This window comes from Neopsephotus bourkii, unplaced genomic scaffold, assembly GCF_033783945.1.
Source record: "Neopsephotus bourkii isolate Nb327-2 ecotype Australia unplaced genomic scaffold, CSIRO-AGI_Nbou_v1 NB_168, whole genome shotgun sequence".
In the NCBI taxonomy this organism is placed as follows: Eukaryota; Metazoa; Chordata; class Aves; order Psittaciformes; family Psittacidae; genus Neopsephotus; species Neopsephotus bourkii.
The window spans coordinates 14,584,674-14,861,032 of record NW_026900684.1 but is presented as its reverse complement, the minus strand read 5'-3'; the positions used below and the strand labels follow the sequence as shown (position 1 = coordinate 14,861,032).

Genomic DNA, 276,359 nt, shown 5'->3' with positions numbered 1-276,359 from the left:
TGAACATGTCTGTGTTTTAAACTATTTTGCTGCTGCTCACTTTGATAGATATAGCTAAATACATAGGCAGATCTCAGAAGAGTATCACCATAGCCTTATCGCTAGCTTTGCTTGAATCCATGGAGGGAGAAGCTGCTGAGAATGTACATGACCTCTTCATTACAAAGAACTGTGAGATGTTAATAATTGAGATATTTGTTATTCCTTCTTGTATAAAAGGAATATACCAGGAAAAATACATTAACAAACACTGGGAGGATAAGGACTGTCATTAGTAACTTCTGAATTAAAAAATTGAGGTTATCATTCTCTTAGTACACGTGGAGGGAAACTGAAGGTCAGAGGGACCCAGCAGGGGCTCCCCAAGGTGTTTATGACTTGAGATCCACTTAGGGCATAGGTTGGACTGGTGGTTCCTGGGTCTGCTTATGAGGATGTGTCTCCAGAACATGTCTGGCTTTGAGAGATCCTTTCTCTTCCTTTTCCAGAATAACTCACAGCCCATCTGGGGAGCATGCAGTCATAACTGACCTGTGCATAACAAGGAAACTGCCAGCATTTCCTACAGCAACCAACCGTGTGATGGCTGGATATAGTTTGGCAGCTTTGTATCTGACTCATGGTGGATCTGGGCCTGAGGTTTTCTTTCTTTTGTTTTGTTGCCTTCTTATGTCTGCGTCTAAATTGAACACTGAGGAAGGAGTAAGGAAGAAGGATGGTCTTGTGGTTAAACGTATTCAAGTGGAACTGGGAACTATTTCTAGCTTCACCACATCTATAACAAAGGACAAATAATTTAAGATTTTGGGGTGTTAGGGTTTTCCCATTGATGAGGATGAAGATGAAAGCCTTCTGTGGGTGACTGAGACTTGAGTGCTTTGATTCCCAGCAGAAAAATCTAGAGAAAATAAAACGATTTCCAAAATGATAGTAGCAACTAACTAACAGATAATTATTCTGTTACAGGTCCCTCTCCTCTCTGCCAGAACAGCTGTGGTCCTTAGTGAGGAAGAAGATGCCCTGCACTATCCATCCCACAGCCAGTTTGCCACAGCTGGTGTACTGCATGGAGAGACAAACAGGTGCTAATTTATGTGCCAGTGAGATCTGAGTCAGTAAGCAGTATACACGTAAAAGTTTTTACCTCGCTCTTTAGGTCTATCTGAACAAATAGTTTATCCTGTCATACCCTAGGGAACAGTGCCAAACAAGAGCAAAGCAAGAGTCCATCTCCCGTTTTCTCTGACTACTTCAGCAGGCTTTATAGCACTAACAGTGAATAGCAGAGAAATGGCATACTTATTCATTTTGATTTCACTGGCTCTAATGGGAAGTAATTCCCCTGAAGGCAATGGGATTGCAGTGGTGTAAGAGCTGTATCAATTTCTGTGCCCTCAGGCTGATGAGAAAAATAATGTATGACCATACCACAGCCTCAAGGCAGGGAAACATTCTGTAAATGATATAAAAGCAACCTATTTAGCAGAGGAGCATTTAAAAAGTAGGAGCCTAAGGAAAGTTTGCTGCTTGGTCAGTGTACAGAGCTCTCCCCAGTATTTTACATTCCCACCTCAGCAAGAAGAGCTTTAGCTCGTCTAGAAACAAGTCTCCTTCACCAGCCATCACTGAGGGGCCAAAATACCCCACAATAAGGCAAAAATGTTCAATCCCTGTAAAAGATGGATGTGTAGGAGAGGTAGTTGGGAAATGGGAGCAGTTGTCTTTCTGGCTACTCCAGTTTCATGCCAGTGTGGGAAGGCAGACCAAAAGTGGGAGGAAAAAGAGGAAGAAGGTTGAGGAACTGAGGAGCAAAACCCATTGCTGTGACAGAGGGTGATTCCCTCGTACAGTAAACTCACGAGGTCCAGCTGTGGCCCATGAACTTCCCCTCCCCGTAGCCACAGCCCCACATGGTGACCTCCCACCATGACCCTCCTGCTCTGCAGGACCATCTTTGGTGCCGCAGCAGCTGAAAGTGATTGAGCAATGGGTAGGGAACCAAAATGAGGGTGGATGGAAGCTGAGAAGCCAAAGAATCATTCAATAACTTGGGGCCATGTGATAAGGATGAAATGGGGAAGATAACAGTGTTGCTTTCTTGGCTTCAGGAATGTGGTGTGTGTCATTATTCTTTACAACATAAAAAACAGGATTTGGTCCAGCTTCCCCAGGGAGACATGGCTGTGGTTATTCAGAGGAACTGAAGAAGCTGCAGGTCACTAGGAGCAACCAGGATGATGCTTGTGTCAGGCAAGTGATGAAGCACAAGGTGGGCAGTGGGGGGGAAGCAGTAAGGAGACCATGAAGAAAGGTTTGCAGCACATGCAGAATAGCTAGGTGATCAGACTCAGTCAGCATGGGCTTATGAAAGGCACAAACTGCTTCACTAACCTTATGTCCTTGACAAGGTGACCTGCTTAGTGGGTGAGGGAAAGGCTGTGGGTGTTCTCTACCTAGACTTTAGTAAAGCCTTTGACAGTGTTTCCCACAACATTCTCCTGGAGAAAGTGGCTGCTCATGGCTTGGATGGGTGTACTGTTCACTGGGTAAAAATCTGGCTGAGTGATGGTGGATGGACTTAAATCCAGCTGGTGGCTGGTCACAAGTGGCGTTGCCCAGGGCTCAGTCCTGGGGCCAGTTCTGTTTAATGTCTTTATCAGTGATCAGGACGAGGGGGTCGACTGCATCGCCGGTAAGTTTGCAGGTGACACCAAGTTGATCAGGAGTGCTGATGTGCTTGAGGGCAGGAAGGCTCTACAGGAGGATCTGGACAGGCTGGTTTGATGGGTAAGGGCCATCTGTAGGAGGTTCAGCAGGGCTCAGTGCTGTGTCCTGTACCTGGGTCACAACAACCCCATGCAATGCTACAGGATGGGGGAAGAGTGGCTGGAAATCTGCCTGATGGAACAGGACTTGGGAATGTTGTTCAATAGCAGCTGAACATGAGCCAGATTGTGCCCAGGCAGGCAAGAAGGCCAGTGGCATCCTGGCTTGTATTAGCAATAGTGTGGCCAGCAGGACCAGGGCAGTGATCATAACCCTGCACTGGGCACTGGTGAGACTGCACCTTGAATCCTGTGTTCAGTTCTGGGCCCCTCACGAGAAGAGACACATGGAGGTGCTGGAGTGTGTCCAGAAAAGGGCAATGAAACTGGTGTAGGGGTTAAAGCACAAGTCTGATGAGGAATGGCTGAGGGAACTGGGGTTGTTTAGTCTGGAGAAAAGGAGGCTGAGAGGAGAACTTATCACTCTCTGCAGCTACCTGGAAGGAGCTTATAGTGAGGTGACGGTTAGTCTCTTCTCCCAGATAGCAAGCAATAGGACAAGAGGAAATTGCCTCAAGTTGTGCCAGGGGAGGTTTAGTTTGGATGTTAGGAAAATTTCTTCATGTAAAGAGTTGTCAAGCACTAGAACAGGCTGGCTGGTGAAGTGCTTTGAGTCACCGTCCCTGGAGGTATTTAAGACATGTAGATGTGGCACTTAGGGACATGGTTTAGTGGTGGACTTGGCAGTGGTAGGTTAGCGGTTGGACTGGAGGATTTTAAGGGTCTTTTCCAGCCTAAAGTATTCTAAGATTCTTCTATGCTGGCTGTGCTTTAGTGCAGTAGGGTCTGCTTTGGTTCTGAAGGGGTGGGAGGTTTGAGAGAGTAAAAAAAGAAGGCAGAGTGCACATACCCCTTTCTTTGCAGCTGACCACTATTTTTATTTCTATTGAAGAGGATTTGAGTACATTCCACAGCCAACTCACATCTGATTAGTTAAAGATCATTATATTAATGCAACTTTGACTGTAGGAAGTCTTAAATCAGCTTTAACTTTACAGGAGCATATTAACTGCAGTGATTTGTAGTTTTATTTTATGCACTTATCACTACAAGTATGCCCTCAGAGAAGGTTCCAGCAGTTTTACTGCAGTGGCTGAAACCTTTGTGAAGGAAAACTCTGTGTTGGTCGTTTCCACACCCCACTCAAGAAAGTCTCTTTTAACTTCTTAAGCCCAGTGAGACTCAGCCAGTAAATGACAGTAAAAAACAGGTTATTTTGAGTGGTGGCTGTGGGAGGAAGGGACAGCTTGCTCCAAGGAGCTGCGTGTGGAAGATCTTCATTGGAAAATCACTGGGAAAAACACCAGTGCTGGGCTGGGAAAGCATGACTGGGAGCTGGGGGAAGCATTTTTACGGTATTAAGCAAATAAGGGGAGCAAGCCCGGAGAAGTGGTTGGTCTGTGGGATGGTGGTGATGGTGGATATTTAAGCACCAACATCACCGATCCAAAATATCTCAGTTACTAAAAGCTGACTACAACTTAATTATTTGCTTTTTCCAGCAAGGGAAATATTATGTCTTGTGGGAAGTCATGAGGATGACATATCCAAGAACAGTGCATATTTGATCACTAATAATATAAAGTAAACATCTTTTAAATATTTCCAGCAACATCTGTCCTGGTTTAACTACTGGTTCATGTTGCATTCCTTTATGGGGTAATATCCCAGAGAACAGAGCGTGTGTCACTGTGACACAGAAGAATTAAACTTGTGGGATTTTTCCTGTCGATTGAAGCTGAATTCCCTTCCACCTTTAAAAAAATGTTTTCTTCTCCTCATTTTCCACTATTACATAACCATGAATCTCCAAAAGTTTCAGTGCTTGACTGTGATCTTATATGTTTAACATTTGGCTTGCATAAAGAGGGAGCACTGTGAGATAGTGATTTCACTCATTGCGGGAAACATCCAGAAAAAGGAGCTGCACCAGTTTAATAGGAATACAAGCCTAATTTTCTGGGCAAAAAAATAGGTGTTAGCATTTTGAAGGAAAATGTTTCATTTTTACTGGCAGGCACTGCCTTCCTGGTAGATTTACCATTTGTGCCAAAAACCCTATGTTTTTGCAGCAGAATTTACAATACATTCTGTACAGTACTACATTTTCTGAGCAGAAGTGTAGGTACATATCACAATTTAAATAACTCTTTTTTGGGTGGGTGGTAAACAGACTTTCTATCAGTGAAGAGACAACTTTTTGTTAGGAAAAGAAAACCAGAAAAACTTCTTCTGTTACTAAAGGAGTAAAATTCCAGCAATTTAAAGAAATTCTGGATGTGAAGTCTCTGTGACTTTATTATGCACAAAAGTCTTTGGAGGCCAGGAATTACAGACATGTATTGGTCCTTGAACCGCCTCTGAAAAAGTTAAAGGTTTCTCTTCCAATATACAAAGTGACTGAGAAAAAGCATACCAAAGAAATGAAGTTACCTCATAGCTCCATCAGTGCTATGAAGAAACCAAGGTGTGTCAACCAGTTTCCTTACAGGGATGTCTGCGTCTCTCGTATCATCCTGGGAATGTCACTGATCCAACTGTGAGTAAACAGCAAGACAATGGTAGCTGAAGATGTGGAAAAGGAGAAAAGTTGGGAGGGAGAGGAAAAGCCCCAAATTTCACAATAAGGCAAATGTCCTGACATAAGATGGGACCAGTCTGTTTTACTGAGATGGTACCAGATCAGTTACTCCTGTGGCAGCAGTGCTCCTTGTCCTTGCAGTGGTAAATCCTCCCACTGTCAATCCATGGATCAGAAAAGAGTTGTTCACATTTAGAGCACTGGTGAGCATTTTGGCTCACTCACCCAATCAAGAGAGGAACAAGGAGAGGACAGCTGTATGAGGCCAACATTCCCTATGGGGTGGTCTACCCCTGGACGAGGCTGGGTTGCCTGCTGATGCTCCTGTGTCAATTGTCAGTACTATCAGTGTAAATCCCCTCACTTCTCATTGGCATTGAAGCCAGTAACCTGGTTTTGGACTGCTGCTATCACAACATGTGTTGGACTCTGCTTTTGGCTGCAGAAGTGAGATAAAGGATAGCTGGCAGTGGGACTGAAAGAGCAAATACGCCTTTCTTTCCTTCTTTCTTTCCTTTTTTTTTTTTCTTTTTATTTGTTTTTCTCTTAACTTTTATTTTTTTAAGGTTAGACATGAACTCTGCAAATCAGAGATAATAAGACTGACCTAAAGATACAGAGTTAGTTTCCATAGCAATGAGACCTATGAGTTCTCAAAATATTCAAGTCTATTAGGCTAGAAGCAGATAAAAATAATTTGCTTACATAAGGGCATGTCAGATCTCATCCAGCAAAGCGCTCAGTTTTAAGCACATGACTATCAATATAATGGATCCCCATATGTATCTGACTCTTGTTTGCCTGGAAAAGGAATACTTTTGTTGAAAAGTGCCCTTATGTCTGTAGCTGACTCTCTTTCAACCCTGACCCTCCTGCCCAGGACCTTTGTGCTTTCTACTGTAAAGCTATTTTTAATGCATACTCTGGGTTTTTCCATGGGACAGGTTGGTTCCTCTCCACTGAGAACAGGCAGAACCGGGCACTGATCTTTCTTCCAGCCTCACCTCTAGCTCAGCTGGGGAGCACCTTGAACCCAACACCTCGTGATTTGGGTGAGATCAGATACACTTGTAAAGAGGAAGGACCACACTCTGAAAGTATGTGTACTGATAGGTATGTACTCACAAGAAAACTCCTTGTCCCTGCCCCTCCTGTCTCTTCAGCAAGGTCTAGGTGGGGTTACGAAGTCGTGACTGATCTTGTTCTGCATTTCCTAACCACAGATCCTGCAGCACCTGAACCAGGATGGCATAAAGGGAATGGAAAGTCTCTGCCACCACACCACGCAGAGTACACTGCTGTGGTAGTGCACCAAGGAGGTATGTCTGGCCACTGTGTAGCTGCCCCCCATGCTGCTGTTAACTAACTGAATGTAAGCTGGATAGGGCTCATCCAGAATAACATTGCAAGGGCAGAACCACAAATTCAAAATACTTACATTTTCAGTTGTTTAGCTGTGAAAAGTCTTAAGAAGTCACCAGTGAGCATGCTTGAACCTAGTCTTTTGTAACCAGTGGTACTAAATGATATAATAGCTCGTGAAAGTGACCTCTGCCAACACCGTGTTCTAGTAGAAAATTCTGAAATATGTTCTTTGTACTCATGAACTGCACTGGAGTTATTTAGCTTAGAAAGGCTTTTCACAAATTAGCACTGATTATAGGACTGAAGAGAATCGGGACTGAAAGGTATGGTAGAGAAAACAGAAAGCCTTGAGTGAAAACTAATCCCCTGAATATTTCAGTTTCTAAAAAAAAAGAAAAAGTGTTAATGGCTTAAAGAATCTCAGCATATTAGGAAGAACTAATTTAATTTTCTAATAGTGCAAGCTTTGTGAGACACTCCATTAGCTAATTGAATGCATTTCATTTACTTGGTTCCAACTTGGGTGACTGTTTTCCTACCCCCATCTTCCTACGGTGAAAAGAAAATAAAACAGTCCCCAACAGCAAATTGCTGCTTCTTTGTTCAACAATCAATTTAAATTTAAACTAGGATTAGTTTCCAAGCACTTAATAAGGTGCATGTTTTATGGATGCTTTGCAGAAATGACAAAGCTGTAACGCTGCCTGATGGTGCTGGCTGCCTTCCAGCGATGGACTGAGGACACCACGGGATCACAGGTTTTGTGAAAGGAATTCTTTATGTTGTAACTTGTCACCAGGCTACAGAAGTCTCAACAACACACTGCTGTAATAACCAAAATAAGCACTAAGCTGATAATGACTTCCGACTCCCAGCACACTAGGAAGCATACCCATGCTGTAGTTTAGAGTGCGACTGTAGCTTTTGAAGACCAGCTGGCCCATCTGTTCCCTGTACTGTTGCTACTACCAGCACTGTGGAGTTCAGCCTGGAGGAGCTCCTCAGGCTTTTCATGGGTCTATTGCACTCAGTTGAGCCCTCAGCAGCTGCAGCAGCACTTCTGCTGCTCCAGGCTGTACAAACAGGCAAGGGGAAAGAAAGAAGCTACTAAATAAGCTGTGAGAGTTCCTTGACCTATGTGGTGCTGTGCAGGAAAGCAGTGTCTAAAGAGCAGCAGCTCCCGTTTGCAGTGCATGGAGGTGAGAGCAAAAGGAGGGGAGGAAGCAGCTGAGCAGAGCTGTGTCCTTGTCTGCATGGCCTTGCTCTGCTGCAGCACATCTGAGGCAATGCAGGGATGTGGTTAAATCTGCTAAGCAGGGGCAGGACACAGACTTGGGAGCAGGTGGGCATGTTTGGAGACCCACTGTGACTGTGAATGCACTTCAGTCATGACTTGCTGCTTCCCAGGCAAGTTCTAGGGAATTTAGGCATTTCCATTTTCCAGGGGAGGTCATTATATATACTCATTAATATACTTTATTTCCTAGTGATTGTTCCTGGGGGAAGGGGAGGAGGTACAACAAAACTCCTTGGATGGTCTTTCTCCATAAATGCCCTTAACCCTTTCCACTGCTTTCTCTTTTACCTGTGCTTCCATAATGAATGCTTATGTAGTCAGAGCTCCTGGTTGTCGTGAACCTCTTCATGTCTCATATTGCTGGTATGGTTCTTTTCACATACATGGTTTTGCTGGAAGAGCTCTATCAGTCTCATAAGGACTTTTTCTACCGCCACTCTCCAACACATTCCTAGCTGAAGATGGTTATTAGTAATTGTTGCTTTATAAACCAGAAATTTCTTTCAAGATACATTAATCAAAAAAACTGAGAAAATTCTCACTGAAAACTAAATGGGGTTCTGTGAAAAGGGGCTCTCTCTTCAAAGGGGATTAAATATTCCCTGGAGAAGTCTTCTAGCTGCTTGAAAAGCATTGTAGTTTAGCTCTGGAATACTTCTACTGATTTATGACAAAATAACAGCTAAATATTCTATTCTCAGTGGTTTTCTGCAGCAGTGGGTGCCAGCAGTGGGTGCCATTCATTAGATCTTCAACAGGCTTTCATTAGATCTGTTGTGCCAATAATTTGCCTGTTCCAGGAATCCTCAGAGAGCGTCCTCATAGGGCACTGATTGAAACAAGTTAGAAAAATTAGTGTTTACCATGGACTTAGGTACCAATGTGTTGATTTATCTTAAGCAGCCTACTGAATTGGTTCTCTCTGTCAAAGAGAAACAGAAACAAACCATGGTACAAGGTTAACCTTAAGGCATATGTGCGACTCTCAAATAGTACTGGGAAGGAAGAGTAGGTCCCTTTCCACCCGGAAGATTTAGGTGGAGATATGACACTGAACCTAGAAAGTGTGAAAAATAACAATCTCTACTTGCATCCACATCGTGCAAGGGTTGCAGAGACAATGGGCTTGGCAGCTCTTTTACTCCTTTAAAATTATCTAAGGAGGTAATAAAATGCCACTTAGAGAAATACCATCCTGCAGATGTTTCAAGCAGAGGAAGAGTTATCGAAAGGTAAGAGTTTATTTACAATGCATCTAAAGGTCACAAATGGAAAAGAGAAAAAGGATAAACCCGAAGTCCATGACAGACTGCAATTCTGAGATCATGCGACACAAATGCAGCCAGGATAGCAAATATCACTGTAAATAAATCAAGATTCAGCCTTCAGTAGTAGGCTGATTTTCAATCTTAACTTGCCTCAGTGAGATAACCGTGTGTATTACATTTGTCTTGGGGAGAGAAGCAACAGCGTGGTGTGTGTTTGTCAGCAACACCTACACCCTGAGTATTCCTTGGTTGAATTCCTGTCATGCTGCTCGGCAGGCAAGACTTGGACCATATGTTGGGAAAAGAACTGAAACAAATAGCTGAACCAGAGCTCCTCCGAGGCTCAGCAAAATAGGGTAACTTAATTGGCCTCCCAATTTCTTTGTTGCTTCATCCTGTTTGCCCAATGCAATTGCCCAGGTCCTGTGCAATCAAAAAAGCAAAAATATCAGACAGATTAAGCAGTGAGTGTTGCTTAGGCAGTGTCTTGTCCTTAGCCCACAGAATATCCAAGTAGTGCTGCAGTAGCTCGTGATTTGCCTGAGCTGTACTTGGATTGGTTCAAAGCCGAACAAAGGCTTTGAACTGGCCCATGTCCTCCAATTTGCCTCCTCACTCACAGATGTCCTCTTCAACGTCACTGTTCTGTTCTCCCATTCTCTTTGTCTTCCTTAGGACTGTACTAAACCAATTGTGTCTGTCTCGTGGCCTCCTTCAACTGCTGAAGAATTTTAGACATGAACTTGAAAAAATAAGCATCCCCATTCCCAGCCAAGGGCTGAAAAGGGCATTTTACATCCTAACCTGTGCTTCAGTTGCAGTATTAGTAAGTCTGAGCATTGGGGAACAACTGCTCCAAGAGAAAAATGGATTTCTCTCATGTGGGTGTCACAACCCAGTTAGTCAGAGGCGTTGTGAGGAGGCCCCTGGGTAGATATTGGTGCTTGGATTCAGGCACATGGGTTTACCCTTTTTTCTCAGATGGAGAAAGTCTTGCCAGCACTCTTGTGGCTGTCACAGCACAGAAGGGGACACAGGCACTCCTTCTTGCTCTGGACACTGCAGGCTGGCCCGGGCCAGCTGCAGGTGGCTCCCCCACAGCAGCCCCCTGAGCTGTCTCTGCTGGCATCCTTGGGGACAGCCTGCATGGGGACGTCCATCACAGCAGTCACCAAGAGTTATGTTTTTGTGTTTGTTTTTTTTATCCTGATAAGGCATGTTGAGAGATCAGGGAGCACATAGCAGCTCTGTTTCTCAGAGATGTCAGAGGAGATAAACTGAAGTTCTGTGGTTTTTCTGTGGTTTTCTCTGGCAGACGTGAGCAATTCAGTGTACGAGCTCTAGCAAAAGCAGCAGTAGCAAATTGCTCCTAAAAATGTTAATTGGGTTTGACTCCACTGTACTGTTTGCACAAAAGGGAGATGATTCCTACTTTGGAGAGTTTTAAGCTCCCAGGTCACTTTTGCAGTGTACTGTCACTAGTACAGCTCGAGAAACAGAACTTCCCCTCTGTACCAGCTGTATGTATTCAGGCTCCATTTTACAGACTCAAGTGCCTCACATCAGTTGAATCCATATTGCCTTCAGGGTCAAAAGCACAAGTCCCTGACACCACTTACGCTGTGCTTGCTCTTCCCTGTGTGGACAGGCAGCCTGGCTGTTTCTAGAAAGGGCAAGCAACGTCAAGGACTGGGTGATTTAGGACAAGCACGAGGTCAAAGCCAACATGACCGAGCAATTAGATAATCAGTTTCTGAAATCAGTGGCTATTAAGCATATGCAGCCCAGACATCATGATGATTGGCACGTAGCACTGTTGATGCTGAGGCTGTATTAGCTGAGCCAGCAGTGACTTGCTCCAAATACAGGCAGTCTTTGGGAAGAGCAGATGATCTGTCTTCAGTCCCTCTCCTGCTGCATGGTCATTAGGGGTGGCAGGGTGGTGGATTTTCCTCTGGGGTGGACTTGGACCACAGGTTACAGTGCAAAGGTTTCTGTGTTAGGAGTGGGCTTATCACTGCAGAAGCACTCGGATTGCTATCATTTGATAATAGCTTAATCAAATTGGTATTTTAAGGGGTTTTCTTTTTATGGCCCCAGCTGTCATGGAAACAAGTGCAATTAAGAAAGAATAACCTAGAGTAAAAGTCAGAAAAAAAGAGGCAAAACTGTTTTGATGACTAACTTAGGAAATGCTGCTCCTTGGGTCTAGTGTGGGGTTTGTCAGGAGTAAGGCTGGGGAAGCCAGCTGCACTTACACATAGCAAACCAAACTCCACTCACACGTTGCTGACCAGCAGAGATGTCCCACAGTGAACAACCTGCTCAGGCTCAAATGCGCTCAGTCCAGTGACACGAACTTTGTGTTGAATTCCCTTTTTGTACTAAAATAAAGTATGGCCTTTGCTGTCATATATGATTTTCCTTGCTCTTAGTAAGCACTTATGCAGACCTATGAATGTGCATGGCACTTCACCAATCAGGGAAATTGCTTCCCTGCAGTGATTGCTCAACAGGGGGTGGGAGCAAGGTTTTCTTGTGGTAAGATTGCATAGCACAAAAGGCAGCTAGCTTCAGAGTTTCAGCCCTTCTGCACTGCATTGATTTTCACTCTTTAGCTATTGCAAAATAGGGTTGGGTAGTTATTTTTGTAATTAGTTTATGTACTGGAAAGCAGCTAAGTGTATTTATGAATTTAAGCTCAATTTTGCAAAACTTTCTACTGGAGAAAAACCGAAAAATGTTATAAAGTCAGTTTTGGGATTTTTGGGTTTGCTTTATTTTTTTATTATTTTAAAGGAAAAATAAATGGTTTCGGTTTTCCAATCGTAGACAAATATTTTTGTTTTGATTTTCTCAAAATATTTTTCTGTCCTGTGTTTTCAAGTTCATTGGCCAAATGCAAATAGCAGATTCTTTCATCCTTTTCTGGGGAGACAAAGAGTGTCTGTTCTGTTTGTCTGTCATTTTAACTAAGGAATCTTCAAACTGATTGTTGTCTTTCTTCTATCTGAAGGGTTACTGTATTCTTTACCAAGAAAAATTCATCATACTACAAAATAGTATTTATGTCTCCACCAAGGCATTATTTAAAACCTCATCTAGAGAAATCATCCTCAAGAAATCAAAAGCGTTTGTCTCTAGAGAGAGTGTGTTTTTTTGGTGCAATCAAGGAGACATAAATAAGGGTTACGAAGTGTCATCTCTATGGTGACAGCATTAAGGCCCTTTTTCAGAGTGCAATGTGCTTTCACTTTCAGAAATTTGGGGGTATTAACACTGGCAGAAACACTGCGAGTTAAGGATCACCACTTTGTACAATGTGTTTGAAAGCATTATTCTAATAAATCTGGATGCCTTAAACACACTTGGTTAGAATATCTCAACAGTGTATCTATGGTGTAAAGAAGAGTAAATATAAGCACTGTATTTTGTTTAGCCTATAACCTGTTAAAATCATATGATAAATTCTGAGCTAAAAGCTTAATTTTCTAATAAATTGTTCTAAAAGCTATTCAGTTTAATTTCATGAAGCAACTTAAATTGCTTTTATTTTAATCTGTGTTGAGAGCAATATCTGCAGATCAGAAATGGGAAGAGTGGAATTATTTGTTGATGCTTAGATGTTTAAGGGAGAGACTTGGAATCCATGTCTGCTATTGATTTCACATGAAGAAAATGGTTCAGATCCATTTTAGTACCAGAAATATCCCACTTAGAAATACAAAGTAGACCATAAAATCTGTAGACTATAAAAAAGAAACCCCATTGAATACTGAACGTTCATTCTATACTGGAGAGTTCATTTAAGGATAGCTCATAATGGAAAGAAACCTGTTGTATTATGCTAAATTTAACTGCCCTTTGCCACACAGGGGACCAGGGGCAAGGCAAGAGAACCTCTGGTCACCTACAAAGTGCTCAGCTTTTGCTGGCAGGAGCTGCAGAACATGTCAGGTGATGATAGCACGTTTTACACAGCAGCTGCTTCTGCAATTGACAGAAACCTAACATCTCGTTAGATTTGGAGTATGCGTTGGCACATTTCAGTGCCCCTGGGATTTTTGTATCTGCTCACATTGGACAAGTCTTTCTCAAATGACTGCTGCTTCCTATGAACACACAGCTCTGCGCAAATGTACCGAAGTGCCCCTTAGTACTGCACGTTGGTGCTTTTTTTAAGAGGGAAACGAATTCAGGTGCATGTTGTGAAATTCAAAGAAGCAGTATAGCAAATCTAGTGTATAGGTATAACACACCCCCCCATACATGGAGGTTATCTATATGTGTAATATATATGCACAACCTTGTTTGTGTTTTCACAAGTTTGGATTTATACCAGATTTGCTTCTGCAGAAGAGGTTTTCTTGAGTAATGGCAGGAGATGTTGGTCGATACAATTCTTTCCAGGACCACATTCCATTCAGATTTTACAGAGAAATGATCAATGAAGATTCAGAGTTTGACCTAGAAAGGTGGTGTATATTAGGAAAGAAAAAAGCATGTCCTCAGGGGTCAAAGGAGGCTTGCAGATTGTCTGAATATTACTGACTTTTGTCCTCCTGCATCACATTGTCACAAAGGATCAGCTGCCAGAAACTAAAGATTTATAAGTTTTGTACCAGATATCAGTTCCTTTCAGATAGATCTGATACAGTTAGGCTTCTTATTTTCCAAGGGCTAGTTAACTCAGACAAGGAGCTCCATCCACTAATTACACTTCCACCTGCAGCTACATTCTTACTGTGAAACTGAATATATTCCTTTGCTTGTGAAGAGTGATCAGTAGTGGAAAACAACTAGTTCTTTCTTTTCCTCTTCTCTGTATCCAGGTGGGAGGATCAAATAGGAAGGTTTATCCCTCTGTCTTGCTTTTCTCACCCCTGAGGAAGAGGGAAATAGCGTATCGTGTATGTGGGAAGAGAACACCAGATCCCCAGGACCAAAAAGGGCAGCTGCTTGGAGCTGATAACCCAGGGGCTGGTCTTTTCTTCTTGAGGGGACTCCCAGTTAGCTGCAGATTTGAGGTAGCCCTACAACTTTTCCTCAAGAAGCACAAAAGGCCCCTTTAGCTCAAAAGCTGGCTTCACATGAGCAGATATTAAGTCAAATTTTATAACTGCAGAAAATCGGGCCTGAATCCAGACCCTGGAAGGTCTGTACACACACACCTAACCCTGCTCACTTGGGCCATGAGGCATGGCTCCTCTCTTCTAATTTCACTCCCGCTCTAATAACCTTTCACCAGCTTCCTAGGTTACAGCAAATGTTGTGCACTGTCCTTTAGCTCCCTCAAATTATTTTTCTTCCCTTCAGGAGCCTTTACATCTGCTATTCCCAGCATTTTTCTAATCCCAATTATGCCACAGCTTTCCAGTTCTCATTTCTACTTGTTTCTTCTAGCTGTCTTGCTCTGTCCTTGGGAAGCTTCCTCCCAGCCAAGCAGGCTCATTTGCTCCCAGGAGAGACCAATCTCTCTTCCCCTTAGTGTGTCCACTTGATGAGTTACGTCTATTTTAAACATGCTGTATAACAACAAAACCCAGGAGTAATTTACATACTTTCTCTATTATTGGTGGTTTAAGAAGGGTGTACTTGGACAGATATACAGTGTTCAATGTAGACACACTGCAACATTCCGCCAGAGCACCTTCACTATTGAAAAATCTTATTCTAGGAAAAAACCAGATTGTAGTATTTTTTCATAGAACCCTCAAAAACCTCAACACTCTCGTCTATTTGGAGCTTCCTAAAACTACTATGCAATAAACATAGCAACGTTAAATATACCTATATCATCACATGTGAATTTGCATTTGTATGTATAAGAAAAATGTGATGTATGTCAAATCTATGTATATAAATACAAACTGTATCAGGAATCCAGCTCTATGACTTTTTATTATAATGTAATGCAAATATAAATTCAGCAGTAAGTAGATGTGTAAATAAGAGGTTCAAAATGAGGCCTTAGAACAAGTGGAAAGAGGGGCAAATTCAAGTGTCTGAAGCTTGTTACCTACTTCTGCACCCATGCACTGCATGAGACTAAGAAACGTGAAATTTACAGAATTGCAGGGAGTCTTAAAGCATGTGTGAGTGCATAAACTTTGCTAAGGTCTGGTCACACAGAGGCTGCCAACCTGATGCTTTGGGTCTTTCTGCAGCATGTGGGAATCAGGCAGGAGGCTTGATGGCTTTGATCACTTGATGGCTCATGTCACATTAGACCTCACTCCCTCAAACAGCTCCTCCAGCATCTCTGTCTACTAATCATGTGGGAAAATCCAGCCCACAGCCACTCAGTTCTTAAAAGGCAGCTGTTGTATTATGTATCATGGTCAGGTTTCCCTGCCCATGGCAGGGGGGTTGGAACTAGATGATCTTAAGGTCCTTTCCAACCCTAACTATTCTATGATTCTATGTTAAGGTAAGATACTTTAGTCACGTTATTTTCAGGCAGCTTCATCCACCTGAGATCCTGACTTCTGGCAAAATACTACACAAATATTTCTTGAAACTTCTATAACTTGGGCTGATGTTTTTTATCATAGTCTTTAATCTAATGTCTGTATTCTCTTGTTTCTTCCTTAGTCCATGGTTAATCGTGAGCGTAATGATAACTGAGAATGAAAGTGCAAAGCAGAGCACAACTGTCTTCTGCCTTCTGCAGGTAATTTCATATATGAAATCTTCCTCACCTTAATCTGCACTCCACTCTGGTTTCCTGGTGAAATGGCTGAGCTCTCTCACACTCCACCTTATTTCACTGGGGAAGTGAGGTCTGCGAGGTGATACATATGAAGGACAGGGGTCTGGGTGCCACAAGTAGTTAGCATCGCTGGTAGCCTCTACTGCTGCTGCTCCTATGTAGGGAGTACGTTCAGGCTTCCTTGTTCTATAACCATGTATAGCATCGGGGCCTTATAGACAGAAAAGACAGAAACTCATTATTTAAATTATTTTTGCTGCTGACCTATTTTAGTGCTCTTCATTTCCTTTTATCTTACTTATAATGCAACAATTTTATATAGCTGTTCCACTTCGCAAGAGCATTGTACTTGTTCTGCCTTTTGTTAGAGTGTGTCTCCTGGAGTGGGGTTTTTCATGGAAACATTCTTTTTTCCTGCTCTGAAAATCTGGCTATTGAAAAAAACAGCATGACATGAATTAAAATTAGCCACCTTCTTCTGGTAAAAAGCAGTCTCTTTATTTTTGATTGGGTGCCTACCTGTTAAAATGGTGCTTTCGGTTTTATTTATATAAACATGTTCAAGAAATGAATACATATTAGCCAAAGACATGAATTTAAAATGGCTTTGATTTACTAATTTAAGTCAATATAGGTATTCTAATCCACAATTAAAGTGTCTCTAATTTATTTTACTTGATTTCAATGTCAAGTTAAAATATTGTTGAATGCAAAGTCACTTGAAATAAGTCTAGTGATTTTGAGAGACTTTTCAGGTCATTCAGACCTGAATGTGTCTAGAAGAAATTTTAGTACAGAATTACACAAGGGTCTGGGGTTATGGGATAAGACGCTGTTCCAGCTGATCAGGTACACACCCCGAAGGCACAGTACAAGAACAGCAAAATGAAGCCATACTCCCCATTGCTGGTCTACCGAGCCTTCAGGTAGGATATCCAGCTCCCATCCAGCCTAGGCACCTGAGTTTTCATTGGTTGAAGTGCAAGGTGATGGAAGGTGGAAGCTAAGGCACAGAGCTAATCTCAATTTCACTCATGCTGAGGTTCACCAGTAGGCTCCACACTGCTATTTCACAGTCAATAAACCACAGGCAATGGTGTTCTCTGCAAGGAACCCTGTGCTGCTATGGTCTGTATGGACCATATGTAAATAAGTAAAACAAGTCTTCAGAAAACTGCCTTAACAACACAGACAGCTGGAAGCTTAACGTGAGGGCTCGTAATTACAAGCTGTGCCTCTCATCTGTGCAGACAGGGCAAGAGTGTTATGAGAACTCATAAATCACCAAAGTCTCTGTAGCATCAATTTACAGTTTGAGATTAATATTGATATTTTTACTGCCAAAACTGAGAGTTGTTAGAGCTTGACAGCATATGAAGTCAGATTTTGCCTTAATGGTTATTCCAAGGCACTTGGATAATAGCTTCAAAAAAGATATCCAAAATTTAGTATGACTAAGTTGTTAAGATCACAATTGCCTGAGAGGGACAGTCGTGTTACCATTTCCGTCATCACCCCTGTAACTGGGAGTTAAGTTGTATGTATTCAGCCATTGAATATCATTTAGCCCAACAAACCCCACACAGTTTCCAGCAGAGGAGGTAATATCTGTGGTCCACATTTGTGGGAAGAAAATTAAAATAGTAAAACTCTAGAAATATTTCATCATTATAGTGGAAAGACAAGTCTTTGGGCATCAACCAAAGTTCCTCCTGCACCAGGCTCAGCCCTAGAGCTTTGTCATACAGGAATATTATAAGGCATAGGGTGTGTTCAGGCCTCTGGAAAAGCCACAAGCCATATTTTTAGTTAAAAGGGCAAACCATTAGAAGTGTGCTGGCAAAGTCTCCTACTGGAGCAGCAGCTGATGATGCCAGATGACTTCATTGCTGGTATGGATTTAAATCAATTTTCTGCTGGTCTACTGATATTTATGCTATTACTTTAGCCAGTACAGCTATATTGATCCAGGCTGAGGAAAAAGAAATCATCCTTCAAATCATCACAGTTATCAGAAAATTAAAACTAAAGTTCCAAACAGGAGGGTGAGTTTTCACATGCAGCAGCTCTTGAAAAACAGTTACGCAAACCAGGAACAAAAAGGAACGCTGTGAAACACTTGGATTAAATGTTAATCTAACTGAACTTTTAAGTGCAGATGACACTTGACTATTCCTCTTCCTAGGCAAAGGTTTTATTTCCAATCCATTTGTCTTCTCATTATCTATATTAACAGAAAATAGATCATTATGTAAAAATACAATTAAAACAAAGTTGATTCCAGTTCAGTTCTAAGTGGGGTTAGCCTCTCAGTAAAGGCTAGTGATTTTGTTTTGACTGTATTCCATTAACCTTTTAAAACTGGGTTCAGTCCTATTCAGCATGGGGCTACATTTTAAATGTGGGTAGCCCATGCAATGATTCCGTATTTCCAGTATCTTATAATCAGCATCTGAGCTCTGAGGAGCAGGTAGTAACTGAGCCTGCTTCTCTGAGTTAATACCTCTTGCACAGTATGGTTCAAAGACCTCTGCATTATGGGGTCCTACTGGTTTATAACAGTTTCGATTATTAATTACAAGTGATAGGGAAATTTTCCTAAGATTATTTCACTAATCCAGTTTACCACACAGCCTCAAGAAAGTCTCATCAGCACAATTGCAGAAGCATTTTTGCACCATAGGTGCAAAAAAGTAAAAAGCCTCTTAAATCAACTTTGCTGCCAGAGAAAATACAACTTGGAACTATGTCCTGATTTTTCCATCGGGTTTATTATTTTTCAGCTCCGTATTATGGACTTTCATGTCACTGTTCATTCCCTTTTCCAGAAAAGAATCTTCACTAATTACATGCATTATTGTTCTGTCTGGGCTCCAGAAGAAACAATGTATTTGAATAATCAGTAAAAATTGAATTGTAATTTAATAGAAAGTCAAGCGGTCTCTCAGTGCTTCCCACTGTGTGATTAATATTCTGTAAGGAATGCCTTCATGTATGTCATACAGAAAGCAAAGTTTAGACTTTCTTTATTCCTTGAAGAATAAAGGAAAGGGTAAACAAAGAAAATCAATTATAATTGTTCCATTAATACGGATGAAGATGGAGTATATCTGTCACTGGGAAAAACCCTGGCTTGGTTCCCAAAGGACTGCCTCTCAACAATTTTGGCTTAGCAAAGGCGTTTGAGCAGGCTATTCTTGGTCAGATAAAGAGAGGGACTGCTGGCAGCGCACACTCTGTGGAGACTTGAAATCTCTGCAGTATGCTCCCTGGTTTGGTTCAGATGCACTGATTCTCTAGCACAGTAAAAGACATATTTATTTGATCAAGGTTTTGGAGAAAGCTGTGGGTATATTCCCAGAATGATGAATTGGGGAAAGACTATGGTAAGAATGACAATAAATAACACTGAGACTGGTTTTCCTTTTGTTTCACTGTTACTGCTAAAATATTAATTATAAGCCAGGGCATTAAATTTTATTTATACTAGTATAAATAAATAATTACATAAAGCCTATCAGTCTTATTCCCCAGAAAGCACATGTGCCAGTAAGGTACATTTAAAAGCACAGAACCAAATCACTGCTAAATACGGAAACATTGCTTAAATTTACAGCACCATTTAGGGAATCAGTGTCCTCCCACTCCCTCAACAACAGCAGAAATAGCTCATCCTACTGGCCAAACAGTAACTTCCAGATGACAATAATTTGACCAGCTGAAGCTGTTGGCTACGATCACTACTCATGGTGGGTATGGTAAAGGATGTTTTATGTAGGTTTCAGAGAATCAAGACCAAAATTGGCCTTGTTGTCTGTGTTATGAACATCTTTAACTTGACTTAAACTGTATAAACTGTATAAACATATAGCAAATACTATGAGTTGTGCTTGGTGTTGCTCACATTAGTTCTTTTCAAATTAATTCCATGTGTGGACTTTTTTTTTTTTTTTTTTCTGGATTTCCTGGTTTAACTGGAACATCCCAATTGCTTTCCAGTATAAAATGGCCACAGCTGGCGTTATCTAGGAATAGCTATTTCATGATGGCTTAATGAAAAGCAGAAGCAGAAGCAAGACGTGTATTTACCACAGAACCTATTAATTTTCACACGAGCTTGAGGTATTTTGTGATTTGCAGGAGTGAGCTGCTCAGAAAACAGAGCCCCAGGCCACATGATTCTAAATCACCCATAAGAAGGTTTTCTATTCTGTTTTATAACTGATATATCAAGCCAGACCGAGCGCTAAATATTAATTCGGGAATGAGAAATGGAGAAATAATGATAGGCTTAAGCTCTGTTACAGTCTATGATTTCAAACATTACTCCAAATGCAAGTATGTCTCTCTGGCTTATTTTACTTCTGCTATTTTCTTCAAAAGATGGAGGCAGAGTTTCAGCACCAGAAACTGCTTTCCACTTTTCATCCATTAACTGTATCTGCTCTTGAAAAGCACCAAATGGCAGTCAGTAAACAAAGGGAACCGCTTGTCAGCAGTTCCTGCATCTCACTGCTAGGTTTTGCTCTTTTTTTTTCCTGCCTAGTTTTAGAGAAAAGGAGGTCTTGGATATCTCGGCCTCCTGTGTATACCCGTGCAAATGGCAGCTGTGGCCTTTACCTGCTTGATGCAAGAATCCACCTTCTGAGAACAACCCTGAGATCACCATCTAATAGGAGCCACCAGCACTGGGTGGGATGCCTCATGCCATTTCTTTTCAGCACCGTGAGCTCCAGCACCTGTTCCTACCTGCCCAGGGCTGTCCATGGCACTAAAACTGCTGCTTCTTAACCCCATGATAAAAAGTTTTAGTTTTGTCCCTGGTTATTTTTGACCTGGAGCAGTTCACTGGTCTAGTTTGCCAAGCCACCCTTGATGAGAAATAGTCATGCAAAAACAAGCAGTGTTAGATGGGAACAAGGGGCTGAAGGTCAGAACTGCTGAACTGGCATCATCCTGAGGAGAACTACACCTGGAGTGGTGCTTCCACACTGGCACACATACCGATGTAAATGCCTTTGGGTCCCTAAGGGGATTGCATGCAAACTAAGGGTGCAGCAACCAGCAGATGAAGGCTGGCACAGAAAGATGGTCTAAGTCTTTCAATCAGAGCCTCCTAGAGGCTCTGAAATCACAAAAAGCCCATGAGTTGAGGAACTTGCATAAGACATGGAAGTTCACACTCTTGTATACTCATGGTTCTCCTTTGTCACTTTCCTTCTTTACTTATATGTTAAGAAGACAGAGATAACAGGGTCCATAGACACAAGAAGTTTCATTTGAGTACCTTAGGTATCTTCAAAAGGTAACATGTATCACCTACACAATAGTATTTAACTCTGCTTTTATTTGCTTAGCTTTTTCTCCTACATTTGATGAGGATCCTGAGTCTGGAAGAAAGCAGAAATAAAAGCAAACTCTACCTTCGTGTCACCTGCTAACAGTCATTCAAGCAGCTAATCGGGCTCCTCTGTGAGAATGACTGAAATGATATAGTAAAGAAGTCCTGCTAGGTCAGGTTTATAATTCAGTTTATCATCTTTGCTTTCCTGAGAAGGTGGTTTCTGAGTCTATATGAGAAGGTCAACCCCCCTTTTGACCTTTTGCCAGTTGGATCAGGAGATAAGCAGAAATTCTAGGATGCAGCTGTGGAGGTATGAGAGTGCACTATATTTAAGAAAATTGGATCATGAAAATAGAGTAATATATATTCTTGAAATCAGAACCAAGAAGCTTACAGATACTATTACATAAATAAATAAATCCTATTTTATTTTTAAGGAACCTAAAAGATTTAAAAGAAGAATAATCTTCTAATCTTTAAACCACTGGAAATGGAGCTATAATCATAGGCGAATCTAGGATATTATGAAATTGAAACAAAAATGCTTAGCTCTTTATCTTAAGAATCCTGGAATGCATATGAATAATATGCTAATTGTAAACCAATCTGCTAACTTGTAAATCTGCAATAACACACTTGCTCCATTACATGCAACAGAGCTCTATAAATAATCAGGTGAATTTTACTTTTCCCTTTACAAGATATCAGTGTCACTAATAGCAAGCTGTGCATTCTTGATTAGCGATTATGTTGCTGTGATTAAGTTACTTCTGGTGCTTTAAAAATAACCTTGGCTATTCCTCTTGTCTCAGAATTGCCATGCAGAAATCATTCACAGGAGTAATGCCTGTGTCACACAATACCATTGTGACGTTACTGGATTAAGGACAGTCAGGCGAAAGAATCCAAAGCACTTTCCAAGATTAGTTTCTCAGGAAAAGTGCTTTCATCAGAAAACCTACGCTCCTAAGAGAATGTAATCCACCGTCTACTGAGAGTAACAGCAATCTTACCGTGATATTTGTTAAAAGACAGGGTAGAAAAGCTCTTTGGTAGAAAAACCTCTTAGGACACCATGTAGCACAGTAGTTTGATCAAAACGGCTTTATCCAACTTGACATTTTTCTGAGACTTGCGCTATTTCTTAATGGTATTAACAGTGCTGCAGAAGAGTTGAGTAGGTAAACTGACAGGCTGGTTTTCTCACTGGCTGCCACTGATACAACTTACACCATGCAATTTTACCACTGCGTGCTCCTCCTGACAAGACTGGGGATGGTAACATGCTGGCTCGTAGAGAACTAAACAGGCAACTAAAGCAGGCCTCCAGATATTATGCCCCTGAATACATTGGTGCTGCACCTGTATCTTGAATACTGTGTGCTGTTCTGTTATTCTTACTAATTTCATAAAATGATCTGTTAAAATGAGAAAAGATACTGAAAGTTGTTCATGTGAATGTACTTATCTACCCATGCCATTCTGTTAATCTTAGCAGCTGAAAGCTAGCAGTAATCTGGAATTAAAGTCAATATATTTGACTTACTTTTTTCAGGAAGTCTAAATGGTTTTGTGTTCTGTCTTTCTGAAATGACTGAAAAGGCTGTAGTAGAGAGCTGATAAACAATTACTTTTCTGAAGAAGATGAATAAGGAGCAGTTGCAACACTTCATAAGTCAAAACCTGGAATTAAATTGCTAGAAGTAGATTTAAAACATCAAAGGAAATTCTTTTTCATGCAGTTCATAGCTAAATTTAATCACTTTTTTGCTGCAAAGAGGTTGAATGACAAAACTGTGAATGAGATTTAAGAGCAATTCTGGCAAGGATATTAGAAGACATGAATCCTCAATCTGATCCCAAAAGACAATTTTTATGTTCCTGTGACTTGTACCCCAACAGCAGAAACTACTGCTGCATGTAACTTACAGAGCACATCCTTGTATATTCAGTGCTACTGGAGTGCATATATTGTATTGTAGCATGATTTATAGCATCCAGATATTGTTGCTGGTATCTTGGCATTTAAGTAAAAAAAAAAAATTGAAGTGCATTTCATACAAATCTTGTTTAATTATTGCAAGATACAAGTGCACTGAAATGTATCAGCCTCTAAATCAGTACTATTTAAAAAATCATTATTAGTGTGAATCTATATATAGACCATCACTATAATTTAAAAGCAGGCTTCAAGACGAATTCTGGTTCCTTTAATGTAGGTACATAGATTTTAGTCCATCAATTTTATTTTTGAGTCTGCTCTTTTATACTGGTGCATTTGAAATTCAAATGGAGCTGTAGTAGAATTACATCTCTGTAACTGCTGTTAACTAGAAACACTGAGAAATCCTTGCTATCGCTCAGCAGGAGGTTTTCATTCATCCCCTGGACCAGAACCTTATTCTCCCCTTGAATAGTGCCAGGGTTTTTTCTTCAATATGCAGGTGTAGGGCACACTTCTTCAGGAATGAATGAGAATTGCTGAGCAGGGCATAAAAGCTTCCAAATTGAAAAGTACCTAGCTCATGTTACTGTCTCTGGGAGTATTTATTGTGCACCTAGCACACAGTAAATAATCCTTTGTGGTTGAAAAATACCTAGATACTTGGTATGAAACATGTAAACAATGGAAGTAGGGTTTTTTTCCTATATAGACATCAAACTGTGCAATGAAACAAAAACTGTGGTACCATTTGACATGCTTTTTTCTTTTTTGCCGCTACTTAATCTTTCTTATCCATGCTGCTTGTACTCCAGTCACCAATCTATCACTTTAAACAAGGGTTCACTGGACAGACACCAGCAGTGCAGATACGCAGTGGCTGCCCTTTTGCTGTCCCTTTAGGACCTGCAGTCCTGCTCCAGGCTGAAGCATCATCCTTGCTGTGCAAGGGGCCCTGAGACCCCAGAGCCATCACCTACTCAAGAGTATTACCCTTGCCTTCATGAATGCATCTGTGGTGTGAGGAGGGCATGATGCAGGCTCTCCTTGCCTGGGGAAGTGTCCACCCCTTGCTGTACCTGGGCTCCTGTGCCCATCACCAAGGTGGCTGCAGGCTGTTCCACCCTCCCCAGGTGCTGAGGATTGATGCACTGTGACCTGTTGTCCCCCTGCCTCTGGCCTGATCCCCCACCAGCAGGGAGGTAGCCCTAGGAAGCAGTCCCTGGAGACCTGACTCCAAGTGAGGCCCACATCTGTTTCCATGGGTGCAATAAGTCTGCTGGAGACTGCCCATTGACAAGTAGATGATTTGTCTTTAGGAAACCAGAGTTGTAGACATCCTCACTTTTTGGGTTTCAGATGCTGTTTGCTGCTTCAAGGGGTCTTTATCCAAAAAGGCAGCTTCTGGGAAACACTTGTAGGTCTTCAGGGTTCTTCACTCCATGGAAGTCATCTGAGGACATGCAGGTCTTTTTGGAGAGTTACTTTTTCTGCTGTTCACCCAGTAATTTCGTTGAGATTTTGTGGGTATTTTTGGTGCTGGCAAAAGATACAGAATAAGAGAGCCCCAGACAAAAGTCTGGCTGGCATGCCTGTTGGAGCTGTCTTGATTTGTGCGGATCCTCCAGCTGCTGGTTCCATCTGCTGTCTCCTGCTTTTTCTTTCACTTGTAAACACCTTAGGGCACAAGCCATTTCTACGTGAGCAAATCCTGGGGGACCAGTATGGTGCAGTACAAATCCTCAGCACTTCAGCAATACATACAATATTAAAAATGCTCAGCAAGAGGTTTCTGTACATTTCCAACCACATCTGAAAGAAACTTCTAATTAATGAAAAATCAAGGCTGGTGCAGTGTTAATTAACACTCTGGTTAAACACATGTGGCAGCTCTGATTTGTGTACTGAGGCTTTTTCTATTGTCACTTTAATAGTTTTCTTTTTCCCAACCATCCCCTAAAGAGAGTATCTGAGTGTTTGATTGGAGATGCTTGCCTGTGCATGCTCGCTGGTGCATGCTGATCTTCTGAGTAAGAACTGAGCTGGTGGACACTGGCTCTGAATCACCAAGGGTTACTTGTTCAACAACATTTTGCTCCTGGCTCCTCCTCTTGACCTGCCAGCTGCTCCTCCCAGACTGACTTGTCACCATCTCTCTTCCCCTTCCCAGTTTGGAATCCCATTTCTCACTCCTCCTCCCTTGTCTTTCCCAACAGCCTTTCAGCCAGATTGTTTTGTGCTCTGTCATGCCAGTGTGGGAGCACACCCAGCCTCTGCCAGGCATCTCCATGGTCTGGGTACAGTCTCTTGCTGTTGTCATCTGCAACGGTGCGACATGCTACCTTGCAACTGGGAGGCAGCTCACACAGGCAGGCTCAGAGACTGGCTTCATCCTTATGCATTGCCTTCATGGAAAAGTGTGGCTGTTTGGAATTGCCAGTGTATCTGAAAAGGTGCTACACTTAAATAGGTGGTGCTTGTTAGATGTGCTTATGTATTGATTTTCATACAGGAAAGGAAATGAGCTTTATTTTTCTTGCCTATCCTTACACTACACAAAGTTCTTCCACAATTAATGGTACATTGTCTAATTATGAAACGCTCTTCTAACTGGTATGGTTATATTTTGTGCAGAAAAAGCCTAATAAGTTACAAAAAGATTAAAGATGGGAAGATACGACTGCAGTGTCATTGGTTACAGATCAAATTGTGTGATTTTGACATTTTCAGCAGCAACAAGAACAGTAATGTTGTTAAAAAAGTTTGCAAAAGCACATCCAGTTTTGAAGCAGCCACATGGTGGACATCAGGACTTCCTCAGGCCTTGCAAACAAGCTGTCTTGCCAGGGGAGGCTCTTTTTGAGATGGATAGAGATAAGCAACACTGCAGCTCCAATACATGTTCTGTTTTTTATCTACCTGCTTAGGCCTGATAGCTTATTTTATTTTAAAATGTGGTTTCTAAATGAACAGCTTTGATAGCTGGGTGCACCAAACTATGAATACAAGAACATAGGAACATACTGCCAAGTTTTGCTGAAAGGCTGAGGAAAAAAAACACCCCAAAAACCTTATGTTTTGCTTGGGATTTATTTGTAGCAGTATTAATGATGCTATTTATTTGGTAGCAATGGCATTGTAGGTGGTGTGAAGATGGAAGATGTGGTAAAGACTTCACTCTTAGCATGTGATTTTCATGCTTCCCAAGGTTTGAGTCTAAGGATTGTTCTTTGTCTGTCACTCTGTTTTTGTTTTGTTTTGTTGTTTTGGGGATTTTTTGCTACAACAAAGAATATGTTTGTTGGTGCTTATGGCAGGTCTGAATTTGGTTAAAAAATGCCCTGGAGATCTCTGCCAAGTTATTGTTTCACTGGAGCATGTATTAGCTTTGTCTACATTTGAATCACTTCTCTCAAGGTCAAATCAGGGCAACTACACTGTAAAACACATCCAAAATAACAGCCATTTGAACGTTAGTACTAAGTTCTCTTTTGCATTATACAGACCTCCAACACCACTGTTTTCAGTTGCTGGCCTCTCTGCTGCAGGTTGCCATCCCTGTTGTGACTGGATGCCGTATATCCCCACTTAGATGAATAGTGTTTGCTTCAGCCCACAGTGTGGCATCTCAGTTTCAGCTGCAAAGGCTTTGGCTTAGGATGCCAGGCTGTGGACTGGAACAACTGAGGCACAGACACATGCCATCCCTGCTGTGGAGAGGGAGAGGTAAGGAAATCAAATGCTGGGATTAGTAGCATGATACACCATGGTAGGAAAATTCACCAGGGCTCATCTATTGGATCCCGAACACTCCCGAGAGCATATTCAAAGTCTTTTGCTTTGGTGTGGAGTTTTGGGTCCTTAAGATTGTTTGTGTTTTGTTTTGTTTTTACTTCTCTTATCAGCATTAGTAGTACTAGTATTAATTCAGTTGACTGAGCTCCTTTGTGAGTTTTCCTCCACTGAGCCAGGGCAGAGCTTGCCTCTTCTCCCTGGACTTGTGAAATGAACTGCAGGAAGATGTTAAGAGGACTAACAGAACTCTGAAGTAGATATCCTGAAGCCATATTAATTATTGATCATGTTAGCAGTTGATGAGTTGTGCTAAATTGATCTGTGGTAAGGTATTGCGAATTAAAAGCTGCTTAAATATTTAATTCCAGGCTCTTTCTATATGGCAGGAATTTGAATGAAAGGCTACACATGAGTCATGACTGGAATCAACTTTTCAGTAAAGACAAGCTCTCGGAATAAAATGTACTATCTAAATGTAAATTGTGATTTATTACAGGAGAATTCTTTTGCATGTAAACATTGTAATGGAGGACTGGAAAGTTTTCCAGATGAAATTCTCTAAATATAAGATGATAGATGAGGATTTTCTTGTTATTGGTTCAGTTCCTGCATACTTCACTGTAATTAAACCTTCTGTATCCGAGGTAGTGCATGAGACACTGTAGGGAGAGAGAGACTGGAAGCCTGTAGGAAGTGAAGGAGGACTATTGGCTGAAACTCTGTAAGTATGCCGCAGCATTGAAATGTTGTACAGCTGGAGCACAGCTTGACTGAAATGAATCTGTAGATGACTGGTGAGAGGAAGTAAGGGGGCTAGTTCTGACACTGGAGATATATATATATGTGTATATGTATCAGGCAAAAGACTTTGCTGATGATTCTGCACAGGGGCTTGTAATAGTAGGAGAGGACTCAGGGAGCCAGTGATGTGTATGTCAGCAGTACCAGTTGAAGAGCCTTTGACAGCAAGATAAGTCCCATTGAATAAAAAGGTCAGCATCGCTCCATCTAAAGAAGAGCCACTCAGATCTCCTCAGCATGCTCTGGTTGTACTGTACTGTCCCACAAACATTTTTGAAGGATTTTGTGGTCTCATTAACACAGTTTTGACGGTTGGCACGCATTCTTGAACGGCTTAGGTGCCACAGTTCCACATAAATCCTCCCAGCCTCTCCACAGAGGAACATCCTTAATGTAAAGCAGGCCTGGTCCTGAAGCAGAAACATGTTTTGTTTCAGCATTATAGCGCATACAGGCTAGAGTTATCTTTAATGAAGAGACTCCTGGCTACTGCAGTTTCTTCCTTCCCTTTCGTCTCACTTCATTCCTCCATGTACCAGAGAGCACTTTGGCAGTTGAGGGTATTTGTCTTGTTTTTTCTCACCCTTCACAAAGGCTGTCCTCTGCTTAACATGCACATTTTTTCCTTCAGAACCATTCTCCTCTGTAGGCTTTCTGAACTGGCCAGCTGCCAAACAGTAGGGTGAGCTGCATGAAAAAGCCTTGATCATTGACAGGCTGTCTTACAATTTCTTTCTTGTATTCAAGATGCAGATGGATGTTATTAGAAAGGTTTTTATTTCAAATGTGCGCGGCTTGTCCACATGCCCGAGATTAGTGCTCAATACTCATATAATGCTTTTCATCCTCAAAGGGGGTTTAAAAGCACCATCCCCTGAGAGGTAGGTATGTGCGCTTTGTTATGTGCTTTGCAACAAGAAGGGACACATGTTAGTGACTTGTTCAAAGATGTGTCACACAGCAAGCATTATAAAGAAAGGAAATCTTTACACTTTCCTAATGTTCTTTTGTGATGTTTTCCTGTCTACAGAAAAAAAAAAACAACGTAAGATTTCACCATGACAACATGTTTTTCCATACAAAAGAAGTGATTGTGACTTCAAAAATTAAAATGCATCTCAGGTTAAAGTGCTACTAGATGAATATGCAGCATTTCTAAAATTTATTTGAAGCCAAACTTCCTCCTGCACTAAGCTAAAATTAATACAGTGGAACGGGAGCCTATGGGGATTATCAAAAGAGACCTAAGTTTGATGGAAGTTTTGGAGAGCTTGCCTCAAACCATACTTAAAACATGGTGAAATTATTTCAGGAGGAGTGATGAAAAATGCCCATCTTATTTAAAGGACAGTGCAAGATTTTTAACCCTCTGCCTTAACTGCATGGTTATGATTAAAACAGCTACAGCAACAGCAACAGTCCCAGTATGAAATCTCTCCTATTGCAAGTTCTTGTAATACTGTACCTCATCTTAGTGAGGAGGGCTGAAATAAGCTGTAGCTGTGACAGGCATCTTTATAATTGTGTGTTCTCACTGAGCATTTACTGGCATGACTATTCTGGTGTGTTTTACCTTGCACAGACGAGTCAATGAAAGTTTCAAGTGTTGACCAGCATGCATAATCTGGCTAGGGCCAAGATCACTCTGTGAGATGTGGTTTCTCTACTAGGTTGGCAAACACTTGAAGGGTGTCTAATAATTGGCATTAAGGGTCTTTGTAGCCTTGGTGAGTCTCAGGGCCTGTGTAGGTAGCTGGAGGAAATAGGTTTGGAAGACAATATTCAACTTAGCCCCATAAGGGATAGTTACTAAGGATGCAAGACAGTGAGACACTTGTCCTGAATAAATGAGCAGGGGCTGGCTGGAAGGAGACTATAAGCACAAGGAATTGCTTGATAGACATACACCTACTTTATGCTTTCTGCGTAAATAGGTTGAGAATAGCCTGTCTTGCTCAAGTCACAAGGAGGGTAAAAGCTAGATAGGCTAAAACAAGTGTTTATTTTAGTTCTGCTCCATCTTCCCTATTTTCTTTCTTTCTTTTTTTTTTTTTCTTTCCCCTCCTCCAGGTTGTAAATAATCACATAGTTATGTCCAGGCAAAAAAAGGACTCTGCAGCTTCTCAGGAAAAATGTTGAGAATTCATTACTGAACTTTCAGGTGTGGCAGAGAGGACTGCATGCTCATACTGCACAGAGGAGGGTGAAGCAGTGGACTGGTATAAACTAACCATGCTTCTTCAACCCCCCAAATCAGATCCTTTCTTTTTTCCATATTAATTCTATGTTTGGATCTTAGCTACAACTTCCTGCTCTAGAAAAGGTATCTGGCACCACAAATTACTCCGGAGAAAAGGGAAAAGTGAGTTCTTTTCTGGTTTAAGAATTTAGAAACCAAAGATTTTCAAGCACTGTAGAATGGGTTCATGCCACCTGTTTACCAGTCTTTTTCCAATGCCATCACATCTCCATCCACCTACAAATCCTGTTTTTACTTCCCACAAAACTACCCTTGGAACTGCTGGGTTGGAAGCTCCTGTCAAGTACCACTTGACTCCCATATGTACAGATCTTTTAAGACTTAGCCACAGTAGGAAAATACTTTCCCTCACTTCAGTGTTCGTCTCCAAGTTCAAATCAACTGAATATCTGCACTGGTATTGCTGGCTTCAAAGAAAAAAAGTGATGTTTTTTACTTGAAAGGCCCATCTTTGCACTTTGAAGGTGTGTTGATGTGTGGTTTTAAGTGATTGTATTTACATTGCCCAGGAGTATCAACCCACTATCTGGCTCAGAGATTTACATATATAGTGAGCGGGACCCTTACTGAAAGAGTGTTAATGATGAGAGTGGGATAAGAATTACAGATACTTCAAATAAAACTTCAGAAAATCCATTTGAATATATCAAAACGTCCATGCAAAAACTTAACTTCTGGAGCATTGGCATTATTTTTGGAACACAAGAGACTAAGACAAATTAATTAAAGATGAAATTTTCTCTTCTACTTCAAACTACTCCCTTCCACGCAAGAGGAATCTAACTTCATATCTGAACGCAATGGTAATGCGAAGGCTGGAGGCAAAATTGTTAGCTATTCACATCAATGGAATGAAGTTATACAGCTCACTTCCACCTGAGAGGAGATCCATTTTAAAAGTTGGTGTGTTCCTAACAAGACGCAGATGCCGCCACTGGAAAAACAGGGACAAGATTAATTTTGTCAGTTGTCGTGCACCCCTTTTGCAGGGGCACTGCTGAGCGTATGTTAGAGAGGTCTCTTTTTCTGGGGGTTTAGAACAGTGCATCAAGTTTTCAGCTAGAGACCAAAAGGGGCATATCCATCCTCTGCCTCAGCACTGCAAGAGCTCCCTGCAACCCTGACAGGGATCAGAGACAAGAAGCAGGCCCTTAGCTGTTTTTAAACTGTAAGGATTTTGTTGAGCTCAATGAAATACATGGGTTTTAATCAGCTGAGGACCTGGGCTGTAGCATGAGGATACACTGAAGCAGGAGAAATGATCCACCCTAGCTCTTCTCCTGTTCTCCTGCTGAAGAATCTGCTTCACGTGGATCCTATGAGGGTGCCAATCCCCACCCTCCAGTTTATTTGCAGGAGGGTGCTTCTGAAGTATTTCAAGACCTCCTTATTCCAAGGACTAAATACACTGAGCTGTCTCCATTCCAGATAGCTTGAGCTGAAGGAAGAGAAATGAAAATTAAATATGGATAACAAGAGTGTGCTTATTGTGGCAGCATACAGGGCTCTCATCATGCCGGTTAGATGCCAGCATATGTTTGCAGTCTTTTAAGTTGCTAATAGCACAAAAAAAAAGGGAAAATTTCTACCAAAAGCTCCCCCCGACAAAACACTTCAGAGTTCCTGTGTTTCAAAAATGTAAATTTTCCGAAGAGTCACTTGTTTTCCCACAAAACACTAATCTCATTCTGTGCAATTCTGTACAATCTGTATAATTGCTTCTTACCTTTCAGTTTCTCTTCCTGACTTAGAAAACACATTTGCAAATACACTTGGCTGGCTACAGATCTTCACTGGCAACTTCCCTGTGGTAGTTGCTCTTCTAAGCACAGCAACAATCAGAGAGTTCATTTTTAATATTTTTTGCTTAATTTATTCTGGAAAAGTGAGCCAGACAGCAGGTTTCCATGTTTTTCCAGCAGTGGTACAACAAGGCAATGGTGGATGCTCTCAGCAGAAATCAGTTGCTACAAGCTAGGAAAACAGTGTTTATCACAGGTAGCTGCTGAATTTTTTAAAAGTACTGTTAAGTATCTGCTTCATAAATGAAATGAACAGCAAAATTAACACAAAAATAATGAGGGAAAAGGATAATTTATTACTGTCTGTCTTAAATAGAGGTAACACAAGGAATACGTTGTGGAAATTTCTACCACACAGTTAGTGACTTCCTAGCTGTGCAGTACTGCTTATTTTTGTCTGTTCCTTCATGCATCTGTTTTTGTATTAGTCAAGGATTTCTTGCTTCAACTTAATGCTTGAATTTATCATTGTGTATTTGTACAGAAGCCGAAGGTCCTGGCGAAAATAGAGATCTCTTTGTAGTTTGTTCTTTACAAATAAAAAGGAATAGAAGTCTTAATTTTCACTGTGGACGTTAGTGGTGATTGTAAAGTCTGTGTGAAACAAGCTTGGTCATAATAATGCTTTGAACACCAACTGTATATATGTCTTTTGTGATCTTTCTAATCGGAGTATTCTTGGACTAGGGATGCAGTGAGCAGTTCTGCACACACAAGGTTAGGCATATTGTCGTTATATTGTCCAGAACGAACATGGCTGATTCTATGATAAGCTTACTGGTAGCTTACCTCAGTGTTGATCTGTCTGGAATATGCTTTCTTGGCATAAGGTAAAATTAGATTTTAATGCTGTTTTATTCCAGATGCTGGACGTTTTTTTCTTGGAAGATGAATGCAGCATAAACTGATGGAGTGTGATACCACTGATTTGTAAGTAATAAAAATACTAACTTTTCTAGCATTTTCTGAGCTTAAGGTTGATTCTAGCCATTTAAATTGGTACCTAGCAGTTGTCACATTATGATATAGGTGTGAATATGCTTTGCCAGGATATGTATGCACAGCACAGAAACATTCACTTCAGTTCACACCCACACATCCCCATATGCTTTGAACAGATCTAAATGGTGACTGAAGGATGAAGGCTGAACCGCATAAACATTATACACAATGACTATTAATTTCAAAGCAAGGGAATAATTTATAAAGGTTGTTAGGAAGCAATGTAAATGCAAATGCTCTTCTAATAAGCACTAGTAATATCACACTGAAACATATTTGTGATGCAGTATATAGCGTGTTAAAGCAAGTGGGAAAGAGCATGGATGATCTCTGCAGAAGATGGTGACAAGACTAAAGAGGTGGAAGCTGACGGGAATGTGGCATTCGGGGACTCAGTCCAAGGAATAGTTCTAGCATGAGCTGACTTAGCAGTGCAGCAAGCAGTGCCTGGTGGCTGAGCCAGGACAGGCAATATCAGGAATAATTAATCAATAATTCATTACAGAAAAATGCTACCAGCTGTAAACTTAATTTGTAGAATAATGTCCTGTGGTAATGCCAAAAGTTATAAATATAGTCATATTTTTTGAAACAGTTAGGACAGACTGAAGCCAAACACTTCAATCATATATAATAAAGCTCACTTTAATAAAAAAAAAGAGTTTCTGATGGTAGGCAATGAAAATTTATCAATCAGTATAGAATCCTAATACTGAAAATAGCACATTTGGAATGAAAGGTCTTAATAACAATGTTAACAACAATCTTTTATAAATATTTCATATTTTTTGTGCTGGAATAACATTCCTACCTCCTATGTGTTTTATTTTCCTTGCAGAGCTTTACATGTTTTATTTATCATTCTGCATGATCTATTAGATAACTTCATCATCTTCTAGTGTTTTATGAAAAGCACTATTGCTGGATATAATTAATAATCTTTCTATTTATCATTAATACATATGATTAAATTCTTTTAAAGATTTGGTCAGCTTTGAATAAATAATAATCCTGTCTTGACTGACTTTTAGACAATTTCCCCTTTTCATACTTCGGCACAATCACTTTATGTTAAAATAATCAAAAGATTATTTTAAACAAGTCAATTATAGTTATTTTAGGAGAAGTTTGCATTTTCTTTTAGGAAATATATTGGTTTAAAAGCAAACCATCAAAATATAAATTTGGGCTTTAATCTGTTCCATAGCGAAACCTTCAAAGGCAGATAATAAGAATGAAATATTTTTTCCTTATTTAGGATGATATTTTCTAAAATAGAATATTAGAAATATATGTGACAGTGAATATATAGTTCACAAATCTGTGTCATGATATACTTTGGGCAGTTGAAATCTTTCCTATGTATATTTTACCTGTATTAGATGATGCATGATTATTTGGAAAGGAGTGGCACGCATGTTTTAACCTATTTATCATTCAGAAAGTGTTGTCTATCTAAAAAGGCTCTGTTTTTATTCTGCCTAATACTTTTGCACTGTGTGGGCACCTGTCCTTGTTGGCAACCTGTCTCAGAGTGCACCAGCATGGAAGCACAGACTTATTGCTGTGAGCTTTGCACCATTTCACTGTAACAACCTCTTTCACTAAACCTCCTGATAATGACAGAAGATGCTATTTGACTGTTTCTATGTCTGTGATTAATTTTCTTTTGAAAAAACTCAAAATGCTGTTTTTTAGTGTTATGTGTAAGTGCACTTTACAGTGCTTTTCTTTATCTCAGAATACCTAAGAAGTTCGGTCAATATCTTTGTGCCTCTTTCCACAGAAGGAGAATCTGGAGCAGATGATTGCTGAAGCAATACAAATTTTGGCCACTTTTCCTTTCGTCTGGGCACCTTTATCAGTTCAGCTGGAGGGAATACTGTGTGGGCTGTGACTTTCTCTTCAAAGACCATGTAAATCCTTGGACAGTTAGCTTATTCTGCTCCCTAGGCTGCCACTGTTAGTATTAAACCAACTAGCTAAAGCCGGTTTGCATACATTTGCAGCTACAGCAGGAGTCGAATGATAAATATTCCCAAATGTGGCTATGCAAATAGTGGCAAATTCTGAACAACTGTATGAAATGCATTATAGTAGTCACAAATTCTTCCTGGTTTTCTGTAAGAAAAAAAAAAAGGCAAAAAAGCCCCACAAATTTGCTTTATGGCACACGCCAAGTTCTCTTTCATAACCTTCTGAATGTTGTATTGCCTTACAAGTACAAAAGGACCATAAACCATAAACGTAAAGGTTTCTATATTCAAGGACTATTTTAGCATGGACTTTGTTAAGCCACTGACATCTTTCTATCCTACCCTCCAGTTCAGGGACACGGAATGATGGTTATATGCTGTGCCTGTACATTAGCGATTGCTAATTGACAAATTGCCACATAACTAGAGGATATTGTGTAAAACATATCTAACAAAGCAAACAAACAACCCCACATGCCCTTCATCATGTTGTAAAAGATGATAAAACCTGGAGCTACAAATAGTAATAATCCCATCCATGTATAAATCCCAGAAGGTGAGAGGCAGCATTCTTGGAAATGTTGCCATTTCATAAGGCAAGAGCATAAAGCTAATCTTGTTTGAAGGAGATAGTCTTCACTTGGTAGTGGCCTTTCTTGTACCTGAAATCATTCATCTTTGACTTAAAATCCAACAAGATTGGCTTCTGCCCAGCCCAGTGGGAACAGCTACTGCTCTCAAGGTGAGCTCTGGAGTGGTTTGCCAGGCCAGAATCTCTGCTCCCTTTTACTGTCCACCACCACAAATGGTTATGTAAGTAACTTGGTTGCTGAGAAGGGGCTGGGAAGCAGATGAGCACTTTTGAGGGCTGGAGCTCAGCCCCTTGGATCTGCTTCATCTGCCATGCTGTCTCTAGAAGATAGATGAGGACAAGTATTTATCCAAAGAAGGGATAAAAGGACATCCATGGTTTTATATCCATACTGACTTTATCTAATTTACTAAACTCCCTAAAGAGGCAATGTTCTGTTTCCCTACCACGGCAGACTGGCCTCTCCTGAGCAAACCGAGTGTTTAATTGTGGGTGACTGATAACTGTTGTCAAGTCAAGTGCAAGACTTTCAGAGTGTGAGTATCCTTCTAAAAATGAGGGTTAGCAATTGAACAAAGAGCTTCCAGAAACGCTGAATGTGTTTCTTTGGCATTTTAGCAGCTGTTTGACCTGACCACTTCAATTTATCTCTTAAAAGAAGTGGAGATATTCAGGAAGCCAGAAACAGCATTTCAAAGGCAAAATACTTTTCTAAAATACTTTAACATGGTGTTTAGTTACAGCTATCTGAAGAGATATTATGCTGAGCTGTCATATTTTGAGTTGTAACCTTTTCATATTGCCGAAATATCAATATTCTATGTACTTCATGTAATGTATATGCTTAACTCTTTGTTCCCTAGTGTAATATGTGGTAGGAAACCCATTAATGTAACAATATGATGACCAGTGCAAATAACCCCCTCCAAAAATGCATTGTAAATCAGGCTGTAGATTGAGGAATAACTGAAAAGCAAAAAATGAATGGCAGGTCCTAGTGTGTGTGTGTGTATTCTAAATCATACTGACTTATTATTGAAGCTAGAAAATAGGAAACTCAGCGAGACTAAGAGAACTTGGAAGTTGCAGAAACGTTGTAAATTTTATTTTGTTGAATATTTTCATGAAAAATAGAGGTTTCCAGAGCTAATTTCATGTGTTCTGTAATAATTATTGTCCTTACTCTGTATGTTGATAATTATTTGCTGGGTTTTTTTTTGTTGTTTCTATTCAGATGTAAAAAATATTCTAATTTCAGCTAGCAAAAAAAAATGCATAAAGGACAGACTTGTATCCACCATGGAGAATATAAACAATCAGAAGCATCTACATTATACAGTTATGACACTAAAAAGGTTTTGATGTGACACATCCTTAAATATTACTAAGAAATTGATGAGTGTATTTGTGCAGAATTCTCTAGCTTTCATCCACTCTCATTTCTAACAATTAACATAGCGTGTGATAGGCCTTTGACATATGTTTATAAAGATCAAGATTTGTTACACTGCTCAATGTACAACTGGAGCCCCCCAAAATCCCATTGGCTGAAGTGAAACATCACTGTGAATCACAGGTATTGTGTTACCAGCTAGCACAATAAAAAAATTAATTGGAGAGAAACACTTCACTTGATGCTGTTACAGCTAATAGCTCTGAAATGAAAGATAATTGCATATTAAAATAGAGTGGGTAGCTCTGTTTTGATGTAGAGATATGAAGATGTCAGGCAAGCTAGTCTGCAGCAGGAGGGAATGGGTGCCCTGAAGTGATTGAGGAGTGGAGCCCAGGATAGCATTCCTTGCATTCCTGCGGCACTGCCCTATACATATGCCCCACAAAAATCAGGGAATTTTAGCACTCTGTGTTGGTAAGATGGCACTTCCCTATAGCTGCAGGCCTGATTAATTTGAAGAAATTATACTCTCTGAATGATGAATGTGAGGCATATTTAAAACTGTTATTTTTTAGGGCAAAGGACAGTACATTTTCAATCTTAGTTAAAAAAAAAAAAGTCCCTCATAAGGACTACTAATAAGCACCAACAAGCAAGATGTAGCCAGGATGCAGAGCCCTCCCTAGTCTTTTCCCATGGTCTGCCCAGAATTATAGGTATTAGCTGCAAAAATATTTTGCTGACACATACGAGTGGGATTAGCCCAATGAGTTATCTTTGTTAATGAGCCATATCTGGAAATTCAGTAGGTTTAGTAGACTACTGTCTGACAGCACAGCCTGAAAGCCATGTGCCTCTAAAAGCCTGAGATTTTATCTCCCGAGACCAGCAGTGTGTGTTTTGTGAGGGAAAAAATGGTTATCCCCGTGACTTTTCACAAGTAAAAAATACAAATCAAAAATTACACTACCTTAATTGTGATTAAAATGCGTAAACCCCTGCTAGTGACTGGAAATCAAACAGATTTCTTACTGTTGGCGTTATTTACATTGTGTGATCTGTATCAGCAAAGGGTACACATAGCTTGCAAAAGCAAATACATTAGTAGTGTTACATGGCTGTTAATGACACATTTAATAATACTTCCATAATGCGTATTTGTCAAGCTGCTGTTGAGACATGCTCAGTGTGGTGATAAACAAAGAAAATCAGCCATGTTACAAGACCTTTATCCTTTACAAACTTCAGTTCATGTGAGAAGAATACTTAGAGGGGACCTTATTGCTCTCTACAGCTACCTGAATGGAGGTTATAGTGAGGTGTCAGTCTCTTCTCCCAGGTGACAAGAGATGGGACAAGAGGAAACGGCCTCAGGCTGTGCCAGGGGAGGTTTAGATTGGATATTAGGAAACATTTCTTCACCAAAAGGGTGATCAGTCATTGGAACAGGCTGCCCAGGGAAGTGGTGGAATCACTGCCCCTGGAAGCGTTCACAAACCGTGTAGACTGCCCTTAGTGACATGGTTCAGTGGTGGACTTGGCAGTTCTGGGGTAATGGTTGGATTTGATGATCTTAAGGGTCTTTTCCAACCTAGCTGACTAGATTCTATTCTATTCTAGTCTAGTCTATTTTAATCCCTTCTACTCTCCCCATAAAAGTATTGAACTAAGAATTTCACACTCTTCCTTTCCTCATTTTCATCCCATTACCAACGAGCGATGGGACAGCCGGCTGGTGGCGATTACTTTTGCGGACAACAGGTGGCCTCCCCAAAGCACTAGGTCCAGCCGATCAAGTCTTTATTGTTTGGGTTTTTTCCACGTCCTCACCAATACCCATAGGATGCATCACCGGAGCTGTGCTGATGCGCGTCCCTCGGGGCGATGGCCACAGCCGGTCAGTGTGCTTTATTTTGGGCTCAAAAACGACACGGATGGTTTCGGCTTAGGGGGAAGGATGCTGAGGCATCGCTGTTGGGGGGGAGGGGGGGTCGCTGGGGGACCCCCGCCGGCCGCGTCCCCCAGCGACCCCCCCCCCGTCCAGCCCCGCCCCGTCGGCGCTCCGCCTCCCCGAGCCAGCAACTTCCCCGTTGCTGAGGAGGGCGAGGAGCCCCCCATCAGCCCGGATGGGAGGAGGGGGAGGAAGCGGCGAGAGGCAGCGACGGTGCCCGGGGGGATGCGGCGGAGCGGGCCGGCGGGGCGCGTAGAGCCGGTTAGAGAGGGAGCGCCGAGCTGCTGTCGCCTCCGCCGCTGCTATCGGCGGGGCTCGGCTGCCGCCTCTTAGTCCAGGCGGCGGCGCTGCGGAGCCCGCGGAGCCTCCGCGCCGCCCCTTCGCCCAGCGCTCCGGCCGCGCAGCCCGCAGCGCCAGGCCGCGGCTGGCCCTCCCCCATCACCTCCCCGGGCGGCGGCGGCGGAGCCCGGGCAGGCGGCGGCGGGAGGCAAGGAGGAGCGCGATGGCGTCCTACGTGGATAACAGCTTCCGCCAGGCGGTGATGAAGAACCCGGCGGAGAGGAGCCCCCAGGTAGGCGGACCCTTCCCCCGGACCCCGCGGCGCCCTCCGGCCAGGGGGCTGCGTGTGTGTTTTAAGCCCAGGAGCCCCGTGGCCCCGGGGAGCAGAGCGGCTCCGTCGCGGGTTTCACCGCCGAGCCCCCCAGCGCTGAATTCCCGGGTGGCAAGCTCCCGCTTAAGGGAGGGAGACAGTAAGGCAAACAACTTTCCTTCAGCTCCCAAATTTTTGGGGGGAAGGGAGAGAGGGAAACGCCAGCTGAGTTGATTTTTAAGGTTGCTTCCGGTAAAAGGGAAAATGTGCCCAGAGTATGATTTTTGGGGTGTGTTTTTTTTTGTTGTTGTTTTGTTTTGTTATTACCCCGCAGAACGCTGCGGCTCTAGGTTTGAATTCAATCCTTACTTTTACATAGCTGGCTGGAGCTGGCAGCGCTGTTTCATAATGTTGGGGCTGAGGTCAGTGGTATTCTTGGCAAGTCCTTGCTCTTCAAAGTAGGGTGAAATCCTTACACAATGGCACCAGGCAGGGATTTTTTAGATACCTGCGCTGGGCTCCTGGAGCCCTCTTTGTCGGAGGAGTGCATGAGTCGAAGCAGTTTGTAAGTGTAATCGCGCTTTGAGGGACTAAGAAAGGTTAAATTGGGGACTGGAGTGTGTACAGAAACGTTTTGACTTAACATGACCTGAAAAACAACTAAACTGAATGAGTTCCTTCTGCTCCCGGATGGTTGCTGCAGTGGCTGCTGCTGCCAACTGTCTAAAGACTAATAAGCTTTACACTGATCCCCGCATCAAGCCGCGGTTCAATGGCTAATGATACAAGGAGTTACTTTGCTTGGAGTTGTAATGCCATCTGTCCTATTTTCTAAAGGCTTGTCCTGCTCTCTGAGCAGTGGCTCTGTTCTGGTTTGGGGAAAGAGATGGCATTACTGATTATTTTGGCAGGCGGCTGATTGGCTGGTGGCATTTTTAAATTGGGGGCAAAGAGGAAACCTTGACTTTCGGTCGGCACCCATAAGTCATTCTTTCTACTATGGATACGTCATTGTGGTAATGTTATTTTTAACCTCATGCTCATGGAATATGTGAGAGACAATAAAAACTCCCATGGAAAAAATATACTGACTGCATAGGCATTGTATTTAGTGTGTCTTTTTTTTTTTTTTTTTTTTTTTTTGTATTTCTTGCCTTTTTTCTATTTTTACTTTTTAAATGTAAAAAAAAGAAAAGCTGCTTCTGGAATGTGTTTTCGTGGTGCTAAAGTTGTTTCTCTGTCCTTGTTTGACCTTTCCAAATGTCTGTTTGCCTTCAGTGCTGGACCCAGCCCTTTTGTGTGTTGTGAAAGCTGAAGGAGGCCAAGTGTTCTCTCCTGGGAAGCACAGTCTCTGCAAACTTGTAGCTAGGTGCCTTGCTTTGGTAGAGCAGTAAATTCCAACCAGGGGAGCCTGCCAGCAGTGTCCGGCCTCGGGAGATGGTTATCAAAGGATGGCTGGGGGTTTGGGAGGAGTGACACTGGCAGATGCTCAGGAACCAGTTGGTCAGGTAGTGGGGCCACCAGGCTGGGTTTAGGGGATGACAATTCCCCCGTGACATGATCTGTGCCATGTGAACTGTTGAAGTTTCTCCTGTCTTTGCCAGTCGGCCCTGCTCTTTAGCAGGGATAACAAAATGAGAAAGGGGGCAGAAAGTAAGAAATGATGCAGTGAAGAAACTGGCCCGAATGCAGGGATAAAGCCGGTGTGAAGGGCATGGAGCAGAGAGCTAAATCAGGAACACTAGGAGCTGCGTTTAATGCTGTAAAACTTCCTGAATCAGCAGACTGGAAGCCTGCTGTGGCAATCGCCACAGGAAAAGAAACCCACCCTTAAGTCCACGAAGCAGAGTGGCCAAAATAATTTGCAAATAAGACCAGATTTGTGGGAAACATAGCGTGTTGTTAGCACTGGAAATACTTGAAACCAGTGGTCAGGCGTACCCTCCTGTTGCTGCTAGGAGAGCAGAGCTTGCAGCAGAGAACTTGGTTGGCGTTTCTGTGGACGGCTCATGGTGGATTGTGTGCATACAGGAGTTTTCTGACATGCTGGTTCTCTGTTCTGGAAATTCAGTTTTACTTTACAACAGTGATGGAATTTGAAAGAAACATGCTTGTGCATACCTGCTTTCAGTCATTATGTAAAATTAAAAACGATGTTTATGTAGAAAGATGCAAAGGCTTTGTTTATCCTTCCTCCCTTAAAGGGACTTTTTATTGTCTTTTTACTTGTATTTTCCTTTCTTTGCTATGCTATCTCATAAAAATAGTTCTTAATTCTGGCTTTTGAGAAGTCATGAGATATCTTTAAAGCTGAGTCAACTTTAAACTTGGAAAGAGAAAATATATTTATCATATTCATGTCAGTACAGGAGATAACTAGACAAGTATGTTAGTAGTGTATTTGCTGGTTACTTGTGTTAACAGAGTCATTGTGGCTCAGCTTCTCCCAAATCACAAGGAGGCGAAGATGCATTAACATTGCTATTCACCCTGGATTGTCATGGTGCAAATTTGGCAAAATGACTTCACTGTGGGCTCAAGAAGAAGAGTGACAGTAGGACAGCAAGCCCGTATTTGCATGTACAGCTTTGAGGAGTGCCAGATCTGATGCTCATTGTCAAAGAAAGCAAACTTAGCTTTGCATGAATTTCTGCAGTGCAAGAGCTTCTCAGTGATTTTGGGCTGGACTGATTTTTATGTTTTGGGGGGGGTGGTGGGAGGTAAACAGCATGTTCTGCAGTTGCCTTGGAAAATCTTCAGCTCTGCATTTCTTTGGTGTATGCTGGTTTACAGAGTTTTTCTGAGTTCTGTGAATTACAGCTCAACATTCCACCGACTAAAGAAGTTCAAAAATAAAGAAGAATATGGCCTGTACTTTAACATGCCTGTTGTGTAAGAGAGCTCTGCTCTTTAATTGCTTTATTAAACTATTCATTTTCTCTTTGAAGACATGAACTAGGAAGTTAATTTAACTACTTTGGGGAATCTAACTTTTATATGTTCGTAAATTACAAATGCCCTTAAGCTGTGACTAATAGCATTGTATTTTTTTTTCCCTCCAAACATCATTTTATATGAACAGCTTTAAGTCTTTTCAAAACAAATTCTTATTGGTGTCATAGGCCATTTTAGAAAGTGTGCAGTTTTATACTGGTGTAGCTTAATCTGGGAGGAAAAAAAAAGTAGGGCTGCTTTTGTTTTCAAACAAGAGAATTGAGCCATAATCTCTTTCTTTATCCTAACAACTCATTTGCATGGCATGGTATGCGAATAACTAGTTACCTCAGAAATTTCACACACTGGCTCACTGTTTTCATGCCATGTAGTGACGTCTGCAGGAAGAAATTCTTTTAATGTATGCTTTATATGTGTTATGTGCCTAAGGTTTTCTTCTGGAAACTGCTGGTGTGGTGCGTCAAGGCAGTTCAGTTTGGTAGTAATGAGTAGCGGAGAGGCAGCAGCATCGGACCACATCTTAAGGGGAGAAGTGTACAGTAGCCCTTAGTTTGATACTGATGTGTCATTTAATGTCAGAACACATCTAAACAGGATGCTCCTGTTGAGCAGATATTCCCTTCTCAAGCACTTGAGAGGAACAATGGTTTAATTATAGGATGTACCTATGCTTTTTCCAAATAAACTTTCAGCTTGTTCCCCAGTTGTGTTATTTTTATCCTTGTAACCACTGATGGCGTGATTGTGTGCAGTCTTCAGATAAGCCAGAAATTAACATTTCCTTCTTGCTGTAGTGATCTCTTAGCAAGTAAATACCAGGCTGTCTATTTTCATAGGATCATAGAAAATCAGCATTTTTCTGCGTAAAGATTTATACTTAGTCTTTAAATTCAGGCTTATTGTGTGTTTGTGTATCAAATAAACCAGAAGACTACAATTATCTTTCAAAAGAGCTTATTTGTGATTTCTTTCATTTAGAAAACAAATACATATTGGAGCTTGGGTTTTGCTTTCAGATTTAGCTCACTGTTGACATGCTACCATGTTACCATCTTTTTGATACTAGTATTTAAAGAGGAAGCTAACACCTGCTATGGTGCTTCTAACAGCAGTATAATGCTGAGAAGTGTTTCTGTCGCTAAATTCTCCTGCTGGTTCTCTGTAGCCCTGAAAAGTGAAGGACTGTGACAGCTGATGCCTGGTATTTGGCTGTGTTACATGGTTATAATGGTCTTTCCATCCTGCATCTCAGGGCTTTGTAATGTGGTTTTTCAGGAGTAGCTTTAGTTTGTGAGGTTTGATGTTCTGTTTGTTGGGGAAAGCCTATTTGGCCAATGAAATGAGATTCCAGACTGCACTTCCCATGGTGGTGTTCAGGCTTTCTGCTGTAAGTAATTCTGAGTGGGCACATGAGCCTGTTAAGGTTTTGTGTTAGCATTGTGGGCATGGTTAGTAACACAGCTTAATGAAGAAAGGCTGTTGCAAGTTCTTGGTTCAGACAGTTTTCTCTTGCTTGGCAGTTGGCTTGAAGTAAAGTGCTGCCATTAAGTTAGCTGTAAGGATTGTTGGTCTGAGCAAAAGTAGCCATCCAGATGCTTTGGGGCTTTGGAAACTTGTTCAGAATAGTTAACATCCCCAGGATGTGTCTGATGAACTGTGGTGGCTTTTGAGGTCTCTTGGGCTCTAAATGGGGAGATGCAACAGAACTAGTTCTAATAGACATGTATACGTAAGCATTTGTCCATTTGCACTTAACTGGGAGCATAAAAAATGAGAGTAACTATTTGGAAAAGGTGAGACCTTTATCTGACAAAGCAGATAATGTATTTGTTTAGAGCAAAAGTAGTATTAGAGAATGTATTTTTGAAGTAAGTATGGTTTGTTTGTTTTTTTTTTTTTTTCCTGCTCTTACTGTTTTTCCTCAAGCTGGTATTACTATGCAGCATAATTCCATGCCCAGCAAACTTAATTGTACGAATATATCTTTTTGTGGCTGATAAGTAAAACCAAAACCCCTTGAGTAGCTCATATTTTCTTGCGACGTCTCTAATCTTACTCTGTTGAAACAGCCCTGGAATGTCAGATTCCATCATCAATTTTCATGTTCTTCCCAAAACTAAGGGCATTTACTACAATAGGCTGCTCAGGATTCTGTTTGTCTTGAAAGAAACTATGTTTATTTCCCAGTCTTTCTGTTGGAGGGTGCATTTTCCCATAGCCGTTCATACCTTTGTTGCCAAGAGCTTTGAGAATGGAAAGAGCGTTGAATTTTCTGCAGTAGCTCTCCCCTGTGACAGAGCTAGTACTTTCTGCACTGTTTCACCAACACCTGCAAAGACCTTGGTGTGATCAGAAAGCCTTCACCTATAGAGTAGAAATAGCTGATTTGAAGCCTTGCCTTTAACACTTGCCTGCTTTCTCATGGTGTCAGAGCATTGCAGCTTGGTTAGCTGTACATTTCTGAGACAATTTGAAACTAGGTAACTTGGAAAGTGAGGGTTTAGCACTGATAAGCTCTGTGTAATTTCCTACTTGATTAATTATCTGTTTGGTAGAGTTTGCTTTTGATTTCTGCTCTGCTGTGGCTGCAGAAGTGCTTGCACTACGTTCAGGGTGGGTAAGTTCCTGTAAGCATGCTTTTGACAGCCTTGTGGACATATGGTCTTGCACCTAAAAGCTGGGAGCATAACGAGCCTTGCTTTGCCATGGCAGTTTTGCCTAGGAAAGTTGCTGAAGGGAGCAATGCTGAGCCTGAAGTCCAGGGATCTGCTCAGCCCAAGCTTTTGGTTTTTGTCTACTTGCCTCTTAATGTGCTGTTTCGATGTAAGAGTGTGTGCCTGTTACCCTCAGTGGTGCAGAAGGGACATTACCATCCTACCTGTCCTCATGCACTCCTCTGAGCCAGGGGGTACCCAGTGATGCTGCTGAGGAGTCAAAAATAGAGGAGGGTTATTGCAAAGCAAAACTGATTGCCATGGCTAGGCTTTTGCTTACACTAATGCCAATAATAAGGAAAATAATCTCTTTAACTTCTCATACAAAAAAGATTGATAGTTTGTTCTTGTCTTGGGTATGAAAGTGTAGACCAGCAAATATAAGTAACACACAAGCTTTTTCCCAAAGTCATGTTTTTCTTTAGTAGGAGGATGCAGTGTTCCATATGTTTTCAAGTTATTCATAGAAAACTTTTTGTATCTGGAAAAAAATAAAAATTTAAATATAATATCTGAAGATGCTTCATTAATGTCATGCTTGTTAACATATGGGTTAGCAAAGGTTTTGTGAAAACAGTTATTGTTTCTTGAATTCTATTATTTTTTATGTATGCTTAAAAGTCTTTAAAAGCCTGCATGCTTATGCATTTTATTGAGTCATAGCTACTAATTCATTCTGATGAATTGCTGATCTGAGTTTGGTAACTTTTTTTTTCCCTAAATCAGAATGTGCTACTTAATCTGTTGGCATGTTTCAAGAATAACCATATGTATACTGAACAGTCATTGTAAGAACTTTGACTTCCTCATTGAGGGGTTTTTTGTATCCTCATGAGAAAATATATTTTGGCTTGTGTTTTGGGAACTTTCCCACAGTAGGAGATCTAATTTTTGCAAGGTATTGTTTGGGAATTGAAAAGGAGCGCTGGCAGAAAGATAGCTCTACAAAGATTCTTTGTGAAGGGCAGCTGAGCCTGTGCGCCTTGTTCGCTGCAGCCAGTGTTGCAGATTTAATTTGCTGGATATATTTTGCTTGAAGGGGTAAATTTGAATAAGTCTGGAAATGGAAGTGGTGCTCTGCTTCCCTTTTTCTGAAGTTGGTGAAGTTGACCACTTTTCTTGAAAAGGGAGAGAGAGGAGCCCTACTGCAGTGCTTTTCTTGCAGCTTTGGTTTGGAGTTAAAATTAGCTATTTGTTCTCCCTGCGTATCTCTAGTATGCCCATATATCTGTAGATGTATTTCTTTGTGTACCTCTGTCTTGTCTGATTTAAGTAAAAAGTGAATTTATATTTGATTTTGAGCAGTTCTAAGGAATTCTGGCCAGCAATAATGAGCAGCATATATATTGTTACCTGATCAAAACATTGAAGTAATAAGATAAGGTAAAAACATGTAAGCATTCTGAGGGAAACAAAAAAAAAAAAAAAAAAAAAAAAAAAAGACAGGAGCTTACTTTTCAGCACTGATAAAAATTGAAGGAATTTTCTTGTATTACTATTTCTATGGATAGCAAGGTTTCTCCATTTTTCTCTTTTTTTTTTTTTTTTTTTTGTATGTACTCTGATAAACACAAGCCACACTATGAAATTGTATCTGGTATCAGTGTAAATTGCCTGGGAAAGGGTGTTAAGTTTCATGGAAGACACATTGGTCAAGTGTGCCTGTTTTAGTACTGTCTTTATCAGGCTCTTTGTTTCTGTTTGCTAGCTTTTTGTATGTCTTAAAGTGAAAATAAACTTGGCTTAATAAATAAAAACATTTATTTCAGTTATTTAAGGTTTCCTAAGGGAAAGATGGATCATGTTCCCTGCAGGATGGTACTTTAAAATTTTCCATTCTGTTAGTTTTGGTTTTGGGCTCGTTGTTTTGTGTTTTTTAGTTTGCATTTGCAGTTCTGTATTTTGAAGGATACTCTTGTCCCCCATCTCTATTTTACTTTTTCTATAACTGGGGGGGGAAATATTGGTAAAGTCTTTTCCATTTGAAGTTAGTCATTTGGACTGCTTGTCCTGTTAACCAAAACAGGTGTGAGATAGGATGTTGTGCAAATGTGATTTGTAAGCTGGGATGGGAAAACAAGGCTGTACCACTAATATAGTTGGTTGAAGCTTCTCTTGAGATTTGACCTGCTGAAACTGAAGGTTACATCTTTCGTGGTACATTGTATTTTTCTAGCAGCAAAGCTCGTTTGAGAGCTTTGTTTCCTATGCTGATGTTGTCTGCTGCCTCATTGCGCTGATCCAACTGTTTGTGAGGCTACAAGGTAAACAGGATAAGTGATACAATCTTGTTAGCTGAACAAAAGTAAAGTGACTTATTTTCAAGAGGTGGTGTGCAAGAGTTTTTTCTTTCTAAAAATCAAAGTGAGTCAATCTGGTTTAGATTATGACTCCAAATGTCAGCGTCGGTACAGCTGAAGGTGTGAAGACTTGTGCTACAAGACTGAGAATAAATGCTTATGATTGTGTGTAGGAACCTTTGAAACAGCTTAACCTCCCCCAGAGAATATATGGTGCTCCATTTTATTCAAACACAATCTTGAAGTATAAAAAAAAACAAAAACCATCCTAGATGGGTTTTTTTTCCCTGATGCATTTCCTAAAATGAGGACTCTTGAGAGAGGAGTCTTCCATTTTTGTTTGGTTTGAGGATTAACATCAAAGGAAAATGTTGTAATAAGTATCTAGCTCTAAGGTTTTTTTCTCCATTATAATACAGTAAGGGTAAGAAACCTGGGTAGTGACACCACCTTTGCATGCACTGAAGTGGGCGGATTGGAGACGCTAAGGTCTGATGTATTTTTGTATTGCCAATAGTAAATCTTGACTGTATTTATGTTGCTTTGTTGTCTGGTAGCTGAAAAATGGATGCTGGTGGGCTCTCTTCCTTGGGGCTGGGGGAAGCAAGGATGGGAAGTGAAATTTAATGTTGCTGAGGTATGCAAATCTTGTTGAGGTATCTGAAATCTATGGGGACATACCTAAAATGTTTTTGTTTTGACTGAGGTAAGTGCTTAATATTGTCAGGAAACCATTCCCTCACCCGCACAGAACATTTTCTCAAAATATGTAATCTTGCTGAAATCAGTAGCGTGCTGCAGTTGTGTGAGTAGGCAGCACTCGCTTCAATGGCTGCGTGGCTTTCCACTGTTTGTCAAAAGCTAATATCAGAATACACAACACATGCAGTAGTAAATATTTAGATACGTTTTGAAGGGAGAGTTCAGTATTACAGATTCCTTTGTGTCTTATTGTCAATGTTACTGTAAGTGTTTAAACTGTCCTCCCTCAACTGTGCAGTGGGCAGAACAGTGATGCTGAGGCAGATACAGTACCCAATCACTTACTTTTACCCATCTGTGTGCTGTAGCTCCTTCAGTTTTTGAAGGTGGCATAGCTATAGTAATAAAACAAGTGCACTTTTATTTTGATAGCTGCATCAATACGTTGAAGTCATGGTATTTTACTACCTTTATGTAGGATGGTATGTATGATAGTGTTGAAATAGCTTTGAACTTTCTAAGTTAACATCTGCAAAATCAGAGTGTTAAAATGTATTAAGTTGTATCGGGGACGAGCTGTCCCTGCCGCGGAGGAGATGATACTGTTAAAAAGTCTTTGGATTCTGTGACAGCTGATTACAAATAGCTGCTATTAAAAAATAAGAGGAAAGGGGATGACTGTGCTCCTACTGACAGTCCTGATGGAGAGCTCTACCTGGGGAATTGCTCCTTGACTCAGGAGGAACCAGTGTCCAAAAAGATTAAAAAACCAGAAGAAAACTACAGGTGCAGGTGCTGCTGAAGCAGAACATGTGACAAAGATGTTCTGTGTGTTTGGGCTTTTTATCCCAGTCGCTAAACTCATAAGATGCTGAAAGCTGAAATGGTATAGTCAGTCTTGATGCATGCTGTGATTTGCTGTTGAGGATGGCTTATGACTGGAAGCTTCTCTAGTGAAGGTAGTAAGTGGCCCATCAATTTAAATTACATTAGTACTGTTGCTTGTAAAATACTAATTTAGCTTGTGGATGAAATACGGTTTGATTATATAGGTTCCTTTTTGGCTGTAGTCTCAAAGGAAAAAGTAGTAAATGTATCTTAGGAAAACAAATGGTATAGTTCATGGAGGATGCTCTGTCTGAGTATGAAGCAAGAAATGAGATTTTTGCACTGGTTAATGATGACTCCTGGTCAGGTGGACTCTCTCTAAACCCTTTTTATTAGTGCAGTAGCTAAGTAGTTTGAATATATTCCCCACTAAGGAGGTAGTAATGAGCAGACGGTAAACACAGTGAGGCAGTTTTCACTCTGAATTATGGAAAGGTACTTGTGAAGGTCTCAGTCTGAGTTGCATTTAATGTTCTCTGTCAATCTATGGTACGCATTGCTAGATAGTACATCAAATTAGTTGGGGGTCTACAATGTATTTATTGCATAAAGCACAAAAAATTGGACCTCTGGGTGAATGGCACACAGTGGTCTGATCTGAAGACTGAAGTATTTCACATGCACCATAGGTATGGAAATAAAACTGGCTTTGCCAGCTACATGCTGACCAGGAACATGCACTTGCTGGAATGAGGGTAATTGAGTTTCCATTTTTGTTATGGCTTCTTTGTCACTGTTGAAAGCTGCTAATTGGTGCTGATGCCTTGTTTTAATTCACGATGATTTAGTTCAAAAATGCCAGCTCCTTGGTCATAGGCCACTGAACAACTATCAGATGGCAACACAACTCCAGCTCAGCTATTAAAAGCAATCTGAGGTAACAACACCAAGGGAAGGATGATGTTGTTGTTGTAGATATTTGCCAAGGTGGAGGAGAGGAGTGTAATCCATTTCAGTCATATTTCAGGTAACTGTCTTTTTTAGTGCTATTAGTTTGTATTAACTGAGTATTGATGGATAGGTGGTCTCCACTATTCCTAAATACTCTTTAAGAAGCTTGTAAGGCTCTCTTATTTAAGATGACTTTCTGAATACTGCTTTAGTAGTCAGAAAACTTCTAGACTATTGGATATTGCTAGAATATCCATATGCTAGACCCGGTGAATTACAGACCAGTCAGTCTCACCTCTGTGCCTGGCAAAATCTTGGAGCAGATTCTCCTGGAATGCATGCTAAGGCACATGAAAAACAACAAGGTGCTTGGTGACAGCCAGCATGGCTTCACTAAGGGGAAATCCTGCCTGACCAATTTGGTGGCCTTCTATGATGGGGCTACAGAACTGATGGACAGCGGTAAAGCAGTTGATGTCATCTACCTGGACTTGTGTAAAGCGTTCTTGTCTCTAAATTGGAGAGACATCAATTTGATGGATGGACCACTCAGTGGATAAAGAACTGGCTGGAGGGCCGCACACAAAGAGTTGTGGTCAATGGCTCAATGTCCGCCTGGAGACCAGTAACGAGTGGTGTCCCTCAGGGATCGGTGTTGGAACCGGTCTTGTTTAACATCTTTGTCAGTGACATGGACAGTGGGATTGAGTGCGCCCTCAGCAAGTTTGCCGATGACACCAAGCTGTGTGGTTCGGTTGATATGCTGGAGGGAAGGAATGCCATCCAGAGGGACCTCGACACGCTTGTGAGGTGGGCTGATGCCAACCTCATCAAGTGCAAGGTCCTACACGTGGGTCACAGCAATCCCAGGCACAGCTACAGACTGGGCAGAGAAGAGATTCAGAGCAGCCCTGTGGAGAAGGACTTGGGGGTAATGATCGATGAGAAAATGAACATGAGCCGGCTTCAGTGTGTGCTTGCAGCCCAGAAAGCCAACCATATCCTGGGCTGCATCAAAAGGAGCGTGACCAGCAGGTCGAAGGAGGTGATCCTGCCCCTTTACTCTGCTCTCGTGAGACCTCACTTGGAGTACTGTGTGCAGTTCTGGTGTCCTCAACATAAAAAGGACATGGATCTGTTGGAACAAGTCCAGAGGAGGGCCACGAGGATGATCAGGGGACTGGAGCACCTCCCATATGAAGATAGGCTGAGAAAGTTGGGGCTGTTCAGCCTGGAGAAGAGAAGGCTGCGTGGAGACCTCATAGCAGCCTTCCAGTATCTGAAGGGGGCCTATAGGGATGCTGGGGATGGACTCTTCATTAGGGACTGTAGTGGTAGGACAAGGGGTAATGGGTTAAAACTTAAACAGGGGAAGTTTAGATTGGATATAAGGAGGAATTCTTTCCTGTTAGGGTGGTGAGGCACTGGAACAGGTTGCCCAAGGAGGTTGTGAATGCTCCATCCCTGGCAGTGTTCAAGGCCAGGTTGGATGAGGCCTTGGGTGATATGATTTAGAGCAAGGTGTCCCTGTCCATGGCAGGGGGTTGGAACTTGATGATCTTAAAGTCCTTTCCAACCCAAACTATTCTATGATTCTAAAATATGGTTTTGTATGTGACATGGTGGTGTGTAAATGCTTTGTTAGCTTTGTAAAGCAGTTCCAAGTACCTGGAGTAAAGAAATCTGAGGTTTGAGGTAGGATACTTCTTTTTGATCCATGTGGGAAGATGGTACTTTTCTGAATGCCCAGGTGAATTATTAATCCTCTTAGCATTCCTCCCTTCTTATGCTTGTTTTTTGTACCTAGCCTAGTGTTGTTGCTCAACCTCTGTTTTACTAATTCTATGTCTTGTAATTTCTCCTTTCTAAACCAGCATTGGTAGTGCTTTTTGAATTTTGTGCCTTAAAGTAATCTCTTCAGGTATTTTTCTTACTAGGAAAGCACTTGGAAAAAAATAGCAGGGTGGTTTTGGCTAATATTTTCATTCACATATATTGATTTCTTCATACAAATGAAGAAGTAAACTCTTAATTTATAAATTTCAGTGCGGTTTATGTTATATAAGCTGTTGTCCACTTACAAAACAAAAAGTACAAATACTCTCAGTATGTCCTCACTGGAGTAGATGTACTTCAAATTTCTAACTTTTAGGTCAATGAATTAGCATTGCTGTTTAAGGTCTAATGTTCTTATGTAGATGAATATGCTATGTGAATTCAAATGTAAAAAGAAAATAATGGCACTTTCTCACAGTCCATTTTGGCTTGATAACGAACATTTAGCCATGACGAAAGTAACGTGGTTTATAGTGACACAACCTACATAAACCCAGTTGGATTTGCTGTTGACATTGGCCCACATTCCATTGTACTTGTTACCTTACATTTCTTTTGAACAAAGGAGGTTTGTTTAAAGCAGGTGCTCTAATGGTTACTCAGCCTTTATGAATAGCTTTTAGGTGAAGTATTACTTTTGTTAGCTGTAGATAATTTCACAAGGCATCTTAATTTATTGTGTGAGGCTTCTATTAAAAAAAGTGCCATCTTGGCTATAGTTTCACGATTTTTACTGCCTCTTATGTTGCTGTTTATTTTTAGAGTGTGGCAGTCACAATTTGTCAGCCAAAAACTGGCCTGTCACCTCTGCTGTTAGCTGATGAAGTGCTGTTCCCTAGATGACTTTTAAACTACATGTAATGGATTAGTACATATCCTCTTTGTTCCAGGGTAATCTTAGTTTCAGTAGTAAATAACACATCTAGAACTTTCCAACTTTGCAAAACTCATAAGGAAAATGTTGGAAAAAAATTAGACTCTCTTATTAAGTATTGCAATCATAGCATAATGTTTTAAACTCAATTAACGTGCTAAAATGGTTTTGAGACTCTGTGGTAAGTTGCCTGAGTGTATCAAAAGGTTTGAGTGCTATTTATGAATATTAGTGAAGAATATTTCTAAATAAGTTGTAAAATGAGCCAGGACATAACGAAGAAATAGCAGGATCACCATCTGGGCTGGTAGGACATGGCTACTTACACACTTTGTGTTGCTTTAGGAGAACAATATCAGGATTTCTTTTAAGGAAGAAGGAAAGTTCTGCTTTAGACAAGTGACATCTGATATCTTACTTGATTTCTTTTCCTGTTTCTTCTATTTATAGATGCCTTGAGTTTGGGATTTATCTGAAAGCTAAGGTCAGGAAGTGCTGTCCTCCAAAAATGCTACTTGTTGTGGTTTTCTGGCATGTTTTCTCCCCTCTCCTTCCCAAAAGGCACTGTACAGAAAGTATTTTTCCACAGTAAAACACAGATCCTCAGCTCTGCAGATTTCATACTCTGGCTGTTTCACCTCTACAAAATGGAACCTTTAAATCATCTCTCTATGTTTATATCAGTTATATGACTGTTTAATATGTAAAAGCCAGTAGCCACTTTAGTTTGAATTATTACTGCTTCGAGTAGTCTGTGTGGGTTGGGATATGGAGGCAGAGCAATGTAGGCTGCATCCGATTTAGTTTGACTTTCTTCCCATGTGGATTTTTAGGTTACCTTAGTGACTTTGTTTCAGACGGGAGTACTCACACATTTTGGGCAGATACTCATCCATTCCCTGTGCTTCCACCAACCGTTTAAGGTCATGGAGGACCTTAAATGTGAAAGTTCTTTCAGACCTTTTAGGTGCTAAGAATAACATGCACATGGTCATGAAACACATCATATTTTTTGAGAGTTCTGGTGTATGGAAGAGGTTCTCCCCAGCTTGCAAACAAAAGGTAATTATTTAAATCAGTCTTCTGAGAGAGCAATTACTTAAATCAGTCTTCTGAGGGCAGCAAAAATGTGGGAGTGCAATGGGTGCTTTTGGCTGAATAAGTGGTTTTGTAGTAGTTGGGGTTCAGTGCAAGTTTTTAAATTCAGGATTGATCTCTCACAAACAGCTCTGTTTAGTTGTTAAAGTTCACAGTATTGTTTATGCAGCAGAGCAACTGGACTTCTATGTTTGTGCTATGACCACTTATAGCAAGTACTTTTGAGGAATAGCTATATGCAGTAAACTAAATTGCATTTAGAATTAGGACTATCAACAGTAGTTGAACGTTTTGTTTAACTTCAGATTCGTGTATCTGGCTGTTGTATAACTTTTTATAATGGGTCTGATTTGTGTTTAGTACTTCGCATTTAGTTTGAGAGACTTTGCAATCTGTTGTCTTGAATGTGTTTCAAGAAAACAGATTGTGAGTTTAATTGTCACTGTTTAACGATCTCATCCTCAGTGTGCAGTGTCAGTTGAAAGAGGCTTATGAAACCAGCTCTGTATGTCTGATATTTTTTAGCTGTTGAAATTCAAAGTACTGACCAGACTGTTTTAAATTTATTCCAAAAAGTAGTGTGGCATTTGTTAAGAAACAACTACAAACAAAATCTTTTTCTATGTTCATCTTTCTAACCTTCTTGGTGCCCTGATAGTTGGTTATCAACTTTTAATTCTGTATTTAACTAAGAGATGGGATAAAACCCCAGGTGTCATTTTGAGATGAGTCCCAGTGCTTAGAAGGCTTGTGAAGTGTTGGGGTCTTGCTCATTTTTCCTTGGCCAAACTCTTCCATAATCTCTGCAGAAGGAGAGTAGCTTGTATGTTTGCAGAACTTTTCATTTGCTTTCAAACAGTCACCATAATAATTAGGTTTCTTTTATGTTTTGCTTTTCTTCCTGACTGTTTACTCTGTGAAGTAACAGGGACCTACAGTTAAGACAGAAGAAGCCCTTAACATCTACTGACTTCTGTGTCTTCCAGTGATAAAATGTAAAGGGGTGGTAATCATCTTTCCGGGTGCTTTGCTGTCTGCTGAAAGCTAACTGTGAAAGCTTTGGAATTGGGTTGCATGTTAAAACGAGTAGTTTTGTGCTTAGATGAATGAATGGAATTGGTAGCTGTAAGGTAAGGAAAGACGACATGTGTTGAGTGCAGAAGATGATCCTTTTTGCATCCACTAACTCAGTTTCTTAGTTTAGTATCTGAATGCCCTCCAAATGTCACAATGGACATGTACCTTTCAAGACGGATGTGCTTTTTTGTTTTGTCTTGGATTTTTGGTGGTGTTTTTTTTTTTTTCCTTCAGACGAAAATGACAAAGTAGAGGCTGTAAGAAGTTATAAAAGCAAGATCTAGTTGTTGTGTAGGTGAGTTCTGACTGCTTCCAGTGACAGGCTGTCAAGCATGGTGTTCTGCAGGCAGCATAATGGTGTACAGCAGCTGCTTCTGGATGTTGAGGCTCAGCCAATTCCAACTTTAGGGATAGCATGGCCCTTGTGCTACCTGCATTGCAGCTGCTCTGGAAGGATAACCTGCTCAGAGTATGCTTGCAAAACTTGCAGATGCTGCAGTCATGAGTAATTTAGAAAATTTTAGTTAGGAGCCTGCTGTTCAGGAATGTACATTCACGTACAGTAGCTTTTCAAACAGATTCCAGCTTAATTCACTTATGATTGTTTGAGAATATTTAAAGGAAATTATTCCTAGAGATTTAATTCACCATTTTAGTTAATCTCCTGAGATCTATGAAGAACTTGTTAGAAGCTTTTCCTGTAATAAAGGGGAGGAAAAGAAAGAGGAGCAGGTGGGAGTGAGTAAACGAGTCAAGTGTGAGAGCACCTGCTAACCAGAATATTGTCGTTTGATCTGAGATAAATACAGAAGATTGAGTGAGATGCTTCTAGGTAGGGGCAAGATAGTGACCTGGTAAATGACCCTTTTTTGGGGAGGTATAGTGGTGGGGTGGTGTGTCTTGTTTTGTTTTTGTTTTGGCTACTCTTCTCATTCTACTGTTTGTTCTCCCTGTTCTTCTCATTCTCTTTGCAATTGAGGGCTTTTCTGCGTGTGGATCTTTATTTCTGATTGGTTTGTGCTGCTAGGATTCAGCTTTCTGAAATTCCAAAATGTTTCACTTTGGTAATGAATAATAGGAGAAAAATGCTTTAGGGGTAAAGGGGAATTCACTTTGTCATAAACACTATCATGTCCTTGCTGTTTATGGACCGATTCCTTCCGCAACCTCAGAAAAAGCCCTGTTATAAATCCCAAACAGTGTCAAAATCTGAAGGATTTTGATCAGCAGTTGCCCTGACATCTCTTAGTATGCTGAAATTTAAAAAAAAACCACACAAAGCACTAGGATTATTTTTTCTTTTTAGTTACAAAATTTCTATTTTAATCAATAGTCTATGATTTACATTTGCTTTTTATTAAAAAATTTGAGTTCCCAATAACAACAACATGATACCAAAATGACACGCATTAGAAATGCTTTCAGACTGTGTTTATGTTGAAAAAATTCTATTCAAACATCTGTTTACATTTGGCTAAAATCAAGTAAATGTCCTTGCTCTCCTGTGGGGTGTGTGTGGTTTCTTTGGTTTTGTTTTATTTTACGTTAAGTATAAATGAGTTATGGCAACTGAAACCAGCATAGCTACACAGAAATTGTATTGATTGGTAGCATGAAATGTTTGAAACAAAAGGAGTATGCTCCAAATGTTCTGTTGTGGAGTAGTTTTTTTGTTATTTTGTTCTCATTTTGATATCATTCTGTAGTTAACGTGAGTTACAGTGATTTAATTTAGATTAACATTTCATAGATACCCTCAGTTTCAACAAACAAGGAAAAAGGAAACAAAACTTCTCAACTTTGTGTAGGAGGACTGAAAAATACTATAAATGAGTGTACGAATGGAGACATACTTTCCAAATTGGTATATTTAATATTTGGAGTTGTGGGTAGCCATTTGTCAGTTTTTCCTCTGGTCTGTTAAAATGTAATCTGGAAAATCAGCTGGCAAGTCCATTATTCAAATGTCAAGCCACCTTTAAAAATACCGATGTCATCCAGAATTAAGTACTAATTAATAACTTTTAGTGGAACCCTGGAGGTGTTTGGTTGGATTTTGAAATAGTTTTGAGAAATAAACTTTCTCATGCATTTTTTTGTTAGCTGCTGCTTGTTTAGCACTTGACAAAGTAGTGGTGGGAAAAATTGTGGGTCTGGATACAAAGAAATACTTTTACAGTCAATGTAAACTTAGAGTAAGAGTCAAAGGTTATTTTTACATGTGTAAGTGACTATTTTAATGCAAGACTATTTGCTCTCTATTGTCATTAGAGCTGGGACAACAAGCAGAAGACTTGAGTGCCTTTTTTTCCCAGCCAATTTAACTTCTTATAAATGAGCTCTCTGGCATGGATTTTTGTGTCCAGCTTCTTTGAGCAGCACTGGAGGTTACAGTACTTCCAATGATAATAATGTAGAGCAAAAACCTTTACGGTATTTTATGACTGTACTGCACATCTGTAATTGCTACCCTGTGGACAGCTGAAAGACATTGCCTTTTTCTCACGGCAGATTTTAAGGCTTTTCTGTTGATGGGATTGGTGGTAGGATGCTGTTTGGAGGGACCCGAGAGGCATTTAAATTAGCTGGGTCATTAAAAAGTTAATTTTACCACAATAGCTTTATCTCTCAGGAAAGAATGTTTTTTTGTGTATCTTCCAGTTATTTATGGATGACAAAAGCTGTTTTTGATACCCTGCATTTGACTTGGTACATGAATGTGTAAGCATCATGCAATCTTCAGTAGCTAATTCAGTTAGAATGCATCCTTATGTTGGTTCCTAGGTCTCCATAATTAGCTTAGGAAGATACTCAGAATTACAAAGATGTGATAAAAGCTTTCACCAGTCAAACTGAATAGTGACAAAAATGGTTATTACTGAAACTGTCTTTGCAATCTGGAAGACTTAAGCAGACTAGCAGACTTAGGGAGCCTGCTACAGTTTCAAGTCACTTAACTCTCCCCTCCTGTGGTTAGGAGAGTCGTTGTCATGGTTAGGCTGGTTGAGTCAAGGTGTGCATGTAGACTTGGGTATTGCTAATAGAAGTGGATTTTTTTTTCTTTCCCAGATGAGATGCTTTGTGTCAAGTGAACATTGCTGCTGTGTAAGGCTTTTATTGAAAGAAACATCTGTATTTCATTTTCCTTCAAAATAAAGAGAGCATCCCCAAACTCTGTAGAATACATTTTGTGTACAATTACTGTTTTTCCTTGTTAATATAACTTTTTTCTTTCTAATGGAACACCCTCCAGTATCCAAACCCATGAAGGACAATTTGGTATCAGTATTTTGTTCTCTTTCTCTTAAAAGGAACTTAATGTAGCTTTACTGGGGGGCAAGAAGTGGTCATATGCAAAAGAAATGTAATGGCCTGCTTGAAAGTGTACTTTAGATCATATCTTATGAACAGGTGCTAATAGTTAAGAATAATATGGGCAATAATTACTGTCTTGGACAACTTGGAAGTATTAGCTGCAGGCATTTTGAAATGTTAATAACCTTCAGCCCACTAGTCCAGACAGTTCCTGAAGGGTGAGGAAGCTGTTAAATAATGAAGTGCAGTGATGTTCACCAGAAGCAGCCTAACAGCCAACAGAGTAGGTACTACTTTGTGTGACATTTTAACATGTAGTAGATGAGCATTAACCACTTCACCAGAATAATGTCTTTCTAAGAGCTTGGTAGTTTTTTTAAAGGCTAAGCCCCAAATGGGTAATAACAGGAAAAGGAATGAAATAGAAGAGGATAGGAGGTCAGAGTATGTGGTGCATGTTTCCAGGTAGCTATTTTTTTCCCCACTGTTAACTGTCCCCTCCAGCCACTTGGCACTTGATTTGTGGTTCTTTAGAAAACATATTGTTTCATTTACCGTAGTGGCTGGAGAAAGTAACTTTCAGAGAAAGGTTATATAAGGAGAAACTGGTGGACTTGAGCTTCTAGAAACCCAGACCATTGTTGTTTTTTTTTGGCTTAAATACAACTGAGATAAGTTTTAAGGTAACCTCATTAATTATAATTTACAGAAGCAAGTATGTGACTGTCTTTTATTGCTAAGTCGCTTGAAGGGCTTTTTCAGTGTGACCAGGTTTTTAACTTCCACCTTTTTTTTTTTTTTTTTAAATCTTCCCCTCCACTATTTGTTGCTTTCATTCAGATTCAGGTAAAAAAATGCTTTAACTGGAATCAGGTTTTAGCACCTTCTTGATTTAAATGAACTGCTTTGGCAAAGCTGTTCATCCACTGACTTAATGACTCTATGTCATACATAAATTCCATACAGTTCTGTGTGTGCGGGAGTTTTTCATGTCTGGACTGGGATGCTCGGAAGGAAGTTAAATGTTAGCGATGCTTTCCTTTACAGAGCTATCAGCCTAACCTACGCTCTGATCAGTTTTTACACCACCAAAAAATGCTTTTGATCCTGTCAAATACTCATTTTGTTCTGAGCAGTGGCATAAACTGTACTAGCAAAGCAGCTTTTGCAGTTGTCTCTGCTCGTGTCAGCTACGTTTGACTGCCTTTGCAGGCTGTTCTTTTTATAGACCTGTCTGGGGAGAGAGGGAGTGTAGGAGTGATAATAACAGCTTTCATTTTCATGAAATTTAGTGAAGTGTTTGCAGTCTCCCTGATACCTTCCTGTACAAGAATTACTTCACCAATGAATTAAATGACAGCTGAGCTAACTGATCTGCAGGTGTTCCTAAATTTTTGGATGTCTGATGTAGATAGGTGTGTGTTGTTTCACTGTGCTGCTATTCATAACAGAAACTGAGACAGACCTTTCTCCAATAGATTGAAAAAATAGGGTGCAATTCATTACTAACCCTATTTGGAGAGCAAAAAATGGTGAGAGAAAAATGCTAAGATAATAAACGCTGCAGTATGAAGCCATTGGGCAGACTGACTTAAAAGGTTGGACTACTGACTATTTCCTATTTCCAGGGGTATGGGATGGCTGGGTCTTTTGTATGATTTCTGATTTCACTAGTCTGGCATATCTTTCAAAACGAAAGTGCTATTATTGTAAAGGTGGGGAGGAATCCATATGTTTGTGGTTGTGTGGTTTGAGGGGGAAGATAAAATTTTCCTGTGGGGAGACCAGATATACTTTTACTAAATTAATGAGATAAGCAAACTTTCTGTGCTTTTATGCTTAGCTACAAAGTAGTGCTTACATGGGTAAAATCAGGAACTAGTTAACCTTTTTGTCACTTTTCATTGGTGATACAGTCTCTGTAAATACAAGTCTGATACTTCAGTCTTTTGTTGCTTAAAAAATTGGCTGGGACAATTTGGAATTGAAAGCAACACTGCTAATATTAATTAAAACAAACAACAGCTTAAAATTTTGATGCAGCATCCTTAAATGAAGACCTGTGTTTGTTCTTTATTTGCTTAAAAAAAAAAAAGGAAAAAAAAAAAAAAAGAAAAAGAATGGAAGTTATCCACGCTGGCATTGGTGGATATGCTGCTAGCACTGCTTCAAAACAGAAGCAACATCCAAAATTAATACATGAAAGAAAACTTGAAAGTGTGAACACAGTAAATAACACTTCAAGATCTCTGTTAACTCCCAATTTATTCTTTTACAGTAAAGCTTATAGTCTCTTATTTCTGTATAGAAACATAGTCTAAAACCGGACAAAGACTTGACCTCTTGTTACCATTAGAAATGAAATAACTTCATACATTTAGGACAGCAAGTATTTCTCTGCCTTTATATGATCTTGAAATGTTAACAGTAGGATCTGTATATGTGTTTGGGGTGCTCTTGTTTTCTCAAAGACTGTATTGCATACAAGGGTTTGAAATAAAAATCGTGGCATGAAGTTCATAAATACCTTAAATAAAGTTTTCTTAATTCTTCATTCCAAACTGCACTGGAGAGAGAGGTTGTATTTTGGTAATCTGAAAACAGATGTTTCCATCATAGCTAAACAGTAATTTTAGAGACAATGCTCCTTGTGTAAACTATAGTGGTAAAAAATAGACTTCCAGCAGTTGTAAGGCTTGATTATTCTTAATAGCTGCATTGTTGCTCATAGGAAGGTTTACAATTTGTTTGTTTAAAGCTTGCTCTGCAAACAGTGGAAAAAGGTATCACTTTTTTTCCCTGATGATTCTTTTTATATCCTTTGAAAACTGGCACTCCAAATCTGACAGGAAAATTGACAGTGTGCTTTGTATGTTTGCTTGTTTTCCTGGTCTGAAGTTAAGAAGGAGCTTCTTTAAGTAGTCATAATCTAGATTTACCAAACTCAAAAGTGAATAATTTCAGCACTTTTGACAGAGTACATTTAACAGCACGTGTTGTGGGTAGCAAAGAGGGAACAGCAAGTAGATGAAGTGGTCCTTCAGCAGCTGCCAAAACTGTACACTGGATTTAAGCCATAGCTATTAATCAGTTCTGCTATGAACAGAAAAAAAAAAACTGCATCAAAAGCCTTCAGGGCGTTGGGAGGGGAAATTCCTTCACTCTGCTAAACAGAGAATTATACTTTATTTAGTCATACAGCAGCTTCTTAAGTTGTCTGAACTAGCAGAGTTGCCTTTAAACCATGTTTCCCTTTTGTGAGTTCTTTTGTTGCAAATGTGCTAATAAAAGTTTTTTCTGAAAATTCAGCTGACACAGTCAGGATTAATTTATTATCTTTCAAACAAAGCTGCAAAGATTTCATCTATTAAAGTCTCTTTCTGTGCTGCACTGAACAGAGAAGGGATGACACGAACCTAAACTGCTTCTGCTGCTGCTTTCAGGCAAAACAGGCATCTAACAACCTCTTCAGTCAACCAGTTCCAGTGTTTCACCACCCTTATCATAAAAAAAGTTTCTTCCTTATATCTAGAAGATAATGCTGTAGTATTTCTAATTTCTAAATTGTGCAACATGGAAAACTACTGAGACAACATCCTTTACTTGTGTGCTGTCACTAACAGAGCATGAGTTGTGCTGGATTGAAAGTAGAGCTCTAGAAACGGGTACGTTGGTGGAACCCGAGGCAAATGTTTTCTTTCAGATTTATATAAGCTACCCATGCCTCCTGACTTGCTGAGACTTAAAGGGATGTATCTGGCAAAACCCCCACAGTGAGTCACAAACTTTTTTCTCTCAGGAAACTTTGAATTTCCATTTCAGGAAGTGGAATATAAATAACTGTTTGTAAGAAGACCAAAAAGTCTTTAGTTAATATAAAATTGAAACACTAGATGTTAGATCACTGATATTTTCAAGGTCCAGAATTAATCAAATGCAAGTCAAAGTATTTGTGTAACTTTCAAAATAACTTTTTTTACTGTCTAATGTTTTTCTAGTTCCCTAATGCAAAGATAGTTGCTGAGATTGGAGATGGGTGTAGCTATAGCAAGTCTCTGTTTTGGTTTCCTTTTGTAAAATTCTGAATTGGGGATTTGGAGCAGGGAATAAAGCTATTAAAAAAACACAGCAAATGGCCTAATAGGCACAGTATTTCTTAGTCATATTTTTGTTGGTAAAGCTTGATTTTTTTTTTTTTTTTTTTGTTCTCATAAACCATTCTGCATAGATAGAAGATTAAAGCTACTCTTGGGTGCTGTAAGGAATGGCTGGCTGCCGTTCAGTAGTCAAAATGTCACTTCTGTTGCATCATGATTTGAAGAAGTCTCTGGATCTGCGATATAGATCACAGCTTCAGAAAAATACCTATTATGCTGTGGTGTGCAGCTGTTGAATCACTTACATGTGCCTACATATTTGCTTGAGTGCTGCAAGGGGTGGTATTATTTCAAATGAGGCATACACCTTAAAATTCCTCAAATAAATTTTGTAGCTAGAATACTGATGCTTCTGGTTTTCTACCTAAACTTTTTCCAAAATGTGCCCCCAATGTCAAAATAAATCTGATTACAGGTATTACATAATGCTGCTCATTTGGAAGGAGTCTTGTGCAGCATGGTCTAGTGTGAGGCATCCCTGCTTATGGCAGGGTGCTCGGAACTAGATGGTCTTAAGGTCCTTTCCAACCCTAACTATTCTGTGATTCTAAGTCAGAGTTTTCCAGTTATTACTACGGTATCTTAAAAGTGGTCTACAAAAAGGAAATTTCATGCTTGTATTTTTTAAGGTAACTAGTAATGCTTGACAAGATAAGGGGGTTTTATTATTATTCTGTGTTGTCACAGCCTCAGCATTTCTGCTGCTGCATGAACTCTCACAGCATAGGAGAAAAATGACTTGGCAGCAGCAAAATAAGAAGATAGCATTCCTTCAATGAGATGTAGTTTCGTTAAGCATCCACAGAGGAAAACCTGCACATATGTTTAGGTTGAGGGAGAGGAGTGTGGACCAGATAAGAAGTTAGAAAATGGATCTTGGAACTAGGGGAAAAGGTAAACTGTTGTTCTTGAAAGAAGAGGGCCCTGCTAGTGAATGATGCTACTGCTTGTTTTTTACACAAGTAGGAATGGTACAAAACTAACTTATTTGACAGCACTGGCTTTCAAGGCCTCCTCAACATTCTACAGTTTGCTTGTTTTGCTGCAACAGTGGCTGGAGTGGAATCGTAATCAAGGAGAATCCTAAATTAGTACTAAGACGAACAAGGAGCGGTGTTGCTGATATATCTTTAGTCTTGACTCTCCTCACGTTTTTCATGTTCTGTTCAGCAATTATGCTGTCAGGGATGCTAACTGATTGACAGCTATGCTTTGCATTTTGGACAGTGAATGACAGAAAAAAAAAAGGTCTTTGTGGCTTTGAAAGGGGCCTGATTTGTGTTGAGAGGAATATTTGCAATTTTATGTTGTTATTTAAAATGCGGGATTTAATTGAAAGAACTAATGCCAGCTCACTTGTGAGACAAATAGGAGGGAAGTAAACACTGTAAAATAAATATGCAGATATATTCTTCTGTTCTAGGCTTATTAACTTTCTATGATGTCTTTATGGTACTGCCTAGTAATAGCAAAGTTAACAGTCCTAATGATCTTATTGAGATAGAGTTTTTTGGCAATCCTTCCATTGTCTCAACTCATAAAGAATCTAGAGGGTAATGATATTGTGGGAGAAAAAATAGTAAAAGTTTAATATCATACTGTAATTAAATATCAAGTTAACACATGTCTCAATGGAAGACAAAGTAATACTTGCCTGCAAAGTTTAAAGACTTGGTGCTGTCCTTGCTGATACTGACCTAATGAGAAAAGCCTTTCTTGTGGCAACTTCCTTATTTTATAGCTTTAGGAGGCTTAGTTGAAATTTCTGTAGTACTGCAATATTTAGTTGTATGTATATGTCGTATATGTAGTGGTTGGCGTTTACCATCAATCACCTTAACCTCTGAGCTGCTTTTTTCCCAAAAATTTTTTTTAGGGAGTATGTTTTCCCTCTGCTTCAGCAGTCTGTTGTGGATATAAGTTGCTTAAAGCCTGTAGCTTGATTTCATGGCCTTGTTTTATACCAAATGTTATAAAAACATAGATTTGATTTGCACTGAAAGAGAAAGTGAGGTATTTTACCCCAAAGAAAATATGTAAGTAATTCGTGCTGTCCAAGGGAACTTAGAGTTCATTAAAGGTCATTAGTCAAATGTCTAACTCCTTGGCTTTTGCTGCCATGAAAATATTTCCATGTTGCTGTGATGTGTCTAAAAATAGTGACCATATCCCCATATTTTTGTGCAGTTTCAAACACAAATACATCCTGTTGATCATGTAAAAAATATCCAGTGGGTATCTACTTTAAAAAAAGAGATGGGTTTTTTCTTGAAGATGAAGGGTGGGGTCACTGAGCAGGAAGAGAGATGTTTGCAAATGGAAACTCAAGTTTTTTGGAAACAAAGACCTATTTTTCAAGAAGGGCGAATATTTTTATTCTGTTCTTAAAGTTTATATGAGCCTCAGGATGCTACACAATCCAAATAGAGAATAATATGATGGAAGACATTTTCTCATGGTGCTTTCTATCTGAAAACAAACAGAAATGGTGCACGCTTGTCCTTTCTCAGGAGAAACCCAACAGTCCAGGATCTAATGTGCTTAGACAAATTGCAGCTTATTACAGAAATTCAAGATGCTGTAACTTGCTTTAGGGTATGTTTATGCTCAATCTTATACTTAGGGCTTCATCTTCGCTGAAATCATATTATTTTTGTTTCAAAACTAAACCCAAAGCTACACGTTTATTATACGAGGTGTACTTGGTTTTTTTTTTGGGGGGAGGGTTTTATGTGTTTTTTGTTGTTGTTGTTTGTTGGTTTTTTTTTTTCATTTTAGAAAGGCTGATTTCTTGCGTGACTTGACTTTTTTAGGAATAAAAGGGGTTAACTTGTACTCGATAACAATGAGTCTTACAGAAAATATAGAAGGGTGGATTGATTTTTCCCAAGGAATAAATAATCCAAATAATGGTACTGTCAAGAACTGGCTATCAAATATACATTAAGATTGAGGCATGAGCGTTGGCAAAAGATGCAAGCCTGAAATTTTATGGAAAACTTCACTGTAGCATCAGGATGGGCACAGGGTTGTGATGATTAGATTTGCACTGAAATATCCAAGTATTAGAAAAGCATCAGTATGTGTTGTAAAGTAGTAAAGAATGTGAAATGAACACTTCCAACAGTATATTTTCTTATATCAAACCATATCTCTTACAATATGTGAGTTTGATAACACTATGGGATCAGCATGGGTGGAGAGAAATGAATTTATATGGAGTAAACCAAAAATGACCACTGGTTCTTGTCTCACGTGAATAAGTTGCTATCGAAGATAGTTCTGCTGATGTGTAACCCTTCCTGGAGTTATCCTTCAGGGGTTTGTCTAGCTCTTTTTCACCTAGCTTCTCTAACAATTTTTCTGCTTCTCACCTTAACATGATCCCTGACTTGCTTTGACTCCATAACTTAACATTTGCTATAACCTAGCTGATAGTTCTTGTAAGACATCCATAAATCCCTCCTATTGAGTTTGAAATTAAAGGAGGTAGATAATTTCTAGGTGCTTAAGCTGTTACATTTGCATAAGTTAGTGCTGGGAGGGGAAGGAAAAATGGTTGTGATGACTTGCAAGTGTTATGGCCTGGCATTCAGAAAGCTCTAGACAGGGCAGTGGTGGGGGAAAAGGTGTTTATAGAAGTAATAAAAAAAGGGGAAGACAAAATAGATTCAGAATATTCAGAAAACATGTTTCCAGCGAGATACTTCACAGAGAAAGTTTCCTGCAGAAGGACATCAGAAACCACACTGAGTCAGGCACTGCTTGGTTGTACAAAGTATCCAAGGATGTGCTATTAGAGGAAACTGCTGTCCATGTGCTGGCGGAGGATGTGCCAGTTGATAGGGTGGTAATCTTTTTGGCTCTTAATTTCTCTGATTCAGTTTTGCAGCACAGCTGCTGTGTGGTACCAGCTCCTGCATGTGACTGTTGCAGTATTTATGAAGTGCAAATGAATAGGATTTGTCTTTGTTTGTGGGAAGACAGGTTAGAGATAATAAATGGTAATTGTTTGGTAATGAGAGAGGTGTCACTTCTCAAATGAGCTCAAGCTATGCTTTTCTTTTACGCAATTGTCGTCTTTTGTTTGCTATAGCGAATGACAACTTTTATGTGAAAGAAAAAAAATGCACAGAAATTATCCTAACACTGAATAAATCTGTTTAAGTATGATCTCATTCAGTTCTCTAAATGGGTTTTGTCCTTACCTAAAGCTGGAGCTGGGAAGGTGGGAAGTGAGATGGCACAGAATACTGGCCTCCCAGCAAGTGAGGCTACTGAAGTTTGTGCTTCTAGTAGGTGTTATTTTTAAATGAATCAAACAAAAACATGGGATTTTTTCAGATTATAGTGAAACTTGGGGAAAAAATTAGATAATGCATTTCTTTTAGAAGCACTAATTCTGGGTAGTGGTGTACTTACCACTCAATAGCTGTGTGAAGGATAAACAGTATTGCTCTTTATGTCAATATTTTTAAAGCTGGTTTCACTGTGCAGACTTCTCTACTGCTGAAAAATGAGTTTAATACAGGAAATCCTGTTTGGGTGCCACTGGGAGGATGACAAAGGAATGTATTTCAAAAACAAACTTATTTGTCAGAACCAAGAGCTGGTTTTGAGCCCTGTTGGCAGACATTGATAGCTTTGGCTGTCTGGGTTTATTTATATTTTTTTTTCTTGTTAATGTTGCGGCTGCTGTTTTCCTGTTACCTTTGTTGTATTGGCTTTCTTCTTTTTGAATACCATCTTTAATTGGAACATCACAGCACATTTATGGAATTGCCCCTTTACATTCCAGATCATAGACTCTTATGAAATTAGAATAATGTCATTGGACAATTTTGAGCTGGCATTTTCCTTTCTGTACTCAGGCCAGGGAGTGATTATTTAATACATTAATTGGGGCATATGAAGAAAACATACGGAGGAAGCTGAAGGTCTGTTGAAATTATGCTGGAGTATACTGCATGCCTGACCTATAGGCCTAAAAAAAGACTACCCAAAAGGCATTCAAGCGGGCACCTGAATGATTTGAACTCTGTTAAGAGATTTGGATTTTGTTCTTTTTTCCCTGAAATGTTTACTTTCAGGTGAGCTGCCAGATTAACAGAAGCCTGTGTTCTAGTACATTGAGTACAAGAAGACCACAAGTGAAATTAAAGAAATTCATAATCTGAATAAGCATGAAAATGTTAATTGTTGTGAGTGCTCAAGGCAGGGACTCTTGGGGTCTGAGTAAGATTCTCTGGCTTGAAATCATAGGTTGAGTAGTCTTCTGGATTAGTAGGTGTAGAAGTAAGTGTGCTGCATGTGGTGGTATGTGATCTGCTGCCTATGGGGGATTGGACTGGTGGTTCTGATGAACAGCAAGTACACTGCAAATTCCAGCTATTACTCTTTTTGGAATGCTTTGAGGTAGCTGGCATGATTTAATTGCAGTCCAGCTTTTTGTCATTAAAATGTGTAATGAAGATGGGCAATTTGTACTTGGTGTAGATTATTTTGATGTTCTTTAAAGAATTTCATAAACTAGTAGGATCTCTAAACTTGCCTGCATCAGCTGGCATCTGGATGTAGTGGCTGACTGTGAATTATATTCCTTCTAAATTATTAACTTTGGATCAATAGACTGAGTGCTTATAACAAATCAGAGCTTTTATTAGCAGCTTAGTATTTAAGTATAACTTTACATTAGCTTTCCTAAGTTTATCATTGTGTGCCTATACTCATTTCTAGGCACAGAACTATGAATTTGCAGGTCCATCTCCCCTTCGCCATGTTTTCAACAAAGCAAACAACTTGCCGTGTTGATTTCTTTTGAATTGAATGCTGCTGTGAAGCATGAGAACTTAACATGAGCCGGCAGTGTGGGCTCGCAGCCCAGAAAGCCAACCGTATCCTGGGCTGCATTGTAAGGAGTGTGACCAGCAGGTCGAAGGAGGTGATCCTGCCCCTTTATGCTGCTCTCGTGAGACCTCACCTGGAGTATTGTGTGCAGTTCTGGTGTCCTCAACATAAAAAGGACATGGAACTGTTGGAACAAGTCCAGAGGAGGGCCACGAGGATGATCAGAGACGGGAGCACCTCCCATATGAAGATAGGCTGAGAAAGCTGGAGCTGTTCAGCCTGGTGAAGAGAAGGCTGTGTGGAGACCTCATAGCACCCTTCCAGTATCTGAAGGGGGCCTACAAGGATGCTGGGGAGGGACTATTTGCTAGGGACTGTAGTGATAGGACAAGGGGTAATGGGTTAAAACTTCAACAGGGGAAGTTTAGATTGGATATAAGGAAGAAGTTCTTTACTGTAGGGGCGGTGAGGCACTGGAATGGGTTGCCCAAGGAAGTTGTGAGTGCTCCATCCCTGGCAGTGTTCAAGGCCAGGTTGGACAGAGCCTTGGGTGACTATTCTATGATTCTAATGAGCTGAGAAAATGCTTAAAGTGGCTATTCTCATAACTTTAATTGGTTTTTACCTTCTCATTCACCTCTTATGAATGAGAGGACTGAATTGAAAGCTTAATTTACAGTATGTATATTCAATAGCAAAAAAATTAAAGGATAAATTGGAGATGTGTATTTTCATCTTTAAAAGAAGAATTGAGGCTTTTCCTGTCTTGTTGATTGTGGTGGTTCATTGAATGTTAAACTGCACTGTAGTTGTGTGAGACAGCTCTGCTTCCCCACTAACTTGGGTGCTGATGAAAAAAGTTGCAACTAAGGATATAAGTTGGGTTTGATTTAGTTTTGAACTAATGTTGCTAAGTAATGTTTATGAACAAATTGATACCAAGTGTTATTCTTCTGTGTCTGAGAAAGGTAATTGCTACTGGGGCAGCTTAATTTTTTTCTCAGGATTGGAGGCCTGCCCAGATACTTAGTTTTTTCCTGTTCCAGTCCTCTAACTTTCAGTTTTCTTGATGAAGCTGAGTGTTTTCAGTGTGCATTAAGCTAGCAAACATGAGTTAAATACAACTGTCACTTTTCTGAGTTACTTTAAAGAAGCCCAGTGCTGGTGGGAGGGAGATAAACCAGGAGAAACAATAGTTTGTACCACCCAAATTGAGCAATAAGTTATTGCTGCATGTGGTTTCTGAGAAATCAAAATTGTGCTGGTCTCCAGAAGATGGAGCTTTAATTATACCCTCAGAAATAGTGCTTGGCCTTACTTATTTTTTAAAAATTCTGGTCAGGGTTTTCTGTCCAGCATTATTCCAATTTGAACCAAAAGAGCATGCTCTTCTTTCACTAATGTGAGTGAATTTTTATATTAAATATCTTGTAGAATCAATGGTAGTTCAGAGTTGTAGGAAAAGGAGAATAATATGCTTGCCACCCAGATAGAGTGTATCTTGACACTGGCAGTTGATGAGTACTGGGAGGGGGAGTGGGGAAGGGTATTTTAAGCTTAAAATTACACTCATTAGAAGAATATTCTAATTGGCATTGTAAAGTGGGAAAAAAAAAACCCACCACCCCACTTATCAGCTTTAGTGTTGACAGCTCTGCTTCATGTAGTCAAGTTTTTGCTTCTTTCAACTGTTTTAATTCAGTAATCGGTGTAGTCTTTGTAACTTTGTTTATACTGACAGCATTGGGTAGGCACAATTTATTTAAAATGGGGCATTTTAATTAATGGCAAGAAGAGATCATTTACCTATTTGTAATTTGTGGCTGTCAGGGTATAAAGAAGGCTGAAAAAGGCCTCAGAGGTATGCAAGACCTGCAGTTTCCCCGATTCAACTTGTGGAAGGAAATGATTTACGGTTAATCTTGTCACCTTCATTCTCCTAATTTAGGTGCCAAAAGGTGGGAAGGATAATAGGGAAGGATGTGTGCCAGAGCTGAGATGAATATCAAAGGCAGATTCAAGGTAACTCAACTTACTGGTTTGAGAGTCCTGAAACCAATTACTGTGTCTGGGCTGGTACTAAAGAATGAGGAACCGGGAATACCACTCTTCTTAGTAATATTGACTTCATAAGTGTCAAACTGACACACTTGAATGTAATCCTAAGCATCTGTCACTCATTCATCTGCCTGTCCTATTTCTTAAGCTGATACAAATAGCTTAGCTTGGGACAGACGGTGGGCAGGGACTTGTGGAGAGTGAGTGGTATCATTCACTGGTAGGTGGTATTACCCTGGGTGAGTTATACACACTTCCTATCTGTTAAATTCTGATTACAGTTCCAAACAGTAAAGTATGCAACCATAAACCTTACCTGTTAAACTGCCCCATGTAAAGCAGGGCACTAATCTGCCTCCTAATAGGAACTGACTAGATTTCCACCCCCCCCCCGCCTCTCCTCCCCCCCAAATTGCATTTCTAAAGTGTGCTGGAACATTAAACTTGAAGGAAAATACTCTTGCTAGTATTTCAGTTGTGGTTTTTTTTATATGTTTTGTAGGATTTAAGTAATGCTTCTCAGTACTACAGAGAGTTGAATAACATTTCTTGGTAACCATAGGAGTTGAATTCACTGTGCTTGCTACTCTTTGACTTGGTAAAATGCACACATGCTCCCTATCTTCCTTTTTATTTCACAGTGAGAACGATCATCATCTTAAAAGCTAAGCATCCTAATTATTGAGGTAATAAATGGTTGAAGGAGCCATAACTCAGTGATGCAGAGTCTTTGTACCGTCTCCTACAGGTGTTTTCTCATAAAGGGCAGATGGCTCATATGTTACTGACTCCTTAGGGACAGCAAATTAGAAGAAGGCAGATATTGCTTACTGCTTCTAGAAAAAAAGGTTGGATGTATGTAACTTTATTCTTTTAAAGGCTTTTCCATGTTTCTGTCCTTGCTAGAAACTTTTAATAGTTCATGTAGCTTTTATTAAAAGGAAAATTAAGAAAAATACAGAATTTTGATCTTGCTGTTTAGGTTACAAGTCTCTTGGAATTGTTTATGTGGGTAAGCATGTATAAATTATTATAGTTTATATACATAATTTATAGTGTAAGTATTACTAAATTTAAGCAATCAGAAATCACATAGCGGGCCTCAACTATGAAAAGAGAAGAGAGTTTGCTTTGTTTTTCTAACATGATACACTTCAGCCTTGTTTAGGACTGAAACTGAAGAACCTCTTGGGTGACTGAATCCCTCATTTGCAGTTACAGGCTGTAATATATCAGAGTATTTCATAAACTGTTTGTATTCCTTCCCAAATTCCCATTGTGGTGGTGGTTATGTTAGATGGTCGGGTTTGTCTTTTAATCATCTTCTGCATGTTCTAGTTAACTTTAGCTGCGGTTGCATGTGACCTCTTCTGTGTCTTAGTGGCCAGCTTTTTGGGAGTACTGTCTTGTAGAACAGTCTCTTTCCTGCATCTCTCCTGTTTTTGAATGAATTTGAGGGAAATTACTACTTGGGGTCTTGAGAACACTTTGCAGAAAGCCTTAAATAGTTCTGCTATCATATAGCTTACCTCTCTCATGGCTACATTATGGCCTCTTAAAACTATCATGTTATTAAGTAGCATGCAAATGTTTTCTATCAGTGCATAAGTGGTTTTGCATCATATATGACTATTTTTTTTTTAAGTGGTTAAGATCTGTTTATGTATGCTTTGTTTGTCCCCTGACTGTATCCTCCCAGTTTTGTACATTTCTATATGTTTTTTTTTTTGTCATAGGCATAAATCTGGAAAAGAAGTTTAGCAGTTGAAAGATTGGCTGTAAAATCAGCTCACAAAGGTATTCTAGTAATACCTTTCTACACTACTTTACCATATTCCATTTTAACTAAACCCTTTGGTTCTGTGCTCCTCTATAAATACCAGGTTCTCCAGCTTTAAAAGTTTTCTCTATGGCACGGTATTCAATGTGGTGTTCATTAAAACTATCTAATATTTCTGGATCATGTCTAAGAAAAAAGAAAAATATATATAACCAAATGTAACCAAAAAAGTAACAAAAATGGTTTTGGTTATATTGTTGCCAGTGTGTTTTAACAGCTTATATTTTTCTGTCTGTGACACCTAAATTTGTTCAAAATCCGTGTATGCTCGGATATAAGAATAACAGTTGGGAGAATTACATGTCCTGTTTAAATGAAGTTACTGTGTGTACTCTGTTGCCCTGTGTGTACGTGCCCATCACCTGACAGATACACAGGGAAGCATAGCATGGGCAAGCTCATGTTTGAGTGTTACAGGCTGAAAGTGATCCAACCCTTAGATTTAGTGGGTTAACCTTTTTGCCTTCTCCTTGCATTCTGTGTATGGTAGTTTACGCTTCCATATTCCTCCTTCCCCCCACCCCCCTGTAATGATTCTTGTTTTGCCCTTTGTGTTATGTTTTTTTTTTTTTTCCCCCCTCAGATATTTGTAAAAATACAGTTGATTCTGAGGAATCTCCCATTGCACATTGCTCAATTTCTTCTTTGTTTGCTCTCTTCTAAGGCGCTTGAAGAAGCTTTGGATGTTTAATTTGCCTTGTGAGCTTTAGCTCTGTTTGATTTGTGATGATTCTACTTTCTGTCACAGCACATGTAACGGGCTGCTGTTACGGAGCAAGTAACACAGTATGGAGAATACATGCAGGCTACTGCTTAGCAAAGAGAGAGAGCAGATAAGTGTGGTGGAGTAGTAAAGATACACAGTTTTCAAAAACATCTGTGAAGGTTTGTTGTTGCTGTTTTTAAGACATTGTTATAGCAGAATGAGTTCTTAAACTGTATTGGTAACATCTGAGCAGCAAAACATCTGTAAATGGATATAAACACATGCAGTCTGAAAGTAAAGCAATTCTGACGAAAGAGGGGAGCAAAAGTGTGGTGTCTCATTTTATTCTTGGTATCCAACAAACTCTCTCTTTTTGCCGGAGGGATAAATAAATGATCAGTCTGCATCTGTATACTCCTGGGTGATTGCAGACCAAATTTTTCAATAGGCTCCATTGATTATATCAGGGTTCTTTTTCCCAAAACTATTGTTATCTAGAACATATAGGCAAAGTGATGCCAGTGTCACATAACAAGTGCTGTAGGCTAAGTATCGGTGGTGCCAGATAAGGAGAAAAGTGTAGACTTGTTCACACAAATACTTGGTTTAGTGTAAAATGATTTCTATTAATTAATCTGTTAAATGTCTAGCTTCTGGCTGGGTAGGTAAAGACAGCAGTATGAGAATTGTTAAAATTATGATTATTCTTGAAGAAATTGAAAAACATTTAAATCCTTCATGCTGAAAAATTGCGATTAACCACATTTCATGTGAATGTAATGCATCTGTAATTTTTAGGGTTCCAGGCTCATTGCAAAACCTTGAATTAGTTGAGCAGGCAGATTTCCTTTATATTGATCATGTTGATCACCTTTGAGCATTGAGTTGATCACCATTAAGCACATTGATCGCTTTTGTCCAACCCCCTTTCCTCAGAGTGTGCTCCTGCAAAATAATAGCAAATATTAAATCCTAATAGTCTATACTTGCAAATCTGTGTTGTAGAAGATGAATGGAAGGAGCAAAATTTGAAGATGTGCAAAAGTCTACTCAGGAGATAATGTCTTTTCTGCTCAAAAATAAGTAAAGAAAATGAGTTATTTTTATAGACAGGGAATGCAAGTAGTGGGTTTTATTCTCATTCTGGAATAACAGGTTTTCTTTTTCATCTTAGGAGGCTGTGACTATTCACTGTGCAGCTATTGTTAAATGATAAGTGTACAAAAAAGTATGGAAATTACAAATGCTTATTTATTCACCACAAATACAGTGAAAAGTTGTGGGGCTAGTACCCATCTGTATGTTCTATGCATTGTTTTGGCATCCAAATCTCAGATGCGTGTACAAGTACAAACTTCATCTTAAATGTTGGTGCTATCTGAAAGTCTATGAAGTGGTGACTTCTTAAAACAAAAACAACAACAAAAAAAAAAAGTAGAAGCAATAACAATATATAAATGCAGAAGGCTGATTGCACGTAAACATTTGGATAGCAAGTGCCTGGGGGCTGGGAGCCATGCAGAAGAGAGAAGGAAGGAAAGCTGTGGCTCCCATAATTTGCTGTCACTGTTATACCTTTGGGAAATAAAAAGCAGAGAGAACAGTATAGGTCATGATCTTTCCCGATCAGATCTTTGCCGTGACGGAAATGCTCAGACGGGTTGTACTGCTATAGGTGTTCTTCCAGAAAGTTTATTTTGCTAGGAAGAAGGGGGTGTTTCCTTATGCAGAAAGGAAGGTGCTTCCTTTTACTCCTGTGTCTTTGTGTTTGTGCTGCAGCTGATTTGCTTAAATTCCTCTCCTATTTTCAGTAGCTTTTTTTTTTTTTTTTTACTGATATGGTGATGCTTTCTGTTGCCAGTAGCTCATACTTAACAATGCTTCTTCAATGCATATGATATATAGTTTTGCCTATTTTACCCAAATATTGGTTGGATTAGAAAAAAAAAATCAAAACTGGAGAAGGATTTGCTTTGTGCTGGGGCATGAGAAATACCTACATTAAATCTTTTCAGGAGTCACCTGGCAGCTTTAGTTTTGGACAGCAGATAATATTTCTTTCTAATGAGAATGTGGTGCGGTGCCTCATTGCAGGGAACAGCCATACGAAAAGACATCTAGATATTGAGCTCAGTCATATATGGTACCTAATACAGATAATAAATTGTGTGCTGCTATGGCTTATCTGGTATTCAGTTTAAGTAGACCTACTATACTGTTACTGTGCTTTGAGCATATGCTAAAGAAATAATGTTGGTTTTCTTTGCCTTTGGTCTAATACAACTTCTGTCAACTCAATCACAAACTAGAAAAATACCTCTTTGTTGTTGTATGGTGTATGATGCTTCATAAACTTAATAGCATTGTTTTTTTAGTTGGTGAAATGTGTGCAAAGGGCAGTTGGAGAAAACCCAACATTATTAGACTAAAAGAATGCCGCTTTGAAACTTTTTGTCCAAGGGTTTTTTTTTTTCGAAAAATAAGAATTTGTTTTCCAGGAAAAAAAAAATATATATAAAGTGGCAGATAAGTATCACATTACAGTAACTTTGTTATGTCAAGACTCTTGACACATTGCTGTAAAAGTTAACATATTTGGCTATACAGTTATCTCTCTAATGAGCTTGTATCGGTAGTGTGCTAGTTTTTAATATGTCTGGAAGCTATTCCAAGTAATTGAAATCCTTTGATTGATTGGTGGTTCTTATTTTTATTTTTTTTAAAGAAGAATCGGACAAACATAGTTATTTCTGTAACATGGTCTGAGAACTTGATTCCTTGTTGCATCACATAAATGTATATAGCATGTTCTCTTACAAGCTAGTAAGTGACTTAGCCTGTTTTCAAATGGGATTTTTTTATTATAGTTCCAGATGTTTGTAGACTTATGTGTTTTGACACAGAAATGAGTTTCAAGTGATTCTGGCTGTGACTAAAAGGGAACTAGATTATCAGTAGTCTGGGGGCATGTGAATTGATGCAGAGTTTATTTAACTTTGAATCTAGTCTTGTTTCTTAATTTGAACATCTGTCAGAGGGATGAATGTGTGTGGAGGCAGCACAAGTTGCTGTAAATGGTCTCTAATGGTTTTCTTCAATAAAAACATGTAAGTTAGTTATCTGAAGACTAGTGTGAGCCACTTGGTGAATACTGAGTTTCACTTTGTTACCCTTGATGGAAGTCACATTCTTCTTATGCTAGACACAGAGAAAGAGACACTAATTGATGCTGGAAGCTTGTGGTAGTATTGAGTATAAAAATAAGGGTTTCCTGCTAGGGAGCACAGAAGAGAAAGTTTCCTCCAACATAGCGCATGTAAACTTCTGAGATTAAAAAGCAAAACAGAGTTGTGTACTTAACTGTTCTTCATTTATTTATAACAACTTCACTAAATTTTGAGTGCTTTTGTCAGAAATGTTTGTGGTTTCCATTCTGACTGCAACTTGTTTCCTTTTGAAGTGCTTCTGGCAATTCTTCTCCCTCCCCCCCAATCCCCCCCTTTTTTTTTTTTTGTCATAGTGATATGAAGCTCAGTACAAACAAGCCACCAAAGATTGTCAACAGTATCTGTGTATGTATCTTCCTTACATACATATATAAAAATACATATAATGTATATCTTAATTTTAGGCTGTGTAGGACACAGTTCTTTTTCAGTTTGGGTATCCCTGAATTTGGAGCCTGTTGGAATGTCTTTGCCAGTCTGGCAGACCGTGTGTTGTCTAGATGTGCAGCCTTGAGAGATCGAAACTCTTTTTCTGCAGGGTGCAGTTTCCCCATAGGCTCGGGGCGCATCCCTTCTGTAGTAGCCTGGCTGGTAGGAGCTGCTGGAGAAAGAGAGCTTACAGGATGCCTTGGCAGAGAGTCTGCGAGTCTTTGGAGAAGGAAAACATGCTCTTCTCCCACAGCAGAACAGTCCTCTGCCATCAGGAGCTGCTGAGTACCACACAGAGCAGCTGGGTACCAATAGTGGACTTACTATGTAGCCATTGCAAAAGTGTTGTCTTAATACACTTTCTCAAGGAAAACTTGAATTACACTTTAATGAACTAAAGGTCCTGATGAAGTATCTAAGTATTTCTAATGTAATTTAAACGATAATAGTGCTAATTTGGATTAGGAAATGGTATAACTTAATGTAATTGGTGTCATCAGGAGAAAAAGTACATCAGAGAGGAAATTTTGGTGTGGATCGGTGAAGTTTTGGTATCTGATGAAGGTTAGTGTAGTGGCTTTCCTTTTTTGTGGATGCCCTACTGCTCATGACACTGGGATCCATCTTTGTCTCCTTGAGATGTAGGTTCACAAACCAGTGCTGAAGGCACTTGGATTTCCTCATCTTCTCTTATTCAAGTCTCCCATATTCTTTTGGTCACTGAGGGGTGAGCTTAAAGTACTGAGTACCTGCAGATTCCTTTGGAGTGTTATATATGTTAAATGCTTCCTAAACTCATGTTCCTAATAAAGTGTACTCGTATCTTCTGTTGGCTGGCAATACAGGCTTTTGTACTATTTTGTTTGTATGTCCTCCTCAAAAATCAGAGGTATGATTAAAACACAAGTAAATATGTACTGATAGACCTTCTGGACATAAAAACCTTAATGAAAGCTCAGATTTACTTTCCCCCACTGCCCACCCCCCCCCGAGGTGTTTTCCAGAGTATTGTTGGCTGTGCAGAGTATGACAGCTCCATAATCTGATAAATGGATATTAAAACACAGAACCAGTTCCACTGTTTAGTGGTTTCTGTCATTACTGTTTGGGTTTGTTGTGTCAAGAAGCTAGAGTGCATGTAGATGACTTGCATACACTATTGTATTTCTCTTCTGTTCACCTTTTTGGTACTTTTTTAAAATAGTGGTCCTCTCAATTCAGAGAGGGGCGCGGGGGAATTACACCTTGACCCTTACTTCTAATCTTCTCATGTAACCAATGTACTGCTGAAACAATAGCAGTCACATCTCATACAACAACATCTTATTTATAGATGGAAGCAGCTGCATCCTCTGTCTTCCCATGCAAGAAGTTCTATTGTTTGCAAATCACCAGGTTAATGAGACTGTGGGAAAACAAAGGCCAACTACAAAAACATTATTAAAGATAATTATTTAACACTAAAAAGAAGGGAGTATGTGGCTGGTACAACTTGCTCTTAAGCTTGTGTTGGATGTGGTGTAAATGTAGAAGTTACCAGTGCTGATAATTTAAGCTATAGTATAGCCTTGAGTTTACTCATGGATTCTTGTATTGCATTTGGCGTTTGGCTACATTACAAAAATCTATTTCCACATGCCTCTAATTTCTGATGTCTGAGGGCTGAACATTAGTTCGGTATGTAAGGAAATGTCCCTGCTCTGTCATACTCCTCTTCCACCACTGAAACCTTTATGCTTGCACACTCCCCTCAGGCGCATTACCTGCTTGGGGGTGCCCTGATGTGCAGTGTGGTCTCTCAGCAGGTATTTTGCACTGTCTTCACCGGGTCACTGGGGCAGGGGATTGCTGAGGACGCAGCAGGGAGTGGGCGGCACTGTCTGGTGGTACAGTTCTCTTTAGGAAATGCTCCTCTGGGATCTGTGACCAGCTGGCTGGCCTCTGAAACTGGAGCATGGAATTTGGGAGCTGTAATAGGTTGCTAATCCCTCTGTTGTCATCCTCGTTTTTCCTCTCTGTTGGATGCCCTAGAAGGAAGAAAGGAAGGATTTATGCCTTCATGGGAGTGATCTCTCAGGCTTAGGAGAGCATCTTGAGCTTTGTTACGGGTCCCTGAAAGTCTGTGGATGAGCATCCAGGATCTCTTTCCCCATCCTGTTTCAGTCAGGTGTTCAGTGGTGTCAGTTTAAAGACCACAGCCTGTGAAGCACAGAATACACCTCAGTGCAGCTTACGCTCCCCTTTTCCCTTGTGTAGCATGTGCTCTTAGGGGCTGTGTGGTGTTTCCATCTAGTTCATGCTGTGTAAATAAAAAAGAAATAATAATTGCTAAATGGAACATATGAGAGGACAGGGGTATTAAGGGTGAGCAATTGTTTTTCAGTGCAACCTCAAGTGATAACAGTGCTAGGTTGGTTTAAAGTCTTTCACGTGAAGTACTCTTTTTCTTAAGACCATACATTTAAAATTTGTGCAAGTAGAAGCTTTGACTAAATAATTAAGTGCATGTTAAGATCAGTCAACATACTGGGGCTCCTCTGGGTGTCTTCTGTATCATACCTGTGACTTACAGTTAAATGCATCATTTGAAAGCTATCTGGTCTTGGTGTCAGTGATCCAATTTCGTGAATCCTATGGGTAAACTGGCTGAATGTTTGTTTTTTACTGATCGACAAGAAATAGAAGGAAGGCTCCAATAGCCCCTGAAATTTCTATTGTCTTGTTCCAGGTTCTGGGTTATTAAATTGCACTGTACCACCTTCTGTTGAACTGGGATTTGGAAGTCTGACATGTGATGTTTACTTGCAGGTGGTCATCAAGTCAGGGTACCTCAGAGCTGCCTTTTCTTCAACTAGCTTGAGCTGATCAGCTTTTTTTTTCTTGAGCTTAGTAAAATATTTATGTTCTAACAGTGGTTGTTTTTCTTTCCTTATGAAGCAGCTATAGTAGTTTTTGGAGAGAATTCCATATCTGAATAGTAGAATATACTGAATGATAATGTTTTTACAATTAGAGGTTTGTTTTATGTCTTTCTTTCTAATTTCAGTTAATATTTTGCTTTCGTTTATTGACTTGAAACAATATTCTGTTCCAAAATAGGGGATCTGGAAGGGGGTGGGGTGGAGGGAGGGGAGTGGTGGGGAAGTTGGGTAAGGCTTTATTTTATTTTTTTTTAATCCATTCTTGAGCTTTGAAGGTAATGGAAAACAAAGAACTTATTTTTCTGGTTGGCTTGTTACTTGGCTCATGCTGTAATGTGTTTATAGTAAGTTTGGCTCTTGATTCAGCCCATCAAGAGAGTTAGGGATTTTTTTGTAATGAGATTTTTTTTTTTTTAATTATTATTATTAAAAGTGAGCAAGGGAATATCTTTTTCCTCTGGAACATATTTTTATTTTTAGAATAAGCCATTATTAGGGAGGTGTTTTGCATTGTTTAGGTCTCTTGACCCTTCTTATCTTGTTGAAAATCTAGCTTCAGTAGTCTTTTAGTATTAGACTGCTTTGTTGCATGGGGTCTTTGGTAAATAGATTAATCTCTGAGTCTTGTGACTGTATTAATCTTGCTCTAGTGCTTAGGTTTGTTGAGGGATTTCTGATAATTAGGACATCTTTGTGCTTAGTCTCAAAACAGTTACTGTTTTCCCAAGGTTTCTAATGATGAAATAGGAAACAGTGGAGGTAACCACTGTATTAGCAGTAAGAAGTTATTTGTTTACTTTTGCTTTTCATGTTGCATAAAAAGCTTATAAATATTTAAGTGGTTTTAGCAAGATACTGTCCTGAAACAGTACCTTCTAAAGCCATATAAACTGTGGGATTTGGTGTTGATGTGTTCATGCAGAAGATGCTAAAAGAAAAAAAAATCAGACCTTTAAACAGTTCAGGTACTTAATTGCATCTTCTGATACTTCTCTATGAGTGCTTGTAAGCTGTGAACTACTGCCAGGCTAAATCAAGGGCAAAATGTATTCTACAGTAGTGTGATTCTTCTTGAATGGCACATAGGTCTTCGGAGAAGCACATGGTGTCACTTCTTGCTGAAAAATTTGTACTTATCAAAAGATCTTGTTTGGTTTGCCTCCTCATGCCTTTTATTGATAGAACAGTCTGGAGAAAAATGACATCAGAGCCAGGTACTAACAGGCAGTGGAATATTTCTGGTGAGGAAATCTTGCGTATGTTTTGTGCAAGTCTGTTTCAGTATATTGCTTCCAATTATTTAAATTTCAACATTTTACTGCTGCTTCCAACTATTTTAGGTTGCCTTTTAGTATCAAGTGAATAGTGAATACAGGGTTCCTTTGTTTTACGTCATGCTGCTTGGTCAGGATTTCTGCGTTCTTTGGGTAAACAGTCTACCCCTTACCTTTTCTTTGTATGCAGTGTATGTTGTTTTTAGTTAAGCCTGAACTTGCCAACAAAGCACACTCCAGGAGTCAACCTGGACATATGTGAGCCATCTCAGCATTGTGAGTGCATTCTTAAACTTTACTCTGCTGGCTTGAGGTCAGAAATAAAACTTATTCTTAGTAATAGCCATATTAAACACTCAAACAGCAGGCTCTTCAAGTGAATGAAATGCCTTTAGCCAGAAGGGCAATAAGAGCATTATTTTTTTTTCTCTTTGTTTTAATTTGCTTAAGAGAATGAGATTACAGCCAGAAAATTGTCTTGTCACACAGCCAGATATTGACTTCTTGGTCTTCCATTGCCAAATGCTCGAGCTTCTCCATCTCACCCCCTGAGCCCTCTGCCAGCTCTTGCCATGCGAGCCAAGAGTGAAAGCTTGGGTTAGTTCTTTCCTTGTCTTTTGGGCAAAATGTCATAGAATCATAGAATCATAGAACAGTTAGGGTTGGAAAGGACTTTAAGATCATCAAGTTCCAACCCCCCTGCCATGGACAGGGACACCTCGCTCTAAACCATATTACCCAAGGCCTCGTCCAAGCTGGCCTTGAACACTTCCATAGTGGTATGAAGCTCAGTACAGACAAGCCACCAAAGATTGTCAGTAGTATCTGTGTATGTATCTTCCTTACATACATATATAAAAATACATATAATGTATATCTTAATTTTAGGCTGTGTAAGACACAGTTCTTTTTCAGTTTGGATATCCCTGAATTTGGAGCCTGTTGGAGCCCCCACCTCTGGGGAAAAAAAAAAAAAGTTGGGCAAAGCATTGCTTTTTAACAAGATCTGAAAATGTGGATAAGCTGTGTTTACTTAAAAACTAATAAAGCTCCTTTTTTTCTTGATGTCACCTTTTATTTGTAACTGATTATAAAAGCATATTTTATAACTTGAAAGTGAGTAGAGTGCTCTGATTTGCTAACATAGAACTCACTTTTAATAACAGAACTATGGAAAACTCAGTATTAAATATTAACTTTAATGCATAAAGCCTGGAAAAGCTGAACTTTTGTTTCAGGTCACTTGTGTTGGTATGAAGTACTTGACAGGTTTTTTAATTTTTAAAAAGAAGATACTCTGTGAGCATAAGAATGTGTGTAAATATTTGTGTTTTCAAGTGTTTGATGTTCCCAAGTTGTGCCTTCTGTGTGCTTCCAAGTACTTTAGCTCATTGCTTCCAGTTTCTTTGCATTTATTGATTTCTTCCCTTCCTGTTAAAAATCTTTCGTATCATAGAATATATTTAAAACTAGCTAGCAGGCTCAAAAGTGACAAAAACTGAGACACATACAGGTTGTGTGCAAAAGCCTCTTTTCTTCAAATAAAAGAATAAATGTATTGAAATAAAAGATGGTGCCCTTGACTCCCTTGTTTGATGTGTACCTTTGAAAAACAAGGCCTTTGTGTCCATCTTAGCTGTTGCTATCTCTTTTCTTTTAGTTATCTTTCACATTTCTTTAATTAGGCTTGCAAGTTTAATCAGTTCCTGTAAAGCTGTTAGCGTACTGCTGAATTTTTTCTGCCAGGACATAGAATCAAGCTTAAAACCAGGTTTTGTTTGCTGATAAATGTTTGTAATTCCAATAAAATTACTTCTCTAAAATGATTTTTTTTTAAGACTTCTTAGGTTTAATTGAATGAAAAAGAAAACATTAACTATTAAAAAGTGTCTGTGAAATCAGGCCTGCTGCAATTCGATTAGTTTATTGGTGGAACTTGAGCATTCTTCTTCAGGTGTGTCCCTAGATCATTGCTGAATACAGTATTTGTTCCCCTTCCCCTGTCACTTGGAAATTCTAGTTCATTTGCAGCACAAGTAAGACTGGTTGGCCTTTCATAAAATCCAGTAGTTATCAAGTGAAACCATACCAATGCCACAAGATGCTCAGCTAGATCCAAAGCCTAAAAAGAAGAAATGTTTAAGGGTGTATTATACAACATTGCTGCTGGAAAAAAAACCACCTTTATTCCACTGTTTAAAATATGAAAATGGTATCATTAATTCTCAAAGCACTTAATATTTTAAAGTAATTCCAGAAAGCTCTATTACATAGAACAGTACAAAGTTAACTGTAGATTTCCTTGCAGTAGCCTGAGCATAGTGTTGTCTCCTTGCACCCTCACTGTTGTGACCATTCCTGCAAATGCCTGACACCTCCACCATCCCCATGGTACAGTTAAGGACATGTTGTTGATCCTAAACTACCTGGAGTTATCAGCTAGTTCACTGAAGGGCAAATAGTCTTTGCATATACTTTTGTGGCCAGCTGTGGCCCATGTGTGCACTGTGTGTGACAGTAACCTTAATCTAGTAAATAGCTAACCTCTAATAGCCAACCCCTTACTTCTTACTCAGCTTGTACTTTCTGTAAGTTCACAGTGCAAGTTAATAATTTTGGAGAGTATGTGTTCTTGCATTCAATCTTGAGCTTAGACTTTTTTCACGTGCCATTGGAAAGAAAATAAAGATATCCGTTGGAAGGAAACTGCTCTGTAATTTCAGGTAATTTGAGTAGAAATCCATGATTTCTTGGTATTGTAAAGTGAAAATGTAGTCTTTCAATGCTTAACAAACAAACCAAACAACAGTAACAAAGAAAAACAAAAAACACTCAAAACAATAAATCACCAGGGAAACCCCTGACAAAACAAAGCATTTGCTGTTCTTGACTTTTAAATTCATTCATAAGTGTTCAAAAAAAAAAAACAAAACACCAAACTAAGAGGGAGTGCAAGTGCAGAACTGACCCCTGGGTGAGACAACTGCAGAGCCATCTAAATCATGACTGTAATGTTGGAGACTCTCCTCTGGCAAGACTTGCTGTGGAAACTTGAGGAGCAACTGTCTCTGTCTATCAGTGTGGTCTTTCATCTCTACAGTACCCACCCGAGCAGAGCTGGCAGGAGGGAGCACATAGTACATGTGCTGTATCAGTACGTAGCTTGTGATCGTAAAGCAGTCTCTGGGAAGTTGCAAGAAGGCCTTCCTAGTCCTCCAGAGCAGAATTCCAATTTAGCAGGGCACTAGAATGTAGATTCCCCCAGAGGGTATGCTTTTTCAAGGCAAGTTTTGGGCCACTGTATGTACTAAATGGAAGTGAGCAATTAGGATTTGGCCAAAGTGGAGTCAAGGTGTTACATGAACTGCGGATTGCTGAAATCTGTTGCTTGTGACAGCAATCCACAGCCAAATCTGGCTTTAATTCTAGTCCGTTCAGTTGTGGGAGAATAAATAACAAGGATAAGCAGTGCAGTCTTGGTGTTCTGCCCTCAGAGTGAAGAAGGGAAGGAGGCTGTGGGATCCCCTATTTGAGAACAGCCATAAACCATATACAAAACTTTGAAGAAAATGCTTGCATTGCTGATTATTTTAATAGATATATTCAGCTGATGTGCTTGTTCTAGAGCTTCTGGCTGCTTCCCATACATTCATGATTGCCAAAAAACTTTAGTTGAAAGTACAGCTGGAACCTACATAGAACTTTTACCAGATTTTGCAGGATTTGGCTGGCCATAAAATGTGTGGGGTCTTGGAGCCGCTGCTGCATTCACTCAGTCTTTTTCTAGCATCTGAGACTGCCAAGAGAGGTGACAAGTTCTTTCCTCCCCTGGTAGTTTTTTAGGGCTTTTGGCCCTGTAGCAGCTGCTTTGATACCTCTAATTCATTTTTGTGCTGGCCGTCAACCATGTATCTTCCCATGGTGGCTAAACGTTAGTATTAATGAATGGGAATGTAATGGAACTTTAATCAATTTCTTTGGATTACAGATGAGGAAAAAGCCAAACGGTAGATGTATTTGCCAGTCCATAGCAACTGCTAGGCTCGTGAAGGAGCAAAAAGCCTCAGGTCTTTCTGAAAAAGTAGAACTGGTGAAATGGGTTAAAAATTCTTGTGAAGGAAGGAAGGTGAAGAAGCTAATGTGATAAGGCAGAAGCCTTTTTTTTTTTTTTTTCTTTCTTTTTTTTTTTTTCTCAGAAGCCCTTGGATGTAATGCATGGGTCCTGCACGTAGAAGCAATGACTTTGTAACGTGAAAGCACTGTAGTTGTATCCCACATTGTGGATGAAAAGTTTACAGTCTGAGTACTTTTTATTGAATTGGACAATTTATCTGAGACCGCTAACCACCTGCAGGTTAAATAGAGAAAAGGTGACCGACAAAACCATCCTTTGATATGTTGGACACTAGAAATAATAATTTGTGTCAAATGTAACTCAGGATGTTGTTTGGTTGAGAAGGTCTCAAGGCTTACAGGCTTCTCTGTTGGTTGTTATCTGGATTACACATGCTGTGATGGTCTTTGAAAGAGAAGCCAGGTCCCACTAGATGCTTTAGTCGAGATGCAGCGCTGTCTGGAGGCAGCAGGCGTGCTTTGGGGAAAGCTTGTCATGATGCAGGAGCCGTATGAGTAACTCCTGAACTATGTTTCTAGACCTGGGGGCAGTGAACAGGATGCAGAGACACCTTGGGCTTCCACAGTGCTAGTTTCGATCCACCCATATTTTTTCTGAGCCAATTCCCTGGAGATTTACCTTCTGCACCTCACTCTCTTGGGTTTCTGTTGCTTATTTCGGCAGCAGAGAAGAGAGTGTCTACATGTACTGCGACTGTGGTGGGTATTGTCTAGCTCCCTGACTTAATGAGCCCTTCCCATCGGGGTTGGAGAGCAGAGAGCAGAAACAGTAATTAGCTCTACCGGTACCAGCAGAAGGCCAGTGGAGGCCAAAGCTAATAACAAGGCTGTCTGGATCTAGGTTCCTCGTGCCATGGGCGTGGTGTCCTTGTGCCTTTCCTTCCCAGCCCTGTGCAGCCCGGGAGCCGATTTATCTCAGTCACCATGCCCAGCCTTTGTAGGAGTCCTCTGCTTTGAGTCACACTGTCACTAATAATCCGTCTTCCTCTGTGCCCAGAGCTCATGGTGAGCATGCTACAGCCACAGTTCTGTGCAGATGATTCTGGAATAAGGCCTCAGGCTACCACTTCGCTCCTGGAGTCCTTCCAGGAGTGCATCTGCAGTGCTTCTGCACAGGTCTCTCATTTCTTGTCATCCAGCATCATCCAAGGCCATTGTAACTTTAGGAAATGTTTGCTGCTGTTTGATATCAAGTTTGCCGTTCCTAAATTCTTGTGCCAGGCTCAGGAAAAGGAGTGGAAACGTGTTTGTGCCTTTTCCATGTTTTAGGATGTTTTGGGTCTGTGCAAGCAGGTAATTATGTTGGTCATATTTCTTAGTATGATATTAGGAATGCTTAGATGCTGATGTGGTGCTCAATCCTGTTTACAGGATTGCAAGGGTTTTTGTGGGACACTGATGGGACAGATCACACCTATTGTCAATCAGAGTGCTTTGGGGAAGGGTGTGATGTTTCACTGCTGTGCTTTTACTGAGCTCTATTTGGGGTTGCTTTTAGTGTTAAAAGTGAATCACCAGGCTCAGCAGTAAATTACTAACTCAGGAGATAAGCAGTAATCTCTAACGAGGAATGTGCATGCTTTTAATGTCCAAGTTTAGAGTTCAAACACATGATTTTAAATTGCTGTGAAGGTATGCATTCAGTGTTTAAGAGCAAGTGTTGATTGCTCATCAGTTGATAAGCAGTATCTTGTTAAGATTTGGTAGATTGGTGGCTCTCATATGCTCAGTCTAAATTAGTTTGCAAAACAACCTGTAAACTTTTCCATAGAAAGACTGAGTTTAAAAGTTTGTAAATAATGATTCTTAAGATCTGGACCAAAATACTCTTGTTAGGAAACCAAAGGTATGTATTTTATTATGCACACGGAATTCAGTGTTAAATCTCTCTTTTTTTAAGTTACACTGAGCAAAGCATGTGACATGGTACCACTCTGGAAAGCCTATGGACGTTGAAAAACCCGTTTCCCTTTAATATAAGTTGGATTGAGATTCTGAGAGACTGCCTGCTGCTGTCCTGCGGACAGGCTTTTCGTGTGTCCATGTGTTTGGTTTCTCCATACCACAACACTTGCTGTTGGTCATTTGGCAGCTGCACCACACACCAACTTGTAAATGTCTTTGTTGGGGCCAGTGAGGGGGAGAAACTAGTCTGACAAATGGAGGGACATGCTTGAACGTCAGTAAGTAAATAAATAGATAAAAAATCAGCTGTGATGTGACAGATATCTTGTTAGCAGTTAATGGAAATTAAACTCTAGTTCAGCAGGCAGTTTGCGGACCAGCTGTAAGCAGTCACTGCTATTTGGATTGCCTTGTATTCTTAACTGTGAAGCCCCTGGTTGAAAATAAATAGTTGGCAGTATCTGTCTCTTCACAGTTGTTGGTGGGGTAACTGAACAAAAATACAGAGCCAGCCAAGTGAGGGAACAGAACAAGCAATAGATGCTTTAAATTCACAATTTCTAGCCTTTTCAGGGTCTTGTGTAACTTACGATAGAGTGGAAATCATGTTCCTATGACCACTTCTGTAACCCGTGGTACAAATTCAGTGTTTTAAGCCATTGAGGTGGAGATTTGACAAACAATATAGGTGTTAGGTCTTTGTGTTGAGCTGTCTGATACCTGGAAGTGGATTTAGGTCTAACAGATCCCTTCAGCAGGTGTGATGAGATGAAAGGGATTTCAAAGTGCTGAGAGAGCTATCTAGAGCTGCTAATGGGGGATGTTAAAGAGAAGGGTGTTTCTAGATTGCCTCAAGTACTGTTTAGCAGTTCAGCCAACCCAGTTTCAATGGCTTGTTTGCTCCAGAAGGGATTTTTTTAGGGGCTGGCAGAGTGTTCCAGTCAAGTTTCACCATGTGACTTCTGTCTTACTTTAAGCTTCTGTGCTGTGCCTGATGGTTTTTCCTTGCAGGTGCAGTGCTGTGTAAGGACTGAATCAAGAGAGTCAAGACCTTCTCTGTAAGGGCAGTGATCTGTTACATCAGCTGAAGCTGCTCTGTGTCACTTCATGTTAAAGGCAGAATAGATGGGCTGAACCCAGCTCATCCACCTGCTCTGCCACCAAGCCAGGGTGGTCCCACGTGCCCTTCGTGCTAGAGCAGCCTCATGTGGGCTGGCTGCGAGTACACTCATGGCCTCTGCTTGTTGGACTTGGACCATTAAAGGGTTGGTGCATTGGCTTGAGTCAGAGAGAAGGTGGCTTTGGCAAGCCACTGAGGCATCAGATGCTCTCCCAGGTCCATCCCATTTGGCAATGGAAATCTGTTAGCTTGTTTTTTCTGTCGTGTTTTATGATACTCAGAGCTGCATTTAGGTTGCAGGGGGGGTCAGCAGAGAGAGGCCATACTTCACCATCACCATGACCCTACAGATGCTTGACATGTATGGGTGTTTTACCCATTTGATATGAAAACTTCTTAGGTGGATCTGCTCCTAAGAGTGCAAAAATCTGCTGAAGTTGGTTCAGAGCAGTGTTCCCTGGTAGGCCCATCTAAGAGATGGAAGTGTTTAAAAAACCCCACAAAACAATATTGCTCATAGGAAGAGGAGGAAAAAACCCACTAAACCCAAAATATAAATATTTGGAGATACTTAAATGCAGCCTCAGTTTTGGGAAATACCTAGGCTAACAAATAAATTCAGGCTTGGAGATTATTCTGTGGAAATAACTTTAGCTTTTTTCTAATGTTTGCCTCCTTTGCACAGAGGAGGCATCCCAGCTCTGGGAGGATGTGACCACCAGCAGCTTTTGAGATGAATTTTTTTGGGTGAGGATTGATTTGCCATGCAAATACATACTTCAGTATGATCATTTGCCTGATAGTCTGGGAATAACTTTCATGTGACCTACTGCTGATAATTCCAATTAAGTTAGTGTCTGTTGCAAGAAATGCTCTGAGATATGCTGCTGTAAGTTCAGCTGCTCAAAAAAAAATAAATGTGATTTTTTTTTTTGCTAGTAACTTTTAAAACATGAACTCAAATGACAAAGCTTTTGTTTAAAGTGCGAGCTGAACTAAGAAGAGTTGTGTGTTTGAATGTTAGGAAAGTTGGGTCTGTCTAATTGAATCTTAATGCTTTATTTAAACACATGAATATAAAAGATGCATATCAGGGTATAAACCTTTGAAATTAGTTGTAGTATATTACCCCCCCCCACACTTTTACTGTATCAGGTTTTATTTTTTTAATTGATAAATTGAGCAACACGTTTTTTCTTTATCAAAACCAAAACTGTCCAAAGCAAAAAGGAACAGTGCAGTCTTACTTCAGCAGATACTCACTGTTGCCTCAGTGGTTGGAAAGGCAAACTTATTTTTGTTTTGTTTTGTGTTTTTGCTTTGGTTGGCCGTAAGCCAGCAATAGAAAATGGTTGTAGACCAGCCACAGAAAATAACTCACTGTATTTTCTGTTGATTATAGTACTACCAAGATATTTCTGTTTCAAATCCTGGCAGGCGCGTGCTGGTTCCTTTTGTTTCTGGACACAAGCTGTAATGGTAATAAGCCAGTGAGCTGCAGGAGCTCTTCACCTGCTCAGCCCTGGGTTGGTGGTGGTCATTTGCAACAAGTAACCTCTGGAGGGGGTGGTCAGGGTCTCCCCTGCATTGGGGGCTTCTGGAAGACTCCAGTTTGCAAACTGGAGGTAGCTGTAATGCTCTAGGTGATTCTGGAAATGAGCGTGTGGCTGGCTGGGTTGGGATTGAATTGTGCTTGGGCACTGATTTTTCTCAGAGCGTGAGGTTTGTGTGTCTGGGTCGGTTTGTTTTTTTGTTTTTTTGGTTTTTTTGCTTGACAAGGGAAGAATGCAATGAGCAGAGGGTGGAGTGTGATAACATTCAGCACTTGGGACAGTGATAAAACCCCCTGTTCATTGCTCAGCTACTTGGTCCCAGTGGCACAAGGAGGTCTATTCCAAGGTCTTGTTTCAACAGCAAGGTAAAATGGCAGAATGTCTGAAAAGTCAGATGAAATGTGAGCAGTGGGGCCTGTTACAAGTTCAGGTGCAGACAGATGGACACAGGTGATTGTGCAGTGGTGGCTTACTGGGATACCCCTTCATCAACTGAACACTGCTGCCTTAGCCCATTGTGAAATTCACAAAGTTTCTTTGCAGTGGAAACTTAAATTGCTCATATGAGCAGTTACTGCAGATTAGTTGACAAAAGACAGTTCTTTAATCTCACAGTGACTTTTTTGCTTGTGACTTGGAATGCCTGTCACACTTAACAGATCTGGTATGCTGTGAATACCAGTCAGTATACTGCAAAACGTATATCATTGGGAATTTTTTAATGATCACAGAATCACAGAATTGTTAGTAGTAGTAGTCCAAATAGCCCATTTCCAGTCCAATAGCCCTTGGCCAGTCTAGTCCAAATCATGCATTTGAAGAAGGAATACTTGAAGCTGTGGTTACTACTTGGCTATGATTTTGAAGTACCAGGACCCAGGCTTTCCAGAAATTTTTTTTTTTTTTTCAGACAATAGATTGCTCTTGCCCCCTGTAAGGAAAATTGTATGAAGATTTCATTTAGGCCAAGTCTGGAGTCATGTACTTCCTTCATGGCAATTTGGCTGGCTTAGTTATGCCTAGATTGTGTGGGCTACAGTCCTTGTGATTAAACTGGTATTATGGGTATTAACCCTGGCTGCTTTAAAACCTGTAGACTAATTAAGCACTTTAAAAACCTCACTCCCAGCAAAAGTATCTGAGAGTTGTCATATCTTAATCTTGCTCTGACAGCTCTTGGGGAATCCCCCAAGCACAGCTAACTGCTAACCCTATTTTTAGTAGGCAGCCCTACCTGATATACTGTGGTCTCCTTTTCCTTGCCAGCCTGGTTGCTCTTGCTGATGTTGTTCTCCTGGGGTCCTTTAAAGTGCTTTGTGTGTCACTTTATTTTCCCTGTTTGGTTCATTGTTTCCAATTTGTTTACTTATTTTAAACAAATTTTGTTATTTAAAAGCTGCCAATCATTATGGTCCTCTGTATTTGGATAAATTTACATAAAACTAATCTCTGCTACATGTAGTTGTTTAAAAATAAGTCCCACTGTATTCAGTAACTGATATATTTGTTAGCACAAGATTGATTTTCATGTAGTGGGATATTGAGTCTTATTTCATATAGCTAGTGGAAAACATGGGGAAAATAACATGCTGCCTCAAAACAATTCGAGGCTCTCCTCAGCATTACCAAAAAAAGGCAAGGAAAAGCCCTAGGAACTGGCATAACTCAGCAACAAAAGATGTGTTTGTGAAATGAATGTGAAAATGGGTAGAACAGGTTTAATACAAGCTTCCAACTGTTGGCTATAAATATTGAAAAGGCAATTACATATTTTTAATGGTGGGTAACTTAAGTGCCTTTCATAATTATGGACTCTGGAGTCAGTAGGAGAGTTCTTTTGTAGTGAAACCATTTTGTTTGCATTTGGATATGCGACCATCTTTTGGATTTTTGACTACAGAACTTGGGCTTTTGTGTTAAGCGTTTGTCTGACTTCTGAGTCTGGAGAGCAGAAAAGAAATGCATGGCACTACCCTGTAATTTCCTATGCTCATTAGTTTGTTCACTGACTTCTACAAGATGGCAGGCTTTAATTTCCCATCTACCGTTTCCACATTTATCCCCATCTTATGGGATGATTACAGTCATGAATGTCTTAATTTCTTTACTTTATTGGGCTAAAAGCTTTATAACCAGCAGGATATGTTGGATCAATTGTACTAATCTTGAGCCAGTATTAAAAGTCTGTTAGTGTGCGTGGGTCATTGAACCTTCCCATTCATTTTTATACCTTTGAGCAGGTTCTCCTGGCAAGATTGAAAACCAAAGCCTGTTTATATTATTACAGGTGAATCTGTGAGGCATTACAGGGAAGTAGAGGTTTTTAACCCTCTTCCAATTAGAAAAAGAATCTAAAATGCAAAAATAAGCATGTAATGTGAATGTAAAATATAATTTTCTTTTGAGGGAGGCTTTTTTTTTTTTAATTCACAAAACAAAGTCTATTTGAAAGACAGGAAGGCTGATTCAAGTATCACATTGAAACATCTTGTTTCTCTACAGCTATTTTACTGTGATCCTATGTTGTTTCTCCAGGCTGTGACTTTGAAGCAGTAATGCAGTTGAAGTCTTTGGAGAAGCAGATTTTTGTCTGTGCTGAGACAAACCAGGAAAATGGGATTTCTCTTTTTCTTTACAAGGGTTTGGAGTTAATCCTGCTTAGCTTCATGTGCAGATACTTCAGTTCCAGACTAAAATTGCTTGTTCCTCCTGTTTCTAATGAAGTTTTAAAATTCCACCCATAACCCAGCACAAACGCTCCTATCCTCCCCAAAATGGAGCTAAAAATAATGATTTGTGTGTGTCAGCAGGTCTTAACAAGATCGATACAAGCTGAAGCAGAGGATGGAAGATTTGAGTTGGTTTGGTAACCTGTAAATTCCCCTTCTGATGAAGGCTGATTCCCAAGCAACTAAATGCTTGGTTACTGTGGAGTAATGTTTTGTCATGAATTTCCTGAAATATAATACATGTTAGTCAAGACAAATTCATACAGGTTTAAGATGGTATTTTTTTTCAGAACCTTAGTGGCTGCTAATACATTTGGCTGAAGTTCAGGTAACCAGTTCTGCGTTTGAGGGCTTGAACAGGCCTTTAGGTTCAAAAGTTGCCTTTAAATCCTAGTTATCTGTTTGGAGTATGAGTAAGAAGGTATTTGTTTTTAGAAACTCCTGAGTTCCAAATTGTCTCATCATTTTCATGGAGAGCTGTGGTTTTGAGGTAAGCCAGTCCTGGAACAGGAAGTTTATGGAAAGGTAGACTAAACTAGTGGATGGCAAACTGGGGATAGCAAAGCTACTCTACTACAGTAGTTGACTTCATACCCATGTGCCTGTTCTTGCTCCCCACCTGTCTCCAACACTACTCGTTATTGCTTCCCACCCCTTCACTTCTTACATTTTTCCTGTGCCAGGCAAAAGGAAGCAATGATAATGGCAATGTGGTGTGGTAGATGGCCCCTATCAGAACAACTCTGCTGAGCTGAGTCCCCTTGAATCTGTGCCTTGAATTTTGAGTTTCCAGGCTTGCAGCTTGTGTGGTAGCTGATGGTAGCTTCTCCTTTGGGAAGGGGAGGGCTGTGTTCGGATGGGTGGTGACTGGATAGGTCTGGCTTGCCCTTGGCATGAAAACAGGAGTCCCACAGCAGTACAGAAGGGCAAATCAGATCTAAGATGAAGTGTGGTTGATGAACAGGATAGGAACTTCTTCAGCCCTTCTGTGAAATCATTGAAAGGGTTGATTCTGCAAGTTTTCTGTCATTTCTAAAAAATGCCAAGCTTGGCTAAAGGAAATGTCAGTTGAGTATGCAAAAGTGACAGACCTGGCTTTATACCTTAGACTATGCTTAGAAACTGAATGTATTAAGACTTGGGAGTTTTTTCTGTGTTCTGGAACACAGAAGCTTCTAGTCTTTGATAGCTTACAGTTTTTTATATGCTACAAAATAGGCTGATTTAAAGGAAATAGTTATTTCAGGTAAATTTACAAAAGTATATTACATAATCTGTATTCATCCTTAAAATATGGCCCGTGGGATTTCATTCATAGAAGTACCAGTTTGGGTCATTTGACATGTAATTTCACATGCTTAAATATTTCATTTATATCTGTGTAGCTGCCAGTTCAGCACTGAGTAAATAAATGGTTTCCTATATACTTTGCCTTAGTGTTGTTAAGCCACAGATCTGTATGTAAACTACTAAGAATGGCTTGCAGGAAAATGTTGTGGTATCTTACGGTGAAGTTAGAAAGAATAATTTATCTTAAATTATAATGTTAATAGGTTGGATTCTGGCAGGATTCCTGTGTGGCAGCACCCTCCACCTGAATATGAAGGTCCTGATGCGAGAAAAAGAATGTCAAAAATTTGTAGTACATGACAAGTACTTCATTTTAATCTCTTCAACAAATTAGTCTTGGTATGGCTCACTGATAAGTCCACACATACCTGGGCATGCTCCTGCACAGCAGCTGTGAGTTTGTTTTGTTGTTTTCTCAGTGCTGGGAAACTGGAAGTGTGCATGGCAGGGATTTTGGTATCTGCAATAATGGATTTTTTTTTGTCACAGTCTAAGTCAGTTTTTGTGGTTTTGCTGCTGTCCTTTGATAGGTTAATATTTGCAAGTTGAGTTCTCACCCTTAGAGTAAGATATTGCCTTGGGAGGTAGGTCTGACTGGTATAACTGACATAGCTTCTCCTGCCTTGCCTGCCCTGCCTTTCCTTTGGAGGTTGCTGTCTCTGAAGGCAGTAACTTATATATGTCTCCCAGGTTGCTGTTGATGACAGCCTGGCATATTAGTGTGAGCAGATGTGAACAAACCTACTCGGGAGCAAGCACAGCTCTTCTGTGGACACAGAAATTTCTGTTTAAGCCAGATGAGATTGGTGCTGCTGTAGTCCAGTCTGTTTCTTTTGTCGATGTGGGCATTGCTTTGGCCGCAGTGAGCTATACAGGCAGCCAGATGGGCAGGTGCTAAATCAGTGCTAGAGAGTAAAAAAAGAAAGTATAAATGCTTGGTACAGCTTCCTAAGTGGCTGAGAGTCAAATTATTTCAGTTGCTGGATATGAGAAGAAAAGGGTCTAAAAAGATAGGATACTGTGGCCACAAGGAAAGAGTCAGGACTTCAGCAGCCTGGGTTTGGATTGTGGCTTCATTGCTCACTAGGAAGAAAAAAATTGCTGTTGTTGTTCTTAGTATGTTATGATCTGGGGCAAAAAGCATTAAAATACTTGATGAGAAAAGGGAGGTTTCACTTGGAGCTAAAATAACTGTTTAGTCAGCCATACAGAAATGACAAATGCCTCCCTTCCTGCCAGCAGTTTCACGGTCTGTTTAAACCCATCAAGGACTTTAAGGTCCCACCTTCTCCCCATTGCATGAGCTGTTGCCTCCATGACCCTGATGCTGGACCTCATGGGTCAGATGCTGCCAACAGAGAGGCTTGAAGTTTGGTCCCTGTGAGCGGGTATTTGTCCTGGGGCCAGGGAAGGTGGCAGAGGCGCAGCAGGGAGGGACAGGGTGGGACCTCCTGTTTTCACAACAGTGAAACCTGGGCTTGGTCTGGGGTCTGGAGCTGCCAGGCGTGGTGAGGAGCTGCTGTGCACCACCTCTTCACCGAGCCTTGTGCCACTGGTGGGTGGCTGCAGGGGACCTAAAGAATGGGTTAGTTACCAAAGATCAGCCTTTCAGAGCTTGCTTTAGACTCAGCAGGCAGATCTTTGAGCCTAAGGTGAATATTAGCTGCTTTGAAAAGGTCCTTTTTTTCATCCTCCAAGACAGTGAATTAAAGAATTAGCTTGTATTTTATTTTTACCCTTTGATTTATAATACACCGAACTATTATAAGATGAAAGCTTCTCTTCACTTGTTTGCTACTTCACAGAAATGAGTGAATTTCTGAGAGACCAATGAATTTCTCAGCTCAGCATTTTGCTTTTTAACTGTGGCAAGGATGAATAGTTGAATTGGGCCTGTAGTTTCACACCTTAATGCAAACCAGGACTGAAACCAGCATAAGTCTGCGATTTTTAGAGGCTTAACTTTTTCAGTCCAAAGAAGTAAATTTTCACATTTCTATCATTTTATTAAAGTAAAAAATTCTTCATTTAGCTGGTATGAATTTGGGGCCAACATTCTGGTTTGTGTTTGTCTGGTTTGTGCAACTGGTATTGACAAATACGTTTGAAGCACAAATGAAATGGATAGAAATGTCTGGGCATAAACACACGCAGATTTTTATTAGACTGGAGAGCAGAAGTAAGGTTGCAGACCGATGTGTTTCTACAGCTCTAATTGAAGTTGAGCTGTGTTAAAACTTGAGTCTCTCCATTTTGTTTCAAAGTACGGTCTTAACTTTAAACTGGGGCAGCTGACACCACAGAAACAAACAAATTAAGAAATAACAGTGAATTAAACAAATTTCAGGCTGCTTCATACACAGCAACCCAAGCATACCACTCTGGCTGCAGGACAAATTTAAGCGTAGATTAGATTTCAGTCTTCTAGACTTAATTTAAATGAAAACATGCTTTGAAACCTGCACTAATTTGTGCTTTGCATTTAATTTTTGGTTCTGGAGTTTCCATTGAGATTTTTTTTTTCAATCTGTTGCCACAGCCTATGTGTAGAGCTTGATTCTTGTAGCAAGATCAGCTACTTTGCATTGCTTTTGCTAAATTTATTAGTTTTTAAGTTCTGCTGGTTGGATAAAACAGGAAACAAGAAGCTGGTGATTCCTCTGTGCTTTTGTATAAATAGTCCTTCCTGGAGCAGAACATTTAACCAGTTGTAGCATGAGGCTTAGCTTTGTTCATCTTGACATTCATAAACTGTTATAAAGTTGTATTTTAAAGAATAAAAGGAAAAACTAAGGAATGGCTCTGAAGTTCTGATGTCTCAGTCTGCCACCTTGTGGCAGTTTGAATCCATGTGTTGAGTACAAAACCCCATCAAACTGCTGCTCTGTCACCTGCATGCTTTTATGTACTCTTTGGGTTAGTTAGAGGCAGCTTTCGGGAGCACTGCGAGCTAGCAGAAATGTTTGTGTAAGTCACACTGCGGCTGAATTTGCTCAGCTAGCTGGCATAAATCACACAGGCCTGCTCGAAAGGCAAACTTCTTTTCCTGAGAATTTCAAAAGTGTAGCTTTTTTTTGTCAAGTAGATAGGATATCAAAATTAACAAACTGTCTTAGTTTACATGCCTCAGTTTTGTGTGTGTATGTGTTATTTTTGTGAAATAGCTTTCATTAAACCATCATTTCAAGCATTTGGAATCTCTTCGGGATTTTACAACACTTGGGAGAAATATTTCGGAAGGACTCTCACATTCCATTAATTCACTTGTAATTAAGAAATTGAAAAATCTACTTGTGTTTGACATTGAGTGCTTGTTAAGTAAGCAAAGCATAGGTTTTCCTGAGATAAACGGAAAACAGAGGTGACCTAATGACAATGACTTGATACTATCATTACTTTTTGTCAAATTGCTTTCCAGCTCTTCAGTGCTACAGACTGACGAGAAGCGTGCATCGTCTACTGACAATATATGAAAACATATTCAGCTCTTTTGACTCTTACTGTAGTTTTCTGTAGATTGCAGTGTTACAGAGAATTTAACTGGAAGGAATAACGCTGGTTGTTACTTAAATTTCAATGCCATACTTTTGATGCTAGGGGGAGCTGTTCCCTGCTAGACACCTCGAAAGAGACAGCTTAAAGAACGGCCTGCAGCGCTTTTCAGAAACAGCCAGTGCACAGCAGCTGCAATGATTTTGTTTTGGTAGGACCCCACTGTCTGGACTCCTGTTTTCTTGCTGCTTTTTTTTTTTTGCGAATAAAAGCCCCCACCTTAATTTTCTCTGTGATAAGATGTCTTCAAATTTATCCCTGTGTGGCTGCAGCCTGTGACCCTGATGGAAGCAGAGGCAGAGCTGTGCTTTGGTTTGGGTTTTAAAAATTATTTTTTCCTCTTACCTTCTATTTTTTTTAGATCTCTCTGGATTTCTTTCTTTCAAAGATCTTTTTTTTTTTTTTTTTTTTTTTTTTTTAAACTCAAGTGTCTCCACTACCTGCAGTTCCTGGTGTGGCCCCCTATGGGATGTTGTGTTTGCCAGTATTTGACAAGTATGCTTGTATTCTGAATAAAGACTATTTTGTAAGAAGTGTTCACTAATGTTACCTTGCCAGTTGCTTGCGAAACTGGTCAGAATGACTCCCTTCAGTGATTTCATGTATCCTGCCTGTTTTGAGTCAGTTCAGCTGCATTTCTCTACAACGCTCATAACCTTTGTTCTTGATTGCTTTGTACATCTGCAAGGTTGGTCACTAGGTTTTGGAAACCAGATGTTCATGGGTGCCTTTTACGACACACTTCCACTTTTAGGTCTGTGAATCCCTGTAAGCCAGCATCCTTAGTGGTTCTTCATTTGTCAGTGAATCCTTCACTGCAGCTAAAGCTACAATGCAAGCTAGTGGCAGAAGGTTACTCTCCTAGTCTTCTGTCTGCTTGTTGGAAATGAATTACAGTAGTACCTTGTGGCCAGACTCTTTTCCACGTAATCCACTGCTGTAGGGATCTGATCCCCAGTGATCCACGCCCAGCTTCCCATGGCAGCTGATGGCTTGTGCCTCAGAGTCTGGCACATCTGGTGAGCAGAAGCGGTGCATGGGATCTGCTGGGGTGCATCTTCCCTGATGCTGCTCCTGGGAGCCTCTGCTCACCCCCAGCCTGTGTGACAAGTGAGCAGGTCACTGACTGGCAGATGTGCCCTTTTGCATGCTTTCATTAGTATTTACCAAAAAAGGGTGTGTGTGTGTGTGGAGTGCATGGGCAGAAGGCAAGCAACTACTGTATTTTCTCTTCAAAGCCTTCTATGTGCAAGGTCCCTCCATCCCAAACCATGCATAGTTACTTTTATCCTCGATGTGTCCTCTGCTCCTCACAGGAGGACAAAAGCCTCTGGAGAGCAAGGGCACAGAAGGACCAGAAAAATCAGTGTTTTGGTTTGTGCTTTTCTTCTACTTTTCAAACTGAGTATTTGCATTTTTTTCAGTGCGAGTGAAAGATGTTCTTTTCAATACTGAATGAAAGACACCTGTTTAGTCTTAACCATTGAGTGTAACTCCTGGTATCTTTTCTGATCTGTATCATGATTTAAACAAGCACAGTATTTAACTATTTTATTTGTAGATTTTATTTGTATTTTTCTTACTTAAATTCAAGTTCTCTGTGTGACTCCACTCCTAACATTTTTGCCCAAATACCACATCTAGCACTGTTTCATTGTGTCTGAAAATAGTATTTCTGTACTTCATGATCAATTTTATATATACAAATATTTCCCAGTGACCAAATCTTTTATAAATTTATAGCTTTGATATATTCCATTACTTGAAAACATCATCTTACAGTAGGTTATGAGAGTGGTATTGTTACTGAGAGTGGTGTTAGCTTATTCTCAACTTTGTCAGCATTGACTACTGGTTGCAAGCCACTGCTCTGATTTTCAGTGAATTAGGGATAATACATTGTCTCTTAACTAGCAAGTTTAAAAAAACTGATGATGAAACAGCATGAAATCCATAAGCAAAAGTGAAATCACTCTAGAAGTTGTGGGCTGTGCTGAAATTTTCTCTTAAGTGCCGTATAACATTAGCAAAGCCTCTAGACTGACATTAGTGTTTCCATAGCTGCACCTTAGGAAGTTTTAGTCTTGGATGTTGTTTTCATGTCTTTATTAATGTTGTTTTGTGAGGTGGATCTTGGAGGCTTGCAATGGTTGAATGCAATGCTTCATGTAACTAGGATTGTCTTTATGATTTTTCTTATTATCTCACGCCAAGAATTTTCTGTTCATGCCAACTTCTTGGTGAAGCTTGTGGTTTACCTTCTATTTGAAGAGGATACAAGTTTATAAATGTTTATGTAAATGTGGTATTTTGTTAGACTATTTTGTACTTATCCTGAACATAAAAAGACAAATTTCTATGAGTTTGCTTTATAAAATAAGGTTTTTGGGTATGTTGGCATTGAGAAGCAGGACAGCGGTAGTTGCAAAGTAGCTCACTGGAATTCTGGACCAGGCTTGTTTCCTGGATGTAATGACAGCAAAAGCAGAAAGGTTTCTGTGTTTGTATTTTCTGATGTGGACATACCATCATTCTTCTCCATGTCAGGTTCCAAGGTAGAATCAAAGGTATTCCTGCTACTTGTCTTTAATCTCTTGTAAATGTGTTATTTCAAATATTTCTGCTGCCCCTATTAGGAGAGTTCTGAATGCTCTGCAGAAACTATTTTAACAGCCTGTACCGAATTGAGAATCCTAATAATGTTTTCTTTATGTTTGTAGGATTTGGAGATCGTATATTCCTATTTACATGGAATGGAAGCTTTGTCTAATCTGAGGGAGCATCAGCTAAGGTATGGTACATTATCACTGAGTGCACGTGCACATATGTATATATATATATGTGTTAATGCACTGACAAATCAAAGGAACAGTAGCTTTGGTAACTATACACTACTCTTGTGTACCCTACCTCAAACTGAAAAGCTGGCTATCACTGCATCAAATTTTTCCCTTCTTTATTGTCCTAAGACTTTGTCCTTGTATGTGTGCATATGTGTATGCTTATTTGTTTCTTTTGATTTCTGTTATGGATGTGTTTGGTTTTTTTCCAAACTTCTGGGCTAGAAGTAGATGCTTTACATAAAGGGTACAAGTTCCACTCCCGAATGAAAGTCCATACATAGTCCAAATTGTTTATGTAACATAATAATTGCAAGAACAGGGTCTGTTACTCAGCTTCTGTGTCAATTTATATCTGCTTTCATGTGGATGTTTTGACAAATTATGTATGTAAATGATACTTAGTAAAAGATTACTAATAAATGTCACCACTTTGTTTAATTGAAATGCTTCATGAAGCAAATAAATTGAAGTGAGAACTTCCAGAAGAACTTCCTGTTTTTTGTAAAGATTTGTGTTTGCTTGATTTTTAAGTTACTGTTTTGGTTGTTGTCAGGTAGACATCTACAGCAGAGGTTTCTAAGGGTACTGGGACATGGTGTGAGGCTGGCAGGTAGAGGAGAAGGCCAGTGCCTCTCCTGTATGCTCTATAGGGAGAGAGGATGAATTACTGTTATTTTGCATCCTGGAGTTTGCCAGCATTTGCCACATCTGAAGATGCTGAAGCAACTTTGACTTGACTAATGCTGGTTTAGGTTCCACTTTCTGGTCTCTTGCTTTGTCATTCTGTCAGAGTCCACATTCCCAAGCCAGTATTCTGTAATTTGCAGAAAATAAAAGGCGAGGTTTTCTTTTCCCCCGAAGTGCTCAAGACACATTGCAATGTGAAATGTGAATTGTTGACTTCAAAGGAGTTTCTGTAATTACTTTTGCTTTGGAAGGAGGCCACAATCCCATTCAGTTAAAGTATTTTGTGCCGTGCAATTGTATGCAACTCTTAGCACATCAAGTTTTGTGTAGCTGGAGTTGAACTGACGTTAACTTGTTTACAAAGATCAAAGTGCGCACATATGGTTGCATGGTATGTGCTTCTTGGCTTCCTGTGCAGAATGAGTTTCTTGCTGAGGAATGTGTGGAACTCGCTCTCGCAGCACAGTGAATTCCTAGAAGAGAGCTTCTGTTTACAGTACCATACATGGAAAAGGCTGGGCTCTCAGCAGACGTGGGACAGACAGCTTTTATAGTACCCTTTAGGATACAACATTTCTTTTGGTGGTGGGATGCCACAAACCCCTCTGAGATGCATTAAAAATTAATGTATTAAATATAGCCTCTAGTAGTGAATAACTGACAGCCTGATGATGATCTCATCTTGAATTTATTACATTTGTTTAGGAAGCAGACAAAGATCATGTTTGAGGAAAAAGCGGACACCAGTATTAACCAGAACTAATTAAATTTTTCAAGTATTTGAGGAAGCAATCTAGCTTGTACTACTTGGTCACTGTTATATCTAACTTTTAACACAAGAATTGAAACACTTGGCTGCATTCTGTAAGAGGAATTTTCTCCCCTGTTACTGTCCTCATAATGGGACCAAGATGCTGTAAAACTCGGGCAGTGTCAGTGGCCAACTTGCATGACTTCATCAAGAATGTACTTCCTTCATTCTGTATTTGAGGGGGACAAAACTTGCTTGTTAAAGTGACTCTGTTTCCTGTAACTCCTACTCTTACATGGCCCATTGCCCAGTATCGTTTCAGACCAGCAGGGCACAGACTGTCCTTCAGCAGCATTTTGATTTTTAAATCTTACTTCCAGCAGTGACTTTTCTTCTGCTATTGTCTCACTAGTAACCTCATGACCATCCCCTGTTCCCTCTCAAACCGCAGGATCAGAGAGAGGAGAATCCAGGAGGTAGAAGTAGGCAGTAGCTTTTGGTGTCTGTGAAGAGTTTTGTCAAGTCCTGATTTTATGGAGGGGACCAGTGTCTGAAAAAGAAAAGATTCTGTGGTTCAGAAAGCTTTTTTGCTGTGCCAGGATGCAAGATGTTTCATTAGGTGAAATTGATCTACAAAACATAATAAATAATTACATATAGTATAGACATTGCCTATAAGAAAGGATGTCACAGATGGTCTAAAGAGTAGATCTAAAATACGGAGACAGGGGAAAGGCCATGGTAGGTTATTTTTAATCAAATAAGCCTGCCACTTCTGGACAGAAAAAACAGTATTTCTTAGGCTGAATTAATAAGCAAAATCCTGAGAGAAATGAGTGCTAAGGTAACTTTTATAGGAGCCTCTTGGCTATTGAAATGCATGATCTAGGAAATGATGAGAGAGAGGAGTAAGAAGCCTTTTAAAAGTCACATCAAACCCAGACCAACTCTTCCAGTCCTCAGATAAACGTTTTTTGGGTTTTTTGCCTGAGCATGAATTCTTGAGCACATTTGTCTGCTTAGGATATCATTGTAGGCAGCCATTCATTGGTGTGCTGAGGTTCTGATCATTGATCCTGCGAGGAATGAGAATTTCTTTCCCAAATTTAAATACAGTTCCTCGTTTGAATGTTCACATGAGCCTCTTAGGCAAATCTGTCTGTCTGTCAAATAGCCTTGGTGTTTGCAGCCTGTTTTAGAGCCAGAGAAAGTCCAAGAGAAGCGAGGGAGAGGGGTTGTTTCCTTCCCACCCCCCTTTCCCAGCAATTTACAGGCTCCATTTCCTTAATAGACAGAAATGGCATGCTGATTTTTTTTGTGCCAAATTAACATGTATTTCCTAATATTAGTAAGTACTATTATAGTTACTCTCTGTTACGGCACATTTGTCAGTCAGACCATGAATGCAAAAGTGCTTTAATCCTCCCCTGTAGACAGGATTTTCCTGCAGGAAATTCTTTCTGCTTTGAGCCCTCTGGGGTCTCAGCACTAAAATCTCATGGAAATTTTTTAAGTTGCTGAAATTTTGCAAAATGAGAAGCATCAGTTTACCTTGCAATGTAATTCCTTGTTTCATCTATTGAGAAATAGATAGATTTATCTGACTTGAAAAAGGGAGCAGTTTTTATCCTGTTATATCTGATTAGTGTCACATATCATAGATTTCCATCTATTTTCTAAAATTCTGAATTGTTTCCTTATACAGCAACTTAATTTATCAGATCACTTTATAAAATGAGACCAATATCACTTTACCCATTTTCCAGACTTTTTTTTTTTTCTTTATGGGAACAATTGCATCTAGAATCCTAGATCAAATCTGATCTTGGATGAACTAATAACTTAAATGCGTAGATTTAACAATTTGTTCTCATAAGCTAAAAATCAGATTAGCTTTAAATTGGTGGTTAGTTTCTGCAAGAGCTGGAGGCATGGTCAAAATGCTGACTAACTTCAGAAAGTGAAGTCTTTGTGACACTGATAGGAATCATAATTAAAAATGACTTCTTTCCTTCTCTTTCAGACTGATGTGTGAAACTGTTAGATATGAAAGGCATGAAGCAAATGAAGTTCTATACTAGTAAGTATTTTTACTTCCTTTTGTATAACGTTGAAAGAATTAATTCATTTCAACCGTGCTAAGAACAGTGTTTAATGCCAACTCTCTCACCCAGCTCATAGTCTGTAAACATAAACGAACCACTTTGTTTTCATTGTCAAACAGTGCAGAAATTTGCTGGTGCCAGGGAGGGAGCTAGCAGTGACTCTTGCTTGGTGATATGTGTTGTGTTAATTTTTTTAACCAGTGATCCTATATAGAATTATGCTACATAGGATGTCTTCTCATTAGAATATGTTGTCATTTAGTCTCACATCAATTTTGTCAAACTAGTAGCGACCAGCTTTTCGTGCCAGAGGTGCCAATTTGACATATCTAACACGGCTTATAATTAGCAGGGTTGGGATCTGATGTCAGCCCAGATTTACAGTAGAGATCTGAGGACTGCAATTGCTGCATTCATGAAAGCCACTTATTGAAACAAAAGGTTAATCAGACATTCACTTACTGCCCCTAGACATGCAGACTTGTCTGTGTTATCTGGCATTATTTGAACATTTAGTTGTACAAAAAATGCACCTGTGTGCCTTCTTTTATACATGTGTATTTTTTCCTACGCTGACCATCAGGAGGAAGATGTGATTGAACAAATTTTAATGCTAAACCTTGACCATTCAGCAAAGTGAAACTAATTTCTAATGAAACCCAGTAATCATTTATGTATAGAAATTGCACAGGGTCAAAATCTATAGATAACTTCATTTAGACCAATGTAATATTCACTCATTTTGCAGACTAATTTGCTAGTGACCATTGTGCTGGTTTGTCCTTTTCTAAACAGTTGGTTTGTGTCCATTATGTGTACTAGAATTTCTGTTTAAACTCAATATTTTGGCTTATTCTAACTCTTGGCTTAATTTACATTACATGCTGAAAGGATCAAGGCTGCTAGTTACACATATACTCAAGGCAGGCAAAAGTTGCCAGGAAATAAAATGCACTAGCAGAAAATTGTGAAATCTGGGTTAACTTGAAGTGCTTTTTGCAATTCTTTTGCACTGATTTCCTTTGTCACTCCTTTCATGTGGTTTCATCTTCACTTTGGTAGTTTGCCTGTCATTCCTATTTACTCAGTTCTTGACATTTTTTTTGCCATGATTTATTCAGTATATTTAATGGGCAGTTTGGCAGTTTCTGGATATAGATGCTACTGCAAAATGTGCTTGCTTGTTGTAGCATTTAACATTCCTGATTTAATGTTTAATGGGCTCAACCTGAAAGTTGACATTGAATAAAAAAAAAAAAATCAGTATTTTGAAGCCAGAAATATATGTTCTGTTACTCTTGAGTTATAGCTTTACATTTTATTTTAATGAATAATTTGAGATCTACTTGGTAAGAAAATCCCATGGAACCTGTAGTCTAATTTCATTGTTCTGTTTTTTAGGATAATGAACTTGGAGGAATCCTTTGTTTTGTCCCACAAATTCAGCATGTGTATTTAAGATGTATTTCCCTAATAAAACCCTAGAATCCCTTTTATAGTGTACACATTGGAAAAATTCTTCGAGTGCTACAGGAGATAAGCAATATGATAGCCAGCTTAGAATCAATCCACTCAGTTACGAGCTATGGGAAATAAACTTATCGCATACAACCGAAGTTTTTTTCTATTGAACATGCAGCATTTATCACTTGAATCTCTTCATTAGGTGAAAGCATTAAATTTGGGCTCTAAGTTACAACTTTTCCTTTTTTTTTTTCCCCCAAGAGTGGCATGACTTGCCTTGAAATCTGGAATTGGGTGCTAATCTTGTGTTCAGTAGAAAAATCTATTAAAATAGCTGCAACTGTTGGAGCTGTTAATTGACTTGTCCGAGTGACATCCCTGTGGCACAACTTAATGTCTCAATGTGGATAAGCTAAAACTTCATCTTATGTACTCATATGAAAACTAACATAGATGCCCTGTTTATTTAATCAAAACCTTTTCATTATGAGAATTTTGTGCATATCTGCCCTGTCAGCTGTACTTATAAAAAGCTGATTTTCTATTGCTTGTATGCAATGCTAAAAAGAATTATCTGTGCCCTGTACAAACACAGTATTTTTTCTCTTCTATTTTTTAAAAGAAGTTTTTAGTTTTCATAATATCTCTATGGATTTTTTTTTTTTTTTATGACCAAAGGGATAAAATAGAGCACGTTTAAAATAGGCTCATCTCATCTGCCTTTACCTTACTATCAGCGGGTGTACATGGTAGTGACAAATTCTCAAAGCCTACGGCCATCTCGCTGTTTAAATGGAAACTGGGTTATTACAACTGGCAGTTCATCTTGAGTCATTCTTCATTTGCCAGTCATCCTACTACTTTAATTTGATGCGAAATTAATGATAAAAGGGCTTAAAATCTGCCTGGAAAAATTTCTGAATTGAGTTTTACTTGACACACATACCTGATATTTTATTTTATTTTAGTTTTATCTGCTACCTTTTATTCAAATCTATTTAAGGATACCTTTTAAAAAATACTTGGTTCAGTCACTTGAGATATATATATATATATATATATATATATATGTGTGCAGTTAAACCTCAGGTGTAAAGGGTGGGGCCAGTTCTGCGCAAGCTGTGCCTCACCTAAAAAATCCACTTCGCAGGCTGGAAGGGCTCACTCTCACTTGTTTGTATGGACAGGTGAGGGTCGAAACGGTAGGTGACAAGGTGCATGGGAAGCTGCAGATCCAACCTTGCATGCAGGTGGACCAGCGCATGGGTAGCTCAAGATCGCTCAGGAGATGAAGGTCCTGGTTGGGCACTTCCTCATTGCCTAAGCACCCTTTTTTTTCCAACCAGATTTGCATATCCCACTTGCCCTTGGTCATCCTGCTTGTAGTAAGCATGGTTAAAGCCCTTCCCAAATGTTTGCTTGCGAAGCCAAGTCAGCAGTCAATCAATATGTGGATACATATAGATATATATGTATAGTCAGTAGTTCAAAGAAAAAATACGGTTATTTTTTCATATCTGCATAATAGTAATTGTTGATATTTCCAACAGTAAGTTTCTAATTAGCATTTTCTTTGGAAACCAAAGTTTTAGCAGATTTGTAGAGAGTGCGTATACCTCTTGACAGTTGAACAAAGTTTTTCAGATCAAAATTGAAATGTTTGCTATGATGGCAGAGAGGAATCTTTAGCCCTAAATATTTTGCATCTAAGCAAATGAATATGCCTCCTTTAAAAGAAACATCCCTTTTTTTCCTCTTACGTTGTCATACAGGGGCTGTATGTGATTCCTGTCTCTGTGCATCAGTAGTGTTTGGCGTACTATTTCTGTAAGAAAGTCTTGTATGTCCTTAAGCTTCTCTTACTTTCTTTTCTAAAGATACTGGATTTGGCAGTAAAAATTTTAGGTTTTGATGACCTGCTGTCCAGAGTAATTTGGTAGTAAAATTTTATGTGTTTGTGAATGCCATGATGTAGCACAACATGTTTTTGTGACTGCATTCCTTTTAGTTTCTGAGCAGCTGAACCTGGAACCACTTAGTTGTTTATAACGTAATTTCTTCTTTTTTGTTTTCTTTGCATTTTTCTTTTTTTTTGGTGTTTTTTTGTTTTGTTTGGGTTTATTTTTTTTTTAAGGCAAAGCAAACTCCAACTCAGGTTATTGTGAAGTAAAGTGTGTTTTAGATTTTGGAGAACCGTCTAATAAAAGCCTGATAGGATATATAGTTCTACCTCCCACATGTCCTTACTGAGAATATTGCAAGGTGTGTATTTTGGACTTAAGCTCTCATCAGTAATAAATTTCTCAGTCTGTAGCACTTTAACTGGTTTTGATGCATGATTCTTAGAAAAGGACAAGTGTTTAAAGTGTTTAAAGGAGTTATCTCTTGGACATCTTGAAGTGAATTGTAGTGTTAGTGTCTATGGCTGGAAAAAGCTCTTGTCTAACATCAACATGTTTATGTGCTTGTTTCATTCAGTTGCACAATCTTCAGTGCTTTAATGAAATTCAGTGCTTTCAGAGGACGGTGTTTAAAAAAAAAGAAAAAGAAAAAGTTGCCCATATAAACTGGAGATTGGAGAGAAAAAAAGTTCAGTGTAAAATAGATTTATTCCTACAGAGAATGTCCGCAGCTGAATTGAGACACAGTTATATCTTTAGTTTCCAAATTACTGATTATGATAGACAGGATGTGTAACAAGTAGATGTATTTGTACAATTATGTTTTGTTTTGCCTTTTTTTCTCATTCCCTGCTTGTTATACAATCTGATGAAAAACATCCACCCATGTTAAGACTGTAGTGCTTGTATGGGGAGGGTGGTGAGGAGAGAATAGGTGATGAGAAGGGGAGAAGGCTGTAAAAAAAGGTAAAGATAGATAATTTCAGCTGGTCTTCTTGTATGTAAGAACTAAATTCTTGGGCCTGGTAGCTGTTTAGTCTTAGCCAAGGTTTCTGAATTACATTGCCATGGCAAATCACAAGACCCAAACCCATTTGTTTTGGGCTAGCCATGCGGCCTGCTCCGGAGCTGGCTTGTCCCAGCTGTCAAAGCCTGAAACAAAATCTGGGAAGGAAATAAGGGAACACGACTTTTTGGTTGCTACTCAAATGCTTACAGTTTTCCTAGATGAAAATATTAGTGCCTTTTGTGAGCTAGAGTAGAATGTCTGAAAAATGCTGGAGGGCATCAGCTTTGCATAGCTTTGGGACGTGTTTCATTAAAGGATTGTCTAAAGGCACTGGGGAGGTGAGCCTGAGACAGTGACTGGCAGGGAACTTGCAGAGCTTCCTCAGGAGGATGCTCTTTCCAGGAAAGATATGTGCTCTCATCAGTCCAGATACCATGCATTACACAAAGTCAAGTAGGCATTTGGGATGTAGCTGTAGACTGGGTGTGTCTATGACTAAGCTGTAGTTTTATTTGCAGCTTCAGGTCTATGCAATTAATGTACAGTAATTATGCACAAGGACAGGTGAGAAATAGATCTATCTATGAGTAGTCTTTAAGAATGGGTATCTAAGGGTCAAACTTTAAGTCCTATAATAAATATGACATTTAGTGAAATGAGTGTTCTTTCACAGTAGAATATTGCCCTGAACACCCTTAGGAAGATAGAAGCAGTGCATATAAAACAACAAATAGTGATGCCAAAGTTGCTGCACATTTCTGCATCTCCTAGTTTAACTGTGCAATGAAATGTGGCAGAAACGAGCTAAAAGATTCTTCTTCGGCTGTGCTGAGACCACTTCACTGAAATTTGTCTTACGATGCATACATTTGTGTTGTGAAGAAGTACTTTTATGTTCTGTGCATGCTCAAGAAGTTTTATGATGGCGGTGTCATAAAAACAAGTTATTCCATATAGGTACAATATATGCGATCTATAGGTATATGTGTTTGTATCTTATAGACGTAAAACTTAAAACCTAAAACACTACAGAAAGGAACTGATAGAAAAGTGTCTGAAGATCAAACTGATGTTTCCACTAGTGATATTTGGAGTTATCAGTAAAATTATTCTCTTGTATACTTTCAATCAGAATTTATGTGTTTTAGACAGGATACATCTGTTTGTGGAGATTTTGGTAACATTTCTGTATTTACTGTCCTTGTTTACTGGATGCTCTTGATTTCGGAGAGCCCTTATAAAAGATTGCTTCCTTGGTCTTACAGAAATATGAGACACTTTGAAAATTACTGGAAATGCTCTGAATACACAGTAAATTCTGAATATGTCTGCTGGAAGCATCTGGGAATACAATACAACAGAGAGGAAACGGTCCAGGAGGTTTGTGGTGTGTGTGTTTAAGATACTTCCCAACACAGCTGCTGAATGAGTTGACTAGGGAAGGTATGCACTGGACCTGCTGTTTGTGAACAGAGAAGAACTTGAGGCTGATCTGATGGTTGGAGGCTGTCTTGGGGCGGTGATCATGAAATGGTAGAATTTTGAGTCTCAGAAAAGTAAGGAGGGAGGTCAACAGAACTGCTACCTTGGACTTGTGTAGGGCAGACTTTGGCCTGTTTAGGAGCCTGGTTGACAGAGTCCCTTGGGAGGCAGTCCTGAAGGGCTAAGGAGTCCAGGAAGGCTGAACATTCTTGAAGAATCTTAAAGGCACAGGGAGCACTTGATCCCCATGTGCCAAAAGATGAGCCAGTGGTGAGGTAACTGGCCTGCCTGAACAGAGAGCTTTGGCTAGAACTCAGGAAAGAAAAGAGAGTTTATGACCTATGGAAGAAGGGGCAGGCCATTTAGGAGGACTACAAGGATGCCATGGAATTATGCAGGGAGAAAATTAGAAGGGTCAGAGCCCAAAAGAACTATCAGTGAGCCTGACCTCACTGCTGGACAGGATTATGGAGCAGATCATCTTAGAACAGCTTGGGTTGGAAGGGACCTACAAAGGTCATTTAGTCCAACCCCCCTGCAATGAGCAGGGACATCTTCATCTAGATAAGGTTGCCCAGAACAACATCCAGCCTGGCCCTGAATGTCTCCAGGGATGGAGCATCCATCACCTCCCTGGGGAAACTGTGCCAGTGTTTTACCACCCTCACTGTAAAGAATGTTTTCCTTGCATGCAGCCTGAATCTTCCCTCTTTTAGTCTAAAACCATCAGCCCTTGTTCTATTACAGTAGCCCCTGTGGAAAAGTCTTTCCCTATCTTTCTTACAGGCATCTGGTTGGACTTGATGATCTTAAAGGTCTCTTCCAATCTAAATGATTCTATTTTCTCTCTGGGTCAGTATCCAAATTGTCAGGTAGACCTCTTCAGGCAATATATATTCATTCTGCTTGTGCATCCATAGGCTTTTGTGGAAGTCATGCAGCAGTATATTTAATAATGCAAAGACCTGCTGCATCAGGGCTTTTTTTGTTTGTCTGTTTTTTGTTTTGTTTTGTTTTTGTCTTAAAGTATTCCTAAGGGTGTATTCCACCTTCTGATAGTTGGACAGTTGCTAATCTACTGTTGGGATACTGCCAGTTCTGCACTGCAGTAGATCAGGAATCTGAATTCGTATATTGTGTTGTGGATACATGTTCCATGGGGAATTTCTTAAGAAATGTGTATCATTAATACATTCAAGGACTTGGCAGACAGCCCTATATAAGCAGACACTGAATCAGAGCTTCTTAATAGTGTCAGTGATCAATGTTATAGTTTGTTGGCTTTGCATAGCCAATTCTAAATTTCTGTGCTGTTCTTTGACCTGTTTTTGAGGCTGCTTTGAATGAAGACCGAAGTAAGGTTTACTTGAGGAGATTTTAATTTGTACCTTTTTTACTGTAAATGTGTCATTAAAAACCTATCATGTCTTTGTGGTAATTTTGAGAATAAAGGCTTTGATATTGGAGAAATATTAGTAAGGTATAAGATACAATAGCAGAATTTTCTGTCTTGATTGTCCTCAGAGTGTTTTGGATGTGAGATAATTTTACTTTACTAATACTTTGTTTTCTTGATGATTTAGGAGACTATGATTTTTTTTTTTGTGCTCCAAATTTCTCTTCTTATATTAAGGGCTAATTCACTGTGCAAGTTTAATACCAAGACTTCAATGACATTAGGTCAATTAGCTTGCCTATGAATATTTGCATGATATATTTACTGATTGCCTTTATAAACAGCTGTCTTAGACTGGCACACATTATCAACACTGCAGTAATTTCTGATCTCTGGTTTGACTGAATTTTTTGTTTTTATTTTACTGATTTTATTTCAGAAGTGGAAAAATTCAAATAAATCAAGTACTCTAAAGAAAAATATACTTCTGATTATTTGTTTTCATGAATACTGAAGATTTGTTTCCTGTGGTTCATTCTTCATTTCCCACTCTCAGTACCAAAAGATAAGACACCAATTTTCATCTTGTGTCCATTCATAAAAGATAATATTGGAGTATGAATAAATGTTCAAGTGTTGAAAATTGTGTGTGGCTGGTGCAGTAAGTACGCAATCTGTTTTACTTCTGTGTTTGGGATATGTCTCTTAATTGAGAGCATCTAAAGCTCATTATGAGCATCTAAAATCTTCTGGCAGATGTCCAGTGACTGCTTAAGTAGGTTATTAAGCAGGGTTATAGACAGTGCTGACAATGTAAGTAAGCAAGCTCATGATTATTCTGAGTGTTGCAACAATACAGTACTAGTGGGCAGGATCTTCAGGCAATGAGATGTCTACCTGAGAATCATTAAACTTAAGACGTTTGACATCCCAAGGTACTTCAGGGCTAATGTGTAATTGTGACAATGGTTATCCAATTAAAACAATAAACTACCTTTAGCTTTTAGCATACAGATGATAATTAAAATAAGCAAAGGGGGACAGATTAATCTGCTGAAATAACATCCTGTGGAGCATAAACTTGCAGAGCACTGTTCTTTCCAATTTCTTCTTGTGTAGTGCTTAAGTGCCTGAATGAGGTCCCTGTTCTGACCTGTCAAATTTTCATTGTTTCTCTTCCTCCCTGTTCTGAGTTACTGTTTACTTTCTGAAATTTATAAAGCTTTCAATAACATTGAGTATGATTTCATGAAAATGTAATTTGCTAGGTACATCTTGGTTTGTAATATAAGTTTTTGTCACAACTGTTAGAAATGTTAGAGCTTGTAGGAATGGCATTATATCGAGTGTAAGTCTTGAATGAATACTGTAGTCAGAATTTTAATGATTTATGGAGAGAATAATTCGAAGTAGCTCATTCACAAACAAGAATCTGTTCTTGCCAGTTTCATGACCTTTTTATGAAGTAGCTTGGAAAATATCTCTGAGTTGGAAAGTATTTCTGCACTCTGATGTTTGACTTGTTAGGAGTCCTTCCAGCACCTGGTGTTGCTAGGCTACTGAGTCCAGAGCTGAAGGGAGAACACCACCTCTGTTGTTTAGGTCTTAGAGTAAATATTTCCTTTAAAAGAAATATTAATCAGTAATTATATGGAAGCTATTTCCATGTTTGTTTCTATTGAGACTTGCATAGTGCTTTATAGCTTATTTCATTTCAAGTGCTATCTAAAGGAGACAGCCGAGAAACCAATGACCAGAAGGTGGTCAGGGCAGCAGACACTTCAGTTGAGTATGTGCTTTCAAGTCCAGGTGCTGATTTTGCACTGAGTTGATTATCTGACAGAATTAAAACATGTTGGACAGTAGTCATCACAAAGACCTGCAAATTCTTGTCACTGTGCATCCTTAACCTTTGTTATCTCAGTTGAACCAAATGCACACAAGTAAGCATGTGCTGAACGTGTTTCGTTATTCCAGAGGTTTTAGTAGTGCTACATCTCATTTTGATGGAGAATGAGAATTAAATGGATTGCTTTCATTAAAATGAGGCTATTTCTGCAGATGTTTTAAAGGAAAATGATACATTATGGCTTGTTAGAATAGAATCGTAGAATAGTTAGGGTTGGAAAGGACCTTAAGATCATCTAGTTCCAGCCCACTTGCCACGGGCAGGGACACCTCACACTAAATCATGTCACCCAAGGCTTTGTCCAACCTGGCCTTGAACACTGCCAGGGATGGAGCATTCACAACTTCCTTGGGCAACCCATTCCAATGCCTCACTACCCTTACAGTAAAGAACTTCCTCCTTACATCCAATCTAAACTTCCCCTGTTTAAGTTTTAACCCATTACCCCATGACCTATCACTACAGTCCCTAGCAAATAGTCCCTCCCCAGCATCCTTGTAGGCCCCCTTCAGATACTGGAAGGCTGCTATGAGGTCTCCACGCAGCCTTCTCTTCTCCAGGCTGAACAGCCCCAACTTTCTCAGCCTTTCTTCATACGGGAGGTGCTTCAGTCCCCTGATCACTCTTGTGGCCCTCCTCTGGACTTGTTCCAACAGTTCCATGTCCTTTTTATGTTGAGGACACCAGAACTGCACACAATACTCCAAATGAGGTCTCATGAGAGCAGAGTAGAGGGGCAGGATCACCTCCTTCGATCTGCTGGTCATGCTCCTTTTGACAGAGAATAGAATAGAGGGAGACACCAGAGATGGTGTAGATATGTGATATTTATTGGGTCTTTTAGCACATGAACTTAAATCTGTCTTGTAGCTGAATATTTTGGAAGGCTTTTGAGCATCTTATGTGATCAGGAAATTTGGAATGTAAAATTGGAACACCTGGGCTACCGTAGACAAATGCTGTGAAGAACCAGTATGTGTGAGAGACATGTATAGAAACAAGTTATTTTTTCATGCATGTTTCTTTGATATGCTGTTAATATTGATCCTGATTTATAGTCACAAACATTGTGTACAAGGCCTGCAGATTGCTTTAAATCAAAATAAAATAATTATCTTTAGAAAATAAAACTTCAGTTTTAAGTAGGATATGTGTAGTTACCTGGGGATCTGGGAATAGGAAGCTGCCCCTTCTAGTGGAATAAGTAGCATGAAGGTTTTAATGCAAGTGCTGCAGACTCTGAGAAAACCTGCAAACTCACTGGATCGTGGAAGTCCAGAGACTTATAAATGCTTCCTGATGTTTGAATACCTCTGAAGTATCAAAGAACAGTCAGAAACATGCTAGAAAATGTGAAGCCTTAGGTCTGAAAATACTGTCTACCCGTATCAACAGTGACAGCCTAGTGATGTCATCAGAGGCCACTGCATAATTATGTAACTGAATTTTCCAAACAAAACAGTCAGTGACATGAAGTTACTTTGCTAAGTTCTGCCTTCAGCTGTTTGTGTCATTTTCAAAGTGGAGAGGTGTGCTGTCTGGCTGCAAGTTGTAGTTGCATAAAAGGACTACGTCAAGGAAGCTGGGGAGGGAAACATGATGGGAAGGCATTGCAATCCAGTCTCTGGATTTCCGTTTCTAGCTCCTGAATTCCCGTAAATCAAGATCTCTTGCATTCTGGGAAATTAAATACAGATTCCCCAGGAAATCCCCTGCTCTCAAAGGTGTGATAACACAAGAGCCAAGATTTATAGTAGCTTTCTTAAAATCTTGTGCAACTAATTTCAGTGCAATTATGAATAAGGTCAGCGCATTGGTTGCTGTTTTGGCATTGGCTTTCAGTTTTGCACCACATTAAGGCTGCTGCTAGAACCTGATTATTCTGAAAACTTTATTAGTAGGTAGCTCTATCATAGCAGCTGTAAGAAAAGAATGTTAAATCTTGATACCTGAGTGTTGTCTTCACAGAATACGAATCCTATCTTCTGCTTACGATCTCTTGCTTTTCTTAAGATTTAGGCTCTTTTCCATTGCAGTCAAATGCTTTGGGTGCACGTAGACACACAGGCGTTAATCTAGTCCTAGTGCACTAATACAAGTTACACTGTAGTGCAGCCATTGTCTTGAATCTAGTCATAGTCCTGTAGGCTCTGTAAAGGATGGGTAGAAGTTTGCATCACCAAGATTTCACTCGCTTTCATATATCTAGGATGGAATGACTAAATGTATTAATTTTTTTTTGTCTTCTGACTGCCTCTTAATGTCAACTTCTGGGTTGACTTAGTTCTGATTCTTTGCAGGATAAATTGCCTGTGTCATCTTACTTTCTTCATAATAAATCTTGCTTTCTGTAACTTGGGAAAGTGGATAGCTGTGCTGCATTCGGTACGCAATATAACTTTAACAGTCCTGAGTTTTATCCAGATGAATATCCAGAACATGGATAAACCAAGCCAAAACCAAGTTTATTTACTTTCTATATCAAGTTGACTGACAGGTGCTACTGGCCCCTCACCTCAACTGTTGCTAGGCCAAAAAAACCCCAATCTACCTCTAAGGATGCCTTTGAGGGAAAGTCATAATATCTATCCTACTTCAGCTAATTCTGGATGAAGTGCTTGCATGGACTTAATACCCTTCTGCAGACCCAGTCAGGGCTGTGTCCTGTCCCCAGAAGAACGCTTTTAAGCGCAATTCGCTGTTACCTCCTTGACAGAAGTATCCTTAGGAGGACAAATATTGTTTCTAGATAGCTCTGTTGGCTGCCAGAGGTAGGCAATATTCTAGCAGTGAAAGAAAACTCCATAATTAGGCTTCGATCTATTCTCTAGAACTCAATTTTGATGTTTAAAAACAAAGTGTAAAATGGGATTGTAAAGAAAACTTTTCAAATGTGAGTATTCTACATTGGGTAAAATAGTATTTGCATTAGTTAGTGCTCACGTGGCTCGAAGAAATGCTTAGTAGTGCAGTATAGACTACTTCTGTAGTTCCTTCTGTCTTTCATTACAGGCACAAAAGTACTGAAGAATGCAAATGCATTGTTGATGAACAAACATCAAGTGTAGTACAGAAAGCATGGGAATTTGATTGAAAGCCACCTGATGTTTAAATAGGTTTGTGGAAAGCCAAGATCCTTAAAATGAAAGAATTGCACGTGTTTTTTGTAACAGCACTGTCTAGCAAAAGCTGGCTGCCAAATGGTTTAGTTGAGCCTTTCTAAACAACTGAAAGCATAGCAAGTGTTGAGAAGTGCAGGAGTTAAATATATTTTCATATGAAAGGAATAGATCAGTCTTTCATTTGTTTGTGGGTTTTTTTGAGGGAATCGTGTGCTCTTGAGGAAGGAATGTGTTTGCTAAATGTGTGGGGTGTTTTTTGTTTTGTTTTTTTTTTCAGATGTTTTGTTCAAGACTATATTTAAATACTAGTAGTTGTAAAAAACAAAGAGAATGAAAATCTATACACATTATTTATTCTTGAAGACTGTTTTGGAAATACGATGTTTTGGTTACCAGTGAAAGCTTAAAAGAACACGCAATGTGTTTTGGGGAAGATACCTTGAATACAGACATATTTTGTACTAACGTTATGCTATTGTGACACAGCAATATTGTAGTGGGGTTTTGGATAATTAAGGAATTGAGTTCAGTATTCAGTAGATATGCATGATGCAAGTACCTTAGAAATTCTCTAATATGACTGTAAAAAACAAAAACAATTATCAAAGTACACATAAACAAAAGGAAAATAAGGATAAGTATTATTTATTATTATTATATTGTTATAAGAAAATAAGATAGTATTCTTAAAGTCTGATTTATTTTTTTTAATCAGCACTTTCAGCTGTGAAATGAACAGGTACCTCTTGATTATATATAAAGTGGGTAAAATATGATGTTCATGACAGATAAGTCAGAAGGAACAACTGTTGAAGAGCTAACTTGCAGAGAAAGTGGATAAACTTGTGAACTGGCAAAAAAAAAAAAGAGATTAAACTGAGTGAAAAGTCATGCTGTGTGTGATCAAATAAGAAAAAAAATCCTAAACTATTGCAGTTAAATGTATAATCATTTTAGTTGTTTCTTAAATGATTCAAAGGCAGATTCAAAAGTATCATTAAGAATTTCAATATTAAGCATATTGACTGGTGCCTGTGAAAACCAACGGCAAAGCAACCTCAAGCCCTTTACAAATAGGTGATTTGACAGTGTTGATCAGCTCTTAAAGAAGGGAAGTAAATTTTGCAAATCTAGTAATGTGCAAGGTTTTAAAATATTTGCTATCAATTAAATATATTTTTAATATTTGCTTCAGTTATGCATGGAAATGGCTTTTTGTAAAAGTATAAACGTATCTTCTAGATTATTTTTGCTTTAAAGTTATGAAGCCTTTGACCCCAGATGGGGTTCTTTTCTGTCAACCTACACTTACATACTTAATCAAATTACCAGGGTTTTTTTGGGGGAAAACCCCTCAAAACCCAGCAGAAAACACCAAAGCCACAAAAAAAACCATACCCACAAAACTTGCATAATAATACAATACGGTGTAATCCACATGGGAAAAATACCATTGACATCCTAAAGGAGTTACTTTCCAGCAATATGGGAAACCACAAAGTCTATAGCCATTGCTGAAAACATCTATTTTAAAACCTTTCAACTCTGCTAATTAATGCAAATTTATTTGTATTTAGAATGGCACCTATTAAAAACCAGTAACAGTAAAAAAAATCCAGCAGACTTTCAGCTCAGTAGTAGTGCTAGTGGTATGTATGCCTATCAACTTAGTGCTTACTTTGGGGGGAGGAGTGTTTAATTGGTCATAGAATTGTAGATGCGTAACTTAGGTGCATGTTTATGCTTTTGAAGTGATATTTTTGTTTGAAGTGATGGTTTTCTTGAGTTTATCTGCTTTAACTGGGTCCTCTGTACAGTGTTGATTTTTCTAGACTAACAGATTTAAGGGTATATAGGTCCATGTGAGAAGCAAGCATGTGAAGTGCACTTCAGAAACGGCAGCTTAGTGCATTTCAAGTATGTACATGAAAATGGTTTGTTGTTTTAGCTGTGACTGTGTATATCAGTATAAAGAAGTATTTCCTGATGACTTCCTTTTGAAGATGCTAATTCTACACTGGTGGCTGTGGCTGACCAGTGTGGCTTCGCTGGTCAGGTCACAGGCTGGTAGAAAAGAAATATGGGGTGTATCATCTTAATCAGTTCTTCTGTTCTTGGTCATAGGTAGTGTCCTCAATTTCCTCTGTTAATTATTCATGTTGCTGATGCTTGTCCTTTCTCTCATGGTTATATTACGTAGTGTAAAATGGAAATGGAGCACATTTTTAGACTGACTGGTTTGCTGCTTTGCTCTCAGCTCTTTCAGGCCAGCTCCCTCCCCCTCTTCCTAACTTCAGCTTTTCTTTTAGAAAGCATAATGCACCGAGTGCTGAGGAAACAGCACTCTTTGTTTTGAGGGCCCTGCTGTGTAGGTACTTCTTAAATTGAAGTTCTTCAAATGAAAACCACACTGCTAGCATGTACATAGCGTACTTAGATTTAAGACTGGGTTTTAATACTATGCTGTCATTGTCTTTAAAAGATGTGGGCTGTTCTTGCTTGAAGTTAAACTAATTGTTGTTAAAGACTTGAGACATGTAATTTTAAAAATGAAGGTGCTACAGATTAATTAAGTAATCTGCAACTCTTAGTGTTGCTAGGGATGTGGTTTTCAGATAAGAATGCTTGTGCAGTTCATAACAGCATACTTGAATCCAATTAGTGACTTTCTTTGGAAGAAGTAGGAGTAGTAAAAATTGAAGTAAAGTATACAGATTTCATAGTGTTGACTCTTGAAATGGCTCAAGACTTCTATTGCAGCTATTTCTAGTAACCTTAAACCATTTTATTTTCCTGTCAAACATTGCTTGAACTTATCCAAGAACAGTCTTAAGTCTATGAAAATGATTTTGTGTTACTCAAGGAGCAAGATCTGAATCTGGGTCTAGTTGATGAAGTCCTCATGTAGTTCCTCTATAGAATGAAAAGAGGGGAAAGAAACTCTTGCTTTTATTGGGAATTTATTCTTGTGCCAGGAAAACCCATGAAAGGGGCAGTGCATAGCAGCAGAAGATAAACTTAACTAACCAGTCTAGGTTTAGTCTAGGTTTACCGTCTGAAGGTCAGCCAGTGCTGTCTTAACTTACGAGAAGGCAAACTGATGCTGAAAGGCAAGTTTCTGTCTTGAAGAAAGGGTGAATGAGATGGCTAGAATTGGGAAAGGAAGCCTCAATTATAGTGGGGAAGATGCTGCAGTCTCTTCAGCAAGAGGAAAGTAATGTATTTAACAGAATATAATACAGTATATTTACTGTAGCTTGACTTCATTTTAATCACTTTCTGTTATATTGACTTGGATTTATGCTGTTAACAAATGTATAGATATATGCTTTTACAAAAGTGAAGGAAATGAATGAGGCATTCTAATAATGTATATATTTTTAGGTGGAAATTAGGATAGTTTGACAGAATTGCTTTGTAAATGATTGAACCGTGGCTTTCTTCCATAATGTTGAGCATTTTTGCTTCTTTATTCCTAATACAGCAGATTTGCTAGTGTTATGGGTAACTTAAATCAAATGTCTTAAATTGTGTGCTCTCTTTTTTTTTTTTTTTTTATTCCAGCCCTGATGATATTGGTACCTGTTGGTATATCCTGCTCTCTGGTTCAGTCTTCATTAAAGAATCTATGTTTCTTCCAAGAAGCAGGTATGTCAGTTATGGATGTACTGTATTCTGTATTTTAAACATAAATCATGAAATGTAGAGAAGTTTTAGAATTGAAAGGCAATGTCTTGTGCTTAATGAAACAGAGAAGTACACACATAAGCATGCTCTGCTTACATTTACTAGATAGTTGCGGTAATAGTTTTATGCCCATAACTAGAACTGAAAGCGCATCGTTGTGGACAGTGTACAAACATCCAAAGTGTCATGCAGATGCTGTCAATTTAAAAATAAAACCACCAAATACCTAACAAATGGAGTGAACTACCAAGTAATCTGTTCCTGTAAGTAACCAAACTTTGAATTGTAGGATGTAATAGAGCTGGTGATGTTTTCATGAGGCTTTACTTACTTTGTAGAAGTCTTCAATGCATTTTTTAGCATATGCTTAAGTTTTGCTACTTCTGTTTAAGGTTGTGCTTCACAAGAATGGATTTGCAACAAAGAGTGATATTTTACATGATATGAAGTTTGAGTGCGAGGTACTCAAAATTCATATTGCTACAGTAAAAAAATTATTTTGAGCTATGGAGTAAATACAAATGACTGCAAGGATTCCAGACTAAGGTGGCTGAACTTGCTAATTTCAGTGGCAGCAGAGCAGAATCACTTTAAGATGTTGGTTACATGCATATTCATTCAGACTGCTATAAAAGGCTCCTTTGAAGTAAATGGCATGTTAATACAATTTGTGAAAGGCGGAATGAAAGAATGACCTGTCTCTCTATGGTATGAATGGAATGAAAGCACTAGAAACTTCCTTACAGTTTTAAACAGTGAGAAGCTACTTCAGAGCTAGTGTTGGTGGGCATATGAAAAATCAGATGTTCAGATATGCCTTTCAGTGGGAGGGCAATGCTGGTCCTGTGACATCCGTTTGATGGTGGCATGTTCTTGGTGTAAGCAAGTATCTTGTTTCTGTAACAGAACAGGCACTGCTGATAAAATGGTATGTTTGATGCACCTTCAAACAGTCTATGCTAAAGGTGCAAAGCTGGTTATTGTAGAAAGTAGAACAACAACAGATTATGGGATCCCTGCTGCTGGCAGATGGAAGAAAATTGTCCCTTATGTCATCCATGAACAGGCAACATGTCAGGAAAAAAAGCTGGCAGCAAGTTCTATCTTGAAATGCCAGGGGAGGGGATGTATGATATCTGAATTAATGTAGGGTGATTGTATATAGTCTGTGGCAGGAATACTCTGTTCCTTTGAATTGCAACAGTGGTTGTGTTTCAGACATCTTTTGACACTTGATGAGAAGTGAGATTTAATAAGATAAATGATGAACTTGAGATTCTTCCTGGAAGAATGAACAGAAAATTGCAGGTTCTGTGACTCAAAGCAGAGCATTTCAGGGCTGTTCAATTGGAGATATTCAGAAATAATATCTGCGACAGTGTCTGAGATCTTGGTGAACTGCAACTGTGGAATTAGAAAAAGTTTCATAGTTGTGGATGGAGATAAACAGCTGTCAAATCTGGTAGCTTGGGAACCGAATGGAAGAGAAACAATCTGTTAGTTAACAAAGATAACATAAATCCATGAAAGCAAAATTAAGAAAGTTTAATTTAAAGATGCAAGTTTTTCTGGAGATCAAACACAGAGTCATTCTACTGAGAGGCTTTGTGCTCAAAATCTATAGTTATTGAAGGGTAGTTGAGGACCTTATTTAAATTTAAAGCAAGGCTAATCAGGATTTTTTACTTTGTAAATGAGGAAGCTGCAATATCTGGGCCTTGGGCTCATCTACAAATAGGAAACTTGGGAAAAGTGAGAGGGCACCCAGGCTGAATTTCTGATTTGGAACACTGGTGGGTAATAAATGATAACCAAGGTTGGAACTAGATGATCTTTAAGGCCCTTTCCAATGCAAACCTTTATATGATTCAGTGGCCTTTTTTGCTGTGTTTTTTTTTTTGTTGTTGTTACTGAGACTGATTAGCAGCAACATTAATGTAAAATTTTACAGTGCCCTATTAAAAAGGGAGTATGATCTTGTGAAATGCTGCGGTCTGGAAAGAACTGATAGTGGTATTTTGAAATCTAGAGAGTAGAGTCAGAAGTGGGCAAAAGGCAGTTACTAGATAACTGCTTAAACTGAGTATTTACATTACAGGGAGTAATAATTTTAAGAGCCTTTTTGAGCATTATGTAGTTTGGGAGTCTTGGTGGCTTATTGCTGTTAAAATGAATTTACTGTGCTTCAGTAAATGGAGCAATATCCTGATGCATCATTAACTTCAGGTAATTGGAAGAGACCTAAGCATTGCCAGGTAGAGATCATCTAATTTTGATTTTGTTTGGCCAAAACACTGTCATTTGAGTAAACGTATTGTAAATTCATATTTATACTATTTTAGTGGTAGTTTTTTTTTTTTTTTTCCCACTTTAATCCATTTTATCTTTGCCCATGTAGAGCACCACTAGGAAATTTTGCCACTTGTAAAGCTTGTGAGTAAGAGAGCAGAATGGAGCTGCAAAGTCTGTGTAGGAGCAGAAAGCAAGAAGTATGTTGCTTTCTCCAAGTCTGAGTGACTCAGAAAATTCTTGTTTCCCTCACTTTTCTTTTCCCAGAGCTTTTAAGTAATTCAACCTTCCTATTCCCAAACATCTTTCCATCCAAAACTCCTAATTTTTTTTTCCCTACCTTAAAATTATTCTTGTTTTCTGGCAGCCTACCCCATGTACCCGCAGTAAATGCTTTTGCACAGGCTCTCTGAGCTGCATCCAGTCCTCTCAGCAGGACTTAGGGAGATGCTGGCGCTGCTTATACTGCAGGCTTCCCCTTGCCTGTCCTTCTGGCTTTGTCCAGTTCAGCTTCATTGAATGATGGCTGGGCAGTAGCTGGCAAAATTTAAAATAAATGTTCTTCCCTGCCCCCCTGCCCCCCTCCCCCCCACCACTCTGAATTTCAAGAGCATTTGCTGTTCTTTGTTGGATTTCACTCTTTTAAAATCTATGTCTGTACAAGGCAGGGTAAAAGTAGTACCTAGTTAGGGCAATTCAGATAGCCGTAGTGAATAAATCTGCCTTCAATCCTGGAGGTGTTTTCAGAGTCCTGTGCTGATTTCCGTCCTGCTCTAAACTTCATGGCTGTTGGCATGTGAGCCTATAAGGAAAAGGATGGAGTGCTATTATCAGATTTATAGCTGAAATGTAGAAGTACCTTAGTGCATTTGACTGCAGATGTTCAACATATTACTTGTATTTGGGTATTGTATTAGCCTGTATTGGCTAATTTAGTTGCATTAGTTTCAGATACAGAATCCTCTGGCTGGTGGATAACACTGTAAAGGCTCCTTTGTTATGTATTATGTCAGGTAAACTTTTCTTTCCCAAATCCATTGTCTCCACGTCTTTGATTCCAAGTGTTAGATACCATTTAAAATTCTTTGGGGAGAGGCAGTGATGACTGGATTTGGCAGACAGGTAATATATAGTTAGGGAAGAAGAATGTCTTAAAATGACAAAGAAACCCCAAACAACCAAGCTGTCTGAAAGCGTAAGAAATGACCACTCCCCTGCCTTCCCACTCAGACAGAAATAAATAATAGTATAGCTGTGAAAAACTAAACAGCTTTGTAATTTACTATATAGAGTCAAAAAGTTGGTAGTTGCAATAGTTTGAAATGAGTGCCATAGCTGTCAATTTTGCCAGAGTTACATAATCTACTGAGTGACTTGTAGAACTGCTTTTAACTAGTTACTTGACAAGTCTTTAAGTCAAAACTGAAAAAAAAAAATATAAAAGTGTTCAAGATGGAATATTGGAATAAGTGAAGCCCTAAATTGAGTATCTTGCTTTGGAAATTTTAACATCAAAACCATGTCTGTTTTGTGAAAATAGTATGAGTGTTGTTTTATTTCCCTTCTGAAATACAGTTTAGTCTAGATAGAATTTCTTTAAATGCCAAGCCATCAGCTAGCAAACAGTGTTCCAAAGGTAAGGCTTGATTTTGTTTAGTTAACTTATTGTTTTTGGAAAACTTGGAATTCAGAGTTTTAAAGAATTTTGACCTGAACAATTAAAGCTAGCATTTTTTTGAGACATAAAGCTTAATCTTGTTCTCCTATTTAATTTTTGTGGATTGCAACACTGAAATTTATTCTGACAGTTTAATGTGAGGAAGATTTTCTTCTACCTCCATATCTTACTATTAATAATTTCCATACTTATTCCTTTTCTTTAATGTTTCAGGCACATATTAAGATGAAACTAAACATTCCTTAGTTCCCTGCTCTCACCACAACCACGAAGCTAGCACAAATTAACTCTTGCTCCCACTGCTGTTTCCCTTGAGTATCTGTACCCTGAAGCAGTTCACATGGTAAAATGAGGTTTATTTATGAAGTCTAGAAAATAAATTAGTAGAAAATACAACTCCCAGAAGGTAGTCCTGGCTCTCCTGTGTTTTCATGTGGTCACTAACAGCAGTAATGTGACAGTTCCTCAAAATATCTTTGGAATTGCCTCCAGCATCTCTTGGTCTGCTCCATGCTCTCATCACATTTGCTCAGCTGCTCAGACTTTCCGTGTGGTTTTAGTTCCAGGACTTTGCTTCCAGTGTAAATTTTACCATGGTCTTTCATCTTATTTGACTTGGAGCTGTACTACAAAAACATCTCCTAGATCTCCCACAGCAAACTTTCTGCTTATCTGTGGCCTCCATGACTGGAGGATGTAACTAACTCTTAGCAGATCAAAATGCAGAATTGCTGGGCAGTTTTTGTCAGGCTGGTAGGCTCTGAAAAGTATCCGTTTTTTCTGCTTTTCTCGTAGAATTCTTCCCAGGCTGTCTGGGTGGTGTGTACAGTGCTGCTCAGGCATGCTGCAGTACCAACTTGCCATGTGCAAACCTGGTTTTGCTCTTGTCTTTACTCACTCATCTATACTCTTTCTTTCCTGTAGGCTCTTCTTTTCCTTCCTTACTGCCACACCCAACCAGTTCTCCCCTCACCACTTCATGTGGTGATGGACAGCTGGGCTCCCTTTAGCAAGTTCACAAATTTTACATACGGGAGCAATTATTTAAGCTTTTTCCTCTAATTAAAAGATTGAGTTTTGAAGCTAAGAGAGCATCTGTTTTTTCTGTCTTCAAAATTAAAAGGGATGTATCTCTTTAAATATTGATGATTTAGCCCTCTAGTCTTTCCTATACTGAAACAACTTGAAAAATGGAATGGAATATCAAATTCTCTTGGAGAGCCATTGAAGAAATTATGGACTTGTTTTGACTGCATATAAAGCAATAACAGAATTCAGTTTGTCCAGAAATTGTTTGTCCTTGTCCAAGTGTGTCCAATTAACTTAAAGTAACTTCTATCAGAAGAAAGCTTAAGGATTTTGGCTTGGGTATATTTCTTTTTTGGTGGTGGTGTTTGGTTTGTTTTTATGCTTTTGTTGTTTTGTTTTGTTTTGTTTTTTGTTTTGTTTTGTTTTGTTTTACATTTTGACAGGTAATGCATGTGAGTATAATGGTGCAGGAGCAGAGCTTTTGGCTATGTACATGCATTTGTACAGTTTTATGTCCTGAAACAGTCATCCTAATTTTTTCTGATGCCTGGGACATGCTGTTTGCTGTGGTTTACATATGTAACTAATGATATGTTTATATTTTTAATAGAGAACTGTCTTTCGTTGATCTTTCAGTAAGTAAAGTTATATTGATAGCTTTAATTACAATGATAAAAAACATTTCTCAGTGTATGACCCTAATATATTTGCAAGTTAGTGTTTATTAATAATGGCTATTCTTGGCTGAAACTTAGAGCAAAACTGGTGTAACCAATGTATGCAAGCATTTAAAGCAAAATCCCCTAGAAAGTTTTTTGGTTTTGTTTTTTCCCACCAAGCAGGAGACTGAGAGTTTTAGAACAATGATTTGAAAGAGACAGGATTGTATTTTTGGGAGCTGCTAGCTGAGTTATTTAAGCTGCAGAGGGAGTTGATCAAGAGCTGTGCTAAGCTCATTCAACTTTCCCCTGTTTCTGAGTCTTGCTTATGGCTAAGTATTAACATCATCATCATGGAAGCATGAAGACCATATGTGGGATCTTTGTAAAGAAAAATAACTTCCCAGGCTATGGTTTCAACTCTTGCTCTTTAATATAAAACTTCATTTATTTTTTTATTTTATTTTATTTTACTTTATTTTATTTCATTTTATTTTATTTTATTTTATTTTATTTTATTTTATTCTATTTTATTTTATTCCATTTCATTTCATTTATTTATTTATTTATCTATCTATCTATCTATCTATCTATTTATTTATTTATTTATTTATTTATTTATTTTGCTACCTGCTGCTGCTGGATTTTACTGTGACCTATATGTTGCTTTTTATTTCTGTATCCAGCATGAAGACCATACGTGGGATCTTTGTAAAGAAAAATAACTTCCCAGGCTATGGTTTCAACTGTTGTTCTTTAATATGAAACTTCATTTATTTATTTATTTATCTACTTATCTATCTATTTATTTATTTATTTAGCTAGCTAGCTGCTGCTGTTGGATTTTACTGTGACCTATATGTTGCTTTTTATTTCTGTATCCAGCTAGTGCTGTTCTGAAGCCATGCTCACCACTGTTGCCACGGTATCATAGTATTGTTGTGGGCTGACCCCTGATGCTGTCCTTTCTTCTGTCTGCTTTGAATGCCTCATTTAAGCATTTCAGTCAGTCAGTTGAAGCTGAAGCATGGAGTGTGATGTAACAGTCTAATCTGGGAAAGACTGAGGTCATAAACTGAAGAGGGGAGTTGGGAGAAGTAGTGGAAATGTCAGTCCATTTAAGACTGAGTGTATGTCTACCATGAACTTCTAATGGATTTTAGACATTGAGAAAGTAACATTAATTGCTTTGTGCCATCTGAATCTACCTAAAGACTCTGTATGTCCTCTTGGGTAGAAATGTTTCCTTTTACCTGCAAGCACAAAATTAGACCATCACAGTGCATGCAAATGTGATTACTTTTTTTTAGACTTAAAACTCCTGGAGAAAATAAAAGCTTATTTACAAGATCGACCATTCTATTGGGAGTGCCTGATCTGGCCATCTGCTTTGATCTTGTTCATCTCCTGTTGGTATTGTGGCCAGTGTTACTAGTGAAGCCTGGAGCCCACTGAAACGTGGCATTGCTGCCTTCTTCGTGAGGTACTGGAGGAACTGGAGCTGCCATGGGTCTATCCCTGACCTCAGCTCCCTGAGGGCTGGCTAGCAGGGAGGGTTTAGAAATTTCTGAGTCTGGCTTCCTCACTTAGACACAGACAACTCTGGCTGTAGCTGAATTAGCTGAGCCATAAATTAACAGGTTCTTGTCTTGTCACGTCACCTGCTGTTACAGCAAAGTTCATGATGCAGAGCACATGCTACTTGTACCAGTAATGTCATCTGAAACTTATGTAACTGTTTGCTAAGAAGTTGGTATACAGTTTTTTTTCAAATATGAATAGTCACTTTTACAGCTAAATGAATTTGGTATTACATATGTGTTGCTTTATCCCACCCAGTTTGTCTTCTGCTGAATAATATAAGAGTTCATTGGGGTTTGAATTTGATCATCTCCCACGTGTGCTGCCAGTATCTGGGGTACTGGGAAAGAGGGCACAGCTCCTGAATGATGAGATTGGGTTGTGTATGGCATTGTTCCTGTCAAAACAATTATTTCAACACTATTGGAATTTTGCTCTTACCCAGCTGATAAAAGGTTAAGGGGCTTAATCTATTACGCTGGCATCTTTTGAAAATAAAAATAGAAATCTAGTGTAGTGGGTCTAGTGCTACCAGGCTTTCTTCCAAGTTTGTAATGGGAGATAGAGGGTAACAACAAAGCAGAAAGTGTCAAATGACCTGAATAACTTCTAAGTGAGCCTGAATATTTCTGATCCCTCTTAAGGTGGGGGAGGTTTTCAGGGATGGAAATACTCATGGTAGGAGAAAAGTCCACTTCAGAAGCCCTCACAAATGCAAGCATTGTGCTAGTTTGTAGGTGTATATCCCAGAGTTACAGATTTCTCTTTCCATATGGAAGACCTGATGATGGACTTGATATGGTCTGGAACATCTTCTGATGCTCAGGTGTGTTGGTAGAATGTTCAGAAAAACTTCATACATTGGCTGTTCTTATATTGTGCTTTATTCAAGTATATCTTCCCCATTGAAACTGCAGTTGTCTAAAAATACTAAAAAGCTAAATGCATGTATTTTAATGACAAAATTATGTTTAGGAATTTGTGATATGGAATATAGAAACAATGTAACTGTATAAATCCAAATCACTTCTTTTATGACAAGTCTTGCCGGTGAACCAACTTAAGTTATTTTTTTGTACTTGCTGTACAGATTAAGTATACTCAAATTTTTCAGTATGTTGTAAGTATGAGATAGAGCCAATGCTAAAGGAAAACAAAATCTGTGTAAACATGGATAGTAGAATTTTTATATGTAAGCATGAATATATCTTAATAGCTCAGAGTAACTGAAAAAGACCTGAAGGAAAAATTAAAATTAAGCAGAGTGATTTAACACTAGATTCATGGGGTTTAATCTTTTAGGAGAAAGAAACCAGAGAAAGGAGAGAATCCATTAAGGTAGCTGAGAGAGGAATCTATGACATCTATGAATGGTACCAACTCTGGCATCCCAGTTTTTTAAATGTTAGAAAGCTAGGGTTAAAATTATAGGTAATTAGTCTTGAAAAAGGCGCTGAAATTGAGATGGGGGGAAGGTTGCTTTTTTCTGGAGGGGTGGGTTCTGTTGGTTTCCTTTTTCTTAGGAATGTTTTAGGACACTCTCTAGGATCGACAGGATGGGAAACACATTCATTCCACTGAAATGTGTTTTTCCTAAAGATATTCGTATTGAAAATCTTTGTGCTGCTTAGCTGATACATTTTTAAAATGTGCTCAAACAAAAGTTGTCCTTGAAAACGTATGTTTTTTTTATTGCTGACTCCACTCTTTAACATATTTTGTGTTTCATTTGATAGAGACACCTTTCTAATCCCAGCATTAGAGTTTCAAATGGGGCATGTCACAATTTCAAGTAATTGAGAACAGCAAGTAATCAGTCTTGTAAGCACTGTTAATCTTTGCTTTTTGCTGTTATTGTTCCTCTGTACATTATAATTGTGATATTTATTTAATTTCTACAGTTTTCACTTATACTGGTATCTTTCTAAAATTTCAGGCTTGAGTTTAGTATTGCAAACCTGTTATCTGAAATGATAATAAATTACTATGAGGGTATGGAAAAAAAATGAGAGCCGTTTCTGAGAAGCTGAGGGGAAAATTCTCTGTAATGAAGTTCATGGCTGTTTCCAAGTTAAACGTGAGACCTGTTATACCTGGATATTCACTACTACTTACATGTTTAATTAAAAATATCTGTCAGAAGAAAGCTTGCTCTTTCACAGTTGATACTGCAGTTGGTGAGATAATCTGTTCTGCAATCTGCTCTGATTTAAGGTTCCTTCTGATTATTAGTATTGAAGGTTTTGAGCTTTTTTACAAATCTGCAAAATGTCAGAAAACTCCTCGGTTACCTTAGAAAACTACATTATGAGATTCCTGCTGAGGGCAAAAGAAAGATCGTGTTTGTTTTACATGCTGTCAGGGTCTCTGGGCAAGTTTTATGAGTCTAAGGAACTGAGAAATTCTGGTCATTGCTTACCCCAAAATATCAACAGAATGAACTGTGTGCAAAAATCAAAATTATGGTTTTGATTGTTAGCATGATTCTGCTAGTAGAATTCTTCAATAAATGGTGTTTTTAACAGTGTTTTTCCATACTGTAGAAGGCTAAAATGCCTGAGAGGGTTTTTTTTTTTTGGGTGACATTACAATTTTTAAATGTTTCTGAAAGATAAATCCAGGGACACTAGACATAAAACAGCATGTTAAATGAGAGAGAATTTATTTTAACATTATAAGCTAAAAATTGTAACTATTACTTCACTTTTTTTTTTTTTAATTCCTTTACAGTTATAGGGAAATTATTACAAACATATCTTGAATACATGTGCTAACAAGATTTATGGAAACTAGTTATGGAGGGTGTTTTTAACCCTCCATGTGAATGAACTGCTTGTATTGAGTGCGCTAGGAGTGTAAGTGGGGTGGAAAATGTCAATATGTATGGTCTTATTTTACTACTACAACCCTGGTTGATATGTCAAGTCATTAATTTTTAATATTTGCAAAAAAAAGTATCAATTTCTAATTATGAAAAACTGTAGGAGGATTTTGAAAAGCTTACTATGTATTTTTCAGGAGGGGAAAAAAAGTCTTCATTTATGATTTAACATCTAAAGGCTTTATATGAGGTTGGAAAAATACTCCTCTGTTTTAACAAATTTCATGAATGTTAATAAGCCACACTGTGTTCAGACAAGGTCTTGCCTCTTAAGTAATATTTTCCTACTACTTCTCGTTCTTTGAGACCATTATGTAGATCTTGTGATGTCAGAGTAATCTCCATGGAAACACAGACATCATTAAGATGAAGCATAAGCAAAGCTGTCTTTATTGAAACTATATATGCAAACATTTTTTTTAAAAAAGAAGGAATATTAAAAAAAAAAAGTTAGGGAAAAAGCTTTCACCTTTGAATGTTTTCCAAGGTAAAATTAGAACTTCGAATTTAAAAATGAAGAGATTTTTTTTTTTTAAGTAAGGATCTTTTCTGTCAGTTGTTCCAATGAGGTACCTGCCTTCTAGCTTTCTGTACTAGAAAGGCTGCAAAGTTGAACTGCTGCAACAAGCTAAATTTTGTTAATGGCATTGCTACATCCACCTTTCTTTGTTTTTATATGTGTATTGTTTATAAACACAGACCTTGATTTTCATGAACCCATTTATCTTGTTTATGAAAGGGTCATAAAGGACCCTAAGTTCTGCCATACTCAGTCTTGCAACTCACTAAGATGTTAAAATTAATGACGCTTTTCAAAACAGTAGTCTCTACTAAGAGAAAACGAAGATCACAAGGCAGTGGCAAACAATGATAGGACAAGGGGCAATGGGTACAAACTGGAACACAAGAGGTTCCACTTAAACTTGAGAAGAAAATCCTTCTCAGTGAGGGTGACAGAACACTGGAACAGGGTGCCCAGGGAGGTTGTGGAGTCTCCTTCTCTGGAGACATTCAAAACCTGCCTGGACACGTTCCTGTGTAGCCTTATCTAGGTGTTCCTGCTCTGGCAGGGGGATTGGAATAGATGATCTTTTGAGGTCCCTTCCAATCTCTAACGTACTGTGATACTGTGATATGCTTCAGGGGCTGACTGATGGGACCTTCTCTGGAAGCACACCTCCAGAATCTACCCAATTTCAAATTATTTGCTGGGGGTTTTCAGGACCTTCTTTTGAAGTACTTTCAGTAGTCAGCTGTAGATTACCAGATTAATGCAACATCTGAACTGGGTTGCATTTACATAAGAAATAAAGAAATCTCTACAAGTATTGCATAGATAAAGTACTCCAGTCTGTCATCTCTAAGGATTCTAACTAAACGTGTTCACAGTACTGAAGAAGTTTACTAAAGCTTTCAGCTGGAGTGCAAATTAACTTTCACACATTTTTGGCAGGAATTATTAAAAGCATTAATGAGATATAAATGTGCTTATCATGTAATTTTTGTGTCCTTCACATGGATTGGTTAGTTGTCAGGTATTCTGTCTTAGCGTGCTGGGTTCTTCCTGCTGGAGCAGTGGGGTTATTGCCCTTGACACTGTGATCCCTGTTCTGTCAGAGGGTAGCTGGGTCCCAGGTCAAGCAAGGAGCTGCAGTGACCACTGAGGCTTTTTTTTTTTTAATCTTGAGAAACATCCCTCCGAAAGTATTATCAAGTGGCATGTACTTAGCTGTGATGTTGCAAGTGAGTCCCTTCCCTGACACATGAGCTGTTGTATCTGAGACTGTAAACATCTAAGCTATCGCATGACACTGGATAAGTCTAATCATCCTTATCCATGGTATGTAGTGAGCTCATGTCTCCAGGATTTGCAAACGGTGACAGGTCTGCAAATGCCTCTTCAACTCAGATTCCAGTTGCCAGCATTTCAGTTTTCCTTTCAGCTGAGGAGTGCTTCTATAAGGTCGCTATTTGCTCTTGATGGGAAAAAAAGAAAAAAGTGGTATCTATAATGACATTGGGAAAATTCAATATATTAAAAGGAAAAAAAGGTGAATCAACTGATTATTTTGATTTGCAGATGACTTCCAATTTTAATTAAAAGTAATATTTAATACATGTCAGAAGCATCTTGGGCTTCACTTGAATATTTCCTTACTTTTCCTAAAAGACAGGCACTAATGCAGTGAGAATTGAAGAAGCCAGGCTATTTTGAAGAAGATCAAATTATCTGATAATGATCCTCTGTCTTTTAGCTGACAAACCCTTGCTTTCATAGTTTCCAGTGTACAGCTCTAAGTGTGGGGATGTCTGCTGCTACCTTCCCTCCTTGCATCATCCCCAGCGGAGGGCTGTTTGCGTCAGAGCTGCTCTGCATGCATGAAGGGCTCTGTCTGTTTTTTTTTCTGAGGGGTCAGAAAATGGCCATGCCAAACTTAATTTTCATCAGAACACTTAAGCCTCTCCCTAGGGATGTCTTGTGCATGTATACACACTACTGAATGGTAACTTTCTTTTAAAAGTACCTGGCAAGGGCAAGTTGGGTGGAGGAGCAGTTTGGCTTTCACAGCCTATTCCTGGAAACCCTGCTAAACCTAGCTTGGTTAGAATAAGCCATTAAGAGGGATTGATGTTTTTCATTCTGATGTGCAGGTACCAAAATGAAATGTGATGGGTTTTAGTGAGAAAGATAAAAGAGGAGGAACTTGACTGAATCCCTTACTATCTCTGGAAGTGGCAGATAGAAGATAGTCCCCATTTTTTGTCCATCTAGACATCTACTAGCTACTTCTCCATAGTATTTCATTTGGGAATTCAGCATGCCTGGCTTGCTTTAGAACTAAATCTAACATGTTTTAATGTTGTTGCAAGTTAAATGTTGAATACTGCATTAAGATTTGACTTTGGGATTTGTGAGAGACCAGACATTCTGTTCGTATTCGTTTCTATATCATTGGAGAATAATTGATGCAGTGATGGAGAGCAGCTGCTAGTCATGGCTGAGGTCATGGAACTGTAAGGAGGAAGCAGTGTCATGCAGCGCTGTCCAGAGGAGTGGTGACTCCACTGTGCTCTGACTTTGTGAAGCACAATTTGAAAGTGGAGGGTAGAGAGAAGATGGGAAACACATTAGAGAGCACTTGAATATAAGTAGTGATGGTAGTAATAGTATTTGCAAGGTGAGGGCTATCTAAAAGCAAATGAAGACTCACTGGCTTACATAACTTCACATTCTAAATATGCTTAATGCAGTGCCTCTGTATTTCATTTTGGTAGTTTCTGTGATTCTCCTAAATGTAGATGTCAACTGAAGCAATATAATTTTTACAAGAAGAGTTTGGAATATTTGGTTTATGCATTGGCAAATATTCCTGTGGTGATGTTAAGCCCATTGCATGTCCCATTTGAAAATTTCAGAACAAAGAATGTTTGTGAGTATATGATTTTCTAGTGTTTTGATGTAAATCATTGCAATACTTATCCATAATATTTCTACTTTTAATATATTGTAGCTTGATTTTTTTTAAGCAAAATTTCATGGAATTTATTTCCCTGTAGAAATGTACCACAAAAAACTCTAAGAATTTGTGAAGCAAGAAACTGTGTTACTTTTATTGTTTCTTGTGTTAGAGCATGTGCAAATGCAATATGCTTTTTGACTTAGAGCAAAAGCCAGTTAAATAGTTTATTCTAAACTAAACTTCGTTACAAATATGGCATTTAAAAATACATAAAACTGTAACAGTATCTTGCACTTTAAAATGGGCTGAAGAATGTGCATCCTATAGATGACCATAATTTGTGTAAGTTTTTTTGTGAGACTTAGATGTAGTCTTATTATAGACTTGTAGTTTAATTATAGACTTGGTTATAGACTTTATTATGTAGACTTGTAATTCAACTGTGAATTAATTATCACTTTAAGCTAATCAAGGTAGTGAATAGCAAAAGAAATAAAGGCTAAAATCACATTATAGAGGAGACCCCTAAATTTTGTATGTCCTTTTTGAAAAATAGCTGTCACAAGTGAAATTGGGCTTTCTGTGAGAGATCTTTGAGGAAGGAATAAAAAGGCTTCTTACTGAGAAACCTTTTCTCAGTTTTCATTGTCAGTGGAGCTGACTTCAGATTCTGCATCACTTTTGATGAATGCATTCGCATTCCAGTGCTGAGAAATAGCTTTCCATTTGGGAGCTGGGCTGACGTGAAAACAGGAATGTGGAGGCCCAAGGCAAGGGGACAGGGCTGAATGATGATAGGGAAATATTCGCTCCTCAGTAGCTGCCGCCTTTCCTGAGAGCGTTGGAAAGAACATCTGTGTGTGCATGTATGAGTATGTCTGGGGACCTGGGGAAATGGATGGGTCACGTCTGGAGAAAACTGAGTTGTCCTCCAGTGTCATGATGATAATAGAAAGGGTAGAAAAAGTCACCCTCAATACCTGAAAGTTTTTGGCTGTCTCTGTGCGTAAGTGCTCATAAAAAATAATGTGTTGCTTGTAGCTTTAGGTTTTCATTTAATTGAGGTACTTTGTTGTTTTGTTTTATTAGTACATCTATTAAATTTGAAGGGTCTTAAAGTATTCTCATTTTGCTGTGTGTGAGCTACTGACATACTTGAACCGATTGTAGTTTTATAATTGCAAAGGGTTTTCTGATGAAAACCGAAAGTGTAAACTTGGGGAAACATGGAAACCCTTAGCTTTCACTTAAAACTTGTCTTCTATTAACTAGTCAGTGTAAACTGAATTTTAGAATGTATTAGAATGAAAATGAAGTTGTAAATGACTTATATGGGTTAAAATACCTATTTTGAAAACACATAGTGAGCAAAAGTTTTTCCTACTACAAATGAATTTATTTGGAAATAATGCTTTTGAATAGTGAAGTGGGAAATTAGACTTTTGTTAGTTGCTTTAGGGAATGGTACAGTTATGGAACAGTTGCTTGGGGAGAATACATAACCTTCCAAGAGTGGATTTTTATTTATCTTTGGCTTTCAAAATTGCTACTGTATAGTGGATTCCTGCAAATCAAATTGCTTTGTGTATCTTTAAGGTTGTGGGTTTTTTAAGTAATTTTATATGCACATCATAGGTTCAGTAGGTTTATGGGGAATAAATGTTACTGTGATAGAAAATGACTCCAGAAGTGAAATGCCTTTTGGACAGGTGCTGAGGAGAGCATCTGTGAAGTTTAATACTCAGGGAACCTCAAGTCAGAGCTTATATGGTAGCAAGAAAAAACAAGTGTTGGAAAAGCTGCTGCAAAACAAGGCTCTTTGGGGATTTTAGGTGAGGCAGCAATATCCTAACCTGGCAGCCTTCTGGCTATCTAAATTACTGCTATAACCTCTACATCTCATATTGACAGCCACCGTTGCAAAGATAACTTTAAACTACCTTAGTTTCCTTTGGTGGAATTTCCTCATGCACATCATTTTAGAGAAAGTAGTTGCAAAGCTGGGATCCTCAGGTGTGTCGCTGACTTAATAGTTGCAAATGAGCTATTTTTAGGAGTTGAAATTAATAAGGCTTAGGTAGGAAAAGAAGATTTGTATCTTAATGTACTAAGGTAATTTTAATTGAAATTATTAAGGAATGATATGATACAACCAACCATGAAGTGTATATTATGTAAAATTCTCTACTGCATTTTAAAATAAAAAATGTGGTTTAACCTTAAGCTCCATACTGAAATCATATAACCACAGGCTTACTTCACACTATAGTAAGGGAGGAAATAAGTTTATCAAATCCTTCATACATTGAAACCCTCCCATACATTTTACTTTAGCTAACCCAGTGCTCATGTAGACTGTATTTTGTGACAAATCTGGGTAGACAAACCAATTTTCTATGGGAAATCTGTCATCAAAATTTGGAAAGAACAGTGTCTAACAAAAGTTACTGAAATAGAGCTGGTATTATGAAAATATGTCAGCCCTTCCACTGAAACTTTATTTGCTGCTACTGATTGTGTCTGATACTCAGCATCCCTCAAGCCAGCTTGCATGCCAGCTTGTGGTCCCTTGTATGAAGTTCTCCTGCTATTTTATAAAAGGCTTTACAGCTTGGGCTTTTGATCAGCTCTGTAAACACACTGTATTATGTGTTATGTATTTGCTTCTTTTTACTGCTTACTAGTGTTTTAAATAACTTGCTTTCATTTAAATCAAGTGTGTTTGGTGGCTTCTTCTCCCCAGTGTCTGATTACTGCAGCTAGGGATTTTGGGTAGACAAGAATGTCATTGAAGTCCTTCTTTTTCTTTTTTTTTTTTTTTTTTTGATGGTTTTTGCTCTTGGGCAAAGCTCTGACAAATTAATTTTGATAAAGCTTACTGACATTGATATCAGTCTTCTGAACTGAAACCATAGGATTGACAGTGCCCTAAGCTCCCAGTACTTTCTTAAAGTTGCATGTCAATAAGTGTTTGTATGACTGTCTAGGTATCAAAGTGTGGTTCTACAACAGATAGTATGCAATACCGTGGTGGTTATTCTACCGTAGTCAGAGCTGCACACTTCAGAAGTGTTGAGACAGAGTGGACAGTCACAAGAGTTTTCTAATTTTCCCTGGTTGCATAAATTCCTTACTGATGATGAATTTTCAGCAGCAGATTGGAAGTTAGGAAGTTTAGCTGATGTGGCATATTTGAGAAAAGAACTGCAACATCTGAAAGGTCATTTAACTTTCTTCTGTCTTGATTTACTTGTCTTCTTGTCTGCAACGCTTCACAAAGAGTTTCTTTGCAGCCTGAAGTGCCTTGCAATCTTTGGTCAAAGATAATATATACATGTGATGTGCTGTCTGCTCTGATAAGTTCCGTGCTGTCATAGGAATCTGAGCAGTGAAGCAATGACATGGTTATTTGCTGTGAGAACTGGTGTGTCAGTAGGATCAGAAATAGTTGTCTTTATAGTAATTTAGTACATGCCTTTTGTCTTATTGTGTTGACTACCTTTTCCTTTGTGCTGAATCCAAATAAGTTATGCAATAGAAAGGCACATCCAAAACAGTTTTTAGTTTTTACTGTGATTGCTAAACTTGAAACTTTTGGATGTCAGCAGCAATTAGAAATGGGCAGAAGTTCAAAGCTGATACTTGCAGGCAGTAATAGGGGAAGAAAAAAACGGTGGAGTGTAAAGTGTATATGCAATTTCTGTTGAAATTAGTGCTTGCTGTGAAGCTAGAAAATGGGCTGGCAAACAAATACAGCAATAGTATGTTCTAGACCAAAATCAGTAGTTACAAAGAGGGGATAAGGATCTGCAAGAAGAAAGGGAATATTTCTGTGTTTTCAATTAGAATATCAAATAAGTTTTCTTCCTAAACAGCATTTTTTACATTTTTATTTTTCAATCAGTGAATTGGTTTGCTTTCTCTTGTCTCTCCCACCTTTCCTTTTTCTTATGGAAAAACTGTGTGCATAGATCAGGCTAATAAAAGTCATTTTTGTAACAGTCTAGGGAATCAAGATAATGGTTTCATTTTATAGTATCTTTAAGAGTAATTGAAATTGTATAAAATTCAAGATGGCATTGTAGAGTAAAGCACTCTGTGTTTTGTTGCTGGACTATAGGAGGAAGCATATGTTTGCCTCTAGGAAAATAAGCATTTTGCCAAGAGACTTCTTCATTGATGTTTCTTTTCAAGAGGCTTAGTATTATGGAGATTTTTTTTCTATTGTGGAACTCTCATGTACCATTAAATGCGATTATTATTTTGATGAATAAGCACAGCTGGCATTTCTTTTCAATATCTGATTGCTGCCTTTTTGAGCTATATACGTGCTGTTGTCAAGAGATTAGCCTTTGGGGTAGCAAGTTAAATTGTTCATTTCTACTAATCGCCAGACAGGACAGGAGAATGCAGATAAACTGGTTAGATAGACTGTTCCAAATAGTGTATGAACTTCTTTAGTTTGCTTGCTATGAAATAAAGCTTAAAAAAGTTACTTTCACAGGCATCGAAGCTTAAGCATGTCACTGTGACTGTGCATTACAGGATTGGTTAAAATTCAGATTTTAAAATTTTAAGGGGTCTGGTTTGCTTTTCATAAACTGATTTAATAGCTGTTGCCCTGTGACCTTCAGATATGAAGGTTTCACATGCCTATTTCAAAGTGCCAGGTTGAAGACAGGGAAAAGCTAGATAGTTACATTGGCCTTTGGCAAATTTTCAGGCAGGCTACAAGAGGGTTGCTGGGGTTCCAGCTATTTAATCTGTCCTGCCTTCCTGTCTGTAGTGGGAAAAGTCTGGCATTAACCAGACTCGCTTAAATACGAACTACCTGGAGGGGGACACACGTAACCAGAAACAAACTTCAGCTGGTTGTCTTTTCTTCCACTCTGGCGGTGTACAACTAAGGATCTAATGACCATAAGGTCTTGTATTTCACTGAATTATGTACTGGTTCTCTGCATTCCACCCTTAATGCTGGCATTTTGAGGATTCTTTGCAGTTAACTTGTGGAGACACATTCGTTTAATACAGGCAGAGCACTTCAGAAACTGAAACTAAAATAGCTTTCTATTTCATAGCACATGAAGCAAATTAGTATCAAGCTTAATTACAGAACTGAAGTGGGAATGTGTCATGAAAGGCAGAACAGACTTTTGTCCTCGTCAGTTCAATTTGGGAATACTGTAATGTTAAGCATCCTTATTTTATTAATCTATTGAAGTAATTATAGTTGATCAGCCTTTTCATTCTTTCCTTCATATGCTAGTTAGCTTTCTTTATAGAAATGCAGATAGCTTAGGAAACTTAATACTGTAATGTCAGAAGATACTTGATCAAACTCTGTAATGTAGTTCAGAATCAACCGTGCATCTTCAGTAGACAGCACTTGATTGACACTTATTTTAGTGTTAATAGAATTATTTAGCAAATATTCTTAGAAGAGTATGTAAATACAAATTATACAGCTCTTGGTGTCCTCGGGTATCATTTACTCGTTGAAGGACATATGAAACTTGCATTGTTCAGAGGTATGTACATTTTTTCTATGCTTTACAGTATCAGGAGAAGACGTAAATATGCTCACGGGTTGTGTTATAGTCTGGGTTATGCTCTGATTCAAGTATTTTTCTTCTTCAGCTTTGGCAAGCGTTCTGCAGGAAGCTTCAGGCGTGGCTGTGAATGCATTGTTTTGGAGCCATCTGAAATGATTGTGGTAAGAATTTCCTTCAGTTGCTTTCAAGTTTTACAGACCAGCTTTGTTAACATTTCAACTTCCAATAAAACTTGGAGTCTTCAATTTCACACATTATCTTTTTATAAATCTAAGATGTCATACGTAACTTTCTTGCATTCTTTGCACACATACTTGCATTATTTGAGTGATAAAGGCATCTTGTAAAGTTTACAATATTTCTTGTAAAACAAACTTTCTTGTGCTAGGAGAATAGCAGAACAGTTTGTGGGGTTTTATTTTTGTTTTGTTTTTGTTTTCTTAAAGCTGCTTTATTATTAAAGGTAGGCATAGATGCTTTAAATTATTAACCTCAGGTTACCTTAAGTAATTAATGTTTGATTGAATTAAATTTATTCTCAGCTGTCTGAGGTTTAGGAAGCACTTTGAACGTTTTAAAATTCTACCCGCTTTCTGGGTGAAGGTTATTTTGTTAGCAGTATCTGCTCTAGTCCAGTGGCAGAACAGCATCATCTCTGATCTTGACCTCTAACCAGAAAACTAAAACTTCGGTTTGGTTTTTCCTCTGTCACTGAGATAGCAGTCAGCTCATAATACAGGCATGACAATTATCTAAGCCTTATATAGGTTATAGTTCAGATATAGGCTGTGACACTAAACACTTTTTTTTTCCTAAAAAAAAGTGACTGTTTCTGTAAAACTTGCAGAAGCACAGGAAATCGTAGCACAGCTTTAGGCTTGTGGAAAAGATCAGGTTGCTTGTTTAAAGTGGATTGGTAAAAAAATAGTAGCTGTTTAACTTACCTTCATGCAAATGCAAAGCTTGCTTTTGTGGGTTTTAAGCTCTTTGTGATTTCACTGTAAACAAAAAAAAGATGGTTGTGTAATGGTAGCTTTTTCTGTGGGATGTTTGATGATGTATTTCCCCCTTCCAATTCTAAGTAAAAAAAGTCATTTTACAGAGCTAATACTACATAGTAGGAGACAGAGAAGGCATATGTGAGAAATGCCAGTTGCCTTTTCTACTATCACTAACTAAAGTTTTCTGTAACTTTACTTTGTTTACATCTGGACTGATGGATAACATTGGGTCAGGGCCAGGTACACCCACATGTGCTGACTTAGTCTTAAAAAAAACCCTGCATAAAATACCTCTGGAGTGTTGGGGAAGCTGAAATGAAAAACTTCAGCCTTTCAAAGGAATAAATGTACCTTGAATAGGAAGAATCCCATGCCAGGTGTTTGTCAGGCACAGTAACTTTCTGTCTCTGGGCTGCATGAGTCCTATGTGGGGAGGGGAAGTGGGAGAGATGTAGGGTGTGCATGTGACTGTGAAATAGATACTCGGTGGTGGTGGAGTAAGCATTACCAGATTGCCTAGTGAACCAGGAACTGTGTTCATCCCCTTGTATTAGTACACTGGAAGTTGTATTTACTGACATGAGCTGATGAGTATGTGACATTTCTGACACAGATATGCTGCAAACTCTTAGGAGTCTTTTGTCTAATATTTCTTTTTCTTGTTGAAAAACATGGAGGAACGTTGCAGGGTGCCTTATAGGCTCTTCTATACATCTTCAGAAATACTGTTTATCCCTGGGGGGTGGAATTGAAGTTAACTGAATTCCAATATAGAGCAAATGCTGAAAATTGTTTGCTTGTTTTCTTCTCCCTGCTTTCAGTCTGGAGTAAGGTTTCTATAACTACTGTCAATATAGACGTCATGTTGCTTTTCAGCCAAATTACTTTAAAAAAGATTGTTCTTTTTCAGGAAAACCAGAATTTCTACTTCAGATATTTTCACTGCCATATACTGTTGTGTAGTAGTTTAGGACTATTACTTTGAAGACTCTGAATTTGGGAAAACTAATTTTACATTGGAATATGCCTAATAGCTACTTTTTATTCCTCTTGTTGTTGCTTTAAAGTGATTTGTTTTCAGGCAAATCCATTAGAAATTATTATTATTAGAAATCCTTCTTTTATGCCTTCAGAATATTTGAAGTGAATAATAATACCAGTGGTGCTTATTGAAGAGTGAAGCCTTTTCTATAGGTTGGTTAGGGAAGATACCAAGTGACAAATAGAGATTAGTATGGAAGCTAGCAAGTACTTTCTCATACCACTTTTTTTTTTTGCAATGAGTGGGGAAATGTTTGTATTTTTAAAGAGTAAGAATGGAAGGACGGGATAATTTTGAAAAGTGGTTGTATTAAATGATTCAGTGGTGCAGTTCACCAATGTTTGTTTGTTTGTTTATTTATTTATAGTAGTGGCTTCACTCTTAGTGCTAAAAATGCACGAAATTCAAAGCTAAAGGTTGTGTTTTGAAAAATAGGATTTAGCATCACAGAATGGTTTGGGTTGGAAAGGACCTTAAGATCACTAGTTCCAACCCCCAGGCAATGGGCAGGAACACCTCCCACTATACGAGTCTGCTGAAGGCCTTGTCCAGTCTGGCCTTGAACACTCGTGGGGATGGAGAACTTGCAGTTTCCTTGGGCAGTCTGTCAGTGCCTCACCACCCTCACAGTAAAGAACTTCTTCCTTATATCCAACCTTAATCTCCCCTGTTTAAACACATTACCCCTTACAGTCCCTGATGTATAGTCCCTCTCCTCTTGTGTTTCTTACAAGAAGAAACATTTCTTTGGGGAAATGACACTCTCTTGCATCTATTGTAGGTTGATTACATGGATGAAAATGAGGAGTATTTTCAACGTCAAGCTTCTCATAGGCAGTCTCGAAGGAGATTTAGGAAAATCAACCAAAAAGGAGAGCGACAAACGATTATTGATACTGTTGACCCTTATCCCGTGGGGAAGCCACCTCTACCTAGAGGCTACCATACGGTAAGCTGTCTGTATTTATGGTTTCCCAGAACATCAACAGGAATATTACTGAAAATAAGCAGAATGGCTAAACTTGCTAGTATCTTTAAATAAGTGTGCTTCTGTAGGGAGGTTTCCCCTTAAAATGGTGCAAATTTGACTTCATCAGTACATAGAATCATAGAATAGATGAACACACATGAACATGTGTACATCTTAAATCTTAGTTCAGAGTTGAAAACATGTTTCTTATGGTGTGAATGTCATTTATGATTTCTTAATGTTCCAGTCATTATTTTAAATTGTGAAAGAAACTATCTTCTCATTTCCTTTTGCTATTAAGTTACAGTACAAATAGTTTAGTGTATAGTGTTAAAATGTCAGTTAGTGAAGCATTCTTTGACATATAACAGTTGTGGCCTGAAAAGGACTGTGCTGCATTGCAGCAGGCCAAAAGCTTGATTAAATATGTCTTTTCTTTCTGGAATTCAGAATTTAAATGTCAAATTACTTTTACTGGTGTCTGCCTAAAGAGCCTTTTTCACTTGGTTTCCGTGAGCTGCATAGTTTGCCCATCATCAGGGAGATCATTTGGTCATTTCACTTGATATCTTCTTTTGGGGTAATCTTCACTGTTGAAAGCTTTCAGGCTTTCTCTTGAGATTAAAATAAATTGCTAATTAACATTTATTTTATAGCTTTCAAATTGAGAAAAGCTCTATTAGATTAACATGTTTGGTATTGATTTCAACCATAAGCAAAAGACTAGAAAGGCTGTTTGTCTTTCGCTCTAGTTTATTTGTTTAGGTCCGCAAACCTTCTAGAACCATAAAGGAATGCGCATAAATAACTTTGTGCATATTTAATCTAAATGAGTTTGTTGGGCTGAAATTTTGCACAATATAAGCCACATGCATGTAAATTTGCAGTATTAGAACTTTAGTGTTCTTAAAATACTGTCTTTGATCCAATGCAGTTGTAGGTTTTCTCAATTTTTCCTTCTTTATCGATATTCCTTGACTTGTTTGCCAGTTCCCTGTATATTCAATGTGTGTCTCTAAGTGTGTAGATGTTTGATTACATCTGTTAATTATACAGGCTTTTCCTCATGAGCTGAATAATTACATTTTATGCCAACAATTTGTTTTTGTTTATACAACAGATTTTAATAGTTTAATTTTCAGTGCGGTTTTAACTGCCTCTAAATTTAAAACGGATTGAGCTAGTTCACTTGGTTTGAAGATGAAACACTTGTCTGGTTTTCTGAAAAAGTAAATATGCAGTACTGTACTTTGTAGGAATTACAGGAAGAATTACTTTATTTCATATTATTTATATGTGTATGTTGTGCTTGGCAAAGAGTTCTAGTGTGATTTTGATCTAGCTCTAGAAGGGCAATATTGAGATTACAGACAGTGCCATTTGCATTTGTAGGTCCTTGCCTGTTGTATAAATTTCACTTTAGGTATGCTTAATGAGTTTTTGTAAGCTTAACTGGTACTAAGAGCAAAAGTCCATTGTGTGCCATTCTGTTGTGCAAGTTCATAATGATTTTGTGTATGTGTTGGGAATTTCATTGCAAGCAATATTTCATATTGAGTTGGAAGAGATTGCCAAATAAACTGTAAAATTTGCAATAATTACAGACAAATGCTGCTTAAAAAAAAATGTAATATAATGCATATGACTGAATTTCCCCCCTCCCAAAGGAAATTGAGTCAAATATGCTCAAATGAGTTTTACAGTGTAGTCAAGAATCTCTGGTCTATTCCCGCATATTTTTTACAGTATTTGGTGATCTTGTGTACATTCTTCTTTCATACTCAAGTAGTAATATTTCTACTGTTTCAACCATACACGTTAAAGGCTGCATTGTCTGTTTGCCCTTCCTATTTTATGTCCCTTGACCTCATTTTTTTTACCTTATTTTCTTAAAAATTCACTGAAGAAAGCAGGTTTTTTGAAACACATAGCTATTCAAAACATATTATATAGCCCAGATCTTGTGGACTTTTTGCCCATCCATTCTTTGGTCAGTATCTGTAAAGGTCTCACTTTTGGTTCTACTTTCTAATTTTGGATAAGGCAAGAAGCATCTAAAATCATGCAGATGTTCAGATATTGCAGTGAATAATGTGCTAAAGTAAAATGGAAAAAGAATTAATATGATGCATTTGTTTTCAAGTTTGCTCTTCCTTGTGGATGTGTTCTGGTTTAGTGTTAGGTACATGAGATTCAAAGTAATAAAGCTGCTTTGATAGCATTCTCAAAATCTTCACGTATTTTCTTTTATTTTCTCTAAATCCATAGCTACTGGGTAGAATGATTTTAATTTTTATTTATTTGATAAATTGTTCATGCTTTTTTTGCAGTGGTCTCTGAATGCTTTCCTTCAGAAAGTCTGAAGAAAGTTTTCTATATCTTTATGAAAATGTAGAGCATAACATAGAACTTACATGAAGATGCATGGCTGTGCTTTTCAAGAGTTAAATGCAGTGCTCTCAGTTGTGGCATGGCTTTCTGCAACAGAGTCAACCTGTAGGGAGGATGATGGACCTTCATTAACATAATTTTAACATTATCTTCATAGTGGTGGAATGTACTATGGCATGTCTGATAATGTTCATCTTTTCCTTTCCTCCTATATGGCATTCATTTCATTTTGGCTCACAGGAATGCACTAAACCTCAGGTATTGTAACTTACTGTGTATGGTCCACTAACAATTTACTTGTGGAATTGCGGTGTGATATCATAATGCTGATGCAATGTAATGACTAAAGTTGCCTCCTAGCCTTTGCTTTGATACTTCAGCAGTCTCACTGTGATATAAAAATACTAATGTAAATGTGGAATTTGGTGACAGCTCAGTGTCCCTTGCCCAGCTTTGACTGATCCTTGCTTTGATGTCTGTGATTTAGAGAAAATGGAGAACAATAAGCAAAGAGAATATTTAAAATACTTAGTGTTTGTCAGACACTTTACTCAAGAATCTCTTTCATGACACAAAGGACTTAATTTTTGATTTTGATTTTAAAAGTAGTCCCCCTGTTGCTGTTTAGTTATCTTTATGTCAGTAGAACAGGCAAATTATAGTGTGACAAGATGAGCATCAAAGGAGCAGCAGAAAGATTCCGTTAGCTGAAAACTTGTAAGAGTGCTTCTTGTTTGTCTTCCATTATGATTATGTGCGTAAAGAAGGTGGATTTTGTAGACCCTAACAAAATATGCGTAATTGGCCATTATTTGAAGCCCGCTTGTCAAGCTAGGGAGAAAAGTATGTCTGAGTGTCTTTTGAATGGTATCAAGCCAGAATGTCTTTTGAATGGTATCAAACCAAACAAAATAGAGAAGTTTTCCCTGACATCTGATCTCAAATGCAAAGTAATCTGAAGATCTGAGTGGCATCTTTTAAAGTTAACTTGTATTTTTAGTTGCATTTCTCACTGCCACTACTAAGCATCCACCAAATACAACGTTTGGTAAGAATGTGTCTTGTCAAACTGTAAAATGTCCACACTCTTATGTCTGAGAAATTTCTTGTGATAGAACTGAAAACAAATTAAAACTATTGCTTAGCTTCAAAATTCTTCCTTTTCTCAAATATTATTTTGGTCAATTCTGATATTTTATCAGGAAATTATTTTAAAAGTTCCTTCTGTATCACATTGTGCTGTTCACTTCTTTATATAAAAGACTGAGATGGTTGAAATTTGAGTATGGTTCCAGTATCACAGGCAAGTGACTTCTGTGCTGAAGTTCTCCCTTTCTTCAATATGTATGGTACAGTTGTTCTAGGAATCCAGTTCCTAATCTCCAGATCAGTGCTCACCACTTTTTCAATGGAATGATCCCAGGTAACCTATGGTTACTAAAACATTATGTCTAAGAGTAATAATGTGCTTCTCAAATTCTGATAGGAATTTGAAATACTTTGTAGTATTTTGATATGTATTGTACTTAGGCATGTTACTTTTGGAACAAGTGTTGCTGATTTCTAGGTTGAGGAAAATAGAAAGTTAATGTATGGGAATAGAATCAGTGTGCTTTATCAGGCTGATAAAATGGCATCCTTTTCGCCACCATTCGTATTTTGGTAAAATGGATCTGTTATTTTTCAGGGAAGAAAAAAAAATCCTGATAAGTTTAGGTTGAGCTGTTCTTACTTGAATCTGGAAAATCTTGTTTGTTTTTTTTTGACAGCAGATTTTTACCTCTGCTTCTGCTGTATCAGAAACTGCCTTTAACAAGATTAATGTTAACACCTTCTTACTTAATAATAGAAATTGGATTTAACTTCTGAATGTAGATTTTCTTTCTGTGTGTATCTATACTTGAGACTACTTAAAGTTTTCAATGAAAAGCCCTTGTTTTGAGTGACTTGACTGAAAGAGTGCGGACCCATTTTTCTGGGTCCGTGCTTTTTTCTGAGTGCCTACATGGCTTTTCTTCTACTTTAGGCTGCTTGTGCTTTTTTTTTTTTTTGTTTTGTTTTTTAAACCATAAAGTAGCATATTCATCAATGGAGTGAATTTAAATAAGGATAGACTTCCTTGTGCTATCTTTGTGTGAGTAAACTTTGTGGCTGTTTCAGTGCCTCTGTGAGGAATGGTCATACCCAGTCTGAGTGTTGGTGAGCTGGTTGTTATATATATAATGCATGACACATGTAGTGTAAATTGCAGAAGTTCATAAAGGAAAAATAAGTTCATCTAAAATAAGATGCTGTTATTTAGTGGCATAGTGGTTGTGAGTAGTAATTTGTAAGTCCCTGTTTTGTTATAGGCTGTATCTCCTGTGCCTTACACTTGGTATGTAAACTGATATGCGAGCTTTTATTAGTCTGTACCATAGCTTTTCTTTGCTAAAGGCAAAATATCGAAGCTTACTGGGGAATATTTATAGAGATGCAGGTAGGTCTGTAAATAAAACACTGAAGCACCAGTGAATAGCCCTGAACAAAGACTATAGTGTGTGGTGCTTTACTCTATCCAGATCTGAATTAGTGAGAATCTTTCCAGATTTGAATTAGTTAACAGGCTTATGAAAATTGCTGCTAGCGCATCCTCAGCCGGTCTTTTTAAAGCCAGCTGCTGAAATCCCTGCAGAAGGTCTTTCTGCCTTTTAGTAGCCTTTTTTTATCCTATTTAGCTTGAGACTCACATGAGGTGACAATCTGTTTATCTGGTGTTAGAAGGAAAAGAGCAGTGGGTATGGAGCTGTCAATAACTCCAGCTTCTTCCCCAAGTTACAAGCATGTAATTATTTTATCCTCACACACTGTGCTATAGAGCCAGTCATCACGCTGATGTGTAAAGGGCAGACAAGTATTGTCCCGGACTTTATTTGAGGGGCATGACTGAAAACTTGCATAAGAAGAGGGATGGAAATGAAACCATGTCTAATGTTGCTGAGTCAAGTTTCATCTGCAGCCATGACTTTGTGAAAAAATTAGGGTTTTTTTTCTAGCTTTTTTAAAATATTATGTTTTAAAAAGTATTTGACCCTGGTCATATAGTACCAAACTGTAGAAACCTTGCTCGCTGCCTCAATCTTCTCTTACAGCTAACAGTTAGAGCAAAGCATTGGCAAAGTATCCTTTTTTTCCTAGTAAAATTTGCATTCACATTGTCTGCTGAGAGTTTAAAATTCCAGGATCAAAAATTTGTGTTCAGAATGTTCTCTTTTATGAAACAAATTTGCCTTTTCCTTTGTCTGCAAAATTATATTTTAACAATCAACAAAGCTGCTCTATATCATATAACATTTAAGAAGGATTTAAAAAAATCTGAATTTTAATTTTTTCTGCCTGAATTTTGTGCCAAAACTTAGTTGTTTTCCTTTATTCAGTGGATGTGGCTACTGAAGTGATGTGGAAGTTTACAAGAGGAAAAGTGGTTTCTTGTGGCTAATATAGTTGATGAGAATTAAAAAAAGCTGATTCTATTTTATACTTTTATATATGTCCAGTATAACTTCAGACAACACTTAATGTTGAAAACATTAATAAGCTCAATACAGTTGCTTCTCTGCATGTATATTTATGTTTGTTGTAAAATATGTATTACTGGATGTATTCCCGTGGACCAGTACAAATGATCACAAAATACCTTGTATGTGCTTGCTTCTCAACCATGTAGAATTTATAGGTTTTTGTTATATCTTCATAGCAGCCCTCTAATATCTGAGGGGGGCCTACAAGAATGCTTAAGAGGGATTCTTCATCGGGGACTGTAGCGACAGGAAAAGAGGTGATGGATCAAACTTAAACAGGGGAAGTTCAGGTTAGATATAAGGAAGAAGCTCTTTACTGTGAGGGTGGTGAGGCACAAGAACAGGTTGTCCAAAGAACTGGTGAATGCTTCATCCCTTGGCAGTGTTCAAGGTCAGGTTGGACAGGTTGGGCGACATGGTCTAGGGTGAGGCATCCCTGCCCATAGCAAGGGGTTGGAATTAGATCATCTTAAGGGCCTTTCCAACCCTAACTGTTCTATAATTCTGTGATAAAATGTGTTCTTGTTAGTGCATTGTATTCTACACAGTAAACTGATGCCAAGAGAGTAGTGTACTTAGTCATCTTTATTACATATAGAATTTCAGTTATTTTAGTTTGGATCAGTAGGAACAGTTGTCAGATACTCAGTCTACAAGAAATCAGTTTAAAAGAATGTTGTCAATCTTTCAAACCTGTAAATAGCTGCAGCTTTTAATGTTCCTGATGATTATTAGGATTATCTAGAACTTTCATTCCAATGTAACTTCACTTAATAAAACAAAAAGTAACCCACAGAATCAATCATGAATATTCACATTAAAAAAAAAAAGAAAGCTTTCTTTTGGGAAGAAAGAATCAAATCTGAGTTAATTCGCCAACTCTAGGAAAATTATTTGATAGGGCAATGAAAAAGGAAGTGTGGGCACACTGAAAGCTTGACTTTATACAAGGATGTAAAGAATATGGAGAGATCATGGGGAAAAAGACCAGTTTTTTTAAACACCCTTGATCTTGGAAGTATTAATCAAGTCTTACAAAGGAAAAACTACAAACAGAAAAATTACTGGTATCCTAGTCAGGTACACTTGGTCATCAAAAACGTTTGGGGAAGAAGGATGTTTAAGGGGTTTAGCTTTAGAGGCTTGCATGAGTTGTAGCAGCTGAACCTATTCAAATATATCTAATTTTTGAACTCGATGCTAATTTAGTGTTCCCTCAGATAGTCCCTTTAGTCCCCCTCAGGAGAGGGGAAAAATATGAAAAGCAAAGAGAAAGGAAGCCAAGAAGGATCTGTTAAGTGGCATATGCCGAATGAAAGCAAAAAGGTCATCTTGCATTCTGTTCTTGTTTCTGAAACAAATTAATGTAAGCAAAAGAAATGGTAATTCAAAACATAATTGTACACACACCTAAATTTACATTGTATTGTATGGGAAGTAGCATGGCATGCCAGGGTGTTTTAATCACACTTTTACACAAATAATGTGTGTCTCTTTGCTCAAACAGATTTCTTTAGTTATAACAAATTTGGTATAAAATAATTTATTGTTTCTTTCTAGTGTTTATATTTGAAATAAAAGATACTGTATTGATTGTTCCATTAATTAAAAAAAGGGACTAGTTCTTAATGTCAAATGTGAGTGTCCTTTTACCAGGAATATTGTAGTTGCTTTTGTTAATTTACAAAATTCAGTCTGCAGTTTCAAAAGTGACTGTTTTTATTATTGCATGATGGTGATGACATATTCACAACGTGGAATGAGATTGATGCATACATCATACTAGGAAGTAGTACAAAATACTAAATATGAGTAGGCTGTGTATATAATATTTGAACAGACGTGGTAGTGCTAATTCCTGAACTGTGTAACTATGCTATATTACATAAAGCAGGTGTATTTTGAAGTGAGACACTGCAAGAATTGTGAGGTAATTTTGTCTGAAATATGAAATTCCTGAGATGACTTGGATGGTTCCCATTAACCATTTTTTTTTGCATAGAAGTTGGGTGTTCCTGTGTGGGAACATCCACTGGTAATGTAATAATGTCAATACATAATTCCCACCCCTGTGTTCTGTGGCAAAAAACAACCTTTCAGCCTTTCTTCTTTCATCTGTGTTGTAGTGTTAAAGTTATGTATTATGTTATGGATTATAGTTAATATATGTGCAATGCTATCATTTTATTTTGTGTAGCACCCGAAGCAAAACAAAATTGTTAGTTCATAATCCTTTCAGTAATGTCTTCTGGCAAGCTAATGCAAAATTAATGACATGCAGTGTGTTATTTACTCAACTTGCAGCTTCTGTCAGAGGATGTCTATTTTTATATATTACATCATCCCTGCTGCAGAACTCATATATCCATTGGGATTTACTGTTCTTCCATTCCCTTTGGAAGGGCTCACATTGATGTCATAACTGTATTTGTAACTGTGATTCAATTTGGAAATTCGAAGACAAACACTGAATCTATGAAGTATTTTATGCAACCGAAGTGTCAGTAATACTACCGAGTTTCTTGATTTTAGATATATTACTAGCACTAGGTCCTGTTTACAGCTTGTGCAGTTGCTAGTACTTTATGACCACACATATGTGAAACTTTGGTTAATGATAGCATAGATTTTCCAGAGTAGCATGACTTTTTTTGCTGTTACTGACTTGTGATGTACTATTTTATATTATATAAAAGATTGCTTTTCAGAGATGTAGGGCATAAAACTAAATGTGAGGCTTGTCATCAAAGCAGAGAGTTATTCATGCAGAAGAAAAATGAATTTTTTATAACTCTTTTCTAAACTGATTGTTGTATAATGTAACTTAATACAAATATTGGATTTCTACCACTTGAACTTCTTGAGGGAGATTAAAAGTCACACACTCTTGTTTTTAATTTTTTTTATAAGTAGGATATGCTCATTAGCGTAAGGTTGTTCATTTAGAAACAATGTTTGCCTATAAAGTGCATATGGGAAAAGGGATCTGCCTATGCATTATGTTTGTGAAATACCAATAAGGATCCGTTCGACATTGGCATTTCTATACAGATAAGCATCATGAGAGATAGTCCTAATGTAGACATTTGCCTGCTAAAGCATATAAAGAAGCTGTCAGTTCATTTTTCCGAAGCATCTGAGCCACTCTTTTGTAAGCTGTGCTTGATGTACTGACTTAAAGATAAAATGATTAGCATTAGGTGTCAATCTTTCCACAAAAGGTTTTCGTTAATTTTAATAGTGCTTTTGTATTTCATTTGAACCATTTAAATGATTATTTTGCTGAGTGAATTGCAAAGCTCTAAAAAATTAATTAAGTAGTACTTTAAATATCCTGAGCAACTAGGGAAGTATGTATAGAATTAAAACGTGGTAAGGTGGAATGTCTGAAGAAGACAAACAGCATCCTGGCTTGCATCAGAAATAATATGATAAGCAGGACTAGGGAGGTGATTGTCCCCTCCCTGTACTCAGCACTGGTGAGGCCACACCTTGGAATACTGCGTTCAGTTTTGGGCCCCTCACCACAAGAAAGACACAGATTCTGGGGCATGTCCAAAGAAGAGCAAAGAAGCTGATGAAGGGTCTAGAGCACAAGTTTGATGAGGAACAGCTGAAGGACCTGGGGTTGTTTAGCCTGAAGAAGAGAAGGCTCAAGGGGGGACCTTACCACTCAACAACTACCTGAGAGGACGTTGTGGTGAGGTGGGTGTCTCTTCTCCTGAGTAACAAGAATAGGACAAGAGGAAATGGCTTCAAGTTGTGCCAGGGGAGGCTGAGATTGGATATTGGGAAACATTTCTTCATGTAAAGGGTTGTCAGGCATTGGAATGGGCTGCTCAGGGAAGAGATGAAGTTACCATCCCTGGAGGTATTTAAAGGATGTGTTGTATATGTAGTGCTTAGGACATAGTTTCTTCATGGACTTGTCAGTGTTAGGTTAATATTTGGACTTCATGATCTTAAAGGTGTTTTCCAACCTAAATGATTCTAGGATTCTAGGTCCAGAAGGCTATTCTTACATTTTTTATTTTGTATTTGCAAATATTTTTTTTTCTTCCTTGGACAACTGGCATATGTTTGTTCCTTACTGTTGTAGTTATCAATTATGAGTGAAGTGGGAGGGAGAAAGACAAGACTGTTTCCTATGTATTTTGGTACGTTGATGTTATAGTCATGCATGATGGTTCTAGTAAAAACTGGAACCTGTTCCAACACGTTTAAACATGACACGAGTTTTAATGCATAAGTATGAAATAAGTTTAAGGAAGGAGATTATTAGAGGCAATGCAAGTGTTTAGTAATAACACAAGAATTGTAACCTGCAACTCCTGGCTTCTAGTCTGATGTCATGATCTTAAACAGTAAATTGTGGAAGTAATTAGAATGGTGATAGTAAATTAAATGTAAATTGTATAAACTTAGTTTAACATAGCTTGGATTTTCATTTGTTAGAAGCTTTGTGCTGCTTGTAGCTTTTTCTATGTGGAAATAATGGCATAATTCCTATTTGTGAATTCTTTTTTTATATTTTTTTTAAGAGGTGCCCCAGTTCCTTAAGACTAAACATTTCAGATATTGAAAACATGCTTAAGAAGTAAGGGAGTTGAGCAGGGTCTCAGAGATAGATCTTTAAGGTTGTATCTGGAATGCTAATTTAGTGGTGGTGGGTTTCTTGGGGTGAAAGAGAATGAGGTTCTTTGATTTCTTTCATAGCTGTGTTTGTTTAAAGTGAAGGAAATGCATTTGTTACAATGGTAATTGCACATTCGACATGGTTCTGCTTGTAAGCTTTTAGTTGAGACTTGGTAGCCCAAGTTGCATATACCAGGCTTCTCTCAAAGTGCTGTCACAGCTGTCAATGACGATGCAGCAATATCCATCATACTTTTCAGGTAGTTTTAGTCTTAAAATTTAAACAAAAATTTGTCTTGGCCAAAGGTGCTGGTTAGGAAAAAAGGTGGAATGATTTGTTTTATGTAAACACTAAGTAATCTGAGATAAAACCTTCAAATGTGTAGACCCTTTTTACCCTCTCTTTCACTGCCCTGTTAAGATGCTTATTTAGCCATACTCAGGTTGCTGTGAAGCAAAGTTGTTCTTGGATGTGAGGTTAAGAATTCTGGAGCACTTTTAAAATTCATGGTATTTGCACGTCTCTGATAGGAAGATTATTTTTTTTCTTTTTTCATAAAAATGCTTTTGTTGTTTCATGTAAGGTGTCAAAGTGTTAGCATTCTGTTGTATGAGTAATGGGTATGGGGAACTGGGCTTCAGTTTTGAACTATTAGCCTTAATTATCTTTGATTTTTCAGATAGAAAAGTTTCTACAGGCACCTGGAACAGCCAACAGATGTTATGGGTGTTGTTTAGGTGGCTGGCATACAAACTCTGTTTGCTCTATTTTGCATTGTTTGTATCTGCCTCTGTGTGTTTATGCACACAGTGCTAAAATGTAAAATATTTTTCCTCTTCTTCTTTTCATATCACTAAATTACATTCTCTGTGTCACACTTAAATGTTGCAATTTGGAGAGTATAAAGGCCTGTAGCTAACTGGTTTTGAAGTTTGCAAATGATCCATGGTACACTAAAGATCACCTTCAAAGTAAGCACACTGACAGCTTTTTCAGTAGTAAACTTGGAATATAAAACTGTGTAAAATCAAAGTATTAGGGAGACTCAATCTAGGAGGTGCACTTCCACCTAGTTTTATTTAGCACTTCTATACCTAGGTAACTGATCTTGTAAATGCGAGGGGAAAATGTAGTGTTAAATTTACAGAATGGGACATCCATTAATTGCTGGTACTTGGCTCCCTAATTTATTTGACTGGGAAAGAGGAGAGGGAGAAAGCATTTCTTAGAATTTTGTATTAAGGTCTCTCTACCTGAATGATGTAATGTGTTCTGACTTTTTTTCCTATCTAAAAAAAATTTGGCTCATTTTGCTTCCTAATTATTTCTAAAAACAAAAGACAAGTGAAGTTGCATGGGGTTTGTTACTGATAAAAGCAAAAAGTCTGGATAAATGATTTCTATACAGTTGCTAGAGCCAGAGCACAAAGCTCTCAAGGTATATTAGTGAATGGTGCATTACACAAGGGAGAATATGCAGGGCATGAGGTAAGAGTTCTCCAAAAAGAAAGTGATCTTATACTGGTAAACTGTTTTAGTGTTGAGTTTAATTTGCAGCCCCTAGAGTATGCTCTTTGGAGAGTCTCCTTGGATAAGACTGTGGCTGGAGACAAAAACAAAAGTTACTTCCTTACAACATATAATTGAATTGAATGAAAATCCTCTGTAACAGCAACCGGCCCTTTCTAAGTTAAACTTCCCCAAAATACCAGAGATAAGTAATTAGTTACCTCAGGACATGTCCAAATAAACATTCAAAAAGATGGACAGAAAGGTCTCAACATCAAATATGGTAGTAAAAATGACATATAATTTCCACCATTGTTTGGGGAATCTGGAAACCTAACTGGCAGAATGGAGGCTTCCTGTCGGTCCTGTTTAAGTCTGCACCTTGAACATAGTGATGAGTTTCAGATACTCCTTGAAGTTTCTAAAGAAGTTCAAGAAAAACTGTTAGCAAGTATATTGTATTCTCTTCAAATAAATACTCCCCCTCCACTGCTGCCAAAATCTCCTGATGAACAAATAAGCAACACAAAGCAACAGGAAACCAGCTAGGATTTAGAGAGGCTTGGAAAAAAATGGTTTTTTGTTTGGTTTTAATCCATTAATATTTAAAAATGAAACATTAAACGTTTGTTCCCCTGCTTTGGGTGGTCTCAGATTCATTCAGTTCCTTACCAGAACAATCATCCTTGCAATTCAAACATGTTAGAGTATTTCAGGTAACATGATTCCGTGGGGCTGGTAAAGAATGTAAGTCTGGAACGTGGGCAGTTGATAAAAGTCAGGGAGTTTTCTGAGGTAAAATCATGCCTTTAACAGTGCAGCAGTAGAATACACATGAAGGAGGTATGCATTTATCCAACTTCCATGAAGTTTTCCTGCATTATTATGTATTATTTTGGGATGCCTCGCATAGGTGAAGAGCTTGTGTCTCCAGATTCCTGCTGTGAAATTATTATGGACACAATGATAAGTGGGGTATTTTGTGAATATTTTTTTGTTTTGCTTTTCCTCCAAGACAGTGAGGTGATTTGTATCTCAGCAGTGAACCTCGTCCCAGCAGGTACAGATGTCAAGGTATCATCTACATCTGGTAAAGCAGCTTTGCTTGTCCTTTATGGCCAATATCCTCGTTCTTGACCTTGACAGAGTGTTCACTCTTTTGCTTTCAGGCTTTCCTTCACATTTTAAAAGCAGAAACCACATTCTCATGTTCTCTGATTAATTAGGACGTTATCTTTATCTCTTGTCCTTACACTAAAATGAGAAAATGTTATGAAGATTGGGGAAAACTGCATCTGTCTTGACAGTCTGCATTTTTTACACTCCTGCAGTACTGAAACAGTTAAAGAAATTAATCTATGACTGTTCTGCCAATTGAAGTCATTAAGATCTCAAATTTTAATATCTAATTTTTAATATTTAATAATGAAAATACATACTTTTAAAGCCATGTTATATGTGTTAAGGTTTAGGCTTACGTAAGTAATAACCCTTTGCTTTATCTAAAATCTCAGGTAAATCAGCTAAACATCACATGAAATGACTTCACAACCATGCACATTAAACACAATTTTGATCTTGCAAGTAAAATTTAATAAGTAACACCTTGTAAGTGTTGCAGGAACACAAAAGTTGTGTTGATCTTAATAGTTTGTTTATAGTAAAAGCAATCTTATGTTTAAAGCATAAATAAATACATTGTCCAGAGAGAAGTTTGTGTGCTCTGCTACTGTAGTGAGCCTTTGCTGAAGTTGCTCAAGCTAAGTTAGACCCACTGCGAATGGGACATCTTGTCACATTTGGGATGAATATCCATCAGTTATAGGTTTTCTTTGTGTCTGTTCTAACATAATTTTAAGATAATTCAATGGCAAGTATTTTAAATGAATACTATAACTTGCTCCTATTTTAAGTTGGATGGCAGGCAAGCAGAAAGCTGTACTGAAAACAGAGCTGTGCACAGAAGGTGACAAATGAGTCTGCCATCAAAGGAAAGATTGGCAGCCTATGGCACATCCACCCAGCTGAGGCAACAGCATGACTGCTCTGGGCTTGTCATTATTTTAAAGATCTGGATTATAGATTCATTTGCAGCATCAGATCAACAGAAGGGCGTTTGTTCAAATGGTCTGTAACATTAGTGAATGTGTTATCAAAACAGCACACACCGCTCCATTGTAACTGTTGCTTTGGTGTTGCTCATGGTGTAGTGAACATTACTATAATGATAATGCCACAGAATTATGAATAAAATTAAATTGGCAAATACTATTGCTTTATCCATGCGTTTTGGCCAAAGTGGTATTTTAGTCATTGAAAATCACCTTGGAGAGCAGATGTGGTAATTTTTCTTTATTCAACATAGTTTTATTTAAGGTTCTCAAAGTTCTTGAGAAAATGAAAATGTGACAGGTGTGTGTGGACCATCCCCTTTCTGCATTACCCTGATAAATAGGAAATTGCTAGCATGTGATTGGGTCACATGGCCAGAGATTTTAATTACTGGCAGTAAATTTGCCTAAATTCATGAGAATAAAACTTTTGGATTGTATGGGACATTTAAATGTATTGTAGCATTTGGAGTGAATTACTGTTCCAGATTTTTAGTGGTTTCAGTTGGTGTTTTTAAAGCTGATGTGAGCTTCAGATCATATTTAGCAATCTCTCTCACAAGGCCAGTGGGAGAGTGATAAAATGATAAAATTTAGAAGCATACTCCTGGGAGCTTAAGTTTTATGTCTGTAGTCCTGAACTGAAAATTAAGTCTGAAACCTCCATTTTTTTCCAGGTGAGGAGGATGGGAGGAAGCGAAGATACTTCGCTTTACTTTCCATAAAATTACGTACTACATTCCTGCACCTTTCAATTTAACTGTCTGTATTCCACTTGCACAACTGTGTAATATTCGTGTAATGGTCCCTTTGCTGTGAATCGTTTTGGGACATGTAGTGGTTGTGGGGTTTATGCCTTATTCTTTCATCTTTTTTTCTATTCCTTTGACTTCCTGCCACCCCCCGGTTTTCTAGCTACTGGAGTCACGAAGTGGCACTAAATTTGGTGACCTTACTGTGTTCTGTTGCCTTTTGTCTAAGTTTTTGAACATGAAGGAAATGATACTCTTTAGAATGTGCTTAAAGGGAAGGGGAAAATGTGCTGATAACTTCTGGTTTTGAGGTACTTCTGGAAAATAATGGGTTTTGCGTATGTAATCTTTATCAAATTTAAAGTACTCCTGTAAATAGGTACGAGTTAAGGTGACTGCTTAAAGTTGAAGATTTGAGGTAATCTGTTGCTGCAGATTTGTTGTTAACCTAAAAAGGTTTAATGCTCCAGTTGGCATCGACACTATTTAGGAAAATAGTATCATGGGGAGATTATGTTCTAGCACATGAAATAGTTGAGAGGCATTGCAGGCAGATGATACGTGGTGCTGAGATCTCTGCCATTTCTTACCTGGGATTCAGAATTACAGTTTATGAATCCTGAATCCTGTGAGTAGTAAAAGGATGTCCTAACATTTGTAGTTACTTTTGAAAGGTAATTTTTAACATTCTTAACTGTGCCTGCAAAGAGCTGCCAGCTGTCTTCTAAGTTCATTATTTTGAAAGCATCTGGGTATAGTCCATAATGTCCAGTTGTTGCATATCAGGTTTATTAACATCTCACATTAATGGCCTAAAAATATTTCAAAAAATTTCTTGATTTTTCTCAAAATTTAAGTCTAAGCACAGAATCCCTACATGGGTTTTGAAATGCACATGAACGCAAAGTTGTACTTAAGTTTCGTATAAACTATTCATACTTGTTTATGATAGAAACTTTCCAGGATACATTGTTCTGGTATCTTACACTGATTTAAATTCCATTCGTTCTTCACTGAAACATCTAACAGTTCACTGAACTTTTGTTTTAATTCTCTTTCTATGAAATATAATTTATATGGAATTATTTTCTGTACTGAGAATGGACAGTACTTAGTATCACAATGCACCACTGAACCTGAAAAGCGGTGGTGTTTGAGCAGGAAGGAATATGGAAATGGAATCAACCATTATTTCTTGCAATTATTTTGATTCACAAATTGCCTGTGAGTTGTGTTTTCTTCACCTAATTACATAAATAGCACTTTTTACATTTTTGACATAAAGAGGCTTTTTTTTCTGTTTTGGAAGCTACCAAGGATTTGAGGTTAATTTAAATTTTGTATTAATGTATGAGAGTCTGACTTAATTTCCTGAGAGGCAAGTAGGGGTGTATAGTAGTGACCAGCATAAATAGCAAGGAAGTATTTCATGGCACTGTCATCTAGAAGTTTTGACTTTTAGTACTGTTTTAGTGGTTTTATTTGCGGTTTTGTGTTACTCTTCAAGACTTACGCCACAGAAACCTAGGCTAGATTTTGGTTAAATGGTGCAGACCAACACAAGCTGATGCAGAGTAAGATGCATGTTGATAGTTATGTCTGTAATGAAGTTCAGAAAGTGGTGTGCTCCCTTCCTATGCTGGGGAGTTTCTGTCTTGGCAGAACTTAATTTTTCCTGACATGAGCGTAAAACACCACGCTCAAACTCTGCTTATGGTGTTAACCGCAAGGCCACCAAATCAGACTCAAGAGGGTTTTAATTGCTTTCTCAACAAGGAGTATTTTTTAATTTTGTACTGGAGAGGGTTTGTCTGAGCTTCCTAGAATGAATAACTTCCACTGCTTCTGGTCAGCACTTCATCAGAAAATTGATTGTGCTCAGCATTAGACTGTTTTACAAGGCTTAAGCATAATTTAACATTTTAAAATCAGCTGTTGGTTGCCCTGGCACAATACAATTGCAGCAATTCTAAACTAATTTTTGTAATTCAATTGTTTGAAGAGTAACTTATCATTTAGCATATACTAGAAGACCAAGGGCACAAGTGTCATTGAACTCTCATAAGTTTAAATATATTACATTTCAAATGTGGTGTGTACGAAATGGTGTCCTTAGAATAGCTGTGCAAAAAATAGACCAGATATTTCATGATCTTTTCTTTCCTTACTAGATCATTTCCATTAATTTTTATGGCCTCATTTAATAGCAGTCATTGCTAGTACCAAAAGAAATCACTGTGCAACAAACTAAACTCATTATCAGTGGATAGGCTATTCTGGTGGAAGGCAGCCGCAGCTTGTATGTCATAGTATTCTGTAGTATTCATTCTTTTTCCTGTGTGTTTATGCCTGTGTAACAACTTTTAACGTCTTTTTTTTTTTTCTTTGTGTTCTTAAAAGAAAAAACAAACAAACAATCCCCAATTTTGAAGTTACTTAAAGCACAGATGATCTCTGATTTTAAAGTATGTGTTATAAACCACTGTCCTGAATTGGAAGCCTAATGGAAGATTGGCATGTCCTGTATACCCTGGTGTGGTTTCCCCTGTGTCAAGTGACTTGAATTCATGGCATTTAAGACGTACATTGCATAGGGCTGCCAATTAGTTTATTGCTTGAGCATGTTTCAGCTCCTCTGCAGTATGTGGTTGCCGGTATAATATGAGAAGTGGTATAGGGTAAATGGGAGTGACTGGGGAAATTTCTGAGTACATTCAGTGAAGGAAATTATAAAAGCCGTATGTATGTCTATCTCTTCCAGCTCTTGCTTCCCCATTTTTAGTGGAATTTGTGTATTCAGTGTGCAGGGAGAAGCAGGAGCTATATTCAGAAAGACTTCAAATGATGTGTTAAAGGGTTTTGGACTTTTATCTGTCACAGCCCATGGGTATCTGTGGCCTGCATAGTGGCAAAGCTGCTGAAAATCTGAGAGCTCAAGTGCACTGTTTATAAATACTTGATAACAATGTTTACAGCTCTGCAGCAGCACTCTTTTGGGTGTGGGGAAAAAGGAGGTGATGTCAAACCCTCTGCTTTATCCACATCTTCATGAAAAGTCGTGTTCAGCTCAGGATTTGGCGAGGTAAAGGTGGGTCTTTATTCCCACCCTGACTTCAGTAATATTCTTAGGAACCAGCAGGGAACGGATCCCTCCCCTCTGGGGCTGCCTTGATCTTCAGAGGCTGATACCAGATACAGGCAAGAGCTTGCTGTTTTATCTGCATTGTCCATCTCTACCTTAATGAGTGAAATGGTTAACTATACGAGTGGGTGAGCCTCAAGGAATGTATCTTCCATTTGACTTGAATATTTCGGTGGATAAAGGGTGAGGGAGGGAGAGGAGAGAGAGAAATCCACTTACATCACTCGAACTGCATTGAGTGTGTGCCTGTGTGCAGGTTAAGAGACAGACTACAGTGTCTTTGCTTTCTGCAGGAAGCAGCAATGCCGTTTGTATCCTAAGAGGAATTTTTTATTTAGAAAAGGAAGCATTCTTTCTACCCAGGAAATGGCTTTCCTTGTGCGTTGCTATGCCAACTGCCTGCAGCCATGGTCTTCCAAAGTAAGCACAATAACGTAATTATATTGGCGTATTGCATTCAGACTCATGATTCTCTGGGCTTTTGTGTGTGTGTAACTGTGTTGTATTTTTATTGCTGACTCTTTGGGCAGTAGACATGCTTGTCTTGATTGCGGGGAACAGGCATCATAAAATTAAATGTCCATCAATGTCATGCTGCTGAGATTAATTGTGCAAACTTGGTTAGCTGAGTGGAACAGAGATCACTGGTCACTACTCTGTCAGCATCATTAGCAGCCAGGGGAGGAGGTCCCTGTTTGCGTGCTCTGCCCAGATTTTGGGGGAGTGGAGGGTAGTGGTGGAGCGGAGGGTAGTGGTGGAGCGGGGGGGAGGCTGCGTGTGTGAGTGTGTGATTGCAAATGAAACAGGAGTATTAACAATGCTTGGCTGAATGCTGGAGGCTGGTTCCTGCACCCTGACTAATATAATACTGTATTAAGCCTTTTTGAGGGAGTCTCTGTGCAGTCAGCCATTTTAGCTTTTTTCCTCCTTTTTCTTTTCTTTCCATTCCTCAGGCTTAGGGAATGGTTTTGTTCCCCTGGATGAATGCTGGATAATGTAGGGTTTCATCAGACTCTGTATGTCTTGACACGCTTAGACTTTGTGTTACAAAAATGGAGACTAACGCTGTCGTTTGGATTGCTGCTCTGCACTACAAGTGTGAGGGGGGTTTTGAGCTTACCAGTAGTGACACTTTTAGCTCCAGCTTGGTTTCACCCCCTCCTCCTCTTTTTAATTTAATGCTGTAGAGGGTGACTTGCCATCCATAAGAAATTGGTACATGATGTGTAAATTCAGTTCAGTTTATGTTTCTTCATTATGAAACCACTTGCAATCCCAGCTAACCATGGAGTTATGGGCCAGCAGGAGAAACACTCAGTAAGTATTGCGAATTCTGCTTGTTCTGTCAATAACCTGTCATGGGCAAACTGCATGGAGGTTGAAACTGCTTGTCGTCCTGCTTGTGGGCTTTCCTGCTTGTGAGTTTAACAGTGGGTTTTGAGGGAAAGCTGTACCTGCTGTGGCATTAGCGTCGGTGGCTGTATTTAAGATTGTTTTTAGCTTAGAAAAGGCAAGTCTGTAGGTTCATTTTGAATGTTAAAAATTGATTGAAAAAATGCTGGCATACCTTAATTGAGCAAGAAGCCATGAGCATTCTGTTAAAATCAGTATGCATTTGTTAAAACTTTAAAGAAATCTGCAAACTCTATAACAAGTGATATAATAGTAGGTGGTGATAAGAATAGATTTCTCCTGCCTAGTGTATGGTACTTGTGTGCTGTTGCCTTGTAGCATGGCATTTAACATCTGCGATACACTTATGCTGAAAATGCAGAAACTGTTAGTAAAACATGGAATGAACAAAAGGCGTAAGTGCTGCTGCTTTCTAATTGATCCCATGAGTCAGCTACACCTTTGTCATGCTTTAATCCCATAGGCTGCCTGTGTTTATTGTTTGGAAAAAATGCATTCATAAGCAGAAGAGCAAACATTATTTAAAAAGGCCTCGGGTGTCAGGAATTAGATATTTAGGTTTTACACGATAAAAAGATTGTAGAAGTGTAGATTCTTACTGCTCAGTTAACACACTTAAATCTTCATTCCAGCTTTTACTTGGTCCAATATAATTTTCAGTCTTACAATTGGTTTCTTGGAAAAATATTATTATATATGTTATGTGCATACTGCGTATGTTTAGAATGTGCATGGGAGTGTGTACAGTATGTTCAGCATATACAGCTGAGAACTGTAAATATTGGGAAGATGTGATAGCAGGAACTTTTTAAAGGAGGAACATTTTCTTCAAGAATTCAGTTAGATTGTGTAGAAATATGGAAGCTAACCTAGAAACATTTCAGAATGTGTCTAGTGGATTTTTCTTATGCATGCAACAGACATATCACATTTTCTTGTAGACTCTTCCTTCCTCCCCTTTCTTAATTACATTCTGAGTATAAAAGGAGTTCATATTACCAAATCATTTGCTGCTCATGAAGTATTTAAAACTGAATCTAAAAAATAAATAAATGAAATTAATTTCCTTCTGAACTCAAGTAGTGAAGAACTAGAAATAGAATAGGATACCTTGAATTTGCAAATAGGAATAAAATGAGAAAGCTGCATAATTGTTGGTTTTTCCTTCTCTTTGTACTCTTCAAAGGATGTTGTTGAAAAGTTCTAGACTGATTCTGATAAGCCAACAAGTCTAACTGATGTAAGGAAAAATATTGACCAGGTATTTTAGAGACACTATGTTGCATGCTCTGTCATATTTTAGTTGTATTACTTTGAGTTAATTAAATTGTAGAGATGCAGGATTAATAAAAGGGAAAAGATCAAAGTATTGCTTTACAAGAAAATTAGTTTACCGTAGAAATGTCCACATATATGTAAGAGAAATATTTGACACAGGGCTGGCACACAGTTGCAGAATTTGCATGAGCAAAAGGCATAGTTTAGAGTTTATATAGAAGTTTAAGATGAAACTCTTAGAACACAACATAGCTCAGTGAAAAACACCATTTTGGCAATGAAACTTTCCATGCTTGCTCTCCAGGTAGAAGTTATTTTGCTTGGAAAATGGGACCAAAAGATGTGAATTTTTCACAGTATCACAGTATGTTAGAGATTGGAAGGGACCTCAAAAGATCATCTAGTCCAATCCCCCTGCCGGAGCAGGAACACCTAGATAAGGTTACACAGGAACGTGTCCAGGCGGGTTTTGAATGTCTCCAGAGAAGGAGACTCCACAACCTCCCTGGGCAGCCTGTTCCAGTGTTCTGTCACCAGATAGAGAGGAAAGGCAAGCTTGGAGTTTCAATGTATATAGACTTTGTCTAGCTTTGTCTACAAGGTAAACTTACTGAATTAGTACTTTTTGTGATGTGTTATTTTCATTTTAGTATGTTCCTAGAATCCTAAATCTTTTCTTGGTATGTGACTTATGTCAAGGAGAAAGCCTCAATTACTTCTGTGACATCCCCACCTAGAGTCTCGCAGCCTGATTTGTTGGGACAGTCTGGAATTGGATGCAAAAATCTCTTGTGCAAGGCTTCCCAAAATTCTGTGAATTAATTTTAGTTAATGCTGTTAAATCTTAATTTCACATTAGCTTAGTTAGGGAATGAGGGATGTAGCTTAAATCTACTGTTCTGTGAAAATGGTATGCAAACTGGCCATTATGTTCATCATGGCGAAAATGAAGAGAGGAAAAGTAAGAAATTGTGTTGTGCTTCCTACATTATTTAATATAAGAAATAAAATCAGAAGCATCAGTCAAGTGTGCTGCTCCTACATACTTCATGTTTTATAAATGGGAAGAGTCTGAAGCAGTGCTATGGACACCTATTTGAAGGTCATGTTGATCTATTGGTGGTGCTCCTTCATACACAGCTGTTGTCATCTGCTGGACGGGGAGTATGATTTGGGTGAAAGATGGCAAAGAACTGTAAGCTGGATTGTTGCAAAAGTTGTTCTGCTTCGTTTTTGTATTTAGTGTACTTAACTAGATTTTGTGTATTTCACTAGGTTTGTTCTGTTTGCCTGTGTCCTTGCTGGTTTTGAGAGTCTTCTCAACAAGCTTTGTAGTGCATTCATTATAATTTTCATTACCTTAGATGTTAGGAGGCTGAGTGATGTTTCAAAAAAAAAAAAAAAAGAAAAATGTTGCTTTGTAGATGTTGAAACAACTATCCCTTGAAAAGCTTCACACATTGCATCTTATACCTGCTTTATTATGTGAAAAAAGAATCACGTGAAAGTCTAGCGCAAGAAGGTTCCCACGGTAGGCTGGGGCCTTCTAAAATGTTATCTTTCTGTCTCATTTCTCCTGTGCCCTTCCTTGCATGTGGTGTTTGTAGGAACTTTAGTCAAGGTCATTAAAAAAATAAAATTGACAGGTAAAATGTGACTCGAGATGCGTAGCTTTCATGAGTGTGCAATGATTAACAGCTCATGAATTGCAGAGTACTTTGGAGTGACTTACTCACAACCTTTAAGAAAGTTGAAGTTACGTTTTTACTCTGAGTGTTATTGAAATAAAGTTTGCTAATAAAGGATATTTTTCACTGCCAGCCCAGTGACTGTCCTTTAGTGATCACGTAGGTAGTATTGCAGTCTTTTGGTGTACTTCACCTGTCTGGAATTACTGGAAAACATTAAAAGCGGCAAGTCAAATCCTTGGCTTGTTGTTACTCTATTTTAGTTCACAAAGATCTGTGGCACAGTGCTAGGTGCTCCCTCACTCCCAGGAATGAGAAGGAAGTGAGTGGTATTTTGAGGAACAGTCTTGAGTGGGAATTGTTCAAATAAACTTGTTCTAGTTTGATACGTAGTAAGGTACTGGCTAGCTTGCTTTCCTAAGAAATCTAGGACTGTACAGAATAAGCATAATTTTCTGTTACTGGAAGAGGTCATCCATGTTATTTTATAGCTCAGACAATAAACGTAGCCACAGATAGTTATTTGTCCTTTGAATGAGCTTTGCACAGCACGAATAACACATGGAAAAGAGGTGTGATTTTGTGATCAGGTGGCTACACTTGGAAGGCTTTTATGTGTTTATATATATATATCTGGAAAAAAAATAGATGTAAAAAAAAGAATTCCAACTAAGTAGTAACCTGTTGGCTACTGCAGCTGCTGCTGATGGTGATTTTGTTCATTTTAATAAATTACATTGCAGTGGGACTTGATACAGGTTTTTTTCTGATTTTGTTAGGCACCTTTATTTTTATCATTTATTGAAACCAGTTTTCTGGTTTGGCCCCTTCTGATTATTCCGTTTAATTTATATATTTTGAAAGAAATATCCTGTCTGAAGGCCAATAAAGGAGTTATGGATTTTTCATATGATTAGGAATAGTGTTTCACCTCTTCATAGGTGCATTATGATACAGTCTTTAATTACATAACCATGTATCTTCCATAAGATTCTTCTCAAGATGGATAGCTCTGGTTTAATGAGAAGCTGTTTGATACTTTGGGCCAGCTTCATTGCTCAACAAGCCAGGTTGTGGTTTAGGCATGCTAGTCAAGTTCTACTCGGAAGATGAAAGTATTTTCTTTTTTCTTTTGTGACTTTTTAAGGTGCTTGTCAGCCAAGTGTTAATGTGATTCATTAAAGTAGTGCAGGGGTGGCATTGTCTTAATTTTTCAGATAGCTCTGCTGAAGCAAATATTTGGCAAAAAATAAGGACAGAATTCTGAGAACTTAAGATGCTCATTCCTCAGGAGAGCTAGACATAAGTAAGTGTTAAAAGTATGGATTTTATTAGTTTAATTTCTGCATATTGGCCCAGTTGAGGCACCCACGGCCTGATGATTATTTGAAAGGTTGATTTTAAGTGACTTGCCTGGCATCCTACCAGAGATCTGTGGTGGAGCCTGGCTAAATTCCTGTTCTCCAAGACAACATTTAATTGCAGATTTTTCTCAAAAGCTTATAAATGGCAAAATTTGGGTCATTTCATAGGAATGACAGTGAAAGCATTAGCTGCCTGCAGAGATGGCAATGAAAGCATCCTTGGCTCATAGGACATGTACTGCCATCTTTCTGTTACTGTTTCAAGGCCTGAGGATTGCACAACATATTTAGGAGAAAGGAGGAAAAGATGAAAAAAAAAAAAAGAAACCATACCAAAAAAAGCTACCACCTCTATGTATTTTGTGTGTGTGTGCACACAAAAGTGCTTCCTCTAGCTTCCTAAGAAGTACCTGAATTTTTTTCAGGTCAACATAGGTAGTTGGCGTAGATGATCTCACAGTAGGGCATTTGTTCAGCAAGTTTATGAAGTAGGAAAAATTCAGGCTCCATAATGAGAATTGTGACTAACATAATCAGTATTGTTGGTTCTGGTTTACATAACAAAGTGCCCAAATCTAGTGGTGGTATTGGAGTGGTATTTATGATGGAGCACCTGGAAACGTGTCATTTGCAGTCACAATACAGATTTGAACCTGAAAAGGAGAGTCAGCTTTTTCCAAAATGCTATTTTGAGACCAGCAGAGAAATGCTGTTGATCATTACTGAGTTCTTGGCACTCCTTCCTTATCTTCAGCTGAAAATCCAGCTGAAACTGAGGGCTGCTGATACCCAACAGGAAGAAAAAAAATGAAGAAAAAAATCCCACAAAAATAAGTAAAATAAAATACATGCAATCAAAAAGCCAAACATCAAAAGAAAAAAAATCTCATAAATGCTTTAAGGTACTGTTGATTTGCTCCTGATCGTACAAGTTAATAAAGACACAGGAATAATAGAAGCTATAAAAAAGCAGAAGATAATGGATTGTGTTGTGCTAAGTAGCATAGGTTAAAAAAATCAGGGAATTAGCAATGTGTACATAGAGTAACATGAAGTCCATTGTAACTGGGAGCAAGCACAGTCACGTAAGGAAATCCTGTGCCTCAGTGTCTAGAGTTGATTCTTTCACCTGCAAAATATTTGCACTCCCTTGTAGAATACTGGCTCAGGAATTTTAACAGTGGTACATATGCTTGAGCTTTAAACAATTTCCAAGTGACATAAACGTGACAGTTTAGCAAATGGACCTCTAAAAATATCCCAATAAGATGAAGTCAATTAGGTTTTTGGAAACTTCATTTTTAGTTATTTAAGGAAGGAAATCTCAGATAGTGATATGCGAAGAAATAGTTGTGGCTTATCAGTGAATTAGAAACCACTGTCAGTAGTCTTGCTTGGTTTTGCAGTTGTGGTTGTCGCTGCTGGGACTACTACAGTATGCAAAAGCAAGGGGAAGTGTCTTATGTTCTGGTTCTGCTACTGAAATGACCTGAAGCTTATCTGTAAAATACTTCTATACTTGATAGGTTTACAGCTTGTCTGCAAAATCAGTGAAATATCAAAAGATAACTGCACATGATCTAACAATATGAGCATTAGGAACCATGATTTCTAATTTCTGAACTAGAACTTGATAAACAAACTATGTTCAGACCATCAGATCTCTGGGATAATGAATGACGTTGGCACTGGAAACTCTTCAGTATAATTCATTTAAGCTTATTTAAAGTTTGTTTTTCTTCAGCTGTCTTAGCTATTTTTTTATTCCTTAGTGTATTCTAGGCTTTAAATTGCTACAGATTGGTTCTTAACAGCATCCTTGATGTTTGAAAACCTTAACTAATTTTACTAACCCTTTCATGAATACACAGTGGCGTGATTTTCATCTGAATGAAATAAATACATACTTTTCAGGATCTCAGGATTATTTTATTAAAGTCCAGTTTAGATTTTTGATACCTTAGTTGCAACAGCAGATGCATAACCAGACTATTAATTCTTTTAGCTTACTATTAATAATGTATTCTTGTTAGCATTCTATGCATTTAAAAATTAATAGGAGTGATACTAGCAGAAAGAAAAAAAACCCTTGATTGTAGGGTATTTCAGGAATTCATGCAGGTGAGGGTAATACTGAGGCAACGTTTCCAGTGTTCTTATTGCCAGTGAATGAAAAGTACTACTGACTGTGAAGACCCTACATGAGAAGTATAGTTAATGTTAAGGATTTGAGAAAAATGACATACTAATTTCTCAAGATTTACCCTTGATGAAAGAACCATGCACCTGCCACACTTTATTTTCATATTGTAATTAAGAGAGCTTGGTAGCTGTGGTGCTAGAGAAGGGTGGGATGTCCCTGCATGTCTGCAGGAGTTTTAGGATTCTAACCTCTGCATGCTTTATCTGTTAGTCTGCTACTGAAATTTAACTGCACTCGTACGATATCCCAGTGCTGGCTGGTTGGTGGTTCTTCCAATTTTGTCGGCTTGCCAGTAGTCTTTTTTGCTGTTCATTTTGAGATGGTGATGATTCAGCTGAGAACCACAGGGAAAATAAAATACTGAAGGGGTCCCTGCTCAGTGGGTTGCTTGTGAAAGTTGATCGTATGCCCAGGAGCTCGAATTTATGAGTGTTTGTCATCCTTCCCAAACCTGCATTTGTATGGTGATGCTAGAAGGGCAGATAGAGGACAACAGATTGCAGTGCTTTCATGTGGGTGATGCTGAAGGTAAATAGCCTTATGTTAACATAGCACCTGACCCAAATAGTGCTGCTACTTAGTCCCTAATACAACTGAGATACAGTGGTGGAGATGACCTATTGACTTTTTTTCTTTTTTTCTTGGAAAAGATGAAGGATTACAGTCAATTGCATTTGGTGAAATAACTGGAAGATAGGATGAAATTTTGTGTAAGTGTTGCTTGTAATTTACACTTGTGATGCTGGACTTGCTTCTTAGGCTGGTGCAATATGGAAGTATGCAAGAATGTGGGTCCAGCCTTTGGCCTTTGGCCCAATGCCCTTACTTGTCTTTTGGGGTTGGTATCACTGCAGATGTGAAGTATTTAGCTAACCTGGCATTCTCTACTTATCCTAACTTTAAGCTGGTCAAAAAGCTAAAAATACGGGCAGCAGTCTTCTTGTGATCCATGGTCTCCATTGCAAATGTTGGAGCACAAAATCCAAGCATGCTTAGTTCCCTTTCCCTGAAAAGTGAAAGAAGATTTTCCTTACTGTGGGAGTAGTCTGATCATACAGCTTGGACTGGCTAGTTTTCTGGCCTTTCCTGAGTCCTGTGTTTAGGCAGGCAGATTGATGTCTCATATAATATGCCATTTCTACAAAAGCCTGTCTGGAGTGCCTTAAAGAGGCATACAGTAGTTTGACCTGCTACAAGTTCCATAGTTCCCATGCTTTGCAGTCCCTGTGCTGGTTAGTTGATGGGGGTGTGAGTCCCCCTCCTTCAAATCAGAAGGGCTTTCTGATTTTTGCTTACATGTTGCCCAAGTTCCAGTTTAGTAACAACTGTAAACAACAATAGATATCTCTGAACCATTTGACACAGAGTGAAGTTTTTTGCCTTGAATATGAAGATGGTTGTGACTCTCTACAGTCAAATATATGCATACCTCCACGACATTTGCAGCTTGTAAGGGAATGACACTTCTCCTTTGGACCAGGAATATGAAAACTGGTTTAACTCCAGCCTTCTCTTTCAGTCCCAGCTTTTTAGCTTGAATCAAGAGCCAATTGCGTTTAAAAAATAGAAGAAAAGCATGTAAGTTAGGATGCAAAGAAATGCTAAGTATTATGTTACAGCTGCATTTAGTATCTGTTAATAAGCTAACAAGTGCTACAGCAATAATGAAATGGAGTTCCATGGTGCACTTGTAACTTTCTACCTGCAGATAACTTGCTTCAACTGAACGAGAGTTGGCTGGAGACCAAAATACTGATGTTTGGTAGCAGTAATGCATCTCATGGTAACTACAGTTACATGATCTTCAGAGCCCTATGGACAACTAGGAGCCACATTGTAAGCCCAGACAATAGCCCAGTGGTCAAATTCCTCAACCTGTGATTTATTTCACTCAGTCTATAAATATTGCCTCATTTTATCTGAGTGCAGCCTGTCAGCTTGCTTGCTGACAAGCACAGGCGCTGTGAGCTGGGTCATTTGGACACACCAGCTGGGTAGGATTTATTAGTTTATAGCTTGAATCCAAACTGTGACTTTGCAAGTAAGAAAAATGGATTAAAGCTGCTTCTTTTTTTCTCCTCTAAAGAATGATTTCATAAAAATGACGTCTTGCTATTTTGTAGGTCTGCTCCCTTTGTGTATTTAGTCATGTTGGCTTGCTTTATAGTTAAAAATAGGCTTTTACTGTTCTGTGCTGCTGTTACCCCTGCAGAGCCAGGAGAATGGGAGCTGGGTTGTGCTCTTAGGACTCCATCCACAGCATTGTTTCTTAAATGCCTATCTGCTGTTGCATGCCTGCCAACCTAACGAATACTGTGGAGTTACATTAGTGTCAGGAAGGTGGGTCAGATCCTCTAACGTGGGATGATTTCAAAGGGTGTGGTAATGCCTGAGAGAGAGGATGTGGCTGCAGAATTAGACAATAAATTTAATATTGGTAGTGGGATTGATGGCTTGAAAATGGGGTGATGAAGGACATTGTACCTTGGTGGAGGGGTGGGAGGGGAGAGGGAGGGAAGGAGAATCCATTACTGATTTTTGGGAAATTTAAACTGAATTGTGGGAATTATTTCTTAGCTAGCTGTATTTTAGCTTTGCTGAACCATTATCGCTGTTCTCATTTTAACCCAAACACATTTTCTGTGCTCTTGACTTGCTTTTTCTTGTACGTAAGTAGTTAAAAGTTCGTCAAAGCCTGCATTGTACATTGCCTGCCTCTGCTGCTTCTCCATTCAAGGTACAGCTTGACCTCTAAATCTTAATGTATTCATGATAACAAGCTAGGAAAATAAAATATTCCAAATACTTGGCAGGCAATAGCTCTTTACTCTTCTAGATTGCTCAGGAAAGAGCCAGATGTCAGACTTGGATGTATCTCCCTGGTGTGCTTGCCTTTTCAGTTTTGACCCACATCACCAGTGGATTTTTTTACTTAGGTTTTTTGGCCTTTGAATTAACAGCTGGCTGTAGAGGGATTTTGTTTGAAAGATCCATAAATAATATAGAAGATCTTTTTTTCTATTGTCCTTGCTTTTTAAGGAGCTATGAGGAAAAGGAAATGCATGAATTTATGGATTTGGGAGCCTTCATAAAGTTTCCTACTTAAATAATTAACTTTGCATCTGGAAGTGGTTGTCCACTGGATTTTTTTTAAGGCAACAGGGAAGACTCGTACTGATTCTTTTAGAAGTGAAGCTGTTCACAGCTGTAGGAGCAGAATGAAAAACAAACCAAAATTAAAGCATTCTTACTTTCTGTTAATAACTGTAGAAGTTGGTATGCTAAGTGTTCCCCTCCTTACCTGTTGGCATGTGACTTCTGTGGTCTGACTCCAGTTTCTGTCCTATTCAGTCTTGCTTGTTTTCAAAACACTCAGTTCTTTTAGTTGATAATGGGGTTTTTTTCAGCTTCATGGGAACGCGAGTGTTTTCTTGCAATTCAGTGAAAAGGATATCAGATATTTCTGTTCAGCAGAGGTCCAAGGTCCCCAACTACAGCTGCTATTCCTAAATAAATGGATACTAAAGCACACTTTCACAAACAGCGGCATGCATGTCAGCAGCAGTATACAGAAAATCTAGTTATCTGCCTCTTTCCTGTTGAAGGAAGAGGTTGTTTAGACAGCTAAATGTCACTCCTACACCTGCCACTTCCACTAGCGTTGTACATTCCTATTCTTTCTCTGATGATGGTACCCAGGGAAAACTAAATTTAGGAATTCCTGAGTTAGAGTAATATGATTGTTTTGTTTTTAAGTGGAGGTTCAGTGTTCCAGCTGGGGTTTTATTCATTAAGCACACAGAGATAGCATGTTTAATGCAGTAAATAGTTAAACTGTCTACCCCTTATATAAAAGAAATTAACCTTCTTAATCTCTGGCAGCATGGAGTGTTATAGCAAAGACTGTTCTAGTGCTGTCATAAACCAGCAGTTAGGTTTTTACTCTTAAATTTTCTGGTTATTGAAAGGTGACCTTGTGCAGTAGGTGATGCATGTGCACACATCCTGGGTCTATAGCTTGTATTCTGGTAGGTAGGAGAAAAAAAGGTGAAGTTCACTAATTGTATCTGTAGAACAGGCTTCCAGTATTGGTCCCAGTATTTCCAGAGAGATTTCTGTGCTGTTTGTTTTTCTGCAGTTTTGCAATCTGTGATGTAAAATCTCTTCCTAAATATATTTCATGGTGTCAGTCGAACATAGAAGTTGCTACATGGATTGTGTTTTTTAGTTGTATGCTGTTGACAGGAAAATGAGGGTTGATTTAAACTCTTATGTGCACACCTGCACAGACACAGATATGTTGTGGGAAATCGCATCTGAATGTCAGCATTTTAAGCAGAATAATGTGGTTCAGTTGGCGATGTCTCCTTGCTCTAAAGCAGCCTTGGTTTTAGCGGGCTTCATATCAGGTCTTGTTTTACTTATCTTTTGAATATATTGTTGTGGACATTTGTAGCAATTAGGTGATTTAGAAAAGGGGGTGAGGAAGGGAGCGCTCATTGAGCTTAGCATTTGATATTACAGATATGAATAACTGCCACATAGACTAGAGAGAAAAGCTGTGCAGGTTGTTTCAGAATTAAATGGAAATTTTATTAATATAAACAATGGTTCTGTGTTGATCAGTGTCAGTAATTTTAAGTGGCTTTTCACAGGTGTTGCTGCACTGTGCTCCAGAAATTAGGGGACATCTTTGTGCTTCCTAAAGACTGATGAAATAGCAAAAAATGGTCCTTTACATTTTCCCTTCCTATGATCACAGTGAGCACACACAAGTAGGTCATTTGCCTAAACTAGTAAATATGTAGTAGTTCAAAGAAGTTGGAATTTCATTCTGTGTGACAGAACAGAATCTCTGGAGGTACTAGGAATGCATGATACCACATAGAGTTTTAAAAGCTTGTGTCAGTGTGAAAAATCTTCATTAATTTTCTTTGGCTACCATATGAGGGAAAATGTGAAATACTGAGCAAGCAAAACTGGGGAGTTTTACAGCAACATCCACTGCTGTTATATTGCCATGGCATAAGTACAGTTGCACCTTCAAAACTCATAAAATAAGTAATAGAGCTGTTTGGCTGCTAGCATGTTAGTACAACAATAAAAATAGATAAAGTAAAATCATACTATTTTAAGATTTTGCAGCATTGGTCACTTATAAAGGGAAATACCTGTCATTTTAAAATATTTTGAGTTGCCTTGTTGCTGTGCTAGTTTTACATTATCCAGAAAAACAGGGAGATTACTACCTTCATTACTCTATGATGCAGACACAAAACCTTTTAGCATTTGTCTCAGAAGTACTGTTTCTAAACTTTAAGATGTTCTTAATAACAATTCTTTTAAAGTTTGCCTTATTTCAAAAATAACATCCCAATGTTTAAGCAACATTATTTGCCTCGTCTTTACCACCACTTTAAAATTTTCATTGTTTTTAAATGCTCACTATGATGCAGTTAGCAATCTGAAACCAATGATTATGGTAATACACATTTTGGACTTATGTTAAAGAATGCTACAATCAGAACGTTCTTTAAAACAGAGTTTAGCAAGTGCCCTGATGTCTACTTGTGTGTCAAGATACACATCTTGTAATACTGCAGTTCTTCAGTTTATTTTTTTTGTTGTTTGAGATGAAGCAGAGTGTGCATCTTTCATTGTCAGACAAGGAAAAAGGAGGAAACTTCCATTGTAGAGCAAGCACATAGATCAAGTACATGATTTCATATTTGGAGCTAGTTATTAGCTGAAAATTATGCATTTCTCTCCTACTGCTTAAGTTACTGAAAACCAAAGTTATCGTATTGGGAAAGAACCACCCACTTTTCTCATTAACTATTCCTTGATACTATAATGCAAAGATAACCCTTTAGTTAAACCTCCAAGGGTGGCATTGACTTGGCTGCAACCATCAGACTTCAAACAAAATTTTCGATCAATTGCTCCTGAAAAGTCATGTCGTTTTAAATTTTCATCACATTTATTTCAGTTAGCCTGCTATTTTGTAGAGTATAAAAAAAAGAAATCGCTAGGTTTTGCATCTGTCCATGGCAACTCCCTGCATATTTATCTCTTTAAAAAGCATTTTCCTGGGAAGTATACAGACTACTTGGGTCTTTACTAAGAAGCTACCAATAAGAAACTCTAAAATGTTGCTATGTTAATCATGTTGATTTTTGTCTTTTTTTTTTCCTCCTCTGGTTAGTCTGCTTCTGAATGATACCAGATTTATCTGTTTGAAGGAGTGACATGTCTTTGGAAGTGATTTTCTGGGTCAGTGCCATTAAACACTGTTGTACAGCACATTCATAGCTTCATTTAGCTTTGGTTTGAAAGCCTTCTTCAACACAGCTATTGTGGAGTCTGCTTTCGAGACTCTCTGTGGTTTATTAGGTAGCAGTGTTCTTTCAGCTTGACACTGACTTGACATTCATTGCCTTTTACTAGAAATACTTTTTTCCTCCTTCCTATTTCTTGATACTGATCGTACCCTGTCTCAGCTCAGGCTAAATAAGCCGTGCTTCTCTTGCACTTTATCAAATACTAGCTTTTCTTCTGTTAATCCTGATAGTTCTCTAACTCTATCCACATGGGTTTAAGTCCATCTTTCTTGAAAATATGAAGCTGGGAATGTGTTTAACATTTCCAAATAAGGTCTCTGCTGGGGCCATGGAGAAGAGCCCAGAATTTCTGTATTTCTGTATGATGAGTGCTGTGATCTCATTGGGTTCTCCTGCTGCTGCATCACCTGAACAGTTCAGTCTGATAAGCTGATAAGCTGATATGCTGAAAGTCTTATAGCAGTAATTTCTGACAGATAAGTTCCCAGGTTCTTGGGTTTTGTTTCAAAATGCATGATCCCACATCTTCGCATATTGTACTGTATTTCTTTAACTTCAAGTAGCAGTGACCGTATGCTCACAAAAGAGTGTCCTGCTCATCCCTTGTACTAACAGTGATACAAGCAGGATTTACCAGCACATTGTGGTTTTCTTTTTTTTTTTTTTTTCCCTCCACTTTGCAAGAGGAGAATTTTAAGATCTTTCCTATACCTATTATTTTTCATCTACCATCTTTAAAAAATAAACATCACTTTTTTTTTAATTCCTTTTACTATTATAAGTTAGTTCAGTGCAGTAAAATTCAGTGCTTCAGTTTAGTAGTACACTGCAGTAATTCAGTTTAAACAGCTGCAGTTCAAAACTGAGAATATCCATCCCCTCATGAGTGTCTGAAAGTAAGCTCTGTTAGATTGGCTAGAGTGCTGTACCCATGAAATGAAATATTCCGTGATTGGTTATAAAACAAAAAGGCAACACATGGTGTAAAAGCACCCTACTGTTGGAGGCTTCAACACTTCGAATTGTATACATATCATAGGTATTTAGTGTAACTATTTAAAATGTGCCCGGGATAGATGTTTTCGTGTTTGGGCTAGATTCTTTACTTGTCTGTAGTGGTGTTCAATCCTGAGTGCTGCTTTAAAGCTGAAAATAAAATGGGGATGCAGGTGCTACCAGTTTTATCCCTGCTGCTATAATTGCTCTTCAGCATCTCCTGTGTCCACCTGGCAGATTTGTGTAAACCCCAAATGAGTCTGTATATGAGGTATGCGTGAGCAATCCCCTTATTTGTTAAAATGTTATACGGGATTTGAAACATCTCACTTAAAATGTCTCAATTCACATTTCCTGTAAAGATACGTGTCCACATAAAGTGTTCTTGAACTTATTTTGCTTTTACATCCTTAGACATAAATCTTTTGCCTGGTTTCCTGTGGAAGCAAAGTTTCTGACCAGGTTCTGTTCCTTCCTCTTTCACAGTTTCTTGTAACAGGCCAAAGAGTTCAAAATTTAACCTTATAAGCCTCCAGAAGTCCTGAAATTAGAACATTCAGTTTCCAACTAGCAGTAGTTCTCAGCATACTAAACACCCGAATAGCCACAAGAGGAAGTATTTAGAAATATCTAACTGTGGGAAAAACATCAACTAGAACATGCATTATGTTAACATGAAAATCAGTTATTCCCAAGAGAGGTCTCTGCAAAACCAGGCTTTTTTTTTTGTTTGTTTGTTTTTTTGTTGTTGTTGTTGTCCTCCAAGTCTATTGGTATTAAATAATGGGGAGCTTTTACTGAAGTTCAGTGGTTGAGCTCAATTTTCTGCACTCCTACCCTAGAGATATTCCAGAAGTCAATTGAAATGCCTCAGAATGGTATTTACTTCAGCCTGGATGGCAATGGTCATTGTGTGCCAGTCCCTAGTTGTCAGTTTTCATCATGTATATTTCCACAATACTAATTCCCTTCTTGATTTTATTCACTGTCTTTGGGAAGTTGTTAATTTGTAGGTTGTGCAGGCTCTGTTAAAGCTCTAAATGCAAGTTCTTGGTTGGGACAGCGGCAAGCTACCAAGAGTGATGTTAGGTTCTTGTAAATGTGCAGATGTAATACACTGGAATAGAGATTCTGCTTTTCATAGTAGTTGAAAGTGACGAAGAATGGGGTCTGATCTAAATCTGATCACTTTATGAAGCAAACCAAACTGATTAATGTAAAATACCAGATACTTAATGAAAAAAGAGGAGGAAGACCTGAAAATCCTGCATGCTCCCTTCTGCAAGGTTTCACTTCCGCTGCACTTTTTGGGACATTTTTTAGCAGATTGGTTCTCCATGTGGTTAACGTCATCAGCAATTTGTCAGTACTTAGATGCTTACCCACAGTCAAAACAGTTGTAGAACAGTCTCTTTAGTTTGATCCCTAGAGCAGAACTGCTCTAACTTTAAAGCCATCACAGATCCCATGTTTTAAAAGTACTAAATTATCCTTTGTTGCCCAGTAAAGAAGTTACACTTTCACCAGGTGTTTTCTGACTGAGGCAGATTTCTGAGTAGAGTTCTAAATAAAAATATTCTGATTTTGCAGGTTTGTGCTGTTCATTGTAAATGTGTTATAATGGTTTGAGTTCAGAATTTCGAACAACTGAGAACAGCTTTGGAAAATTGTTTAGGATGATTTAGTTCAGTTTAGTGTGATTTAGTTCAAATGCATTCTGCATTTTTTTTCATTTCTATTCTTGGTTCATAGGCACGGTAAATACCTGTATGATGCAATTCCCAACTCCCTTTTCTAATTTTTATACATAATTTGAGTTGTTGCCAATACATTGGCATCTGTGTTTGCTCAAGGAATAATGTTTATGCCAGATTTCCTGAAGAAGACAATTTTGAATATAAAATGCTGCACTGAACCTGTGACACAAACATTGTCAAAGAAAGAGCAGCTAACAGATCTGGTCCTATAATAGAGAAGTTAAATAACGATGGGTGTGTGTCAGGAGTGCGTTTCATACTTTTCCATTGAACAGGGTTGCCCCTGAGAGCTTTTGCTAATTCCCCAGACACCCATTTAAATTTCCCCCCCTCTGTCCCTCTGCAGAAGTCAATAATCCTTCAAGCAAAGGATAATTACATTCGATGCATGAAATGCTCAAAGGATTAGCTGCTGAGAGCTATGAGATGTACAGTCAGTAAGTAGCAGTTGTGTGTTTTGGGAAACAACATAAAGTTAACTGTGTGCTCGCTCTATCTCAGTCTTTCTGTGAGACCAGCAGCTCACGTTGTATTAGCTTAAACCTCTAAATAGTTTTTTTTGGGGGCTACCTATAGCAAAGTATAGGTGGAGGAAAATATGAAGAGCTTGCCAGAAAAGATCCTTATCATGTGTGTTTTTGCTAAAGGTATTCTGCTGTGGGCTTTGTATATAAACAATTATTGTAACAGCAATAGCACCCAAATGCACTGTTTTCAGAATATGGGTTGTGCTTTGTGTTGTACTCAAGATGAAGAATGTTTTTAAGGGTAGGTCTTCATGAAATTTGAGCCATGGTTTCTCATAAGCATGTCTATTTGAGGAAAATTTGGAGATTCAAAATAAGATACTATTGTATAAAGTGAGTGATATAGAGAAGACATAATTCAAGTTGGAAGGTTTTTATTTCACTCTTGCTTGAGTTTTCAGAGAAATTACATAGATACTCCTGATGTTTCCCATCCCACCCCTAAGTACAAGGAAATCCTACTTCCATGGGAATTGCATTCTAAGTTGAACTCTATATAGTTTAAACTTTTATTTAAAATTTAACTCTGCACTGAACATGTCATGCTGCATCATGTCTGTAGACAGAATCAATAGAAATTACTTTATTATTCTGTAATTACTTACATTGACTGTTGTGTTTCAAATCAGTGAACCATGAAAATGTTTTTCTTGATGTCTCTCTTGGTTAGCAAAAGAATTATGTTGAAATAACATGTTGATAAATACCCACCATTATTAGAAGTATTTCTTCCTTCATTCATTAAATAACATAAATCTGGGTGTATTCTTAAAGCACATATAGCAGACTTGCAAACATTTAATGTAAAAATGAACATTTATGTAAATAGTGAAATAAAATGTTACTGAATTTATAGGATACTGAAGAATACTAGGTTGGTGATCAACACTCTTATAGTGCAAATAAAAAATTATGATTACTGTCTTGATGAGGAAAAAAGTGGGAAAGACTAAGGCATAGTACTGATTTTATTTGGCTGCTGTTGCTCTTCCTACAAAACATACAGAATACCAAAGTAACTTTGTTCTGATTTCCTTATTTAGATTTGTTGGACTGTCATCTATAAAAGAAATAAACAACTTTTGGTTTTAATTAGGGTGGCTTTTATCATATTATTAGTGGAGAGGTACTATAGAATATGCACTTGGATGCATGTGGTTAGAGGCTGAAGAATCAGTGTTTGCTTGCATTTCTTTAATTTCAGAAAGTGGAAATAGAGGCTATAAAGGTGATATTTTGTGTTGTCTTAAGTCTACTGTACTTGCTTGGCCTGTTTCAGTGGCACTTAGTTACTTACATGATCATTCGTTGGGAAATGTTACGCCTTGCTTTCTTTAATTACATCTTTCTGCAGATATACTTCAGTCACTTTGCAGGCTTGATAAATATTTCATAAAGTGCTGACTGGCCTTCGGTAGAAAACGTTGTTTGTAAAATGCTTACTGTTTGCTCTAAAATTAGTGGTATAGTGGAGCTCTCCAACCAGAATTCCTCTTGTATTTTAGAATACAATTATTGTGTCCATCTTTCTTATTGTTGCTTTTATACTTGTTTTCACATATTAACTGCATTTAAAAAACAAACCAAACAAACACCTTCACAACAACAAAAATAAAGCCCAACTACAGAGGAATACTATTTAAATGAAGAAAGGTTTTGGCATAATTTTGCTGATTTTTTTTTTTTTTTTTTTTGCTGTTTTCATACCTTTTTATGCTTTTCTTTATATTTAGTTTCTTGTCCAGTAAATATGCTGAAAATATATTCTGTTTTTAAAATGCTGTTAGGGGAGAAGCCGAAAGATTTCTTGAGTTGCAGTAGAGACTGTCTTTTGTTGTACAGAAAGATACACTGTAGGGCAGGAGAAAATCATGATGTTCTTAAAATAGGAGGAACATATTCAGAGCAAAGTAATTGTTAACTTTGCATGCATAAAGTGGTGACTCACTTTGAGGGTGGAAGTAATAAAATGCTGCTTTTAAGATAGGAAGATGTGATAAGACTTAAGGTATTGTACAGTTCAAAATGGAGATAAGTCTTTGTCCTTTAGTTTCACATAATTGTTTAAGTTTTCATTTGTTTCAGGGTTTTCAAGAAGTAAAAACTTGGAGTTCTGAGATGTACTGTTTTTCCTCTTGTTTCTATCCGTGTGTGTAAACTGTTTAAATGTGTGTATGCACACATGCTGCTTACTTAATAAGAGCTACATGTATGACCTCTGTTAAATTAAAGTTATGGCTTTGGTGTTATCTATTTTATCAGCTTGTGTTTTGTATTAAAAACTTCTGTTCCCATGTTATGCTTCATTAGATCTATGTGTATGCAGCTGTAATATTTCTCACTTACAAAGGTTATCCTGAGAACAGGTTAACAGGACAGCTATCTGACCTTTATAATGACTGCTAATTATTTAATGCGATGTACATATAACATATTTTGAAACTGTATTTTCTTAAGAACAAATCATGCATTAATTTGTCTGAATTACCCCTCTATGTTTTTACTGTGTCTCCTAGTCCTTTCTGATGCTGTGACTCCCAAGTGTTCAGTTATAAAGTGAAGAAATACTGTAGTTGCTTCTGGCTTCAGCAAAGGTGTAGTTTATTGTTGCAGAAAACTAAATGCTTGTTACGTAAAAAGTACAAGTTGCTTTTGATCCTTAGGACTTTGAATGTCTCCTTAAAACCAGTCATCGTTTAATGAAAATGGTAAAAGAGTTTAACATGGCTCTTCAGTTCTGATGCCATTTGTGTTGATTTCAGTTGGTGATAGGGGATATTACTGAGGCAAAGGGTATGTCCTTAGACTTTCTCATATTGCTGCATGGTCTGGAGGATAAAAGATGTGCAAGATTTAGCCTTTATGCACTTTAAAACAGTGCAAGAAAACCGTTGGTTTTCCTTTTATACCAAAGTTAGTGCTGAAATGTTAAGTGGAATGATAGCTGAATACAGGCACAGAAAATTTTGTAACAGTGAAATTCAGTAGCAAGGCAAATATACCTGCTGTGGTGAAATTAACTGTCATGTTTCTTGAAAGTAGAGGTTATTGTTCCTAGCCATTTTTTCAGTGGGTACAGTCGTGTGATTTCATTATGATATTTTTTTTAATCATGTTGCACTGCAAGTAAGGAATAGGATGTAAATATCATGGTTTGGGGTAGACACCTTTGTGGTGGTTGCTGGCACTACTGAGGTGGTTGAATGTGGCATTTTATTCTTGCTCTGCATACCTAAAATCATTTACCAAACACTGTGCTCCTTAAGTGACCAGTGTAGCCTGTATTGGGTTTGCCTGGAAAGGTTTTGATAGCAGGGGGTACAAGGGGTAGCTTCTGTGAGAAGCTGCCAGAAGTTTCCCTTATGTCTGACAGAGCTAATGCCAGACAGCTCCAAGACAGTTGGAATGCTGGAGCAGTTCATGAAGAACTGCATCCTGTGGGAAGGATCCACACTGGAGAAGTTCATGAAGAACTGTTGCTTGTGGGAGGGACCCCATGTTAAAGCAGGGGAGAGCGTGAGGAGTTCTCCCCCTTAGGAGGAAGGGGCAGCATAGGCAACCTGTAATGAACTGAATAAACCCCCATTCCCTGTTCCACTGCACTGCTTGGGGAAAGGAAGTAGAAAAAATTGGGAGTGAAGATAAGCCCAGGAAGAAAAGGGTTGATGAAAGGGTTTTCATAAGGTTTGGTTGTATTTCTTATTATCTTACTCTGATTTGATTAGTAATAAATTAAACTAATTTCCCAAGTCCTTTTTGCCTGTGAGGGTAATTGGTGAGTGATCTTTCCCTGTCCTTGTCTTGACCTATGAGCCTTTTGTTATGTATTCTCTCCCCTGTCCAGCTGAGTAGGGGAGAGAGAGTGCAGCTTTGGTGGGCATGCAGCATCCAGCCAGGGTCAACCCACCACACTTACACAGAAGACTTAAGCACATGTGGTTTGTCGTGTCATCCATGCTTTACTTTTTCTCCATGTTGTGTACAACTCTGTATGTGAAATGTTTTAAATAGCAGTTTGTGACTAAGATAGAAATGTGTGTATTTCTCGCACACACTTTTCACTAAGCTCATCATTTAACTGTTTCAGCTTACTTAATTTTTGTACTTTTTCTTTTCCTCACACAACTTCTCACCTTAACTTACTGGGGATGGGGCAGTCGAAGTGGATGCTGCTTTCGGGCATGTAGCACAGAGACGTAGTATTCTGCAAAGATGTGAGCATGTGCTTTCTGCTTGTACATAGTCCTATTTGATTATGATCAAAGTGGCTAGTTAAGTTGCCTTAAGTAAAATGCCTGCTTCTGATTTTGTGCTGTCACCACTTGGCAAGTCCAGCTCATGCAGCATGGCTTTGACTTGAGGAGTTATTCCAAAACCAGTAATAACCAAACATTCAGCAGATTGTCTACAGCCAAAAAGAAAAAGAGAAGTCTTGCTTTTATTAGCAATGTATTGAATCAGTTATTGTGGAATCCCCTGCCTCTTCCTATTGCCTGTGTAATAACAAAACCTAAATCTTTGCCGTTCATTTAAAACACTAATTGCAGTCATTATGTTAAACGTAGTTTGACTTCATTTTTTGGATTTGCTTTGATGTGAGGTTCTTAAGAACTGTTATTGCATTGATAAAAAATAAATGTAATTGTTAATGACATGGAGATATTTGCAGGGCACTATGAAAAAATTAGCTTGGTGCGAGACTGTCTTGACATGCACCTCCCTATGGAGTTAATATTTATTTGTGATTATAAAGTAATTACTTTATAAAATGTAAACTCCTTGAAATACTGTACCTTTGCAAGCTACCGTTAAACGTGTGAATCTTAAATGATTTGTACATGTATCTTAAAATAATGTGTAGGATTTCTACTTCAAAATTAGCCTGGAATGCTTTAAGAGATTGTACTTGTGGGATCAGTCATTGACACATTGCAAAAGCTGTGGTGGTGCACTTACTATGCATTCTGCCTACAAAATGGACATTTACTTGGAGAATGGCTCAAATAATGATAAAAAAAAAAAAAAACCGATGTAGTGGCTTGAATATCAGTATATACTTTTAATTTTTGTGATAATTCAAATTTACTGGTTGGAAAAGGAAGTAGCATTAGTAGTCTGATGCTATCCTAATGCGGATACTATTCTAAACAGGTACTGTAACTAATGCACTCCTTAATGCTGTATTTTCTCCTTTTGGTATATCATCATCAGTGATGAGCATAACCTGATTTTTCTGGAGGCAGCATCCATGGCTGCATGTGTTAGACTATTGCTTTTGTTAATTGCCCACCCTTTGTTGATTAGTATATGAAGGTCAACTCTAGCTCTTTGCTTACTGAAGCTTTTTAGGGTTATTAATGTCGGGTTCCTGGTTTTAGCTGCTCTTTTGTGAAATCTTAAGAAAGAATTGTTTAAAATGTAGCCATTTTTGCTGTCACTGTTGCAGTCATTGCTATGCTGGTGCAGTGTAGTAAGGAAGGTGTGTTAGGATGTAGGGAATGCCAGTCAGTTTAAATAAGACTAAGGTTTCCAATTATCTGCTTTCACCACAAATCCCAAAGCCAAGGTTCTCTTAGGGCATGTTCCATAAACAAACAAACATAAAACAGGCAAACAGCAGTAAAATCATTCAGTATCTTTATTTGTATAGAGCCAATAATTTCCTCAAGCACACTGTCCTGTGACTTGCAGATTTCTTTTCTCATAACCTTTTATACTGATCAACGACTTACATCTTAATGCTGAATGAGGTGTTATTTTCATTTCCATACAGGGAGAATGATAATAGTGCTAAGGTAGCATTCATAACTGACATGGGCGAATACACTTTATGTGACATTCCTGGTACAAACACACTCTGTAGAGAGTATCTATCTTTCCTGGGCTGAAATAAATAAAAAAGAAATTAATGAGGAAAGTTTTTTTTTTTTAATTATTGAAGCCTTTATTGCATTCCAAACTTGATACATTAATATACTTTTATTAACTAGTGGTGAGATGCAAGCTTCTTAGGGAAGCTCTTAGGAAGAGGAGTATTTTGCCCCTTAAATAGCATTTAAATATTTCTTCAGACAGAAAATACCTTACTTTATCCAAATTCACTTTGCAGTCTGACAATGTTTACTTAAAACACTTTCCTGGCAGCTGTGTGCATAAAGCAGTAGTAAAAATATACATCACAAATCTTGGTGCATCAAATAGATTGTCTCAATTTATCCTTCAGCACTGTGTGTAAGCAAATTCATTTCAGGATTGTAGCTCTTTGCAATTGTGTCAGTCTTCCCACATTTCCTATTTGGCATCCCATTATTTCACTCAAAGTATAACAGATAGGTCAGTGGCTTGGATTTTACTTGACTCTACTTTAACTTCAGAGGCAAAGGAGTTAGCCAAGCCCAGAGCAGTGCTTGTTTACTTGCTGTTAACCCCCTTAAAGGAAGCCATTGATATTGAAACTAGTACAATATTCATCTGCACTTTAATTCTGTCAAACCTCATAGCAAGACACTGAAGAGTTTTGGTATAAGGGTGATTGCTTCGCTGTTGTTTGTCCTCAGAGACATGTTTTTCAAAAATCTTGTATTTGCAGCAATTTGGTGGTATTTTGCTGACCTCTGCATGAATTAAAAAAAACTGCAAAACTCAAAATTTTACACAGCATTCTCAAGCCCCGTTAGTTTTCTTAATTTATTTGGTTTTGGCACAGAATAAAGTGTGATATAAATTTATATTAACTCCTTTTGCTGTGTTATTTACCTCAAATTGTAATGACGCTTTTTCTGCTCCACCTATAGCTTCCTGCAGATTTCACAAAGCTGCACCTTACTGACAGTCTCCACCCACAGGTGACCCACGTTTCATCTAGTCACTCAGGATGTAGCATCACTAGTGATTCAGGAAGCAGCAGCCTTTCTGATATCTACCAGGTAAGACTGGAATGGGTATTGATGTGAAGTGCAAATGCCAACAGTTTTCACGTTTGTAGCTAAACCCTGTGCTATTGTCTATTCTCAGTTTTTGTCCGAAGAACCACTCAAGAGACTTTAAAAAATCTAATTTTTATCTGAATCATAATAATTTCAGGATTTTATTATCCATGGGTCCTGAGGGAACTGGTGGATAAAGTTGCTAAGTCATTATCCATCATATTTGAGAAGTCTTGGCAGGCTCATCTGGTCCTGGCTTTAAAATGAAAGAGGGAGATTTAGATATTAGGAAGAAATTCTTTATTATGAGGGCGGTGAGACAGTAGAACAGGTTGCCCAGAGAAGTTGTGTCTGCTCCATCTCTGGAAGCCTTCAAGACCAGGTTGGATGGGCTTTTGAGCAACCTGGTCTAGTGGAAAGTGTCCCTGACCATGGAAGGGAGGTTGCAACTAGATGACCTTTAAGGTCCTTTTTAACCCAAACCACTCTATGATTCTATGTTTGAAAACATGACAAGTAATCTGCAGCACAGTAACATGGCTTGTGTTGCTGTAGTTTGTCAGGGTATGAGTTGGCAATGCAGAGAGATAGCATTTTGCAATGTATCAGGATTGTGCTTGATGATTTTTTTTTTTTTTTTTTGTAATTTATAATGTTTGGATGAGGAAATCTTCCTGAATGTTAGCATAGACAGCCCGTGTGGCTCTCCAGCAGATGTCTGTGGTGGGACCTAGGAGGTGAAGTGGTTCAGTTCCTGACTCTAGCACTTCAATTTGTCTTTCTCTGATTTGCCATACATATAACAGCAGCTGTGGTGTTTACAGGTCAGAATTTCAAAACTATAGGTTTGGGACCTTGTCATGTCAGGGACTTTTCTTCCTGATGCTGTATTTTACAGTTCTTAGATGTGTTGGCTTCAAAATAGAGAACCTCTTCAGTGTCAAGGAGAAATCAATACACAGTGAGCAGCTTGTGCTGATCTGACTTGAGGGGCATATTCCAGTTTCCCCACCACGCAGAGACCTGGTGCCAGCCCCTCAGTAGTGATTTCTCCCCTGGCTATTCTGGACATTGAACTGGTGACACTTACTTTAAATGGTTTTTCTGAGGGGGCTTGGAGCAGCTTGAGTTTGGAGGTTGACCATGAAACTGATCCAGAGGGTGTCCCTGGAGCACTTGGAGGTATGTGTGCTTCCTCTAAATATAAATTGGAAAAAAAATTAAAATGAAATAAAAATGAGGAAGTCTCCATCCTTCACTTAATGTACACAGTTTTTGCAATGTCAGAGGAGGATTTGCCCTGATAGGAAATACAGCAATCTGTTATTCTGAAAAAAAAGGAATCAAATCTACTTAAAATGTTGATCTATCAAAATGCTAATAAAAAATTAACAAGACCGCTTCTACATGAAGTACTGTTTACTAAAAGAGGAGTAATGTTTGTTTGGGGTACTTAAAAAAATGCAAATTTAATGGCAAATAGCCATTTTATCAATGGGAAAAGCATCATTTATATGAATACATACAAGTTCAGTTGTAAGCATATTTGTAGCATGCAGCTTGCTTCAGGGAATAATCTTGTAAGCTTTTCTGTGGAAGAAGAGAGGCTATAAAAAGGCCCCAGTTCAATTTATACAGTAATTGCAGTAATGCAAAGGTTTATTTTTGTGAAAAATGTCAAAGTAATTCAATACTTTAGATATAGTGTATGCCAGTCAAGTATGTTTGTCAGAATTTGTTCTAAAGAGAGGACAATTACTTTGAAGCAGGAGTCAGGTTTATACTGTGAGGGTGAAGAAGATGTAAAATCAGCTTTGTTCTTCAAGTGTTACAGGTTTTCATACCTTTCATTCCAAAGACCTTAACGTAAAAATAACAAGTATCTCTAGAGACACAGTTGTAGGTGGCATGTAGTTATAGTTATGCAGCTACTCGCTAGGTAAGTTGAAAATAGGTTTTTTTGCAAAGATTTTCAGCAAAACTTTCATAACTGTGGAAAAAGATCACAAACTTTCTGGGAAATTAAAACCAAACAGCTGTACAGTTCTGTATATTTGTACAGCAGCTTCAGAGAGATACGTTCAACCTGGTGTATGATTCCTATGATAAATTTTGTTTGCAATAATGGAATCAACATGATAGTTGCTGTTTGGAGAGAGTTAATGGTTTTCTGAAGTATTTACATGGAATCATTTGCTTCTAAAGTATTATTTTGAATTTAGTTTAAAAATATTCCATTCCTGTCACTCTTAAGTATTATCTGGTTTCTGCAATTTATCTACATTTAATACCTCATTTAAAGATGTCTTGAAGATGTATTGACAACTGTGTAATTGTACAATGTCAAAATAATTGTTAAATAGCCAATGCCCATATCAACATCAAGAAATATGAGAATGTATTGTGGAATGCAACCCCATGTTTTTGTGTTAGTACACATATTTAAAGAAAATTAATTGACAAGTGCAGGTGTGGAAACTGATAAGGTTCTTAAATTATTGAATTTAACCAAACAGTACCAAGTGTTGTTTGACTGAATGATTTCTGTTATTGTGGTAAATCATTAATTTCTGACTTCAGTTTCAGTCACTGAGGAATGTAATGTAACAACATTAAGTTAGGTTAAAGTACTGCCAAAAAAGTCAGCAACAAAATGAAATGGCTGCAGTTTGAATTCAAGTCAAGAATTAACTAAACAGAAATACTTTGAAACCAAGAGATTGATTCAGTCATTCTCTCCCAATTGTTTGCCTTTTAATTCTCTCACACATGTTCACTGAGAAACAATAAGCTATAACCCAGTCATCTACATGTCATTTTTTTACTTCAAATTTAGTGAAACTTAGGCAAAGCTTATTGTGAGTTTTTCCTCTGATTCCTATGATCTGTGTATAATAGTATTTTTCTGTTCAGTACAGTGGACTTCTGTTCATTATGGCTAAGTAGACAACAGGATTTAGAAAGATTGCCATCTTACCTTGCAGTTGATAAATATTTTTTTTTTAAGTTATACTATTAATTTAGATCTTTACTGGTGAAATCTGAGGTAATGATATGTCATGTTTTGCAGCCTAGTAAGTTTTAGTTCTGTAGCCTTAAAAACAGCTGTTTGCAGTGAAACTGTGTTCATGGCCTTTTAAGATTTTTTTGAATAAATCATGAAGCTGAATCTTCAGATGCTTTCAGCATTGAGCTGAGACTATTTCCTTTTAAATATTAATGCTGTAACTATATTTGTTTATCAAATGTTGCACATGAAAGAACTCCTTTTAGGATAGGAACAACTTAGCAAAATAAAATAAGCCTTGATGTTTACCCCACCCAAGTTTCAAAAATATTTCAGGTGCCAATTAGTAAGGTCCTTAAGTGTTGTTACTTTTATTTTAGGAAATAAGTTGATAAAGTGACTAACTCTGTAATGTAACTGTAGAGGAAGGGGATGCTGAATGTTAATAGATTGTGTGCTGGCTCGTTTTGCTAACAATACTTTGCTTTTGTCTTGTGTTGACTTGGCAAAGCAAATCGTTCACTCATATATGACTGCTTGCTCTTGCTTCTCACGCTTAATTAATGCTTCCTATATGGAAGCATATACCTGTTCCTATATGCTCCTAAAGCTTCCTATACCTGTCCCATATATTATCAGATGATGATCCCAGTTTGAGAGCAAGGAGATTTAAGCCAGTGAATGTGTGTTATTCCCCCTCCTTGTTTTGGGAAGGTGGTGTTGTGTTAGCTCAGCTCTTTCCTTTGCCAGCCTTTCTTTGCTTTATCTGTCCTCAGCCTGATGGCTTCCTGCCAGCCCTACTTGCCCTCTGGTGTCTGCCCAGATACTCCTGGCGGTGCAGGAAACTGGGAACATCCTTTCTGAGACCCTCCCAGGATGTGTGTATTGCTTGGAAATTTTCAATATGTCAACTTAGTTTTCTCACGGGTCTGATATGGTCCACCATGTAGAAAGCCTTCCTGAGGGAGCCCAGACTTTTATCTCTCAAACCAGAGTGTCGGTGCAGCCTGCCCTTAAGTCACTGTATGCAAAATAGATAGATTATTTTTTATTACCTTAGGATTAAGTCATTCATTTTGACTGTAGCAGCCTCTGCAGTGCAGGGCTCTGGGTAACACAAGACCATCTGAAATGGCTCAGGTAAACTGTGTCCTACTGAACTCCTTCCACAGTTTTGGCCAAGTTCTGTGCTGTACCTTAATACTGCTGGTGAGTTCAGGTCCTGTAATCTGTTTTGTAGTTTGTAGCCTAGGAGTAACTTCCAGAGTCGTTGTTCTGTATGTCTGTGGTCTCAGCAAACATTGCTCTGCTTAGTGAAAGTAGAAGATAGTTGGTGATAGGGGAGGATGTTGTTCCTGGTGTGCATTGTCTGGATTTGTCACATCTTTCCATCTCTAGGGAGGAAAACTGCTCAGACTGACTCCTGTGAGATGTGGGTTGCTGTGTTGTAAATTTTGTTGTAGGTTAGGAAAGAACAAATACGAAGAGAGAGTGCAGTAAAGATCTTAGACTAAAGGAGTTTTAAGATATTTCATGGCCATTTGCACTCATATCAGCAGAGTATGAAAAAAAATATTTTACTACCTTAAATTTATTGTGTATATAATAACTATAATGGATTGTAGTATAAACAAGTATTTAATAAATAAATACATATTATAATTACATGGATTGAATTTCATGGTAATTTACTGATATTGTAAATTTTATCCAGTGAGTTGAAAGCTAATATAAAACAAACCCCCAGACATTATTTCAGCCTGTGAAGACACTGGGTCTGATGTTTCTGTATGACAGGAGGAAATATTTCAAGCTAACAAATCAGTCATGGAGCCAAAGGCTAGCTGAGAACTTACAGAAGGCTCCTTTACATCCTTGCTTAGTTATTTCACTGTATTTGCTTGATTAGCTGTTTTCACTCAAATCTAGAAGTGATTTTGGACTTAGAGATCCTTAGCAGTTGGAGCATCCATTTTTATATTAGTACAATATTAGCCTTTATAGACACTTCTTGAAATTGGGCAGGTTCTCCTTAGGTACCGAATGTGAAATAACTCTTCACCTCAGGCTTGAAGCTGTCTTAGTCTCCTGACTTTCTTGTTAGTGATGTGACAAATAAAAAATTAGGCTGTCACTATTATGTGGTTCCTTTGAAGCTTCAGCAAATTTCTTTTGCCATCTCTCCAACTGCGAAGAAAATTTTTATCGCAGCTGGTATTCAGACTCTGGAGAGACATTGTTTTGTACTTCAAGCTGCATCCAGCGTTTTTCTTACATGCAGTCTCTTTAGGTTTATTTAAGTGAAGCTAATTTCTCTTATTACTCAAGAAATAAAGACAACATTCACCTATGAAAGCACTGATTTCTTAGGTTTATTTAATCCTTAATTACATGCCCTGAGAAGCTCTGAGCCTCATGATTGATCGTCGTACAAACTCTGTTGAGTATTCATCTTGTGTTCTGGATTTTCCACTCTGAGGTTTAGAAGGAATCCCCTATGCTCAAAGGAGCTAATTGAGGTTTTCCTTTTAGTGTTACACAAATGCATGGCTATTGCTTTATAACTAAGGGTTCCTTTGTGGACATGCTTGATTTTTCCAGCATGAAGAAGTACAAAAGTACTCAAACTGGGTGGGTTATGAAGTTTAACATGTCAGCAAGATGACCTTGAATATTTACTGTCATACTTGATGCTACTAATCCTAAAGCAGCTTTTTGCAATGGTTATGTAGATAAATCAGTGTGTGCTTTTACCATAAAGACAGATCCAATTATTCTTACTAATGTAACAAAGCCGATGCAAACCCTTTTGCATGTGTTATCAAAAGGAGTCCTTGTGGGATGAACTGTTTGATTCTTCACTGCTATGAATGCATACCAAGTGCAAAAGCTACATTTGTGTTCCTTTGCTAACTTTTGCATAATCATAACATTTTGAGAAAGCTGCTTGAATTTACTTTTTCCCCCCAAAAGATAAGGTGTATTTTTAAAGGTGTCCTATATTATAACTTTTCTTATCACTCTGTGGATTGTTGCATTAAAGTCTGAGCTCCTATGTTGCAGTGGTTTGTATTTTTTGATATGTAAGTTAGAAATAGTTGCTTTATCATTAAGGTTTCTACTAATAGCTTCAGTTGTTGAAAAGATTTAATTAGCTCTATATAAAGTGTTCATCTTCAGGAAATGATTATAGCCTTTAGTAGTATTTTTATTTTCTGAACACAAAGTAGAATGTAATTCAAGTTTAAGAATTGTTTTTAAAATAATATCAACTTTTCTGGGTAATAGAGCTTCAACTTCTGTCCCATTTTGTGATTTAAAGAAAGCCAAATAACTTCTAATAAGCAGATTTTGTACAGTATGTGGAATTTTCTTATGCATGATAGCATTTTATGACTAAATTTAGTTCTGCATTCATTTTACTAATGTGCTTTTGAGAGAGCTTAATCTGGGAAAGTTTGCAAAATTGACTGCGAATTAGTCAGTCCCGCTTCATTGGAATTGTCGCTGTTGGAGACTTCTGATTCTGACAGATTGGTGTCATAAGCTCTGTGTCTACTGTCTTATAGTCACCAAATTTTCTACCAGTCACTTTTGATGAAGGCTATTTTGAAAGAGTAGTTACAGCAGCTCTTTCAAATACATCATAAGGAGCATGCATGTTAAACACAATAAGACTGCTAATGAAAATACTGCTGTCAGTGCTATCACTTTTGTGATTTGTTTGTATGTCAGTAACATCTTTCTTTACTCTGCTTAGGAAGCACCTAGCATTTTTTTCTTAAAAAGACAAAACAAAAAATCCCAAGCAACACCAATAAAAGACCAAGCAACACAAAGTGAGAATGATTTGAATACTGTGAAGGTGCTTTCTATATTGACAAGACTGTTTCAAAGCTTGTGTTGTGCTGTAGGACAGAAGGATCTAAGGATGACACTAGCTGCCCTGATCCGTCTCCAGCCATATGGTACTATTCATAAGGTGGCTGTATATGATGGCATTAAAGTAACAGATGTCAGCCACATCTAGTGAGGCAGGCATAGGGAAGATGATTCTATGAAAATACCAAAGTAATTTGTCTTATCTTCTCTGTGTTTGGAGGTTGACTTAGTTTTGCATGATTGTTTTTTTTCACCAGTGCGAGAGACAGATCAATAAAACGGGCTTAAGTAGCTGTGTTTGCCCCATGTAGCATTTTAAAAGTAGAATACATTGTATGTTTCCAGAGTCTCAAAAACAGACCATCCCTATAAGGCACATGAAATTTGATTTCTCAAGCCATGGCTTAAATCTTGTTCATTAGAAACCTACATTTCCTTAAAAATGGTTGTAGCTGAGTCTTGGCAGCTGCTGTGGTATTAAATCAGGTTCCAAGAAAAATGATCTTTGTCAGCTGTGACAGACAAATGTTTGTGGGATTTATTAAGTGTTTGGCCTTAAAACTGAATTACTAAAATGTATTTACCTATAGGTGCTATATTAATGATCTCAGGCTATATATGGACCAGCTTTTCCTTTCTTTTAATGCAATTTAAAGGAGGTTAAGTTTGGCAGATATTCTCTATAGTCCATTTGTGGTGCTTAAGCAGTTACTTCATATTTTTTCTGTATCTGTAAATTTTTATACAATTTATCAGGAAATGAAAGCCATATTTAACATGCATACAACTGGAATTGTAAAAGAAAAATATAGTCGTAGGTTACTGGGAGATAACAAAATTCCTGTAGTGTTTTGATGCTGTACTTATTTCCCAAAACTGTTTGCTTGAGACTACATTGTATTCCTAAGCGTCTGAAAATAAAAAGTTGGGGCAGGAACAGAAACTGTTTAAAGTGAACTGTTAATTTAAAAAAAAAAATTACATTTAGCTAATATTCCAAGAAATTTTTCCTTGAAATGTAACTGCTTTCAGTTCTCCCAAGACCTACTGATTAAATAATGTCTGTTGAATCCTGTTTGTGTGTGGCTGATTGATTGAAACAAGTGTTAGAAGTGCTGTATAAACAATGGTCTTGAGTTGATTGTTAGGTGTTTTTAAAACATATGCAAACAACAAAGCAATAGAAAAAAATCACGAATTTGAGTGATGTGTTAGGTGATAGAATTCATTTTTATAAACTTAACTAGAAAACTGTAGTAGTGAAGAACACATTTGAATGTTTTCATTATTTTTTTATTGTTTATACATTAATTCAGGCTACAGAAAGTGAGGCTGGTGATATGGATCTCAGTGGGTTGCCAGAGACAGCAGTGGATTCTGAGGATGATGATGATGAAGAAGACATTGAAAGGGCATCCGATCCTTTGATGAGTAGAGATATTGTTAGAGACTGCTTGGAGAAAGACCCAATAGACAGGACAGATGATGACATTGGTAAGTATTGCAATGTAGTAAAATACTGCCAAACTTGTTCTCTACCAAAAAAAAAAAAATCAAAACCTGAAAACTTTTTGAGCTTGAGGTTTTATTTTTATCATTGGCTTTTGTAGTCAGTAAGTTTAATGTTTATTCTGTAAGGTGATTCATAAATGCGATAAAATCAGCCAGTCAGGAGGAAACCACATGGAACATGGGTGGTAGAAAGGTCTTCTTTCTTCGAGATATTCAAAAGCTGTCTGGACAGTCCTGGGCATACAATTGGCTGTAGGTGGCCCTGCCTGAGCAGGTGGGTTTGACCAGATGACCTCCAGAGGTTCCTGCCAACCTCAACCATTCCATGATTTTGCATAAACAAGGACTCAGAAAAAAAATACTTTCAGATCAAACTGAATGCAAAAATGCCTACCATTTAGGGAATATAATCCGTCAGCAGGACTACTAACAAAAATTGAATTCTGTAGTTTTGGACCACATAAAAAAAATGAAAATAGAGGAGAAGTTTGCTGTTGAATACAAGTGCAACTCCAGTGCACACAGAAGACAGGGCAGAATAGACAGTAACCCTGTCTAGTTCATCCAAAGGGAATTTTGTAAATCTGCTGGATGATGGGTGCAATTTACTGTTAAGTCGAGCCTAGGAAGGAATGGCTTTACCAAGGAATTTGCTGTTTTGTGAAATGTTCCTTCTTAAAACCTTTCAGTGTTTTATTTAAGCCTGCCATAGTCTTAAGGGAGTTATTGCTGTGGCCGGAGTATTACAAATATCATTTGTTGTATTCAGAGCTGTTACTTTACAGTTCTTCCATTTTATGCTTTTACTTTTCAGAGAGCTTCTATTGATGATATGACCAGCCAGTCTGTGTCTACAGAATACCCAGTAATTACAACAGGCCACTGTATATGATTTATTAGTATACAGAAACGATTGTGCAGCATTTTAGTTTAAGTAGCCTCAGGCGTCTTGTTGAAGAACTGTCTTTACTGCTCTTTGTTGTTTTGACATGCATGACTCAGTGGGCTTTTTCTCCTTCAGAACAACTACTGGAATTCATGCATCAATTGCCTGCTTTTGCCAACATGACAATGTCAGTGAGGAGAGAGCTCTGTGCTGTAATGGTGTTTGCAGTCGTGGAGAGAGCAGGAACTATTGTACTAAACGATGGGGAAGAGGTCAGTAGAAGTGGCTTTTGACTCTCCTATTATACCAAACATCCCGGATTCCACAAGGTTAAGGTCCCCTTTTGTTGCCTAAAAAAAAAAAACCCAACATTGAGCAGGTAAATTAAATCTGGTTTTATTCTGGATTAGTTTGAAAGCTTTTGTTTAAGCACTCACACAACATTTCTTATACAATAAAAGCATAAGAAAATATTCCTTATAATGCAAAAAATGCTTCCTGCTTAATGGAGCTGATTTTGGGAGTTTATTATTTCATTGTTCAAGTGGTGTTTTAAAATTTTTTTTTACAGTCTTACGTAAACTCTTAAAGGTAAACTTAAGTCCCAATTTTCGTAAGCTGGAAATAGCTGCACATTTTAGGCAAACTAGCTTATAAATGTTTTTAATAGGTACTAAAAAGTAACTTTTCCTTTGGAAAAATCGTGAGGGTAGTATCTATATACTATGATATTACAATGTTAAGTGGTTCAGTTTTCATGTATCCTGTGCCATTAATTTGTAGCTGGATTCCTGGTCAGTCATTTTGAATGGCTCTGTGGAGGTGACGTACCCTGATGGAAGAACAGAGATACTCTGCATGGGGAACAGTTTTGGTGTTTCCCCTACCATGGAAAAGGAATACATGAAAGGAGTGATGAGAACCAAAGTGGATGACTGCCAGGTAGCGTGTCGTGCTGTAATACGTGCAAAATCACAAACATATAGGCATAATGCAACTCGATACCCAGATGCAGTTTTATTTTAAACTGCATATATGTAAAATCTCTGGTATGTAACCCTGAACAATAGCTGGAAATGTGGCAGCTGAATACCCAGTCTGGGAAATTGAATTCTTTTTATCTGGAGAAGGATCATTTTGGATGAAGAGGTTTGTCAACATGCGTTCTCCAGAACTTGAGGCCCAGAAGCCTGGTGCATACATACATACTCAGTCAGAAGAATCACTGTTATTTCCTTTCAGTTAAATATCTTAAGTTCATATAAAAAGACAGTTTGCTCTTGACCAAAAAAAGAGACAAAGGTTTAAAATTTTAGTAAGCTATAGAAGTCAATTCATAGTTTGTACAGTATTTTCTTTTTCTACATTGCAGTGGGTGCTTTTAATTATATCTGCACAGTGCAGGTGCCAAGAATATTCATTTATTTTTGCACTTTTTCTTGGCTGAACAGATGATCACAGAAAATATTTTTCCTGCTATATGCTTTAATCCAGAAATAATTTGTTTCTGTGTGCCTGCACTTATGTAATTGAGTGTTAGTTTTCTTAATGACTGACTTTACATGAAAAATGGAAATTATTTACAATAGCAATAAATGCAATAAATAAAATCTAGGTTTTCCCTTCAATCTCTTTAACCCTTCTAAATACCACACAAAAGCTTGCATGGAGAAAAAAAGTACCAGCTAGGATACTGAGCTTCATCTCCAGCAGAGAGAAGGTCAAAGCTGCTAAACAAAAATGGCTGATAATGCTAAATCATTCTGCTCTGATGAATCTTGGTCTCTTCTAACTGGAAGATTGTAGTGGAAGTACTCTGTGTATTTATCTGCTTACTACAGCTGAACTGCTGTAACGACAAATTTGGCTCACTGAAACTACTTTATCTTGTCTATTAATAGAGTACTTGCATCTTAAATCTGAATGCTTTTTGGAAGATTTTACGTGTTAATACTGGTGCGCAATGATTCTTTCCAGTTTGTTTGTATAGCCCAGCAAGATTATTGTCGCATCCTCAATCAAGTGGAGAAGAATATGCAGAAGGTAGAAGAGGAAGGGGAGATTGTGATGGTGAAGGAGCACAGGGAGCTTGATCGCACTGGAACAAGAAAAGGTCACATTGTCATCAAGGTAAAAGGAAAAGAGAGAGTGTCTTGCAAAAGTCTGTGTTCTAGAAGCTTAATTTTGCAAGTTAGGTTCAGGATTTGGTCATATATATGCATATTGTAAAATATTTATTTGAAAATAGTTAATATTTCTAGTTTTCTCTTTAGAATTATGTACGTTGATAACTACATGATTTCCATAGAAATTAATTACATAATTTTTTTTACATTTCTTATCACAATGGTTAGGCTGTTACATTTGCTTATCTCATAGGTCAGCATATGCCAGTATTCTTTCTAGTGTAATACCTCTTCAGTATGAGAAGCCAAATTTGCATTTGTTGAAAATCTGCTTTAATAACGAAGTCTTTTTTTTTTTTTTTTTGATAGGGAACAGCTGAAAGGTTAACAATGCATTTGGTGGAAGAGCACTCTGTGGTAGACCCAACATTTATAGAAGACTTCCTGTTGACATATCGGACCTTTCTTTCCAGCCCAATGGAAGTGGGCAAAAAGTTGTTGGAGTGGTTCAATGACCCCAGCCTCAGGGATAAGGTTGAAATCCCCTGAATTACATACTTGTTACCATTTGCATTGAAATACAGGCTTTTTGTATCCCTTTTTATGTCTTCAAATTTGAGCATCTAACTAAGTTCTGTGTTTTCCATATATAATACCACATGACACAATTTGGCAAATACTTTATGACCTTTTATAAAAAGAGACAAGGAAATATAGTTAATGTATTGTTAAGAATGTGTTGAGCCTTACAGAGCATTAAAAAACCCCAAACACAACCCAGATACAACAAAGCAATCTTCCCTAAACAGAACTGCCATGATGGAGGAATAAGGCCTTGTATATCCAGTTTTGGGACACTCTCTGCTGAGGCTGTACCGGGCTTCAGTTTTGCACTGCAAATGCTTTATTTTCACTCATATACAACTTTCTCACATGAAAAAAAATACCTAGTAAAAATTTCAATTTCCAGATACTTTTTTTTTTTTTAATTTGAAATGAAATATATCAATCAGTTTAGAAAGAAAAATCAACTTTTATTTAAATCTGAGTATTTATTCTATAAATGCTCGTATATCTGCGACTTGGAGAAAGGCTTTTACATTTGGCAGAGAGGATGGGCTTTGCAGCTAATATTGTTTAGCATGGACTTGTTACAGATTCAGAGCTGTAGTACTGTAGTTCATCTTTAACTTATTTTTCTTGCCCTCCAATGGATAACACCCCCAGCCTCTGTAAAACCAGGCACCAGCACAGTTGCTGGCATCAGGTCTGAAAACCTGCAACAAACAAAGAGCAACTCTTTGTTCTGCCATCTCAATAACCAACCCTTGCTGTCATCCACTAGCACTGACAGAAAGGAAAGAGTTAGAGAACAGCTTGGGACAAGTGCAGATAAGCAACTGGGGAGCAAGGAATCTGGAAAATTTTTGCTCCTTTATGTTAGGGGCTGATAGGCAGTGAGGAGAGGGAAAGGGTAAAACTACCTGAGAATGATCAGTAATCAGACTGGGACATTTGAGACTCACCCTTACTGATTATTTTGCCTAGCAGCAGGGTATTTTACAGCTTTAATTCTCTTCTAATGATGTTCCTGGTTGTGACATAGTAGCATTCCTCTGTATTCAAGCCTTTCCAATGCAGTGCTGTTTGCGTGTACCTTAGTGAATTTCAACTTTGAAAGCAGCATTGATACTGAAGCTGTGGCTGTAGTGATTTAAAATATATGACATAGTACGGCTTATAACTTCCCAGCCAATTTTAGATATGAGCCTAAATTTAACCAGTCAGTGCCTGGATTTTCCAGGGTCATCCACATTAATGAAAAATGCCACAGATGTTTAACAGAAAGGAAGTTCATCTTCAATTTCAGAGGTGGAAAAATCTCAAATATGTCAGAAATGCTACCCCAAGCCTATAGCCTTGTGGCTGGCAACTGCAGTGTGTAGTGCTGTGCAGTTGCCTTCTGTTAGAAATCTGAGCTCTCGGAGTGCATGATTAGTTTAGTCAATAAATTCGATATTTTGTCTGAATTCAATTGCTTTTCTAAGGTAAAAGGCAAACTACTTGGAAACTGTATATGAGGGTGTACATGAGGGTGGCAGGGTTTGGTTTTGGATGCCTGGTGTCAGACCTTTAGCATAAGAGGCTGCAGAGGTTTAGATTTTGTGCAGATGCAAAGAACAGAGAAGGGTTAGCTTTAGCTGATTAAAATTTGCATGAGATCTTGTTCTTAAGCTCTTTTTAAAAATGTTTAGAGGTTTTCCCCTGCTAATTTGCTTTCCCAGCATAACAGAAGAAATGCAGCTGTATTTTTAGAGATAACTTTGAATGGCACAACTGCTTTGGATTCATTTTAAAAATAGCTTGAATCAGTATTAATTCAAGATATAAAAATTCATATTTTGACAGGACAAGTGCTGCTGATGTTCCAGGTCAAATCACATATGAAGCTAAAATTTAATGGTGCAAGCATGTAGTTTTTAAAAATACAGCTCTCATTTTGTGGCTTTACCTTCAATCGGTAGTATTCTTTTAGGGTGTTTTCCTAACAAACTGTAAAATACCAGCTAAGATCCTTCTGAACTTGGTAGTCATAGTTGCTTGGGAGGTAGTAGGGGTGGAGAGAAGGGAAGAGTAGTAAACTGAAAGATTGACTGTAAGGAAAATAATTGCATTTATTAATTGTTAAAACTTCTCCTTCTCACAATAGCTTCTTTTTCCTGTTTCTAAACTTACAATAGCTCTTTTACAAAGGTAACTGCAAAGTGGCTTATCTAAAGATTTGTGAGATTCAGAAACCAATATAAAACAGTATCAGAAGCTTTATGATCACGTGCTTGAAGAATTAAGCAGATTTGGAAATGTACATGAACAGGAAATTGCTGTAATAAGTCAGAAATTGATCAAACTTGTGGCCTTGTACCTGTGTGCCCTGTTCCGTAATCAGATTTGATACAGCTAGTGTTAATTTTCTAACTCATGGTATTCTTTGTGAAGTACAATATACACTTGCTTATAGAAGTGAAAGCAACTTTAATAATCAATTCATTCTGCCCTCAATTGCATATTAGTAAAGTTAAATTGGGGTGGGAGGAGGGTGTGTGTATACATACAAATATTTAGGATTCCAATGGAAATTTACAGGGACTTTAAGGAGCAGTATAAAAAAAGCCAAACCTTGACACTAGTACTGTTCTGGTCATTCCTAGAAAATATTGATATTCTTGATTAATTTCCAGGTTACACGGGTAGTATTGTTGTGGGTGAACAATCACTTCAATGATTTTGAAGGAGATCCTGCTATGACTCGATTTCTGGAAGAATTTGAGAACAATTTGGAGAGGGAGGTAAGTGAGGTGTTTTTTTTTCTGACAATGTTGAATGGCAAGGAGTACACAGGCTGTTGTTATATATAACTCAATTTGCTTTTCTCTTGTAGAAAATGGGTGGACATTTGAGGCTGTTAAATATTGCTTGTGCTGCTAAAGCTAAGAGAAGATTGATAACCTTAACAAAGCCATCTCGAGAAGCCCCTTTGCCTTTTATCTTGCTGGGAGGGTCGGAAAAGGGATTTGGAATCTTTGTTGACAGTGTAGATTTTGGTAGCAAAGCTACAGAAGCAGGCTTGAAACGTGGAGACCAGGTATGTAGTATTTTAAAATGTCTTCCCTCCCGTGCCCCCTTCTCTTCACTAAATAAAAGTAACATTACCTCTGTATTTTTAGATACTGGAAGTGAATGGTCAAAATTTTGAAAACATTCAGCTGTCGAAAGCCATGGAAATCCTTAGAAATAACACTCATCTGTCTATCACTGTGAAAACCAATTTATTTGGTAAGTTTGTGTGCACTTTTCAGTCTAATTTCTGTTCTAATTTAGATGGAGTCTTCAATTATTGTTTTTAATAGTTTAAAATAGGGGGTTTTTAGACACTTTTGTACGGGGCACAATAGAAAAAAAAAAAAAGCAGCTTGCAGGTCCTAAAATACCTTAGTGCATAATTGAAGAGAAAAAAAAAAAATAGGGTCTGAGATGAAGTGACCTCTCACAAGTGCATGTTTCTGGATTAAGAGGAACTATTGTGACCATTTAGCTCAAATTTATAAAACACGCTTATAGATGGAACAGTCCTTTCCCAAGAAAGAAGCCTCTTGGAGTTTCAGCTTATCAGTGATCTCAATCTGTCTGCTGAATTTGCTCACAGTTTTTCAATCTATGCCACAAGATTAATAGAAACTTTCTTGTTAGCTAGGTGAAAACAATCTTGCTACCCTCTGACTCCATTTGCTTCACTTCTCCCTCTAACAAGTACTAAAGCGGTCATGAAGGAGCCTTTAAGGAGGTCAGGACCTCAGCATCACAAATAAGTCATAGTTTGTGGGTTTTCTTTGCTTTTTACCACAGAATACTTGGGTTTGTTTGTATAATTTAGTGATTTGTTCCCCAAATATCTTTTTTCAGGATCAGGTTCTTCATTGCAAATAAGTAGGGCAGAACATTACCACAGGATGTCACTTCACTAACTGATGATTAAATATGCTTAGGCTATTTCTGAAAGTCATTTGTCAAAGCTTTTTTCTGGGGATTTTTTTTTCTTTGCGTTAAAGCTTCTAATATTTCAGTTGTCTTTAATGATTAAGGCATATCTTCACATATCTGTATACACATGTTTAGCCATACTTGTTTCCCTATGTGTAAGTTCTGTGTTAGCATCCTTCGCACACTAGATTTTTGAATCTTATGCTACTTTTGTTGCTTTAGTATATTTAAGATATTAAGATAAATGGCAATTTCTTCAAAAGTTGTTTTTTTTTCTAAGTTTTAAACCTTGTTGTTCTACTGCAAATACTGAAATCACAACGCAATAGTCTTAAAACAGATAACTTCAGTGTTTCAAGTATTCCTTAATCCTAAACAGAGTTTCATTTTCTTTTAACAGGAATCTGTGTCTAATTTGTCTCTCCAGCATATTTGACAGTAGTTATTGGCTCAGATTACTCTCTTCCACTTTTATTTGTGTGTCATATTTGAAGCTTTTGAATTTTTATGGTTATTTGTTGTGCACCTTTAGAGATAAGTGAATATTAAGAGCAAAATTAATAAACACATCATAGTAAAGCCTAGCCCATAATACTCATCCTCAGCTGATTGCACTTGTTCCTCACTTCTGTAATTCCATGGGTTTAATTATCAGTTTTCATTTATCAAATGAAAATCATCAGATGATTTTTCCATGTATGTATGGAGACTTGATCTCCAGCTGAGTGTTGTGTGATTTATTTAAATATATCAACTCTTCTCTGAAGCTAAAAGTTTCAGTACAAAAAATACTTTACAAATTCTGCTTCAGAGATGCCTTTTTGCTAGGAAGCTGAGGGGAGCCTGAGAGGGCTTTTTGTATATCTGGCAAATGGACATAGCAGCCCTGTCAAACGTGCCGGGTGTCTCAGTAGTCTCATACTTCCTTATATTTCCCTTATGACTATTGCAGTTTCCCCTCTGATCTCTGATTTTTTTTTTTTTTTAATTTTTGTCCTTAATTACTTATTTTGTTGCTAGTTAGCTGTTTAAGGCCTCCTTAAACAGATCATTTCCTATCTCATTTTGATCCAGTGTGCTCTTTTTACATGTGCTACTATTCTGCAGAAGCCAATGTCCTTAGCTTGGAAATTCAGTCCTTCAGTTGGCACCATCCATGCAACCATGTGGTTGGTCATCTAGTGTATTTCTGTTCTGGGCTGGGCTGCATTATTGATATACTGATTCATACTACAGAAAATGAATGTCCTTTTAAAAATTTAAATGTTTTTTAATGTTTTGCATGAAAATTAATTTAATACTTGAATTGACAGAATATCCTAATTGATTTTTTTTTTAATGTTTAATATTCAACTGGTCTGTTGTGCAGAGCTTTCTTTTAAATTTTTGTTCTTTTTCTTTCTGCCCTTTTCCTGTATTGTGTAGTTTTTAAAGAACTCTTAACACGGTTGTCAGAGGAAAAAAGAAATGGAGCTCCCCACTTGCCTAAAATTGGTGATATTAAAAAAGCAAGTCGTTATTCCATCCCAGACCTTGCTGTTGATGTGGAGCAGGTCATAGGATTAGAAAAAGTAAATAAGAAAAGTAAAGCCAACACTGTTGGGGGAAGAAATAAGTTAAAGAAGATACTTGACAAGACTCGAATCAGTATTCTGCCTCAGAAACCATACAAGTGAGTTTTCTATTTCCTCTTAAATGTGCTTTGTGTTAAATTTTAATAATTTCACGATACTTGTAATTTGTCATGATGCTTTTTAATTTATTAAGGCAAACCATGCATACACCTAAAAAAATATACTATAAAATAGTAGTCTGAATATTTAAATGATCATAGACAACTAATAATGCAGTTCCTGACATCAGTCTGGACATATTTTGCTTCTTATAAAGTGATAACACAAATACTTTTAAATGTAATTTACTGTTTTCTTTTAAGGGGACTGGAAGCATACCAGGCAATTAATTTCAAAGTAACTCTGCAAGCAGGTTTACTTGCAAATGGTTAATAGGAGAAATTATTTAAATTTATGCACATTCCAGTGATTTGTCAGAATTTTGACTACTGGCATAAGGGACACTGAAGTTTAACTTGGATTCTTTGATAGATTTGAGTATTTTTTTAATGAAAGCTAAATACGGTATCTGATATCTTTTATTCTATGAACGCATTTTAGAAATTGTGTTCTGATAAGGATTGTTGAAAATAATAGAAGTTTTATGATTTTATGGGAATCTGATTCTTGGCCAAGGCAGATGGCATCAATTGGAAAAGTTAATTGTAGAGGATAGTTGATGTCTAAATCTATGTTTTCTTTTTCATGTCCCATTGAGGAAGAAATCTATTCTATGTAAATTCACTGAAAGACACTTGTGCTGAAAATGTAGGACTTTTTCCTGGTATTACTTTAAAAGAAAGTTTGCTTAACTAATGTTAGGTATTCTAAACTAAAGCAATACTGTTCTGAAACGTTATAAGTAGACTACTAGTAATAAAAAGGTTAACTTGAATATGAATTATTATATCCAAGTAATGGATGTTTCTTAAATTGACAGAGATACCTTTCAGTAGAGAAGAATATGTGAATCTTATCTTTGTATTGCTTGTCTTTAGAATGTTTTATTTCACTGGTCTTATATGTTTGTTCCTCTGATGAGCCATGAATACTGTTAGGTGGGATATTTTTTGCTGTGTTCACCATTGTGCACAATTTTGGCATAAAATTCTCTTGGGTTTTTTTTTTTTTTTTTTTCTTTGATTCCCTTCATTTTTGCGCTTTTTCTGTGCAGGGACCTCTTTGGGTAAGACTTAGAAAAACAGTGCACTTGACCTATTTTCTTCTCCTTTTGCTAGCTTTGCATAATGCGTTACATATAGCAATTTGTCTGCAAAGCCTGTTGACATTCAGTTGTTTGTGGTTTCTGCATAGAGATGTGTAGCTGTATGTAGACTGTCTTGTTTATGCGCTTTTTTTTCCCTATTGTGTAGAAAATTCTATCTAGTTTTCCCTAATAATTAATGGTATTGCATATATTAAGGGGTATCACCTATTCTCGTGTGTATTTAAATACCAAAAAATCAAGAGGGATAATAAAGCTGATTTACTCATTAATTAAAGTAGGAATTCAAAGACTTCATCTCATAAGCTAGCTGACTCATGAAACCGTCCACCTTTTCTTGAATGTGAATACTGTGGGTCCCCAGTGCCTTCAGAATGTATCCAGACAAAATCAATCTTTAAAATGGAATTAGGTCACTCTTAGATGGAGCTTGTCTCTTTGTGAGACACTAAATCGGTATCGGGTGAATCAGTTTGAGCAGGATGTAATCCCTTCTGTCAGTCTTGCTTTTTAGTCAAATAATGTCAAGTAACTTCCTGACCTGAGCAAAGAGCACCATTTACTCTGCGTCTACAGGGAAATCTCTCCACCAGCTATGAGGCAGCTCTTGAAGTGTTCTTCTGGTTAAAGACTCCACTTGAGCTCTCCTCATTCTTTACTCTTCTAATCCAGAGTGGTTTTCTGGGCTATAGGCTCAGTTGCTCCAAATAAGGATTAAACACAACCCCCACCTCCATTTCTAGCAGAGTTCCTGGTCTATAGTGCCGCATTCCAGACAAAGAAGCAGCCTCCCTCTCTCCTATATGCAGCCCTGCAGTGGGATGCACGGTATACTGCATTTTGAAGGAATAAGCATTCAGTGACCTCTGCCTCTCTGTTATCTCTTCTGTCCTTTTGCAGGAAAGTTAGTTCTTAGTTAATGGTATCTCCCTGCATGGGAAATGTGTGCAGGAAGGAATAGAAATGCCTTTCCTTTAAAACCATAGTCTCCTGTCACCATCATAATAAAATATTTTACCTAAGAGCAAGGGCAGTTGATCATTATGGGACTTGAGGTTTTCTACTGTTGCTATTTGTGTCTGAAATTTTTGGGGTTCATTTCTTGTCTGCATAAGTTAGAACTTGTTCAGATTCTGATTTAAGTTTTTTAAATAGTGTAAAGTGAGTGTAAGGTAAATACTTCCCAATTCATTATAAGAATGCTTAGAATCAAGAAGAACTTTAGAAAAATTGCTTTCTTTTTCAAACTAGCATTTGTCAGTTGATCCACTTTACTCTGAGGCTGCCTTGGTAATGATGCACAGGATAGAGATAAGGTCATATAAAACTGACAAACAGTGAGAGGAATACATAATGCAAATGAAACTATTAATATAAGGGGGAGGGTCACATTGTCTTAATTTAATTTTAATTTAGAGAAAATTCTGGTGTTGGCACATTTATGAAATATGCAATAAAGCCGTTTAGAGCCACCAGAAAGCAATTTGAGGTTCAGGGGCTTTGGGAAGTTTTGTTTGCTTGTTGTTTTTTTTTGCATGTGGAGTTCCTACTTGAAAGACAAGATTTCAGTTCCTGGGAATGCTTATAGTTGTAGTGAAGACTTATCTGCTTGTGGCTTAAAAGGAAAGTGCTGTGTGCTGAGCTGATAATCACTGCTTGTCACAGTATTTTGTGCTTTATGTGGAAGTACAAAAATACAGATGTTCAGATTCAACTTAACCTCTGATTGAGAGTGAATCCAAGAACCCTTTTTCAGTGGACTTGAGTGTTTATCACTCACATGGCTTGGAGTGTACTCTTTGTCATTGTCAAAAAATAATGAGCCTAACAGCTCCTCAGAGCTTAGTGGTGAACATGAGGATCTTCTGGCAGTGTGAGCAGGCAGATCTCATCACTTTGGACATTCAGGTGCTACTGGCAAAGAGAGACAAAGCACTGTTGTCTGGAGAATTTTAACTTCTAAATAGTGATTACTGTATTAATAATTGGAAGTGTGAAAATGTAGTGATATAGATGTCCCTATATCTCTAGTATAGCCCAAACTCGGGATGTCTGTAAATCTTGACTGTATTTCTTTCTGGACACAGTGACATCGGAATTGGCCAGTCTCAAGATGACAGCATTGTGGGACTGAGGCAAACAAAACACATTCCTCCTGCTTTACCTGTCAGCGGAACCCTGTCATCCAGTAATCCTGATCTACTGCAGTCTCATCATCGCATCTTAGACTTCAATACTACTCCAGGTAAAGATCTGTTTCTGTTGTTGCCCTTGACCTTATAATTTCCTGTAATTGATCTCGTTGTTTGGGTTTTTTTTATGGACTTCCAGAGTCTGAAGATGCATGTGAGTTTTTATTAACTGTATGCTGTGGGGGGGGGGGCCCCCCCCCCATTAGCCAGATAGATACGAATGCATTAGGGTTTATTGCATTTGTTCCAATATTCTTTACCCAAATATATTAGATGTCTATTACTTAAGTATGTTGTATACAGAGTGCCTCTTACTGATTGAATACTCTTGGCCGTAAAACTTGCTTTGCTTGGTATTTTATAATTTCCCGGGTAGATCAGTCTTTGCAAGACTGCAGTATTTTCAAATAGCACAGTAGGTCGTTAGCTTACAGTAAAGCAAGAGGCACTGGACTGGGACACAGGACCTGCATTTCAGTATTTTTCTGAACAGACTTACATGGTCTTGTACCACATCTGTAAGGGGCAGAGTTTCAAAGTTCCCTGTTAGTCACCCTGCCTTACATCTTTATGCTTATTTTTTTGTATATAAAGTGGTTTAAAATCCCATTCAGAAATGGATTAAAAATGAACACAGCAGACAGGAACAAAGTGTGGGGGAGAGTGATGGAGAAAAAGGGGGGAGAATTCAAGAAACTTGAGAGCCTTATCTTGTGAGAAGGATTTAGCTGGAGATCCTGGTGGGGTTAGGATTTGGGTTCTTATCTGACTGCAGGAAGGTTCTTAGTGGGAAACCTCTGAGTTAAGTATCCAAATCTTTGCTGTTAAAATGTAGCTGCTGGAGGAGGATATGGTGATTGTAGCTGTACAGATACTTGGTTATTTTAGTCTAATCTTTAAAGTATTACTCAAAAGTAGAGCTGAAAATTTAGCGCCTTCCTGAGCCTGAGGGTTTTCAAACCTTACCTAAAGTGACAGTGCTTAAACATCAGCCTACATACTTGCCAAGTTGGTGCAATCATCATTCTCAAAACTGTGACACTATCACCTCCATTTTTTTTTTTCTTGGGGCTAGAGAACACTACAAGAAGGTGGTGTATGATTTTTATACTAGTGCCTAAGATTGATCCTGAGAGAGTGGGAAGATTGTTTGGGGTTTCTTTTTCTATTTTATCCTTGTGTCCATATTCTTTATCAATAAGTCTAACTTCTTATCATCACTTTAGCTATTAATGAGTGAAGATTCTTTTCTCCAGCTTGCCATTTACCTAGACCAGACAGTTCTAGGTAATTAATGTACCCCTAATGCTGAGTACAACACTACAGCTAATTTCCAGAGCTGTGGGCATCACTGTCTCCCACAGCTTGAACAAACTCCATTAATTGAGAAGGAAAGCCGTTACAGGTCTGAAGGTCCTTCAGGCACAGATGGAGTTTGGATAAATTTAACAAATGAATGGTGTTCTACTGTTTGCTTTGAGGAAAGGAGATAAATAATGGTGTAATGCTGTTGCTCCAGTGTTAATAGCTGCTTTCACATTGTCTTTATACAAAATGTATTAAGTAATTTGAGCTTTATCATTTATAAGAAAAAAGTTTGGTTTTTTTTAATTTTGCTTAAAATTTGGCAAATTTCCACACACTGAATATTTTTAAGGCAATTCACAAGTATAATTTCCCCTTAAGGAGGGGAAAGCGGGACTAAAATAAAAGACATATACCTTACTGTGCCTTAGGGATGGTTGCATTGTAGATAGAAGAGTTGAATTATCTATTCAACTTTGTATACTTTACAACTTGGAAAAAAATTTAAGCCTTCAATTTTAATTTATTTTATTACTTTGGTCTAAATTAAAGATGGAGGCAGCTTGTAAGAAATTGAATGCACTGGAGAAGAAAGGAAGAAGTGGTGTAACAGCTGTCCTTCAAGGCTTTGGGGGCTATCCCTCAGGGCAAAATACAATTTGGTATTTTGGAAGGGTATTTTATGAGGAGAAAATAAAAACAGCTTGAAATATGCAAAAAGTCGTTTTAGTTTCTCTTCTGACTTGCTCACGCTTTTTAAAATATACTTTTTAAGGTTTATTTTTAAATGCTCAGAAAGTCAATAGCACTTTGATTTCTCTTGTGCTGTCTTCGCTGTTCGATTGGAAGTCAAAATAATAAAGTAATGATGAGCAGCCTGTCACTGTTACTTTTTTGGGTTTTTCCCCCCCCCCACAAGCTTTCTGAGGGACTAGATGCTTTTGATACAGCGTTGCATTATTCAGCCTGCCACTCCAGTTTCCTTCTTTGAAAAGCAGTGAAGGGAGGTGATTACAATTCTAAAGTGCTGTTTTATTTTGGAATTATTGTGCTGAATTTCTTGCTACCATTGCTATAGCTGTAATCATTTCAATTGCTGTGACTCCTCTGTGTTCTCTATAATGCTTTTGCTACCAGCTCTGATAGGTATGCAGTCTGAGAAATTGGATGGTAAAATACAGTGCTAAGATAATACTTTTCTATTTGCTGTTCTCTGCATTTCTTCATGCTGACTTCAGTGATCCAGCAGAGGAGGTTATTTTCTCCTTATACAAAGCACTTCTTTCTTGGGAGCATTAAGCAAGTTCTCACCTTGGTATTGTTTACAGTAGCTTCCCACCTTCATAGCATTTCTTTGAGTGACAAGTATTTTGGTAACGGCAAGAGGCAATAAGAGACCACTGGAGAGTGGTTTCAGTATTAGTGCTTCTCAAGCTGAAAAATACTACTGTAAGCTTAAAAGTTACAGACTTAGTTGTGTGAAATGTGTAAACTGATATATTTAAACTTAAGCAGCCGTTGTGGCATGTAAATCAATTCCTATCTGAGAGATTAATTTTAATGCTTTCCAAATGATTATTTTGGAGACATGCAGCAGCAGTGGGAAGACGCTGAGTTTTGTTCTTTTGTCACAAGATTTCTGTTTCTGAATAGATTTTCTGTAGTAACTTGAATACATGTTATGCACAGTCAGGTCTTATAAGAAAAGACTGTGGTTGTATCAGAGAGTATGTTTTCATCTGGCAGTTGTTTTTTCAGTGTTTTTTTCATAATGATAGTTCTTTGGCTGTAGATTCAGAAGACTTTCTATTTTTCCCTATTTTCTTGTTTGTGTGACCGTAAAGATCTCAAAAAAAAAAGGAAATATTTTTTCAAAATATATTTATTAAAGAAAGAATAATGACTAGATGTCATGCCACACAAAACTGGAAAAGGTTATTCGTAACAGAGGGAAGAAATTGAATTAATTGAAAGTATTTGTCAGTTAAAAATACCTTATAGTAAAAAATTCAGTGGTGGGTAGCTGTATAATTTTAGCTCTATTTATTTATTTATTTATTAAATAATACAATTATAACAATCAACTTCAGCTGGTTAATGGGTCTTGATTTCCATATGCTAATGGAAATATCAAAAGGTATGTTGATTTGGTATTTCCTTATGGCTTATGGTATTTCCTTATGGCTTATGGAAATGCCAAATCCAACAGGTAGGGTTAATTTCCCAGATTTCCTAGAAGCAGCTGCCTTGTAGGTATTCACTGAAAGTTTCTTGTTGTCAGACACTTGGAGAAATAAAGAGCAAGTTTTCAGTCTGTTACTTACATTGAAATCATGATAATAAAGGTGTATCAAAGATAGAATATTTTTGATTATTAAGTACTTGCACGCAGTAATACTGTTGCAATTTATCTGTGTATACGTGCATTCTGGCCATTATACATGCACCTTTCTAGCTACTTACATGTACATGCCTTCCCTTTGTATGTGGCACAATGGTTGAGTGTCATATTTAAGCAAATGAGTCTATTGTCTTAAGAACACCCTTAGGAAGATTGGCACTCCTATCACCTGATTTGCTTAAGGTTCTTATGTGTCAGTCTATAGGGTAGAGTCCTTGATTTTCCTCAGGCTAAAATGGAATTTACCAGGACTCAATACTTGTGAAAATCTGCGTGCTCATGAGTGTTTCTGTCCAAACTTTGTAAACATGAACATATTTTTGTTTTGCCCCATGACTAGCCTTATTTCCTTTCCTGTTTGTTAATAGAACTAGTCTTTAATTAAAAACCCAATTAATCAAAAAAGGTGTTTTATAAGGAGAGATGTGAAACAATGTGAAACAATGATGCCAAAGTAAAAACTGATAGCACTAGTAATTAGACTTAACTAGACTCAATGTAACTGATACTGTTGCTTCTTCTTTTTACAACCTTTTTTTCCTTTGTGCTTTACTAAATCGCATACCTTGAATGTAATTTTTTTCCCCAGACTTGCCAGATCAAGTTCTGAGGGTTTTCAAGGCAGATCAGCAAAGTCGCTATATCATGATCAGTAAAGACACAACAGCAAAAGAAGTGGTCATCCAGGCTATCAGGGAATTTGCTCTGACTGCAACCCCCGATGCATATTCACTATGCGAAGTTTCTGTCACACCTGAGGGTGTAATCAAACAAAGGAGGCTTCCAGATCAGTTATCCAAGCTTGCTGACAGAATACAACTGAGTGGCAGGTGAGACTAGAGACTGTAAGCTCAAGATGATGATACCAGTTTATTAAGTCAAAATTCTGTTAATAGAAATGTTATTTAATTATTAACATTCTGTTACTTTAAAAGAAATTGCTCTTTATGAAACCTATTAATATCTAGGCATGGTGAAATTCCATTTATTCTATGATTCCAACTTGATCGTTACTGTGACTTTCACTAGTATTTGAGTATATCGTATCAAGCATCTTTTGGAATTTTGTTTTTGCAGGTATTACCTGAAGAACAACATGGAAACAGAAACTCTTTGTTCAGATGAAGATGCTCAAGAGTTACTAAGGGAAAGTCAAATTTCCCTACTACAGCTCAGTACTGTTGAGGTGGCTACCCAACTGTCCATGAGAAACTTTGAGCTATTTCGTAATATTGAACCCACAGAATACATAGATGACTTGTTTAAACTGAAATCAAAAACAGGTTGCACTAATCTAAAAAAGTTTGAAGAGGTGATAAATCAAGAAACATTCTGGGTAGCTTCTGAGATTCTAAGAGAAACTAACCAGCTGAAAAGGATGAAGATCATAAAGCATTTCATTAAGATAGCACTACACTGCAGAGAATGCAAGAACTTCAACTCGATGTTTGCCATCATTAGGTATGGCCCCTTAATAACGTTACTTCTGAGTGAAAAAGCAAAGTCTTACTTATATTAGTCTAAACCAAAAAGTGTATTTAACAGGGTAAACCAACATCAACACTTGGCAATCCAATAAAGATGGTATTTACCAGTAATCTGATTGTGACATCAAAATTTTTGCTGAAATATTATTTGGAATGCTACTATTATGTACTTATCACTGAAGGTGTTGAAGCAAGAATCATTGCTGAACATGGCATTAGAGAAACTGCTGCACTTATTTAAAGATAAAGATCAAAAGAAACAGCAGTTATATGAAGAAAAATTGTAACATCGTCATAAATGAGTGGGTTAATTTCCTAAAGAGCGCTCATAATTTTATGCATAGTTCCCAGTATCGAATTCATTGAGCCATGATATGTTGGCTTTGGTTTTCTTTGTATCAATAGTTTCTTGGATGGAACACTGATAGTAGCAGACTATGATGCCTTATAATAAGCTGTAAATAAAGCTCTTTTAATAAGAATAAAAAAAAACACTGCTAATTTCAGGCAGAAAACCTTTCTTAGTTTTGGAGCGAAAAGGAGGATAATGTGTGTTTATGCACATTTTTTAAAACATTCACGTTCCCTTTAAGAGCTTTCTGAATTAGGCAGAAAGAACCTGCCAGAAAAACAAAACCAACCAAACATTACCCCAAAACACACCACTAAATATTGTCTCTTATGAAAAAGCTTGAGCAAGTTGCATTAAAATAACAATTGTATCACTGTCTCTGGTACAAGCCTGTGTCACGTTTAGTCAGCAGATTGATTATTTTTTTTCTGAAGACCTCTAATTTTGACTCATTCAATCATCCCTGGCAGTGTTCAAGGCCAGGTTAGATGAGGCCTTGGGTGATATGCTTTAGAGCGAGGTGTCCCTGCCCATGGCAGGGGGGTTGGAACTTGATGATCTTAAGGTTCTTTCCAACCCTAACTATTCTATGATTGTATGATTCTAAATGTGGCAGGTTCCAAAGTCAAGGAACTATGCTGATAATCAGTCACTCTCTCTGAGACATGAAAATCTCAAGATTTAGCTCTATTATTTCATAAATAAAAGCAGCATGCCTGCTGGGAAAAATGCAAGGGAAAGATTCTATAAACCAAACTTTCCCATAAGTAGAAATGCATAGCAATACAGGCAATGACATGAAAGGTGGTGATGGGGAAGTTTGTACCAGCCACAGCTTCAAAATAACCTCAAATAGATAGAATCTGTTATAATAACTTGATCTAGACACAACAAAGTCAGGTGGATTATTGAAGCAAGAAGGTGGATCACTGTGCTGTCACCACCTAAATGTAATGTAAGTGGAAGATGTTTTTTCTTCCAGTCTGGTAATTTGGAAATAAGTGGTGATCCTCAGGTGCTCCTAGATGATAATATCATTATCAATTTAAAACACTGTTCTGAAGTAGTAAGAGTAAGTACATGCTCTGTATAGTTACTCATCCATGCAGATATCTCCAGTATTGCTAGCATTTATAAAAATGAGCCTCACTGTTCCATAACGCACACTGGCAAAAGGAAGTTTTCACTTTCTGTTCCTTTATTGACATTGTTGTGCTATGCTATTCTGGCTATATGGTATTTATCCCATACAAAATTTAACATGTTATTTTCTAAGTATTTTTTCTTGTTGTTTATTTTAATTGTTGAACTTTTTGGCATTGTTTGTTTCTTTCAAGTGGCCTGAATTTGGCACCAGTTGCAAGGCTCCGAACTACTTGGGAGAAGCTTCCAAGCAAGTATGAAAAACTGTTTCAAGATCTACAGGACTTGTTTGATCCATCTAGGAATATGGCAAAATATCGTAATGTCCTTAACAGCCAAAATCTACAGCCCCCCATTATCCCCCTGTTTCCTGTTATCAAAAAAGACCTTACATTCCTTCATGAAGGTAAATGCACAAGTACGTCATCTTTTACCAGCTGACTAACTAGCTTTGCTACCTGATAACTGATGTTGTTAATTGCTGATTGTAGGAAATGATTCAAAAGTGGAGGGCTTGGTCAATTTTGAGAAGCTGAGAATGATTGCGAAGGAGATACGCCATGTCGGTCGCATGGCATCTGTGAATATGGATCCCGCTTTAATGTTTAGAACGAGGTAAGTGGGATTCATTAGACCTTTTTCCAACTGAGAGAAGGCTAGGTATCAACAAGAGGTGCTTTTCAAGTGTCCCTTGTACTGGAGCAGTATGAGTTGTTTTGCTCTTGTAAACAATTTACTGAAATTCTGTGGTGTTTCGAAACTGGAGAAACAATTATGTTTTGTGTTTATCAATGTATATTAAGATGTTTTATATTATTCCTTAGCTGCCAGTTACTTCATAAAAATGAGATTCTATTAGTGGGAAGGAGGGGGAGATACTGTCTTATATGCTACATATTAATCTGTTTGAAATGTTAACATTGATGTGTGCCAGCCATAAGGCTTTAGTAGAAGTGGGAATGTATCTGCAACAGTGTCAGCTAGTAGTGTTAGAAAACGTGGGAGTGAATGCTCTTTGGCTTCATGTTAGACCAGCTTATTGCATACTCTTTTTCTTAATTTGAGCTGGAAGAGTTTGTAATACCTGAATGTATGCCCGAATCAAGGCTCTTTTTAGTGTCTGTGGGCTTCCAGAACTGCTTGTCCTGAGGTCTGGTCTTTTTCTTTCTGAGCTTGTAATCTTTCTCTATCTCTTCTTAAACCCATGCTTTACTCTTCCTGGCTCTCACTTGCAGGAAGAAGAAATGGAGGAGTTTGGGGTAAGTGGTTGGAGACAACGTGCACAGACATTCATTCTTCCCTTGCCATTTGCATTGTTTCCTACTTGCTACCTAATTTTCTGGTGCTTTGATATTTTTTTCTTTTGTTAACCCTTTTTTACTGACAATACATTTTCATCCAGGAGTGCTTTTGATGTTAAAAAACAAACATTGTAAATTATAAGTGATTGTAAGTAGGAGCGGGGTGCTCTCCTTCCGCACCTCCAGTTTAAATTCCCAAAGGAAGTGACTTTTGGTAAAAGAGAAATTGTAAAATGGCAAGGTTGCAACAGCTGAAAATTGCTTTTAAACTTTCTTATCCCCAATAAGCAACTGTCACAAATACAAAAGTTAAAACTTATAGTATCTGCTAAGTTAACTTATTTTCATCTTACAATTCAGCCATCACTTTTAACAATTCAGGAACAATGCATAGCTTTCATATAGGCATACATACACTAAAATGTGCATGACATTTATTTCATCATAAACTAGCTGATCATTTTATTTAACAAAAAGCTGTCTTCAGTCTTGCAAGTCACAAGGAAGTTCTGTTCTGTAAAACTGGGCTGCATATTTTGTATACAGTCTGATTTTAAAAGTATTTAGTTTTCAAAATGCCTTCTGTATATGTATTGGAATTCAAACCTCAGCTGTAGTCTTCTGTCAGCATTGCCTCTCTGCATGAGCTTTTTCTAATGCTCCAATCTTCTCAGTAGCTGGCTTATGTGAGAGAGCTAGCTTGAATGCTTTTCTAGATGTGTGAAGTGATATTGCCTAGTTGGAGCAGAATAGGTTAAAATATTTGTGTAATTAAAATAGTGCCTGTAACCAAGTAAAAAATTTTCCTGACCCTCATCTTTCTGTCTGTTATAGCTGTTTGACTTACTGGAATGAGGCATGTAAGCTTTGACCATAGACTGACATTCATGCAATCTTTTGCATGTTTCATGCTTACCAAGTGATACTGTGTTGGACTAAGTCATACTTTTCCCCTCTTTTCTCTTCCCTCCTGCACCCCTTCACTCCAGATCTCTCAGCCAGGGCAGTACAAATGCAGCTGTGCTGGATGTCGCACAAACGGGGGGTCATAAAAAGCGGGTCCGTCGCAGCTCCTTCCTTAATGCTAAAAAACTGTATGAGGATGCTCAGATGGCCCGGAAAGTAAAGCAGTATCTCTCAAACTTGGATCTGGAAATGGACGAAGAGAGCCTCCAGACACTGTCTCTGCAGTGTGAGCCAGCCACCAACACATGTGAGCATTGTCATTTGTTACGTATTCTTCTCTAAGGAAATAATTGGGAGCAGTAAGTAGACAATGAGGTGGGAAATGATGTGTCTAGTTATTTTGAAGTATTAAACATCTCTGAATCTTAAGGATCATCTTGCAGATTGATAATACAGAGGCATAGCATTTATATAGGAGATAAGGCTTTCAGATGATGTCATGATGAAGTGCAAAAGGGTTCCTTAGATTTTTCCATATGGAGGGTATGGAGGACCCACACAGTTCTGATCTACCCAGGCTATTGGTGTGAATAGAGTTGGTCATCCAGGATATCTTGGCCTTGGGAGGGAACAGGGGATTTCTTTATGTCCAGGTGTTTCAGAAACAATTGAAGGGCTGCACCTGGCTGCAGCAGAGAGGGACCTTATCCTGGATATTGGTTTCATTTTGATTGAGGGAATGCTGTATCTTATGCTCTTCTCTTCCTTCAAGGTAGCAAAAAATAGTAAATGGAGTCCTTATGATAGCCCAGTATAACTTCCAGTCATGCTTTTGGTAACTATAACAGTACTCATTTATGAGAGTTTTATTCTGAGAGAGTTAAATATATTTGATAATGTACATATTTAAAATATGAACATTAAGAGGGAAAGGATTTAAATCTCCGCCTCTTTCCCTCTTCATCTTTTCTCTGTAAAGGTGTCCTACTGCATTAATTGTACAATTTAAGCACCTTTTAATTACTAGTTGAGTGCTTCAGACTGCTCAGATTGAAACTCCCACAATATTTTAACTGCTATTCATTCTGCACTTTCTCCCTTTTCTTGCCAAGTGCCAAAGAATACAGGAGACAAGCGATCTGGAAAATCTGAAACATCACCAGTGGCTCCCCGGGCAGGCATTCAGCAGAAAGTGCAGCAACAGCAGCAACATAAAGTAAACCAAGCATTGCAGGTCCCTGCTGTATCTCTCTATCCTTCCCGCAAGAAAGTGCCAGTCAAAGACCTCCCACCATTCGGTAAGTGGAACAATGACGCATTTGGTTTAGTGCTCTGAAGTTTGTTTGTTTATGTCAGGGAGGCCTTTTGAATCAAGATTCAGTCATTTATTTCTGGTAGGTTTATAAGCAGGTTATGCCACTTCGTGCAGTGTGCATGCTTAATTCTTTTCTCTAAAAATGGAGTAAAAAATTGAGGAAAGCACCCTGTCAGTTTAATCAATGTAAGTATTCACCCATTACTAGCAGCTGGAAGGAATGAATGTTTCTGACTGCCCACCCTGGGATTTTGCTTAACTTTTCCAAAGGGATTAGTGAATTGGAGCTTTTGAGTGGTCCATCTGAGATGCATCAGAAGTTTTGGTGTTTCTTTCAGAACCTGAGCATTTAATGTGAAATTCAGGCTTGCTGAAACTGGTAGGCCTGAAGATTCACATTGAGAATTGTCCCTTTGGCTTCTGCTCCCTAGTGCTTTTTTTTTGTTGTTGTTATTCAGTCATTGCTACCTGTATGTCAAGCATAGGTACTGGACTATAGGAATTTTTTCTAATCTGATTTCCAAATCTGTGCCAGCATGTGTACATAACATACATGCGTTATTAAAGAACTTCTTACATATCACTTGCAGTATGGTAATATTCCTAATAAGTATATGTACCATAAGTGGCCCTTCCTATTGGGAAGGTAATTTCAGAATGGTGGTGATTTCAGAAAAGCTTAATTCTAATTTCACTTTTTATTAGTTTACTTGTGCTCTGCTTAGGCTGCTAGTGAAACATTAGAAGCAGCAAAGTAAGAAACAATTCATTATTTATCTAGCTCTTGTTGATTTTAACATTAAACTTTAATCTTAAAAGGACTTTGAACCTCCATAGACTTTGCTATTACTCATGGTAGGAACGTTTTGGAAAACTGCTGGGTTATGTTGATGAAGCAGCTGTAAATTACTGCTAGCAGGATTCTGATCCAGCAGATCAAAGATAAATTCTGTAGAATTCATGAAAATAACCTCTACCGCAAAAACTGTCAGGGAAGCTCCATCTTCACTCTAAAGACTGTCCCAGGGTGGATTTTTGAGGGGAAGGAAAGAGAAAAACAGATAAATGTTGCCTGAGGAAAAACAATTCTTGATGCCCTAGATCTCTACATCATACGTCATCTTTAGGATGTTTTTACTCTTTAGTTTCCCAAAATAAGGTGGTGCAGAGATAGTTCTCAAAAATGAAAGGCAGAAGGGCAGCTGCAGGATGGCCTTGTTTTGGAAACCTGGTTTTATTAATCTTCTTACCATCTTTCTTTGACCTTGTGGGCTACTCTGAATAGAAAAGAAACAAGAGAACAGTTTCAATTCTTACTAAATAAACCTTCACTGAACAGTGAGATATGTGTGTCTCTGTATTCAACATAATTTAGTTCAAGTTCCTCAGTAACCATTACTATGCATATCCTTGTTTTGTATAATTATATAGGCAGCATCCTGAAACACCAAATCTGCATTGTGTTTTCTCTGACAAAGTATTTCTTTCAGGTGGTCAGAATGAAAGACCAGCTGCACTAATATGCAGCACTATAGGTTTCTATATTAAACCAGGAATAGGTTTAAACGTTTTGCTTCATTTAATCTGGTGTCAGAAACTCACAAATATCCAGGAAAAAAATATACTTTTTTTTTTCCTGTGTGCTGTCTGCTCTGTAAATGCATTGTGAAACAGAAAGATGTATTTCTACTGGACTTCATATCTACCTACATTAATTCTATTTAAAGGCATTAACTCCCCGCAAGCTTTAAAGAAAATTCTTTCACTATCTGAAGAAGGAAGTTTGGAATGTCACAAGAAACAATCTGAAGACACAGTCTCAAGTGCATCTTCACAGCTGTCATCACCTCCCACTTCACCACAGAGCTCTCCAAGGAAAGGTATTAGGCATTCAGTCGTTCTCATTCTGTTTCCTGTTGAAGCTCATAGACTTTGGAAACTTCTGAGAAAGCATTTGGACGCTCAGGATAAATTACTGCTGCTGCTCCTATTTTTGTCACATATGGTCAGCGACAGTGCAGGAAGTTTAGTGCAGAGTGGGGTATGTGAAAGGATACCTGGGAACCTGATTTCGGGGATACCTGAAAGACCATGGTTAACAAAAGCCATGAAAGATAGCCTGATGTGATACAGGATTTGATGCAGAAGTTCACTCCCACTGTAGCTGCTTCTGACAAAAATATCCCCATCATCAATATTTCCTGCCAGTGGAAGGATGGGTGAACTGAAAAATCTTTGTACAGCATACTAGAGGAATTATTTGCTGTGTCATGGATCAGGATGGGATGTGACCTCTATATGATAGGCAGGTTTAAGCTATTCGGGATTCAAATAACTAATACACAACATTGTACTAGCAGCCTCATTATTCAAACACTGGATATTTAGAATCATAGAATAGTTAGGATTGGAAAGGACCTTAAGATCATCTAATTCCAATCCCCCTGCCATGGGCAGGGACACCTCACACTAAACCATGTCACCCATGGCTCTGTCCTATCATTCCAGTGCCTAATTAAGAGTCCCTCCCCAGCATCCCTATAGGCCCCCTTCAGATACTGGAAGGCTGCTATGAGGTCTCCACGCAGCCTTCTCTTCTCCAGGCTGAACAGCCCCAACTGTCTCAGTCTATCTTCATACAGGAGGTGCTTCAGTCCCCTGATCATCCTCATGGTGGCCCTCCTCTGGACTTGTTCCAACAGTTCCATGTCCTTTTTATGTTGAGGACACCAGAACTGCACACAGTACTCCAAGTGAGGTCTCACAAGAGCAGAGTAGAGGGGCAGGATCACCTCCATCGACCTGCTGGTCACGCTCCTTTTGATGCAGCCCAGGATACGGTTGGCTTTCTGGGCTGCGAGCACACACTGCCGGCTCATGTTCATTTTATCATCGACCAGCACCCCCAAGTCCTTCTCCGCAGGGCTGCCTGTAGCTGTGCCTGGGATTGCTCTGACCCAGGCGTAGGACCTTGCACTTGTCATGGTTAAACTTGATGAGGTTGGCATCAGCCCACCTCACAAGCGTGTCAAGGTCCCTCTGGATGGCATTCCTTCCCTCCAGCATATCAACCGAACCACACAGCTTGGTGTCATCAGCAAACTTGCTGAGGATGCACTCAATCCCACTGTCCATGTCACCAACATAGAAGTTGAACAAGACCGGTTCCAACACTGATCCCTGAGGGACACCACTCATTACTGGTCTGCAGCTGGACACTGAGCCACTGACCACAACTCTTTGTTTGCGGCCATCCATCCAGTTCTTTATCCACTGAGTGGTCCACCTACCAAATCGATGTCTCTCCAATTTAGAGACAAAGATGTAATGTGGGACAGGGTCAAGCGCTTTGCACAAGTCCAGGTAGATGACGTCAACTGCTCTACCCCTGTCCATCAGTTCCTTAGCCCCATCTTAGAAGGCCACCAAATTGATCAGGCAGGATTTCTCCTTAGGGAAGCCATGCTGGCTGTCACCAAGCACCTTGTTGATTTTCATGTGCCTTAGCATGCCTTCCAGGAGAATCTGCTCCAAGATTTTGCCAGGCACAGAGGTGAGACTGATTGGTCTATAATTCCCTGGGTCATCCATTTTCCCCTTCTTGAAAATGGGGGTTATATTTCCCCTTTTTCCAGTTGTTGGGAACTTCACCTGACTGCCATGATTTTTCAAATGTGATGGACAGTGTCTTAGCAACTTCATTCACCAGCTCCTTCATGACCTGCCCATGGATTTCATCAGGACCCATGGACTTGTGCATGTTCAGGTTCTTAAGACTGTCTCGAACCAGATCCTCTCCTCCAGTGAGCCTAGGGTCTTCATTCTCACAGTCCCTGCATCTGCCTTCCAAGACTTGGGTGGTGTGGTCAGAGCATTTGCCAGTGAAGACTGAGGCAAAGAATTCATTAAGAACCTCATCCTTCTCCAAATGCAGGGTAGCCAGTTCTCCTGATAGCTTCCAGAGAGGGCCCACATTGCCCCTAGTCTGTCTTTTATTCATAATGTACCTATAGAATCCCTTCCCTTTAATTTTCACATCCCTAGCCAAGTTTAATTCTAACTGGGCCTTAGCTTTCCTAACCTGGTCTCTAGCTTCCCGGACAACATCCCTGTATTCTTCCCAGGCTGCCTGTCCTTGCTTCCACTTTCTATAAAACTCTTTTTTCATTTGAATTTTCCTCAGCAGCTCCTTATACATCCAAGGAGGTCTCCTGGCCCTCCTGCTGCACTTCCTTCTAGTTGGGATACAGCACTCCTGAGCTTGTAGCAGGTGATCCTTGAAGACCAACCAAGAGTCTTGAGCCCCCCTGCCCTCTAGGGCTATATCCCATGGAACCTTACTAAGCAGGTTCCTGAAGAGGCAAAAGTCTGCTCTCTTGAAGTCTAGGGCAGTGAGCTTGCTGCACACTGTTCTCACTGTCCTGAGGATCTCAAATTTGACCATCTCATGATTGCTGTAACCAAGGCTGCTCTGGAGCATCACATTTCCAACTACCCCTTCCCTGCTGGTGAGCATGAAGTCAAGCATGGCACCTCTCCATGTTGGCTCCTCTATTACTTGCAGAAGGAAGCTGTCTTCCACACACTTGAGAAACCTGGATGGCTTGTGCTGAGCCGTACCATCCCTCCAACAGATATAAGGGTGGTTGAAGTCCCCCATGAGGACAAGGTCCTGTGAGCCTGAGATTGTTCCTATCTGTCTATAGAGCGCTTCATCTACGGAGTCCTCTTGATCAGGTGGTCTGTAACAGATCCCCACAGTAATTTCCCCCATCACTGTTCTCCCTTTAACCCTGATCCACAAACTCTCTGTTAACTGCTTACCTGTCCCCAGACAGAGTTCCATACTCTCCAGCCTATCCCTAACATAAAGGGCAACTCCCCCTCCCTGTCTGCCAGGCCTGTCTTTTCTAAAGAGCCTGTAACCTTCCATTCCAACACTCCAGTCATAGGATCCATCCCATCATGTTTCTGTGATGCCTATTATATCATACCCCTGTAGACATGCACACATCTCTAACTCCTCTTGTTTGTTCCCTGTGCTACGGGTGTTTGTATACAGGCATCTGAGCCAATCTCCAGATGAGGCCGGCTCATTGGCTGGAGTGGCTGGAATATGTCTCCATTGCTCTGATCATTTATTATAGGTGCTGGCACCTGACTGGGTGTGTTGGGATGGAATGTTGCCCCCCTCCCCCAACACACCTAGTTTAAAGCCTCCTTGACCAGTCTGGCAAGCCTCCTACCAAAACCCCTTTTCCCCTTTGTTGTCAGACCAGCTCCACCAGCCTCCAGTATTCCTGGCCCCCCAGATCGAATCCCATGGTCTAAAAATCGAGTCCCATGTTCTAAAATCGAGTCCCATGGTCTAAATTTGTGTATTTGATGAATGTTATTACACATTGGAGCTTTTTTGATTGAGTTTTTTTTAAGTGACTTCATCAAGTAATTTTTTTCATTGAATTTAGGAATTTAAAAGGTTTTTTCTTGGTTTCTTTTTTTTTTTTTTTTTTTTTTAAGCCTGTTTTGTCATTGTACATGTTCTGGCTATGAACAGACAAAACGGAGAACAGGTATTTTCCTGTAGTTTAAAGAACAAGTCCCCTTGAAAGTATGGTAACCTAGTTGTATTGCACATAACTTCTAAATTATCTTTTAAGAATATAATAAAAGTTCAATTTAATAGTTGCATGATATAATGTTATGGTAAAAGACATATATTGAGGTTGAGTTCTCATAATAGAAGTTCAGAATGCTAGAGACGAGTCTGTTGGAGACTTGTGTAGCAATAAATGTCCCTAAACTGCACAGGGATCATAAAGATTTGGAACTCATATATATACTGCTTTTCCTACTCTCATATCAAATGGATAGCTAAGCCCTTTTCTTAAGATGGTAGATGGCAGTGCCAGTCAGTTGAGGCCTTATGGCTCTAGATTGATGGACCTAACCAGTTCCTCTCATTTCTTGTAAGTGAGAACAGTAACAAGAATAACAATTCATCAATGGCTTCTGGGATAAGTGGGGCTTATGGAAACAAAGGTGGAAAAAAATAAGTCCAATCGGATTAGCAGAGATTTGAAAATAGGAGAGATGAATATCACACGAAAGTATAAATACCTATCCAAAATCTTTACTGAAGTGATTTTAGTAAGATCAAATGGAAGTGGATGTTATGTAGAAAAGACACAGATTATCACCTCCAGTCCTTGTAAGCTAGCATCATAATTTCTCTCAAATACTACATGAACAAATAGTGAATTTCTATATATATGGTAATGCCTGTGCATTCCTTGAAAAAGAAATTGGATTCTGTACTTGGCTTATAGTGGGAAAAGTAGTTTTGTTTTGTTTTGTTTTGTTTTTTCAAAAAGCAAATCATAAACATGATTATGGAAAAGAAACCAACCTTGGTTTGGTGGTGATGTGAAGCTAATAGTATGTTCTTTCAGACAAAAATGACAGTATTAATTCCATGTTCTTAGCAAATGATTTGGGATGGCTCTGTTGAAGTCATCTTGACCCTTGTAGACTGAAAGCGGAAAATGAAAACTGCAGTTACTTGTTGGAAGTATATTGTTTAATGATCTTTAACTTAACTGGCAAGAGCATTCAGCACAACTTTGTTCAATACTAAAACAAAAGCTGAATTTGCTGAATTTGTCTCTGACATGGTTTGCAGATTTTATCTCAGGCTGGCAGTGTCAGTGCTACCTCCAAATTACAGTATAATTCTGGTAATATATGCTATTTGGAATGCAATTAGTTAGCAAAGAACCACAAAGAAAGCTTGAAAATCTGGCCCATTTTAGCCAAGATACATAATAAGCAATCAGCCCTGACATCTGGGCTTTATATTGTACCTGCTGTTCATCTCTGAAGTGTAGCTTTGCAGAACAGGAAAACTGTGTACGAAGGTCCCTTGGAATACGTTAAGCAGTAATATTGTCCAGGGCACCTCTTTCATTCCAGTCTTGGAGGCAATGTTTACATACAGGCAGTTGTTTGAGAAGTGAGCTCTCATAATGTGGGCATACAGTATAATGATGCATTTGAAAATTATCTGGGAGAGGAGGGCAGAGAAGGAGGAAGGTGAGCCATTGGTTTCTCAGTGAGTAGTGCTTTTTCCCCAGTCTTAAATCTCTTCATAAGAGACAGAATACACAGTGTTACATAGTTCTGCTATCTATCTATATCTTCTGCTTCTGTGCAAATGTAATTGTAATTTTGATTTACTATGGTGGCCGTATTGCCAGCTGCCTGGCAAGGACTGAGTAGTCTTCTTGGAGACTCTGACTAACATGACGTTCCCTTTGCAGGCTATACTTTGGCTCCTAGCAGCACGGTGGATAACTTCTCAGATTCTGGTCACAGCGAAATTTCTTCCAGATCTAGTATTGTCAGCAATTCCTCTTTTGACTCTATGCCAGTCTCTCTGCATGATGAGAGGAGACAGAGGCATTCTGTCAGCATTGTGGAGACAAATCTTGGTGTGGGAAGGATTGATAGAAGAATGATGATTGAACCAGATCAATACAGCTTAGGGTAGGAATATTATTTGTGCTTACTTACTTTATATTTTCATACTTATGTGGCATGTATGTCTATATTTTTTCATTTACCTTTCCCTGTATCTCTCTCAAATACTATTTTTTTTTCTCCACTGCTTTTAAAAATTAGCATTTCAACGCCATGTTCTGTGATAAAGTTCCTTTTTCTGACAAGAAAAGGTTTTGCACTCTTGAGTATGTGATGAGGTCTATAGAAGTAAGAGTTTATCTCAGTAGACCTTATCATCTGAGTATTTAGTAGTGCTGTAGATTATCCTCTTTATGGCAGACTAGTATCATAGCCTGTTTTCTAGATGGGGAATCAACTGAATTAGGTGAGAAAATATTCATACAGTTATTGAGTGATCAAGCTAGTAATTTTGCAGTTTATTTCATACAAAAGTATGTATTTAGATAAAAATGTTTTACCCTGAATATCTCTTCTAGCCAACAATAATTGGAAGCTAAAATTTACATTAGGCTCCTGGATTTTTAGGTAATTTTCTAGGTAATTAGCTAATGTGGGGAGGCTAGTGCTGTGAGTTCTCCAAATCTCTCTAGCAGTGAGCCTCCTGAAAATAACTGGAGATCTGGATCCTATTTAGTCTCCATTTACTTTTCTGACCTGTTATTTGGATGTTTCAGTCCTCTAAATGATTTCAGAGTTTTTAACCCTGTGGGGTCATGTGCATGGTAAGCGAGTTCTAAGACTGGTATAGTTCAGTTTTGGGAATACCAGGCTATGCAAACTCTTTAATCAGCTGTCTTAAAAATGTGGAAGAGCAGGCTTCCAGTCTGCACAGCAAGCTGCCCTGGAAGGACAAATCCCAGGAGCCTGGATAGCTGCTGAACAAAAGTGACACTATTGGTTTTCTCTAGTACTATGTAAAGTGATAGTGTCAGGCTTTTTTACTTCCTGAAAGGCTATAGAGAACACATTTGCTCCATGAAGTAGCATGTGTTTCCAAATGAAGGTTAAAATAAGTTTCCATTTGCAAGAACTGTTGAAAAGTTGGTTGTCAGAGTTTCCTAAGCAGAAAAGAAATTCTGAAAAGCTGAAACTTAAACCTGAATATCAGCTGCCTCCTGCTAAAACTCTTTAACTTATGATCCTTTGCTTCCCATGGCTGGGAAAGCAGAAGGTACCTATCTATTGGTCTGTCTCCCCTTATATATGCCAAAGGGCTGCTGCAAAGTTGGGTTTTTACCTTTTGAAATGACTTAGTGAAGTCAGGTTATCTGTCCAGTAACTCTTTTGTTGAGGACAAAATTGAAAGGGAAGTGTTCTGTTTTCAGAATGGAATTAGTCATTAATGCAAATAATACTATGAATTGCATCATAATTTTCAATCACAGAATCGTAGAATAGTTTGGGTTGAAGGGACCTTTTAAAGGTCATCTATTCCAACCCTTGCCTTCCTCTGAGTATGTTTGCTTTTCTCTTGATTGTTGAATTCTTCATGTGTTGTAAATGATCTCCAATTTCAATGCTGGATTTATTTATTTTTATTATTTTTCCCCCTTGTCAATGTGCATCTAGCTCATATGCACCACTGTCAGAGACTAGAGGCCTGTATGCTGGAGCAACTGTGATTTCTTCTCCTAGTACGGAAGAGCTGTCACAGGATCAGGGGGACAGAGCTTCACTTGATGCAGCTGACAGTGGCCGTGGTAGTTGGACTTCTTGTTCGAGTGGTTCTCATGACAACATACAAACAATACAGCACCAGAGAAGCTGGGAGACTCTGCCTTTTGGACATGCTCATTTTGATAGTTCAGGCGATGGGGCAGGACTGTGGGCCTCGGGCAGTCATATGGACCAGCTGATGTTCCCTGATCACGTCACAAAGTATGGCAGGCAAAGCCAAGGCAGGGAGGGCCTTGATCAAGCACAGTCCAGAGCAAGCTGGGCATCCTCAACAGGATACTGGGGAGAGGACTCGGAAGGTGATACAGGTACCATAAAGCGGAGGGGTGGGAAGGATGTTTCAAGTGAAGCTGAAACCAGTAGCATAACATCTGTACCAGCAGAGGAGTCAAAGCCAGCTCCCATGCCCACTCATATAGCAGTATCGTCAAGTAGTACAAAGGGGCTTATTGGTAAGTTAAGTTCTGTTTATCATGAAGTATTTTAATTAATTTGCTTATGGTTCTTCATATTGTTCTAAAACTGTATTTGTTTTGTCTGGATTTATTTTATTTTGTTTTATTTTCAAAGCAAAACTGAACATTTTTCACCTCTCAGATTTTCACCTCTAAATGTACATTTTTTGCTAGGGAAAATATCACTTACTGTTAAGTCTCCGCACCTTTGTGTTTCTAGAGAGCCTGCCATACATCAAAAAGCCAGCTCAACTGCTGGACAGTGTACTGAGAGGCTGATAGCTGATGTATTTATTTAGAAGTGTTTTACTCTATATGTCTGTATGACTTCCCTAATAATTGTGAATATCCTTCTTTCTGTAAATGGGATCTCTTTGTGTTTAAATACCAACAGAAGTGTTTCTTTGGACTGCTGAATCTGAAGAGGTTCCTAAGAAGTTAGAGCTGTTGAATGATTTATAATCATTTAGCAAAAGAAAGATCAAACAATATATAAATTTATATATGAAGGTGTCTTTGGCAGTGGTTAATATTTTTCTCATACTGTTCCTTCTGCACATCCCAGTCCCGAGGCCATGCAAGCCCTCTACATTTTGGTCTCTTGCCTTCCTTTCATTCCCCTTCAGTTTGCCTTTCTTCAGGTTAATATGAAGAGCTATTTAAAACCATTTTGCACTGACACAGCTGAAAAAGTCTGCCAAATTGAGGTCATGCTGAGACCACTGTGATAAACTGCTTTTCCATTTTCTGTCGCAGTATATTGCTTAGCAAGGGCCCATTGCCTCAGAGCTTGGGGGTACAGATCTGAATCCTTGAACTATGAAGAGAAGGAAGCTATTCAGTTCAAGACTTTAGGTTCAGACTCACACCACTTGCTAATTTTACTCTCTGATACCCCTGGTTCTCACCAGAATGTGGAACAAGCATGCTTCCAAACTTGCCTCTCAAGGCAGTGCTTCCCACATTTTTAGAGACTTGAAAGAATGGAAGACCTGAAAATTTAAGCCACCAATTCCATGCACTTCAGTACTATTAATTAATTATCCTTCAAATATAACTGCTTATCACTGTCCAACATAAGCCACTATTTTCACATGGTTCTTTTGCATTGAATAGACATCTCTTCAGTATTCGAATAACATTTTTCTACAGAATTTCTTCTGCATCAGTTACATTTCAGAAATATTTGAATACAATTTCTCAGAAACATCTTCATGCTGCTTTGTTCCATTAAAACAGGTTGTCCAAGAAAAATAATTTATATTTGATTCAAAATTACTTGGCTTTGTTACAATACCAAGGCTTTATTTTTAGTCTATTAAAACTTGCATCCAAGTAGCACTGGTCCATTTGAAGCTCGTACTTCCAGTCAGTTCCATGCTGCCTAATGCAGGGTGATGTTGTCATCACCACTTGTGCAAGAATATACAGTGTATGACAAGCTGTGGAGAGTAAATTGTCTATGTCAGTGTTTTTTCATGCCATGTTTGCCTTTGCACTTTGAGTTAAGTGGTCATGTACTGAAGGGCCAGGCCCACAGTGTTCAGTATCAAAGTCCCAGCTGACTTCTTTAACCAAACATAACTTCAGAATAGTTGCACCTATTTGCTGTTCATCCCTGCAGATGCTTAACTTGCTTAATCACTGTTTCCTCCCTAGAAGTTCTCTGCAAGGTAGAACTTCTAAGTATGCCCAGAGTTAAGCCTTGTTCAGGTAAACAGTTATGCCTCTATGAGGTCCACAAACTAGGTGGTGATCTTTCCATCACTTATATAAAATCATATTTAATCATTGTTCTTAAAAGGCATACTTTCAAGTTTTAATTTTGGAGATAATACTCCCATAAGAGCAGTGAGCAGTAGTGCATATGGAAAGTATGCACTTCCTTACGTTTTGGAACTGTAGTTTATGTCTCATTAAGTAGTAAGATTTGTAGAAAAAAATAATTTACCAGGTGCCTTCCCTCCCCCTGCAAGATGCTAAAAACAAAAAGATACAAAGCCCAGCTTCAGGATTAAGATAGTCATGTGCTTGAGGACATGTCAGTATTCCTGATGTTTGCCACTTATGTGGACTCCTGAGTCTTGCACATTACTTAGATCAGTGTATGTTTTACTCTATATGGTTCATAGTACAGCTTCAGTTGCTAAGTGTCAGCAAATTCCGTGTGTAATTTGGTGAATTTTAATAGACTAGTGCTTCAATACTGGAAGAATAGCTAAATCCTGTCTATGTTGTTTATTCGATACTTTCTTGCATGGTTTATTTTTCAAGACCTTATTGTCTACTCTGTATTAGTTAACTTTTGTCCTTCAGATTTTCATCTCCTGGGGTGTTGAGTTCATTGATGTTCATTTAACTTTCACTATTTGTTTTCCTTTGAGCAGTTTTCCTCTTACTATCTCTCATAATAATCTGTTGCTTTTCCTGCAGCACGAAAAGAGGGTCGATATCGGGAACCACCTCCAACGCCTCCTGGATATGTTGGAATACCTATTGCTGAGTTCGCAGAAGGTGGTTCCCATCCAACCAGAAAGCCTCCAGATTACAACATAGCACTTCAGAGGTCTAGAATGGTGGCACGGACATGTGAGACTCATGGGACATCAACTCCGCAGCAGCAGTCACATGGCCATTCAACAAGCAGGCCTGTGAACAAACCTCAGTGGCATAAACCAAATGAGTCAGATCCACGTCTTGCTCACTATCCATCTCAAGGGTTTTCCGCAGAGGAAGATGGTAAATTTCTAATTGTTAGATTTTGAGTGACCTGCATGCAAAACTGGTCAATGCTTTCACAAACAAAAAGCAAATTACACAAATGCATTCAGACATTGAAATTCTTGCCATAATCTGGCTCTCTTTCATCTTTCAAAACTTGCTATTAACTTTTTGGAAGGGGAGGAATTCAGTTAATTCTTAATACAATTTCATATTTGGAATGCAGGTCCACCTGAATTTTGGTCAACCAAGCAGCTGGCTTAGGCAACTTCTCTGGCAGTGCCTATGTTCACCAGGTACAGGCCTGCCTGCCCTTCAAGCTTCCAGCATACCTAGTGTTTGACACTAGCCATGTATTTAATGGTCAAAAATTATCCTGGTCTGTAGAATATCTGCCCATCTGTCCCACAGAGCATTGCTGGTCAGGCTTATTTGGATAATCGCATTCTATCTGAAACTCTTACGCTGTGGACACAGGCTCTTCTATACCAACTGCTTCATATAATGAGCCCACTACTCTTTTGCTACCTCGCTTGCCCAAGTTTGTCTGCTTCTTTATGCTTTAGCTCAGCTATAATGATACCAAGACTATATAGACATAGTCTTTCTGTTTTTCTACAAAGTGCAAGCATAGGTAGATTACATCTTTAGGGCTAAGTGCTCAAAATTTAGGCAGCCAGTGCCCAAATGACACATTTGAATGCTTTGTTTTGCTAATGAAAGACAGGCTAACATTCTCCTTCCCTCCCTAATGCTTAGTTAGTAAGACTTTATATGTAGGATGAACTCTGCAGTTGAACCTGATGGAAAAAGTGAAGTCTGCCTTAATCGAATTGCCACAAACTTTGAAAATTACCATATCAGAGACATTTAATTGTTCCTACAAGTGCTGACTAAAGCTGCTCTCAGGTTTGATGCAATCTTAAGTTAAAGAAATCACAGATATATATTCAGGCAAAAATGTAAGATAGCTTTATGAAGCTATTGGATATCTAGGCATAGCTCTTAACGTTCCTCAAGCTGAGGAACTTCACCTAGCGCAGTTATAACAATTGTCTTATTTCCTTTGAGAACAAAATTATGAAGGAATACTTCTCATGAGACCTGAAATGTACAGATATTTAGATTGGTTGAAATTATATACCTAATACAACAAAATGGAAAAAACATAAGCACCATACAGGGTTTTTTTTAATTCGGTAGCAGTCTTGTTCTGTATGAACTAAATTCTATTTTCCCCTATCCTATTGTGTTTGCAGAAGATGAACAAGTTTCTGCTGTCTAAGACTTGGGCTTTTCTGGATCCAGAGTGAGCCACCTTAAAGGAGAGCACAAGAAGACGTCCCTAGAATAGGAGCCTTGGAACTATAGTTAAAGGATGGTGGACCTATTTGCCTCCTTCCCTGCCTTAAAGCAGCATGGGGCTTCTTCCTCTGCCCCTCCCCCCTCTGTCCCCTCTCCCCTTGCATGTGAAATACTGTGAAGAAATCGCCCTGGCACTTTTCAAACTGTGTTGCTTGAAATGCACAGTGCAGCAATCTCCAAGCTACCACTGTCGCTGTCTGCCACATCACACAGTATCATTCCAAATTCCAAGATCATCACATCAGGATGATTAACTCTGGCTGCACTTCCCAATGCCTGGAAGGGTTTCTTTTTTAAATCTTCCATTTAGATTTTAATTACAATCCTAGCACTTAGTCTCATTGGGATAATGAGATAAGCTAGTTGTCAAATTACAATTGGCCTATAACCTACAAAGAGAGAGATGCATTGAAATCCTTCAAGGAGCAGTGCTTATTTGCTTGTTTACAATGCCTTTGTTACGGTTTTGTATGTTTGCGTTTTGGAGATCAGCTACCGCATCTACATAGTGATTACAGTATTATTTCATACCTGTAAGTAGGGTTGCCAGCCTGAGCTCCTGGAAAAAATGTTGCTGTCACATGGCTGAGCAGGGCCGAAGGGAAGGCAAAGGTTATGGGATGCAGCCGTTCCTTGACCGTCTCACTTCACTCTTAATGTGCCCCACCCTGGAATCTTCAAAAGTTTGGACATGCTAGCGGGAATGGCATCCTCAGCTAGGTCTAAATGTAGAAAGAGGTTCTTGCAACTGGCTGGTGATGGAAAGAGGACACTGTGTGTCTCATACCTGTGCCTTGTGGAATACAGGATGGCAGACTAGAAAAGAAAGTGTCTCATTCTAATGAGACACATGGCAACCCCACCTTTAAGTTATATATTATTTTTATTTTTTGTTTTTACGATGTAATAGAATATTGAAAGAAAAATTAACTGGATAACATTGCGGTGAAGGAAGTTGAGATGTCACAGCTCATGTCAGCTGTTAACACTGATCTAATAACCTCCATCTATTGACTTTGGCATTAGGGGATAAACGAGCCTTTAAGTAATGAAAAATAACACGGTTAGATTTGCCAGCCTTTGCAATGCAGAAATAGTCACAACTGTTAATGGCTTCATGGAACACTGCATGTGTAGAGAAGGCCAATGTGTAGCAACCACCTGCTCACAGCTGCTATTAACCCTATAATGACTGAAATGACCCTCCCCTCTATTTTTGTGTTGTTTTTGCACAGACTCCGGAGAAGTGAAGGCTGCCAATCCGAGTAGTACTCAAATGTGAGGAACTGCTGGTCTTGGATTTTTTTTTTTCCATTGAACTCAGCTGATCATATTGATCAGTAGATAAACGTAAATAGCTTCAACTTTTAAAGATCAAATTGCAGTGTTTTTTCACTGTATCAAACAAATGTCAGTGCTTTATTTAATTCTCTCTCCTGTAATCATAGCTTTTGTCTATTTGCTTATATATCCCATTGTCAATTATGCATTTGTAATTTTACATGTAATATGCATTATTTGCCAGTTTTATTCTCAAGGCTATGGACCTCATGTGCATATAGAAATACAGAATCCTAGCTCTATCACAAGTTGCACAAATGTTATATAAGCATTAAGTAATTGTAGACCATAGGACTGCTAATCTCAGTTCGCTCTGTGATGTCAAGTGCAGAATGTACAATTAACTGGTGATTTCCTCATACTTTTGATACTACTTGTACCTGTATGTCTTTTAGAAAGACATTGGTGGAGTCTGTATCCCTTTTGTATTTTTAATACAATAATTGTACATATTGGTTATATTTTTGTTGAAAATGGTAGAAATGTACTATGTTTATGCTTCTACATCCAGTTTGTATGAAGCTGGAAAATAAATAAATATAACATTAATGAAGTCCATATTGATTCTTATGCATTTTACATGTTCCACATACTTGAACAAATTTATGAAAAAATTTTACTTCTCTGTGTATTAATATTAAAGGGAAATTGCCAAGTGATGTGGGCAAACCATTGGTGTGGAGTTTTTCTTGATATATACTTGTGCTGCTGATAACTCCTGGAAAGTTTGGTGTGTGTACTGCTGAATGAGAATGACTGATGTGTTATGTGTCCCCAGCAGGAACATCTGAGGTGCCAATAGAGGACTATAGTTATAGTCTTAGGTATATATTGAATGTAAACAATATTAAAGGAATGATTGTGGTGATTTTATGTTCTGAATGGTGTGAAAGTAAAGAATACGTGTTTTAACGTTTTTGAAATGATCTATTTGATTTTTTGTATTTCAAACAATGAAAACACCCAATACTATCCCCAGTAATAAAAGTTGACATTAATTCAATGTCAAATCTGTAGATATTTTTTTTCCCAGGAGTTAGTCATTATTTTCAGTAGAATGCAGAAGACTGGGTTAAAATGTCACTGCTACAGCTATTATCAGCTGTATCCCATTTAGCTTTCAAGTGCTTGACAGGTGTTGTTTCCAAATCTAAAATTGGTTCATTGCAAAGAGAAGCAACAAAATGCTCTCTCTAGATTTAAGTCTTCCTAACATAACCCTAGAAACATTCCACACTGAATACAATCAGAAGAAAGTTAAAAAGCATTGAAAATACAGGACTTGTCAAGATTCTCTGTCACTGGAATCTCTAGGAGGGTAAGGAAATAAGTTATGGAGATGCAGATTTTCATGGTGTGCTTGTGAGTGGGATTACTTTCTGTGAATCTCTGGTTGTACTGTTGAGTATGTTTCAACAGGCTAGAGAACCACCATTACTAGTGGCTGACATTAGTAGAATGAAAGTACATTTTTACATGTCTTACCTGCAAGTTTGTCCTTTGGTAATACTAAAGGTAATTCCTCTTAGCAGCTTGTGAGGTATATGAACCGTTTGCAAATTTGTAAATATTTTTTCAATATACTTGATACAGTATTGAATTCCCTATCCTCCTGTTCATGCCTCCCTTCTGAACACATTATGGACAGACATCCACAACACTCATGATCCAATACATGTAGCTCGTTGTGGATTGGGAGATAACACTTCATGCAGCAACTGATTCAGTTGAAATAAAGGCCTGCTAAGGTATGTCTTCTTGTGAAATAGATTTGATAGTTGTTCTAGCACATGTAATATGAATTTTGTACTTACTGTGTGGCTGGCTGCAGCAAGATGCAGACAAGTAAACTACCAGTTGCTGGTATTTAGTGTCGCATTTGACAAAATCACATGGAACACTGAAATCTAAGGAAGTCTCTGTTTTTGTTTGAAGAAACATCATCCAACTATCTGTACTCTTTTATGAAGTATTTTTTAATAAATCTTATTGAGGCAAAGGCTGCTTCTTTATGAAGTATATTACACACTGGAATCAACATAAAAGAAAAGCTGAGGTACTGAAGGTACTGCTTTAATGGTTTAACTGTGGTCATCTGGAGAAGCATGTGTGTTTTACATCTGTATATCTAAGATTAAAATATTTGGTGCACCTAAAGTGGGGGACTGTGTTGCTATTTCAAAACAAAACTAAAAACTCAGAAAGCCTTCTGTTTGCTTCAAGACTCTGTGTGCTATGAGGATCATTATTAATTAGTAAACTTAGTCCCAACTTGATCATCAAGAACTCCAGCAGCAGTCCCTTTCCAAACTGCTACTTCCTCCTCTTACAGCACAGTTCAAGCACAGGTTTTTCCCACCTCCCATGCAGGTATGTAGTTTCTTTTACTTGATACCATCTCTACCTTCATTTTATTCCTTTGTGTGTTTAGTCCAGGATCTATAAAGGATTTTCTATTCTGAGACTTGTTCTCAAGGTTTTATGAGGTCAGGCTGGTAGGTTGTTCCCCACACTTCTCTCATGTTTGTTACTCTTCAGTCACCTGCTATAGCTCCTCACATGATAGCTCCACTGGACCTTATTATTCAATCTGTGATAGCCAATGCTTATTCTTTCAAAACTCCTGGGGAGGATACTCTGACTATTTTTGTTAGCCTCTGTATTTAATGACATTTTCCATATTGAAGGAGAATGTTTCACTTTGTTAGGTAGCTATAGATGGATTATTCCTGAGCTCTGTTCTTTCCTGGCCACACAGTGGCCTTGATGACTCAGTTTGGTTTTGAGGTATTTATTTGGTTGAAGAATATTTTGCTTTTTGTGTCAGTGAAAATGTCTAATTCAGCCTGACTTATGTCAATTTTGATTTTCATCTCCATCCTTGAAAATACTGCTGTGTTAATCTTTGTTTACTTTCCTGATTTTGTTTTGGGTTAGAGGGTTAGATTTTTCTAGTTAGTCTAAAAAATTGTTTTGTTCTGTTATTCTGTTATCCTGTAACTTTGTCCCACATGTTTCTTCCCCTTGTTGATAACACACATTCTGGACTCTTTTTGTATCTTGGGTAATCTACGATATAAATGAATCTTTCACCCTATGTAATGTTAGCTGAGACCTTGACTGAAGAATTTTATTCAGGGCTTTGTGCTTTGAGAAAGTCTGTGCCTTTTAGAAAAGGTTACAGGAGAATAAGAAAGCTTAAAGGTCTGTGAAACACAACTTCCAAGGAAAACTGGAGTCCTGTTTCCTATGACTCCCTGAGCTAAAAAGCTTGGCTGCCCCAGGGCTCTGCATAATGCCTCTGAATCTGTATGCTGTAAGTGGAGATATTAGCACAGTGCAACTGTTTAAACCTAACAAACAGATCTGAAAACTGATGAGGCTCCTCTGAGATTAAGGCTGAACATAAAAGTTTCTAAAGAATTTTGAAATATTTTTTTATGTTCGACAAAATCACAAAAAACCCCTAAAATTTTGCATGCTCTGTGTGTCTCAGTCCATGGGAAGTTCATTTGTCAAGTCAGTCATTGATGAAAAACACATAGCAAATTCACGTTAATAAGGCTTATGTGTTTATTGCTCTTGAACATGATTCAAGAAATAATTCATGTTTCAAGTGCTTTATTGACTAAGAAAGAGTGTACTTAGCTGCTTCTTTTCTCAGCACATATGTGCTTTTCCTCCTTCTCATGCCTCAGTTGTTCTTTAGATGCACAATTCTCCCTCCCTGTTAACCTCTTCCTGTTGCTTATATTATCTGGTTTCTCACACAGCTTCACTTTGCTCCTTTGTAGAACACAGTACCACCCATTTCCTTCCTCCCAAAGTGTGTTTTGTATGCAGTCTTCGGAAACAATGGAAGGAGGCAGCGCGTCAGTGCTAAAAAAGCTTGAAAGGAGGCAGGGCAAATTCAGACTTCAGTTCTTTGTCTGCATATGCATAGCCCTTTTCTCAATTGTTTCCTGAAAGCTGGTTTGTGCAGGTTTCTATGTAGTACCCTTTGTGTATCTGCAGCATACCACGTACTTTGGTGTACTTGCAATAGTTGTGATCTGATGAATACAGAACGTTTTTTTAATTTGCTGAAATCTTTTATTAGACACAAACAGAGTGTGGCTTAATACCAGCACAGGGAGTTGGGGGGGACAGGAAATGGGATGGTGGGGGACTTGCCACGGATCGTGGTTCTGGCTTGTCTTCTCAAACCCAAAGTCTTACAAGGTAGAGGCATCTGGTGTGTAATTAAAAGGGTCTAGTTTTTCTGACTTTTAAAAATCACATTTCTGTTGCTTTTAATCACATTTGACCAATTCTCCATGAAAAAATGTTTCTGTCCAAAATAGCATCATTAATGACCTGTACAGGACTTAACTACATCTACTTTCTGTATTACATTTGGTTGGTTGGGACATCTCCATTATGGCACTTGCTCTTCAAGCAGGTGGCTTTTCAGAGTAGTGAGCATAAGCACTCTTTTGGTGTAGTTTTGTGCTTGATCTTTTCGATGCTTTTCATGGGAACTGGCATGACACAGGGTGGGGTTTTTTTACTTGCCTAACTACTGTTTTGAATTTTTTGTTTCAGATTTAGGGTCATTATGGTTTCTGAAATTTGTATGCTTGAACTGAAATCAGGAGTATAAGGTAGTTTTATATTACCTGCAGTGTTGGCCTTCCTTCCTAAGTTGTAAACTTGTCCTCAGTTGTGGGGTTGTCCTTATGATTGTGGCCTCATAATTTTAATAGCTTTAGCTGAAATTTCACTTCCTCTGCATATTGCTAAAGGAGTCATTGCAGCTGAATGCATTTGCTGCCTGCTAATGGGCTGATATTAAGTCCCTCTTTGCATCTGGTGCTAGTTCAAGCACCACCATTTCTTTCTCTTGAAGCACATCAATTCTATATGCATAAGACACACTTGACACTTAAGATGAGCTTTTCTTGGGCAGACTTTCATTTGCAGAGTTAGTCTTTGGACAGCAAGCAGGGCATTTTGTCTTGAGGATGCATCTCAGCATGCAGACATGGCTAGGAATGAAAATGTTGATTTTTCTGTATCCTGAGAAGTCCTAGCTTGTACTGTTAGAACTCTTAATTCTTCAAGCAGTTCACAGGTGCCTGAAGAACTTATGATTTCTCACGGTAGCTTGTACTGTAATGTCTTGTTTGCTGATTATTTTCTTAAAACAATCTTCCTTACTGTCTAATGATACTGGGTGTCCTGACAAGATGTTCCTAAACAAATAATTTTTTGTGGATTGGAAACTGAGTAGCAGATTTACAGCTGTTTCTACTACCAGGGCATGCGTAGTCCTGACTTCCAGTCTTTGCCAAATGGGGAAGTGCATAAATATCTAGTATGTAGTTTGTATTCTCAACATTTCAAACCCTGAAGAAAAATGCTTATTTCTAATCAGTGGAAAACCAATAATGCTATGTTTTTAACAAGATCTTTATAAGCAGAAGTTTTACTCTTTTTTATTAGTTAATCTTCCTTTGATTCTCTCCTTCTGCTCCCTGAAATTGCAGCTATATAAGCAGTATCTTCAGTTTTATTAAGGTGTAGACCTGTACCATACTTTGTTCTACTGAGCTATCCCAATAGCTACATGATTTGCTACATATATTTTCCACAGCAGAAAGTCCCAGTTTAGTTCACTCCAGAGCAACCTGCTCTCTGTAGCTGAGAAGGCCTTGCCCTCAGTTCCTATAAGCATTTATGAAGGTTTCCTATTGGTATGGGCCACTACAAAACAGCTCTGTGGTTGAAGCACGAGCTTCTGCAGATTTCTGATGCTCTAAAAGTGTGCATAAATGAAAGGCACACATAAATATAAGGGGAAGAATGCAAATTGCTGAAAGTGGTCATGTCCCACTTTCATCCAAATGAGCTGTAGTTCAAGTTCCTGTGGCACGATCGGCTGAAGGCTCTCCTGCGGGCTGGCCCACTTTCAGAGCCTTGTTGAATCCCTCCTTGCCTTGTGTCCTTGTGGAGACAAGGGCATAAAGCTGATTTAGCTGTGTGGTCAGTGGTGTCCTTTTGATTATTCACCTACGATTGTCAAATAAATTGCTGTTGCTGCTGTTTGGGAGTTTGGGGTTTGTAGGTTAATGGCTTATACATTATTTTACTGCTTTCCTCCTCCCTTCAGCTGTATATTTTGCAATCTTTGTAAATTTAGCCTATAGCAATATTTGCTTCACATTTGAGCTCTCACTGTTTTGTAACAGCGGAATCTGCCCTTCATTCCAGTCCCTCTTTGCTTTTACCTTTGCTTACTACATCAAATTTGGATGCTTAATTTAGACTGGAGACCCTCTGAGAAAGCCAGCATGTGTTTATAAAATAATATCAGTGGGTAACTCTTGTTTCCTAACGACTTTTTTTTTCTTTGTCAAAGCTTACTCTGCATTGCCAAGGTTAAAAAGAAAAAGAAGGCTCATTTCTCTGCAGATTTCTTAAATTATGCATGCACACTTAAACAGTTTTAAAACCACTGCTTGTTCAGTGAAGGTCACCTTCTTTCACCTGAAATATTATTTTATAAATGAAATGTGCTGGGATTTTAGAAACATGGAATTGGCCAGATGCACCAAATCAATACCTTTCATAAATCTGCTAAAAAGACGTACTTACAGAATGCTGCATGTTGATGACATAGCATTTATTTGCGCTACAATGAACTGTGTTCTTCAAAGATGAGAGTTCAGTTAAATTTATTGACCTCTTCATCCAAGAAGAAAAACAGTGATGGAATGACTAAGACTAGTATTGTTATAATGGCCTGGAGAATATGGACAAACCTATTACTTATTTAAATCTTTACTATTTATCTGTCACAAACAGTGACCTTGGTACTTTCAACTTTTCATTGCAAAATAACGTGTTCCATTCCAAGGAGAAAAGTGTACAAGGAAGGTAATTAGTCCAAACCACAGAATGGACATCACACTGATCTGACCTTCTCTCAGGAATCTTTCTAGGTACACTCACATTCTGGCCAAACCACAAGCATGCAGAGCATGAGTAATGCACGCAAAAAAACCTTGAATGCACTTAGGTTTGCAAGACAGGGTCACGGCAGTTCTTTTGCTGGCCATTAGTATTAGAAACATCCATCAGATGAGATTGGTTCTCTTTAGTTTACAGATCTCATTTCTTGTCATGAATCAGTGATAAATGTAATCCCGACAATGAACAAAGTACAATTCAGAGAACAGGGTGTAAAAAAATACTGTGAGAAAAATACTGCTTCAAAATGTGCCATGGGAATTAATATCTGAAGAAAACAGTTGTGAAATATTGTGCTTTAAAATCAAATTACCTGCATTCATAAAGCTGACTTATGTGTGTAGTTTGATAGACTAATTCTGCCTGCTGATCATTGCTTTGAGCTCTTTTTGGGTCTCCCTTTCATCTAAAATGCAGTAAGTAATAATCCATCTATGTCTGACATGTTTACAGGTGACTAGAGTGCAGGACAAACAAGACTCAAGGCAAGCTCAGTATGCTTGGCATGTTTGTTGCCTCCTCTGTAATCTGCACCAGAGGTGTTGCCAGGCTCAGAAAGGCCATTATTGAAACTTGGTAGGACAAATTCCATGACTGGAGTGAGGCTATTGGTGACTGCAAGCTGTTCAGAAGGGGCAGGTGAGGAAGGAGAGGTGGAGGGGTTGCCCTCTACAGCAAGAAATAGATAGAATGTTAAGACTGAAGAATAGCCATGAGCATATTGAACGTTTACCGATAAGAAGTAGATACCTAGGCAACAAAAGGGAACCCTGTGGTCTACTAAAGGCTGCTTGATCAAGGAGAGCCTATTGACAAAGCTGCCTTAGTCCTGGCATAATGCTTACAGGTTTTTGTCCTGTGGCGAGACTTCAACCACCTTGACATCTGCTGGAAAAGTAGCATAGTGAGCTGTAGGCTGTCTAGGGGTCTTGTAGAATGCACCGAGGATAAATTCTTAAGCCAGGCAATAGCCCTATCAGAAGGGATGAAATATTGGACCTGATGGTCACCAATGCAAATGAGCTAACTGGTGATGTCAAAATTGGAGACTGCCTGGTCTGCAGTGATCATGCACTGATGGAGTTTGTGGTCCTGAGGGATACGGGTCAGGCAAAGAGTAAAGTCAGGATCTTGAATTTTAGGAAAGCAAACTTCCAGATGTTCAAGAAATTAGTCAATAGGACCCTGGGAAATTGCCCTCAGGGTCAAGGAAGCAGAACAGAGCTGGCAGATCTTTAAGGATGCTTTCCATACAGCACAAGAGCTCTCAGTCCCTACACGTGAAAAATTGGGAAAGGAAGGCAAGAGGTCATCATGGCTGAGTAGAGACATGCTGGTCAAACTAAAGGACAAGAAGGAGATGCACGGACATTGGAAGCAGGAACAGGTATCTTGGGAAAACTACAGGGAAGCTGCCCACTGAGGTAGGAATGGGGTCTGAAGAGCCAAGGCATGGATGGAGCTGAACTTGGCAAGGGATGCAAAGAATAATAACAAGGGCTTCTATTTAGGTATGTAAGCTAGAAAAGGAAGGTCAAAGAAAGTGTATCCCCACTGATGAGCAAGACTGGGATTGAGTGCACACTCAGTAAATTTGCAGACACAAAGCTGAACAGTGCAGCTGACATGCCTGAGGGAAGGAATGCCATCCAAAAGGACCTGCATGAGCCGAGAAGTGGGCCCATGTGATAATCAAGAGGTTCAACGAGGCCCAGTACAAGGTCCTGCACCTGGGTTAGGGCTATGCCTAGCTGTTTTGGGGAGAGGTCCGAGACTTCAAAGCTAACCTCAGAAATGCTATTCTTAGTGAACGATGTGCAAGGCAAGGATGAGCGATTAGTTTCTGGGTGTGCTAGAGACCTCCTGTGCTGACTGTGCGGTACTGCACTTCTGGGGATAACTGAAAAGCTTTATTTTAGTTTGTCTACTTTTGTAAGTGTTTCATACATCTGCCTGAGAATCCTGAGATGACTTCTTAGCATTTTTGTTTTCTAAAGGTGCCACTGCAAAATTCTACGATTTTAAATTAATATTTTCTTAAAGAAAATTGAATCTTCTCCTAAGGTAGGAAAAAGGCTAGGATCTATCTGGAGTTTTGAAAATGGTATGTTATCCACACATGGTGAGCACTTGTGTATCATTTACTGCAGTGTAAATTTCAGAGATGCTAGAATTGCAGTGGATTTTTTGGTGTCTTTTTTCTTTGTTCCTGTTGGGTTGTTTTTTCCTTAAAGTGGTGATCATGAGCCAGCTCTGAGTTCTTGGCAGTGGTTTGCATGTCCAAGGAGAATGGAAGAGCTGGGAATGTGATGGTCTAAACTGTGTATTCCTACTTAAGCTGTTATAAATAATGAATCCAATGTTAGCATCTTTATTATTCTATTTGGAGTAGTTTGCCTTCAAGCCCAGGTTTTGGAAGCATATGTATCCTGTTTACATTTGGAGATTGTTACTCTGAAGATAGAGCCCATGACGTGAGATGAGTTAGTGAAATTGCTCTTTATAAGGGTTTAAAGGAACATGTGCCTGTGTGTCCAAACCTTATTGCACCAACAATGCACTCCTATCACAGGAAAACATAGCCACTATCTTATAAGTAATCTCTAGAATTGAGGTCTTTTTTTATAGAACAAAGTACTTGTGTCTCTAAACGTATATCACTTACACTGACTTTCCATTATGTATTCATTAGTGCGCCACTGCAAGCCATATGCAGTTTGACCTTTCTTGCTCATGGCAGGGAAGTATGCCAAGTGCTGTTGCTGCGCTAGTATTAAAAGACAACCTAAAAACGGGACAGCTCAGAAGAACACTAATTACACATGTGAGGGATGCTGTCACATTTCAAAGAGACAGGAGCTCTATGTGAGTCCAGTGGAGCATAGAAAATTCTGGTTATTGAGGACTGTCAAGTAGTATCTTTAACACATTCTTAGGATTATCAAAATTTATAGATTTTCTTCAGTACTAACTAAATGCTTGGGGGAGAGGTTGCCTTCTGCAAAACATGTTGTTAAGAAGCCTGTTTCAAGCTGCTTTATTATAGTATCAGAACTGGGAAGCAAAATCTGGGTACTGAAGCTTTTTGGAAAAAACACGCACCAAATGCTGTGAGACTTGTTTAGGAAAACAAATCATGCAAGCTGACAGCAGGTGACTGTTTTGAACTTGATCTGTCAGCAACAAGTGTGTCACTGAATTCTTGGCAGTTTCTTGGTGGTCAGCAGGCTATCTTGGATGAAAGCTGGTATGCAGACATTTGGCAAACAGGCCAATGTTCCCACTAGTTCTGCTCCCAAGCTGGTGCTTCACTTGACTACTTGGACATTGACTTTAAAAATACTTTTCAATAGTAGGAGGCACACAGGAACAGTGACCTGTTAAGTATTGCCAATAGGAAGACAAAACTCACTTTGCTCTGGAAGGGACCAACAGCTATGGCTAAACAGGCAACTTCAAAATCTGCCAAAAAACTTAAATAGCTCTGAAGATCTCAAAATCAAGTGCAAATGTTGCTCAGCAGAATGGCTTTTGGAAAGCTTAGATATGAATTCAGCTCAGAGATTTAAACAAAAACTTTCCTTGTCAAATAATTTAAACTGTTTGCGTTTATGCTCATTGCTGAACACAGATCTGCCTCTAAGCTGCTTGACATTTGGAGTGGCTTTCTGCAGCTCTGCTCGCCAGCTCCTTGTGCATGATGTTTAGCTTTGCCTGTGTGCATGGTCTTGTCTGCTAAAAGTATGTAGCATTTTCAAGGCACAGCTTGTCTAAGTTTTCACAGAATCACAGAATGGCAGAGGTTGGAAGGGACCTCTGGAGGTCATCTGGTACAATCCCCTGCTCAAGCAGGGCCACCTACAGCCAATTGCCCAGGGCTGTGTCCAGCCAGCTTTTGAATATCTACAAGGAGGACAACCTCTGCCAGTGCACAATCATGCTCACAGTAAAAAAGCATGTCTCTGTGATCAGATGGAGCCTCCTGTGTTTCTACGTTTGCCCATTGCCTCTGGTCCTGTGACTGGGCAACACTGGAAAAATCCTGTCTCTCTCAGCTTTACACCCTCCCTCCAGGCGTGTACGCATGAATAAGATCCGCCCTAAGCCTTCTCTTCTCCAGGTTGAATCACAGAATCATAAAAACCTAGCCAAGCTCTCTCATCCCTTCTTCACTGGAAAGATGCTCCATTCTCTTAATCGTCTTAGTGACCCTTCACTGGACTTTCTCCAGTACGTCCATGCCTCTCTTGTGCTGGGAAGCCCAGAAGTAGACACAATGCTCCATGTGTGGCCTCACCAGTGCTGAGCAGAGGACAAAATGGCAACACCTTTAATGCATCCCAGGAATCTGTTATCCTTCTCTACTGCAAGTACACACTGCTTGCTTATGGTCTACTTGGTGTCCTCCAGGTTCTTTTCTGCAAAGCTGCTTCCCACCTGTGTAGGCCTTAGCATGTATTGGTGCATGTGGTTGTTCGTGCCCAAATGCAGGACTTCACAGTTCCCCTTAATAAACTTCATGAGGCTCCTGTCACCCCATTTCTCCAGCCTCTCAAGGTCCTTCTGAATGGCAGCATTACCCACTGACATATCACCCACTCCTCACAGTTCTGTGACATGAGCAGACTTTCTGAGGGTATGCTGCTCTTCACTTTCCAGGATTAGCTGCTCTATCGCTTTCCCAGGGACTGACGTAAGGCTGGCCAGCCTATAGTTCCCTGGGTCCTCCTTCTTGAAGACAGGAGGGGTATTTGCTTTCCTTCAGTCTTCCAGCATTTCTCCCAGTTGCCATGGTCAATCAGAGACCGTCCATAGTGGCCTCATGATAAAATGTGCCTGCTCCCTCAGCACTTGTGGGTGTATCCCGTCAGGGCTCATGGACTTAAGTAAGTCCAGTTTACCTAAGTATTCTCTGATCTGATTCTCTTCTACCAAAGGTACATCTTCCTTACTCCAGATTTCCCCCCTTGGTTTCTTGGACCTTATGGTTTTTGAAGGATGGACTTAAGAGAAAATGCTGAGGTGAAGAAGACTTGGTACCTCAGCCTGTCCTGTGTTACCAGGGGCCCCCCTTCATTCCTCACTGGGCCCACATTTTCCCACATTTGCATGTGTAATCAAGCTCCTAAAAATGTTCATAGGCAATGTTTTCAGAGAATTTACCTATGAAATAAGTTATTAACATAAGGGCCTTGCTGCAAGCATTGTGTACAAGCAAAACTCTCTCTTCTGTTACTGTATTAACATAAGGGCCTTATTACAAGTGAAATCATCTCTTCTGTTTCACAATCTGTTACATTATAATTGTGCTCTACATGCTGTTATTGCTGTTGGGGATAAATCCAGCTGGTACTTATTATCTCAACAGATTCACTGTATAATTGGAAACTTCATGTACTTGTATCAGTTGACTATAACCTACTTTAAGAATAGAAAAATATAGTTCATCTTAGTGAGATAGCTCTCCATAAAAAATGTTCTGAGAAGATGACATGTTTTTCTTGGTTCCTCTCTCTCTCTCTCTAAGTCTGTGGTTTTTCTCCTCATCTGTATTCCTACAATTTATTCAGGAATTTTGTTATCATGCATTTTCTTAGAATTGCAAACTGATAATTGTTTGGGCATATATACAAGGAATAGATCTGTGGAATAACATCAGCCGAATTTCAAGTGTCTTCAGCACACATTGTACGTCCCATCATGTGCACAGCTTGTGATGTATACATGGAAACTGAGAATGTGTGCAGCTGCAAAACTGCCACATCTAAGTTTAAAAAAGAGGGCTGTAGTTCTGTTTCAAAGTAACGCGTATTATCAGATACATTCACAAGCCTGAGAAAGCTTCTGTCTTCAAACAATATCCTTCCTATAGTCACCATCTTAATCTTGGGTAGTGTAGTAATACATCTTCAAACCTTAAATATGAGGGTATGAAATAATTGAAGAGAAATTGGTCTACTTTAAGAAGAAAGGACTTCTCAGATGACAAGTTTCACACATCCAAAATAGGGCTTAAAGCAGCACACTCTTTCTGCAGTTGTAGACATTTTAAATAGAAAACATGTGAGTTTCTTTTTCATTAGCAAAATTCTCTTTCTCTGCTTCCTTCTGTCTGCATTCCCCTTCCCACCCCCAATGGACAGCTTCATAGTGTTACTGAAGCCGATTCAAGCATCAGCTGCCTTTGAAATGGGCAGCCCCCTCTGGCAAGCTGTTCCCACTTTGTGTTAGCGCAGAGCTTGATATGCCAGATACAGAAACTGATATGGCTGGAAACAAGTTCAGGGGAAAAAAAATGTAGTTGGATCAGCTCCCCAGAGCAAGTAGTGGCACAGAAGAAGAAAAAGCAACATGTGGCCAGGAAGGGGAGCTGTGCAGAACAGAATGATCCCATTTTGGCAGCTGCAGCCTTTGCTCATTCTGTGATTCCTTATCATCCCTGCTTCTGTTACCTTTGTAAGGTGCTGGCTGATTACTTTATGTATGGAAATGTTCAGCACTTCACTGGTCCTGCCACCTTGTACAGTTTTCTGCCCTGTTCCCAGGCTCAGGCCTCCAAGTCCAAGGTGGAGGATCTGCATTTTATTTTGTTGGACCTAAGGAGATTCAGCTGAGGGGTTGTTGCAGTTATGCTAGAGTGAGGTAGTTAGTAACTAGATTTAGTATTTTACAGAAGTGCTATGGTAGGAACAGGCTACTTTTCTAACACTTAACACTGTGGTTGGCTGAACTAGGAAGGATGAAGAATTTAATGCTTCTGGGCTGGATATGTGTACTGTTGAAATTTATTATCCTTCAATAGAGCCTTTGAGTTTTCAAAAGGTGAAGTTACAATGTTTTTTTTCTGTGTGTGTACCTATGTATGTATGTACAAATGCATGTATGAGTTCCAAGTCTGAGCTTAACTAACATGTCTCCTCTAATATTGCAAATAATTCAGCCCTAAAATCCTTGGGTTTGTTATCTTCATATAAACATAAATACTTTTAGGCAGAATGAGGAATTTTTTTACTGCAACACAAATGAACTGCACAAATGAACCACAACACACAAGCTCACTTTTAAAACCAGCTAATATAGTGTTAACAGTTCTTCTTGGCATATGAAACTTAGTAATGTTTGTAGTATAAACAGAGCCAGAATTCACGTCTGAAGATAATTGTATTTGGAAGCAGTTCTGGCCCATTGTTTTCTACTGGTTTTGACTATCCCAAGAGGAGGAGGGCAGCTTTTCAGTTTCAGAATTTGAAGCTTAATGACATGTTATAGGAATGTGATGATGATTGAGAAAGCTGGCTTATTTTTGTTTCAGTTTCTCTAAGGCTTTAGTAATTCTTCTCTAGCTGCTCTGTTAGCAGCCGCTTTGTCGTGAGCGTGTTGGTGGTTAACAGTCTCCCCAGAGTGGTGACTTGCAGGAACTGCAGATCAGCTGCTGACAAATTTAGGCGCAGAAACCGCTACAATCCAAATATAGTTTAAGGATGCGTATTCAAGGAGTGTGCTGTTCTATACATGACTACTTATGCAATATAAGCTTTACCTTCACTTAACATGGAGCATACATCTCTAGCTCTTTTTGAGCTAAGTTTAAAATAAATCTCATCTAGTTTTAGGTTATTTTTGCTCTATATTATCTAATGGGGCGACAATATTACAGGATCACAGGCTCACATTCCTCACAGAGATGGTGTCAATGCATTATTTGAGTTTTACTATAAAATAATGGTATATCTAAACTCCAAATAGTTAACCATGGAGATTAGTTTATTCACTACTAACATTATTGTTTCCTGAGTAATTAATTGCCTGTCTGCTCTTCGTTCAGTTGATTCAAGCCCCTGTTTTCAATAATGAAAGCTTAGACAGCTAACTTTTAGAGAACTATGTAAGCTTAGAACTAGGATGTAAGCTTAGACAACTAACCCACGCTCAGGACCTCTGTCCGCAAGACAGGTTCTCGGTTCAGCTGTGCATGCATCAGTATTTGTGGGAGGTGCCATAGGATAGTCTATCTGGCCTCCACAATGGCATGGGTCTAAGATAGGTGTCTGGCACTGCAATGAACATGTTTAGGCTATCTCTGGACATAAGGTAGGGGCAACTAAACTGAGTTTTTTTCCATCCAAAATAGCTGCCTCAAATACCAGCTGTTCTGTGGCATTAACCTCTTTCTTTCTTTTTCTGGTCTTTTCTGAAAGTATTCTTTCCAGCCAAGAAACCTTTCGTGACTGATTTTTTGTTATGTCTGTTCCAGCATTCTAAGTCAAGTGTTGATTTTAGAGTACTGAAATACCAAATGCTACACTGGCTGAGCTCTGTTGCTACAATATTAGAACACTACAAGTTCCATTATTTCCACAGGCTTTACTGCATGATGTGTCCAAGGTGACCTAGAAACCTTTGATAACTGAGCTAAATAACTGATCTGAACAGCCCAGGTGTGCTGCATTGGAAAGAATGATTAACTGCAGGGAAATAGTGTTTCTGTAGACAGAGACTGAGTTGATTGCACAGGCAGGCTATTAATATAGAGATACATTTTCCTGAGTTATACAAGCATAACATTCCATAGAAAAATGGCATAGATATCTTTATGCTGTCATGAATCATCATTGACTGGCAGTGATTTAACTTGGATTTCCCTTTTGAAAAAGGATCTCTAGAGTGAAATTGCTAAATGCTTATTATCTAGTATTTATCACATGCCAGCATCCCAAAGATCCAATTCAAAAAGGGCTCCTTTGTAGCTTGTATTGTTATAAAAATATATGCATAAAAAGACAATGCCTGACTGAAAGGTAATTTAATGTTGAGTTCTGGACTTAAAAATTAGTTGGCAGAAGAATAAATGCATCTGAGCAAGAGGAAGTTCAGCGTTCAATTGTCAAGCTGATGTTAGTGTGTTAGTGCATATCGGGGTGTGCTTTTTAAGTCCACCTGCTGACTGTCCCCATCCACTATTCTTTGGTTTCATCCTGAAGCAGTATCAAAGTTAGTGAACTGGATTCTCCTGGGGTGAAACACTAGCAGAAATGCTCCAGAGTCAACTAATGCTCATCAGCCACAGATTGGTGTTTAGTTAATAGAATCATAGAATCGTTAGGGTTTGAAAGGACCTTAAGATCATTAAGTTCCAACCCCCCTGCCATGGGCAGAGACACCTCACACTAAACCATATCACCCAAGGACAAACTAGTCCAACTTGAATGAAAAGACAAACCTAACCATGTCTGGGGTGGATGTCAGGTCCTCAGGATCAAGTATATTTCGTTACAAATATATCCTATTTGCCTACAGTGCTTCCTAGTAGTCTACATCACATGCTGGCATGTGCCATTGGTAGGTTGTGACTCCACAAAGTTTGTCACAGATGGTAGACAACTACAGCAATGCTTGATAAAATGTGAGCTCACCTGAAACTGGTATAGGTAACTAGTATGGAGTGGAAGGCAGGGGAGGTATAGTGAATGGGAAACAGGACTCTTGTCAAACACTCTTTTTTGAATTCAGCAGTGCCTCCTCACCTCAAATGAAAGGGTTTAAAGTAGTGCATATAGTAACATAAACTACTGTTTGTAGTTTATCAGTAGTCCCTGCTGTTTCTACAAGAAAATTAGACAACTATTTTTTAATTATTTTTTGAAAGATTTTACATATGCATTCAATGTTCAATTAGCAAATCCTAATGTTTGTTTTCTTTCTTTTTCACTGGATTCAAGCAAACTGATTTGCACATGAATGATATTCTGTGACACAATTACTATATATTAATAGTAACTTCTGTGTTACTAGCAAGAATGTCATTATAGCATAATAGGAAATTGTAGTTATGACTGAAGGCATACATTTACTAAAAGTTTAGTTATCATATTAAAAATTAGTATCTGAGAGATGTTATACTTCTTTGATTTTATGATTCTATGTATTGATTCCTGCAATGTTTCAGTATAGAGTATAATACTTATTTTCACAGATACCTAAATAAAGGACCAACATGCTGCAAGTCTAGAAAAATAAGAACAAAAGCTTAGAACAGTGGCTGCTGACAAATTTTGCAGTAACACAGACAATGAGGTAAAATACTAAATATCTGTATTTGTTGTGAAATCCAGCTCTCAGATCTTACAGAGATGACAGGGAGCAGCAGTACTCTGTTGGTGTGTGGCTATACAAGTCAACAATTATTCAATGTACCTAAATGCTGCTGCTACTCTGTGGTCCCTGGACCTACCTGGAATGCACCTAGAGTCATTCTCAACCTTTCAATGCTTGCAAAATCAGTAGAGACCATCCAAATGCCTTTGGGTCCTCCCACCTAATATGAAAACACAGTTATAGCAGGGACTGCTCCCTATATGTGCCAATAATGGCGCATTGCCACTGGTAATGTAAAGCGGTCTATACTTTAACGGACATATCCATGAACAATTCTTTTAAAGAACCAGTAGTATCACCTCAAGCATCTTTAATCTATGAATCCTGTTCCACCATTAAGTTGCATAATCCACCTCCTCTTCAGTATCCTTGTAGTGGAAGCAAAGGATGTCTCACTGCTACCAGCTGCTGACAGTTAAATTAACACTGTTCTCTCTGCCTTCATTGCGCAGAAAAAGGCTAACTTGGTGGGTGATTTATAGTGTGTCACACTTAAATGGTCTGAATTGCACAAGGAAGGACCTTCTTTCTTTTAGATTTTCTGACTACAGAAAGATATTAGATCAGCTAAACTAAGTGCTTATTTTAGGCAATATGAATTACTTTCTGTGCTGATAATGTTGCCTTCAAGTTAATTATTTCAGATACCTACTCATTAATTTCATATTTTCATATGATCATACACTTTTTTTCTCATTATTTCCAATAGCGCCCTCCCTTACATGGAAAGTTTGTTTCTCTACTACCACTAGAGAAGCTGATCTCCACTGACTGAGCACTAAGTGACCCTGGAACATGAAGAGAACAAGCGAAGTTCAAGGATGTGAATATGGCGCAGCTAAAATTTCTGCCGTGTTGAGATTCACTAGAATCTGGTGGAGGACAACAGGAGGAAGAGTTGTAAGTACTTATAGCTACAAAATAAGAAGATTGTTGGATGGCTTTATTTTAACAACAGCTGGCTTTAAGCCATTTAGCCTTCCCAACTGCTAACAGTCAAATTTAGCAGTGAGTTTAGCAGCAGTGAATTACAAAGGCTCCAAAGTCCTGTTTGTTGTGTAAAAAGAAAGAAATAAGAAATGTTTTGAAGAGCGAATGACCTTTGCCTCCCCCAAGGTAGATAAATTATTTTTTTCAGTTGCAGACATGATTTGTAAGGGGAATGTGAGCCTTAGAGAAAAAAAGTGGTTTCAAGGAGTTAGCAAAAGGCCACTGGATCATGTTTCAAAACTAGATAACTATCTGACCAAAAAAAACCAAAACCCCATCCCAAAAATTCCTGACACAAAAGGTGTCCTGTGATTGTTAAAGCGATAGCTGAGGAACTACATGAAATTATTAGGGAAACATAAGTTGAGCATTTAAATGTATGAGTAAAGGAACTCAGTTTTTTACTATAAACAATGCTGAATGTGTCATTCCTTGCATGTTCAGCAGGTGGCAGGCATGTAACTGTACAGATTGCCTGCCCCTGCCGAGGACAGCATGGTGAATGGTATAGGAAGGTTATTGGGGATTGGAAAATTTAATCAAAAGGCCAGAATTATATCAGGTTAAGGCTAATTATGGCATTGAAAAGATTATTTATACTTTCACACAAGCCAAAAATACAGATGAAATCAAATATACCTCATGTTTGGTGCTACAGTGAAAAAATGTTGCCAACAATAATGTAGGCAGATATATATATATATATATATACACAAACACACACACACATATATATATATATATTTTTTTTTTTTTCCTTGCAGAGAAGGGAAAAAAGACCACAAGTGACATACTTGCTGTGAAGGCCAGGCTGGATGAGCTTCTGAGCAATCTGAGAGTTGAAGATTTGTCCCTGCTCACCGCAGGGGAGTTGGACTCAATGACCTTTGAAGCATTTATTTCCTTGAGATAAACTCACCGGAGAATGTTGCAACTAAATCAGTGATAATGCTTAGTAATTGTTTGGGTGTTTTTTTTCTTGCCATATGTTACCTATTCTTCAGATGCAGTGATCTCTAACAACAGGACAGAGTTTGCTGAGACCAGTAAACTGGTGGAAGAATAGAGGTTAGGCATGAAGTTGCTAGAGCCAATTATATTCAGTATAACAGGGTACTGGGAACTAGTATCAGAATAATTCAGGTAATGTTAGAAAAGACAAGAAAATCACTCTGATTCACATTTAACATTGTTAAATTGAAAAGTAAGGTTTGTGAAGCGTAAGTTGTTACGTGCTAATAATCTCGATGCTGCTTAGAAGGATATCTTGGGGTTTGCAGGTATATGAAGACCCAGATAAGGAAAAAATTCCCCCAAACCCCCTAACAAAGCTTGTTGTGATTTAACATGAAGGGAATTCTCCCTATTTTGTGAAAATAACAATGCGAATGAATCCACACTGTGCAATGAAGAACTGTGCAATTGCCAAGTTGGTTGTAGAGAGACAACCTCCTGTAATTATTAAAGTTTGCATACCAAGATTAAAAATATTCAATGCTTTTACTAACCCTTCCAAAAAGAGGTAAGAATAAGGAAGTTATGAGTCTTCTATTTACCTGAGAAGCATTTACCACAGATGCATGTCTCCTGTCTGCATGACTCCTCTTTGCAGCCAGACTGGATCAGGAAAGACTTGAACTAGGTTCTGAGTAAACTGGTGTCTACCTGTCTATGCAAAGGTGCCTGTCTGATTTCTGGAAGTGGTGTACCCACATTATGGTGGCTGTTTCTGTGCTGTTTAGCCATCATGACAAAGTTAGTTAGTCTGGGAGCATGCTGTGAGGTCGTTACTGCATTGCTTCTGAAGCTGGGGCTGGTTCAGGTATGCATGCATCACACTGGTTTGTATCGTGTAGATGTGCCTTGTGTATTATGGCTGGGGAGGAAAGGCCAGGGCTGTCACAAGAAATAACCTTCAAAATCATATGACTTTGGCATCCCAAATAGCTACATACTTTGGAGAAGCAGGCAATGCTTATTGAACTTGAGATGGGAGTGAGGCAAGTGGATCAGACTTCGGCATTTTGCCTGAAAGGGCATCACCTTTGTCTAGGCAGTATTGACAGAAAATGATTACAGCTGGTTCAGTTGCTGAACCATCAAGTGCTGCAGCCAAGGTCTGGGGAAGCCATCCTTGCTGTGACAGCCAAGTCTGCTGTAGGTTTGTGTTTCAAGGTGATATGTAAAATGCACTCATCTCTCTTAGATAATTAAAGCAACTCCTGTGTAAGGGCTGCTGAATGGTTACATCCAGCAAGCATTTATTTAACCTCAAGCAACGCTATAGCTATTGATATATTTTTGGACTGGTGAGGTTTGTTTATCAGCACTGCTACTTTTAGATTTGTATATGTGTTTAGCCTCACAGTAATCTTTCTTCTAACACCATCTTTGGAACAGCTGGATATATTCATCCATTTGTGTTTTCATTTGCATATAGGCATGCAATTGTCTCAACCTTATTAACATATTTTACTCAGGTTTTCTGGACCATATATTTAAAGAACTCTGAAGTGGTATCAAAATTTGAGATAGCATCATAAAGAGATAACCCCAAAGTATTACCTGCAATAGGTGTGTGATACGAAATAACCTTCTCATCAGTTGGAAGAGATGACTTTACTGCACCTACAGTTTTGGGACAAAACCACAGCTGTAATCTGAAGGTATTTTATTTTTAGCTGAGTGCCACACTTTCTAGAAATGTATTAGAGAAAGGTCAATGAAGCCATTGTGCAATTTCAAAGAGAGGTTCTTTTCCAATGCATTTCTTGAGAGACACTGAAATAAATATTTGCAATCCATCTTGGATTGCACCACTGTAAGCACCACTGTATCACTCATCAAAATGGTCACTTATGCAAGGCCTCTGTAAAAACATGTGTTATCGCAAGGCAGTTTATTGAGCAAACAATAGCTAATGTCAATGTACAGTGCTGTGCACTAAATCAGTGAGAGGGGCTTTTGACTTCGGGTTTGCACAGGTTCACAAAAGAATTTGTTCACTTCAGTCTCAGCAGACAGCTGTGAGATGTGTTAACCTCCTGGTGAATGCATTCTCATTTCTTTGTTTTACGACCTGTAAGTGCCTTGCTGAATGAGGATGCTATTGATAAAAGTAACTACATGTTTTTTCTTTATTCTTTGCTTCTTTTCAAGTGCTGTAGAGGTAAATTACTGAGATGGCATTCCCACTGAAAACCATCAAATAATTCCAGTATGCATCATGAGGAAATATGGTTGATTCAATATATTATGCCCTGTTCAGTTAGCTAATAATTTTGTAGTAATGACAAAGGGCACTATTACTTACGAAAATCACTGTTTGTACAAAAGGCTCATAACACTTTTAGCAGGATAAACTTATATACTCAAGTTGCCTTGACAATAGCAAATTGGGTGCTGATCTCCCCAAACAAACCCACCTCCTATTAAAAACTTATAATGCAAAATGTGTGGGGAAAAACCCTTGCAAGATATTAGAGATGAGTAATTTGGATAGCTCCACAAACTTTTTGCCTTAGAATTGCACGAATACAGTATTCCTAATCATACCTCAAAGACATTTAAAAAAAATACGCTTGTGAAACTGTCTTTTTTGCCTGTGTGCTCATACACAAAGATGACCACAAAGAATGGTTAAACGTGTCCAATAATAATTTCTTCTTGACATACCATTTAAACCACGTCTCCTCTTTACCTGCTGAGCTCCTGCTTTTTCCTTCATTCCCCTTTTCCAACAGGTTTATGGCTTTGCACCATCCCAGCTGTACCTACTGCAGACGGAATGTGAACACCCCGCTTACTTGCTGCAGAAGGGTGTCGCTCTGATGTGTATCCCTGACACTGTCTTGCTGCAAGGGGCTGTCTGGAGTATAGGAGAGGTGGTGAAAAGCTTATTGATGCAAAGGGTGTTACACTGTGAGCTGTACAAGAAGGATACGTTGGAGATATTCAAGGCCCACCTGGACAAGTTCCTGCATGATGTACTCTAGGTTACCCTGCTCTTGCAGGGGGGTTGGACCAGATGATCTTCTGAGATCCCTTCCAACCCTTGGGATTCTGTGACACCAAGAAAGGAATCAGAGGAATTTTGGATTAGTGTGATTTGTCCAGGAGAGTTGTTGCCACCAAATTACAGAACTGTAGAATCAGCTAGGTTGGAAAAGACCTTTAAGATCATCAAGTCCAACCATTACCCCAGGACTGCCAAGATCACTGCTAAACCATGTCACTAAGAGCCTCGTCTACACCTTTGCTGTTACAGCGGAGCATGCTAGCTGGGTTGTGCTGAAAAAAGCCTGACACCACCATTTATATTTGTGGGAAAAAAAGTTAAAATTGTTCACCTTTTTTTCTTTTTCATCCATTATTTTCCTTCCCCGGCAGCCAGCCCCAGGCACTGATGTGAAAGAACAAATTCACCCAGGGAAACATGCGTCCTGAGGCGGATGCAGTGGAGATGAGCTGGCAGCCGCGCTGTGCGGGGTGAACGCCGAAGCGAAACAGGGTTGGTACCGACCCTGACTGGCAGCGGTGCTTCAGCCGCGGCCCGTTTGCCGGCGGGTGAGAGGCAGGGCCGCCAGCCCCATGTCATCCTCGCCTTCGGCCCTTCCCTGCCCGCCCTGGGCTTGACACCTGAGGGGCAGGGTGCTCGTGTTTGGATGAGTTTAAAAGAACGCCAGATATCTTTTGGAGGCTCTGCTGTCGTGTTGCAGATTACGCGGTGCCGCTGCTAGGTGGCAGTGTGATTCAGGAAAAGCGGGCAGAGGTGGTGCACGGATGGAGCCTGTGCTGGGGCGTCACCAGCGGCTGCCGCCCGGCAGACCCCCAGAGGTAGGAGGTAACTGCCTCCCCGTGACGGGGTGAATAGGGGAGGGTCTGCATCAAACCACATAGAGCTATGTAGTCTTTTAATTGATCAAAAGCTTTTTTTATTATACGATTGTTTGACTTGGGGAGGAGAATGGGGACTCAAATCCTTGCTCTGCTTTAAGTTAATTCAACATCAGGGGAATAATACAGGTGTCAGGAGGCAGGCAGCAGCAGGTGCCCCTGCAGCCAGGGTGCTGCAGAGCCACCCTCCTGCTACCCCAGCCCCAGCAATCCCTGCGAGAGGTGCTGCACATTGGTGTGGTTAGGAGCTAATGGGAAACTGCTTACTGCCAAACTTCAATATAGAACTTTATGTGAATTAAAGTGACTGTTGTCAGGGATGAGCTGCTGCTTTAGGCGCCGATGAGTATTCTTGGTTTATTTCTTTATTTTTTCAAACAGGAACATCCTGGAAGATGTGAACCGAAGATGTCTCAATATCTGACTGCATCACCTTGAGAATGTCTTTCCTTCTGGCTCTTCTCCTTTTTGTGAGAAGACCGTATGTTAACTTGGCTGAACATAAATTAAATTACACTGTGATAATTGATGTGCTGGAAGTAGTTTTATCTCAAGAGAAAGACACAATTCTGGGTTCAGAAAGCTTTGCTCTGTATAAACAAATGCTGTTTGGTATAGATGGTATAATGTGTTCCAGCTTTATTTGTTCTGAGCAAAATGTGCCAAGGATACATCCAGTATTTTTTTTATACTGGTAATTGGGAGTGGAAGGGAAAATTATTTTCATCCATCTGATCCTGGTTGTTATTTACTCAGAAATGACAATTATTTTAAAGAGAATTAATTATGAGCCAGTCATAGAACTCTAGTTTAGTGTAGCTGGCTGGCAATGACTGATTCAAAAGTGGTAATTATTACAGGTTTGGAAAGAGAGCTGAAATGACCCAGATGGTTACCCTGATTAAACTGATCCAAAAGTCACCAGAAGTAGTGCTAATCCTCTATTTCTACTGGGTACAGCAGCCCATAAAGACCTGCAATAGCAGGGGACAGGTGCTCGTGTATCAGGTTGAGGCAACTGAGAGCTGTACTACAGACATCCTGCCATAAGCCAGCTGGATAGACTTTTGAAGCAGAGGCCCTGGTGGTGAAAAGCTGAGAGGTTAAAACACAAACACTGAATGAAATAGACACCCTCTGGCTGAATGTTATTGGCCCATAGTCAGTAAAGGGATAAAGCAAACTAAGAAAATCATCTGAGAAGGAAAATGAGAGCAAGAAAAACCCCTTTCAGAGTTGAAGCTTTCTGGAAAATTATCAGGCCAGAGTTTAAGTAGTGTTTTGTTTTCTGTCGTATCTGCAAGTGTTATACTCCAACAAAAAGATAAGATTGTCTGGCATTAGTCTTATATGTGACTGGTTTTGGAGCACTTAATGTACCCTGGCAGTAATAGCTGTACAAATGTGTTAGTGGAATCTGCTTCTCTGTAATAAAAACAAACACATGATGGAAATGTTTAAAAGAAGTGAGGAAAAAGGCAAAGAAAAAAGTGTTGATGTGAGAATGTATTCATGACTGCTAAATCTGGTAATGTTGAGGAGGGATTAGAATAATAGGTGAAAGGATGCAAGGACCCTTAAGACTGAAAAAATGAGAGAAGGATCATAGTTGCTATATGCTTTCTTCAGCTAAAGAATGACAATAAGGAAGCTTTTAAAGTTTGGCAAGTTGTTTCCAAGGTTGCATATGTATATTTCTGACATTCCAAATTACATATAGGCTGGTGGTTAATTGTTGTTCTGTTTGCATGGGAAGGTAAGACAAAATGAACTGTTCTCTTTGGAGTTCCTGGAACAGGCTGCTGATTGTTACGTGACTACTTACATTAACTATTACGTTAGAAGTCTAACACCAAGTGAAGCTGATCTCTCCTTGCCTTGGATTTCTAAATTCTACAGGGTGCAAAAGACAGACATGCATTCAACTGGTAAAAGTATCACACCATTCAGTCCTCTTTCAGGGAAAATAACTGCCAACATAGTAATATCTCTTTATAAAAGCTTAATGTGGTTAAAATGAGGCTGTCCAATAATTTGCAATACACTGATTATATTTTAAACAATGAAATTGGACAGTCTTTCTTCAAATAAACTAATCTCATCCTTGTCCTCTATAATCATTGCTGTAGAGCTTAGGAAAACCATCAATTGCCCTGTGCTGTTAATTCCACTTATTTCTCTCTATATTTTACATTATAAATATTAAAAAGTGGTAATTACCTGAAAAGTCAAAATTAACTGATCTTTGTTGGAAAGCTGTAATGACTTAAATTTATATCTTGTCCACAGCACTCCTCTTGACATGAAAGGAGTTATAAAAGTGTGTTCGTAAATTTGCCTAACCACTGTAGAGATACTTTAGAAAATAAGGTCTTCGCTCCAAGAAATATCAGTTAAACAGATACTGAGCCAGCAAAGACAGCAAATCCGATGAAAGAGATAGGGAAGGCTGTTAAGAGAAAGGATTAAGTTATTCATCTCTGAATGGCGTTTCCATTACCGTGAAACTACTTGGAATGAAATGGGCAAATAGCTTTGTCTGAAGAAAAAATAGCTGCAGTGTGGTGGTATCATTTGCTGAGGTTATTATGAGATGACTTTGATTTGGAGGAAGGGTCAAGAAGAGTTGGAAAGGAATTTTAATCAGTGTTAGTAGGAAAAAAGAAAGGACAGAATACAATTCATGCAGAGGAGCATACCCTGGGCAGCAGGCACTTAGGCAGCTGGGCAGACTGTGGGTTAATTTCCTTCAGCAATGCTTTCTTCTATGTCTTTCCAGGCAGGCCATGGATATACTAGTCAAGTGTTTGCACAGTGCCACTCACAGCCTTCCAAAACCTCCCACTCTGCTGGTTAGTGAGATTGGCAGTGAGCTGCTCTGTTCTGAACTGAGCAAGTGGGAAAGAGGAAAGAGTGCAAAGGAGGGCAGTCTGAGGCAGGCAACACCATCATGAGACTCCAGCTTTTGACCAGATTGCATTACTACTCGTGACCTAAACACGGAGCCTGGATTTGCACAGTGTGGTTCAAAGATTATAAATGAAAGTTACAGGTTTTAGGAGAAGCAAACAGCAGTGAAGGGAACTTGATTGGAGTTGTACCAATGATAATACAGTGATTGGAGCTATGTTCTTTTTCTCTTCCCTGAGCCACTGTAAAAGAAACTAGTTTGGTTTCAATTACCACAATGATTTTTTCATAAAAATGAAACAAGAAAGGGTTTTATAAAGACCATGAAGTTTCCCAGCCTAATAAAGGTGCATTCTGCTATCTTCTGCTGTTTCAAGGAAGAATAATACCCTGTGGGGACAAAGGGAGGGATTACTTGCCAGGTTGCTTTTCAGAAACTCCAGTGTTGTTGATATTGGGAAAGATGACCACATTGCTATTATCACTGTTTAGGAAAATTGGGAGGGCTTGGTTTTGGCTTACATGTGTTTGCGGTTTTTTTTTTTTGTTTTGTTTTTGTTTTTGTTTGTTTGTTTGTTTGTTTGTTTGTTTTGTTTTGTTTTTGTTTGCTGTTTTTTTTTTTTTTCTTTTAACTGGTAGGGATCCAGTTACACAGAGGATGGAATTATGTTCGATTTCCTTAGTACATCTTGCTGTTTCCCATTCCTCTGTGTTTCCATTGCCCCTGTACCTCTACCCTGTTTATGTGCGCATATCTGTCAAAAAGGTTAAGATGGAAATATATCAATTTCTCATTGGGAAGCAGGTATCCTGGTACCAAATACTCACAGTGGTTTCAGGGTGCCATGAAATGAGTTTTGGGTCAGAGGTGCAATTTCTGATCCCCCCCCCCCCCATGCCTCATCCTTCCCAGATATTAACAGTGTAAAGGAAACCTAGAAAATTACTCAGTCTCTTTTATTGTTCCTCTGCACTATTTCATAAACCTGCAGTGCTGCGAGGTTATGTTCAGAGACACTGCTGCCTTAAGCCAAAGATGATAGTGAATATTTTAAAAGGATAAATAGTATAAATTGAGTCTATCATCTGTTAAGTAAAGCAGTCAGCAGATCTTGCTGGCTCTCTGAGTGGGGTGCGAGAGCCTGGTCATAACAGATTTGACAGAGGTGGGGGAGAAGGGTGATAGATGGTTGCTGGCTCCATGAATTGGAGATGACAGGGGAGCAGTGAATTTCTGAGAGAATATTTGGTATTCTCAGCCCAGAAAAAAAACACCCCAACACAATCAACTAACAAAAGGGATCTAGATCATATTTCAGATATGCACACTTTCCACCAGAGCATCCACATGACCTCATTCTGCAATTTAGTGAGAGCTTGTGGTAATCATCAATTGCATCATTGGATCCAGAGTTCTCAGATGGCTCATTATTATGCTCACTATTACACTGTTGTTGAGCTTCAATTTAATTTTTTTACTTTTTTTTTTTTCTTATTTAGCTGCTACCTTTCCTTTGTGCTTTATCAGCCAGTCTGTTCTACTAAGTTCTAAATAGTTTCATAAAATCTCATGGCTTTGTGTATCTCTACTAAACAGAAACAATATTGAAAGCAGCACACAATAAAATGGTAAAATGAATGCAGTAATGTACATCCATATTTCTAAATTCTACGTGTTACCATGAACCCCTGATGTCAAACGGTATAATGTTTTACCTATAAATAGAGACATACAGTTGTTCAAGTCTTTCAAAACTAGCCAAGCAGGAATACAAACTGACTTTCATTCCCATGGCTGTGCTATACTGATTGTCCCTTAGAATTTGTTTCCAGTCTATAAGCCACTATAATTTCCTGCATATTCTAAGTAGTCTTTTTGTGCCAAAAATGTCCTGCTCTGTAATATTACCTTTACCAATGCTAATCTAAAATTGTAATCCAAACAGTGCATCAGGACAGACTCTTACACCCCAGACATACCAAACTGTATTTCAGTACTGTGTTCAGTATTTGCTTGGGGTATCATTAAGGTACTTCAGCTGGGTTACCACATATTGGATCAAATTTTGCCACCAGAGAATAAATGCAATTTACATGATGGACAAAAATGCCACATTAATATCCATACTGTTGGGAAGGAACAGAACATCTCTTTATTCACTTACTGCTAAGACGACTTCATGTCTTCAAAACAGGCATCTCAGTGTAGTGTGAAGAAGGTGAAAGGTGTCTTTCTAGTTTGTATAGCCTCGTTCACATTCAGATGCTGATACTGATGGGCTTGGTATATGAAACCTAGTTACTGTAGGTTATTTCACAGGCAATGCCAATCTCACCATCTGCAGATGTACCAGACTTTGTCATCGCAGTGCTGAAAGGCAATTTGTTGAGAACATAAGAATCTATCTGCACTGCAGGCAAAACTGTGACTAGAAGCAGAGAATATTGAGCCTTTGCTTGGTTCCTCCAGGGCTTTGCTGTCATCTTTCTTTAAATAGCGTTTTTGTTCCAGGTCTTAGTTGTTCTTCAGTGATTCTACCAAATTATGCACATACTTGATCAAGTTGGATACCAGTGTTTAGTTTTCAAGCATCAAAGGACAGTGACTTTCATTTCTGTTATTGCTAAAATAATGAATTGCTCCAGATTTCCCATAAAAATTTTTTATCTTTAGTTTCATCTTGTGGCTCTGCAAGTCTGGTTTAACTAGCTGCAATTAAAAATGCATTAACATTAAAACTGAAAAACTCTCATTTTCCTTCCTATTGGTATGCTTGCCTGCTTGGAAAGTTCTTTTATTTTTCTGTTGAACTGAGACATCTATGTAATGTTTTCTCCCATTTTCAAGCAAGTTCAGGGCTCCCAACATCTTTTAGTTTCCAACATACATTAATTATATATATGCTTTAAAGCCTTTTTTACCTCCTGTGTTCCTGCTAATCTGTAATCAGGTTGCTCTGATTTTTTTACTGTTGTGACACCATAACAGAAACTAGATTATAGTGGTGTAATGTCACACATAATAACATAATAACATGAAAACATGCAAAACCTGAGTTTGATTTAGCTCATTTTAGCTTGATATCTTTACACCCAACCTTGATTTCTCTTCAGATGGCCTCTTCAATGATTAAAACATTTTGAATGCTTCCATAGGAAAATTCAAATAACTGTTTTAAAAGCAGACTTTGCAAAAGACTCTTATGAATCTGACAGTGTGTACTCTGGAGCAGTATATGAAGAGATTAGGCTCTTGATAGAAGTGATTTGATAAATTGTACCAGCAAGCTCTGATCAGACAGCATTTTAGAAGTCTTAAATGTCAGTATAGGGTTTCCTGTGTCAGACCTTGTGTTTGTTTTCTTCTTCTATCTTTTCTCAATTCCAGGTTAAAATCTCCAAAACCACTAAGGCTCAGGCACATAGTATAATTTTAGAGAGATAGGGATCTCAAGACAGGGACTAAAACAGAGTCTGAATGAATCTTGCTTTTTTAAATTTACATTGTATGGAGTCTTCTTGCACACCCTGAAAAATAAAATTCACTCTATCTTCTTTCCAGTGTAGGTTTTACCTATTTACAGCCATTCTGTGACAGCTGTTATAGGTTTCTAGGGATTCATTCTCAAATTTCTTTTCATTTTTGCTTTTCTATCACTAACTATTTATACTGTCTGTCTTTGACTTTTTTCCAAGCAGTGAAAAGTGTTGATATCTTCATATAGTCAGAAGAACCTGGCAGATCACTGTGAAGAGCATCCAAAATGACACTCCCTCAACTGTGTGTGTGTATGCGTGTGCGCATGCATGTATTGGATACATTTTTAAGTACATGTCCAAATTTTAAAGCTAGGCAGTTCTAGCCCCGGTGATAAATATTTTTGATAATCAAACCTGACAAAAATTCTGGAAAGAAGGTACTGGGGAAAACCACAGGAAAACAACAGAAACAAACGGAAAAATGTCTCCACAACAAAATCTGACCTTATTTAACATTGTTGGTTGAGAACAGAAGTATTGCATCAGCTTGTGTGGAGCATTACTCCTCTGAAAACATGCAGGGGTTTCAGATGCTGCAGGTGATGGCAGAACGTTCCAAGTGGTGGGCAAGAGTAAAGCAGGGCACAGCTGGATGTTTGGTGAAAGCAGACCTCTCAACACTGGAGGCCATTCAGGCTTTTGCGTGTTCCTTGTGTAGGAATGGTGTCACTTTCTACATAAGTCTTGGAAAGAGCCCTTGTAATAGTTAAATGATCCAGAGAATAAAGCTAGTAGCTTGGGATTGAGACAGTTGATTTTTTTGGTTCAGTGATTAACTTGACCAAAAAAAAGTAGAGCAGGTACTGTTTCACAACAGCTTAAAGACAAATATTTTTCCCCTTGGTGAAAAAAGTCACAAACCCCAGAATGATTCAGTTTGGCATAGAAAATTATTCTGACTGTTTTGATTAAATGTAACCAACTTTGAAAGGGGAAACTGACTTTTTTTTTTTTCTTTTTTTTCTCTTTGCAATATTAAGACAGATTTTTTAAATTATGTTAAATATTTCTTGGCTATAAAGATATACTAAACTTCACTGGAATTCACAAGTGCAAACATTTGAGACTCCTTTCAATTTTGTTGTAGAAATGCAGAATCACCAAATTTCAGTTGCTGCTTTTCAAGGCAATATTAACATAGCAAAGTGTTAATCAGAGAAGCTGGAAGAAATTACAGCATCTGAAAAAGACTATTTAAAAAAGTACCTATTTGGCCTACCTAGTGCTGTCATGGCAAATCCTCTGTTTCTTCAGTGAGCTCCACTTGGATGGCTGTGTGCACTCATGTTGAAATACCCATTAAAATCAAGAGGGAATCTGCAGAGCTCAGGAGTGTGGAATTTACTGCTGTATTATTGACTAAACTACCCCTCTAAGGCAGGTATGGCTAAGGAATAGATCGGGCTTTGAGAGCAGCAAATGCAAAAGGTCTCAATTTGTGCTTTCACCTTACTGAGGAATGTAATCCAGAATGAGAGTGAGCAGAAAAAAGCAAAGTGATGATGGAAAGCTGAAATGTTGTGTCATGCTTCCTATGAGTTAGCTCTGTTTAGAACTTCAGGTTTACTCTTAATTTCTGATGCAACCTCTTCCTGCATTAAACAAGATGCCAATTCTTTAGTTGATACTGAGATGACGACTGATTATATGAGTAGGATGATTGAAAGGATGAATTTTAATGCTATAAAAATCATACCAAAGTGTTTGCTCTTCTGACAAGTGAGATAATGTTTTTATTCAGCAGCAAATAGAGGGTGAGCAAATGGTTAACGTTAATGGGATGGGAAAGTTATGCATCTATGTAGAGGTCTGTATAAAATGGCTGCTTGCAGCCTTAGCTGTTAATTAGCTCTAATACTGGTTCAGCAACCACAGCCAAGCTTCGAGTGACCTCACTGGTGTGGCATCTAGGCAATTATCTTAGGGATAATGAGCCCCTTCATCCATAGCAGAACAACAACATCTCACTTGGCTTTCAAAAGATCAGAGCCAATCTGCTGCTCATCAGGGTGCCTGCCATCCCCCTTGTATCACACCTTATTTCAAACCTAACCTTTCACATCTTACATTAATTGTTTTTAGATTAAAAATTAATGAATCAATTTTAACAGCATTTGTGGGGGGAGGGGAGGAGGAGGGAAGGGAGTAATAGCACAAAGTATCATCCAAGTGGTAATTTAGATCTTAAATATTCCTGTATGAGTTTTGAAAAGAAAGAGAACCAGCATTCCAGGTGACTGGTTACAAATGACTGTAATCTCTTTCATCTATGAAGAACTGTAATTAATGGAAAGTATGGTCCTTCTTCCTCACCAGTACAGTTTTAATGAAAATAATTCTTACTAGCTAATCACATAATGTACAAAAATTATAGAAGGAGCCACCCAAAGACTGTACCTTTTTTTTGAATCATTTTGTATTCCATACCATGGTGTAGAGCAAAGCTTTTAGAACATTTGACCCTTCACAGAGGTTTTTCTTTCATTTCAGTTCATTCTTAAAGGGTAATGTGAAAACTTGCTTGATTCCACTGAAATAATTGAAGATGTCATGTCTAAATTTGTGTAAGACCACTCATGTTTATTGATGAGCTATGAAGCTTTTCCCCTTGCTTTGAAGAGTACTTAGGAAGATATGTCACAATTTCACAAGGTGTGGCAGTCACTGCAGGGACATGACATGAATGGCTAATGTTTTGAATTGCTTTGCTTCAACAAATTGGAAATACTGAAGCTTGAATACTGCCTCCATTCCTAGACTTTGCAGACTTCATGTGGTTTCACCTTTTCTTCCTTACTTCTACAATACAGATTCTGTAAGTTTTTATTAACCTGAAAGACTGGTTTAATTTTCCTCATGGTCTGAGGCAATAGCGCTTCTTCCAGCTAAGAGTAGCTATTGCGTTTCCTTGAAATGGCAGCTATAGAAAGCTACCCATTGCCTAATATAAAGCAGCAACGTGTAGATTTGTTCTGTTGTCCTTCTTTCTTTAATATGTCCCAAGGATAATAAATCATGCTGTGAGACCCACAGAACGTATGTTTGGTGGCTCTGAAAATATCTTCTTTGGTTTTATTCACGTGGCTATCTCAAATTTACTTTTATGTTCATTCAGCTGGACCTCTCTACTTAGTTTTTCATACCTTTGAACTGTTAGTTTCATAAGTATTGGTTTTGTTGTTTTTTTTTTTCCTCTGGATCAAACCAATCAAATACAAGTAATTAATTTACATTGTAACCTGCAGACTCTTTGTTATCACACTGAGCGATTAACATGTGTAGGATACTTGCTTAAGAAAGTCAGGAGATTTTAATGATTATATATATATAATATATAAGTTGCCCTTATAATCCTTCTGCATGGCTTAAAAATTACTTTGAGTTTCAGCTGTTCAATCCTCATGAATGCAGTAAGCTGAAAAACCTGTTATGGAGTTTAAATTACACAAGTAATTTAAAGGCAAGATATTTACTTTCAAAAGGTAACTCTGCTGGAGACGTTCAACAGCGCAACTTTCTGACTGGTTTGCATGATGCATTGTGAAGGATGACAGCAGTGTTTTGGAAAAGGCAAAAAGGCATATGCCACATTGCTTCCTGTGCCTTAACAGCTAGCACCAATGATATCTGATGGGTCTTTCTCTCACAACCAGTCTTCTTTTATTTTGGTTTCCTAGCGAATGCAGCTTCTGTTGATGTGCTTAAATAGCCATTTTCCTACATTAATTATCATCTGCTCAGTTCTTCTATTGATCCATTCTTGTATTCTGTTTGCCCTTCCAAGTGCTGCCACAGCTTTGATGAAGAAAAAGTAAAAAAGTCTACTGTTACCCCCAAACACTTCTCCTTTTTGGTGGATAGGCAATTTATATAGGCTCTTTTGCCATTAAAATCCCCCTTATGAATCTTTATGAGACATCACAAATTTGCAGTGCATATATAGAGCACAGTTCAATCAGCAAAGGTTAATGAAGACAGCCTATTAATATCCTGCTGGGTTTGTTGCTGAATGCATTGTAGCAAAGCTTAGAGGCTTTACTCTCAAGGGAGCTGCAGTACTGTAATGCAGGGCATGCACCATTATGAGGACAGAGAAATGGAGAATGCTTGTAAGTTCGTAGACAAGTCTGACAAAAGAATGGTAATTGAGATGAGTGATTTAAAATTTAAACAACGTGTGAGGACCATTCATAAGGGTCCCTCTCTCCTATTTTGCTAAGGTGGCTATGGAAATGGGTAAGTTATTAAGCACATAGTTTAATAATGGAGGCAAAGGAAAATCTGTGGTCCAGTCAAAACGTGGTCCAAAAGAATGTCACAGCCTTTTTAACAATGGTGGGCTACTTTGCTCTGTGACTGGCCCAGTCAAACCAGTATTATTTAACTTTATGGAGGGAGACTAATGATAGGTGAAATTTCTTCTCATAAACGTGAATGGGAATGACTGGCTAAGGCTTGTAATCAAGGTACTCGAGATAAGGAGCGGCAGAAAATGGATGCCTGATTTGCAAAATTAATTCTCCTGCATCACACTTTACATCAAAAGAATTATCTTTCCTTGCATTCTGTGTTGTTATCAATCCAAGTGTAGTGTCTCCTACAAAACAGGAAAATCTTCAGCACAGTTCTTTACCACTTTACCAGTTTTATATTTTTTTCTGAATTTTCAAAGCATTATCTATCTGTAATCAAAACCTTTTTTCCTTTTTTTTTTTTTTTTTTTTTTGTAAATTCAAGCTAGCTCTTGTGCATTCAAGGCTTTAGTTAAATCTTTCAAAGTAATGATTTGCTAGGGAGTGCTGTGATCCCCCTCTTCCCCCTTTTTTCTTTTAGCTTTGCTTGGAAAATATTTTTTGCATCATTCCTAGTGTTCTTTGCTCATTTTATAACCAGCATATTACTGAGTTTTCCACATTGAATAGAAATGTTTTTAGCAGTGGTTATCTTTTTTTTCTCTCCCTCTATTTGCTAGTTCTTAGCCTGTAAAATATATTTTACTTTTTTTGTCACTTTTTTTTTTTTTTTTACCCAGTTAGATTACATTACATGCATGGGTATAAATTGTAAAAGACATCTATTACCCTGGAGTTTCTCATCTGTCTTTCAGTTTAAACTGTCTTGTTCTCCTATGGTATTGCAAAAGAAGAAATGACTGCTAGTCCTCATAGGGAGACTTATAAAATGCCAGTGCCATTAAATGTGTTCCAGCTCTGTTGCTTGCTTGTTCTGAGACCTCTCTGATTCACTGTTATACTTCACTGAAGTTTTGCAGCCTGGGCTCTAAAGATTACTCTCTTTACTAATGTATGGATAACATGCCAGTGCTGACGTGCTCAGAGTTGCTGAATGCACAGTTTCCTCACAGTTTAAATAATTGCAGGCATCCAACACCTCCAGAAAATCAGTTTGCTTCCTCTTACGGCAAACTATGGGTATAGACTCCTCATGTTGTGCATATATTTGACTTCATAGGTCATCCACCACAGTTATTTAAACTGTCTCACTCTGCTTCATTTTCTGTCTGCATTTCTTTTTTCCCAGAGCTCATGATTTTGCTTCAGGCTGCTCAGGTTGTTATTAATGATGCATCCTATATTGATAAGGAGAGGAAAAAAAGACATTTTAGATGAGTTAGGCTGAAGTACTCCTCTCCTCCTTCTGTGATTATCAGGGGAAAGTACTCTTTGCTGCCAGGCCAAATTCAAGAGTTTGGGGGTAGTCAAGTCATCCGAAGGTTATTAAAGCCCAGGACCTAGGTGGTTTATATACCAGTCTGGTAAAGGAAGCTAGAAACCACAGCACTAAAGCCAAAGTTGCTCAAAGTATTACAGTCATTGCAAATGAGCACCTTTGAGGACAAAACCCCTGCTTTTGATTCTAGAGGTTGTTTGTGATCTGGAAGAGGAAGGCAGTTTTGGTACTGAAGTTATTTCTGAGAGCCCAGCTAGAGAGTAAGCTGCTTGCTGATAGCAGATGACATCCATATAGTCTGTTAGAGGCTTTTCAGATTCTCTGTCCTGGTTTTGAATGCCGACTTGTCTCTTTTTGGAGCTGACTGACAACTGGTGGTATTTTGAACAAATCCTTTGCTCAAAACCCCATAGAGGAAAGTTCTCAGGCCTCTTTGTGTTTTGACAAGAAGGGCTAGAAACCCACTGCTGAAAATCCCAAAGGAAAATCACAAGTTTTTCAGTAGCTGATCCCCTTCAGCTGGAGTCAGACTAGTTAAAAATGCCAAATATAGAATGTCCTGGCTACTCTAAAGATACCTTATCTTGCTGCAGGAGAGAGCTGTTTGAAGGAAATATTTTTTTATTACTGTACCAGTATATTGAAGTCTGAAGACACTCTCCTCATGTTGAAGTCCTCTCCTGCCAAGCTGTGTAAAATGGACAGTTTGTGCCACACAGCTTAAACATTGGGCAATTTCTAAATGCTATTGCAGAACAATTGACAGGAAAAAATGCTTCCTGCCTGTTAAGACATTCCTTGAAGTGATAGCAGAGCTAAGAGGAACAGTTTCAGAAATGTGTTCCATCTAGGAAAAAGTCCTGTAATTTGCAATACCTCTTTTTATGAGATAGTGTGACAACAGTGATTTTAAATGCTTGTGACTATTCGTGCTTTAACATGAGATCAGTGTTATGCTCTTGTTACTTATTCTAGTTATAAGAAGATGTGCTTAAAAAGCATGTTAAAACCAATATAAGTCATTCACATGAATTACTTTAAGTATAGGAAGTTCTGGCATTTGAGAGGTAACAAATACATTTATAAACTACTCAAGTCAATGGTGTTTGAAGGATGTTAACATAAATTAATGACATCTGGAAACCAACAAGTAGATGAAGATGGAGAAAATAAAAATTGGTGAAACTTAACTTTATTAGATGCTATTTGTCCATGACTAGAAGTCTAAGCTGTATCCTGAGGTTACTGAAAAGTCACCTTTAATTTTCAAGTAAGTGAGCATTTACTGAATATTGCAAAACTGAGTAAATCATTTTCTCATAAGAAGTTACATGAAACTTCATAAGCTTAGTAGGCTTGAAAGTTTCTCTCTTTTGGGGCAAGTTGCAGCTATGTAGAAGAATGAATGTAATGATGGCTACAGTTTTTCAGATTATTTCCTTCTGTATCTTCTTCAGTCCTTAGTGTCAAAGAAGGTTGAATAGCTTTTCACTACTCCCTTTCCCTGCAGTGGAGATGTACAATTCTTTTGGTTTCATGACAGATCAGCATGTAGAAGTTTAAGAATTTGTCTTTCCCTATCTTGATTCCCGAGTAACTCCTGTTCAATTTATGCACTTCGGACCACAGGGTTTGTTGGGTTTTTTTGTTTATGTGGAGTGATGATCCTTGCTGAACATTATACTATTTAAGTCTGATAGAATACCCAAGCTTTAGCAAAGACTACCAGGTTTTACATATAACTAGTTTGTTTGCAGAGACCAGACAGACTCCAGTGGCCATATAACCCACTACTGTATGGTTTTTTGCATGACCGCTTGTTCTCTAGTCAAGAATTTCAAATTAGTATTTTAAGAAACAACTGTAACATATCCACATGGTTCCTATAAATTAAACAGGGGAATAATGTATGTGTGCAAGAGCATGAGTTATGATGCCTATAGGAACCATGACCTTACATTTCCTGACTTCTGGGTGTTAAAGTGGGTTTTAAATTCCTAGTCACAGTAGCATTAATATAGTGCAGCAAATACTTTTCTTGGCTCTTGCTCATTTTTCTCACAGACCCCACTACTAGTTTCACTATTTTTGGGGGGAGAAATAAACAAAAATCTTAGTATATGCTTAGGATCAGCTGATTCTTGTTCTACCCAAGTTAACAAATCCAGGTCACACTTTAGATAAAACAATCAGCAGTATTTTGCTTAGTTTGCACAGCAGGAATAAGGGAGAAGGTGAGAGTGCTATTCAGGTATGGGTACTTGTTAAACAGTGGGGAATAAAGAAACTTCTAAATAAAACAAATCATGCTTGCAGGTGGAACACTTGAAAAAAAACCAAGAAAAAAAAAAGGAGTTTAACTACCGGACTGCTTCTTTTTTTTAGCACAGAGGGGATTTCACAGGGCTGTAATAACAATTTAAAGCTTAATGCAGACCTGCAAATGAGGGGTTGTTTGAAACTTAACATGATTCCTTTCTGTGAATTTATTAGTGGCAATTCTGAACAGTAATTGTGTCAGCAGTGAGGAAGTGCTGTTATTCTCAAAAGCTTTATATGAAATATATTTAAAATTGAGACATCTGATGAGAAGATGGTGGGCCTGGACTAGAATGCTGCTTCTGGAAGAGTCTTGAGTTTTGATGGTGATACTAATGAATGTCTCCTTGTTTATTTCCTTGAGTTAAAATGAAAAAAAAAATGATGCTTGATACCATAGTGATCTGGACAATATCTACTGCCTTCATGAAGCTCAGTCTCTAAACTATTGGTGTAGACACACAAAAGGGAGATTTAAATAATGAACTGTTACTGCCTGACCCATTTCCATTCTGAAATACTGGCGGAGGCATCCCCACTGAAATTATCATCCTGACTAAAAGAGTGTAACAATATTCAGCGTCCTTAATAATTCTGAGGGCATTCACATTTCTGGTTTGTTTGGTTTTTTTTTTTTTTTCTATTTTGCACATCATGCTACTCATTTCAAGGTAGAATGATTACATTTTGTTTTGTTGAGTAAATATTTGCATTTGGCCATCTTAATCACAGGAGGCGACAGTGAGAAAGAATTTCTAACCTGAAGTCAGATATTATGTCCCTAGTTAAGAATATGTTTCAATACGGAGAGAGAATTGTAGCTACAGAAAGATAACACAATGCAGAGTACTCTGTGGTAGCATTTTGTCTGTTAAATAATGGGTTCAGTAATTCTGGTAACTATTTATTCTGTTAAGTCCATTTCATTTTATTGCACCTTCCTAATTTTGCTGTTCCTAGCACTTGTGCTTACTGGACTGGTGCAGAATTGATGAAATGTCTATCATTCAGGCAGCTGATAATCACATTTGTTAGGATCCATGATCATACAGTGCAGCTACAATTACACAGGAGGTAATACCTTCATTTTATGTACTTTCATTTTATCATGGAGTTACTGTTGCTACTCCACTAGTTAACATTAAGCTCCATTTTTCACTTTAATTCTATTAGTTTTGTGCAGCTAAAGCAGCATATCTTGCCCAGTTTCACAGCACTTCTTGTATATAGATTCAATGTTTCTGATAATTTAAAATCAATGCTTAGCTTTACTTAAACTTCAGAAATTCAAGAACTTCTGCAACTTGTCCTGTTTTCTTTGTTGTATTACACTTCAGAGTTTTGTATTGTTCCCTACAGTTTCACTGATGAAAAACTGAATGCATAGGTGTCAGCCTTCTTTCTTAAGAAATGAGGCTTGTGCTGTGCAGCTGTCAAGTTTATCATTACCGGTTTTTGAACTCATTGCCTGGCTTCAGCCATATTGACAGATGGTCATTGACAAAGACCTTTCATACCTTTGAGACATGTCTCTACAAGCTTATGTAAATTGTTGGCTGGATAGAAAAGGGAGATCCAAATTGGCATCGATGACATGGTGGTGCTGAGGGGCAATCAAGGCAGGCCTTGCTCTGAGCTGGCCCTGTCACCCGGCACCTGTGAGAGAGGCAGGAGCCTGAGGGAGTGAAGGGGATGTGATGGAGAAGGAGAAGCAGTTAGAGGGGGGGCCACATGGAGATCAGTGCAGAACTGGGTATCTTCAGTTATGCTGCCAGTTGAACAGCCTGTTACACAGGTTATATGGTGGTGTAGGTAGAGTATGAAGGATAGGTGAGGGGGAGACTGAGCATGGAGTGGTCATACTGGCAGATTACTTGGGCCCAAGCCTTCCTCTGTAAAGGCCCCCATAAGGCTACATGCTGTCTTCATCTATGAGTGGAACTTTTGTTTTAGCAAAATTAGACTCATGTCACCAGATGCCATCATTGAAGGGTCTGAGCAAGTGTGTCACTTACAATTCTTTTTATCCAAATTTTGCTAATTTGACATTTTGTGTATCTTTGTAAGTTTTTGTCTAGGAAAATTAATGATTTGCCAAAGCCCATGCTGTTGTTGTATTACTACTGTTGCTTACTGTAACTACTTACAATAAGAAAATAACAGAAATAACATGGATTCTTGTGGATTCCAAATATGCTTTCCGAGAGAAAACTTCAGCTGTTATAATTTTAAGTAAATGGAGCCATAAAACTGTGTAGCTGCTAAGATCATTGATGATTGCTGCTGAGAAAGTTTATTATGCTCTGGTTTTGATGATACAATATGCTACTATATTTTTCCTTCATGCATATGCTTCTGCCTGTGCAGTATGCCAAACAGCGCATCATAGAATATTCTACAAGCTAAGGAATTTTGGGGATGAGGCTTGGTGGTAGTAGTTTTGAATTACACTGCATGAAGTTCTCTACATAATTCTTAAGTGGGCTAAAATATTGTCATATGCTGAATTTGAAGTCTGTTTGATTTTTGTATATGGACTAAAGGAATAGAGAGCTTATTATGCATTTGTGGGTAGTTTTGTGCTCCAGGAGAAATGTTAGGGATATGGCACATTGTAATGTGTAATCTGTTCTGAAAGAAAAACTGTAACTGTTCCTTCTATTGAGATTGACCTGGTTAATTCCTGGGATAGCTGCAGTTATGCAGGGGTTGATGCACTGTGCAATATTGGCCAAGCTTGGCTGGCAGCTGCCTTATGTCCTCTTCTACTTGGTCAAGAATTATGACATGCAATCTTGCAGCATAGGCAAGTTGCCTATTCAGATTGCTCTGTATTCTACTAATGGAATTTTTATATTGCTAGACTGGGGACATAGTTACAGCAAATAATATCTGGCCTTAAATTTCTGAATTAGAAGTATTCTAGGGCAAAAAAGAAAAGGAATCCAATGCTGCTGACAGTATGCTTTTTGGCATTTGGGAAAACTCACCAGTAAATTTTTATCTTTTGTAGGGTGCAGATGGTGTTATGCAGCCATTTGGTCCATCCCTGACAGTGGCTTTTTAAAGCTGTTTGCTTGCCAGCAGAAACAGGAAATGAAAATGTGTGCAGAGTTGTCATTTGAAGAAATGGTGTTTCCTGTGCACTGTGGTTCATGTGGATGAAGAAGAGAATGTATGCCAGCATGCATGCATCCTCAGTAAGTAGACATATTCCTATTGTGTATTTCACTGGTGAAAAAGTTGAGTCAATCAAGGAGGTTAGTTTGCTTACTTGTGTTTTACTCTGGGCCTGACAGAAGAACAATAAGAATTTTGTAACAAATCAGATATGGTCACCACTGCAATGAGAACCTAAAGATATGAAATGTCACGTTTACACGGACCTTTCCTGAACTTGTTGCACTGCAGCCATGATTTTTGACTCAACTGCTTGAGGTAGTTTTGATTTAAAATATTTAAACTTAGCATTAAAATCAAATCAATCAAGGTTTTGACTAAGGTTGTATTTGTGAAACAAACACAAATCTGAACTGAAGAATTCTTCCATTATACTTTGCTCTGTGTCTTCAAATTTCTGTCCTTCCTGGGGTTTGTGAACATAAATGATGTTAAATTTGCAGATCATCCTTTTTTTTCTGTAGTCAAAGGTGATGTCAATATTTTCTCTACAGGTTCTGTTGCCCTAGGTACAAATTCTGTTACTCTGTAAGTAAATCTGTGTCTCTACAGATAGTAAGGGTAAGAAGGAAATCACTAGGAAACAGGTAGTACTTCCCCGAGGCATCTAACGCCTGCTAATACTTTGATTATACAGGAAAAAAGCTGAGCTTGATTATAGTCTTAAAGAAATGTGATCTAGTTGTTCAGAAATGTTTGCTTCTTGCTAGTTTTTTAGGTTAATTTGCTTTTAAAATCCTTTATAAAAGCCTATCACAGGTCTAATATTACTTGGTAGTCAGAAATTTAAAGAAAAATTCAAAAGATATTTAAAAGCTGTTTCAGTTGCACTTTAATGTCCTTTTTCTCAGAGACTTTAAATTATTCTATTTAACATTATTCTGCCTTATGTTAGGCTCATTTAAAGGGCGTAATTGCAATACACATAGCAATATGAAAACTGATCTTTGGACTTGGACCAATGTTTCCCTCCCCACCTCCAATGGTTATTGGAGACATTTATGTAAAAGCTGTGGTGGGTTGTGTGTATATATTTTGATCTGGGTGAGTGCCTACTACAGCAAAATGATTTGAGAGATAAATATGCATTTAAATAAGCTTATTATTGAAGTAGATGAGAAGTAATAAACCAGAATTTCCACTATGAAAGTATGTAGAAATTTAATACAGATATGAGAAACTGATAATATCATAATATTATTGTCCATTTATGTATAACAAGGCTTTGGCTGTATTTCTGATATTACTTATCTTAGACTGTGTTCTGAGAACAGCTGCAGCACAAGTATTGAATTAGAATTATTTCTGAGATACAGATACTTAAATTTAATACCTATAAAAAAGAGTTTCCTGGATCTTTATCTACTGTAATTTGTAGTTAGAATCATAAAATCATAGAATAGGTAGGGTTGGAGAGGACCTTAAGATCATCAAGTTCCAACCCCCCTGCCATGGGCAGGGGTACCTCACACTAAACCGTGTCACCCAAGGCTCTGCCCAGCCCAGCCTTGAACACTGCCAGGGATGGAGCATTCACAGCTTCCCTGGGCAACCCATTCCAGTGCTTCACCACCCTTACAGTAAATAGCTTCTTCCTATCCAATCTAAACTTCCCCTGTTTAACTTTTAACCTGTTACACGTTGTCCTATTACTACAGTGTCCCTAATGAATAGTCTCTCTCCAGCTCCCTTATGAGCCCTGTTCAGATACTGGAAGGCTGCTATGAGGTCTCCACACAGCCTTCTCTTCTCCAGCCTGAACAGCCCCAACTTTCTCAGCTTATCTTCACACGGGAGGTGCTCCAGTCCCCTGATCATCCTTGTGGCCCTTCTCTGGACTTGTTCCAACAGTTCCATGTCCTTTTTATGTTGAGGACACCAGAACTGCACACAATACTCCAAATGAGGTCTCACAAGAGCAGAATAAAGGGGCACAATCACCTTCTTCGACCGGCTGGTCACGCTCCTTTTGATGCAGCCCAGGATACAGTTGGCTTTCCGGGCTACGAGAGCACACTGAAGCCGGCTCATGTTCATTTTCTCATCAACCAACACCCAAAGTTCTTCTCCACATGACTGCTCTGAATTTCTTCTCTGCCCAACCTGTAGCCATGCCTGGGATTGCTTCGACCCAGGTGTAGGACCTTGCACTTGGAATGGTTAAACTTCATAAGGTTGGCATCTGCCCACCTCACAAGCATGTAAAGGTCCCTCTGGATGGCATTCCTTCCCTCCAGCATATCAACTGAACCACACAGCTTGGTGTCATTGGCAAACTTACTGAGGGCGCAGTCATCCCACTGTCCATGTCATCCACAAAGATGTTTAACAAGACTGTTACAAACACCAGTCCCTGAGGGACACAACTCATTACTGGTCTTCAGCTGGACATTGAGCCATTGATCATGACTCTTTGCATGCGGCCATCCAGCCAGCTCTTTATCCACGGCCATCCAGCCAACTCTTATCCAGGTCCTGCGAGCGTGAGGCTGTACCTACTATCTGTCTATAGAGTGCTTCATCCACAGATTCCTCTTGATCAGGTGGTCTGTAACAGATCCCCACACCTGTCCCCAGACAGAGTTCCATATTCTCCAGTCTATCCCTAACATAAACAGCAACTCCTCCTCCCTACCTGCCAGGCCTGTCTTTCCTAAAGATCCTGTAACCTTCCATTCCAACACTCCAGTCATAGGAGCCATCCCACCATGTTTCTGTGTTGCCTATTATATCGTACCCCCGTAGACGTGCACACGTCTCTAACTCCTTGTTTGTTCCCCGTGCTACGGCTGTTTGCATAGAGGCATTTGAGCCGAGCTCCAAATGAAGCCAGCTCACTGGCTGGAGCGGCTGGAATATCTCTCCATGGCTCCAAGCATTTATTATAGGTACTGGCAACTGTCTGGGTGTGTTGGGATGGAATGATGCCCCCCACCTCCAACACATCTAGTTTAAAGCTTTGTTGACCAGCCTGGCAAGCCTCCTACTAAAACCGCTCCATGAGTTTCACCAGCCCTCAGTAGACCTGGCCTGCCAAATTGAGTCCCATGTTCTAGATACCCAAACCCCTGACTATGGTACCACCGTTCTAACGATTTATTAACCTGGCCAATCCTCCTAGCCTTTCTAAGGTCCTCCACTGTATCCTGGAGAATTGACGAAAAGACTATCTGAGCTTCACAGCCCCTAACCACCTCTCCCAGGGCTCTGTAGTCCTTCCGTATGTTCTCTGGACTACTGCTATCTATATCATTAGCTGCTATATGGACCACTAGAAGTGGGTAATAGTCAGTGGGACTTATCAGAGCATGCAGCCTCTCTGCAGCATCCCTGATCCTTGCTCCTGGTAGGCAACACACTGCCCTTGAGACTGGATCAGGCCAACAGATGGTGCTTCTGTGCCTTTCAAAGTAGAGTCCCCTTCTACTATGACCCACTGCTTCTTCCTGGCAGCACCAGTAGTGATTTTCTTTACCAGTGCATCAGCTGGTTGTTCACGGTGCGAGGTGTGTGTTTCCTCCTTAGCCCCTTGCACAACTGCAAAGTGGTTCTGGGTGGGGACAACAGATTTAGGAGGAAGCCCCTTGCTTTTAATTCTCCTTTTCCTCCTTATTTTTTTTTTTTTTGATGTGTGGTGGGTTTTATTTTTTTGTTTCTGTTTTGTTTTTTGTTACTATTTCCTAGCTTCCTGGGTTAATGGCCTCCTTCTTCCCTCCATGAGCTACAATGGACGCTTGGGGCCCCTGCAGTTTGGGCCTGGAGCAAACAGTCCTACTTCCTCTCAGCTTCTCTGACATCTTGCAGCCTATTGACAGCGTCCCGCAGCTCAGCCACCTGCTGCAGGAGGGCCTCCACCAGGGAGCACCGGGTGCTGCCCTGCCCATTGTGCACCTTTCCCTCACCAGACCAGTGCAGGCACTCTCTACACTCCGAGCTCTGCCCTGCAGCCTCCCCTCTCACCGGCTCTGTCTGGGTGCCTACGCTGGCCACCGCCGGGGCAGCCAGAGCAGAGCTCCCAGACCGGGCCCTGGTCATGAAGCGAGTGCTCACCATCCCGCACAAACTGCCCCAACCCGCCCTCGTCGCCCGCGCTCCCTGGGGCAGGTTTTTAACCACTCAGGGCTGGTGCCGCTCCTCCTGGCTCCACCCCCTGTGAGTCCCTGCTCGCGTCAGCTGAGCTGCCGGCTCCTGGGCAGGGCCTGTCGAGGACTTGAGGCTCCCTCGGTGGCTCTCGCTGCTCTGAGTTGAGGCTCCTGGATGATGACCTGCTCAGGTGTTGAAAGCGTCCTCTCTCGAGCTGCTCACCTCAGCAATTCAATAGTAGTTCATAAGTAATCTCTGAATTCTCCATTTTTAGAAAAAGATTTTGCTTTAATGCAGGTGAAGGCCAGTAGTCAAATGAGTGTTCTAAGGAAGTGTGGATTTCACACAACTGCAGGTTCTGTGCTAATTGACAAAAAGAACTGAAGACATTATTTGTTCTGAAGTTCGTAGTTGGAGTCTCGACAGTTGTGGAGATGACATATACCTCAAATCTAATTGCCTGCAGGCACTTATTTACTGAAAATGGCAGTTGCAAATTTAGAGGACATTTGGCCAGTAGTACTTTTAAAGGCATAAAAAGAAACAGATTTGGAGAAATATGAATTTTTCTTTTTGACATTTTTCATAGTAAGGGCTCTTCCTTTTTCATTAACAGGCAGCTATTCAGAAAAATGTGGAAAATTATAATACACAGTTGTGGGAAAAAATGCTCTTTTCTTCCATTCCTCCCCCTTTTAATAAATCATTGAAATTCAATTCTGAAGGTGAACAAAATAAAAAAGTGTTTGTTATTCAACTCACACAGCTAAGAAAAAAATAAATACTCTAAATCCTTTGGCCATCTGGTTCTAACGCAATCACTGTTATTTCACATTCTGCTTAAAAAATTCTGTGTTAATATTCATTGTATATTCTGACTCTCGTGACCAATTTCAGTCATCGCACTAGTTAGGTGGTAACATTCTGTGGTAAGAAAGAGTAAGAATATAACTTGGGGTGATTAAAATAATGGGTGTCTCAGAGCATGCTCTGTCTTCTAGTTCTTCTTTCTTGGAACACAGCTCTTTCCTTGCTGCTAGTGATAATATTACTTACTGGTGAAGTGGGAATGTGTTTAAAATACAAAACAATGTGCTTAAAAATTCAGATCACTAGGGAAATACCTAGACCCAGTAAAGTATGTTACACAGGTTTATTTGTGTACTCTGGTTTTTACGTCCTCATGAATATGTCTGTAATAACTGTCTTTGCGAAGATCCCCCAAAAGTCAGAATGAAAGGTGAAGGAAATAAGATAATTTAACTG

The 276,359-nt window shown here is 38.6% G+C and overlaps 1 protein-coding gene across 9 annotated transcripts; it reads left to right on the top strand.

Moving 5' to 3' along the window:
* The first annotated feature begins 39,038 nt into the window (after nt 1-39,038).
* Nucleotides 39,039-230,867, top strand: RAPGEF2 (Rap guanine nucleotide exchange factor 2). 9 transcript variants are annotated; one of them, XM_061373376.1, is made up of 32 exons: nt 39,040-39,480; nt 99,671-99,741; nt 103,255-103,311; nt 119,184-119,267; nt 138,525-138,600; nt 141,264-141,431; nt 144,084-144,101; nt 183,915-184,046; nt 192,252-192,429; nt 193,469-193,605; nt 194,117-194,275; nt 195,311-195,463; nt 195,829-195,993; nt 198,699-198,806; nt 198,899-199,102; nt 199,185-199,293; nt 201,424-201,670; nt 204,924-205,081; nt 209,324-209,564; nt 209,812-210,195; nt 211,911-212,122; nt 212,208-212,331; nt 212,952-212,975; nt 214,007-214,230; nt 215,036-215,221; nt 216,966-217,118; nt 221,138-221,207; nt 221,406-221,410; nt 222,558-222,783; nt 224,329-224,888; nt 227,325-227,630; nt 228,872-230,867. In XM_061373376.1, the coding sequence occupies exons 1-32, from the start codon at nt 39,412-39,414 to the stop codon at nt 228,895-228,897; spliced, it is 5,034 nt and encodes a 1,677-aa protein (XP_061229360.1). In that variant the 5' UTR covers nt 39,040-39,411; the 3' UTR covers nt 228,898-230,867. The 9 variants fall into 9 exon arrangements, with proteins under 9 accessions (XP_061229309.1, XP_061229360.1, XP_061229298.1 ...); XM_061373325.1 differs by lacking the exons at nt 221,138-221,207; nt 221,406-221,410 and having other exon boundaries at nt 39,039-39,480; nt 224,395-224,888; XM_061373296.1 differs by lacking the exons at nt 221,138-221,207; nt 221,406-221,410 and having other exon boundaries at nt 39,041-39,480.
* Nucleotides 230,868-276,359: the final 45,492 nt, after the last annotated feature.

Excerpts from the sequence above, each read along its gene's own strand:
- RAPGEF2 (XM_061373376.1), top strand. The coding sequence starts at position 39,412 with ATGGCGTCCTACGTGGATAACAGCTTCCGCCAGGCGGTGATGAAGAAC. Across the intron at positions 210,196-211,910 it reads TCGATGTTTGCCATCATTAG|TGGCCTGAATTTGGCACCAG; the intron begins GTATGGCCCCTT and ends GTTTCTTTCAAG. Across the intron at positions 227,631-228,871 it reads GTTTTCCGCAGAGGAAGATG|AAGATGAACAAGTTTCTGCT; the intron begins GTAAATTTCTAA and ends TTGTGTTTGCAG.